General features: G+C 49.4%; 62 protein-coding genes across 62 annotated transcripts; 29 read left to right on the top strand and 33 right to left on the bottom strand.

Moving 5' to 3' along the window:
* Positions 1–5,440: 5,440 nt before the first annotated feature.
* Positions 5,441–5,973, top strand: CGCA056_v002249 (uncharacterized protein; the record flags this gene model as incomplete). Its single annotated transcript, XM_037317508.1, has 3 exons — positions 5,441–5,625; positions 5,686–5,909; positions 5,966–5,973. The coding sequence occupies 3 exons, from the start codon at positions 5,441–5,443 to the stop codon at positions 5,971–5,973; spliced, it is 417 nt and encodes a 138-aa protein (XP_037183313.1).
* Positions 5,974–7,230: 1,257 nt separating this feature from the next.
* Positions 7,231–8,205, top strand: lip2 (Lipase 2; the record flags this gene model as incomplete). Its single annotated transcript, XM_037317509.1, has 1 exon — positions 7,231–8,205. The coding sequence occupies one exon, from the start codon at positions 7,231–7,233 to the stop codon at positions 8,203–8,205; it is 975 nt and encodes a 324-aa protein (XP_037182924.1).
* A 4,963-nt stretch (positions 8,206–13,168) lies between these two features.
* fsa6-1 (Fusarisetin A cluster transcription factor fsa6) lies at positions 13,169–14,285 on the bottom strand (the record flags this gene model as incomplete). The annotated part of the gene is made up of 2 exons (XM_037317510.1): positions 13,169–13,909; positions 13,971–14,285. 2 exons carry the CDS (start codon positions 14,283–14,285, stop codon positions 13,169–13,171), a joined length of 1,056 nt encoding a protein of 351 aa, XP_037182925.1.
* A 20,344-nt stretch (positions 14,286–34,629) lies between these two features.
* On the top strand, positions 34,630–36,910 carry SDA1 (the record flags this gene model as incomplete). The annotated part of the gene is made up of 2 exons (XM_037317511.1): positions 34,630–34,676; positions 34,723–36,910. The coding sequence occupies 2 exons, from the start codon at positions 34,630–34,632 to the stop codon at positions 36,908–36,910; spliced, it is 2,235 nt and encodes a 744-aa protein (XP_037182926.1).
* Positions 36,911–41,690: 4,780 nt separating this feature from the next.
* Positions 41,691–42,603, bottom strand: CGCA056_v002253 (uncharacterized protein; the record flags this gene model as incomplete). The annotated part of the gene is made up of 3 exons (XM_037317512.1): positions 41,691–42,001; positions 42,204–42,269; positions 42,441–42,603. The coding sequence occupies 3 exons, from the start codon at positions 42,601–42,603 to the stop codon at positions 41,691–41,693; spliced, it is 540 nt and encodes a 179-aa protein (XP_037183506.1).
* Positions 42,604–46,371: 3,768 nt separating this feature from the next.
* Positions 46,372–49,749, top strand: CGCA056_v002254 (Adenylate-forming reductase; the record flags this gene model as incomplete). The annotated part of the gene is made up of 7 exons (XM_037317513.1): positions 46,372–46,948; positions 47,014–47,148; positions 47,210–47,292; positions 47,360–47,463; positions 47,525–47,809; positions 47,861–47,954; positions 48,013–49,749. The coding sequence occupies 7 exons, from the start codon at positions 46,372–46,374 to the stop codon at positions 49,747–49,749; spliced, it is 3,015 nt and encodes a 1,004-aa protein (XP_037182927.1).
* Positions 49,750–50,059: 310 nt separating this feature from the next.
* patC-1 (Efflux pump patC) lies at positions 50,060–51,929 on the bottom strand (the record flags this gene model as incomplete). The annotated part of the gene is made up of 4 exons (XM_037317514.1): positions 50,060–51,115; positions 51,175–51,322; positions 51,383–51,665; positions 51,734–51,929. 4 exons carry the CDS (start codon positions 51,927–51,929, stop codon positions 50,060–50,062), a joined length of 1,683 nt encoding a protein of 560 aa, XP_037182928.1.
* Positions 51,930–53,310: 1,381 nt separating this feature from the next.
* On the bottom strand, positions 53,311–54,244 carry CGCA056_v002256 (uncharacterized protein; the record flags this gene model as incomplete). The annotated part of the gene is made up of 2 exons (XM_037317515.1): positions 53,311–54,078; positions 54,131–54,244. The coding sequence occupies 2 exons, from the start codon at positions 54,242–54,244 to the stop codon at positions 53,311–53,313; spliced, it is 882 nt and encodes a 293-aa protein (XP_037182929.1).
* A 1,741-nt stretch (positions 54,245–55,985) lies between these two features.
* ASB5 (Ankyrin repeat and SOCS box protein 5) lies at positions 55,986–57,605 on the top strand (the record flags this gene model as incomplete). The annotated part of the gene is made up of 1 exon (XM_037317516.1): positions 55,986–57,605. One exon carries the CDS (start codon positions 55,986–55,988, stop codon positions 57,603–57,605), a length of 1,620 nt encoding a protein of 539 aa, XP_037182930.1.
* A 573-nt stretch (positions 57,606–58,178) lies between these two features.
* Positions 58,179–59,284, bottom strand: CGCA056_v002258 (Peptidase M20 domain-containing protein; the record flags this gene model as incomplete). The annotated part of the gene is made up of 2 exons (XM_037317517.1): positions 58,179–58,671; positions 58,731–59,284. The coding sequence occupies 2 exons, from the start codon at positions 59,282–59,284 to the stop codon at positions 58,179–58,181; spliced, it is 1,047 nt and encodes a 348-aa protein (XP_037182931.1).
* A 531-nt stretch (positions 59,285–59,815) lies between these two features.
* On the top strand, positions 59,816–60,795 carry yvcT (putative 2-ketogluconate reductase; the record flags this gene model as incomplete). Its single annotated transcript, XM_037317518.1, has 3 exons — positions 59,816–59,883; positions 59,982–60,276; positions 60,334–60,795. The coding sequence occupies 3 exons, from the start codon at positions 59,816–59,818 to the stop codon at positions 60,793–60,795; spliced, it is 825 nt and encodes a 274-aa protein (XP_037182932.1).
* An 84-nt stretch (positions 60,796–60,879) lies between these two features.
* CGCA056_v002260 (putative transporter) lies at positions 60,880–65,409 on the bottom strand (the record flags this gene model as incomplete). The annotated part of the gene is made up of 11 exons (XM_037317519.1): positions 60,880–61,608; positions 61,665–62,186; positions 62,240–62,906; positions 63,549–63,862; positions 63,914–63,957; positions 64,019–64,296; positions 64,353–64,673; positions 64,724–64,873; positions 64,930–65,109; positions 65,186–65,220; positions 65,275–65,409. 11 exons carry the CDS (start codon positions 65,407–65,409, stop codon positions 60,880–60,882), a joined length of 3,375 nt encoding a protein of 1,124 aa, XP_037183920.1.
* Positions 65,410–65,882: 473 nt separating this feature from the next.
* On the top strand, positions 65,883–70,079 carry CGCA056_v002261 (Uncharacterized protein; the record flags this gene model as incomplete). Its single annotated transcript, XM_037317520.1, has 5 exons — positions 65,883–65,950; positions 66,033–68,223; positions 68,276–68,591; positions 68,642–69,144; positions 69,198–70,079. 5 exons carry the CDS (start codon positions 65,883–65,885, stop codon positions 70,077–70,079), a joined length of 3,960 nt encoding a protein of 1,319 aa, XP_037183919.1.
* A 258-nt stretch (positions 70,080–70,337) lies between these two features.
* CGCA056_v002262 (uncharacterized protein) lies at positions 70,338–70,718 on the bottom strand (the record flags this gene model as incomplete). Its single annotated transcript, XM_037317521.1, has 1 exon — positions 70,338–70,718. The coding sequence occupies one exon, from the start codon at positions 70,716–70,718 to the stop codon at positions 70,338–70,340; it is 381 nt and encodes a 126-aa protein (XP_037183766.1).
* An 870-nt stretch (positions 70,719–71,588) lies between these two features.
* nlhH-2 (Carboxylesterase NlhH) lies at positions 71,589–72,563 on the bottom strand (the record flags this gene model as incomplete). Its single annotated transcript, XM_037317522.1, has 1 exon — positions 71,589–72,563. The coding sequence occupies one exon, from the start codon at positions 72,561–72,563 to the stop codon at positions 71,589–71,591; it is 975 nt and encodes a 324-aa protein (XP_037183921.1).
* A 3,214-nt stretch (positions 72,564–75,777) lies between these two features.
* On the top strand, positions 75,778–76,809 carry sirT (Thioredoxin reductase sirT; the record flags this gene model as incomplete). Its single annotated transcript, XM_037317523.1, has 2 exons — positions 75,778–76,196; positions 76,248–76,809. The coding sequence occupies 2 exons, from the start codon at positions 75,778–75,780 to the stop codon at positions 76,807–76,809; spliced, it is 981 nt and encodes a 326-aa protein (XP_037183917.1).
* A 1,456-nt stretch (positions 76,810–78,265) lies between these two features.
* Positions 78,266–78,868, top strand: CGCA056_v002265 (uncharacterized protein; the record flags this gene model as incomplete). The annotated part of the gene is made up of 2 exons (XM_037317524.1): positions 78,266–78,369; positions 78,445–78,868. 2 exons carry the CDS (start codon positions 78,266–78,268, stop codon positions 78,866–78,868), a joined length of 528 nt encoding a protein of 175 aa, XP_037183916.1.
* A 1,995-nt stretch (positions 78,869–80,863) lies between these two features.
* CGCA056_v002266 (uncharacterized protein) lies at positions 80,864–81,826 on the top strand (the record flags this gene model as incomplete). Its single annotated transcript, XM_037317525.1, has 2 exons — positions 80,864–81,168; positions 81,220–81,826. The coding sequence occupies 2 exons, from the start codon at positions 80,864–80,866 to the stop codon at positions 81,824–81,826; spliced, it is 912 nt and encodes a 303-aa protein (XP_037183918.1).
* Positions 81,827–82,588: 762 nt separating this feature from the next.
* On the bottom strand, positions 82,589–84,601 carry CGCA056_v002267 (putative MFS-type transporter; the record flags this gene model as incomplete). The annotated part of the gene is made up of 7 exons (XM_037317526.1): positions 82,589–82,751; positions 82,830–83,159; positions 83,217–83,695; positions 83,761–83,883; positions 83,945–84,064; positions 84,123–84,330; positions 84,393–84,601. The coding sequence occupies 7 exons, from the start codon at positions 84,599–84,601 to the stop codon at positions 82,589–82,591; spliced, it is 1,632 nt and encodes a 543-aa protein (XP_037183765.1).
* A 998-nt stretch (positions 84,602–85,599) lies between these two features.
* Positions 85,600–87,972, top strand: CGCA056_v002268 (putative amidase; the record flags this gene model as incomplete). Its single annotated transcript, XM_037317527.1, has 6 exons — positions 85,600–86,151; positions 86,218–86,642; positions 86,696–86,989; positions 87,055–87,287; positions 87,349–87,460; positions 87,858–87,972. 6 exons carry the CDS (start codon positions 85,600–85,602, stop codon positions 87,970–87,972), a joined length of 1,731 nt encoding a protein of 576 aa, XP_037183915.1.
* A 250-nt stretch (positions 87,973–88,222) lies between these two features.
* Positions 88,223–89,503, top strand: CGCA056_v002269 (uncharacterized protein; the record flags this gene model as incomplete). The annotated part of the gene is made up of 1 exon (XM_037317528.1): positions 88,223–89,503. One exon carries the CDS (start codon positions 88,223–88,225, stop codon positions 89,501–89,503), a length of 1,281 nt encoding a protein of 426 aa, XP_037183914.1.
* A 1,962-nt stretch (positions 89,504–91,465) lies between these two features.
* On the bottom strand, positions 91,466–93,492 carry CGCA056_v002270 (putative transporter; the record flags this gene model as incomplete). Its single annotated transcript, XM_037317529.1, has 6 exons — positions 91,466–91,537; positions 91,594–91,721; positions 91,779–91,843; positions 91,897–91,975; positions 92,027–93,043; positions 93,099–93,492. The coding sequence occupies 6 exons, from the start codon at positions 93,490–93,492 to the stop codon at positions 91,466–91,468; spliced, it is 1,755 nt and encodes a 584-aa protein (XP_037183005.1).
* Positions 93,493–95,470: 1,978 nt separating this feature from the next.
* CGCA056_v002271 (Glyoxylate/succinic semialdehyde reductase 2) lies at positions 95,471–96,581 on the bottom strand (the record flags this gene model as incomplete). Its single annotated transcript, XM_037317530.1, has 4 exons — positions 95,471–95,864; positions 95,935–96,266; positions 96,318–96,503; positions 96,555–96,581. 4 exons carry the CDS (start codon positions 96,579–96,581, stop codon positions 95,471–95,473), a joined length of 939 nt encoding a protein of 312 aa, XP_037183006.1.
* A 4,352-nt stretch (positions 96,582–100,933) lies between these two features.
* On the top strand, positions 100,934–102,601 carry CGCA056_v002272 (uncharacterized protein; the record flags this gene model as incomplete). Its single annotated transcript, XM_037317531.1, has 4 exons — positions 100,934–100,962; positions 101,017–101,284; positions 101,756–102,158; positions 102,228–102,601. The coding sequence occupies 4 exons, from the start codon at positions 100,934–100,936 to the stop codon at positions 102,599–102,601; spliced, it is 1,074 nt and encodes a 357-aa protein (XP_037183004.1).
* Positions 102,602–105,608: 3,007 nt separating this feature from the next.
* Positions 105,609–106,349, bottom strand: tropI-5 (Hydrolase tropI; the record flags this gene model as incomplete). Its single annotated transcript, XM_037317532.1, has 1 exon — positions 105,609–106,349. One exon carries the CDS (start codon positions 106,347–106,349, stop codon positions 105,609–105,611), a length of 741 nt encoding a protein of 246 aa, XP_037183955.1.
* Positions 106,350–107,735: 1,386 nt separating this feature from the next.
* Positions 107,736–108,790, bottom strand: sdh (Serine 3-dehydrogenase; the record flags this gene model as incomplete). Its single annotated transcript, XM_037317533.1, has 6 exons — positions 107,736–107,743; positions 107,803–107,897; positions 107,953–108,338; positions 108,394–108,549; positions 108,618–108,704; positions 108,761–108,790. The coding sequence occupies 6 exons, from the start codon at positions 108,788–108,790 to the stop codon at positions 107,736–107,738; spliced, it is 762 nt and encodes a 253-aa protein (XP_037183009.1).
* Positions 108,791–111,001: 2,211 nt separating this feature from the next.
* ykvO-0 (putative oxidoreductase YkvO) lies at positions 111,002–111,913 on the top strand (the record flags this gene model as incomplete). Its single annotated transcript, XM_037317534.1, has 2 exons — positions 111,002–111,245; positions 111,303–111,913. 2 exons carry the CDS (start codon positions 111,002–111,004, stop codon positions 111,911–111,913), a joined length of 855 nt encoding a protein of 284 aa, XP_037183010.1.
* Positions 111,914–112,306: 393 nt separating this feature from the next.
* CGCA056_v002276 (uncharacterized protein) lies at positions 112,307–113,713 on the top strand (the record flags this gene model as incomplete). The annotated part of the gene is made up of 1 exon (XM_037317535.1): positions 112,307–113,713. The coding sequence occupies one exon, from the start codon at positions 112,307–112,309 to the stop codon at positions 113,711–113,713; it is 1,407 nt and encodes a 468-aa protein (XP_037183007.1).
* A 122-nt stretch (positions 113,714–113,835) lies between these two features.
* Positions 113,836–114,806, bottom strand: CGCA056_v002277 (uncharacterized protein; the record flags this gene model as incomplete). Its single annotated transcript, XM_037317536.1, has 2 exons — positions 113,836–114,561; positions 114,621–114,806. The coding sequence occupies 2 exons, from the start codon at positions 114,804–114,806 to the stop codon at positions 113,836–113,838; spliced, it is 912 nt and encodes a 303-aa protein (XP_037183008.1).
* Positions 114,807–115,870: 1,064 nt separating this feature from the next.
* CGCA056_v002278 (putative short-chain type dehydrogenase/reductase) lies at positions 115,871–116,712 on the bottom strand (the record flags this gene model as incomplete). The annotated part of the gene is made up of 3 exons (XM_037317537.1): positions 115,871–116,124; positions 116,177–116,215; positions 116,271–116,712. 3 exons carry the CDS (start codon positions 116,710–116,712, stop codon positions 115,871–115,873), a joined length of 735 nt encoding a protein of 244 aa, XP_037183002.1.
* A 608-nt stretch (positions 116,713–117,320) lies between these two features.
* Positions 117,321–119,035, top strand: CYP52A5-0 (Cytochrome P450 52A5; the record flags this gene model as incomplete). The annotated part of the gene is made up of 3 exons (XM_037317538.1): positions 117,321–117,568; positions 117,645–118,070; positions 118,132–119,035. 3 exons carry the CDS (start codon positions 117,321–117,323, stop codon positions 119,033–119,035), a joined length of 1,578 nt encoding a protein of 525 aa, XP_037183003.1.
* Positions 119,036–120,827: 1,792 nt separating this feature from the next.
* agl2 (Alpha-galactosidase 2) lies at positions 120,828–123,182 on the top strand (the record flags this gene model as incomplete). Its single annotated transcript, XM_037317539.1, has 3 exons — positions 120,828–120,921; positions 120,973–121,576; positions 121,640–123,182. The coding sequence occupies 3 exons, from the start codon at positions 120,828–120,830 to the stop codon at positions 123,180–123,182; spliced, it is 2,241 nt and encodes a 746-aa protein (XP_037183973.1).
* Positions 123,183–123,338: 156 nt separating this feature from the next.
* On the bottom strand, positions 123,339–124,001 carry CGCA056_v002281 (uncharacterized protein; the record flags this gene model as incomplete). Its single annotated transcript, XM_037317540.1, has 1 exon — positions 123,339–124,001. The coding sequence occupies one exon, from the start codon at positions 123,999–124,001 to the stop codon at positions 123,339–123,341; it is 663 nt and encodes a 220-aa protein (XP_037183972.1).
* Positions 124,002–127,756: 3,755 nt separating this feature from the next.
* Positions 127,757–128,924, top strand: CGCA056_v002282 (Isoflavone reductase-like protein P3; the record flags this gene model as incomplete). Its single annotated transcript, XM_037317541.1, has 4 exons — positions 127,757–127,840; positions 127,904–128,188; positions 128,248–128,574; positions 128,625–128,924. 4 exons carry the CDS (start codon positions 127,757–127,759, stop codon positions 128,922–128,924), a joined length of 996 nt encoding a protein of 331 aa, XP_037183971.1.
* A 604-nt stretch (positions 128,925–129,528) lies between these two features.
* Positions 129,529–130,908, top strand: hisD1 (Histidinol dehydrogenase 1; the record flags this gene model as incomplete). Its single annotated transcript, XM_037317542.1, has 2 exons — positions 129,529–130,599; positions 130,645–130,908. 2 exons carry the CDS (start codon positions 129,529–129,531, stop codon positions 130,906–130,908), a joined length of 1,335 nt encoding a protein of 444 aa, XP_037183970.1.
* Positions 130,909–130,962: 54 nt separating this feature from the next.
* Positions 130,963–133,177, bottom strand: prtT-4 (Transcriptional activator of proteases prtT; the record flags this gene model as incomplete). Its single annotated transcript, XM_037317543.1, has 4 exons — positions 130,963–131,738; positions 131,796–132,910; positions 132,962–133,080; positions 133,130–133,177. The coding sequence occupies 4 exons, from the start codon at positions 133,175–133,177 to the stop codon at positions 130,963–130,965; spliced, it is 2,058 nt and encodes a 685-aa protein (XP_037183969.1).
* Positions 133,178–134,710: 1,533 nt separating this feature from the next.
* On the top strand, positions 134,711–136,779 carry CGCA056_v002285 (Pantothenate transporter liz1; the record flags this gene model as incomplete). Its single annotated transcript, XM_037317544.1, has 11 exons — positions 134,711–134,750; positions 134,808–134,867; positions 134,920–134,933; positions 134,990–135,026; positions 135,094–135,119; positions 135,173–135,246; positions 135,302–135,398; positions 135,457–135,718; positions 135,770–135,962; positions 136,018–136,564; positions 136,627–136,779. 11 exons carry the CDS (start codon positions 134,711–134,713, stop codon positions 136,777–136,779), a joined length of 1,503 nt encoding a protein of 500 aa, XP_037183968.1.
* Positions 136,780–137,125: 346 nt separating this feature from the next.
* Positions 137,126–138,630, bottom strand: CGCA056_v002286 (uncharacterized protein; the record flags this gene model as incomplete). The annotated part of the gene is made up of 2 exons (XM_037317545.1): positions 137,126–137,212; positions 137,272–138,630. The coding sequence occupies 2 exons, from the start codon at positions 138,628–138,630 to the stop codon at positions 137,126–137,128; spliced, it is 1,446 nt and encodes a 481-aa protein (XP_037183967.1).
* Positions 138,631–139,819: 1,189 nt separating this feature from the next.
* Positions 139,820–140,464, top strand: rnc (Ribonuclease 3; the record flags this gene model as incomplete). Its single annotated transcript, XM_037317546.1, has 1 exon — positions 139,820–140,464. One exon carries the CDS (start codon positions 139,820–139,822, stop codon positions 140,462–140,464), a length of 645 nt encoding a protein of 214 aa, XP_037183966.1.
* A 2,690-nt stretch (positions 140,465–143,154) lies between these two features.
* Positions 143,155–145,282, top strand: patE-1 (Dehydrogenase patE; the record flags this gene model as incomplete). The annotated part of the gene is made up of 4 exons (XM_037317547.1): positions 143,155–143,278; positions 143,453–144,279; positions 144,335–144,823; positions 144,881–145,282. 4 exons carry the CDS (start codon positions 143,155–143,157, stop codon positions 145,280–145,282), a joined length of 1,842 nt encoding a protein of 613 aa, XP_037183975.1.
* A 1,575-nt stretch (positions 145,283–146,857) lies between these two features.
* MBZ1 (BZIP-type transcription factor MBZ1) lies at positions 146,858–148,608 on the bottom strand (the record flags this gene model as incomplete). The annotated part of the gene is made up of 2 exons (XM_037317548.1): positions 146,858–147,675; positions 147,729–148,608. The coding sequence occupies 2 exons, from the start codon at positions 148,606–148,608 to the stop codon at positions 146,858–146,860; spliced, it is 1,698 nt and encodes a 565-aa protein (XP_037183974.1).
* Positions 148,609–155,721: 7,113 nt separating this feature from the next.
* On the bottom strand, positions 155,722–157,517 carry CGCA056_v002290 (Baeyer-Villiger monooxygenase; the record flags this gene model as incomplete). Its single annotated transcript, XM_037317549.1, has 2 exons — positions 155,722–156,089; positions 156,146–157,517. 2 exons carry the CDS (start codon positions 157,515–157,517, stop codon positions 155,722–155,724), a joined length of 1,740 nt encoding a protein of 579 aa, XP_037182431.1.
* A 1,957-nt stretch (positions 157,518–159,474) lies between these two features.
* Positions 159,475–165,301, top strand: CGCA056_v002291 (putative helicase; the record flags this gene model as incomplete). The annotated part of the gene is made up of 6 exons (XM_037317550.1): positions 159,475–159,643; positions 159,719–160,242; positions 160,294–161,629; positions 161,699–162,746; positions 162,804–163,598; positions 163,672–165,301. 6 exons carry the CDS (start codon positions 159,475–159,477, stop codon positions 165,299–165,301), a joined length of 5,502 nt encoding a protein of 1,833 aa, XP_037183062.1.
* A 2,840-nt stretch (positions 165,302–168,141) lies between these two features.
* On the bottom strand, positions 168,142–168,680 carry CGCA056_v002292 (uncharacterized protein; the record flags this gene model as incomplete). Its single annotated transcript, XM_037317551.1, has 2 exons — positions 168,142–168,389; positions 168,446–168,680. 2 exons carry the CDS (start codon positions 168,678–168,680, stop codon positions 168,142–168,144), a joined length of 483 nt encoding a protein of 160 aa, XP_037183063.1.
* Positions 168,681–170,315: 1,635 nt separating this feature from the next.
* CGCA056_v002293 (uncharacterized protein) lies at positions 170,316–171,605 on the bottom strand (the record flags this gene model as incomplete). Its single annotated transcript, XM_037317552.1, has 1 exon — positions 170,316–171,605. The coding sequence occupies one exon, from the start codon at positions 171,603–171,605 to the stop codon at positions 170,316–170,318; it is 1,290 nt and encodes a 429-aa protein (XP_037183064.1).
* Positions 171,606–172,360: 755 nt separating this feature from the next.
* Positions 172,361–174,252, top strand: CGCA056_v002294 (uncharacterized protein; the record flags this gene model as incomplete). The annotated part of the gene is made up of 2 exons (XM_037317553.1): positions 172,361–172,465; positions 172,516–174,252. 2 exons carry the CDS (start codon positions 172,361–172,363, stop codon positions 174,250–174,252), a joined length of 1,842 nt encoding a protein of 613 aa, XP_037182422.1.
* Positions 174,253–174,535: 283 nt separating this feature from the next.
* yanD-0 (Short chain dehydrogenase yanD) lies at positions 174,536–175,608 on the bottom strand (the record flags this gene model as incomplete). Its single annotated transcript, XM_037317554.1, has 2 exons — positions 174,536–174,650; positions 174,704–175,608. The coding sequence occupies 2 exons, from the start codon at positions 175,606–175,608 to the stop codon at positions 174,536–174,538; spliced, it is 1,020 nt and encodes a 339-aa protein (XP_037182423.1).
* A 974-nt stretch (positions 175,609–176,582) lies between these two features.
* Positions 176,583–177,047, bottom strand: ARO1 (Pentafunctional AROM polypeptide; the record flags this gene model as incomplete). The annotated part of the gene is made up of 1 exon (XM_037317555.1): positions 176,583–177,047. The coding sequence occupies one exon, from the start codon at positions 177,045–177,047 to the stop codon at positions 176,583–176,585; it is 465 nt and encodes a 154-aa protein (XP_037183060.1).
* A 595-nt stretch (positions 177,048–177,642) lies between these two features.
* Positions 177,643–179,442, bottom strand: qutD-9 (Quinate permease; the record flags this gene model as incomplete). The annotated part of the gene is made up of 4 exons (XM_037317556.1): positions 177,643–178,003; positions 178,057–178,419; positions 178,482–178,977; positions 179,037–179,442. The coding sequence occupies 4 exons, from the start codon at positions 179,440–179,442 to the stop codon at positions 177,643–177,645; spliced, it is 1,626 nt and encodes a 541-aa protein (XP_037183061.1).
* Positions 179,443–180,260: 818 nt separating this feature from the next.
* On the bottom strand, positions 180,261–186,401 carry Chit1 (Chitotriosidase-1; the record flags this gene model as incomplete). The annotated part of the gene is made up of 15 exons (XM_037317557.1): positions 180,261–181,483; positions 181,551–181,823; positions 181,909–182,245; positions 182,344–182,700; positions 182,763–183,306; positions 183,367–183,441; positions 183,501–183,577; positions 183,643–184,300; positions 184,382–184,811; positions 184,864–184,922; positions 184,985–185,227; positions 185,275–185,671; positions 185,915–185,937; positions 185,991–186,186; positions 186,248–186,401. 15 exons carry the CDS (start codon positions 186,399–186,401, stop codon positions 180,261–180,263), a joined length of 5,046 nt encoding a protein of 1,681 aa, XP_037183065.1.
* A 2,285-nt stretch (positions 186,402–188,686) lies between these two features.
* CGCA056_v002299 (uncharacterized protein) lies at positions 188,687–189,481 on the top strand (the record flags this gene model as incomplete). The annotated part of the gene is made up of 1 exon (XM_037317558.1): positions 188,687–189,481. The coding sequence occupies one exon, from the start codon at positions 188,687–188,689 to the stop codon at positions 189,479–189,481; it is 795 nt and encodes a 264-aa protein (XP_037183066.1).
* A 1,963-nt stretch (positions 189,482–191,444) lies between these two features.
* abnA-0 (Extracellular endo-alpha-(1->5)-L-arabinanase 1) lies at positions 191,445–192,407 on the top strand (the record flags this gene model as incomplete). Its single annotated transcript, XM_037317559.1, has 1 exon — positions 191,445–192,407. One exon carries the CDS (start codon positions 191,445–191,447, stop codon positions 192,405–192,407), a length of 963 nt encoding a protein of 320 aa, XP_037183238.1.
* A 2,471-nt stretch (positions 192,408–194,878) lies between these two features.
* On the bottom strand, positions 194,879–195,924 carry CGCA056_v002301 (putative MFS-type transporter; the record flags this gene model as incomplete). The annotated part of the gene is made up of 5 exons (XM_037317560.1): positions 194,879–194,966; positions 195,026–195,169; positions 195,232–195,579; positions 195,635–195,732; positions 195,790–195,924. 5 exons carry the CDS (start codon positions 195,922–195,924, stop codon positions 194,879–194,881), a joined length of 813 nt encoding a protein of 270 aa, XP_037184162.1.
* A 4,010-nt stretch (positions 195,925–199,934) lies between these two features.
* On the top strand, positions 199,935–200,835 carry CGCA056_v002302 (uncharacterized protein; the record flags this gene model as incomplete). The annotated part of the gene is made up of 2 exons (XM_037317561.1): positions 199,935–200,307; positions 200,360–200,835. The coding sequence occupies 2 exons, from the start codon at positions 199,935–199,937 to the stop codon at positions 200,833–200,835; spliced, it is 849 nt and encodes a 282-aa protein (XP_037182844.1).
* Positions 200,836–200,932: 97 nt separating this feature from the next.
* HGT1-4 (High-affinity glucose transporter) lies at positions 200,933–202,505 on the bottom strand (the record flags this gene model as incomplete). Its single annotated transcript, XM_037317562.1, has 3 exons — positions 200,933–201,584; positions 201,647–201,950; positions 202,007–202,505. The coding sequence occupies 3 exons, from the start codon at positions 202,503–202,505 to the stop codon at positions 200,933–200,935; spliced, it is 1,455 nt and encodes a 484-aa protein (XP_037184161.1).
* A 1,186-nt stretch (positions 202,506–203,691) lies between these two features.
* CGCA056_v002304 (uncharacterized protein) lies at positions 203,692–206,497 on the top strand (the record flags this gene model as incomplete). The annotated part of the gene is made up of 2 exons (XM_037317563.1): positions 203,692–204,078; positions 204,140–206,497. The coding sequence occupies 2 exons, from the start codon at positions 203,692–203,694 to the stop codon at positions 206,495–206,497; spliced, it is 2,745 nt and encodes a 914-aa protein (XP_037184159.1).
* A 232-nt stretch (positions 206,498–206,729) lies between these two features.
* Positions 206,730–208,357, bottom strand: CGCA056_v002305 (putative aldehyde dehydrogenase-like protein; the record flags this gene model as incomplete). The annotated part of the gene is made up of 3 exons (XM_037317564.1): positions 206,730–207,910; positions 207,970–208,169; positions 208,230–208,357. 3 exons carry the CDS (start codon positions 208,355–208,357, stop codon positions 206,730–206,732), a joined length of 1,509 nt encoding a protein of 502 aa, XP_037184160.1.
* Positions 208,358–209,660: 1,303 nt separating this feature from the next.
* Positions 209,661–211,458, bottom strand: amyS (Alpha-amylase; the record flags this gene model as incomplete). The annotated part of the gene is made up of 6 exons (XM_037317565.1): positions 209,661–209,685; positions 209,745–210,259; positions 210,308–210,689; positions 210,746–211,153; positions 211,204–211,251; positions 211,307–211,458. The coding sequence occupies 6 exons, from the start codon at positions 211,456–211,458 to the stop codon at positions 209,661–209,663; spliced, it is 1,530 nt and encodes a 509-aa protein (XP_037184157.1).
* Positions 211,459–219,731: 8,273 nt separating this feature from the next.
* On the bottom strand, positions 219,732–222,422 carry CGCA056_v002307 (uncharacterized protein; the record flags this gene model as incomplete). Its single annotated transcript, XM_037317566.1, has 6 exons — positions 219,732–220,745; positions 220,798–220,969; positions 221,030–221,453; positions 221,505–221,577; positions 221,646–222,300; positions 222,391–222,422. The coding sequence occupies 6 exons, from the start codon at positions 222,420–222,422 to the stop codon at positions 219,732–219,734; spliced, it is 2,370 nt and encodes a 789-aa protein (XP_037184158.1).
* Positions 222,423–230,691: 8,269 nt separating this feature from the next.
* Positions 230,692–231,271, bottom strand: CGCA056_v002308 (uncharacterized protein; the record flags this gene model as incomplete). Its single annotated transcript, XM_037317567.1, has 3 exons — positions 230,692–230,862; positions 230,914–231,016; positions 231,078–231,271. 3 exons carry the CDS (start codon positions 231,269–231,271, stop codon positions 230,692–230,694), a joined length of 468 nt encoding a protein of 155 aa, XP_037184163.1.
* Positions 231,272–231,847: 576 nt separating this feature from the next.
* chyH-1 (FAD-linked oxidoreductase chyH) lies at positions 231,848–233,546 on the bottom strand (the record flags this gene model as incomplete). Its single annotated transcript, XM_037317568.1, has 4 exons — positions 231,848–232,483; positions 232,538–232,932; positions 232,988–233,204; positions 233,277–233,546. The coding sequence occupies 4 exons, from the start codon at positions 233,544–233,546 to the stop codon at positions 231,848–231,850; spliced, it is 1,518 nt and encodes a 505-aa protein (XP_037184164.1).
* A 2,683-nt stretch (positions 233,547–236,229) lies between these two features.
* Positions 236,230–237,785, top strand: CGCA056_v002310 (uncharacterized protein; the record flags this gene model as incomplete). Its single annotated transcript, XM_037317569.1, has 6 exons — positions 236,230–236,433; positions 236,504–236,631; positions 236,686–236,785; positions 236,853–236,994; positions 237,051–237,259; positions 237,312–237,785. 6 exons carry the CDS (start codon positions 236,230–236,232, stop codon positions 237,783–237,785), a joined length of 1,257 nt encoding a protein of 418 aa, XP_037183044.1.
* Between the last annotated feature and the right edge of the window lie 13,100 nt (positions 237,786–250,885).

A 250,885-nucleotide genomic window follows, 5' to 3' on the forward strand; every position in this document is an offset into this window, starting at 1 on the left:
CCGTCGGATGCAATACTCAAAGTCAACGCAAGACGCCGAAAGAAGACTCATAGTTAATGACTGCAGCTTGAGATAGAATCGTCCGTCTAACCACTAGCAAGAGACGCGTTTCGACTACGCTTATCGCCTCATCAATATCACACACTTCTTTACAGAGATTATTCCATCTGAATACCCAGTGAACGAGACACTGCCGCAGCATCATCGCTTTAGATGACACGTCAACTGACTGCGCGCAACAGCTCCCGTAGGGAATCATATCCACGCGACCATTCAGTCAAAATTGTTTTTGAGTGTATTGCTCGGCTTGAAGAAAAGCTGCGCAAAACCTATGGCTTTATAGATGCTGTCTCGGTGGACTACACTCAAAGCCAGAGACGTTTCATGAACGAAAGGCTGATCTGCAAGACCGACGATCCAATAACGATCTACCTTGGACCATCAATGATTTTCTGTGATACTGGACCGTTTCCGTAGAGCAGGGCAACATATTCTGACCACTTTGAACCGTTGTTTTCTTCACCAGGACATCATGAGGGCCTCCAGTCTCTGTCTTACTCTGAGGACGCAGCCTTTATGTTTCCGTACCAAGCCGGCAAACTTGAGACGACACCTTCGGTCCAGCGTAAGAGGGAGATTTTGGCGCCGGTAAGTGATAGTGCGATCTGACCCCGACTGCTGTAAGTGTTTGCTCTACTGAGAGCAAAAGAACTAGCGTATTGCTGATGAGAGAGCATCCGAGGGATTGCGTGAACAAGTTTACGGCTTCCACGCGCTTTTTAAGAAGCTGCAAAGTTCTGAAGAAGGCCTCACGGCATACACGTCATCAACGACTCCGAGTAGCATCCTGATTCTGTCGGGTGTGAGGCTGTGGGGACCTTGGCCCTCTCTCCCCCGCACCTCGTCTTTGATCGACGTCCCTCACCCTCGGGGGATATCCTCGCGAGAGTGGGTTTTCGCTTCGTGGAGATCATGGAGAGAAACAGCTGCACGGGAAACGAGTCACAACCCCACACCTCGCTTGGTTCCGCAGGCTGGGGGGGATCCAAATGTCACGATCCAGGCTGGCACGAGGTTTCTCTGCATGTCGTAGCGATGGACGGGAAATGCGGCTCGGGGGAACGGTTTCATTGCGGGATACCTCTCGACACCGGTGGTTCCTGAGTCTTTGGGGAACGCAGACCTTGGCGGGAGGAAGATCCGCAAGAACTTGCTCATCGATCATTCACCAGACGCGTTTCCCCTCTTTCTGTAATGGGGGAATGGGAGTTGTTCCGTAGGCTCGCAGTGCCGGCTGCTCGGGGACAGGACGCAAGCAAATCTCATTGGAGGATCTCGGGAGGTAGTGCTCCGTGGTTTAGTCCGGCTCGAATCGTCTCTGAGCATGGACTACGCGTGTGTTCTCGACAGAGGATAGCGTGGATGTGCGTGTGTAAGTCGCTGCGGGGGAGGCGCAGAACATGCGCTGTTTGAGGCTGGGGATAGCGGTAAAGGGATGGGGTAATTGGGCGGAAATGCTTCGCGGAGATTTGTTCCCCGGGTTAGCTTTCGTGAGGGGAAGATGTGATATGGGGAGATCTTGATGATGGAGAGCCGGAGAGGCTGGGACTGGGTGATGGCCGGGTAAACTGGGTTTCTGGGGTGAGGAGAGCTCACTTGTGACGAAGGCGTTGTCGATGATGGGTCATGTAAACGATTTGACTGTGACCTGGGCAGGGAGCGATGGGTGGAAAAGTGTAAGATTGGCAGCTTTCTGAGTTCATGTTCACGATTGGTGATCACTGAAGATGGAGCATACAGACAAAGTCTGCAACATACTAAAACTTGGTTCTAATGCCCAAAGAACACGGTCAAGACCGAACTTTTGTTCAAGCCATAGAGCGGTTTTCCCCAAGCCACAACAGGGTTCAATGGTCAACCCGTCAGTGAGCTTCTTCCCAGCAACAACGTGCTCTCGCCCGCCAAGTGGTGGACTTCTTTCCCACCGCCTTCACCGAACACCCAGGACAATTTTGGATCCCTTGAGCCCGAGCTGTTTGTTTATTCTGTCGATAGCCTGCCAGCGCCCGCCCGGAATTAGAGACTTGACAGTGGGCTCTCAGCTCTGCTCTTAGGCTTAAACGGGGTGGATGCTCCGACGGGACGCTAGCCTTAACGATGGGGGGGGGGTTATGGTCCAGGGCACGAGAAAAACGTGGACTGGAGTGGGCACTCGGCAGGGTCGGGAGAGGGGGCATAGCTCGGGGGATAAGGGTCATTCTTAGAGCATGGCGAATTCGATTAGACGGGATTGACAGCTTGATATCAAGAGTCTATGAGCTTGGTGAGAGTTCTAAAGCTGAACGGCCACGTGTAGACCAAAAAGCAGAAGCTTCTCACAAACAATGGTTCCCCTAGCGAGATTTGATGTCAATATCGAAGATTGACTGACTTGATCTTAGTCCAAGAAAGGTTCGGCCACAGACGACCACCAGTCATTGGGCGCTATGCCACTCCCGAGCTGCCTCTTTCGGCGAAGCGGCTCCTGGCATGGCCGTGGCGCATTCAAGGCCTAGACTTGACTGGTTAGCCTTCCGTCCCCGCCGCCAGTCTTTCTCTTCCTCTATTGATTTTCTAGAGAGTTTTGCTCAAGGACCTTCCTCAACGGCGACCGCCGATGGGATCGCGGGTGGCGTTGACCGTTGGCAAGAGATCTGTCTTGATAGCAAAGAGATTTGAGCCGGAGACGGGCGCGATGGGCACAGACTGGCTCATCAAAGTGCAAACAGCCCCAAGCTTTCTTCCAACAACAAGAAGCCAACGTCGGAGGGACGCAATTTGCGCTGACGGGCGAGAGCACGCTGAAGGGTTGCAGTTGGCAGCCTGGCACCTCGTGTCAAATGTCCCAGGTGGCCCCCGACAGCCTGGAGAGCGCAAACATTCGGCGGAGCTTTTGGTGGGTGTTCGTGTCATGGGCGCCCCGGCTTGCAACGCTTTTGCTTTCAATAGCTGAAATCCCACAGCGCCGACTCGCCGAGTTGGCCCGCCCGAGAGCAGGTTTGTGGTCGCAGTGCAGCGTGAATTCACAAGCATAAAAGCTTACCTAGGTTCATAAAGGGCCCCAGCTGTAAGTGGACTGATTGTCGCAGGGCGGATCAGGAGGAGATCTAGGCTGGTTGCTTAGCTTGACGAAAGCGATCTCCGGCGGGCTCCAGTCCTTGTCAGTGTTTGTCCTGTGCCCTGATTGGGACCAGGGACCTTGTGTTTGCTTTCATCTTTGATGTGAAGAGATACGAAGAGATTACAGCCTCATGAGATGAGTTGAGAGAGAAACACACGCTTTGACTGGCAAACGAACGACGGTTCCAACATGTCTCTGTTCAACTGATGAGTCTATCCCCTGAAAATGAAATCAAAGCATTATGACGGCCCAGCACAGCGCTCATCGGATCATCGCCGACAGCATCATGGCCAATGCAGGTCAGCGGCGCGGGCCATTAGGCGACGCAACCCCATTGGCGGTGTCCCTCACACTAATGATTCCTATTCTCATTCAGGCTTTTCTTCTTCGCCTCTTCGATTTCGAAGCTTTGTGCCTTTTCATCACCGACCGGCGAGCTGCTGCTTCTCCCATGTCCCTGCCCGCAGAAAGCCCGCCTGTCTGAATTTCGCTTCTCCTCATTTCCTCATGCAGGCCAGGCTCCCCCGCGGCTCTCGCGATGTGACGCTGCCGTCCGTCGGTGGAAATGCGACTATGACAGTCCGCCCGATCGACTGAGGAGAAGGCAATGTGCGGCAAGTCGCCGGCAGCTATCTGGATGCTCAGCCGAGACTGCTCTTCAGATCCTACAGAGAATTCAAGCTGCTTTTGAAGGTTAGGGCATCTGAGATCTCCACATCACAGCATGAGTGTGCTCGGAGTCGAGTTTCTTCCGCAGACCCAGGGCATCTGGGCTATCTCATACCCTTCACCGTTCTTATCCTCCCATATTCATCGATCCCAGAAGCCAAGCCCCAACCTCATCCTTGCCCGTGGTCCTCTTTGTTTATCCAGCCCACGGTAAAGCTCGCGCCTCCAACGGATGGCCTTTCCGTGCCGTTACGCCTTGGCGTCTCTCTGCCAATCGACTTCGCACCTGACAGCTCCGTTACCCGAATCGAAGACACGACAGACAGAGTCCATGACAACACGCGGAACTCAATGACGCCAAAGACTCTTCAATTGCTTTTTCCATGTGTAACACGAAAGGAAGCCACCAGCCAAGCGGCGCGTTACGCAGATTTCAATACTGATTAATATGTTAGTTCTGGCGGCACCGTTGCCAATGTTTGCTCTCCGTCCCTCCCTTGCATCCAGCTTCTTCCACTGCTGAGCCAGAATGTCTCTTATTACAACCAGCAAATAACGGTGACCCCGGGTAAGGCCATTTAGGAACCCTTGACTTCCGATTCAAGGCTAGGCCGCATTGGATGACCTCCCCCGCCGTGATAGCGTTGGCTAGCATGGAAACCCAATCCTTGGCCTTCCCTCGACAGCCCAGGGTTGAGAACCAGAGAAGGGACGCACGTTGGAATGTCAGGGCAGAGAAGACCAAGGAACACAATGTCACCCTCGACCGCGCCAGTCAGCCAAACGGTACCTTCTCCTCTCCATCTCTCTGTCTCGGACCAAACCCAACCCCAAAGTCATCCTTCGGATACGCTTGCGCTGAGCTGCGTCAACTTGTTCCTGCGGTTCGCCGCCGTCGCCCACATGCTCTCCCAACCTGCCTCATGCGGATGCTGCGCCCGCTGATAGGTGGGAAATGCCCACACCACGCAAAAGATGAGCTGAACGGGTTGGAACCAAGGCGTTCGTCGTCCCTCGCTGCTCTTCCCCTCTTCAACCCCTGGCACCCTTGCCCACGCTCAGGTACAGGGTGTTACCGCACCGGGGAGCCTAGCTTCGTCAATATGTGTTTATCCTTTATCCTCACCCACGATGTTGTTTCTCGCCTGCCATCCACCACCCCCCCTTGTCCGTTTGTCCAGAGGCCCGGTCAATGACCCGCCTTTCCCATCGCCTCCGCCCAGATGGGCGGATGGGCTCCGCTTCCACTCTTCTTCCGTCTGGTTGCTGCGGTTCGTATTGACTGCTGCATACCGGACCGTAGGTGCTTGCTTCTGGTTCACTCACCTTCACCTTAGTTTGCATGTCTATCTATCCGCACGTAGGCAGTCCAAGGCACAGCATGGCCACCACCACCACCAACATCCACCCCCTCGGCCCCAGCCCACCCCCATCTTGAGAGGACTGGGGGCTGATGGTATATATCACGGTGCCTTCGCCTCCATGTAATCCATTGCTCTCCCTCCCTTTCCCCTTTCCTCTCCATCACCGACTTCCTACCAGATTTCCATCCAATCACCCCATCCACAAATCTCTTAGGACCTCAGTCGATCGTCTGAACCCACCGTCAAAATGAAGGCTGCCGTCATCCTCTCCCTCGCCGCCCTTGCCTTCGGCTCGGCCATTGAGAAGCGCGAGTGCTCCGGCAACAACTGCAACCGCCAGGTCACCGGCACCCGTGACGGTCTCCTCCCCATCACCTCCCGCAAGGCCGACTGCTCTTCTTTCATGCAGGCCACCGTCACCCCCTCCCCTACGTATGTTCTGTGGTATCTGTAAGACCTCATGTGTTCTCGGGACTAACACGGATCTCACAGCACCGTCACCGTCACCGTCACCGCTCCCGCTCGCCTCCGCCGCAATGGTGAGATCGTCAACCGCCAGGTTACCGCCTACCCTACCGTCATCCCCGCCTACGCCTCCTCTTGCGACGACGCTGCCGAGTACTCCTCCGCCTGCTCTTGCTGGGGCATCACCGCCGTCACCAGCACTGCTCCCCGCCCCACCGTCACTGTCACCACCACCGCCGACTACTGCGAGGGTGAGTCCCAGTACCCGTCATGAGTTTCGAGGGGACGATGTGCTGACATTTGACAGACTTGTAAATATCTCGCTCGAAAAGGATGGTTTGGGTTTGACAGGATGAGAAGGACCGTTCGTTTCCTCTTCGAGGCCCGTTGCTAGAGATGGGAAAGAACTATGAGGCGGCGACAAAGTCTGGATGGGCTTGTATTGGAGGACCGCCGTCCCCATCACCCCTGGGTCAATATGTGTGTACAGCATTCAAACCCCCTCGATGACGAATTCAAACGGACTTGATCATTCATACAATCCATCTGACAAGACTATTGTTGAGCGTCTTTACGATGGAAAAGAAAACGTTCATGACTTGATGGAAAGCTTGACTTCGCTGCTTTGGCTTTGTCTAGACTTCCACTGTTACAATATTCACATTCATGTAATAATTAAGTCTAATTCACCCGGCATTACTGGTACTGTCTGTTTGTCTTCATTTCACCCAGGAAGCTGCCTGTGTGATGAGGCTATGGTGACCTAAGCTGATCCTCAGAGTCATAGAAGAGTCCAGAGCCTTGGGTAGGCATGTCTCTGATGTCAGATCTTCAGGATGAATGATGCGTGAGGGCTAGCAATCTGAGACGAGACATCGAGGCTGAGGCATTCGTCAGGCGTTGATGTAGTGTCTCACGGGCAGCACTGTTTGCTTATCCCGCCAGCCTGGTGTCATCCCCAAATTCCTCAAGTGTCTAAAACGCGTGGCATCCCTCAGCTCCTAATCCCAATCTCGACTCAATGTTTGTTTCCTTGATTCTTGGGAACGACTTTGCCCTTGTTCTGGTACCCACACACCACGTTTGTTCCATGAAGTTGGGCCAAGTCGAATGAGCCTCAAGACGTCGAATAATTTGCGGATTGCGTGATCCCGTCCCCATCCCGGATGTCGTACCGACCGGCCGGCCGTCCCATCACACTGGGCCCCGTCGATGTCGATCTTTCTCTTTCAATCGAACTCTGTTTTCACTGTTACCCACCGGTTCCCCATCACCTAAATGAACACTCCCCAAACCCCCCATCTTCCCGGTATTCCCCAGAAAATGTTTCGACGCAGGCTGCGGGTCGCTGTGCATCATCGCTGTCGCGTGGCACTCCGCAAGGCAATCAGCTTGTCAGCCTGTGACATCCCTCTCAAATGTTCGGTCTCAGATTACGCCGTCTTACTTTCTCTAAAGCCACTCAGACTTCAGGAAATGATGCTTCGTACGACTTCCAATGTGATGACATTGTAGACAAAGTTCCCCTCATTACCCTCCGTATTCCGTGAACGCACGATTCCATGACGAACAATGTTCCGCGCAATCAAAGACATCGCCGTCGCCCACTTCAGGCCCGCCCTAGACGCCCTCGTCTTCGGCCGAAACCTCCCTTGGTCCCTGCGCTGGCGCCTCCTAGCCTTGCAACCCATCATCTTCCTAACACACTCCCTCGCGCTAACACCCTACCTATTTCGACGTCCCTACAAGATCCGCTACGTCCCTATCACGAGTGACCGATTCCTTCGCGTCCTCGTCTTCAAAGAGTCCGGAACCGGGTCGGGTCGCAATGGCCTTCGCCCACTTCACGTGGACTGCCACCCCGGCGGCTTCGTGGGCGGCATCCCGGAGGCTGACGCGCCCTTCTGCTTTTTGGTTGTGAAGGAGACGGGTGCTGTCGTTGTGAGTCTGAGCGACCGTCTTGCGCCGGTTCATCCCTTTCCGGCCGCTATTGACGATGTCGACGCCGCGCTTGCGTGGCTGCGGGAGCATGCGGAGGATGAGCTAGGTGCTGACCCGAGACTCATGACGGTCTCAGGGGCGTCTGCGGGCGGGAACCTCGTTCTGGCAGCCAGCCAGAGCATCCCCTCTGAGGAGTTTGCGATCAGGGCGGCGGTCACGTTCTATGCGCCAATCGACCTACGCCCGAAGCCGGAGGAGAAGCCTCGTCCAGCGAATTTCCCGTCGACAGATCCGCTAGCCTTCATGTTGGCTCTGTATGATTCCTATGCGGCACCCGCCAAAGCAGCGAACTGGGATAACCCGAGGATGAGCCCCTACCTTGCAAGTGGGGAGACATTGCCTCAGAGGATGCTGCTTGTGGTGGCCGCAATTGACATTACTGTTCATGAGCAGTTGACCTTCGTCGAGAGGGTAAAAAAGGAGCGCGAGGATAAAGGGAAGAATGGGGAAAGTGTAGAAGCCCTCTATCTGGAAAATGCTTTCCACGGCTGTCTGGAGGGTAAGTACCTGTCCAAACCGTGTACGCATACATGTATGGGTCACTGACTTGCATATAGAACCCAATGCTATCTTCCCTATCACACAGAAGATGAAATTATGGCAGAAAGGCATATACGTCATTCAAAGAGTGCATAAAGAGTATCATTGGGAGTGGAAGGCGAGCAGATCAACCCATTAGCACAGCGATGGCCAGCCTCGATTGCTGGAACAGCACAGTTTCTCTCATTAGAGTTGAATGTGTGCATGTTGACATTCGGTTCTGGAATGAAGAGTGAAAATATCTGAAGGATCTGGAAGGCCGAAATCTCACCTAAACTGCCCCCTGAGATTCCCACGTTGAATGGCACAAATTGTATAGCCGCTATAGCTGACAGCAAGACACCGCCTGTTTTCCCTATGCTAGAGTGACTACTTGTCCTGTAGATATGAGTTATTCTACCTCATCCTCATCGCCATTTTCATCGCTACTATCCTCGTGATTATTAGTACTATCGTCGGTACTGTCGCTGCAACTATTGTTGTTGTCGTCGACGTTACTATTATCTATAAGAGTAACTATGTCCGTAGAAAACATAGTCGCGTAATTAGACATAGGAAAATTAGGCGGTCTTAACAGAACGAGTTCCTACTACTGATACGTTCATAGAATCCAACTAAAGCTGGTAAGGCTCTAATCTCAGTTAAGAGTGACCTAGCGAAAATGTCTTTCAACTTGGTTATGTTTCCTTCCCAAGGTCACCGCTGATGAAAACCACCAAGACAGCTGCATACCTTATACGCCAAGTTAGTAAAGGAATGATAGACCCTGAGGGCGCCTACTCACGCGGCAGTAGCACCAAAGACCTCTGATCTCTTAGCGTTCGTTAATAGACCGACACTCCCAGCAAATATGACGGTGAACAGCCCGACCAGTCCAAGTTTAAGATCATCTGACTTGGTCTTGTATAAAACTAAAATGGCGCCCATCATCAACGTGGCCGCGAGGATGGTACTTAGGTATGATATGAAGTTCGACAAGCGCTCCCCAGAAGCGCGACCGACTAAAGGGTTAACTGGGACACCGTGTCCTTGTTTTTCCTTTGATAAATTAAGCACGCAAAATCAATTGACTTTTGGTTTTGATAAGCTTACCCTAAACAGAAAGCCGAAGTGGTCTTGCATGAAGCCAGTTGACTTATCCGATTCGGTCATATGTAAAGACAGCAAGTCATCAATGTCGTCATAAATTGCTGCGCTCTCGCCCCCGAGCATTGGAAAGCTGTCTGCACTCCCTGGACGCCCATGGAAAAAGTTGAATGTGAAAGCTTTGTGCACCCTCCGATTGGGTGGTGGTAACGAAGCAAGCGTACTCTCAAATATCAACGCTTCCCCTGTCGGACCGTCAACATTACAAGCTTGTGTTGTAGATGCCACGAACTTACTGTAATCTCTGGTCGTCTTATTTATCTTTTCCAATAATTCCCTGCGTTCTGCTCTTGATTGGTAGTCTTTCCAGCTTCTCAGCGATTGAAGGCTTTCCCGGCTACTTCTATCGGCCTCGTCAAAAGCATCTAACTGTTGCTCCAACTCCGCCATTTGACTTTGTAAATACAGAAGGTTTCTTGCTGCAAGTCGGTTAAACCTCTTGAAGATGGCAGTGGTTCCGTCCCTGTCGCTAGCTATAAAGGAAGCCAATGCTGGAAACCCGTCCACATATGTCTTCTTGGGATGTGACCGAGCAGGCTTTGCGTAGCTTGGCAACATCATTTTGACTTAAGGATTATTGTTTGTTAATAAGTATGAACGACGATATAGCCGATCAAGCAAAGAAATGAGCAAGACAAATGCGCTGATAAGCTCCGCGTAGCCTGGCGCCAGATCAATATCTTGAACTACCTATAGAATTTCTTGTCTATTGATGAATTTGCTATATGTTGGTGTGAAGTTGTAGCCTAAATGTCAGTCAGCCCATGAATCTGCCTTATGACGTGTCTAGAGTCGATTGGCTGCGGATATCAAGGAACACGTCGTGTGATAGGCTGTCGAGCACGCTTGCGGAAACTGCTTCAGCCCGTTGCCGTTCCTACTTCATTCTTAGATCAAAATCTTCTCTTTTAATGCTATGAGGGCCAGAAACCGTTAAGACTCAACTATCTCTGTCGCTTTTCGACTATGAAAGACCCATTCATCGGCGCGGGCGATGCGTCGCTATCGCCCGTGTTGGCCCCTTTCCACCCGCATTGGGAGCCTCGCGAACACTTACTGCTCGAAGACGAGTATTCTGACGGGGAAGAAGATCTGCATGCTGTATGAGATATTTCCTACCCGACATGCCAGACTCGTCACGTTGCCAGACATACTAACTTACAACCTGCCAATATGCTAGGATGATCCATGGCACCCCGACCTAATGGACGAAAACAACCGCCCAACCCCACAGCCGCCGAAAGCTCTCTCAACGGAGGACCCCCTACGGAAATCGAGTAGAAAAGATCGTCTGCTCCTGAGTATTATGAATGGAGGCCGGATTTCGAACGCCGTTGAGAACCAGGCTTTCGACGAAAGTCTCTCTGAAAGGTTTGGCTCGTCTAAGCAAGATGTGGCCTCTCAAGGCACACAAAGACGGGGGCGACGATTTGTTCTGCCCTTAAATATTCATGGACAGGTCATTTCGACCTGTCCTGACAGCGGGTCCGACGCAAATATCATGTCGCTAACAACGGCACGACAACTTGGTTTGGTCCTGGAGATATCACCAATTCGTGAGCGCTTTTCGCTTGCAAATGGACTCGAAGTCCAGTCATTAGGTCAGATAACGACTACGTGTTCTTTCACAGATTTGTATGCACAAAAGCCAGAAGAATGCACTTTTCACATCTTCTCGGTCTTGGCCGTACCTGTGATTATGGGTATGGGTTTCCTGTCTGCAACTCAAGTTTTCACGATCCACCGCAGCAAATTGATTGCTGAAGAAATTGCGTCTACGGAATTATTGAGCGTCAACTTTCTTGGAAGCCCCCGTAATAGCCTGGTCTGCCGCTTGCAGACTCACGTGGCTTGTGCAATCATCGATACTGGGTCTGATCTCAACCTCGTTAGCTCAGACTTTGCTCAGAAATTGGGCCATCGTGTGGTTCCAAACCACGAGAAGTTGCAGCTCGCGGATGGAAGTTACGACTACACGGCTGGACTGATCACCATAGACTTCTCATTGGGGGATGTTGACGAGAACTACCGGTTTCTTGCACGGAGTGCAGAAAAGCAACTTGACTTCCATGTTCTGAAAAGCTTGAGTACAGACGTCTTGATTGGCTCAGACACAGTCGACGAGTTCGCTGTGTTTCAAATACACGCGGAGTCATTCGTTGAGAATATATCATGTAATGGACTCGGAAATACGAACATTCTGCGTCATATCGGGAGGGCTGAGTCTTGGATCGTGGAGCAGTGCCGTAAACTACGAACAGGCCTCGAAAGAGACTCCAATCGGAGTGCTGAAGTAATTGGTGAGACATTTCCCACATGGCGCAGCTTATGACTGTATGATGAAGCTCACACAGTGGCAGAAAATCTAGATGTGCAACAGCAGCGTGAAAATGATCGCCGAGAGAGAGAGAAATCTCTGCCGATTAGAGACGAGACGCCTGGGCTTGACGCACCCGCATTTGACTACAGTATAGATTACGAGTCACCTGTGGAACATTACCCCCATGAAACACAATTGGACCATTTGGTCCATTTCAACCAACGATACGACCAAGGTCTTATCACGGCAATGCGAGCGCGTAGGTGGCGATCAGTGTGATGATTATGGGAAACTAGCTAAGTGCCTGGGCAGGTGCCGCCGCAGGCCTTGTGCCTGACGGCCGCGGCTATGAATGCCCGTTCTGTCCCGATCCAAGCCACAAATGGGCACGACCAGATCTCCTCCAAAGGTAAGTCAATACTTGGGCTTGGCTTCACCTTTCAGACTATTTACATGTCAACGAAGACATATTCGACTTCACCACGGCGACAAGTCCAGAGGCGACCCCTTGCTTCAGGAAGTGCTTGCTCAGCCAAAGACCAGACGGTCTAGTAAAGGCCGGCGGCGGCGGAAGGTCATCTTTGGGCAGTCTCGATAATTTTTCTATGGATGAAGTATTCGCGTCGCAACATCACATCACAGAGGTAGTGAAAGGGGCCACTACTCAAGCACGGCAATATAAAAATCAATATGTATCACCAGGTGCAATGAGGCACGAATCATTGGGAAATTGAGGTTAGCTAACATATCCGTGCTGTGCGAATACCCTTACTCAACGGCGTCTTTCTCCTCGTGAAAGACATAAGACGATGGGTGTGAGGCAGTCATCACATCCAGAGAACGTATGCCAACATTTGAAGTGCCAGTAAGATAGAAATAAATACCTAACTGTACTACACACGTGAATCGTTCAAAGGGGGGAAGAAGATCCCTAGTTTTTCAGCGTCCCAGTTGATATCCAGCGCCATTTGGTCAATAGAAGCCGCCGTATCGTCAAGTTCACCCTCGGGGCTGTCGTCTCCCAGCTTCTTGAACAGCAAATCTAACAAATCTACCGCCCGTATTGCTTCGGCGGACCACCTGCCCCACCCAGACCATATCTGGTAGCTTTTCTCCAACATAGCCTCCATCTCTGGCTTGCTGACTGAGTCACCGACCTGGCCAACCAGGGGCGCGTTGGACCGGCGGTACAAATACGTGCTCAGGGCTGCGGTTGCGACAAGGCACTCATGGACCACCAGGGCAGACAATTTGCTTCTCAGCGCAGTTAAGGTGCCGCCCGGCTGTGTTTCCGTATCTAAAAACACGAAATGCTTGAGAACATCAAAAGCGGCGCTAATGCATTTAGATCGTGCCGACGACGCCCAGTCCTCGTGTTCTTCACCAGAACTATGATACGCCGAACTTGTGCGGGACATATTCCGTAGTTGGCCTTGAAAAGGGATGATGCGAGTCATGTTATAAAGACAGGTAATCATAACCCGGTGCGCCACACTGACCGGCTTATCTGACAAGCAATGTACGAGTGAGGTGAACTTGAACCTTTCTGGTATTGCTTTCTGGTATTGAATCGTACGTTATCTTGAGATGAGCTTCGGCATTTTGCACATCCTCTTGGGATTCTAGCTTGTTCACCAGGCTCAAATCCACCAGCCTACCCATGGCGAGGCTCATCTTGTATCTCACCAGCAAGAACGAAACTTCGGTAACTTCGGTGTCAGCACGTGATGCTGGCAGTTGAACGCAGTTCATATCGTCGAGGTCGGCGTCCAAAATGTTGCCGGGTGGTTTAGTGTTCCATGTCCCATTCGAGATGATCCTCGGCGCACCGACGAGCATGGCCATGGTGGTGTCGAAGATGTGTACAGTGGCCCAGACTCTGCGACGGATCTCGCCCTCAAAAGAGCTGATGCGCGGGAAATTGGATGGGTCTCGGTGGTACCCCATACGAATTGCGAGCTGGGCTATCATGCCGGCGACCATCCAGTTGCCGACCTTCGTTACGGGGTTCAAGTAGAACTCTGCTAGATAGTAATGAATGAGACACTCAATGATTTTGGGTCCTCCGCGAACATAGTCGGCAGCAATAAGGCACTGAACCAACGGCTCTAAGTACTTTGGTTGTGGTTCGGGGTGTCTGTGTTCAGGGTTGGAGGAGAATAGGTCGGCAAGACTCAACACCCCATACAAGAGACCCAACCAGGACAAAGAGACTGCTGATGGATTGGCCCAAAAGCTTTCGTACTGTGCAATTTTGAAGTAAGTCACAGAGGTTCCATGCAATCTTCAACGATAGATAACTGACCTGCTCAAGAAATTTCGGTGGATGCACTATGCGTGCTGCATACGCATAGACTCTTAGACAAAGTAACGTCGGGGGATCGGGAGACCTGCCAGGCAATATAGATATTTCGTTGAAGTACTGGAATACCAAACGATCTGCTGCACTCCGTTCTGGCAAGGCTGACAATAATGTCTCCTTCGATACCGGCTGCATAGATCCATACAGCAGGAGTGGCGTGTTAGATGCCGTTCTACAGGTCGTGTCCGTAGGTTCAATCTGGGCCTGTGTTTCATCTATCTGTCTGAAGTCATTTCTGAGATCAGAAATCTCATCCATGATGGCTTCCCAGTGCGGACTTTCGAAATACGTAGTCCCCTTTGAGCTGATGAGCATCGTGCCTGGCTCAGCAGACGGCACCGGCTGGGCCGATGTGGATAGAATGCTGGGCTGCGCTACTAGTCCCGCATTGTCATGTTGCTGCACACGCGCAGAGTTCATATTTGAAAGCACTAAATTCTCAATGTGCTTCAGTCTTTCTTCAAGATTGACAATACCAACCTGCGATTGGGCCCGCAGAATGGCTGGAACCTGTGGACTTCCACTTGGATCGCACGATGGACCAATGCCTCGAATAGTGTATGCGGCATATGGCTGGCGCCTGTCGCATCGTAGTCTTGATCTCAATCAGCATCTTTTTCAACCAGAATGAACATACGGAGATGGCAGGCGTCTTACTTCCTTTGCCGGCAGAAGCCGCAGGAAAGCTGCTTCTTGTCTCTTTTGCGGTGCGGGGGCGGAGTCAGCCGTGGCTCCGATGCTGCAGCGTTGTCTGGCAGAGGAACGGAAGACATGTGCACCAGGTATGTAATACTGTGAAAGGACTGTTTTGAGTCGTGGTCGGCTACTGGCATCTGATCCATGAAGCAAACCCTCCGGAGGATTCGACGTCTGAACTACATTTACCCGGGGGCGTTAGTCAGCCTGCGTCAAGCGCAAAACGCCCCCTACTCACATAGGGGGCGAAAATACTAGGTTTCTATATAAAAGACTAGTTTCTACTTCTAACATTCCTAATAACTCTATAGCTCTAACCTTAAAAAGGGCTTTTTATAGCTTATAATTAACTTTTGAAAATTATAAAAATTCCTATACAAAAATTATCTTTTAATATATAGTAGTTCTTTTAATATTTATAATATTAGTTAATATAGAGCTTAATTATAAGGGATTTATAACTTTAACTTTAAATATAAATAAGTAGATATTTAAAAAGATTTTTAATAGAATTAATATATATTATACTAGTTTATATAAGTAAAAGCTAATTTAATATTAGATTTTTTAAGTTTTTTTGAATTTTATTTTTTTAGGATTTCTAAAAAAGAATTAATTCTTAAGAAATAGCTATTATTAATATTATATTTATTTACTTTACTATACAGTATAGTATTATTTAAATATACTAATATAATATAAAAAATTTCAGGCTGCTGGCCTTATATTATGAAATTTAACTAGTATTAACTGCGAAAGCTAGATTGGTCCCCTCACCCTCTACTAATAACCTTTAGGTTATATAACTACTTAGATATCTTTTTCGCCTCCACACTCCTCTATTAGTTAGACTTTAAACATTATAATAAGCTAAGTTAACTATCTTCCTCTAGCTGCCTCTATCTCTATTAGTCTCCTTTATTTCTTACGCTATATTCAATCTGTACCTATCTTCCTCTTTTCTACTATTTAGACGTCTACACTATAAGCTCTGCTAAGTATAGTAGCCCTAAAGCCGCTATACTATTATATTATGTAATATCTTCTACTTTACTATATAGTCCTAATAAAGAGCTTTATTACTATTAGCTATACTCTTAATATATTCACTCTTCCTAACTTACTAATATTTAAATAATTAAGCTACTTTAGCTATTTTAAAAAAGCTTATAAAGTAATTATGAATATTAACATTATTATTGATAGCTTTAACTATATCTATATTAATCTTGAAGCTATATAACTCTAATATATTACTCTTATTAGCTATCTTAAATAGGTACTTCTAAGCGAATTTAAAGAGAGTTTTCTTTTTAGTAAAAAGAAAGTTATTCATTACAACCTATAAATAAAGATAACAGCTGCATAACCTATTAGGTTATCAGGCGGCTAGAACAGGATATTTATACTATAAGATCATAGGAACAGCAGGTACTTATTTAGAACAGAAGAACTATAGTATAAGTTATGTGAAAATAAGATAAAACTGAGTAAGCAGTGTGGATTACTAAGCACTTAGAAAGGGTTACTAAACGCTCACTAGTAATTACTAAGTACTTACTAGTACCTAAAGAGGAATTAGTAATATAATAAAAAGACTATCTAGAACTTATATATAGTATAACTTTAAGCTTAGCTTATAGTTAGACTTCCATAGCTCTTTAGTAATTAACCTTATATTTATCCTTAGGATACTTTCAGCTTACTTTTATTATAAATAATTTATTAAGTTTAACATTAATCATTTTAGCTTCTAAAAACTGATTTATAATAAATCTTATAACTTATAACTTAGATTATAACTTTAGTATACTATTATTATATATTAATCTTGCGCTTCTATTAGTTGACTTTATTATTAGATAGCTAACTATAACATTTTAATTACTTCTATTTAGTAAATTAACTACTAATATCTACTAAATAGTATAAATAAAATATCTTTTTATATTTCTATTAAGTTACTTACTTTAAGCTTCTCTACTAAATAAGTAACCTATAATTTAGCCTAAAGCCTTAGTAATTATAAGATGAAGAAAAACTTAGAAGAAGATAATAATAATATAAAACTTAAACAATAACTAGTAAAAGCTAATAGTAATATTAAATAAATTTAAAGTATATTTAATAAAAACATTTAAGCTATTAATAACCTTTAGAAAGCTTTTTAATAAATTACTTTATAAGCAGTTAAATTTAAAGATAAAAACTAAACCTTTTAGGCTATTATTAATATTATTATGATACCTCTCTATAGAAAATAATAGAAACTTAAGCTTAATACATTAATTATTTATAATAGAACTTTAGGAACTTTTAAAAGATTTCTAATCTAAATTAAAAACTATTAGAACTTTTATTATAAAGGTTTTACTAATAAAACTAAGAAAATAGTACATATAGCTATTTATTTTAGGAGAAACATTTTCTAATAATTTAAATTAATTTAAAAAGAGTATTTTAGGTATAAAACTTTTAATAAGTATACTATAGAAATTTGTAATATCTATATTAATTTCTAAAAGTTTAAGGATATACTTTAGTTACTTTTTAAAAACCTTAATAAGAAATAATAAGCTAAGAGAAACCTTTTGTAACTTTAATAAACTAAATTTATTAAAAATTATTCTACTAATTTTCAGTAACTTAACGTTTAGCTTAATTTTACTAAAAAAACTAAAATGTTTATTTTTTACTAAAGATTAAAGGATAAAGTTAAGGATGAAATTATTAAGGTTAACTAATTTAATAACTTCCTCTAATATATTAAATTTATTATTAAGATTAACAATTAACTTTTTAAATAATATAAAAAACAAAGCAATAAATATTAGAACTTAAACTTAAGATATAAATACAAATAATAACTTTAATAAAAGTTTAATAGTTAGTATAATAATAGTAAACTTTATAATAATTAGAGTAATACTTAATAAAATATTATTTATAGATAATATAGTAAACCTATAGATTTTAGTATAACTACTAAAAGTGATAATAAAAAACCTTAAAACTTTAAATATTATAACTATAACAAAATAAGATATATTACTAAGAACTATAAATAACCTAAATAACTTAACTAGAAATTCATATTTAAGCAAACTAAATTAATTAGTATAATAACTAAAACCTTTTATATAACGTGGTTCATCAGTCAGCCGGACGTTTTTTCCCACATACACAACAACATCTAGTATTTCTCAACCACAACGCATTAAATCAACTATTAGTTGTCGCTATCAGAATCTCCTGAGGGTTCGACATCTTTAGAACAGGTTTGCGCGTTATGCCCAGTCTCACCACACATACCACAGCGTCTCCGAGCTGGCTGGGCTCTCTTTGATGGACCCCCCTCGTCGTCCTCTTGAGGTGCTGGACGTTTCCCTTTTTGTTTCCCTTTAAGCAAAACCTGAGATTCCTCTATACTAAGTGCCCCTCTAAGCTGGACCTGCGTTCTTTTAGCCCTCTGGCGCTTAGCAAGTGCTATATTTGCATCCTTAAGGGTATAAAGCTGATCAGTCAAAATAGTGATTAAGTGCGCTATTGCCTACGCACCCTTTGATAATTGCTCAACTGAAGCAATAATTAGTGTCAGTGAGCTTCCTTGATAAGCAGAGATATAACTTTTGATAAAGTTGGACTGCGAGACGGTTTGTTGTGGGTTAGAGGGCGTTTGCAACTGCTAAGGTGGAGGTGTTAAAGGGTTAGCTATAGGAGGTGTAGGCGTCTGTAAATGCATATCGAGCTTTTTGATGACATGGTCTGGGTCCTATGGTGAAATTCCAGCGCCTTGGAAAGCAGACCTGATGTTTTCCTCATTAAAAACCTTGTTATGGGCCTGGTGGAAGGCAACAAAGAACTCAGACTTAGTGATATGATTTATAGAGGCTCTGATAAATTAGTTGATTTCATCACCATATGCGCATTTTAAAGGCGAATAAAGGGCAATATCTAATAGCTGTAGTAGATGCGATAAATATGCAGGCATACTGACGGTTATAATATTATTCTGCTTGCAGTAATCATTAAACTCAGCTGATAAATAGCTCTTATGGCTGTTGATAATAAGCATCTAGTAGACGCCCTTCGTTTGGTTCTTAGTATGTTTATCAAAGTGTTTAATCTAGTTAAGACCTATCTGATTGTCCGTCTATCTATTAGCAGTAGGTTTGATCACCTAGTTGCCTGGAAAACCTGATTCCATGGTCCAACTGGCAAGGTGATATACGCCCTTCACGATCACAAACGGAGGGATGCACCACCCGCCCAAATTAACATATTCAATAGCTGTAGCCTATTCATAATTGCCAGGCTGGACAGACTTTGCTTTGCTGCGTCGATCAGCGCGTGTAACCACTATTAACGCGGTGATCATACCCATCATGAAGCCAGTTTCATCAAAATTATATAGGTCCCCCTCTTAGATGCCATACTTAGCCATTATGTTGCATAATAGCGCAAACCACTTTGATATAACCTTAGGATCTTCTTGAAAAGCCCTTTAATAATCTTATAGACGATTAAACTTGGTTTTCAGAGCAGGCTGTGAGTCCACAAACCGCCTGGCCTATCGCTTGCCAACAGGCTTGCCATTACAGGCTTGCAGCAGGAGATTAGCCATATCTTCCACACCGCTGAGGCGGAAAGGAAATCCTCTGGAATCCTGTTCAATAACGTGTTAGAGAAGTGTTTTCTCTTCGATCGGATTGAGTTTATGTCGTTAGGGTTGAGCTTATTCGCGTCGCAGTCAGTTGTTCATTCTATCGGCTAAGGTGCTCTTTAGGATACCGTAGGTCTTTGCAGCATGCGAAATGCTTAAGTTATTACCTGCAGCGCGTGTCGATCGGATCGCTTCAATCGCGAGAATGACTTTGTCTTCTTGGGTGTAGATTAGCATTATGGTTGTTGAGATTTTACGCGTCAAAGGTTTAAGTGATTTGGACGTAAGAGTGTTTAGAAAAAAACGTCCGGCTGACTGGTCCGGCCGGCTGACTGATGAACCACGTTATCCTTTTTTTAGATCAAATACTATAATAATAAATACTTTATATATTATAGTAATAAAGAGGGTTTAAGATACTAGCTTAATAGCTTAAACTACAGGAGAACTAAATATAATATAACGATTCTTAAGATTAAAACTAAAACCTTTATAATAGCTTTATAGACTAATAATAAAGTAGTTAGAAAAACTACTAAATAACTAAATAAAATACTTTCAATATAATAACTTAAACTTATTAATGTATTAACCTTTTATATCACTAATCAATAAGGGTAAGTTACTTATAATAGTCTTAACTTAAACTTTAAAAACTATAACAAAAAAACGTTAATAAATAATTTAAAATTTAGAAGCTTAAATCTAATAAGAAATTAATTAGATCTATTAATATAAAGTAAAACAATAGATTAACTAAAAACTTAATAAATAGGTCAAAAAAGAATTAAATAAAGAACCTAAACACTAAAATAACCTTGTAACTAAGTAATGAATATTTGGTCTTATTAGTAATTAGATTTTTAGAGAAAGAGAAAATCCACCTTATAATTTAAATAAACCTTATAATATTAGTTATTAATATACTTAAGTAGAGATTACTTATAGGTTTAATTTTAATATACCTAATATTAGCTCTAAAGAGAAATTTAATAATAAAGAAAAACCTAAATAATTTATTTAATACTAAAGAATTAATAAAAGCTATAACATCTAATAATAGTATTTCTATAGAACACCTACTAATAAAAAAATTAAGATTATATTTTGAAACTCTACATAAAAAATTACTTAACTTTAAAAAGTAATTATTATAACTATTATAACTTCTTCTAACCTTAATACTTTTTTAATAAATATAAAAGATAATCTTAGAGATAAATATAAATATTAGTTCTACTCTAGAAGATATAACAAAAGTCCTATTTAGAACATCTATATAATATCTATTATAATTAGATAAATTATAACTATATTTAATAATAACTTAGTAATCTTTAGCTTAAGCTTATAATATTTTATAAGATATTAATATAATAATATTATAAAATAAAATAAATACTAAAAGAGTAAATACCTCTTACATATAAACTAAAAAGCTAAAGCTTTAAAACACCTCTAATAAGAAGTAAACCTATTATAACTATACATTTAGGAGAACTGTTGTATTAAAGCATAAAGAGAAGGAAAACAGATAACCTATTTTAAATAATTAAAGTAATTAAAAAACTAGATTTGTTCACTAATAAGAGACTATAACAAGTAATAATAATAAAGATAATTTATGTAATATCTCTAAATTAAAAAACACATCTATAATCAGTAGTTATTATTGATATTATTATAATTATTAGATTTATTAATAATAAAACGAAAATGAATTCTACATTATTTCAAATACTAAATAAACTATAACTACTATAATAAGAAAAGAAATATATATATTAGCTAAGTAATATTAAAAAAGAATATATGTAATATAAAAAAGGAACTATTGAAAATAAAACTATATGTTTTAAGATAAATTATTTAAATTAAAATAAATAACTTTAATTTAATATTATTAAACTTAATATATATAATATTATATTAGGAATGTTATAATTTAAAACAATAATTTCTAAATAGATTAAAAAATAAGCTAACTTTGTTAAGATAATAATAATTTAACTTTTAAATAGCTCTATAAAACTTAAGCTTTAAATAGATTTACTAATTATAAAGTATTGGTATAATATATCTATTATTTTAAAGCAAAAGAAGTTATGTTATAATTATTAAAAATAATACATCTTAAATAAAAGAATAATATATTTCCATTTATTCTAGAAACATATAGAGTTTATAAGAAACTCTTTATAATTATACTAGAAATTAAACTGCTTAAATATATAAAATTTAATTATAACATCCCTGTTAACCAGGTGAAAAAGTCTAAATTTAATAAAATTTATAGGCTTAACTTAATACAAATAGAAGCTCTTAGTAAATAACTTAATAAAAGCTTTAAGAAAAGCTATATTAAAGAATTAATTTTACTAATAAAAATCTTAATTCTATTTATACTAAAAAAGAATAATAAGCTATAATTTTATATTAACTATTATATATTTAATAAAATAATAATTAAAAACTAATATCTATTATTTTTAATTAATGAACTATAATAACCTTTCTATAAAGCTAATTCTTTTATAGCATTAAACCTTAAAAATATATATAATTTTATTAAGAGAAAAGAAAAAGAGAAAAATAAAGAACTATTTTCTAAATATGTAGAGGATATTATGAATATTTTATTATATTTTTTAATCTCATTAATATTTTGACTACTTTTTAACATATAATTAACTAAGTTTTTAAGAAGTTTATAAATATATTTATAATTATCTATTTTAAAAATATCTTTCTTTTTCTTTTATAATAAAACAATATAAAGAATACATATACTTTATACTATAAATCCTTTAAAATACTAAACTTCTAGTTAAACTAGAGAAAAGTATATTCTATATTTAAGAGGTAAAATATTTTAGATACATTATTATTTCTAGATATATTAATATATTAAAAAAGAAAGCTTAAGCTGTGAAGGAATAGCTAATACTAATCAACCTTAAAGAAGTATAAAGCTTTCTTAGATTAATTAATTTCTATAAAGAATTTATGAAATATTGTAATAAAATTAATATACTCTTTATAAGCTTTAGCTATAAAAACTAATTATTTAAATAGAAAAAAGTTTAAAATATAGTTTTCTAGAAACTTAAAGACTATATATCTAATAAACTAATTCTAATAATCTTAAGTTCATAAAAATAGTTTAAGCTAGAAATAGATATTTTAGATTTCATTTTTAGAGCTTAGCTATCTTAGAGCGATTTAAAAAGATAACTATATCTATATAACATACTTTACTAGTCAGCTGCGCATATCAGTCAGCCGCACACTTTTCCTCATCTTTCAAACATCATAAGAGCTTTTACAACCAGAACGTAGAAAATCAATTACCTCTCCTCAGCATCTGATTCACTAGATGATTCTACATCTTTAGAACACGTTCGCGCATTATAGCCTATCTTGCCGCACACACTGCAACGCTGTTAAGCCGACCGACCCTTCTTCGACAGACCCCCATCTTCACCTTCTTGAGGCGCTGGACGTTTCTCTTTACCCTTTTCTTCTAGGATAACCTGAGATTCTGCTATACTAAGTGCTCCTCTAAGCTGGACGTATATCTTTTTCGCTCTCTAGCGCTTAGTAAGCGCTATATTAGCATCCTGAAGTGTGCGCACTTGATCTATTAAAATTATGATTAAGTGCGCTATTACCTGCGCACCCTTTGCTAGCTGGTTGACCGCCTTAATTATTAGTGTTAGAGAGCTTCCTTAATAGGCTGAGATCTGAGTTTTAATAAAGTTTAAATGTGAAAGCGCTTTATATCGGTTAGAGGGTGTTTGTAACTGCTAGGTTAGTAGTGTTAAGGGATCATTCGCAAGAGGTGTAGGCATCTATATATATATATTAAGTTTCCTAATTATATGATTTAGGTCCTATAGTAAAATATTAGCTCTATAGAAGGTGGATTTAATATTTTTATTTATAAAGATCTTATTATAAGCCTTATAGAAGGTAATAAAGAACTTAGACTTTATAATGTAGTTAATAGAGGATTTAATAGATAGGTTGATTTCATCCCTATATATATATATTTTAAAGGTGACCATAGCGTAATATCTGATAGCTAGAGTAAGTAAGATAAATATAGAGGTATACTAATAGTTATAATATTGTTCTGCTTATAGTATTTATTAAATTTAGCTGATAAATAGCTCTTACATCTATTAATTATAAGCATCTAATAGACACCTTTTATATGAGCCTATATATGCTTTTCGAAATACTTAATCTAGTCCAGGCTAGTTTTATTATTAGTCTATCTGTTAGTAGTTAGTTTAATCACTTAGTTACTTAGAAAGCCTGATTCTATTAACTAGTTAGTAAGGTGATAAGACCTTTAAATAATTATAAAAAGTAGGATATACTATCCCCTCAAATTAATGCACTTAATAACTATAGCCTATATATAGTTATTAGGCTGAATAGATTTTGCTTTTCTATATCTATCAGCATATATAATAACTATTAAACTAGTAATAACGCCTATTATAAAGCCAGTCTTATTAAAGTTATATAGATCTTTGTTATTAATGCTATATTTAGGTATTATATTACCTAATAATATGAACTACTTTGAAATAACCTCTAGGTCCTCTTAAAGTACCCTTTAATAATCATATAGATAATTAAATATAGTCTTTACAGTCAGCTGTAAGTTAATAAACCTCTTAGCCTAATACTTCCTAATAGGCATCCTATTCTACATCTGCAGCAGGAGATTCACTATATCTTCCACACTAGCAAGTTATAGGGGAAATCCTCTAGAATCCTGCTTAATAATATATCAGAGAAGTGTTTTCTCTTCAATTAGATTAAGTTTATATCGTTAGGGCTAGATATAGTTGCAGCGTAGTTAATTATTTATTCTGTTGTATAAGGTACTTTTGGGGATACTATATATCTTTATAGCGCCTCGCATACTAAGTTTATAACCTAGAGCATATGTTAATGAGATCGCTTCAATAGTAAGAATGATCTTATCTTCTTAGGTGTAAATCGGCATTGCGGTTGTTGAGATATTACGCGTTAAAGGTTTAAGTGGCTGGGAATAAAGCGCGTCATGGAAAAAGTGCGCAGCTGACTGATATGCGCAGCTGACTCATAAAGTATGTTACCTTTCTCTCTTATAAACTCTAGAGACCTAAGTTTAATTATTAGATTTATAATGAGAAGCTTATAGTAATTATTAAAACTTTTAAAAAATAGTAACCTAAGTTTTTAAGAATAATTTATAAAGTATTTATATATATATAGTATAAAAACTTAGTATATTTCACTATATTGACAATATTTAATAAATAATAAATTAAATAGTTAGAACTTCTCTTAGAATTTAACTTCTAAATTATTAATTAAAAAAGATTAGAACAAAGTAAAGCTAACGTTTTTAGATTATAATATCTTAGTATTAGAAAAAACCTAAATAATTCTTAAATATTATAATAATAGAGATTTAATATTAGTAGCTAAACTTTTAATAATAACTAAATAGTTTAATATTAGCTTAATTAGTAAATTAGATAATAAAGTAATTAAAACATTCTATATTTACTCTACATATAATTACTAAAGAATTATAAAAACCTAGACATAATTATAATAATAATATAGAAAAAAGGTTGTTAGAGAATATATAGTAAAAGTAATTAAAAATTATAAATTCTATTTGAAAAATAAACTGATTTAATACTAACTTTATAGTATACTATAACCTCTATTTATACTATAAACCGCTTAATAATTTATGTCTCTTAACTTTATTATTAAACTACTAAAATCTTCAGAACCCCTTATAGAAATATATTTTAATAATATTCTTGTTGTTATAGATTAACTTATAAAATATATTTATTTTATTTTATATAAAGAATTAAATAATACTAAAGGATATATATATACCTTTCTTAAGTATATTATTACTAACTATAAAATACTTAAAGAGATAGTATTAGATAGAGATAAGATCTTTATTTTGAAATTCTAGAAATTAATTATATTATAACTTAATATTGAATAAGTAATATTTATTACGTTTTACCTATAAATTAATAGATAAATAGAAAAGATTAAATACATTCTTAAAACCTACCTTTATATCTATATTAACTATAACTAAAATAATTACATAGTATTACTATTAACAGCCTAATTCGCTTACAATAGTATAATTAGAGAAAATACTAAGAAGTCCCCCTCTTATTTTAACTATAGATTTAAACTAACTATTTATAGAGAACTACAAACTAGCTTAGCTAAAATAAAAGCTATCGCCTCAGTATAATAAATTAAAGATATCTAAGATAATATATACTAGAAACTTAAATTTATATAATAATATAGTATAATTTAGCAATAAATAAAGGATTAAAAGATTAACCTTAAAAGAGGAAGATAGTATTTATTTTATATAGCAGAATATCAAAATAAAACAACTAAGTAATAAGCTTAATTATAAAAGATTTAAATTATTTAAAATCTTATAAGTAATCTCACTAGTTAACTATAAACTTAAACTTTTAGAAACTATAAGATATTATCTGATATTTTATATCTGACTCTTTAAATTAGCTTTATAAGGATTACAAACTAATACCCTTATTATTATAGAGGATAATAAACTAGAATATAAAGTTAAAAAGCTATTTAACTACTAATATAGAGAAAGTAAATAGAAATATCTTATTACATAGAAAAACTATAGACATAAAGATAATATATAAGAACTTAATAACAACCTATTTAACTGTTACAAAAAGATTAATAAGTATATTAGAACACTTAATAATATAAAATTTAGAGATAAACCTAGTCTACTGATAACTTCAGAATTTTTTAAAGAATATAAAGTATATACTGCAAAAAAAGAGCAGAAATAATAAGAATTAAAATAAATATAATAAGAGATAAAAAAACAAAAGATATAACTTCTATTAATATAAGCATAACTTAGAGGATAACTTTAACTTATATAAATAAAAAACTTTATTTACTTAGGTATACTAATAAGAAACTAAAACTCCCATAATAAGAAATTTAGAATATTAAGCTTCTAATTAAGAGTTAAATCTAAGTCTAAAACCCTAGAAATATTTATTAACTCTACCTCTAAAACTAAACAAGACTTAGCTAGAAGACTTTTAACCACTTCACCTATTACTTTTAACATCTCCTTCTAACCTTTCTTAAAAACCATACGCTTTGCCTTATAAATATAATCTAGTTTTATAAGCACCTTATTTACTTCACCTTACGCCTTTTATAGCGCCTCTATTCTTTTTTAGAATAACTCCTCAGTTTCCTCCTCCTCATTATTAAGATAATAAGATTCTATTATTAACTACTCTACTATAGTGAAATTAATACAAAAAGAAAATATTAAGTAAAAACAAAGCCTATATTAATAGATTATATTATTAGAAGTACTAATAGCGATACATTTTCTATAAACTAATAAGTTTAGTGGCATTTTATAATATAAACCTTTTGAACAATAGCAATAATAAAGCATAACTTCAAAACTATTCTCAGTAATATTAAGAGAATAATAATAATAATAATAATAATAATAATAAAGCATAGAAATTGCAGAACTATTAATAATACAACCTAATATAGTATTAATATTATAGGTAAATCAGAAAGTATAATTAATAGATCTTTAACTTAAGACTAATAACTTATTTATATTAGGTTTTAAGAGTACGAGCTTTAGAGAAGGAACCTAATATTATAACCTATAAATAAGGATAACAGCTATATAACTTATTAAATTATTAGGCAGCTAGAATAGGATATTTATACTATAGAATTATAGGAATAGTAGGGACTTATTAGAACAGAAGAACTATAATATAAGTTATATAAAGATAAGATAAGACTAAATAGATAGTATAGATCACTAAACGCTTAATAAGGGTTACTAAGCGCTTATTAATACCTAAAGAAGAATTAGTGATATAGTAAAAAAGACTATTTAAAACTTATATATAGTATAACTTTAAGCATAGCTTATAATTAGACTTCTATAGCTTTTTAGTAATTAATTTTATATTTATCTTTAGGATATTCTTAACTTATTTTTACTATAAATAACTTATTAAGTCTATGATTAATTACTTTAGCCTCTAAAGACTGATTTATAATAAAGCTTATTACTTATAACTTAAACTATAACTTCATATACTATTACTATATATTAATCTCTAGCTTCTATTAGCAGATATTACTGTTAGATAGCTAACTATAATATTATTATACTTAAAGCTTTTAATTTTATTAATATTAGGTTTATAAATTAAGTTATTTAGTATAGTTTTATTTAGTTTATATAGAGTTATAATAAATAAGAAAAATAGAAAAGTTATTATAGTTATTATATATATAAGAGGATGTAAGGAATAAGCTTAAAGCTTTATTTAAAGTAGTTATCACAGTCTTCCTGCTAGCTAGAAGCTACAGTTAGACCAGCTAAAACTGTATATAAATAAAGTAAATAATAATAATAGGAATATAAATATAATTAATCTTTGGGTCTTATATTCTATAGTCTAAGAAAGATACCTTCTTATACTTATAAGGTTTAAATTAAACTCTTAGATCTAATATATTAAGAGTCCCTATAGGTATATAATTATTTATATGCTTAGCTAACCTAAGCAGAAAGGCATATAATATATGCCTCTCTTTTAGAGATAGTTATCTTAACTGTTCTTTTAGACTATATCATACGAGTGAGGAGCCTCGTTTTAATGTTACTAATAGGGCTGTTCCTATTCTTACTGTTAAAAGCTGTGTAGGAATTATGAACTTTCTCTTCGCTTAAGGTTGCTCTAAAATATATTATCTTTAGATTCTAGGTTTAAAGTATAGTTAATTATAATTAATATCTTTAACTAACGCTAGACTACTTTATGCTTCCTCTCTATAAGGGTGAGATATTTCTTAATTATATTATTAGCGTTTAGCTTATTAAGAAATCTCTAGAGCTTTAGATTAAAGGCGTTATAAAAGATTATTAATAGCTAAATAGTAGTTAAGATAGGGTTTATCTAGAACTATTTATATTTAAAATAGTTTTAAGTAAAAGTAAAGAGGTCTATATTATTAGTAAAGCTTTCTACAGTGAATTTATATTTTTAGATCTAGTTAATAAACTCTCTCTAGGAGGGGGTGAAATATTTATAAATAGTATCTTAAAAGCTATAATATCCCTTACTAAGATATTATTATTATTCCCTCTATTTTAGGTAGTATTTCTACTAGCTTAAAACGCTTCTATAAAATAGTTAGTTCTAATAACTTATAATCTCTATTTCTATACTTAAAATATAAAGCTTTACGTTTAAGCTAAAGATCTAAATATCTAATTCCTTACAATAGGGAATATCCTATTTATAGAATACTAGCTTAATCTTTTATTTTTTATTAGTATTTAGCTAGAAAATATTATATTACTATAGGATTTAGTTTAGCTATAGTAAATTTGCTATCTAAGGCTGCTATTAAGCTAAGCTAAATGTTTTATTAAGTCTTATTAAAACTTAGAGTAATATTAACTTTAAGTTAGATATCTTAAATAGCTAGTTAGAGGTTTCTAATAAGAATCCTCGCTATAGTAGAGTAGATATCTATAGAGGGTATAAATATCCTATTAGTAGCTATTAGTTTGGCTATAATAATAGCTAAATTAGCGCTAATATTAGGTTTATTAGTTTTTTATAGTACTAAAAGTAGTTTAGATATAGCGTATAGTAGGATTTATTTTTAAAAGGTTACTAAAAGCTAGAGTTATAAGATTTTATAGTTTTATTACTACTTCTAATTATTTGTCTATTAATTTCTTATTAATAAGAAGTTTTTATAGTAGGAACTAATAGAAAGCTAATCTATAGTTTAGGGTTTTTCTTTTTCCCTCTCTTAGATCCCTCTCTGAAATTACAGAATTTAATTAATGCTAATAATAGTTTATCTTTTAAAGCTATGGACTAATATAAGGTTTATATTTTATTAACAGCTAAGTAGAGAGTTGATTTATTATTATATATATAATTATTTTCCTCTTAAAAGGGTAGAATGAAGTATACTTTTAGTGCTAGCGATTTTTATATAGTAAGAATAGCGTTAAGTATATTATTAATTGCTATAGTATAATTAGATTAATAAAATATCTATCTATATTCTAAATAAACTTTTTTTATCTTATTATCTATATTAATAAAAAATGTTATTATTATCCTAATTAATAAAATATAAGATTATAATTTAGTTATAAAATCTCTTACTAAAGCTAATAGTATATTAATAGTTATAATATTCTTGTTAAAAAATCTATAACCTTCTAGTTATCATTTAATATCCTAAGTTTAATATTATAGCTCTTTTTAATAGTTAGTCTTCTAGAGGGGGATTTTGATTACTAAAGGGAGAGGTATTACTAGAAAGTAGTAAAGTTAGAAAATTTAAGTAGTTAGCTATAAATATTAACTACTAAACGCTATTCTCTATAAGCTTTCTCTTCTTTTTATTACTTTTTCTTATAAGTTATATTAAAAAACTTAATATTATAGTGAAATCCTAAAGTTATACTCTAAAGTTAAATATTAGTCTAAGGATTATTTTATAATTTTTATACTATTTTCTCATAATTATTATTAGAGATTATAGTAAAGTTATAGAGAAAAAAGGTTATATAAGAGAAAAAGATATTAGATTATATTATTAATTATTATAGTTTTCTTACTAGCTAGAGGCTATATTAAGGGTAGCTAAGACTATATATAAACAAAATAAATAATAATAATAGGAATATAAATATAATTAATCGTTAGGTCTTATATTGTGTAGTCTAAAAAGAATACCCTTTTATATTTATAAGGTTTGAACTCTCACGTCTAATATATTAAAAGTCCCTATAGGTATATAATTATTTATATACCTAGCTAACTTAAGCAGAAAGGCTTATAATAATAGTAATTAAGTTTTTATATTATAACTATAAAAACCCTTTAAGCTATAATAATAAGAAGTTATACTATTAAGTTTATACCTTTAAGTAACTATAGGTTTAAACTATTGCTAAGCTCCTACTATGTTATAAATAATACCTTCATAATATTATAAATAACACTCTTATAATATTATAAATAGCGCTCTTATTAAAACGTTTTGCTACTTTACTGCCTACCTATTTACCCTGTTCTACTACAGATAAGTTAAGCTAAACGTTAATAACTAGTTATACTGAGATTTATTTATTTCCTTTATTAAAATTAAGTATAGGTTAAAATGCTACTATTAGGTTTTAGTACTATAAAAAAAAGTATAAACTGAACTATGATACCTACTTATATAGGTTAACTAGACTGCTAACAATATAAAAAACGTCTTAAAAATTTATAATTAATTTTATTAAAGTTAGAGTTATAAATCTATATTAAAAAGTAAATATATTTTTATTAATGATAAAAAACGTTTATGTATATAAGTATATACTTTATATATTAAAACTAATAATATAGGAATTCTTATAATTTTAAAAGCTTAATTATAAGCTATAATACTATAATTTTAGGGCTAGGGTTACAAAGTTATTAGCGATAACCTTAGTGGAAACTAGTTTCCTATATAGAAACCCAGTATTTTCGCCCCCTATGTGAGTAGGGGGTTCTACGCAAGCGTAAAAACCCCCGGGTATCCCGCCTTACCTCCGCTAGCACCGCGGGTGAAAACCCCCTCAGAGAGGTACAATTGGAGAAATATGGGCCACTTATGTACATCGCGAAGAAGATGCAATTACCGAAGCAATGGAAGGCGCCTCCTTCAAGGCACCTCGCTCATAAAAAGTGTCAATGTCAAACATAATCATAAGCGTGTCGTGGAGTCATTCCAAATTTTATGTCTGGTTCCCACTTTCTGCTAAATTTAATGAGCCCGAGATGAACCGTGTCTTCGTTGCCGTTCAAGAAAGCAGGAGCCGGAGGTGAGGTGAGCTCTTCCCTTTCTTGGAGCAAGTACCAACCGCAAGTTCACCTGGTGAAGTAGAAATCTTAGCTCTCGGATCTCACCTGAGCCCTTTCAATCTCAGGAAAAATTGGTTTCTCGTCTTGTTCTCTTGCCCACCCACCACCTTCTCTCCCAACCTTCACATTCGTCTTTGCAGGAATAGCTTCTAAACAACCCAGCACCCCAGCTATCTCGATCACAATGGCTTCTGATGGAGGCTATATAGATATCGCAGAGCCCTGTCAGTCTTATAAGGCTTCTACCAACTACTTCTTGCAGTGGCTGTGGGCTGAGTACAGCATTCGGGCACCTGAGGCGGCTAAAACGCACACATTCAAGTCGATTAAGGATATATTGCACGCAGCCAAGACTCTTGCAACCACCGCAGCTACAGTCCCTCCCACAGTCATTGCCTCCCTTCGCAATGCCATCAACAAACGACAAGAAGTTCTCCAGATCTACCAGGGCATGGGCTCTGACGATGCAGCTCATGAAGCCTTTCTCCGAAGGTAGGCCTCACGTTCTTGCCAACCGTTTCTACTTCACGAGCACTGACAAGAAGATAGACTTCAGGAAACACTTGAAATTCTAACCCCTCTGCTATCGACTCCCTTGGTCACCAGTACCAGCACATCCGATACCGACCTTTTGTTGACGACAAACCGTTTCTCAGCGCTCCACATGCACGAGCCTACCGAGACCTTCCTGTCCGACACTCCCTTCATGCCACAGGCACAAGAGCAACCGCAGAAAGCTTCACCAGATGACGCCAATCTTGCGACGCCTGCTAAAGGGACGCCCAGTATCATCCTGGAGGACGACTTGGTTACCCTGGCCATCGAGGGAGTGAGATTCATTCTTGTAAGTACCAACCTGACGATTGGTTTCATGGGAGAATTACTGACGCAGAGAGAAGCGCCTACACAAGCTACATCAACGAGTAGAGAATTATTGGACTGATGCCGCTGAGGGTAAAATGCCGTTTGCTCTCGCCTCGTGGCTCACTAGTCTGGCTATGGGCATTGTTCAAACCATCGCACCACAGGACTTGGCATTTTCTATTGGTTTTCTCGCCAAGCATCCCGACATGGCACTGGCCTTCTTTTCCAAAGTCGGCACCTGGAATCCAAAGATTCAACCATCGACGCTCATGCGCGAAACGACCCAGTTCTTCGACCTGATGCTGGTTATCAACAAACACGCGGGGCAACACCCGAAGAACTGCAAATGCAAATCGACAAAGACAGCCATCGAGACAGCAGTAACAACAGATCATATCACCACCGCCGAGAAAGGAGAAGTGATTGGACATAAGAGGGCGAAGTCATGGACTGTCCAAGAGATTTCAGACTTCGTTGTTCCAGAGATGTTGGCAAACATCAAGCAAGATCTGAATGGAAAGCGCACCATTGAGATGCTCGAGAGGGGGTTCACTCCTGCTCTCCCTCCCAAGTATCTGGATTTGGTCGAGAAACTTCTCAGCGGACAAGTAAGCATGCGAGAATTTCATACGAGGCCTCTCAATGCGGGCGCAGACCATGACATGACGCCGGCGAACCTTGAACAGCTGAGGGCGGCAAAGAGAACCAGCACATGCGAGCCGCTGTTTGTTCCTGCTCTTGAAACCTTCGACAAGCATGCGGCAGCCTCAATTGCCACTCTATGCTCGGGCATGGGGCTTCTCATTTCATCCTACAACGCATACTACTTGCCTCGCGGAGTAAGACAAAGCGAATGGAACTGCCGGCTCCGCCCTCTCCGACTTGCAAAGAACATGAAGGCCAAGCTCCTTCCCATCATCAAGGTTGCGAAGAATCTTTTCGTGAACAGAGAGACCGCGATGTACACTGTCAAGACGGCGGAAGACCTTCTTCGCTCCCTCGAGGAATACATCGAAGAAAGACGTTGGGATGTCTATCATCGGGCGCCATGGACAGCAGGCTGCCATGTGAACGAGCTCCTCTATCATTCCATGTTCATTGGCCACATACTGTTCAGCGCATTCGATATCATTCCAGCTGCGCTCCATCTTTACAATGTTTTGCGCAGGTCCGCTGTCAAGTTGGATAAAATTCTGGTCTTTGAGGACCTTTGCGAGTTCTTTCGCGAATCTGCCTTTTACGGAATGCTACCAACAACCAAGTTCCTCACTAGTTTCCACTGCTCTTTCTACTACAACTGGCGAGATATGATGTCTGGCAATTGCACGCCACACCGACGCCCATACTACAGAGAATCAGTATTCTGCAACCAGCATCATTCCAACCACATTCTCAACCATGAGATAATGGCAAAGTTGTACGGCATTGAAGGCCAGGAACCATTCAACGAGTCTCAGAGAGCAAGAATTCGTTCACTGCACCAAAGCATGTCGATCGACTCATATCTGGAAAAGGCCGAGATCATGGCGCGAAAGGAGTTTGAATGACCCCACCCAGTCGCCAACATCGATTACTTCGCCATCTTCAACCTCTGCAGTGAAGTCCTTGAATCATTCGGCAGATTGGTTTTTCCATTTCTATTACCGAAGGACCGCAGGTACTTCGCCCGGGCTAAAGACTACAATATCATTGTCGGCAAGCAGACAGTTGGTTCGATTCTGTCCGCTATTGACGAGGAGTCCAAAAAGGGGAGCTACGGAAGACACATTTTGATAAAGATTCCGGGGGTTACAGCCGCTGTCAGGGCATTTCACAAGGTGGATAGGAACAAGAAAATCCAGGATCTCGTGTGGAAAGTTTAGCGCGCTTGGGCGTTGGGAATTGCTTTACACCCACGGCGTTCCTTTGCAAGCAATATAGTCATAGACATTAGATACGAAAATTCAACACTCATGACCGTTACATATTCTGAAGTACTTGAATAATCATGATTTGTTAGTTAAGCCAATATGTAATACTCGGATCGGAATGTTACGACTCTTGCTCACTTCCAAAATTTCACATGGATGTTGAGGGTTGGGCAAGGACTCGCTGTAAGTCCCTCGGTGGGCTCCGGTGGAGCTCGGTCTGCTCGGTACGGTCATGGCTGTGCTCGGTGAGACCCGCTAAAGTGTCCGTAGGAGATCCGTGCGCAACTTTTGAGATAAGATACTGCGATAACGCGCCGATAAGCTACCTCGACGCAAAAAAGTTCTTTTTGCTTGGAAGGGCAATTCAGGTCCCCGCCAATTGTCCATCCATTTTACCCATCGCATCGCCGACTCGACTGCAGACAGCAACCATGGGAAAGCGCAAGGTCACCGCCCTCGAGAAGGTCGATGTCGACTTGTAAGTTCACTCATTATTACCAGAATTCAAATGCTGACTTCTCCAGCGCGAGTCTGCAGTACAAGATCCGTCGCGATCCCAGGTCCTACGAGGAAAACTTCCTCCAGCAATGGGGCCAGTACGAGAGTCAGCGCGAGGTCTTCCTGACCTCCCCGACGACCGCGACGAGAGAGTACACCGAGTCCTTCCATAACCTCGTCGACCTGATCGCCCACACGGCCGACCTCTACCCGAAGCACGCCGCCGCTTTCCCCGACGACCTGAAGGCGATCCTGCTCCAGCACCATGAAGTGCTGCACCCAGAGCTGCGCGAGAAGATCGTTGGCAGCCTGGCGCTCCTGCGCAAGAAGGAAGTCATCGACTCGACAAGCCTCCTCACGTCGCTATTCCCCATCCTCGTCTCCTCGCCGAGCAAGACCTTGCGCACGCTGCTCTTCCAGAAGATCCTCTCCGAGATGCGCAATGCCAACTCCAAGGGCACGAACCACCCGCTCAACCGCACCATCCAGACCGTCCTCTACAACCTCATCACCGCCGACCGCACGTCACCCAAGGCCTTGTGGGCTGTCAAGTTGACGCGAGAGCTGTGGAAGCGCCAGATCTGGACCGATGCGAAGACGGTGGACGTGATGAAGGAGGCGTGCTTGTCAGACAACGAAAAGGTTGTTGTTGGTGCCACAAGGTTCTTCCTGGGTGGCGACAAAGAGCGCGAGGAGATGGAGGACGAAGACAGCGACGAGGAGCAGATTGACTTGCAAAAGATGAAGCACCAGATCGGCATCAACAAGAAGTCCAAGAAGCAACAGAACGCATACAAGAAGGCCGTCTCCAAGCTTCACAAGCAGGAGCGCAGCAAGAGCAAGCCTCACCCGCTCAACTTCTCCGCCTTCCACCTCCTGCACGACCCTCAAGGCTTCGCCGAGAATGTCTTCCAGAAGCACCTGCAGAACACCAAGGTCAAGTTCTCGCAAGAGAACCGGATCCTCGTTCTGCAGCTGGTTACAAGATTAGTGGGTCTGCACAAGCTGACCATCATCAGCTTGTACTCGTGGTTCATCAAGTTCCTTACACCTCGCCAAGAATCTGTCACTTCGTACCTCGCCTGCCTGGCCCAAGGTACACACAACCTGGTGCCTCCCGATGCCGTCGAGCCCCTCATCCAGAAGATCGCCAACGAGTTTGTGTCGGAAGCGTCTGCCTCGGAGGTTGCGGCTGCTGGTTTAAACGCTATCCGTGAAATCTGTGTCAGACAACCTCTGGCGATGAGCGACACGTTGCTTCAAGATCTCGTGCAATACCGCAAGAGCAAAGACAAGGGTGTGATGATGGCGGCCAAGGGTCTCTTGTCTCTGTACAGAGAAGTCGGCGCAGAGCTGTTGATGAAGAAGGACAGAGGCAAGGACGCGACCATGGGCCTGAGGAGCGGTGAGATGAAGCAGAGGAAGTTCGGAGAGGAGGAAGTCGGAGGCATCGAGGGCATTGAGCTGTTGGCGAAGTGGAAGGAAGAACAGCGCAAACTTAGGCGCGAGGCGAAGGGTCTCCCGGCGGACGGCAGCGACAAGGACGACGAGGAGGATGACGGCTTCAACTCTGACGACTGGGAGGTCGACTCGGTTGACAGCGATGACTCTGGTGGCTGGATCGCTGTCGACCACTCTTCGGACGAAGAGGAGGAGCCGGTGCCGAAGAAGCGCAAGACGGGCGAGGAGGGCTCTGACGACGAGGACGAGGCTGATGAGGAGGACGATGCCGCCGAGATCGAGAGGATACAGAAGCTCGCGACCACCACCATTCTCACCCCCGCCGACCTGGCAAAGCTCCAGGAGCTCCGCCTGGAGGCCGGCCTCAACAAGACACTGGGCAACCGCACGTCAAAGAGATCGAAGGAGATTGAGAAGGCCCTCGCGCGGCACCTGGACGACGGTCTTACGGCTGAGCAGATCGAGGCCCCCGCGAAGCTGCGCAAGACGACAAAGGAGGAGAGAGTGGCCATGGCGAGGGAGGGCAAGCCGGACCGCGAGGAGCACAAGTCCACAAAGGCCATCCGCAAGTCGAAGAAGGACGCCGAGGGCAAGAGTACGACGAACAAGGAGAAGGCTCGCCAGAAGAACTTCCTGATGACGCTGAGCAAGGCGAAGCACAAGAACAAGCGCAGTTTGGTGCAGACGCGCAAGGTGCTTCAGGGACATATCACGAGGAGTAAGGCTGGTGGTAGACGGCGTAACGGCATGTAGAAGGGCTGCTTGGTTTTGGGGTTTGTTCTCGTCTGTTGGGACAACGGCACATTTAATACAAAAGTTAGATCAGCGTACCAAATTCACATCGATCAAAGCGCATTTTTATACTGAGTCCTACATCTGCTGCTCGAACACCTCTCAAACACACTTACCGCTCGTATTGGATTCGCCCATAGCCAGAAGAGTACCTCAAAACTGTCTCCGTTGACGGTGTCCATCCCAGCCTCGCCTGCGTTTCTCATCGTGCCAGCCCGCCTTTCCCACGCGTTGGAATGCATAGAAGCAACCGCTACACATACCAGCTCCCGGCGCGCGCACGTGTTCTTTGCCGCATCCACACATCTGGCTCCCAAACACAGGGCGTTCCGGGCTATCGGGTGGTGTCGGGCTTCTAGGCGGCGAACTACGCCGTCTACGACGGGGAAGCAAAGCGTCGAAGATCGACCGCCGTCGGGGAGGCGGTGTGGGATTTCTAGACGGCGAATGTCGACGTCGCGGAGGCGAAGCGTCATAGATTGAGTGCCGCCGCGAAGGCGGCGATCGAGCCCGGCTTTGACGGCGAGTCTGGGTTTCTCTGTCTCTACCACAAGTCCCGCAAAGCCGGTTGGGCGAGGGATGACATCCCTGGCCGCAGTTGGCGCAGGAGATGGCCTCATACCTGTCCTGGTCACGTCCTCCGTTATACAACTCACGGTAAGCACAGTTCCCGCAGTGAGTCTTACCTGGTTCTGCCCGGGCGCGATCGCAGATGGAGCAGATTCTCTGTTGCGGATAGACGGTTACCGGCTCGTCCATGTTGACGCCGGGGACGTTGGGCCTGCCGTAGTGTGACTGACGGCGCTCCTCGCGGGTGTTCGGAACAGAGGCCTGCTCGGCGGAGATGCACTGGTGGCAACGGCTGCGGCTGTAAGCTGCCCTGTTTCGGTTACATTGTGAGCAGAAGGGGCGGTTATCAGGTCTTGGTGGAAAGAGATTTCCTTCGAAGTGGATGCTCGGCGTGCTGAAGGCTGCGTCTGCGGCGATGCACTCTGCGCAGAAGGTACAGGCAGCGGCTGGACGTGATCGTCCGCAGCGCGCACAAAGGGGTCCTGGTGTTCGCCGGCCATTGTTCGCCTGTTGGTGGGCTCGGGCAGCGATTTCGGCGTTGCGTATATTTTGCTGGCGGCAATTTTCGCAGATAGTCTCGATGGGTTGGCCGTTGGGACCCATACCGTAGAGGCCTAGGGGTGTCCTTCTACATTGAGGACATAGTCTGATGGGGACATACTGAGGGCGGTACATAATCGACTGTGATCTTGGTCTTGGAGGGCTTTCGGAGAGATTGACGGCGAGATCGTGTAGTAAATGGCGAGCCTGCAAGATGTTAGAGCTTACCTGAAGCTGAGAGCGCAATGCTGATATAGTTTGATGATGTTGTGGATGTTTAGTCAGTGAGCTTCTTCAAGGTAGACTGGAATGAGAGACTATATGTACGCGATGCCTAACAGGTTGGTTCATTTCTATCTACCCAGGGCCCTCATAGAACAATCACGTTGTCCTCGAGAAGACACCAGACAACAAACGATGTCAGAGCCCGCATTGTGTCGACCGCCTTTGTTGTTTTGGCAGTTGAGCCTGGGCATCTACCCGGGCTTTGAGCGCAGGGACTGAGCATGCAAAAGGACCCGGATTATTACTTTTGATATGATTCTGTGGTTCTGTGAATAGAAATTGTCTCGGACTGTGATTGGACATTCCTTCGAACATTGTCCACGAGCTCCAACATGGTACCGGCGGGGTTCGGCGATCCAAAATTCCTACGAGCGCGGAAAGGGTTTTGGGTTTCGAAGGATCAGTGAATCAACACTCATGAGCCACGAAAGTCTCGATCCTCCTCATGACGGGTCAAGGGTCAAGGCCCATCCTCGATACCATAATTGTTTGGGTCGTCCGCGAATTTAAAAGGCCTGCTTGCAAAATGTTCTTTCCTCCAAGTTCCATCGTCCACGCTTCGCGCAGACGGCGTCCTTTCTCTTTCAGTCAGAACGATATCAGGATCTGAAATGTTTCGCGAATTGCTGCGTCGTCTTTTTCGCAGGTGTAAGGCTTGCTATCAATCGGACAGCTCAATTTCATCCGCAACGAATCTCATCCCCCCCGAGATCTCCCCGCTCGCAATGCCCACGATTCCGAACGATCTCATAGAGAAATGCCGAGACGATGCGGACTTGAACGAATCACAGCTCTACACGGGCTATTCTCTGTCACACAACGCCAAACGCCGAGATAACATGAAAAGATGCATTTTGTACCGACTTCCCCGCGACGTGCTTCTCATCATCGTCAGCTGTTTAGACTTAGCCGACCTCGGTGTCCTGCGACAAACCTCCCCTCTGTTCCGGCCACTCATTTCGAATATCCCCACAGACGATTCGTGTTGGGAGAAAATGAGAAGAATGGTCACTAAACGCACAGAAAGAGATCGACATGAGTGCCAAAAATGTCGGATTCGGAGAGCAAAGTCCACCGACAAAGCGTGGGACGGTACGGAGTGCCTTCACGCGTACTGCCTCAAGTGCAAAGAACCGCATTACGGACCGTGTTTCTCAACCGGGGGTTTCAGACGACCGCGCAAGTGCATCGGCTGGGAGGGAAAGCTGAGACTGTGTCGCCATGTCTCAGTGTCATTGTTGAAGCCCTTGACTCGGGCACCTGTGGACGTACGGAGGGATGTTACCATCGCCCAGTGCACAAGATGCACCGCAGAACTAAAGTTGGAACCCGGAGAAGAGCCTCCAAAGCTTTTTCGACGGTTCGCGGGGCTTTTCTCGGGAAGAGGGGAATATTATCTGGAGACGGGGTTCAAAGTCAGAGTCTGCACGGTTGATCGAGGACACCTCGTCACCAAAGACCTGCTTCGAGAAAGCCTTCGAAGGTTTTTGGACATGGAAATCTTATGCCGCCACATCGCATCCGACATGGAGGCTCTTCTGGAGCCTTTCCACCACGAAGATTGTGTGTGCTTCAGGCGACTGAGCGCATCATACACCCTAGGTGATGATGAGTCTTTTGACCCTGGATGTCGAAAAGAACAGAGCAGGACGAAGCAGTGTGCCACGGCCAAGGATGCAGCCGAGCACGTCGGCCGCTTCATGCCGGTCACTTCAGACTCCAAACGCCATTTCGCGCTCTGCAAAACATGCCTCAGCTGCTACATTTGGACCACAGAAGGCCGTAGTATTTACCTGTCAAGGCACACGCGGATTGCGCAATTTGAAGACTATCCAAGCGAGACTACCCGGACGATCGCACAGTGCCGGGTCAAGAAGAACTTTTTCAAAAATTCATTGTCACTTCTGATTCCTCATCTGGACCCGCTCACGTATCGAGGAAACTCAACGAGCAGGTCGATGGGCTTTTGCAGTGATCGAGGGTGCAAGAACTATGGGGTAAATAGGCACACAAGATACTTCGCAGAGCCGTTTGGGGTTTTTTACAGCAAGGAACGCCTTCTTGATTATATTGCAAAATGCTAGTAGAGGATGAGAGATCTGATATTCTGAGTCGCTATGAGAATGCAATTCGTTTAGCAGCCTGGGACTGAGAGCTTATTGATAATGCAGAAAAAGAGTGCTTTTTACCTTCAATTGCAGAAAAGGAGTGTTTAAAAAAACCTTAAATCTTCGAACACTATAGACAAAGTACTACTACTGTCATGAGCAATTCTATTACCTACCAAGCGTGGTGGAAGTTGACGCTCGCCAGGTGCGTGCCTTGATGGTGTGTTGCGGGACAGTGGACGTTAAGCAGGGGTTCTCAGCCCTAGTAGCCCAGATCGTCTAGTTGGTTAGGATGATACGTTGTGGTCTCCATCACTCAGCGATACCGTGTTGACGGCGGTTCGAATCCGCCTCTGGGCATATAAACTTTTGCCTTTTTGACCTTCACGTAACGTAGTCTACTTTTCTCTGACATGCGCCACTTTCAACGGCACAGATTCATGCGATGTCGACGTTGAGACCGTTGCTCGCAGAAAACAGCGAGAAAATGCCAAGGTTTTCTATGTGGGGCGCCCGGGATCGTCATCCCGGGCGCGCCACAAGGGCCCTGGACCAGATCACGGCAAGCGACCGATATGCCGAAACTTTAATGACAACGAACCTCATCTGTACTTTTGCTGACGGCGAGCTCTCTCATACATGCGAACTACGATGATTCCAAATTCAAAGCCAGCGTGGCAAGTCTTACAGCCCACCGGCACCTTGGCATCCATCAAATGGAAGCAAACGCCAAACACAATCGCGGCAGCAACGGTGCAAGTTGACGAAATCTGCAGGTTTGGGACATCATTCTTCATTTCAGAACTCTGCGTTCTGGGACTCAGTCTGAGTCCTTCCATGATTTTCAATACCCGCCATGATTGATCCAGATTGATCTAGATTGCATCATAGTCTTGGCCTGGTACCACCTTCCCAGCGCGGAAGACAGAAGCTAGTCGATGCTGTTCAATGCAACCATACACAACGGGTAACGGCAACTGCAAGAAGTAATGCGGAGGAGACAGCTGTCAAAGGCCTTCAGCATGTGAAGAAGACCAAAAAGCCGGCCATCCGAGTAGCATCCAGATTCTCCAACCTTCCCAGCAAGCTGTAGTTTGGTTCAGCTTATCGTCTTGCTGCAAGTAAATCTGTAACAAAGCAATACGCTGCCAAAGATGGCCCTTTTGTCAGGGTGATCCTCTGCAAGAGCAAACAGCTTCCTTTTCCGGGCGCACAGAAGTCCCTCATCGTCTCGCATCTCACTTTCGGCCTGACGGGGCCTTCTTCTTGCCACGACCGCTCTTCACGAGAGGCTTGTCGGCATTGGGGAAGAAAATGTCGTCGTCGTCAAATGTGTAGGCAGGCGGCGTGGGGGTCGTAGTCTGAGGCTGGACGCTGCGGTTCGGCGGGGTCTTCGGGATGCCGTGATGATCAACAGCGACGCCAGCTGCGTTAGGCGCAGACGCGGACCGGGAAGGTGGCTTGTCGAACGAGCCGCCGAGGGCATTCGAGACGCGACGCTTCTTGGGCACATGTATCTGGTCGGAGCCGCTCGTCGGGGGCGTGTGGGCTGGATCTTCACTGTCAGAACGGAGGACCAGGCCATGATGAGAAGGAGGGATTCGAAGGGGGCCGCAGGAGGTCGATGAGGCTCAGCCGGAACGGGCAGGAACGCGAACGCGATGAGACGCGGGCGGCAGATGTGAGATGAAGTGGATGGGTGGGCAACGTCGGAGTGGTGTGCGGACTGCAGAGGGGACTGGAGATCATACCGTGGGCGCGTGCGGCCATCAACTTTGCAGCCTCGGCGGCTTTGGCCTGGTGGTAGACCAGCTCGACTGCAGATTCGGATGTTAGCGATCTCCTGCCGCTGTGAGAAGGTGGGATCTTAGGGGGAGATCCCGATGTGAGTGGGGAGTGGTGGGGGATATGCGCGCGGGTGTCTCTGTGTGGGTGTGGGTGGATGGCGATATCGTGGGGGAGCGGCGTTGCGTGTCTTGACGACGTACCTTGGTGCTGAACGGGAGGCGAGTAAGCGGAAGGTGCCACCGGTGGCATAATCGCGACAGGAGTGAAGGATCTTGCGGATGGATTCAGATTCGGCTGCTGCTGGAGAGACGGATTGGGCGGAGGAATGGCACCGCTGCCGGAGCTTGATGGGCGAGGTTTCATTTTGCCACGACGTCGTCGGCGATGGTCCATCTGTCAGATGGTTGGCGTAGCTATTGGACTGTGGTCGCAAGTCTACATTGATGCTTTTGGAGGTGGGAAAAATCAGCATATTGTCCTGGTGGAGAGGTCGCTGCCTGAATGAGGTTTGTTTTGATCAAAGCTCAGATCGCAGAAGCGTATTCGCAGTATTCCATTGTTCCGCAATTTGAGCAAAGCTGCTGGACAAGACTGGAAGGAGCCAGTGTTATCTTTGAAGAATGAACAAAGGCGCTGACATTCACTCAGCTTCCAAAGCGGGAAATAGAAACTCTGAAAAGGTCTCCTTTCTGCATCGTCGACTGTTGATCATTGAAAGCCTTTGAAGTATTTTTAAAGTATCGAATTCGATGGGTTCTATTTCTGAGGAATCTGATTCCATGTAATATGCAAGCACTCGCGAAAAGTCCATTCTCGAGCATTTTGCTTCATATCTTGGTAACTCGTAGAACAAAATAATTGAAGAAATACACCTCTAGGCAAATACGTCAAGGGCATACCTTTCCCATGTTGTCAGATGTCAAATCTTGAATCATAAGCATCACTCAGAGTTTTGATTTATTACAGAAGATTTACTAATCATAATTGTGAGCTCATGGAGGAAATCCAGAAGAGTCATGATAATCGTTCTGCAGGCTGTTGAGGATTGGACTACTCTGTAGCTTTCCACGGCACATTGAAATTGCTCCCAAAAATCAAGTCCGGAATGTGGGAGAACCTTCCTTCAATCTTGAACTGGGCCTCACAGAGCTTACACGTTCTACACTAAGAAGACAGAAACTGTGAATGGGACCTACCGCAGGAAACTCGACAGCCATCATCCTCAAGGATGCCATCAGAATCCCAAACTCCTTTCTGTAATGATGGGAATGTCTTGTTGTCTGTTATTTTGCCAAGACATTCTGCCAAGAAGAGAGATGGGATCACGGCAAGATGATCCTCTCCCGAACGGAGATATCATCGGTTTCCGTCACGCCTCCTCAAAAGCCAGGTGATATCGTCTTGTCATGTCAATGCAGGAATGGAGACTGCAAATATGCCTTGCATCCCTCAACACCTCAATATTTCCTGCATGCGCGCGTGGACGTGGAACTGGAAGTTGCTCCCAGCCACCTCTGTTGTTATTCCGACATCGGTTGGCGGTCGCAGCAGACCAGGGGGTGGGATGAGAAAAGAAAAGCGACGTCACAAGGGGACCTTTTTGCGCAAGTTCGAAAATGACTCGGAACAAGAAAGCAAATCGTCTGTCGACGAGATCCGCAGAAAAAAAAAAGAAGAAAGGAAAAACAAACAAAGCTGGCCGCGAAGTTGACCAAGTTACCTACCAAGAAGAAAGCTGCAGATGAGATGCAACTCTGTTCGAGATGCAGTCCCAAGCGCAGCATTCCAGACCACTACATGCACCTTGCAGCTACCTTGACAACCCAGGAGGAACCTTGAGAGAAGACAGGAGCTGCGAGGAAACACAACCCGCAGCGAGGCCACCCCACACCAGCTCCGTGGGACCCCACCGCGGTCGGGACTCCGATGCAGAATGGACGGCGCAAACGGCTCGGAGGAGATGGCTCGTTGCGGCAACTGCGAGGTGATCGTCCGCATTGCGTTCTTTTCGTCTGGATGCGACCCCTCTGGAGTCTGGAGATGTGGTGATGACTGGCGGAAAGAAGAAAAAAAACGTTGAAACGTCTTCGCGAAAACCGGTTGGAGGAGAATGAGATCGCAGCCCGCGCGCCGCGCGCGCACATGTCGGTTACATGCCTAGATGCTGGCAAACGGTTGTTCTGGTTGTCCCTTCAATTTTTTTGCTTCTTCTCTTTACATCAGCATCTGTCATCTTCATCACCTTGGCAAAGATGCTGCCAAAATGCAAGCCGAGACGTTGGCTATTCCTTGCATGTGACGTTTGTCGAATTTAGGCGCGACAGATCCGCGTCTTTCGGTGGTGTGCTTCCCTTTCCTCTTCTGTGCCGCGCCGGCAAGTCTGGTCTCTTGTCCTGGGCCTCTAGAAACGGCCGCCTTGTTGTCGTTGGGGGACCTTCGCTTCGGCTGAGTGACGTGAGGTTGCAGCGGCAGCAAAGAAGTTCCGAACTGGGAATGGCCCTTCGACCCCGGGATGTTGTAGCGTAAACGGAATCGAGATGTCCGCGTCTAAATCGTTTCCCCCCACGGACGGTCGGCCCCATGGGTTACACCGACCGGGTCTGCGTCCGGTATCAGGAACGAAGAGTAATGCTGCTCTCACTCCCTCTCTCGAGGTAAACAAAAAAATTGCACAAGGGGAGCTTCCAAACAAGCTTGATCAGGCGCGGATCGCGGGGGCAGAAAATCACACCACTCGAGCCCACCCCATGCAGATTGATTAGATTGCGTTGCAGCCCCCCCATCTCGATCTGGACCTTCGGGGGGATCCTCCACATGGCGTAGGATTGGTGCATTGGGTAGCTCTAGTAAGCTCTTCGTAAACGGCGAGCTCGTCGGTCATAGGACCAGAGTCGAGGGAACCTGCAGACGCGAAGGTGGTTTCGTTCCAAGGAAGCTGCCTTGAAAATGGCTCTCTGACGATCCTCCGAGTCGATCCCGAGGTGCCCGTCGTGGGCCGCGTCCCGCCTCGTCGCGCCAAATAACAGAGCAAGCAGGTTGATACAGAAACTCCAAACGAGGTACCAGTTTTCGTCCGCGCGATCTTCTGAACTGGCCGATCACAGTGGGATTCTCTACGGTCGTATGCCGGTAGCCAGCAAGCGATGGCACGCTGCGTCTCATTTTTTGCGGGCTCGTATTCCGGCGGGCAGACGGTCCAGGCTCGGCCGAGAAGGTGGTTAATTGCGACAACCACCAACGGGCTCGTCTGGTCTCCGCCCACCGGCAGTGACGGTATCCACTCCGCTGGCCGGGGCCGTCGATGGCAGAGTGCGTTGTGTCGATGTCATTTGTGGACTTGCTGTGACGACAGACGGACAGACCCTTCAAGGTCGCAAAGAAGGTTTGTGAAAGTGCCTGCATGAAGCACACAACTAGGTTCCACGTTTTTCCGGGGCGGGGAGGGCGCACAGGGACCAGAACTGCATGATATCCCGTCCGGACTTGCAGATTCGACGACGGAGCCATTGCGGGTGTGAGGGGGCGGAACGTTGTAGCTTGTGGTCGAGGCTGGTTGATGTGCAAGGCGCTGTCCAAGTTTCCTGTTTGAGAGGTCAACGGCCAGGTTCAACCCGTGGTCGGACAAGGACATGGCTTTCTCACGGCGCCGCCTGCATGACCTTCTCAACGGGGAAGGAGGCGTTTTCATGTGTCAATCAACGGCCTGCGGTGTAGGCGTGTGGATCTGGAGGGCCGATCGTGATGGGAGGATTCGCGCGGCGAACCCTGGTGGTTGATGCAACTCAAGACGGCTGTACGTTGAGAGATTTTCATGTCTCTTGCATCCGGTCTCGATGCATTCGTCCCTGACGCATTCGGAAGGTTACCGGCGATGTGTCGACGAGGGAAGGGCGAGAAATTGTCTCAAGGAGGGAAGGTTGGGCGACGGTGGCCCAAGGAGGTCTGTCAAGATATTTAAAGTCGTGAGGGACCGCCGATGTTGGATGACTCTACCCGGACCACAGGAGCATTTACTCCCTCGAATCAGTGAGGATTTGGAATAGTCGACATCATCATTTGGAATTCATTTGGAATTTATCCCTGCCCCGTTGCTCTTTTGTTGCTATTTTAGTAGCCACGCAGCCAGCAGACATGCAGAACCAAGTGGCCAAAGACTCGGCATCAACTCCGGTTGGGCCGCCTCCCCTCTTCTTCACCAAAGGACCACGAATCACAGCAAACTATCCCACTGTCACCGCCGCCTTCTATCATCATGCAGAGACTCAGCCTGATGTCACTGCAGGCCGCGACCTGACGGCACCCCAGATTCGAGAGATCACATACGGCGAGCTCGCTCGTCGAGCCAACCAGCTCTCCAGGAAACTGACCAAGCTTGGCGTCAGACCCGGAGATCGTGTCCCGCTTGTGGTAAAGCGAGGCATTGACATGTTGGTTGGCATCGTTGCGATCCTGTCTTGTGGAGCGCAGTATGTGCCCCTCGATGGGGGCGTGGTTCCCGACTCTACGCTCCGCTTCGTCCTCGAGCAGGCGGGAGGCAAGCACGTCCTCTGCCTTAACTCGACAAAATATCGCTTCGAGACCCTCGGGGTCCCTTGTGAGACCTTGGTGATTGACGAAGAGCGGGAGAAGGATCCCGAGCATGCGCAAATCCTGCCCTATCAGGACTTAGCTGAGACACACCACGGCTGCTATGTGATCTACACTTCAGGTGCGCGATCTGGCCAGCTGCCAATTAGACACCATGGTACGATTACTGACGAATTGTCTTTACAGGAACTACGGGTACTCCGAAAGGGGTGGATGTCACCCACAAGAACGTGACTAACCTGGTGTGCCTGTCGCCCGGGAATCTGAGTATCTCGGCTGGTACCAGAGTGGGCCAGGTACTGAATATCAGTTTCGACATGGGTAAGTTGCCAAAAAGAAAAGCCCGTCTCACAAAAACCAACTTTGCTGATTAGTTTGAAAGCGGCGTGGGAGATGCTAGGTTGCCTCTGCAACGGCGGAACCCTGGTTCTTCGAGGCTCAAAATGGGAACCCTGCATCCGCGAGGTACGAAGAAAAACGCCACAGATTTCTCTCACAAAGATCAGCGCAGCTGACTCGAGCTGATCCCCAGATCCAAGTTCTGATCTGCACACCCAGCATCTTGGCCAAGTACGATCCCCGGGAATATTCCAACATCCGGGTTGCTGCGACCGCCGGCGAACCTAGTTCCCAGAGGTAAGTCAAACGCCACAAAATTCTACCTTATTGAGAGTTCGCTGATTTGGTTTTGCTTTAGACTTGCCGATCTTTGGGGAGCTCACGCAAAGTACTACAACTGCTGTGGTCCTACCGAGACAACGATTGTCAACACCATGCACCTCCACCAACCAGGACAGACCTTGACCATTGGCAAGCCAACCCCCAACAACACTGTCTATGTTCTCGATGATGAGGGCAACTCTCTCGGGGTTGGCGAGCCCGGCGTTATGTGGGCCGGAGGCCATGGCATCTCTCGGGGATACGTCTCCCTCCCCGAGAAAACGGCTGAGCGATACAAGCTTGATCCCTTCGCCAATGACGGGTGAGTAGTTTTGTTGCTAGCGTTGGCTACTTTGCTGACCATTCGGAACAGATCCATGATGTACAACACCGGAGATCTTGGACGATGGAGGCAAGACGGGTCGATCGACATCCTCGGAAGAGTCGATGACCAGATCAAGATCAAGGTACGCAGCATTTGTGTCATATTCCCGTCTTACATCCTCGCTGACAGCACCTGTACAGGGTTTCCGAGTCGAACTCGATGGAGTCACCTCTTCAATCAACTCATGCCCCGTCGTCTCAAGGGCAACTGCCCTCCTGATCGACAACGAGATCCACGGCTTCGTCGCCCCCAAGGACTGCGACCTCGACACCATCCAGGTCCACGTCCGCGCCCGTCAGCCCTACTACGCTGTCCCGACAAAATTCCACTTCCTCGACGCCTTGCCCCTTACTTCAAACGGCAAGGTGGATAAGCGAGCTCTGAAGGACATGGTCACCGAGGACACCATCGACAAAAAGGAACCCAACGTCACCGTCAGAGAGACCAGCTCCAAAGAGTCCCTCTCCGTGGACAGCCGGTCCACCACCGCCGACGAGAAGTCCCAGTCGTCCTCGTCCAGCTTCACCGAGATCGACGAGAAGCTCGATCTCGACCGCGAGATTCCCGGAAAGACCTTGGATCGCCCCTACCGCGGCTTCGTCCACCGCATCGCCATCGTCTACCGCCGCCTGTTCACGATCGTTGGGCTCTTCAACATTGGCGCCGTCATCGCCCTCATCTTTGCCGGCTTCACCAGAGACTGGCTCGGTACCCTCACGGCTATCAACCTCCTCGTCGCCGTCTTGGCGCGCCAGGACTTTGTCATCAACGCCATGTACACCATCACCTGCAACGTCCCCAAGTCCTGGCCCCTCAGCATCAGGAAGCGATGCGCAAAGATCTTCCACTTTGGCGGCGTTCACTCGGGCGCGGCTGTCTCTGCGGGCGCTTGGCTGCTCGCGTCGAACATCAGCTCTGAGGTTTGCCAGCTGACTGAGTGTCCCAACTGGGGCCACCAATCCATCGCCTCCAAGGTCATCTCTTGGCTGTTGACCGGGTTGTTCACCATCACTATCGCCCTGGCCTGGCCCGGATTCAGGAAGAAGCACCACGACATGTTCGAGAAGACCCACCGCTTCGTCGGATGGACTATGCTCGGCCTCTTCTGGGCGCAGATCGTGCTCGCTGCCAACGACGGCAAGGTCTCATCCATGTCTCTCGGCGAAGCCTGCATCCGCACACCCGGCTTCTGGATGCTCGCCTTGGCAACCCTCAGCATCGCGTCATCCTGGTTCTTCCTCCGCAAGGTTCCCGTCGACGCCGAGGTCCTTTCCAACCACGCCGTCAGACTGCACTTTGACTACACCGTCCCCGTCAACGGCAGCTTCGCCCGCCTCTCCATGAGACCCCTCCTCGAGTGGCACTCTTTCGCAACCATCCCAGCTCCCAGGCCCGTGGGAGGGCGCCCCAAGGGATTCTCTCTGGTCGTGTCCAACGCAGGCGACTGGACCAAGAACGCCATCCAGAAGCCACCCACTCACATCTGGGTGCGCGGTGTCCCGACCTGTGGTGTCATGCGCATTGCCACCTGCTTCAACCGCATCGTCGTCATCGCTACTGGCTCCGGTATTGGTCCTCTCCTCGGTCATATCCAGGAGCAGAGCTGTGCGACCCAGCTCATCTGGTCCACGCCAAAGCCTGAGCAGACTTTTGGAAAGGAACTGCTCGACAACATCAAGGAGAAGATCCCCAACGCGGTCATCCATGACACCAAGGTCTCTGGCCGCCCTGACCTAGTCAAGATGGGATACAACCTGGCGAAGAGCTTTGAGGCGGAGGCTGTCATCATCATTGCGAATGAGAAGATCACCAAGAAGGTGGTCTATGGTCTCGAGACCCGAGGTGTTCCTGCCTACGGTGCCATTTGGGACTCTTGAGTGAGTTTGGATTGGGGTGGAAGCTATTTGTCTAGTGAAAAGCGATAAGAGGAGGGATTGGTTTCATTTCATTTCATTAGTATGGTGTCCGGAGTTCTGGGGGTTTGATCTTAGCCTTCGGTTTCACTAGTCCACATGTCACGGCCTATGCATCTAGTTCCCGAATTCACAGTCTGTTCTCTTTTGGAAACATAGCCTTTCTAAATCCTTGCCTACTTCCCACTTCACCTTCTTATTTTGAACAAATGGGAAGGCTGCCTGACAAACTTTGCCGAGCCCGGTATGCAGCATCAAACAGCACTAGACCACATCACTTGGCTACCTTAGTCTTACCAAAGTCCAACTTTTCCCAACTCATGAGGCAACCGCTGACCAGGGCAACGATGCCGCAGGCCACAATGAGATATTGGTTATTCGCGATCACGTCTGCGACGTCACTGACAGCTGCTCCCATAACCCGTGGATCAGCATCACTCCAGATCTTGGAGTCGAGTCCAGCCAATGCCTCTCGGATGTCGTGGTCGCTGAACCCCAGTCCATCGAGCGAACCCTTCAACTTGTCGAAACCGATGTTCTGGAAGATGCAACCGGCAAGAGCCAAAGTCACCGAGACACCGGCAAGCTGGAACATGATGAAGAGCGCAGTAGCATCCAGTCGCCTGTGAGCAGGCACGCTTTGCGCCATGACTGATACTCCCGTCTGCCACATGCAACCAACACCCGCTCCGATGAGACTACTCACGCCCATCACGCGGCTCTCTGAGGTCGTGGCTGTGATCTGGGCTTGGAGGGCGCCTCCGATGATGGTCAGGGCGCCGCCAACAACGTAGAAAGGAGCGTATCTGCCGACGACGGGTATCATGCCCGCCATGACGATGGTGAAGAAGATGAAGGTGAATATGAACGGAAGTAGCCTGACAGCTGCGTCGACCGGGTCGAAGCCCTTGGTGAAGGCGAAAAACAGAGGGGTGTAGTACAGGGCGATCCCGTAGCTGCCTCCGACGGCGTAGGTGGCGAGGCAGACGAGGATGACGGCTCGGTTCTTGAGGAGGTCGGCGGAGATGTTGCGGTGTGTCTTGTCGGTGAGCAAGCAGAACTTCTGCTGCAAGGCGTAGGCGAGGTAGATGACGCCAACGAACACCCAAGCGATGATGGCGGAGTGAGATGACCATTCCCATTTGGAGCCGCTGAAGATGAGGGCCGAGCAGAGCAGGATGAAAGACGCTACGTGGAGGACTACGCCTGTCCAGTCAACAACGCGCAAGCCCTCGATAACGGGCAACGCGCCGGGTGCGTGCATGTTCGGCAGGGCGAGGAGGTTGCAGACCATGATGATGGCTAGCATGGGGAGATTGATGTACATGGCCTATGTGAAGTTGTTAGATATTTATTTTGCAGTAGTTCTGCGTGTGAAGAAATACTCACCCATCTCCATGTAGCTTTGTGGTTCTCGGCGAAGGCACCGCCGATGACGGGACCTAGCGTGAGGCCGATGGCCCAGGACACAGCTAGCAGACCTTGGGTGCGTGGGAGCTCGGTTGGTGTAGTCAACGTCATGTTGATGATGATGCTCCTGTTGGAAAACTATTAGTATCAACCCGTGGGGCACTATGGTGATGGACTGATAACTCACAGTTGGTAAAGTCCAGCTCCTCCGATACCCTGAATAGCACGGCCGATGATCACCGTGTTGATATTTGGAGCCGCGCCCGACACTGTAGAACCGACGAAGAAGATAAGAGAATATCCGAGAACCTGGTACCTCAGGTTCCCAAGGACAACAATCTTGCGGGCGAGAGGGACCGTTGCGACGTTCATAGCTGTGTAAGCTATGGCAACCCATGACAAGAGATGTACCTGGCCGAATGCCTCGTAGATCGGGGGCTGAATGTTCGCCGTGTTACTGACATCGTAGCCTATCCGTCGAGTGATTTGTGTTAGTCTTGTACGAAACCTTCTGGCCATTAATGGAAATAATACTGACCAAGAAGCAGTCCAACCAGACAGAATGCACCCTGAATACACGGCCATCGCCACGCTGGCCAACCTTCTCTGGGATGATTGCTCTCTGAAGTGACGCTTTCCACGTCTTTGGCTTCAGGTGCCACACTGCCAACATGGGTGCTCGCGCGTTCGGTGTTATCGACAGGGTCTGGCGTGGGCTTCCGTTCCGTCTCCATGGTGGAACAGAACAGACAAGAGGAAGACTTTGATTGAATGACTACACAACCTGAAGAAGCAAAGAGTGCTTTGGATGTTGTAGGTTGAAGACGAGCGTGGCACAAGAAATCTGCAACTCGGGTGTCTACACCAGGCAAATATACCAAATCCGCTGCCGTCGAAGACACGGGAGGCGTCGCATTGTTATCTGTGATGAATGGGGGCGGGCGGCTCGATCCTCACATTTCACCAACACCAACAGATTGTCGACATGCAGTTTGCAGCCCGCAGCCCCCAGTCGAGCCACAGCCGCAGACCCCCATGTTCCAGCGGCGCAACCAACGGCGGACGCACATTGCAACGCTAGGTTTTAAAAATAAAGACATAACGGGGCGAACCGAAAAAGCCGACGGCAGCGGCAGAGACTGTTTGTCGCCGCAAACTCGCCCTCGAATGCTACATTGGGGCCGTTGGCCGCGTGAAGCACCAACAGAACGTTGCATGTGGCGCCAACGAACCCATTCAGCACCACGGCCGGACCAACGTACGTGACGGCCGCCCCCAGTACGTCCGTAAGGAAGGACGGAACACTGTGGCTGCGCCGCAATCTGCGATGATTATCGCGACAAACAGAGCACCAATACGGATGTTGCACGCTGAGAATTTTGATAAAGCTCGGGGTTATTGATCGAATTCGTCGATATCGCCGGAGTGTGTGTTCCGCGACAGCATCCGGCAGACCGACACGTATTAGTTCAAGCCAATCTCGAAGTGCGGAAGCTTCAGCCTGGGCGTTTCACAGACAAATGAGCTTGTTTGTGTCGTTGACTAGGTACGTATGATAAGCTTACGCACGGGAAGGAGTTGCAGGTGGCAGACGTCTGGGATGGTAAGCTTACCGAAGGAGGAAGTCTTGTTGCCCAGAGAGAGCGATTCAAGTAAGATTGCTGCATTCGTGACCAGGATTCGATTGGGCCCGCAAAGTACAACACAGCAAATCGGGCAAAAACGCCATGCACGATGATGATTTGGCTGGTTGCCGAGACCATTGAGGCTTAAGCAGCATTCCTACCCGAAGCTGTCAGACTTTCGAGATCATACCAAAGGTGTGGCGCGGATAGCTCCTGACGTGATAATCGCACGTTATTTGAACCCGATCCGAACGTTCGCTTATGGTAGAGGACGAAAATTGTCTGCATCCTTCAGAGATCACTTGATACAGAGTTTGCGATCGAGACCGTTACCTGACACTCGGATAATCGACAGCGATGGGATTCGATTTTGCGTCAAGCTACGCATTCAAGCTGGTGTGACCTGTTGCCAGACCTTGCGCCGAATACATGTATTCAGCGACTGTAATATGTCCCAGAGTGTAACATGCCTAGAAATAGCAGAAAGCCTTCAGTATAAATACATCTCAATGTCCAACTCTGCGACGAAGGCTTCCGCCAGCTTCAACCGACAAGCCCCTGGTTGCATTGTAGACCTTTGCCAAACCTCGATGACAATGTCCCAAGCCAATCGGATTTCGTGGTCTCCCCACTTTCTGACGACGTTCGAGAAGAGATCTCGCGAAAGAGACCTAGCAACAGTGTCCTGATTCGTGGATAGACATACTATGAAGAGAGGGTACATAAGTGCAGCAGCTAGGTGTGGCACACCAGGGAACGAGTCACCTTTCGAGTCGATGACAGCTTGGCAGGCAGCCAATGCCCTCATCTCAGTCAGCTCGTCGCCAAAACCCGCCGCTGCACTATTTGCCTTATTCTCTGTCGCAGACCGTAAAGCTCTACAATGAAGTATTGCCGCAGTACGGAACGCTTCCCACAAGTGAATTTGGACCAGTTCGCGGCATAGCTCTCCAGGCCAGTTGCGAAGTCTCTGTTCAGCGTCGGGAGAGTCCATATTGCAGATGAGGTCTAGAAGAGAGTACGGCAGGCCAGAGGTTTCTTGGACTCCCGTCAAATGACGCTGAGTCAAGTATGCGGGCCATATCTTTAGCGACTCCGTGCTCCGATTTAACGTGAAATGTGGAACATCAAGAAGTGCGATGACTTCGATCAGATGACCGACGAGGGGCGATTGAGTCGTTGTCTCTAGAAGCTTTCGTTGCTGTAAAACGGTATGAAGTCCTTTGAGTAAGGTAGTCCACTTGTAGAGGCCATTTATCTAACCGCGCAATCGTCAGACTCTGTGATATGTAGAGTTCATCGAAACTTACGCTCACACTACATAAGAGGACTCCCGTGGCAAGAATTTCGTCTCGATGAAGGTTGTCTGGGGATTGAAGGTCATTGATGTAACCCGAAATACCAAGCTGTAGATAAACTGGCATTAGATGTCTGTATTCGTTTGTCAGGCTCGCCTGATATGCTGCAAAGGTATTGCAGAGCGAAGTCGAAGTCTTTCTCATGGGTAGAATGTCTGACTTCATGAGTCCTCCGTCGCCAGACCTTCCGGTCAAAGTCAGATATCCGCTTTCGCAGACTATCAGAGTCGGCCGCCCGTGGAAATTTCCATTGAATGGCACTAACATACATTGGTCGACCAGTAATTTTGTTGTCGTGTCGTCAACTGCTGGAAGCAACCCCTTGTCAGGCGGACTCCTCGACTTGTCTGAAGCTGTCATTGAAGAGTTTTGGCGATCCTCGCATGATATTGTGTCAGAGTTACCGCTGTCGGCGGTGGTTTGCGCGCTTTCCTCCAACTGTGTTCGCTGTTGTGAGACCCTTCTACTTGAGCTCTGCGGGCGGACTGGCTTGAGGATGATGCCACCTTTAGAAGTCGTTCCGCTTGAAGAGCCCCAGGTCAATCGAGTCTCATAGCCTTCGCATGCAAGGTTTGCATGTGCGCATCGGTTGCAGCTCGGCTTGATCTCGTCGCATTTTTTACGGCGCCTCTTACACGTCCAACACCTGGAGCACATCAGTTCTCGAAAGCTTGATCTCATCCACCAGGGGCGAGCCAGAAAGACAGGCGGGAAAGGGGGACCGCAGCCGTATCCACTTTCGTGATGTGCCAAGGCACTTTGCAGGACGGAGCCTTGGTGCTGCTCAAGCCGTCGAATGAGATTTCTTACCCTCTTCGAGATCTGGAACCGGGAGTAGTGGCTTCGGACACAAGCCCAGAGTTTAATGATGACATACTGGCCATGGTAGGTGCTCTCAAGACGAGCTACTTGACGCTTGTGATTGGAAACGTGAAAGTAGAGTGTCATGTCTTTTCTTTTCAACGCGCTGATTTTAGGGAGCTCATAGGCGACATGCGGTGCTAAAAATTGCGGGGAACCCGGTCAATGTTAGCGGCATGCGGTAAACTCGGCCTCCGAGTAAAGAAGTGAGATGTTTGCCATCTATCGATAGTCCTGGCTGCTCTAATCTTGATACGTCTTAACTCATGAATATGACCTAAGTGGCAAGCTGAATCACCAAAGCTTTTAATTCTGTCTGCGGTTGTGATCTCGATTCTGCATGTGTCTAAGCCTTCGCTACAATCAACGCTAAACCGTCCCAAAAGGGATCCCAGCAGGCGGTAAACTGCTGCATGGGTACGACGAAGGCTTCGACCTGACGGATCAAAAAGCAATATACAATTATATTTCATGCTATTGCCATTGATGCAGGGTAGAGCTTGCAGTCGCGCCGAATTCAAATTGAACTACAAGAATCCACAGGCTTGTTGTACAAGAAACACACGTCCTTGTTGAAGGGCCGCTAGCACTGCTTAGGTCCCAAGCCACCAAAAGAGCAATGGAATCCAATTGGATCGCGCAAGAGGCCCCACTGATCCGTCTTTTATCCGTGCCTGCCCCTAATAAGTTCACATTCTCTACTGACGACGTTAACGATCAACATCTTGGGCCAGGTTCCAACTGAACACCCTTGCGTACGGTGGCCACATTCACCTAGATCCGCCAATATTCTACTTCTTCGAGGGTAAATTTCGAACTCTACGACCGTCATATGAGATTCGTGCAGAATTTGCTGACAATAACCCTAGCCCATGTTCAGTCACGGCAACACAGTTCACACCGACCCCTTTCACCACGACGGCAACGCGTCATCGCCAGAACAGTCATGGTGGATGCTTCCCTACTTGTTCCGGAGCTATGGCTAGAGATAGCCCGACACTTCCGCAGCAGATCAAAGACCAGGACGGCGGCCCTTGCACGGGTCAATCGCTACCTTCATAGCATCTTCCAAGCCGAGCTTTACCGTGCTGCTGTCAAACATTGGGCCTCCGAGATCACTATTTTCGCCGCTGCCAAGGGCAATCTGGAAACTCTGCAGGTCGCAGCCAAGTATGGCGCAAGACTCCAAGATTTCTATCTCGCAGACCCAACAGAAGAAGTGGAACACAGATGGGCGTCCTCACTCCGGGAACTTCTCCCACCCCAGGCTTGCTGGGCCACACCTCTTCATCTGGCCGCGCATAAGGGCCATTACCATGTTGTTAAATGGCTTGTTGCGCAGGGGGTAGATATCAACGCTGCTGGCAGACTTATCTGCAACTGCAAGCCTGTGGGGAGTCGCGTACCAGTACCCAGGCCGGTCGCAGACCATCGCCACCCAATGTCCGATTACCCTGCTTGGACACCTCTACACCACGCCATTTGCGGTGGACATACTTCAGTTGCCAAGCTTCTACTCATAGCCGGGGCCAATCGCAATCTGGTCGTACCGGTTGGGTCCGCCTCGTACCCAAATGAGTTCACAGAGTTACAAGATAGCGAAGCGACCGAACATGGTGACCAGCATAAACCTTTCGCCTGGTTTCATGATCCAGCCCGGAAAGCCTTCGTCCAGGATATACACCCAATTCACGTTGCAGCGGCATTCGGCAACAGGTCTCTAGTCAAATATCTGACGAGAGAATGGGGTGTGGACATCGACAGACTAGATGACAATCTCGCGACACCGCTACACCATGCCATTGCGGCGAAGAACAAGTCCATGGTCGTGTACTTGCTGTCTCACGGGGCTGACGCGACCAAGTCATGGCAACTCCGTGTGGATAATGATGCCGTCGTATCACACCACAACGCCCTCGACTTCGCCCTCGCTTTTGACGCTGACTGCTGTTCTGCCATACTGGAAAAAGCAGAGAACATAGCATGGATCGAAACTGCTGATGAAGGCGGGCATGTCCGCTTTGAATCGAGCCTGAAGCTTTCACTCGCGGCATTTGCCTTCGAGCCGATGCACGAAGAGCACATTTACACGTTGAGAGGTTACGCCAGAACGGCGAACGCAGACTTGATGAATTACGTGAGATATCCAATCACATCCATCGAGAGCACCTTTTACCACATCCTCGACAAATTTGTTGACTGCACGAAGGAAGAAGCCCCTCGCATGGGAGCTGGATGGGAAGGCCATTTTCTTGCTGAAATGCAAGCATCCTTCAATATTATTTGCATCATCGATTGCGTCCATCTGAATCATGAGGCGTACCTAAGAAAACTTCTTGGTATGAACCATTTTGGCATTGACAGCCTTTTTCCGAAGGAAAGTTTGCTGCAATTGATCCAGCTTGTCGGGATGGGTATCCCCGATGTCCCGTTCCAATGGCTGCGTCCTATCGACAAGGATGTCGAGTCTTTATCGCAATGCCCCATCGGAACCCTTGCCGTGGTGTTTATGATAAGCTCAAGCCGTATTGAAGGCATTAGAGATGAAATTCGCCGAGTCGATTGAAAAAGGTGCAAAATTGGCAGTTGACGACCATAGTACCATTGCATGCTCGCCGTTGGTCGTACTACTCACTCGCTTGAGGTATGACGAGGAATACTATAGGAGGGTAAGTCACCGCAGTTGGATGGGGAGTAATCTGGTCACTTTGATCAAGGAGCTCGGATACGCTGGCGGGTGGAATACTGTTATGGAGGCCAACGCTCAAGACATGGTCGTCGCTGTCAACGACTTTTTCCACGCGATTCCAGAGGACGATAGAGTAACGCTATTCAGGGATGTAAGAGATTCCATGCCTACTTCGTTGCAGGTATCAGTCAGCAAGGCATTGGGAGTTGAGTTGGTGAACGATATCTGAATCAGTCACCGCGAGCAGTCACAAGAAGCTGTGATGTTTCCACAGGAGAATGTTTATCAGATGCTACTGAAAATCACCCAAGTACAAGAATTGCAGACACCCCTCTTCGGCCTTAACAAATCGGAAGCAATACCAGTCACCTGGGTCAACTGGTACGCTTACTATGATGGCTAGCCAATGTCTTTCCTGGATGGAAGATGGTACTGGGAATAGTTTGGTCATTACAAAAAATGGAGTGTAAGCTTTTTGTATCCGTCGACGCTTTCCAACAATTCGTCGATGATGACATGTTCGTCCTTCCCATGAGCAACCAAAATTGTACCCGGTCCATACAGCACCTTCTTATGCGACCCTTTGAGTCTCGGAACATCTGTTCCGTAACTGACTGGGGCGGACTCGAACCCTCTAATGTCGAAGTCCAACAGAGTTTCGGGGTATTCAAATTTGAAGTCAACTCCAACTCCCGGAAACTCTTGCACAACACTTGCAATCTGTTTCTTGATCTGGGATAGATCGGCAGCTACACGAACCGCACACAAGGCCTTTGCCTCCGCAGCCACGACGTTGTAACCGGCTCCTCCTTCGATCTTGCCCATGTTGAAGGTCGAGGGACCTAGGAGATTTGAGACGGGCCAATCCGTTGTTTCCAACTTGCTCATGGCTTTGATCAACAACGATATGGCGTTGCTCCCTAGATGGGGGTAGCCTGAGTGACTGCGTAGAGTGTTAGAGCCAGCGTTCACTCGGTGAAACTCTAACAAAATCTAACTTACCAAGCCTTTCCGGTCGCCGTCAACTCGAACACAACATGGCCCTTGTGACCTTTCCCTAACTTTCCCTCAGTAGGCTCTCCGAAGATGCCAGCCTCCCAGGTTAAGCCCATGTCGTTGGCGGCGATCATCCCGGGGCCTCCCTTCTCTTCGCCCACGACGAATAGGAAACTGATGTCTCCATCTTTGATCTTGCCTTCCTTTCGAAGCTCCTCGATTGCCATGACTTGAGCAGCCAGCGGGCCCTTGTCGTCACAAGCTCCACGACCTCTTACTATTCGTGCGTTTAAGTCGATCGACAGCGGGATGTGGGGCGGCACGGTGTCCATGTGGCAGGTTAGCAGGATGCGCGCCTCCCGCTTAGCGCCCAAATATGCATAGACATTGTGCCGTGTTGAGCCCGGTGCAATGGCAATTCTCTCAACCGTATACCCAAGACATTTCAAGTAGTCTTCCAAAAATAAACCAACTTCAAGCTCTTCGTCGCTGGTGCTTTCGACTGACATGAGCTGTGACAGTAACTCCACAACCGGAGGAAGCTCCTTTGAGCTCGCCATCTTGCATGTGAGAGTTGTCGGTGTTGACGAAATCAAAGAGCAAATTGCAGACTTTTGCAGCTCATTAGACGTCAATAAGCTGCCTTGAACGTGATGATTCTTTTGTTGCTTCATCCGACCGGTGCTGGTTGCCGTAGGCGGACCGGAATTGGGCCCAGCAGAAGTCCCCGCACCGGCAGCGATACCGATTGCCGATCTCGGCCTATGTGCCGAGTGTCCCAGGCCGTCATCCTAGCTATCGGCACCTGACCAGATTACAGCATCACTGACAACGATAGGCACATGGGAAATGCCCCCCGCGTTAACGTTCCGGCTGGTGACATAAGGTCGGGAGCTAATCCGAGTTGCTTGGTAGACACGAGAAGAGCACACAGTATCGTTCCACAAACCCTGCAACTATGGGGAGCATAGCATCCCAAAAGGCAAGCAAGCCCACCATTCTGCTCGTTGAATCGAGCGTCCGAGGTGCCGAAACAGAACAGTGGGATCGTATACGATCAAGCTTTAATATCATTAAATACGACTGTCAAGATGAGAAAGAATTTTGCTCTCGTCTTGCTCCAGGTGGACCTTACTCAGCCATCGACGCCATTGTCCGGGTAGGATGGTTGAAAGCTGGGCAATTCGCAACCCATCAACTCTTCCGAGGGCCCGCTGTCGCCAAATATCCACCATCGCTCAAACTCATTTGCTGCAGCGGTCATGGCTATGATGCCGCTGACATTCCTGCCCTCACAGCAAAGGGCATCACCTACGCCAACTGTCCGGATACGTGCACCGAGGCCGTGGCTAATACGGCACTGCACCTCATCTTGAACTCATTCCGATACTTCACTCTCGCAGAGCATCTTGCACGAAATGATCGATGGATTGAGAGCCGTCGTATTGGCACTATGGCCGTAGATCCTTCGGGCAAGACTCTGGGCATCGTCGGCATGGGCGACATTGGTATTGCCATCGCTCGTAAAGCCGCCTTGGCATTGGATATGAAGGTAGACAAAAGCTAACGGCAAGCACTCCCGCCATACCGTTGGCTAACGCTTTAACAGGTTCACTATCATAATCGGAAACCGCGGGAGGATCTCCAAAGAATTGGTGCCGAGGCCGTCTACCATGAATCTCTTGAGTCACTATTGAGAGTCTCGGATTGCATCTGCCTAGCGTGTCCACTAACACCCGAAACAAAGCACATGCTGTCTGCAAGTCGATTCAACATCATGAAGTCTGAAGGGGTTCGTATCGTGAACATTGCACGTGGCGGCCTTATTGACGAGGACGCATTACTGGATGCGATGAAATCGGGGCGCGTGGTTGGCTTGGGTCTTGATGTTCATGCGGCCGAACCCACGTTGAACCCAAAGCTAAAGGAGAACTACGACACGACACTCTTGCCCCACATTGGTGTTTGCTCCGGAACGAGTTGGAATAACTTTGACAAGATCACGCTCACGAACCTTGAAGAGTGGTTCTTCGGCGACAAGACCAAGGTGACTGCGGTGAATAAAGTCTGAATACGATATAAATATAGAGATGGAACGTAGTTTTCTGAGCTGAAACATCATGAGAGCTCCTCAACTCCAAAGACCGCGTACATATTAGATGTCATTCGTCGTTCTGATATCCCAAGCCAAAGAAGAAACGCCAATTTCATCATTCGTAATGTCAAAAGCACTCGGACTCCACTCTGAGTATGGCTGGCCCAGGAAGTCTTGGATAAAGGGATCATCGAAGGGAGCTCTCCCTACCGAGGAGACCTCAGCTGTGGGGCTTGTTGTTGTTGAGGGTGTCTGGCCAGTCTGCGATCTGTTGGGGTCGCCCTTTCGCCGACTCGAGGTCGGGGCAACGTGCGCGGCGAAGGTACCAGCAGCTGTCATGTACCCTTGTTTTGGACCTGTAACCTGGCAGCTGCTAGTGGCATACTTGCTCTCGAGGTCCTCCTTGAGTGTTGCTAGTCGGTCGCGAAGTTCGGCGGCTGGGAGATTACCGTCGTCGGCCATGGACTGCAGCAGCGTGCACGCTAAGTCGACGGAGTTACGGTCGCCATCGTTCGGGTTCAGAATGTTTGAGAGGATGAGTATGATGGTGGATGAGAATATGAAGTGAGCGTCGAAATATCCGAAGGTTGCAATGGCCCCGTCCACCCAGAGCTGTTTCAGGAGTCGATTGGATGCTCTAGCAGCATATATACAGGCCTCCCCCAAGGCAATTGTCATTGGCGGCAGCACCTTCGTAGACTCTGATGATGGCGATGACGGAGTTTGAGATTGGCGCATGTAGTATTTGAAGAGAAAGAGGAGGATAGGCCTCGTTGTCAATACCACGCACTAAAAAGTAAAGTCGTCAGTATTCAGTGTAATTCTTGGCTTCAATCGTAACATACCTGGTTGAAGTGAAGTCGCAAAGAAGCGACTGCCCTTGTGCTGTACGAGGGGGTTCTGCTGTGGTCGAGAGCCAATTCAGGAGGCAGTGTCGCATCCCATTCCTTCAGACTCGTGAGAATTCTATGAACGTTGCTCACAAAAGTCTTTTCGTGGGGCGAGTGAATTTTGTAAGTGTGGTCTAAAAGTAGACCAGTGATGCGGGCCAATCTGATGTTGGCGATGAGCTGACCCGCGTCCACGAACTCCTCCTGCTCCTCGGCAGAAAGGCCGTCCGATGAGGGAAATGGGGCATCGATATCTTCATCTTTGATCATCACCGGATGGCCCAGCTTTGCACTGCATAGACGATCGAAGGTGTATACGGTCCACCAGACGCGCCGCCGATTTTCGATCTCAACTGGGGGCGTTTTTGGGTCATACGTGATGTTTCTGTGAAGACCCATAGTGACACTCAGTCGTAACGCAATGCCCGCATATGTGTATGCCGTGTTCTGTCTGTTCAAGGCATGCGAGTAAAAGCACTGCGTCCATGTTAGATCACTTGAAACCAGGGCCATTTCAATCAGCGACTCACCATCAGCAGCAGAGTCTCGATGTACTCTATGTTGGGTTCCTCGTACAACTCCTCAAATAACGACACTGATTGCAAGAAGAATTTCGCACCTGGCACTTCTCGCTGACATGTCGACTTTTTGAGATACAGCTCACCGAGGGCAAAGACTGCGAACAGCCGACAGAGGAACATGGTGTCCGGAGTTTGCTCCGTTGCGGGGCCGTAGAGCCGATCCACTCTCTGAGAGAAAGACTTCTTCTTCAGCAAGTGGTAATCACTTCCGATAAATCTCAAGACAACTTGGACAAGAAGATTGGCGTAGGTGTAGTTCGGGAGTTTGTAGTCGGTCTTGATGGCTCGTTGAAGGGTTGGATGTTTGAAGACTTTGACGTTCCTTGGTGGTGTAGGACCATCGTGCCATAAGATGTTGGCGAAGGCAGTAAACGCGGCAGCGCCGACATAAACTGGCCGTGGCGCTGCAGGATCACATATCCGCTGTTCAATGACGGGATGGACCACTTCAGCGGTGGAGATCTCTTCTTCTTCCTCCTCCTCCTCCTTTTCTTCGTGAGCTTCTGTGTTGACCACGATCTGGTCCGACACCTGGCTTGCTGACGGACTAGCCTGAGATGGGAGAGATGTCTTCCGCTTAAGCTCCTCATTCTCGTCTTGAAGTTGTTTTATGTAGCTGCAAATAATGAGCTTAAATCTTCAAAATTTCTTGGCAAAGCTTACCTTTCCAAGACTGAGATCTTTCTCTCGCGGACTGGATAAAGACAAGCAGCGATATCATTGGACCTGTCACAGGCCCTGCACGGAGTGCCTCCGGTACACTTGATCTTCTGAGCGTGGCATCGTTGGCAAGCTACAACGCTGCGTTTCAGCCGCTTCGAAGCACGCAATCCCGAGGACTCACTAGGCGATGCCATGACTCCGACCTACCATAGCTTTTCGACAACATTGAACAGCGAAATGGAGAGAATCCGGCGTGGAGACTACTGTTGGAGTGGATCTGGTATTTAGATCCGCATCCTTACCCCAGTTGTTGCGGGGGAACGAACCACGATAAGGAACGACAGCTGCTATTGGAAGAAAGTGCCGGGCCTATCTCCCCTGTATCTACCCCTATCATCGCTAACGCGCGCCATGGGCTGTTTATCGTTAGTCCATGCAACCCAATCTTCGGGCTTTGTTTCTTTCTTGAAGATTACAGCTTGAAAGCAATACTCTGTTGGAGTTTCTTTTGAAAACTTTCGCATTAAAGTCATTGCTAATTATTTGAAAGTGTTTAAACGAAAATGAGGCTCGACAGACAACAGCTTGTGATTACAGAGTGTACTTGTAGTACACATCGAAGTCTCCCTTCTCGGGGATGCTCGGCAGAGGAGAACCCTCTTCCTCCGCCTTCCTGATTCTCTCTGCGCGCCTCTTGTTTACAATATGCATTCCTATCATGAGAGCGGCAACACACGCCAATGCAACTGCCGCGAGACCCATAGCGATAGACAATCCCCGGATATATCGGGGCTTGTCCGAGCTGACGAAGATTTGACCCACTGCAACTCCAGCAGTGTTGCCAAGGGTCAGGGCACCACCAACCATGGTGGCTCTCTTGAAGTGTTGTGCGGCGTTGTCGCTGAGCCACTGTTGAACTGATTAGCATCTGTTGATGGTCAACGCAGGATTTCCACTCACCATCAGACTCATTCCTGTTGTAGGGTAAATTCCCATCACAGCAACTGTTCACTTAAATTAGCAAGGTTCGATGCATTGAGAAGTTTTTGGCACGGAGGAACACACCGAAGCAGGCAAAATATCTGACACCCAAGTTATCAACGGAAATTAGCAACGCGTATCCGATGATGAGGCAGATAAGAGGACCACCGATCCAGTATCCGCGATTCCCAGTCTTGTCGGACATGTAGGCTGTGAAGAGGAAAGTGATAAGGCCCCAGACGTAGATGGGAACCGTCATCAGGTTCGCGGTAACCGAAGTGTAACCCAAGCCGTTGACAATGGCTGGGAGGAATGTTGTGAAACCGTATAGGGAGATGTCGACAGCGAACTGGAAGATCCAGCTATTGAACTTGTTAGCTTTGTGAACGAGAAGCTTCAAGTTGCATCGTAGACGTACTGGAGATGGAACTTGGGATCGATCAAGCCATCAATGACAGCCTTCCAACTGAACTCTTCATCAATACCAAAAGATGGCTCCAATTCGTAGCGAAGTTTCATCATTTCTTTCTCCTCGGGCGTCAGGAACCAGGCGTCCTTCGGTGTGGCAGGGAAGAACAGCCAGAAGAGCGGAGCGATGACAATCGTCATGCAACCTTCGATGATGAAGAGGGCTCTCCATGTCGAGAAGTATGTTCCGGTTCGGATTTGAGTCAATGCATATGCGAAAATGCCACCGAAGGCGCTGGCAATTGCACTGAAGGCAAAGATGATAGACGATCTAGAGCGATGATGAGCCAAATGAACATCAGCAAGTTCGGTGCAACCAACCTCTTGCCCCTTTCAGACTTCTTGTACACCATCCCAATGTAAACATTGATGCAAGGAATGAGGCCAGCTTCAAAGAAGCCAATAAGCATACGACAAGCGTAGAGTCCTTGCCAGTTATGGACGAAGCCGGTGCCTAAGCAAACGATACCCCTGAAGATCGCTCTTGTTATTCGCGTGTTTCTAGAATGGATGTGGATGCAACCTACCAAGCGAGACAACAGAAGGTGAGCAAGTGTTTGGGGCCAATGATCTTGAGTAGAATAGCAACGGGCCCCTCGAATGGCACATATGTAGCGTAGAGAAGGGTGACAGCAGTGCCATATTGGTTGCCAGTCAAACCAAGGTCTGCTGGGAGGCCGGCGATCTGCGCGTTTCCAATGTTGCTCCTGTTGTCAATCTGTTAGCTATTGCGAATCCACATGTAGTAGTTGATGGCCGGCTTGCCTGTCAAGGTTGGCCAACATGTACAGGATTCCGAGGCCACCGATCGCCCAGATCTACAGGTAAATAGGTCAGCATGGACACACGTAACGAGACACGAATCTCCTTACGTCGAATTTTCGCATCATCTTAGCCTCCTTGACCGGGTCGATATAGGCAGAAACCTCATGGCCCTCGCTAACATCGTTACCCTGGCCATCCTGGCTGCTGCCGGTCTTGATGTCGAGTTGCTTGTCTGCACTCATTGTGGTAATCCAGTCCTGCAGCCGACCAAAGATGGAAACTGGCGTCGCATCGTCAAGAAGCCGAAGTCGGCATTTACTGTAGATATATCTCTATGCACAACTCAACAGGTCTGGAGAACTATCATCCCCCCTAGTTGGCGGGCGCGCCACGGCAATCCTCATATCTGTTGATGCCTGTTTATCGCCCTACACGCTAGGGTGGCGCAGATGATAAGGCTCACTTGGCGCAGGGTCGCCGGGGTAGCTCATCCGATCCTTATCAGCTGTTATCAGATTCGATCGGCACTTCATTTGACAAACCGACTTAGCTTCGATAAGCCGGCAAGCATTGCCGATCGAGTCTCGGCACAATGATGCTGAAGCCGAGTTGAAGTTGACTTATATCGAATATAGGACAAGGCATGGAGAATTGAGTGCAAGATGCTGTTTTGAGCAGATGCTATCAAGCTCAACACTATTGAACAACTTTGAAGATGCCATCAGCAATCTCCCAAGAGGGAGTTCGTATTGCGATAGACAGAGGCGGTACTTTTTGCGATTTGTGAGTTCATCCCTAGCAAGCAGCCAACATCACCTCTGTAGCTTGGGAGAAGCGCGATCAACTAACACGCAACTCGTTTTAGCTGGGCAAGAATTCCTGGTCATAAAGAAGACCTCGTCTTCAAGCTTCTGTCTGTATGTCCAGATGAATATGACGATGCTCCTACCGAGGGCATCAGGCGCATCTTGGAAACTGCCACAGGATCGTCAATCCCCAAGGGAACCCAACTAGACTTGGCACCGGTTGAGAGCATACGCATGGGAACAACTGTCGCCACGAATGCATTACTCGAGCGCAAGGGCGAGAGAGTTGCCTTGCTGATTACGAAAGGATTCGGAGACCTTCTCATTATCGGAAACCAGGCCCGACCACGATTGTTCGATTTAGCTGTGAAGAAACTGGATCGCCTTTATGAGAAGGTCGTGGAAGTCGATGAGAGAATCACCGTCGAAGGCTCTTCAGAAGATCCGGACTCCCTCGTTATCGATATAGCCTCAGACCCAAGTCTGTTCACCGGCGTCAATGGTGAGGTGCTAAGGTGCATCAAGAAGCCGGACGCAGACGCCGTCAAGAAAGACTTGCAAGCCGTCTGGGATGAGGGCTATCGCAGTTTGGCCATCGCGCTGATGCACTCTTACAACTTTCCAGACCATGAACTACAGATTGGTGAAATCGCTAGAGAGATGGGCTTCAAGGTCTCATTATCTTCTCAACTTCAGGCCATGATCAACATCGTTCCTCGTGCTCAATCCGCCACCGCCGACGCCTACTTATCACCCATCACGGAGAACTATCTGGACAGCTTCCGAAAGGGCTTCAAGGGCGAGCTGATGAATGAGGACGGAAATAAGCTTTTGCTTTCTCAATCGCATGGCGGTCTGGTCAAGTTCAGTGACTTCACCGGTCTTCGCGCCATTCTTTCCGGCCCCGCTGGCGGTGTCATTGGATATGCGAAGACTTGCTATGATGCAAAGGAGGGAACCCCGGTTCTTGGGTTTGACATGGGAGGGACCAGCACTGACGTCTCCCGTTATGGAGGAACGCTTGAGCACGTCTTTGAAAGCACCGTTGCCGAAGTCCCCATCCAATGTCCCCAGCTGGATGTCAACACTGTTGCTGCCGGTGGTGGGTCTATCTTAGAGTGGAACGGTGGTCTCTTCAAAGTCGGCCCTGACTCTGCCGGCGCATATCCGGGCCCAGCGTGTTACGGAAACGGGGGCCCATTGACGATCTCGGATGCCAACTGCTTCCTGGGCAGGATTTTACCGGAGTACTTCCCTCGCAAACTTCATGTCGACACCGTCCGAGAGAAGTTCCTCGCGCTCACGGACCAGGTCAACCGGGACAAGCATGGTAGCGACAAGCTCACGCCGGAGGAAGTCGCGATGGGGTTCATTCAGGTTGCCAATGCCACGATGGCGAGACCGATCCGTACATTGAGCGAAGGTAGAGGTTTCGAGGCGTCGGCGCACAATCTTGCTTGCTTCGGCGGCGCAGGAGGCCAACACGCCGTTGCCATTGCCCGAGATCTCGGCATTCATCGCGTTCTGATCCACCGACTATCCAGTATTCTGTCAGCGTTTGGTATGGCACTTGCTGATATTGTCGTTGAGCGCCAAGAGCCGGAAGCCGTGACGTATGGCCCGGAAGCTCAGGAGAGATTGACTCAGCGTTTTGCGTCCGTCTCTTCGCAAGGGACGAAGGACCTTGAGCTTCAGGGCATTCCGGCTCATCGAGTGTCTCACGAGAAGTTCCTCAACATGAGATACCGGGGCAGCGACACAGCTCTGATGATCCCCGAACCAGAGGATGGAGACTTCGCCGCAGCCTTTGTCACCCGTCATCATAGAGAGTTTGGTTTCAGCCAGGAGAGAGATATCCTGGTTGACGACGTCCGAGTCCGTAGTGTCGGAAAGGCTATGGAGCTTCCTTTATCGAACCCTTTTGAACAGATGGCAGGCTCAGAACAGTTCCCTCACGTCGATGCAACCAATGCGAAGACTCAGAGGATATACTTCGAGAAATTGGGCTGGACACATGCGCCTGTTTGTCACATTGACAACTTGCCTAAGTTGAGCAAAGTCCAGGGCCCTGCAGTGGTTTTTGACGCGACTCAGACGATTATCTTGGATCAAGACAGCCATGCCGTCGTTCTGGACTCACATCTGGTCATTGACCTGGTCAGCCGAGAAGAGAAGACGACGTCAACGGACGAGGTCGACCCGATCAAGTTGTCTGTTTTTGGTCACCGTCTTATGTCAATCGCAGAACAGGTACGTCACCGCCACTGACAGTAATTGCAAGGCCAAATCTAACACAATGCAGATGGGGCGAACTCTTCAAAAGACCTCAATCTCCACGAACATCAAGGAGCGACTGGACTACTCTTGTGCGATCTTTTCGGCATCCGGCGGACTTGTTGCTAACGCACCCCACATTCCCGGTCATCTTGGCTCAATGAGCACGGCGATCAGGTATCAGGCGGAGAAATACGGCAAAGATGGTCTCAAGCCCGGAGACGTCATTCTCTCTAACCACCCTTGTGCCGGAGGAACGCATTTGCCAGATCTTACTGTCATCACGCCAGTCTTTGACGACAACGACAACCCGACGAGAATTATGTTCTTTGTGGCAAACAGAGGTTTGATCTATGGGCTTCGTTCGTATGAGCCAATTGCTAACTCTTGATAGGTCACCACGCTGACATTGGAGGCATCCTTGCCGGTTCAATGCCACCCAACTCCACTGAGCTTTGGCAAGAAGGTGCTGCTATTGAGTCTTTCAAGATGGTCGATAGAGGAGTCTTCAATGAGGAGGGCTTGGTAGAGGAGCTCTACGTAAAGCCTGCGCAGTATCCTGGCTGCAGTGGAACGAGGACATTGCGAGACAACATCGCCGACCTGAAGGCCTCAGTTGCTGCTAACAATCGGGGTATCTACCTAATCCAAGATCTCGTCCGACAATACTCGTGGCCGGTGGTTGAATTCTACATGGAAGCCATTCAGAAGAACGCCGAGGAGAGCGTCCGGGCCTTGCTGAAGACCTTCAGCCGCCGGTTCCGCGGACATCCCCTGAAAGCTGTTGACTACCTGGATGATGGAACGGCGCTGGCTCTGCGGGTGACCATCAATGGAGAGGACGGATCCGCCAAATTCGACTTCACGGGAACCGGACCGGAGGCGTTGAACAACCTGGTGAGTCTGCTCTGTAGGGATTTGTGGCGGCAAAGGCTGACTTGATTTCGCAGAACACACCCTCAGCTGTCATGTACTCTGGCATCATCTACTGTATGCGCTGTATGATCTCTTCAGATATCCCCCTGAACCAAGGATGTTTGGCACCCATCGAGATCTACTGTCCACCAAACACCCTCTTGTCACCTAGTCTCAAGGCTGCAACCGTTGGATCCAACGTCGAAACCTCTCAACGCATCGTCGACCTCATCTTCAAGGCATTCCGTGCTGCAGCTGCCAGCCAAGGTACCTGCAATAACTTGACATTTGGCTACGGCGGCACGGATAAGGATGGGCAAGTCACCAAGGGCTTCGGATACTACGAGACGATTGCTGGCGGTGCTGGTGCAGGTCCCCACTGGGAAGGCCAATCAGGAGTACACACGAACGTCACGAACACGCGCATTACCGACCCAGAGATACTGGAAAAGCGTTACCCCGTGTTGTTGCATGAGTTCTCTATCCGCAAGGGAAGTGGTGGTCTCGGCCGAAGACGAGGTGGCGATGGCTGTGTTCGTGATATCGAGTTCCGCAGGCCAATGCAAGTAAGCATTCTGTCAGAGCGACGTGTCATCGCGCCATATGGTATGGCTGGTGGCGAGGAGGGTCAACGAGGAGTCAACCTTTGGATTCGAAAGGATGATGCTGACAACACCGTAAGAACAATCAGCTTGGGTGGAAAGGCGACGGTGATGATGAACCCTGGTGATCGCATCATCGTGCAGACACCAGGCGGTGGAGGTTATGGGCTCAGTGAGGATGTGGTGGAAGAGTTCATCCCTGAAGATGAGGGAAAGGTGGAAGGTATGAAGACCAATGGGGTCAATGGGTTTTCCCACGTTTCACGGGCGAGCGGCAGTGTAGCCAACAGAGAGTCCGCCGCGGCGTCTAACTGAAGACGTAGCTCAACGATAAATCAATAATACAAAGAGTCAGGCTCAGTAATCACGCATATAGACAGCCGTATGTCGGAGAGATGAAGCTTTCTCAATTATGAAGCCCTACAACCAGGGTTTGTCGACTGACGTGCAGTACGGTGATGAATCAATTGCTTCCAAGATACACAAGGCGCAAGTTTACAACTTCAGGGGCGGTAAAACCTTTCTTGACAAGACTCCTGCGAACGTGACCGTCGCAGCAGAACTAGCCGACAATCACTTCCTCTCCCAAACCTTGACGCCTCCCACGTTGAACACGTGCATCTGGTTTCTGTCCCAGAACCCATCCTCATCGGCCGCAATCTTTGCAGCAGCCTCCGGCTCGGACAGGATGGCACCAAATCTCTGCCACGCAGCCTCGTCCTCGAACTCGATGGTCACAATGACGTCGTATTTCATCTGCTTGTTGTTTCCGAAAAGGACAATGGGCTTGTCATCTGCTCCGCCGTGTTGGGGGTAGTATCTGGTGTGCTTCAGGGGCATCGCGTTGCCACACAACTCCTGCACCAGAACTAAGTGTTGCTCGTATCGTCTCTCAAACTCGTCGTGCGAGATACCGTCTTTCCGGCAAGCGAGAACCATGCTGGTGAAAACCATTTTGATAGGACTTTAAGCGAGGTTGTAATAGAAGATTGAGGATCTTGAACATTATTTCGAAGACTTGCTTTTCGAATGATTTGAGTTGTGATGAACGTTGGGATCCAAGTATATGATGGGATTTATTGCCGAACTTACAGGTTGCTGTAAGTGTACTTATAGTCCAACGCCGTATTCGGTTCCCATAACACAGATTCTAGGGAGTATTCCTGTATGTTCCAGCGCCTTCACTTTGATCCATTAAGCCTCTTCCGTTGCCTGAAACCTCAAAGGCCGAAGTAAGCTGGCACCAGACGGCCTCAACTGGTACTGATTGGCCTCTAGTGGGTAGCACAGCGACGGTACCCCGCTACTCCGCACCCAACTCCGCCAGTCGCAAACACGATCAACTCCGCAGAGGGCGATACGAAAACTCCGCATAACAGTGATCTACGTTGGAATTAACTATGGATGACTTAAACCTATGTAGGCAATTGAGTGTACACCCGCGCTAGGTGAGAAACCAAAAACCCGCCCACAAAATCTGGGCGCGGTGCGGATGGAACATTGTCCGCGGCCATTTTCTTAGTTACCACATGCGGCTTTCTTTTAGCCTAATTGGCTGGGTTTTTCAACGCACGTTTAGCAGAACGAAATTCAAGAGGAAAGAGCGTTGTGATATTTATGTGTATTATCTAGTCTTTGGTAATGAAAAGAGAAAGTGGCTGGATAGATATCTCGGTTGTTCATGATGGTACTAATCATTCCCACGATTGAATGATGGCGAATGAGACTTGGATAGCTCCGTGAGTTCGCCGGCATCTGTTCTTGAGTAACATGGTCTTTGTTATTATCTGATGTTCCTAGAGGTCAGGCGATTTGACACCGAGCCTACAACTGCATCAAAGCTCTTCTGCGGGACTGAAGTGCTTGCTTTACCAAAGTAGCATTGGATGCAAACTCGAATGCATGAGGCAGTCCAGGCAGAATATGGAGCTCAACCTCAACCTCTGCTTCAGCTAGCTTGTTGGCATAGGCAATGTCTTCAAACATAAAGAGATCCAGTTGTCCCACATCAATGTAGGTAGGTGGCAGACCTCTCAGGTTTTTGGCTCTCCCCGGCGCAGCATAAATCGAGGCATTGGCTTTCGGGTTCCCGGCTACTCCTTCGCCCAAAACGGAGCTCCAACCTAGCTGGTTGGCGTTTTCACTCCATAGAAGGAACTGGGTGTAAGAAGAGTTCTCAGGTAACCGTGTTCTGTCATCCAGCATGGGGTAGACCAGGACCTGCTTCGCAATGGGAGGGCTTAGGGCGCGGTCTCGGGCTAGTAGGGCGGCACCAGCCGCAAGTCCGCCGCCTGCGGAGTCGCCCATGATAGCGATGCGCTTGTTGTCAACGTGGTACTCCTTGGCGTGGTCAGAGAGGTATTTAAGGCCATAGTAGATGTCCTCCGTAAGCTTGGGACCGGGCTGCTCTGGCGCGAGACGATAGTCCACAGCGAAAAGGTCCAGCCCGTAAAAGTCAACAGCATTGGCAATGTTGGGAGCATACAGCTCGACGCTTCCTGCCACCATGCCTCCGCCATGGACGTAGAATACTGCAGGTTGTTGCGTGGAGTTTTTGGGCTTGTTGGAGTTGGAAAAGTGTGTGATGTTGAGAACCGTCCCGTCGTGGCTCTCAAAAGGGATAATGGTTTGAAGAACGTTTTCTGGAATGGGCATTCCGAAGCCGAGGCCCTCTAGCAGACTGTCTCCCCATTCCCGTAATTCAAATACGTCTTTGAAGGTTGCGGGGGAAGGAGGAATGTTTACACCCGAGAGAACTGCTGCAAACTCGGGGTCATAGTGAAGAGTTGAAAGAGACATGTTGATGTTCTGAGGAAGGAACAATGTTGTTGTTGCGTATGCGCTTCTCAAAGCTGGAAAATTGCGGACGTGAAGCATGCTTTTTATATCAAATCTTCGGTCTAAAATCTTCAAGGCTGTCTAGCGATCGCGAGATATCTCCTAGCTTAGACAACACTTGCATTTTGCAGCGAGTGGGCGGCCAAGTCGTACTATGGAGGCTGTGATGTAGTGTTGGGGCCCTATTGGTGGGTGGTGTCCAGCTGAATATGGTGATGGGGATGCAGCCTTGCTCTACAATTGAGACCCCAAGGGTTAGCGAGACACACCCTTTCTTTTCAGATGACGATTCCAGTCAGCTTTCACCATTCTCAGCCCCGTCCATGGGGTGGCTAAGACAATTCAGTGTGCTCAGGCAGGCTTCAAACCCCCAACAGCGTGGGCACATGAGACATCGTACGAGACTATTGATCTCATCACATATGGGGATGCACTGCTTTTTTTTCCTTGTCGCCTGAAGAGTTCTTTTTGGGGGTTCTGAAAGTGGATGTAATCATCGAAGAAAAAGTCGGAGTGTTGGTAAATGACCTGGGAGACGCGTCGCTAACGTTGCCCGGTGGAACCATCCATGTCATTGCTGAAAGCCCTGGTCAAGATGCCTGACGGAAAATGCATGTTCGAATAGAAAAATGTATCTACAAGCGGCGACCTTTGCAAAAGACACGTCTGAGAAGATTGTTCGATTGGGTAACTCATATGGGATTGTCAAAGCGGAGAAAACCAGGCATTTGAAGTTGAGTTGCCCGACCACGCTGAGTGGCACTCAGTCCTTAGGCCGGCTGAGAAGGCAGGGATGATAGCAAATACAGAAGAGCAACAGTAAGCATGGTTCTTCATCTACAGTCAAAGTCACAAATGAGTGGCTCCATTGAAAATGAAAGGGATCCGTGTCAGCATCCAGGAGATCTTTCACGTCCTGAGCCAACGCAAATGCACTAGGAAGTTCTATTCAACGTCAACTCGTTGCTAGAATTTTGGCGGGTCAGTTTCAGCAACTCTTGATTGAAATAACATGAACTTGATATGATAAGCACTCTGAGTCCTAACCACAGCCTTACATACTTTGGTTGCATGGCATTGCGATATTGCCATTTCGGCCTCCTTTCCTGTAAGCTGCCGTCAGTGCTTGAAGCTCTCAGATGCCAAACCTTCAACGCGAGTCATCCCTGCGCCAGATGACCTCGGACACTTTCCATCGCTGTCATTGGTCACAACTTGCTCAAACTCACTCCACAGCAGCCAGTGTCGAATGAAACCACATTTAAGTCTCCGCGACTGTCATTTAGTTGCCAAATTCGAGGTTGTAGCTAGCCTCCTTCCTTGGATTTCATTCCGGGCTACAGAATGAACGCCGTTGAACATACTCAAGCGAATTCATAATGAAGTCAACACCAGTTGAACAAGGTCCCGCGACCAAGCGATCATCTTGCGACCGGTACAGTAAGTGGATCTCGCCTCTTCAAAAACGGCGCTAAACATGAACTGATCCTCTACCCGATAGGAGAGAAGAAAGTGAGGTGTGATGGGAAAGGACCGAAGTGCGGCAGATGTGCAAGATTTGGAGCAGAGTGTTTCTATTCCATCCAAAAGCCAATTGGCCGGCCTCCGCGGCGGAAGATCTGCGCATGCGGCGTGTCCACCCCGATGGATGACCGGCAGGCGGGTACATCGGAGCCGTCTACCCGGACGCAACTCTCGGCAATCGGGCCCAGTTCCGATCATACGTCCAGCACAGCAACATTGGCTTCACCTTCGTCCGCATATACAGGGGACTCAATTCCCGATCAACACAATTGGGCGACTAACAATTCAATCTCAAGCACCACTACCCTCTGTGAAGAACAGGCGGAAGCTGGACTGGACGCCTTATCTGAAGATGGTGGAGTCTTAATTACAACAGCTTCAAGTCCCGACAATGCTCCGCTTGGGTCGACTGCGGCTCCTTCTACCCAGTCTTCATGAGCCTGCCTCGCGAGCTTGTACCTTATGCTGGATCAGATGCAGGCGAACGAGGAGATGGCGTTCCCTTCAGGTCTCCATTTCTTGAGAGGGATGATGGTAAAGGCAAGAGACATCATCCACTGTCCGATCTGTCCGACGAGATTTCTCTCCGCCACGCAGAACATGTCACTCTTAGGCGGCCTCATGATGTCTATAGCAAGACAATACGGATCCGTGCTTGAGGCTATCGAATCCGAGGCGACAACAGCCACTCGACTCAACCAGACCAAAGCCATTGAATTCCAGGGCTTGGGGTCAGACGGAGTCGTTTCATCGACAGATGCGCCATCTAGCGCCCCGGGGTTCAGCATACAGATGCATCCGCTAGAATGGATGATTTTAGCTAACAAAGCCGTCAAGACGGAGATTTATGGTTTGGATGGAGCAAGCAAGAGCTCTTTCATGGGTTTACTGGAGGTCTTGGAAGAGCGCCAGAGGGGCTGGCACAGCAATCCTCGGAGCCAAGATTATGCCCAATACGCGAGCGATGCTGATCGTCCACCATGCATTCGCATCATTGACGAAGTGAGGAGGCTCATTGGCATTTTGAAGCTTCAGGACAGTGCAAATATTGATCCCATAATGCAGTCATGAGCTTTTGGAGTGTTATTAATATCTGTCTTGTCTCCACGTATTTATCCATGTTCAATACAAGATGCACATGGCATAACTATATTTTCAATCGCTAGCAGAAGGAACTTGATTTTGAGGATTCTCTTTTGGTTGTTGAAAATGACTGGAGCCACAACTAGCACACATCATTTCGGGACCTTAGATGGAGTAATATGGCTAGCGTGTTCGCATTCGAATCCAACGTCATCCCTAGCAGCGAATAAAGTCAGAGCGGTTATCGGTAGGATTTGTCGTGTTCTGTTTGTAGTTAGCATATTATCCAATAAGCCAACGGTTCGGACCCTTTTGTAGCTGCCCCTCTACGTGGCCAGCCAAGACTGAGATAAGTCTCCGACTAGTATATTGAGGAAGAGCGCCACAAGTTCTGAACTTTCAATCCTTCCCTAATGTCCCTCACGGCGTGGTTCGTCGATCGTCTGACGTGAGACAAGGACCGTACAAATCACCAAATCGCTTGCAAATATCTACCTACCCATCGCCAACTTTCTCATTCTCCTCGGCTATACTTGCATACTCTACGGCTTTCCTGTTTCTCTGCATCATGGCCTCAGACTCGACAATGACACCACACGTCCTCAGAAACGTTCTCGATGTCTGCATCATTGGGGCCGGTCCCGCGGGTCTATCTGCGGCCCTATCTCTCGGTAGGGTTCTTCGAAGCGCCGTAGTGTTTGACTCGGGAGACTGGAAGGCGCACAACGTCTCTCGTATCGGCGGAGCTCACGACCAGGATAGTCCATCTTTGATTCGAAATGGGCTGAAGGCAGAGCTGCAACGAAAGTACAAGACCATCATGTTTGCCAAGACAGCGGCCAGAACTATTCGTGAGGCCGATCCCGTCTTCGAGGTAGAAGATGAGAACGGACGGTGTTGGAAAAGTAGAAAGGTGATTTTGGCGACAGGCACTCGTGATGTGCTGCCAGATATCGCGGGATACAAAGAATGTTGGGGGAATGGAATGTCAGTGCTCCCAAAGGCTACAGATCGTTCTTATTACTTACAGATGGACAGATTCAACTGCATGCACCGTTCAGGATTTGAAAAGTTCGGTGCCGTCAACGCAGCTGTTCTTCTCACTTCAACCAGTAGTATCAAGCTTTCCGACGCGATCTCGTGCGGTCAACTTGCACGGCAATTTTCGACAAACATATGCCTGTTGACCAATGGTACCGGATCCTTGACCCTTGGCGATGTACACAAAGCAGCCGAAATCCACAGTCTAAAAGTGGACGACCGAAAGATTCGGAGACTCCATACTTTGGGCTACAATAGCGATGCTTCAATGGTTGTCAAGTTTGAGGATGGAACAACGTCGTCGTTTGGCTTCCTCTTCCACAAGGCTGACACAGTTCCCAACGGGGGTTTCGCAGAGCAACTTGGTTTGGAAACTACGCAAACTGGAGATGTCTCGATTTCGGGCTATATGCAAGAGACAACCAGAAGAGGCGTGTTTGCGGCTGGCGACTGTGCCACACAGGTGAAGCAGGTGTCTGTCGCTATGGGTGCTGGTTCCGCTGCTGGAGTTGGAGCAAACGCGCAGATACTGAAGGATGACTTCGAGAAAGATTGGTGACATACCTCGGACAACAAATGTGGCAGCACAAGTGTTCTGGATTTATAACAACCAATGGAGTAAAGCTTCAAACTACAGGTTGCCTACAATTTTGATTACTTCTTTTGTGATAAGACTGTCGTAGTTCGTTAAGAAATGCTTGGCTTGTCAGAGAACAGTACCGTCGATGAAGCCTGTTGGATCAGACAGCACAAAGTTTCGGTTCACTGACTGTGGATTTCATAGGCCTGGTCTGTACTAAATATTTCGGGTTCGCATTGTCCACTGCGCGGTCTTGGCTCCGGTGATTTGACTCGGGCGCAGTCGATTCGAGTATTCGGATTCGGGATGATCCACGCACGAGAACCCGAGATCATTCGTTTTACTTCAAGCGCGCCCCCCCATTCGTCTTCCCATCTCATGCGTCGTCACCTACACTCCATCATGTCAACTCGGCGGACACATACAAAGTCTCGATTCGGCTGTCGCCAATGCAAGCAGCGCAAAGTCAAGGTACGACACTGGTACAAGTCCCTCTGTGTTGCTGGAACCCACCAAAGCGCACAGATAGTGGAGGCTTTCGGCGTTAAGGATGCGCGTTCCTGATTCCCTCCTCCTACCAATTGCGAGATTCTACCAATGGATTGTGGCCCCCGGCAAGACGGATACCCGCTAACACGGTCTTAATAAAGTGCGACGAGCGTCATCCGGCATGTTTCAATTGCACAAGATACAGAATTGTTTGCAGCTTTGTCAGTGATGGAAGCTCGACGACCCAGGACAATCTTTCGACTTGTCATGCCTGTTTAAGGTGAAGCCCGACGTTGCCCTCGCCGTAGTGCGTTTAAGTACCTGACTTCTATATCTTAGGCCTTTCGAACCAACGGGATTGGAAACACCAACATCGGAAACTCCCGGTCTTCCCAAGAGACAGGCGTCAAATCAGATACCCGAGTCTCCAGGAAGTGCTAGGAAGAGATCCCTTCCCAACGATGGCAGTACCGACTTTCTTGATCTTGTTCCGAAATATCCAAGAATAGCCTCTCCGGTCTCCTCGACAATTTCTGACGACTCTTGGACTACCGACATCGACTTGATGCACCATTACTGTGTCCTGACATGCGACACTATGAGCTATCGAGACCCCGTTAGACATGTATGGCGTGAAGTGTTTCCGAGAGAGGGACGTCGACATGGCTTTGTGATGCATGGGCTTCTCGCTATAGCAGCTCTCCACAAAGCTTCCATGTTGCCCGCAGGCGAACGACATTTGTACCTTACCCGGAGTGCGTACCACTACGACAAAGGACAAGAGACGTTTCGCAGCCTGTTATCGAATGTCGCCGAGGACAACTGGAAAGCCATGTTTTGCTTCTCGTCTGTAGTCAATACTCGGGCATGCACGCCGGCCACGTGTCCAGGAAACAGTTCAAATGCGAATACGTCGATATCGGATGTGGTCAACCTCCTATCAATCATGAGAGGTGTTCGCGCCATCCTCGAGGGTTGGACGGTAAGGATTAGAGAGAGCGATCTGGCTGCAATGACACACGACATACCCATGATTGGGGCACTTGAAGCGTAAGCAACTTTGGGCACTGCAAGAAGCTGTTTATCGGGATCACATGCTGATGTTGTACCCACCTGGTGTTGCAGCAATACCCGTCCAAGCCTCCAAGGAACCCGTTTACCACGAGACACGTTTGATGCCCTGTCACACCTCCGGTCTCTTTACCGCTCTCAGCAACACCCGATCCCGAACCGCGCGGACTACGACGCAATGATATCGTCTCTTGAGAGGAGTTGCATCGGTTTGGCCAACGTGGACTTGCAGGTTGAAGTCAGCGCCTGCCTCCTATGGACATACTCCATCCCGGAGTCAGTCATTGATGATCTGCGGCGGACCGAGCCATATGCATTGGTATTGCTATCGTACTTGAACGTGTTCATCGCGGTTTTGGACAAGGACTATTGGTTCTTTCGCGGATGGTCAAGTCAACTCTTGGCAGATATAAACAGCCACTTCAAGGAAGATCACCGTTTTGACGAGTGGCTGGCATGGCCCAGAGGTAACACTTAGTCCTGCCGGAGATGTTGTCGGAATTTCTCGCTGCGGAGTTAAGGAAACCCATGCCTGGATTGGCAGGTACACTTGTATGATAATGCACGAAACAGTAGGACCTGCAACACAGGTAGCGACAGTAACCCCAGGACTTGGCGAAGACACAAAATCAACGCCAAGGCGGAAGGAATCAAGGTTCTTCCACGACGACATTCCTCTTCAGGACCTCCGTTATGCGTTACAACTTGCCGACGTTGATTTCGCAGTCGCTGTGAAGACTGATGCGTCGATGCCCAGCACCGTCGATGTTGCGTAAGTAGTCTGAAAAAGATGGGATAAACGGTCACATTGGCAGGGAGTAACAAAAAAGGTTATTTGTCAAACCTGCAGCTGAAAATCAGAAACTTACCATCGACGGATACAACGTGAAATCACCGAACCCAAGTGGCCGAAGCGCTGACGTGCCGGAGATACCCTGGCTCTCCCCACAACAGCGAAAGCGAAGTGAGAGGTAACGGCGCGCTTCGCTGCGGGCGTGCCCAACGTCCAGCCGCGTAGTTCTAGGCCAGCCACAAAAGACGGGACGACTGGCCTGTGCTGCTTCGAACTTCAGACAAACTTGAAGTAACGGCGAAAGCGAAGCCGGAATCCTGACTGCGGCAGGTGGCAGACGCAAGAGCCACATAAGGCTTCGGCGTTGACGAGATCCTCTGAGCGAGTGGTTGTTCGGATCGCGGCAGAGTCATCCAGTGTGTGTGTTTGCGCCTCGCAAAAAACCGCAAACTCAATCCCGTTATTGGATGAGTGGTAGGTGGTTGACGAATCCATGTGTTCGGCACGATCGATGCCGGTGCTTACTGGAATTAATATCAATAAAGTAGGTGTACGGTCGACACCACTTTCACATACGAAGGCTTACAGGAAGACTGGGGCGCGCTATTGCAGAGGTTCCTGTCACCCTTCAGTTGCGCCTCATCTGAAGGAAGGCGAAGCATTGTCGACATCTCAGGAGAGCCAAACAACGATACCGGATTCGTCGATTTATCGAAACCGAGCGGCCAGGCTGTTTGGATTCGAACTTTGCCAACTACTGCCCCCCTTATTGGGCTTCTTGATTCGTCCACGTCGGTATTTGCAATCCTAGCGTCGATCTGGAATCGTGAAGGTTCCCCCACACAATGCCGGACTGCGTGGGATCCAGTAGATAGACCGGTTCACGTTGATTGAGATGGGTGGCTTGGCTCCAGATAAAATTCTCCGCTAGCCCACCGTAGGGCAGATCATCGCAAGGCACGGGCAAGGCAGACTGGACAGGGTGGACTTTTCTAGTGCGATTAACTACCGAACCGTCCTTGCAGGAACTGACAGATGTGGCTGGCTTCGCCAAAAGCTGCGTGAAACGCCTCGTTGCAATCACAATCTCTCACCGGATGGCAGATCCTTAGTAGTCGAGCCGGGGCAGCCCTGGCACGACGGCCCGGATGGGACCTACCGGCGGGTGTTGATTGGATCTTCTGCCGTGTCAAAGCCCGGATGCTCCACTCGGCGCTACCCGTGCATCGCACATAGCGACGCAAGGACGTTGAATTACCATGGGGTCGCGCGCGAGTCGGTCTCGCTCTCGCTCTCGCGGGTGGGGAACACCAGATTGTCCAGAGTCCCATTTCCAGGCTGTGTAGTATTCCAGACACGAAGATTTTGTTATCGCGTCAGTGATCTTCTGTTGTTGTACAGTCTGAACTTGTTTTAGACTCAAACGTCGTCATGGAGAATGACTCGATCTGAAGTCTTGCTATTTCTTTAATAGTCATTAGCTACCGCTGGTCAGGATTCATTTCGACCTCATCACCATCTCGTCAGCTCTTGGCAAGCTTTAGCGTCCTCAATCTTATCAAGCAGGATACCCCAGAGTGCTTTATCTGTTTGCATACCCCGGACCAACTCGACATTCTCGACAGCGACAGCTACCACAGTCCGACTTATTCGAAGCCGAACGATCCAACAAACATCAAAATGTCTGAGCATTCGACCGCAAACTTCCCCCCGGTGTCGAGTAATGTCGTCAACCTGGCCATCGCAGAACTGGCCCTTTACGCCATTATGTTTCCGCCAGCAGTATGGATCACTTGGAAGCACGGCAAAAAGGGCATGGTCTGCTGGCCGATCTTCCTGTCGCATTTTGCTGCGAGATTCATCGCCGATATCTGGCAAATTGTGAAACGACACGACCCTTTGCTACCGAACGAGGTCAACATCATGACCAACGCCGCCAGCATTGCTTGCTTGACACTGACACTGATTGGCATTGTCTATGAAGCGTAAGATGATTTCCAGATTAACGGGAGAGTTTCAATTGACAAGAAAATTAGCAACATCATTCTCCCTGCCCCTCCGAAGCGCTGGACTGAGAAGATTATCTTGGGCGTTACCCATCTTATCAACACTGGCGGTATCGCCATCGCGACCTACGGAGGATCCCCAGACCCAAAGAAGGGAGTCATGAATGCGATGCTGAACAAGATCGGCAACTGTCTTGAACTCTGTGTTCTAATCGGAGTCTGCGTTTGGATGTGGCCCACCTTCAAGCGCATTCGTGCGGCCAACTCCCCGAACTGCCGCCCTGCAATGCTCATGCTTCGCGCCGCCGTTGTTGGCATGCCCTTCCACCTGGTTCACCTGACTTACACGACCACCTACGCCTTCAACCGAGTTTCTAGCCTCGATCCCGTCATGGGTTCTTTCGCCACCAAGCTCATTCTTCTCTTTGGCACCGAGCTGTGCACTACTGTTGCCATGATCGCCGGTGGCTGGCTCGGTATGTCCGCCGATATGCCCAAGGCCGTCCAGATGGAGCTGTCCCCCCTCGATGCCGAAGGCGGCAGCAGCAACAACAACGAATCTGTGAGAGACGACGTTCCTTTGTCCCGGGACTGGAACAGGGAAGACGTCGCCCGGGCGAAGCTTGGCTTGGTCTGAGCCCAGGTGTTCGCTGGCTCCTGTATCTGGTTTTGTGGAATTTTCGAGCGAAAAAAGCGCATATTTATACGAGACGAAAACGGTCAGGAGACTGACTACGAGGCCTTTTTTAGGACTGCACTTCACGAACCGAGAGATTCCGCCTTGGACGAACCCGATCGAGGAAGGGCGCTAGAGCGTGGGAGATGTCTGTCAATGAGAGGGACTAGTGTACAGGTCTGACTGTCCAGGACATGGAGACTGCACTTGGAAGACGCTGCCGTCAACGCTCGTGGGAAGGGTAACGCTTTCTGTGGAAGGATTCTCTTGTCACACTCACTGCCCGTTTATCGTATCAATTCTGGATTTCCTTGCATATAGAGTGTATCATGATTTGTCCTGGAGCGTTGATTTGTCTAAACCTCACAATTTCTGGTCCTCGATACCACAGCATAATGGGACTATACAAACTTTGTCACTTGTAAAATAATTCTGGCCCACGTCGTAACTCCTGCACATTCTGTGCTCCAAATGACTCTGTAGTTGGAAAGCCTTCGTCTGCCAATAAAGGCCGCAATGGTAGCTGAAATTCTTAGACTAGTCGATCAAGGAGTATCAATTCATGCCCCTCGAGCTTTCCATTCAGGGGCAAAACTAGCGTAATGTCTCGCCGACTTTCCAATTATCCACATTAGATGCTACCGCACTACTAAAATCAAAACTCTATATCATGCTTGGCCCGGCACTAGTGGGCCATGGCACATGTCTTGGTGACGACAAGTTTCATTCGTGCTCTCGATATCTCCAATAACTAGCAACGCTCTTCTGGCGGAAGCCCCGACCCTTCTTGATCATCAAGAAGAAAAGTGAAATCTGAGCTAGTGCAGCAAACGCTGCAACCAGAAACGCATTCTGCCAGCCCATATTCGTGACCCATGGTGTGATACTACCTGATGATTAGCGCATGCCACCTAGATGACGAATTCAGGTCGCCAAGGCGATACCGAGGTCATTAGTTACGTACCCATACGACACCGCGAAGCTCATCGTGTTCCTGATAAGAATGACTGTAACGATTGCATCAGCGCCGAGTTCCTTGTAGCTATCGATGCAGTATGTGATGGCAAGTTGACTCCCGGCGGTTACACCTCCGCTCAAGGCCCCCATTGCAAACACCAAGCCGAACCAGTGCACCTTGTGGGCCGCACCGACTCCCCACAGAAGCAGGGAGCCGGGGATGACCACCATCAGTGCGCAGAAGAGCCAGAGGCGGAACTCAGGCTCCATGACACCCTTGTTGTGTCGGGCTTTCCAAAGGATGAACGCATCGCCAAGATGGCCGGAATACAACGTTCTGCAATTCGAGTCAGCGGTTCTGTCTGCGAACCCAAAGTAACCTCATCTGACGTACCCAATTGCAACTCCTATTAGGCAGGAGACATACGAAAGACCCACAATGCTGGCTCGGAAGTTGTAGGGCGGGCTTGACAAGATGAGAGAGGCAGTGCCGTTGAGAACGTTGAAGTAACAGAGGATAGCTCCGTACATAAATCCAGAGAACACGATGACCGGAAAAGACAAGAAGAGAAATGGACGAATTGCCATCGTCTTAAGTGACAACTGGAGATTCATATCCTGCTTCCGGAATATCTTGATCTTGTCCATGAACGTCTTTGGCGATGGCGCCTTTGAAGTTTCATCGGCATCTGGCTGGATGGGGGCGACATTGTCGATATCGGATTGAGTCTTGGCTCCCTTCTCAGCTGACGACTCTGTTCCATCGCCAGCAAAGATCTCGGCATTCAGCACCGTAACACGCTGATAATTGGTCTCTTCCATAAAGAAGAAGCAGATGAGAAAGCCGATACCACAATATATAGCGCACCAGTGCTAGTCACTCAGATGTTAACATCAAACAACCATACACATCATCAAGATATGATTCGCCGACGTACCAAGACCCATTCCCAACCTTGACCATCGTTGATGAATCCAGCAATAACAGGGGCAAGGAAGTTACTGCCGAAAAGGAAGAGAGCATAAAAGCCCATGTAAGTACCTCTCTCGTGTGTGAACCACTACACGTACTTGTCAGTAGTAGATTCCCCAAAGGGGAAGTTGAAATCTCTAGTAGCATACCACATCTGCGATAGATATCTCGCAAAGGGACTCTATTGGTGCTCCAAAAAAGCCTTCAAGAACTTTGTTGGCTGTCCATTGGCTACCCGTCGTTGCGTAAGGAGCCCACACCATGATCAACTGCGGTGACAAGACTTCAGCTTCCAGATTCATCAGCCGTTGAGAAGGGATGGCTTACCAATGTTGCTAGCAGGCTTAGCAGATAGACTGGTCGCTTGCCGTATTTCTGGGCCAGTGGTTGCCAAACCAAACAACCCCATCCTAAAGTCAGAAACATGTATCCAGTACCGGCATTGAGATCGCCCAACGTTAAGTTGGTTGCGGCAGAGATGGGTACGAGGATCGAGTAGATAGCCGCCGAGGCGATGCCGATGGAAAGGCAATATCTACCGGTTGGGACATCATTCATCAGCGGCGGTCTGAAGTTGATACCGAACCGAGAACCTACACACAGAGGCAGCTCAGAAGCAGCGCCTTTCTCCGAGGCGACCAGTTGAGAGGGTCATCGGGATCGTTCGAAGGTGTCGGGATCAACACAACATCCCGAGCACCCCCGGCGGCATGACGAGATGCCATTGTCCCCTCAAGATCGACGAGATGGACGGTTCCGGGAACAAAGCCCGATGGCGGCGCTGACGGCTCATCGGAGGAACCCATGACGGCCAAGACCTTCCCGACGGTAGGCCTGGCTTAGTGGCGATGTTCGAATATCCTGGGGACAGGGTGAAGTAAGGACGAATGATCGGACGAGACAGTCCGGACACTCAGGCAAGAAGAAGGTGTTGGAAAAGGCTCGCTGGTTCGCAACAGAGTTGTCATGCACGATGTGGAGGCACAGACGCTTTATCAAGCAGTGCAGACGAAAGAGTTGAAACTTGGCGGCGGGCATCAATCAGCCTCTGTCCACGAGATAGTCAAATGGCGGGATACAAGAAAGATGCGTCTGATCATGATAAGTTGACGAACGCCATCTGACCAATGTCTTCCAATTGCGAACGATAGCGTCTCGGTGACATGGAGATACTGGGGCTCGGCCAGTCTGATATGAATCCCAGGCCTCTGGATAAGGGTCTCTGTCATGATGGTATGTGCTCAGGGGTTTGGCTGTTGATGGATACAGAAATGCAACATTAAGCTTCAGGCATAATCTAAAATGGGGAGCTTCGAGGTCTGATTGACCAATCACATGTAATTGCGAGTGCAGCTGAGGCTAATCATTGATAACGGACCGGCTCTATCCAATCACTGATAATTGCGATGAGCCGGGGATTTCTTGCCGCAAACCATGATCACCTGGGGAGGGGAAGAATACAGCCGACGCGGGGTGTTGAGAATGCTTCTTGTTTGTCGTACATCCCATGTGATCACCATGCAATCCTTGCATCAGTGTTGAAGTTTTTCGTCATCTCGGCATATCATCAGTGATTGATTGGATGACGGAAGCATGTCATTTGATACTAACGGAACAGGAACGCGGCACTGATAGTGTTCGCCAGCGGGGTCATATGCGGACCTGTGCTTACTGGGGGAGCTCCAACTGGCAGTGCAGTTCAATTATATCTGTCGTGCAAAGACCACTAGGTTAATTGAATCACGAAGTCCAGTCATACTGCTTTCACCCGTCACGGCCAAAGCACCTTGTCAGTCACGCCAAAATGTCTCCAGCACAATGGGAGATCAAGGCCGAGGCCTGTCGGCAAATCCTGCAAAAGTCACTGAAACCCGAATGGCTGCTTCCTCCAGACCAGCTACCACCCGCCAGCCAGCTTAATGTGTCTAAGTTCATTGAATCTTGTGGACAGTTGACACCGCGCGAGCTGCAGATCACGGCGAGTACCGCGGCCGAGCTGACGAGTCAGATGGCCGAAGGCAAGCTCACTGCGGTCGAGACTGTCACGGCTTTCTTGAAAAGAGGTCACATTGCGCATCAACTCGTGAACTTTGCTACTGAGTTCATGGTTGAAGATGCACTGGCTGCTGCTGAGGAGCTGGATGCGCACTTCAAGAAAACCGGGAAGCTCGTTGGGCCTTTGCACGGGGTACCGATATCCGCCAAGGAGCATATGAGCCTGAAAGGCCGCAGAGTTCACTCTGGCTATGTTGCATGGGCCGACAATGTGGCCGATGAAGATGCTCTAGTCATTCGTCTGGCAAAAGCTGCCGGAGCGGTGTTCCACGTTCGGACGAACGAGCCTCAAAGTGTCATGGTAAGCGCCCGGGTTACATTTGGGATACTGTTGATTGAGATCAATGCTAACCAGAGATTTCAACAGCATCTTGACTGCAGCAATCCTATATACGGAACGACGGTGAACCCCTACAACCGAAACCTCACGAGTGGCGGATCTAGCGGAGGAGAAGGTGCTTCGCTAGGCCTACGGTGTGCAGTAATGGGCATTGGCACAGATATTGGCGGGTCTGTGAGAGTACCCGCTGCATTTTGCGGTTCTTACGGTGTTCGTACGACCGCGATGCGCAATCCGTACAAAGGGGTCTGCATACCTGGGCTCGGGCAAGAGAGCATTCGCTGCGTGCTGTCCCCATTAGCCAACAGCATTGCAGACCTCGACCTGTTCCAGAAGGTCATCATCGATCAGGAGCCTTGGGAGGAAGAGACCCAGCTTGTACCTTTGCCCTGGAAACGACGCGAGCCGTTCAAATCTGGAGACTTCACGATAGGTGTCATTTGGGATGATGGGTAAGTGCCTCTGCCCTAACGTTGGATTCAATACTGACATGTGCCATTGGTAGGATGGCCCACCCTCATCCGCCTGTTACGCGCGCCCTGAAGCACGCGGTCGCGAAGCTCAAAGATGCCGGAATCAAGGTTGTTGACTTTGAGCCATACAACCACAAGGAGGGAGCCGAAATCATTCAGACGCTCTACTTCCCTGATGCAGCTGCAACTCAAAGAGAACTCTTGGGGAAGGGCGGTGAACCTGTTGCATCCTTGACAGAATGGGCATTCGCGTACTCAAAGCCTGAACCACTTTCTATCAGAGAGAACTGGGAACTGAATGTTCGACGAGACAATTTTAGGGACGAGTGAGTTATTCATTCCATACATATACCCATGACAGTCTGAGCGATGTAGACTGACCTGGTCGCAGCTATCACAAAACCATGAAGGATCGCGGAGTTGACTTCATCTTGTGTCCAGCGTACGTGGGCCCTCCTGCAAGATTGGGCGAGGCGCAATACTGGCATTACACTACGATCTGGAATATTCTAGATCAGCCAAGCGTGATATTTCCGACGGGAATCCACGTTGATCCAGCCATCGATGTTGTGGAGGAGGATTACAAGCCTCGCTCTGCCGAGGACGAGCGAGAGTACAAGAAATGTGAGTCAATCGGCTTTTACCCTCCTTAGGCTTTGTCTAACAGAAAGCTTCCAAACCAAAGATACTCCAGCAGATTTCAAGGACGCTCCCATTGCGTTGCAGCTCGCAGGCAAACACTTCCGAGACGAAGATACGATCGCTGCGTCTGAGATGGTGTCCAGGATTATTCAGCAGTAAGAGTAAAAGAATGACGCTGTTCGTCGCGATGCATAGCATGCTTTTCATCTGGAATTGCATGCAGTCGGTCGGGCAGTCAACTTTCCATTTTCGATGATGCTGTAGTCAATGAGATATCATTTTCAAGATACATGAGTAATTTAGCAGTTCTGCAACCTGTTCTTCTTAGACAAAAACTCGAATTGCCGAAAACTGGCACGTTCGGCAGCTTCCCCGGACTTTCAGGGGTCTAGGTTGCTGTGGGATGCAGCCTAACCCACCTGTGTGATTAGGCGCTCCACAAAGATAATGAGTGCGGGGTTTGTTGATGCTTTTTGATAAGAAATGACCACCTGCGATTTATTTCTCTTATCCCACTGGTCTCTGATGTCGACTGAAGCAGTCGTAACGTAGCTTAACCAAGTCTCCAACCGACTCAATCAGCGACAGCGATAGCGATAGCGATCAGTCTCTTTACCACGATGCCGAGGGCAAGACTGCGGACAAAAACCGGCTGTACCACTTGTAAATGACCTGTTCCTTCGTCTCCGAGTATCACTGAACCCCCTGTAGGCAGACAGCGAAAGGTGAAATGCGGGGAAGAAAGACCCTGTTGCCGAAACTGCGCTGCTTCAGGCCGCGATTGTGCGTGGCCGTCCTCCGATCAGCTCCACGACAGGCGTTTTCGCGGCAAACGACTGACAGCGTCTGAGAAGCATGCGTCACAAGGCCCATCACCACCATCACCAACACCGTCATCGTGTGACGAGCTTTCTCTCATGTCCTTTGGACATAGAGAATTGCCGGAGATTGAGCATGACTTGTCACATCACTATCTCAACGTGCTGGTCACTGCTCTGTTGTTGCCCACAGTTACCGAAGCTGACCTGGAGGACTACGGGACCCAGGTCATGGGGATGATGATGAGTTGCGACAGCGTTAAATATGCTGTTCTGGCCAATTCCGCCTCCAATAAATTCATGCTCACCAAGAACTGCCGATATCACAGTACCGCGTTGCGGTACTATTTGCGGGCCATCGAGTCAGTCAATCGTTCGATCCTAGATCTAGGCTCTTCTCACGAAAGCCCAAGCGACACACTTCTGACGACGGTGGTATATCTTTACCTCTATAATGTGAGCCAATCTCCGTCCGTCCCAGACGACAACCCCAACACTGACTTTTACAATCTGCAGTTCTGGGGCGCAGATACGTCTCTTGACGCCAGGAAACACGTCGATGGTGCTATGAGTCTACTGAAATTACGTTACGAAGACAAAAGCTCGCCTTTGTCCATGTCCAGCACGCTCCACAGACTAGCAACAGAGAGTGTCCTGTACCAAGCCTTTCTTCTAGCCGCAAGAAAACCGTTTGCGCCAAACTTCCACATCGATCCGCATTTCATGGCTCAATCAGAGAGCTTCTTGGACAATAAGCTGATCAACACGCTATTCTCGGATTCGAGTCTTGTTCTCGGGCTTCCACTACGTCTATACCGTCTCATAACAGTTATAATTGATTTGCTTAACTCTCCTGAATACCCCGGCGCGGATACTGTGACGAGGTTGCTACAGGAGATCAAGCCATGGGAAGAATTCGTCACTACGGATAGAGCAGAAACCGGCAGTGTCCCGTTTTCAACTCCGTCCGAAAGGTTTCAGAGGGACGCAATTACGCTCTTCGTTTTAGCTGCGTCTCTTCTTCTTGATTACATTACAGAGTACTCTATCTCAACACCGTCGACGAGAGAGGCAGGGCTCTTAGGAATTACCGGTGGCACCACCTCACCATTTCTACAAACAACTCGATGGCAGGTTGTTCGTGCTCTATCTATCTTGCGTCGCCCAGAAGCATACGAAATCTGGACACGTTGCTATTTGGGTGCATGGCCCATGCTGATTTTAGGCTACTCTGTCACCTCCAAGGAGGACATTGACCTAGTAAAGCTGGTACTACATCAGATGCGTGACCGCATGGGTTATGGAGAGATACAGAGAATTATAGATGATTTGAGGGATGTGTGGTCTATGAGGGAACGGGCCACGGTAGACTCCCAGTAAAGATTTATCTAGCTCATCAATACAAATGCCTTGTCGTATAAAAACTCGCCGTAAGAAGAAAACGAATAACAAGTTTCTGCCATCGAAGTTGGCGCGTTTGACGACCTTGCTCGATGTGCACTTTCAATGGCTCAGATGCCAAGGAGGCACTATGATGGATGGTTCGAAGTGATCATTCGAGATCTGTAACCTTTATGAACACCTTGAGAATCATTTTCCATTCCGGATTTGAATTTGTAAACGGTCACGACAAAAGCAGAGAGGTCTTCCACACGGGTCCGCATGACATGCAACCTTGACGACCTAAGATGCAAGATAAAGCATATAAGCAGGCCGACCCCAAGGAGATTCAGTGCACTTTCATACACGAAAAACTGCAACCTCACTTTCAATTCCCCAGAACCCCCGCTCACCAAGGGTCAAAATGTCTCGTTTTCAACCCAAGGCCAATCGCTGGACCTGTCTTCCGCCAGAGCTACGACTCATGATCTTCGAGGAGTTGGAGACAATGACCTCGGACGATCATAAGCATCCGATGGCAAGCTAGACGCTTGTTTCGAAAGAATGGCAAGGCTTCTTTGAACCATTGCTCTGGCAGACGCTGAATATTCGGCCGTCTGATTCAAGATCTGGGCTTGAAAATTTCCACCGATTCACGAACAATCATCTGGGAGAAATCAAGAAGATCGCGCTTTATGCTGCGCTGGAACGAGACGGCTGTGGAGTTTGTGGTCGATTGGATATACGTCTGGTTATGATGAACTCTCATTGGTTTGCTGACGACCTATACTTGCTCCTTCATTGCCTTGTTCAGATGGAGGGCGAAACTAGTCCTGGCATCGAGCTCCAACTCGGTGCTATCTGGTCAGACGACCCGCAGTATCCGAGACCCCGGCTCTCTGGACTACGTGAATGTCTTCACCCGATGTCAGCTGTGCAAAATGGGGCAATAAGACGGACGGACCAAGTCTTAATTCTAACCTTCACCCCTTTACCAGCACCAGACATTGTCACATCACTCTCCGTCGATCAAACCATTACTGACGAACTTTGCCCGAGTGCCTTGGACTGGATCATTGGAGGTTTACCTCGCGTCACGACGGCCGACGTTGAGTGAAAGGTGTGGTAGCTTGAGTAGCTGGAGAGGCGTTGGGTCAAAGAATCATTAGAGATCAGGAAACATAGACAACTCAAAAAGGCTGTGGCTGAGCTTGCGGTCTTTAAATACCCACCATGTAATAAATCCAGGTTGAATTTGAAAGAAACATCTAAGGAATGCCTTAAGCACTCGCTTCGAACAGATAGCTCATTACTTTACATGATGTAAAGTCTTACCTGATGCGTACTGTGCTCGAGGGGTTCATCCCCCTCGAAGAATCTTCGAACACGACCCTCAAAAAGTACTTTCTTCTGGCCACGCAACCGCCGGCCACCCTTTGAGACCGGCAATCGTCCCGCAATAGCTAGGCGAGAATACCAGTTTCCTGTGGTCAATGCAATACCTGTCTCATCTTCGAAGAGATTTTTTTGGCAAAGAAGCACCTCGTCCCAACTTGTTACAGAGCGAAATGGTCTGCCGGAGTATTGTTGAAGTGCAAGCCCCTTTGAGCTACCAGAGATGTCACATGCGCATCTAGATGGATAAACGTGCACTTATTCTGAAGTTGCCTTGTAGGATGCCGCAAGATGATGGAACATCTTCCATTCGGACAGTCGGACTTGCAAGGGCCAAGGTATCTCACAGCCAAGCGTGAATGTAGTTATTACATGTCCAGGTAGCCGTCTCCTGCCCTCTTTCCTAACAATACATCGAGTAGAAACCGATATGGCATTCCATGAGACACCAATCTGTTGTGTTGTGAAAAATTCTACAAGGGGGTGGGAAGGAAAGGATTTGTATTTTGTGAGGAAACCGTCCTATCCTTACTTGCACGTATTTCATGGCTCGAACGCAGTTGAAACTTAGTGCTTGAAGCGAACATCTTTCCTACTGCTTCCTTGGTCTTTGGTCGTAGCCAGGTATGTATTTCGCTCCTAATAGAGTTATTAGCTATTAATCAGAGCAGCTCAGAGACTACCGGTCAACTAACCTCTTCTGTCATAGCGTTCCATTCTGTTTCCCTCTTTCTGTTACACCACACGTAGAATATCTTCGCTAGAAGATAAATGCATATGTTCCCGCAGCAGATGCCAATGAGCACGCGATTTCCTCTGCGGTCTGAGACTTGAAGTTAGCTGAAATAGGTTCACCGAGTGGGTACCCGTGTATGCTCACACTCCGGCCTATCGTCTTCACGGTAAATATTCGAGTAGATTACACGAGCAAGCTGTACCATCATACTGCGAAACAATCAGACTCCTATCTGCTCGGTGCCAGACAAAGGCCAAATTACTTATACAACGCAGCCGATACAGCCCTAGTACGAACTGAATGGGAATTACGAGATGCCCAAGAAACGTGCATTGCATGAGCTAGAATCCGGGTCAGATGTTTCTAAGGCTGTCTTCAGTCGAGTGACTTACGCGAAGGGTAAGACAGGAGCACTGTCACAACAGCATATTGCACCCAGGGACTGCTGTTCGATGGGAGTACCGCCATGGCTATGAGGTTGGGCAAGTACCAGAGCTGGGTGAAGGCACCAAACAAGGCTCTGGAGTCCCAAATCTCAGACAGATACGTCATGATCATCATGAAGATTGCGCCGAGGAACTGAGGCGGGATGCTCAAAAGATTGGTGTCGTTCGTGTTGAAGCCCAGATTTCTAAGAGTCAATGTCAGGTACTGGTCGGGTGGACCAGACGGGATCTCCCATATGAGACCGAAAATGTAGATGGGCCACAGTTCCCAGTCAGCCAAAGACTGGAGAAGCAACTTCGGAGTAATGGCTTGACGGTTGTGCATGTCGCCCTTGGATGGATCATCGCGCAGAATGCGGTTGACCAGCACCCTCTCTTCATGCTCGTTGAACCAACCATTGGGGCGCCAAGGTGCTCGTGTTTGGGTTGGAGACGGAGCCATCATAAACCATGCCCAAATGCTGATGGACATGGTCAAGATGCCTTCGATTATGAATAGCCACCGCCAGCCCTCATAACCACTGAAGCCATCCATTCGCAGGACGCCGAGGGCAAGGAGAGGTGCGACAATGTCGGTGATGCGGCGGACTGTCCAGAACATGGCGAGTCGGAAGGGTAGCTCTGTTGACTTGAAGAAGTATGTGAGGTAGAGAACCATGTCCGGGATGAAGCCTCCTTGAAGAATACCGAGTAGCGCGCGACAGACAAGGAATGAGGTTCTCCCGCTGAGCCAAAACTGGCAGCCGGATACTAGACTCCAGGAACACATTATGAATGGGATCCATCGATCGGGACCGAGTTTCTTGCTAACCATCTGCGAGGGAAGCTCAGCGCATAGAAACGATATCTGGAAGACTGTATTGCCCAAATTGTAGTCGTTGGTGTCCATCCCCAGGCTCTCGAGAAATGATGCCGAATTCGCTTGACTCAAGTTTCCGCGGGGCAGGTCGAGGGCGAAGAATGCTATAGGGGAGTAAGTATATGCAGTTGGGGCGGTACTATGCATCGAAGAACTGACCAAGGCATGCGAAAAACGTGATTTTCCAGTCGAGCTTGTTGATGAGACGGAGTTCTTCGCCCCATGTCCAGCGGAAGGTAGGGTCGAAGCGGTGCAGATTTTCATATCGCGGGTGCGGTTGGAAGAATTTGGCGGTGGAGGGATGATCGTAGACAGAAGGTTGAGTTGCTATCGCGTTCTCGTCATAGCCGCTTCTCTTCTTGAAAAACGACATGATTGGAATGATAGGTGCATCTTGCTTCCGAAGTTCCTCTTGCTCGCGAAGTATCCGATCCCTTTCCCGCTCGATCTCCTCGTCTGTCTGCTCGACTTTTGAGACATCTTTCCTGTCGACGTTGTTGTCAAGCTCCGACGGAGGAGTCGACGAGCTCTCTATCTCCTTCTTCTCTGACATATTGGCGTGGAGGTTCCAAAGCATCGTCTAGAAAGCAAAGAAGCACGAGACGACAACGGTCAGCCGAGGACATGTACGGTTTTAAGCCTTCCATTGCAAACATTGTCTCCCGAAAACTCCTTCTAGCGCAAAACCACTCAAGTAAATGGGTTCTATGCATGCCCAGCCTCCGCTCAAGAGCTTCGCGGAGGGTGGTCATCTTCTTTCCACACAAGAGGCAGCCTTAACCACAAAGCCCCAGGAGTGAAGCAGCCAAGACCCTTCGATTGCGCCAAAATGAAGCCAGTCAACCACTGCCAATGTTGAGATTGCTCATCGGGTGCGCTGAAAGTCAGCGTTGGGTTGATCACATCATAAATTTCGCAGTCGTTAGACCCTTGGCCGTGGCAGTGCTTGATGCTTGCTTGTCGCAAATCACTCAATTGCTGTCGAAAATTCAGGTCGGAACGTTGAGGGCAAAACGCGTTTTGAGCTGTTGAGTCCCGAAAATGATGCGATCTACCAAGGAAAAGACGTGATTGACTCGACAGGAAAACCGCGGCGACAAGATATGATTTAGTCCTTAGCGGTCTCTTGGTATTCTTGGTATTGCACCTTGGCAACCTTCTGCGAGGAGGTGATCTGGACTTAGCTGGTCTCTAGTGTCGACATCAAGTCTCACAATGACGAAAACACTGGTACTTCAGCCCCAAACTCATTTTGTGCCCAGCGATCGAAGGTTTCTGTGCCAGAATGTGTTTAAAGTGTTGCGCTGTCATCGATCCTGAACCCCGGAAAGCCCGCGCCGGATCAGACCCGCAGTTCGGCAGAAGAGTGGGGCTTCGTGGCCGGCACACCGGGCAGGCGTCGGTAAGCTTCGGCCCCTTTTCCCTCGGGCTCCTTAATGAATAGACGCAATGAACCTTATTGGGTAGTGACACATTGATTGGGAATCTCCTCCGGCTTGTGGTGATGTTGAAGTCTAGACATGAGTGAGCCCTATGAATTAAGCTTTTCTGAATAGCCAAGCCCTTACGTACGGAGCACGAGGCGGACGAACAGGGAAATAATCCAAGTCTCAGCCTCTGATATATAAGTCATCGCAATTCTAAGTTGGAGTTAGCCTCAACTCAAAAGCAAAACCATCCCACTTCTACACTAAAGTCAGCAAATTTTCGATAGAGCTCTGAGGTTGACTAGTAGACACCGACACGGCAGAAAAGCTCCTCTTGATTCAGAAAGCTAGATCAAATCGCAACGTGGCGCATCCTGTTTTAGGTGATATTCTTTGAGTGGATTGGCCCGTGATGATACTTGCCATGTTCCCGACAGTGACACTGTTTCAGATGCTTCAGATGAAGTCTAAGCTAAGCTTGGGCAGCGCAAGGTTTTCCCGTTTGACTCCGGTGCAGGCGGAATCTGATCCGTCATAACCGTCGTCGATAGAACTAGACCAGGTTCCATCCGCGAACGACGCAACCGACAACCGAAATTCTCTGAGCCCGTACTTTGGAGCCAGCGAAGCGGCATCAGAACACGCAAATCATACACTGCATTTAGTCTTGACACATATCTAGGGCTGAGTCGCATTGGTGGTCACGAAGTTTGACATGATCATTGTGCATCCTCGACCAACTAGGAGTTAAGGCCGAGGATACTCGCAACGATTTCCCTTACTTTAATGCTTCTTCACGTCGTCAAATCTTTCGCCAAATTTCTCGTAACATCACCTCGTAACCTTTGTGTCTCGGCAGATGCTACCCAATAAGGCGACGTTGAATGCGACAAACAGTAGGTCGGACGTATTCTGACGTACTGATACGGAAACCGGCCCGGAGGTCGGCGACCTCAGGTCGCCACTCCCCACGGTGGTTATTGGTCTTCGGTCCTGCATTATCCATATCAAAATCGGTTTCCTCATTTGCCGTAGGGTATCTGTCTAATGTCTACGAAAAGTCTATCTCTATGTAACGTTCAAATCCATCTAATCTTCAGAAGATCACTCTTGCCGACTGTTCTCTGACCAAAAAGGGAGTCCAGCCTGAGACCGCAAGGTTCCGTATAGGGCAGCACCGTCCAGATTCTCACCCCCATAGGCCCTGGCACTCAGCATGTTGTTGGTTGCGATATCGAGAGCCGGCATTCTCACCCCGAGGTCACCAGCCACCCGCAGCGCGTGCTTTGCGTCCTTGATGGTGTTTGAAACCGCAAATCCAGCCCAGCCCTCCTTAGGTGCCCACGAGCCGCTGGTCATGCGGCGCGAATAACTTCCCAAAACAGGTCCAAAGTTTTCGAAGATGAGCTCCTCCATCGCATTCGTACCGATGCCGTTGTGTTCGGCAAGAACTTGAGTCTCTGCAATAGCCTCCAAGAAGACAACTAGCAGCACATTTCTACCAGAAATGTCAGAGGTGTTCAATACGAATCATACGACAACGAATAGGAGGGGCACTCGGCACTGACCCAGTAACTTTGAGCATGGGAGACTTGGTAACATCCTCGCCCATGTCGATTACCTTTCTACCCATAACGTCCAGGACCAGAGGCTCCAGACGTTGTATCGTAGCTTGCGGGCCAGCCATGGCAAAGATTAATCGTCCAGCTTGAGCAACCGGACTAGCACCGAAGACAGGGGCAGCGATAAAGATAGCGCCAGCTTCTTGCAGCGTCTCTGACACTGCTGCTGCGGTGTCAGGGTGAATTGTGGAGCAGTCCACCAAAGTCTTGCCCTTCAAGCTGATGCCACTGTTAACGAGCTCCTTTACCAAAGCCTGAAGGACTGCGTCGGCAGAGACCTGAACAGTTGGTCAGACTAGGGTAAAACTCCACTTCAGACAAAGACTTACCATGGTGAAGATGTCATCGCATGTTTGGGCAACCTCCACTATGGAGCTCTTTGCGACGGCCCCTGCGTCGACCAACGCATCCCCCTTGGATAAAGTTCGGTTCGAAAATGTCAGGCTGGACCCATGTTGTTGCAGCTTCTTATGCAGGTTGAGTGCCATGGGTAGGCCCATAGAGCCGAGGCCATACTAGTCGTCGTTTCAGCAAGGTATCCTAGTGAGGGAGCGTCCTGTACCTACCCAACCGACGGGGTTGATCTTCTGCATGATGATTGGATAGTTTTTACGTATTATTCGTCGTAAATGCGGCCGAGGATATGGGTTGAGATGGGCTTCGTGAAGTTGTCATATGGCCTGGAATAGATGCCTTCTTGTTCACACGCATCTTATGTACAAATCCTCTACTACACGCAGGATTGCGATCTCGGGATGTGATCCGTTATCATTAGTCTCGCCATCCAACAAGAAGTCAAGGTAATAATGGCTCAATTCCTATCGACTCGGTGGGTCAAGATTGATAATATGAAGCATTTCTTGGACGGTGAGTCTCATCAGTCGCTACTGTCACTGATGAACATGAATGGAGCACCACCTGCGCAACTACGGTCCGAAAACCGAGAGATTACAGGGGTCTTCGGAGGGCCGTGATCGGACCCACGCAATTTTGTGCTGTGCAATGATGGTGCTCCTAGTCCGGGCTTCGGAGACAACGTCCGATGCACTGATTAACTTGAGTCATTGTATTAGTAATCCCGAGCCGGGTACTTACCCGACAAACACGGAAAGCTGCCTATCTGATTGATATCCGTATCGTCTTCCGAAAGATTCAGCAAGGTGTACGAATTGAAAGAAAAGCTTCATGGTCTTGCTGGCTGCCATGCAGGTGATCACGTGCGCGTGTGTCGGTTTGATTTCTCGAATAGGAAGTCTGATGCGCCGTGAATCCGATGGCTTGTATGCCACGGACCATCTTGCCTGCACATACGTTTGATGAGGGCATCAATTTGCAAACTCGGGATGCAACTGTTCGTCAAGATCTTTCATCTGCAACAATTCTTGTCCAAGATGTCGCCCAAAATCTATCATAACTACCAGGCTGTCCGTTCCTGAGCGATTCGACTCACCGCAGTACCGTCTTCCTGGTCGACGTTCAATCGTGGCCAACTCCGAATGAGAGAACAGCATGCTAGCTCTGGTCAAGTAGTCCTTCATGCTACTTCGAGCAATCATCGAGAGCGTCTGACATGGAAGAAACAAAGAAGATACGCCGTTGATCGTTTTTGCTCGGTATTGAAATTACAGGTCCGTACCCAATGAGTCCGAGATGGACAGTAAATGGGGGAATTTGCCCCAGGCAGAAAAGGCAGAATCTCTCCGTAAAACCTCGTGGCTGTCAACCACGACCAGCGCAGCCTAAGGGCTTTAGACTCTCAATTGAAGTTCGTCTAACAGGGTTACCGTCCCTTAAGATATGGTCGTCATCCTTGTTAACATCTGACAGACGATCGGAAGCAGGCGAGCAGCAATTACGGCTCCAGCCGGCTCCCCTGAATCTGTGGAGCAAGGTCTGATTTGAAATTTCACCCCATCAAACCTATCGTGCACCCTGATGGAATGCGCGCGATGCGCGCGGTGAGACATTAGCCTGCAGCGAAGGCGCCCGCCGATGGAACTCGCCTGATCTTGTGAATAAAAGCAAATTCCAAGTCTGTGCGTAGCTTGCCGTGGGTTTTCGCCCATGAGAATCGTGAAATGAACAGAGGCGACTTTACTGCGACGGGCCGGCTAAGCGCTTACACGTACAGCGTTGAATGGTCAGTGTCTGAGGCTTCTTGCAGCATAATGATGCTCTACGCATCGATGACTTCGTAAATGAAGACAGGCGGTTGAATGGAGCGGCGGCAAGATTTGACTTCGTTTTACACTTCATCTGACTGGTTCATTCCAGATGAGAAGGTAATTCTGTAATTGAGGGCGCATGGGCTCTCTCCGTATCACGAAAACGAGGATACCTCGCAGTAGTAGCGAACTCAGTGTCCTTGACATTCCAATGTAAGGTTCCTTTAGGTGCACCGCGCGGCGCCACAGAGCACCTCAATGAATGGCAGACAGGAACCCTCAGACTTTCACGGGCATTAGCAGTCAGCCGTACGTAGGGCGCAAAAGCGAACCCCGCCATCACGGGCCAATTGCATATCAAAATATATTCCTATCCCACCGGTAGGTTATATACCCCGGTTGAGTTAGAGTCGCGGACCATTTGCGAGTATCGTTAGGTGCGCATGAGTGAAGCCAGCGTACGAATAAGGCAGCCGCTCCCCCTAAAGATTAATCCGCCCTCTAAGTGGACCCGACTCATGTTCTTCTTTACAGCTGTCGACGTAACGTCACGTAAAGTTTCTCAGGGACCCCTGGCAGCTTTACGGCCTTACTCAGTATTGTAGTTCACAAATTGCTGACCAACGCGGTCTAAGCGTTTGGCTTGGAGCCAAGTGGTTGGAGATGTCTCCATCTGACGGCGGGGCCTTTGGAGACGGCAAGAACTTGCCTAGGCAAAAGGTCCTGCAAGAAGGCTTGTCTCACTTGATTCCTGTCACGCCAAGGGGGCCGATCATCCCGGGGCTGGCAAAGGGGCGTTCCTGCGGCGGACTTTCAGTCCGACAGAATCTCCCAATGACGGCAATTTATGGGTCTGTCACCGAAAACCGGGCTCCACTCTTTGGTTCGGCCCCGAATGGCGGCATCTGTGGGCGGATATCGGGGGGCAAAGCGGACAGAGTACACCAAGGATGGAAAGCTGCTGTGTGCCCTGGAAAAACCCATCTATGTCTTCACGAGAACGGATTCGAAGGAGATAGGTGCCCTTGCGAAAGTCTATCCAGATTGCCTAGTCAACTTGCTGCTCAACCAGCTGGCAGAGTTCAACAAGCAACCCACAACGAAGCTGTCAAAGAATATGCAACTGATACCAACATTGGATGCAGCGATGTAGTTCAAGATGTCCCAAATTACCAAATTAGGGGTTGTAGCAACGGGGATACCAACCTGACGTAAACTTTCAGCAACAACGCGACCTTGTACGATTTTACGGAGGACCGGCAGTTACGTAGAGGCCCGCTCAAGGCCCATCACGATCGATGTTGTCGATAAACATGGCTCGTCGCGTCATGTAAAGCTTCGCGCGGATGTAACGGGTATCATACATCCGCAGCCAGTCAGAAGCTTGGTATGCAGCGCGATGCGGTAGCGCGATGTGGTGTGCAAAATTACACCGACCTTCATCCGCTGCAGATGCAGAACGGCAGACGGTAAATCACTGCCAAAGGATTCTGTACCTTCGATCCCTGAGACTTTGCTACGAACAACAATCCACCGGACTCCTTGAAGTGTCCACCGAGAGTGATTTAACCAGGGGTTTGGAAGGAAAGTCTGCAGAAATTTGATCTTGAGGTTTATGATTGCCGTTGCTGGCAATCATAACCTTGTTGCGGACTTGGGTTCCACTGGAAGATAGGCCGAATTCAGAGGACCGAATTCAGAGGAGCCAGTATTATGGCAACGAGAAAGACCGGCATCTAATCTTGGGGCAAAACTGTGCCTACGCCTTTCTGCGTAGGGAGAGTAGCTGATCCGTCAATGTGGTAGTGGTTGGTTGGACTAGCGGCTGGGCTTGTGGGAAGGGCAGTCAATGACTCGATGTACGTCGAATTTAGGACTCGTCCTTTCATAGGAACTAATATGGCCGGATTTGAATCACATGGTATAGTTCGTGTTGCTGTACTCCAGTGGCGGGGAACAGCCTTGGAATCGTGCGGGGGGGGTAGAGCTCCTAAGTGGCCGTGTGCGCCTAAGAGATCGGACCAGCGTGGCAGCCCTGTCCAGGGGTGGTGGCCTTCGCCCTCCATCTTACCTTACAAGACTCTACCGACAGTTCTGTACCCTAAAGTCTCTAACGAAACGCATCGTCTACGGCTATCACCCCTGACCACCCATGCATGCCTCTGTTGCCTTATTCTCTGCTCCCAGACTTACTCCTTCGCCATGTCATCACGCTTCCTGCTCCTACAGATACCAGAGAGAAGAACCAAGGCGAATTTTCAACGGTGTCGTCAACTTTGCCAAAGATTAACGCGAAGAGTGCGTACGGGGGACCTCCAGTCGACCCACAAAGAAGCAGCCGCCCAGGATCCGACCAAACCGATACACCGAGGGCTCGTCAGATGACGCGAACATCAAGCCCAAGCGACATACCATCGATCGCCTGTATACGCTGTCGACATCGGAAGAAGAAGTGCGACCATGCCCTTCCCAAATGCGGTGAATGCAAGAGAGCAGGGTCAGAATGTGTTCGGTTCCAGGAGCGAAAGCCCAGGGATGCTGCGTCAGTGCCATGGGAGTACGTCAAAGGACTTGAGATGCGTCTTGCCCAGGTCGAGAGAAGTCTCGCGAACTGTATGGTCTTGATCAGGAAGCAGGGAAATCCGTCAAATCAGCCGCTTCCCGGACAATCGACATTTGGAATCGCGGCTACCCTGGATCCACCATCCCTTACTCGATCACCCAGCACGGTCACCACAGAAGCCGGTCCCTCATTACAATCATCGTCAAACTTGGAGATCATGGAGAGAATGCAAGCAGTCAATTCAGAGTAAGTTGGACGGCCTGGGGAGATGTTAGTGTCATATCGTTGACAGCATCATAGGCGCAGCTCGCCCTCTTTGGCAGCATCACGAGATGGCGTCATCGCCATGATCCAAACACCATCCGCCACTCACGATAACATATTCCTTCCCAACCCACCCTCTGACAACGACATTGGGCTATTAAGAAGAGCCGACCTAGCCTGTTATTTCCAACTCGTTCACCCCAACTGGTCGTTTCTGGACGAGAACGTCCTTGTTGAATGGTTCCAAGCGTGCGTCGAACAAAAGGTGCCCTCCAACAATTATCAGTCTTACTTCGTCCAAATAGTATGCGCCATAGGTGCTCTCTATTCAAGCCCCTCTACCAGAGGGTGCCCACACATCGCGCGGTCCACGTCCCTTTACAATCAAGCCGTGGTTCATTGTCTGCCAGATGCATTTCTCCAGGGGCCTAGCGCTCAATTGAAGGCTCACCTTTTGCTCCTAGTCTATGCTCTCCACAGTCCGAATCACTTTAAACTACGAGACAACACCGGAAAATCGACTTTAGAGATCGCCCGAAGATTATCGAATTACGAAGCGCCGGGATCGTTTACGAGTCTGGACGCCACGACCACCCCAGCTGTTCTGGAGACTTGTGAGGACAGAGGGCTGCTCATACATTGTTACTCAGTCTACGAAGTGATAGCCTCGACGTGGCCTCATCGATTGCATGAGTTGGTTGATGTACTAGATGAGAAGGTTGGTGCCGATTCTGCCTGCGTTACTCAAATGACTGTGAGACTGACTCGTGCAAAGATTTGGAACCAGAGCATCTGGCTTACCTTCGACGGCGGCCTAATCGATGCGAACTTCGAGCATCTGTTCGCAATTCGTCGGACTCAATCAAAGATACGGAGGTTCTGGAAGCAGATGCGAGCTCTGAACGGCCAGAGCGATTATCGAATTCAAACCATCCACGAGATTAAGGCTGAACTGGATCAATGGAAAGGAATGATTCCCCTCATCTCCAGCAATACCGACAGGTCAACCAACTGTCATCCGCTATCGATGCTCATGCTCTACAACTACTGTATCTGCTGTTTATTCCAGAACGAGATAGCCGTCCCCAACATTGACGATCATGCTGTTCTCTTGACTGCAGCCAGTGAGAATGCGAGGTGCTTTCGTCGTATCCAGGAACACCGACCCATGGTGTACTGTACGTGGACCACGGTAGGTTGCCATACACCCCCGAATTCAATCTAATGTTTAGCACACTGATTTCTAGTGGTACAGCTTCTCGAACAGTTCACTGTTGGAATTATTCTCATTTCTTGCTTCTGGGGAACTCCCTACATCTATCGCAGCACAGCGTTCCAAGCTCCCGATACCCTACAGGCCTTGGAAGATTGTGGATCGACCTTGTCTCGCTTTGCCAATCGATGGAAAGATGCCGAGGTTTACTACGAGACGTACACACTGCTAACGTCTCAAACACCTATCTCCTTCCCCGATCATTCTGACTTCGAGTTCCCCGATCAACTCAAGCCTCAGATCAGTGGCCTGGCCCAGACACTGGAAGAGAGAGGGGTCTCAATGGCCGTTCTTGCGATGATCGCTCGAATTATCAGCAGTCCGGCCTCGGCACGCGAATATCCGTAGCTAGTGGGCATCCATACTGTGAAGTGGTCGGCGTAATCGCCGTTTATTACACTACCACAGTCTTGATCCCACCACATCGGTTACAATCGCCAACGTCGAGTTCCTCTGGATCCAGACAATAGGCACAGCTGTACCAATGGGGCGAGAGCTCGCGGAGTGCGACTCGTATCCGAAATCTCCTCTTCAGTCGGTGTTCGGCTCGCCTTTGGCCCATCACAACATCCAATGACTGAGCGTGGCCAACGCCACCCATCGTTCAGCGAAACAAACGCCCCAAGGTCCAACCTGTCATGGTCGTTCATTGGAGACAATGCTAAGCAAGGTTGATCGCTTGCTTCTTCTATCGAGTGCAGCCACAGCTGAATGAGCTAGTGGCTAGCTGCAGTAACCACCTTCCCCAATAAGAGAACTATTGGGTGCCTTGCTTCAACGTCGCATCCGACGATGTCAGACGGGCATCGAGTCGAACGAGTCTAAATAGGCTGGCCGCCGCAAAATGGGGTTTCAATTCAACCACCGTCATCATATGATGATTGTTGTCTATAAAGTCTTCGGCCACCGCTTCTTCCCGAGCCGCTAGTGGAGGATTTGTGGCACAATCAGCCAGGCCCTGTGGAACCGTTGTTAAACACTTTCCGACGTTGACTCTCTCTCTCTCTCTCTGTTTCTCTCTCTCTCTCTCTCTCTCTCTCTCTCTCTCTCTCTCCTCCATTTCCCTTCAAGCCGGTTCAGCGGTAAGTGAACCATAACTTGGGTCACTACTCTCTTCAGTAAGGCTAATTATTGTACAGACTGCAGCCAATCGCAACTTATTTCGTCAAAATGCGGTTCAGGTCTCTCATCCTGCTCATCTCAGCTGTCGTTGCAGCAGTCAACGGCTCCAACATCCAGGTCCGCGAGCCGATACCTGCTGAGTTGGCTCAGCGGGCATGTACCTACAATGGCTGCGCATGTGTGACCGGACTTACTCAGGGGGTTTACTGCGGCAACTGTGTGGTTGGAGCTGGTAGCTATGCTGTCAAGACCAAGCGTGTAAAGACGCATGCGTTTGAGTGCAGCTCCAGCGGGGGATGCTGTGATTATGGAGTAGCTAGCGACTGCGGTACAAGTCGGGCCAGGTGCAAGTCTGGGTCGGCAGTGTGATTTTCCACGCGTACGGCATGGCCGGCGGGCAGTTCGGAGGTCTTTTGGATGTGGGAGGCAAAAGCCTTCTCATCAACCGGGGATGAACTCAGAGGACCTCGGCGAGATACCAGCGTGTTGTATCTCCACTCTCGTTGCCGTTTTCGAGAAAGATCATCCAAGAGACGTGATATCTGATGCCAGAAAGTCCAATAATTGTTCATCCCAACACCTTTCGACCTCCTCACAGTCTTGTACTAATTGATTGCTGCGCCATCAAGATGAACATTGTCTGTAATCAACCAACATGCCTGCCAATCTAATCGCTGGCAGTTACCATTTGGAACTTCCAACTCAAGTCTTGGTTTCTTTCACGTGTGAAGACCTGCCCTTCATCTGCCAAGAAAGGTGAGTGTATCCAGGAAAGCTCCCGGCATCTACTGCTCAACCTTTTGGGTTAGAAGATCTTGACATGTCGGAAGAATCGATGCGTGTCGAGCTTTGTTTCAGCCCCACCTCAAGTGAGCATGCGCTAGCCTCATTGTCCGGCGTGTTTTCGATGCAACACATTCGTTGATAAAGGCTCGAAGATCAAAGAGAAGTGTTCGGAGATAGAGTCAAGTAGTAATGGCCGATACTTCCGATTCCAAGTCCTACGAGGAGCATTAGGAACATTGAAGAGCTTCCGATACATGCTACAGCAATCGAGCCCATTGTGGTTGCATGTGAAGCAGCCGCTGTAGGCTGTGGAAGCAGAGATAACTATCCAGATCCGATCTACTGTGTTTGCAACGAGGATGATTAGACATATAAATCCCCCAATCTTCCTCTTGAGATAGATATATCGAATATTCGGAGTCCCAATCCATCGATCAAAACCGTACCCTCAACAGCATGAGTTCCTGCTCATCCTGGTTGTTGCAGCTTTGTCTGCCTCCACGCCCACTCCATCAGGCCCGTATCTCATCGCCGGTGATAGTGACATGTCCCAATGAGCTATCGGCAAGAATCCTTTCATTCGATTTGAACCTTTGCATCTTTCTGCAGGTCTTACGCACCCCAGACCCGCTTATCAACGGATTTTGGTCCCGTAACATACCCGCAGGTGCAGTCTACACCAGGAATCAAGAAGTGTTTGGCACTTGCGGTTTCCTAACCCACATGCAATACTTTTTCGTTGCGCCACGGGACGGTCTGGTGTCTTGTGAAACTGCTCCAGGTGAGTTGAAATGCGCCGATTCTTGTCATCTTCGGATGGGTACGATCGATCCATAGAGGAACTGAATGACAATGGGATTTCCAAGATTTCATGAATAATTTTGTTCGAGACGTTCTAAATGTCTGTGAGGTCGGTCGGTTCGCCAAACAATACGATTTACGCAAGCCAACGAACGGACTAGAGGCTTGCGCGGTGCCAAATGGATTCACGCACACCAAAGTCAGAAGTGGGTTTGGCGTATGCGGAACAGGGCCGTTGGCAACTTTGTCCACGCTATGGACTCCAGTGAACGGGTTGAATGCGTGCTCGGTGCTGATTGGGTGGTCTTTCAGATTTAGAAGGCAGATGACTGTGTATTATCAGCGGCCTTGGGACATAGTATACTCTGAGGAAGGTATGATGCTTAATGGCGCCCATCTCCTTGTCCATGCATTGGGGAGTGTGTTTTCACTTCTCATCATAGGTCTGAGCCCTGCGCAGTTCATTCAATTATGTCACGTCCTTCCAGAATGACACATACATACGTCGATATTCAATTTGAATCCCTCTGGGCCTTTGCTCTGTACGATTTTACTGACCAGTAAATGACTCTCAACTTGTGAGAAGACAACCTGCTGTACGCGATCAATACGTGAAGATGCTGCGTGGAGAACAGGAATCTTCATTTCAGCCAAGAAACTGATTGAACCAGCTGACGGCTGAGTTCTTGCCCCTTGCCATGGCATCTCTTTCACCGGGTTTCTTTGGGTCCCCGCGGACCAAGCATGCATGCTCCACTCCAGGGAAATGCTGGTAGTCGAAGGCCACGCCTTTCTTGAGAAGGGTCTCAAAGAAGTGAGACTTAAGCTCCGCGTTGAAAACATAGTCGTGCTCTGGGGCTAGAACCTGAACCGGAACCGAGACGTTGTCGATATCCTCCTTGGTCAGCATACTTGGGTGCCCTGTTGAAATGCAGTCCACCAGAGGAGGTTGATGCTCTTTCGCGCCCAGACGGAAAACAGCCCAGCCCCCATAGCAATATCCCACTGCTCCAATCTTTTTATACTTTTGACGCAGGGTCCTAGCAAACTCCAAGATCTCAGGCTCTCGGATCTCACGAGAGTTCCTCATGGTGTAGCCCTTTAGGTCAAGTTCGTGCCATCGCCCTTGAAGAATGGGTTCAAATGGCAAGGTCTCTCCGCCGAAGAAGTCGGGTACGTACACAGTCGCGTTCGCTTCCCGGGCGAAATGGTCGGCGAGTAATCTGGCATTCGGAAAACTCCATCCGAGAAGGTCATGGATATAGAGGACAGCAATATCAGAATTGTTGCCGGTAACGTAGACCTGCAAATTGTTGATCTTGTCGATGCGGCCGACGGGGGTGCCATCCCACTCGAAGGCTTTCACACAGCAAGACGGGACAGCCATGTTTTGGCAATGGTTTTCAGAGGCGGGAGGTATGAAAGATTGATTTAGCAGTTCACTTTCACGATCTGTAGATGGCTTTCGTGACCTTGGATGTCAGTGGAGATAGAGCGTCGAAACGAATCAAGCGGCGCATTCGGCTTCGGGGCAATCAACAAATCCGCGCCGAAGACTTTCCAGAGAAGCACAGCTTTCGTACGTGGTATGACATGATTTCCTCTGCAAAACGTCAGGGAATCTCGGTTACAGGTTCGTCTGATAGGCAGAGGAAGATGAGTCATATCGCGCCCGCAGTGACTGAGCACTAATGCGGTTAGAAATGCACACTCCTCTGCCCAGCAATTGCATCGCTAACCTCCTTGCCTCCGTCAACTGACTGGCAGGGGTTCTCCAATACAAAACCTGCTGCAGTGCAAGTAAGTAGATCTTGGCGCGGAGACAAACACCCCTTAACCCCGACGACTCATTTGTGTGGTTGGCAGCAGTAGACCGGCTCGGGACCGATGTAGCGAGCGTAGTCATTGTTTCCAACAAACACAGGAAATGCGTCGTGTACGAAATACTTTGTTCTAGGTTTAAATCAGCAATGGAAGGCTCATTACAATTCAGGCAAGTACGCTTGAAGAAGTGCGTGTCAAAGAAAACAATAAGGTTGCAACGAATAACAATATCATCATCATTGTGACGAGAGGCCCCTTGCATGTGCCGCAACATGCGTATTCAAATAATATGATGGCGCGCGTCTCTCAAATTTATATTCACATTGCCTTGGCTGGTCAAATCAACGCTGTCAAAATATGAATAGACCTAGTATCACGATGTCGACGTCGGCAACATCAGAGGCGTCAAAACCTCGAAGGGTTTTGCCAACGCTGTCCAGACGTGGTTGGGTCGCCTACGCGAACCTATCTTTTATATCTGACGCTTGCAAGTTGGGGATCACTCCGCGAACCTCTCCAGATCTTTTACCTGTGCTCTGGCCAGGGACCAGGACCTTGCGGAGGAGACGCTAATCCTCGGTACAGGACGGCAATACCTGATGACAATCCGACGATATTTTGCTACTCCCCTCACACAAAGGCCGTCTTCCATCATAGACACGTGTAAGTTGATCTGGGTCAGACTGCGAGAGGCTAGTGGTGCCATGCAAAGAGATCTTGTCCCTGCAAAGAAGCCGAAATAATAACAGAGACGTTGAACCCGTCAATTCAATGTCTGTTGATTATGTTCAAACTCTATCGCCGATGGTGATGAAGACAATATGTTGTATTCCTCCTAACGATTATTGCCGTCACGCCTAATTCCATGTCGTACTTTGAAGTACCAGGCGCCTCATCTGTTGAGAACTTATTCAGTGGCTTCGGTCGGTCCATGTTTTATCGAACACGTTCAGTGATCTCTGGGCTTGAATCTTGTCAGTATCGAGATCCTCAAGCGTGGTATTAACAAGCCCTACCAGTTGGCACAACATCCAAAGCCTTGATAGAGATGTTGGGCGGTTGGTCTAGCATATACAAAGCCGCCTGAGCGATGTCGTCGGATATGAGCGGACTAGAATCAACTTATCAGCCACCTCGCGTATCATTGATCCGAGAAAACAACTTACTCATATCCCTCGATGAAAGAGTCGTACTTCTCCTTGTCGTGACCAACTCGTTGGGAATGGAAGTTGGTGGTGACAACACCTGGCCGAAGTGCCAGAACCTTGATGTCTGTCTTTACCAGCTCGTTGCGAATCGAGTTCGTGAATGCCTCCTGGAAAGCCTTACTGGCATGATAAACCGCCTCACCCGGGAAAGGCGGAACTTCCAAGCCAGTAACGGACGTAATATTCAAGATAACTCCTTTGCCGGGCTTCTCCTTCATCATCGATCTGTTAAGGACCGAATGCGTGACGTACATCATGCCGTTGACGTTGGTGCTAGCCATGGTCATGACATCCTGAATCTTCAACTCGGGGAACGTCGCAGGAGCCCCCAAGGCAAGGCCAGCCTGTTTACATGCTTTGTAAGTTTCTTTTGCGAATCCTCGAAGACAGATGACTCACATTGTTGACCAGGATGTCAATCTGCCCCATTGCCTCAACTGCTGAAGCAATGGCCTTGTCCACAGAGTCGAAGTCGCCAACATCAGCGGCACGGTAAATAATCTTGAGGTTTCCGTGTGTGAGTGAAAGCTTGTTCGCAAGCTTGGCCAAGGTTCGCTATGAATCGCCTCCATCAGCCTGCAAATTGACAATTGCCAGTTTCACCTTGATGAACATTGGCTCACCTCAGACCTAGACAGGAGGACTAGGTTGGCGCCCTCGGCCGCCAAAGCCGCAGCAATAGCTTCGCCGATGCCCATGGAGGCCCCGGTCTACATGGCCCTGTTAGATAGTAATTATGATGTTCCAGAACTGGTCTGAGACTCACCACCAGAACATTCTTTCCTTCGATACCCATTGTGCTTTTTGTTAGTGGGCTGAAGTGTTGACGTGCAAAGAGGAGGGCAATGTTCAGTGGTATTGCGTGGTTTCCGAAGTCGCGAAGGTGGCTCTACTACGACGCGGTATTCTCAGTGTTTGTTCAAACTTGTTTCTAGTTCCCCGCGCAATGGTGCAGAGGCTTCGATAGGTTGATGATGACAAATGTCTTTCAACTACGTCACCGCGAGATATTCTGGTGAGGGACATCACAACGTCAGCCCCCACATCCGAATTTGCTTTTCAGCCACCGAATAGGCCCGGACAGGCCTTTCATCGGGGATTCTTGGGGCATTTTCCGATTTCCCGGGGCCCACTCTCTCCTCAACCCAGGCCGACCCGATCGTTGACCCACAATTCCTCCTGCTCTCTCAATGAGGCACATTCCCATTGATAGCGAATCGTTTGCTCCGTCCTCATCATACTAAATCTGCTCTTATATCGACAGGTCCCAACTTGGCACTCAGAATCGGTCATATCTAGGATGAAGTTACGAACGGATAAGCCGGCCGGGCATGATCAGTAACTTAGGTTGCAATTACAGACAGCTGACTGTCATCTACCCACTCTAATGTCTCCGCAACATCATATCGACGTAAGAGCAACGTGCCGCAGCGGTAGCTATAAAGTCGCATTGAAAACTTGCCGAACGGGATCACTCATGAGGAATGCATCCCTTTTTGAACAAGAAATAGTTCAAAATGTCGATGTCTCACGCGGAAGCCCGAACACGGCCACCCTCATTCGATCCTCACATGCAGGTTTTGTACGAGAAAGCCGATGCTCACTCTGCTCAAGAGTCCTGTCAAATCATAACTCGGTCCGGGCTTTCCAAAGCGAAGCTATCGTTCGGCGATCTCATTGTGAAATCCTTTTTTGGCGGTATCTTCATTTCCCTTGGATCACTCTTCAACCTTGTCGTCGCAGGCGGCTCTCCCAGCCTACGTTCCTCCGATCCGGGTCTCGCGTCATTTGTGGCAGCTTTTACCTTTCCAATCGGTTTTGTTTTGACGATTTTCACCAATGTCGAGTTGGTAACCAGCAACATGGCTGTCATGATGTACACAACTCTGCAACGCAAGACGTCATGGTACGACCTTGGAAGAAACTGGGTAGTTTCTTACATCTTCAACCTCGCAGGGTGCCTGTTTTTCGCAGGAGTTCTTTCGTGGTGGAGTAATGCGCTAGAGTCCGATGCGCAATCCACGTACGCTGTGACTCAGGCAGAGGGCAGAGTGAACATCAACTGGGGCTATAACTTTACGAGAGGCATCGGTTGCAATTGGCTTGTTGGTCTGGCAGTGTTCATGTCTTCAAGCTGCAGGGATGGGTTTTCAAAGATCGTTGGCATTTGGATACCGATATGGGCGTTGTGAGTCTAATTCCTTTCTCGACGCGTCACAACATGACTTTGAGTTGACGCCTATTGTGTAGTGTTTGTCTCGGCTATCAGCACTCGATCGCAAACTTCTTCCTTGTTCCCATTGGAATGTTTTATGGGACGAACTTTGGCGTTGGGAAGTTCATTTATCAATCAGTCATCCCTGTCACTTTGGGTAACATCGTTGGTGGCGCGTTGATGGTTGGAGTTGTCCTTTGGTTTCTGTATGGAATCGATGGTAGCCCGTCTACCCAAGTCTCCAAGAACAGAGAAATGAAGGAAAGTCAGATGGAACATGAAGGGAGCCCGAATGGACACATATCGCAAAACAGACATGGATTCGTGGATCGCAACAACCCCAGCGCTGACCATTACGGAGAAACAAGAAGGGGAAGTGGACCAGACTTGGTGTAGCGAAAGTACAGGAAAGCATATGAATGGACCTCAGAAATCACTTAGATTGCAGCTGTCGGGAAATATATACCGGAATATCGGCCGAGCTCCGTCGATGGGTATATTTCCCGGCGCAAATGACTGGCCCGCTTTCGGCCTCATGTCGGATTAAAACGAAGATACGACTTCAGCGAAATGTTACTGGCCCAATGAAAGAAATTTTGTATCTCTATGTTTGCGCATTTGTCAACGGAAGAATGGATTTGTAATCCTTTGCTTCTTATTAGCGACTCTCTGTCGCCTTCCGTCACTGCACTAGCAGGGCAGTCTCTTGGATGATGAAAGGCGCCCTTTCTGAGTGAAGTTGGTATTTCGATCCATCATTCTACAGCGAGTCCTTAATTACAGATTACAATCATGGAGAAGCTTTTTGAGAAGAGATCACTCGCCATCATCACCGGAGGAGCCTCTGGCATTGGTCTGGCACTTGCGCAAAAATGTGTCAAAGCAGGCATGTTCGTCATCGCTTGCGACAAGGACCAGCACGCCGTCAAGTATGTCATGGAAACATACGGTCAATCCATGAAAGCAGTTCACATGGACGTCAGTCATTCAGATGACTGGGTAGCGTTAAAAAGGATAGTTGATGACGAATATTCGGGTACGTAATGGTATCCTCTGTTGGTTGCCTATGGCGACATTACTGACCAGCCTCCAGGCCGTGTTGCTCTTTTGGTCTTGAACGCAGGGATTAAGCCTGAGTCTTCTTTTGACTCTGTGGCTTCCTTTCATACTACCTTCAACACCAATGTGTTTGGAGTGGTCTGTGGCATTGGCGCACTCCTTCCATCCGTCAAAGCGAGCGCCGAAGTTGGCAATCGATCTGCTATCGTCATCACCGGTTCAAAACAGGGCATTACAAATCCGCCCGGCTATCCTGCGTACAACGCGTCCAAGGCAGCAATAAATTCCATTGCGGAGCAGCTCAGTTTCGACTTGCGAAATACCGAAAGGGTATCAGTGCATCTTCTCGTTCCTGGATGGACTCACACCGGCATGGGTGGGAGGACCCCGCAGACGAGTCTTTCCAAGCCTGACGGTGCATGGTGGCCGGAACAGTTGGTGGAGTACTTGGAGAAGAAGATGCAAGAAGACCAGTTCTGGGTTCTTTGTCCGGATAATGAAGTGACGGAGTCTCTAGACCGAGCAAGAATGCTGTGGAGCGCAGGCGATGCTGTAGAAGGGCGCCCGCCACTGAGCAGATGGAGAGAAGATTGGAAAGGTCCAGCTAATCGCTTTGTTGAAGGATACGAGGATACTGAGCATTGAGGCCCGACTTTGGAATTGCAATGGAGGGCGCTCGAAAATTGCGACCTGATCTTTGTGTCAATGCACTCAAACACTCAAAGCATCAATGCACTCAAAGCATCAATGCACTCAAAGCATCAATGCACTCAAAGCATCAATGCACTCAAAGCATCAATGCACTCAAAGCATCAATGACAGACACGTTCACACTGTACTACTTTCTGGGACAACCAACTCACTCATGAACGTGCCAGAATACTCTGACGTTAAGCCTGTGGCAAGTGAAATAATACAAAATTGTGTTATTGCATGTAGAGGACTGAAGATATTTCGTCGTTTCTTCCCAGTCGACTCATTTCCTCATTCTGACCGAGAGGCCCCGATACCACATCTACCCTAGCCATCTCTCTCAAGATGCCGCAGATCGTACTCAGTGTCCGGCCGAACGTATCGGAATGGGCGGTTCCCCGGCCAAGAAAACTCGGGTTCTTGACTGTCCCCATCGACATTCGATACCAGATTTACAAGCTGGTTCTCATCGATCCAGTCCTGCTATGGGACAAGAGACACAAACTGAATTGCAGATTCAAGACTTTCAACCCTCAAAAGTCGGAGCCTCCACCGTTTCTCATGACACAGATTGACATCGACGAAGACGGCGTTGAAACTATCCCAGACTGTGATTGCGGCAAAAGAGAGGGAACGAGCCTATTGTTGGCCAATCGCCAGATACATGAAGAGTCAGCCCCAATCTTCTGGTCTCGCAACACCTTTTGCTGCTTGGGTGGATGGGATGTCGTTGGCGCAACTGATTATGAGCTGCGCACCGCAACACTCACCTGGATCAAGCACATCAGCATCATGAACCCGGAACCCCAGGGCGCGTCAGACCATATCAGATACTTCGACGCATCAGGCTGGAAGGTCGATCGAGAATGGAGCCAATCCCTATTCTGGCCCTCTGTCTCCAAATTGTCGGCGCTTTCATCGTTGCAGGTACCCCCACATCTCATCTTCACCAATTGCGAGTTGTACGAGGCGGCTTGGTTGCAGAATCCAGAGCTCAAGATTGAAATGGTCGGCTTGATACCATTTTGTCGAGACCCAGACGTGGACTTCATGGGCTTCGGAGGCTTGTCGCGAAAGAACTTCCGTTTGCACTGGTCAACAATCTACGTTCAAGCCGTTCAGCCTCTTGCCATCAAAGAATTGCAAGGATCGGAACGCTCTTCAGACACCAAGTGTGCAACCTTCCTGGAAACATTGTTCGAAATCGACACGGCTGTGAAGACCGGCTTCTTTGGGGCGGACCCGAACTATCTTGAGAATTGGGAGGACTTTTGGAAAATCCCGGACGGCTTTGACGAGTTCAACGACCACCACTCGGTTCATGTCGCCATTCCAGACTCATTAGTAGACAAGGAGGTTCTTGTCAAGTTTTATGGCTTGCCGTCTTCCAAACAAACGGAGGCACGGCGAGTCCAAGAAAAGGCTGCTCGTGACGCTGAGCAGAGAGCCCTCAACGGCTTGACCGTGAAGCAAAATGAGGTGCACGAGGCTAGCCGTGATAACAAACGGTATTGGCGAAACCTTTGGGAGAATTACCGGGTTGGGCGCTGGTACAGGTACTACTACATTGAGAACCCGTGGATCGGGGAGGGAATGTGGGATTCCACGGGCAACCCCTCGCCTCAGCCACTGCCCGGGAGAATCGAGGCTGTCGAGAAGAAGGCTAGAGAGAAAGCCAAGCGTAAATCAGAGAAGTCGAACGCAGAGGCGAGAAAGATTGAGCGGAAGAGGGTCCGAGGGAAGGGATGTTGAGCGGGAATTGCATCCGGATGGGTTTAGCAGGAAAAGGGACTTGTGTATTACTTGCGTCTATCTAAGTCTGTTTCCCGAGCACATCAAGAGATAGGCAATTCGTCATTGGATCTTCCAACAGCTTAGCAAGCCTTGTCGTTGAAGTTGTAATATCCAGGACCAAGGTCCGCCGAATCAGTGACAGACTTGTCGTATTTCCTGCAGGTTCCAGTCTGCGTACCACTGCCAGGGTCGGTTACGAGGTAGAAGCCAGTGCTGAGGCACCTATCATCTGTCTTGCATGAGGCGATGCAGTCAGCCTGGCTGGAGTTGAAGTTTGCGTCATAGTTGAAAGCGTTTGGTCTTGGGAGACCTCTCGCGTTGCAGATTTTGGGTTTAACGAGGATGGGGGTGACCGTGGTGGTGACGGTTTGCGTGACTGCATCTCCGGCGACCGTTTGGGTAACCTGTGTTTGGCTGGTGACCTGAACCGTCTGAGTAACAGTGACAATGACGGTCTTCCCGGGGGCGGTCTGTGTAGCTTGAGGTCTCGATACGGTCACCTTGGCAGTGGCGGTGATGGTCTTAGTGGTAGGTTGGGCGATGCAGCTGCAGGCACTTGAGATACGACTCTCGGCGGAAAGACGCAGAGCAGGCGGGCATGCAGGACGGTTATTACGCTTCTTTTTTTGGTAGATAGTCTTGGTTCTGGCAGTGACCGTGACCGTCACAGTGGCAGTAGAGCCTTCTCCCGTAATTGTGTTGGTCATCGTTTGTTGGTTGACGTTGGTCAAGGTGACAGTTTGTGGCTGGGTCTGATCTGGCACCGTGACTGTGGCAGTTCGGGCCGGGCCTGATTGTGTGGCCGTCTGGTAAAGGGTCAACATCAGCATTTACCAGAGAAAATAACGCATGTGTAACTACTTACCGTTGTTGCTGTGGTGGTCTTCACACCTCCGAGGTAGCCCAGACAGAACTGGGATGCCTCAGCCCTCAGGGGCCCTCTCAAGATTGCATAGACTGCGTCCACTACATTGCAATGGCTAGCCGGGGCTGCTGTCACAGCAGACCCCCAGGCAAGAATAGCGGCAAAACTTAGGCGAGAAATATGCATAACGATATGCTGTGTGGTGAGAGAGGATGATTAATGATGAACTGGTTTGCGATGAAACAATCTCATGACTTGGAAGGTCCATCAAAGGGACAATAGGCTTTATGTCTGATGCTTCATAGACTTCAACAATAGGGAACAAAGCAAGCTGCCGAACAATAGACGCTAGGGTCCACTTTTCGCGCTGGCAACGCCACAAGCATGTCAACTCAACTTCCCCGCCACGCTGCTCATGGCGATGCCTTCAATACTGCGTCGTGACTGGTGGCCATCCAGCCGTCAAACTAGTGGATTTTGACGTTAGCAGATCTCAATTATCTCAGCCGCAGCTCCTACCAAGAATGGAAAATCTTTTACCAAAATGGGTGAGCTCGTGGCTACCCACTAGTGGAAACATTCAGTCATCGCCTCCCAAATGTCACTAAGCTTATGCCTAGTACACTTTGCTAGAGTCAACAGAGGAACGCTCGCCTCTCACAGCTAAAGACTAAGAGGTCTGGAGCACAACTCCCCCACAGCCTTGTCACTGGAATCTCGGTGTTACCCTTCATTGGTCCCGGTGATCGCCAAGGTTGAGAAGCAAGACTGACATTCTGGCTCAAAGAACCTTTGACTTTAGCCAGATTGAGCCAAGAAACGCTGAACTCAGTGCACTGGGAACACAGCCACAGATTTTATTGTCTGCCTTTGGGACGCTTGCTAGAGTCTGAACTTCTACCTACATCGTGCGGTTGAATATGATGTGTTGGTGAAGCCAGGTGGAAGCAACCTCACACAATACTGCCTGGGGGAACGTCTGTGGTGTCATTTGCAACCTAGCATGCGAACCTGTGTGTCGCCAAATTTGAGATTTCATGCAGACTCTGGAATTGCATAAGCCTTCAGAGGCTCTCAAATACATGCGAGTTTTGTCTCGCCGGAATTAAAGCACTTGATAGAGCGACGTTAGTCGATGACTGCTGTCTTTTAATAATCCGTAAGTACATACTGTCAATTTATCTCGTACTTCTCGCAAGCTTGAGGTTCTGTACACATTATGTCGTTGAAGTTCCATTCAATCAATCATTTCAAGCATAGGTCATGACATGAGTTCCTCCGTTGATTGACCAGATATCACCCGTGACATATGCCGCATCTGAGGATATCATAAATGCCAGTAGAGCTGCCACCTCCTCCAGCTTCCCCAACCTTTGCAGCGGCACCTTCTTTAAGCCCTCTTGCATGGCAGGGCTTGCGTTAATGGACTTCTGGAGAGTCTCAGTCAAGATAGGCCCCAGGGCAACAGTGTTGCACCTGACATTGTCCTTGCCATATGTCGTGGCTGTATGACGTGTCAAGGCATGCACGGCCGCTTTCGAAGCAGCGTAGGCCACTCGGAGTGGCTCTGGAGTACCCAGGTAGTGCCCACCCATCTGCGGTTTGTCAGTCATCAACATGAGTTAGAATGCCACAAAATTGGACTTGCACTGGAAATGTTGATGATGGTACCGCCACTGGCCTGCTTCAGGTGAGGAAGAGCATATTTCGTCGTCAAGGCGTAACCTGTGGTGTTGACTTGGAATGTCCGATGCCAGATTTCAGCATCCATGTCGTGCACTGCTCGGTCATTGCCCAAAGTCTTGGGGCTCAGATCGGCCCCGATGTTCAGCAGGCTGTCAAGCCCTCCCAGCCACTCAGTGCCCTTCTCGATGAGATTCTTGATGGACTGCTCATCCGCAAGATCGAACTCGATGACGGTCGCACTGCCTCCAGCATTGTTGATCTCGGCACCAACATCCTTTGCTGCGGCAATGTTAATGTCGGCTACGACAACCTTGGCCCCACGGGCGGCGAGCAGTTTCGCGGTGCCGGCACCAACACCAGTGGCCGCCCCAGCGACAATGACACGCAGTCCAGTAATGGTCGCCATGATATTTGAAATGAGCAATGAATCTGTGTAGATGATGGGTGGGCTTGGTATCAATGAATGCAGCAATCGCTTAGCTTGTTTCTACATTGCATTTTCCTTTTCTCCATCTACGACTCTTATATCAAATAACACGGGAGCAGTCCAGCAGGCTCTCGGAATCGTATGTGACTGCGTAAGACCCCGAAACCGAGACCGAGAGCGGAGCGTTGCAACGGTCGGCCAGATCAACCGTGGCAGTGATACGTCTGGGCAACTGGCCAAGCGCTACAGGGGCCTTCAATTGGCCCAACAGCGGCAGATTAGCGACATTCAGTGTAATCCCCAATGAAATTCCATGAATTGGCAATAGCCGCCAGTAAGGGTCCCATCTCCGAAGTGAGGCACAACGCCTGAGAAGGTTTCACCATCCGAACTCAATGCCCGAACTGTTGTACTGCATAGCATGCTGTCAAGCTGGCTTGACAGATGCCGTTAGCAATACCATTGGGCGGGTCGACTGATATAAATCGGCCTACAGATGGCACTCATCTCATAGCTCTTGCAGTTTCCCATCCTCCTCCCCTCTACATTTGTTCTCTTCTATTGCTCGTCCGCTCTTCTTTGCAATCATGGCGGACAAGGTACCTATCGATGCGACGGCTGCAGCGACGCTGCTTGGGCGCCTCACCTCAGGCTCTCCGGTCTCCTTGGTTGCCACAGCTCTTGCTGTTGTCTTCGCATTGCTCCTTGTTATCGACAAGCTGATTTCGGCGCCCGTTGACCCTCGCGAGCCTCCCGTCCTCAAGGCCAACTTGCCAATTATAGGCCATCTTCTCGGCGTTCGCACCCAGTTCCCGGGAGTATATGAAAAGCTCGCGTAAGTATCCACAGCCACAATTCCAATACTGTGATGTCTCGGCGGCGATGACATGTACTAACGGCCAATCATGCAGCAAAAGCACAAAGCTGCCTATCTGCACCCTTCCCCTTCTTAACAAAAAGATGTACGTGATCAACACGGCACCTCTGGTCCAAAGCGCTATGCGCAACAAGACCTTGGAGTTCGGTGCGCGCATTGAGGAGATTGCCCAAGCAATGGGTGTTGATGTGACGATTACGAGGAGGCTTGTTCGGGAGAACGCCATCGAAGAGATTTCCAAGATCACCATTGCAGCTCTTTCCGGAGACAACTTACTGAGCATGAACTTGAACGCACTGCACTACATCGGCGACCGGTTCAACGCTGTCAAGCCTGGGTCTCCCGTTGAGATTAGCGACTTTTACCACTGGACGAGAGATATCATTGGCACCGCCACCACTCGGGCCTTATATGGAGAGCATAGCCCGTTCAACAATCCCGAGCTGGTTGACTCTATCTGGTACGTAACTTTCCTCGACGTCTCAAAAAATTGTATGGTATACTAAATCGTTATCTTCTAGGAAATATGAGACTGGCCTCGGAAAGCTGCAGTATGGATGGCTCACCAAGATCATTGCTGGCAAGGCGTTGAAGGCCAGGATGACTATCGTCAAGGGCTTGGCTGGCTTCTACATGCAGAAGCTCGACCAAGGAGAATCTGTTTCAGCTGTGATTCGTGGTCGCGCAGCTTTCTGGCGATCTTTCGGCCTCCCCGACGTGACAATCGGTGCTATGGACTCACTTCCCGTTGCATCAACGGTCAACACGGCACCGTCAATGTTCTGGCTTTTGATTAACATCTTCTCTGAGCCAAAGTATCTGGATCGTCTCCGTAAGGAGGTAGAGACTGCTGGTGTCATTACCATCACTGAAGAAGGCGGACGTCGCGTCGCAAACGTCGACGTCATGGCACTTGGAAACAAGTGCCCTTACCTTGTTGCCTCTTACCGCGAAACTCTTCGCTTTGAGAACACTGTCACTGGAGCAAGGATGGTCATGAACAAGGACACCACTCTGACTGACCATGAGACGGGACGAGAGTACCTCCTGAAGAAGGGAATCGAGGTCCAATGGAGCGCCTCTGTCATGCACAAAAAAGAGGTCTGGGGTGATGACAGAGAGACCTTCAACCCGGAGAGATGGCTCAGGCCGACTCCTGAGATCATCAAGGGCTCCAAAGAATCGTTCGTCCCCTTTGGTGGTGGCAAGCATCTGTGCCCTGGTCGTAACTTTGCCTTCTCTGAGCTGTTGGGAACACTTGCCGTGTTGGCTGTCGGCTTTGAGGTGAAGGGGGTTCAGGTGCCGGGACATGCAATGCTCTTCGAGCATTCTGGCTTGCGGTCGCCCATATACGGCAGCAAGTCGAAGAAGGCAACGTTGACGAGAAGGCAGGGCTGGGAGGACGTTGAGTGGAGATACCAATGAAAGGCCTGTCGGTGGAATTTGTCTGACAAGTCACATTAGTTCTAACTTCTCTCTATATGGGTTTGTTTATCGACTCCTCCGTTCGAATATTCACTTTCTGTTCAAGTACGATGATGTTTCATTTTATGTTACGGCTTACCACAGAAGTTGTCGTTGTCATGGGTATATGCCTCGATTCCACGTTTACTTCACGTGAGTCTTGTCTTCCTTGGTAAACTACGAAAGCAGAGTTAGCTCAAACACAAAAAAGTACTTCCCTAGTTTGATTCATCTTATGTCCGAATTATAGGATTCCCATTCTATTAAAAGCATAATTTCCGTGCTATGAAGCTTTGAATAGTGATCGTTCAAAACAATACCGATCATGTTCAAGCTATTACCAGATCAATGTCATATGGCGCCAGGCGGCTAGTCAAAGCCCAAACTCCGTCACTAGCTGCAACCGCCGCTTTCAACTCCATCCAGGCTACAGACACTGGAGACATGGCCTGAAGCTGTCTGTTCTCATTCATACCTAACAACGTATGGAGCAATTGTATGTCTATGCCTGGCTATATCGATAGATGCCTACAACGGCCTTTCACATGGACCTGTGGGAACGATCCGACATGAGCCACGCAACCCAATCGGGCTATTCTCTCCAGGGGGCAATTGACGACAATTAACATCTCCGCAAAATGTTCACTTGAGTCAGCGTGACTACTCTGCGACCAGCCAAATGACAGCCTTCTGTTCATATCGTCGTTCTAAGAATCCACAATAGGACCGAACTACGAAAAGCCAGATCAGTCCGACCCACGATAGACCGTTTTTCTTGGTGCCGATGATGATTCTAGAAAATCATACGAGAACAAACGATATGAAAGAGGTTGGGGTAAACTTCGCAAACAGCCAATCAACAGATAGTTACTCCGCCTTTTGAGCTTACCGTGAGTGGGGATTTCCTGTAGTAGTGGTGCCGGCGGAAAACTGGCGGAATACTTTATACCAGTCAACCCCACGATGACGTTCCGCGATCAGGATCAGGCCAACGGTCTTCTTGGCGGCACTAATAACAGTGGGGTCATCATCGGTATCAGCGAGAAACAAATTGCTTCATCGGTGAATGATGCGAAGCGGCAACATTCTTTGCGCCCGAGATTTTCTTCATTGCTCCAGTCAATTGCCAGCAAATATTCATGTGCTCAGCTTCGAGCTTGAATTTCTCTATTAATCGGATGATCGACTACGTAGAGAATGCTGCCCGGAGTGTTTGCCGGACAGTTCCCCGGCTACACAGAATAAACATGGCTTACCCCAGGCCGGGCGCCCACCAATCTTCCCCATTCCCCAGTGTTCCACTGCAGTGCTACCCCGTCCTAGCTACCCCTCATCTCCAACTAACAGGATTGGGTTTGGCGCTGCATGTTGCCCAAAATTGTGATCCGGCCGAACGTTGCATCCGGTGCTTCTGGCACTGCGGGTTAGCTGCGGAAAACTAATCCTGCAGGTTGATCGTTACTCTTTTGGCTCTCGGGTGCAATGTTGGAGGAGTTGTTTTTCTTGCCCTGCTGATCTTTGAGAGGGGAACCGCCGACAATTTTGACGATGGGTCGTGACTTGAGCGGATGCATCACGAGATTCTTGGAGACCCGGACGAGCCGCATATGCAGGTAGAAAGTGACATAAATACCGGTTCTTCCGCCGTCAAAAAGTCAAATGGAAGCCAGGACTTTCGAGAACATCGCACTTCTCTGGCGAGCTCATCCGGCGTCTCATTGTCACTGGTGATTCGACCTCTTTAGCCCTCAACATGACCGGTAGCAACTGGCTGAGGCATTTTGCCTTGGCTGCTTCCGCAACAGTGCTTGTTGGTCAAACATCAGCCCAGAATGCCTCCGCGAATGGTAAGCCACACCTATTGACAACTCAGGTCCACCAACGCTGACCTTGGTAAGGAATCGTTGTTGATGGCACGTCCTTTGCCCTTAATGGTGACCACACGTCGTACCGCTTTCACGTGGATGAGCTCACTGGCGATCTTCTCACCGACCATTTCGGAGGTTCGGCTACTGAGAGTATGGCAATGCTTGCTCCAGAGGTCAACGGATGGGTGGACATGATCGGCCGTGTCAGACGGGAGTACCCTGATCTTGGTCGTGGGGACTTCAGGGTCCCCGCACTGCAAATTCGCGAGACAGCTGGATATACCGTCAGTGACCTCCAGTATCGATCTCACAGGGTCGTCCAGGGCAAGCCTGGCTTGCCTGGGCTTCCGTCCACGTTTGGGACTGAGAACGACGTCTCAACGTTGGTCGTTTCCCTCTTCGACAATTACAGTTCAATCGCTGTCGATCTCTCTTACTCAATCTTCCCGAAGTACGATGCCATTGTGCGGAGCGTCAACATCACCAATGAGGGCCAGGGAAACATCACGGTGGAGAAGGCTGCAAGTCTCAGCGTTGATTTGCCATTCGACGACATGGAGTTCCTCGAGCTAAGGGGAGACTGGGCCAGAGAGGCCATGAGAACCCGCCGGAAGATTGACTACGGCACGCAAGGGTAAGTCTCAACTACGCGATAGTGGTATGCCAAGTGAGGTATGCTGACTCCACTCGAAACTAGGTTCGGAAGCACAACCGGGTACTCTTCTCATCTCCACAACCCTTTCCTGGCACTTGTTTCTCCAGATACAACCGAGTCTCAGGGTGAAGCCTGGGGATTCTCCCTAGTCTACACAGGTTCATTTTCCGCCGAGGTCGAGAAAGGATCTCAAGGTTTCACTCGGGCCATGATCGGCTTCAACCCTTACCAACTCTCTTGGCCGCTCGGACCAGGAGAGACTCTCACCACGCCTGAGGTTGTCGCCATCTACTCCAACACAGGAATTGGTGGCATGTCTCGAAAGTTCCATCGACTCTATCGGAAGCACCTCATGAGAAGCAAGTTCGTCACCGAGCCTCGCCCGGCGTTACTCAACAGTTGGGAGGGACTCTACTTCAACTACAACGAGAGCACCGTCTACGACCTCGCCCAGGAGGCTGCACAACTTGGCGTCAAGCTGTTCGTTCTCGATGACGGCTGGTTCGGCCAGGAGTACCCCCGATTGAACGACACGGCCGGTCTTGGAGACTGGACAGTCAACCCCACTCGCTTCCCGGATGGCCTGCCTGCTCTTGTGAACAAGGTCACGAATCTGCAAGTTACCAATTCTTCGGACAAGTTGCAGTTTGGTCTGTGGTTTGAGCCCGAGATGGTGAATCCCAACTCGACTCTCTACCATGAGCACCCTGGCTGGGCCCTTCACGCGGGCCCGTACCCTCGCACGATCCGACGGAACCAGCTCGTCCTCAACGTAGCTCTTCCAGAAGTCCAGGAGTACATCATCGAATCAGTTTCGAGTATCCTTTCCAGCGCTCCCGTCACATATGTCAAATGGGACAACAATAGAGGTTTCCACGAGACACCTACCCCTGGAATCGGCCTCTCCTACATGTTGGGAATGTACCACGTCTTTGAGACCCTCACCTCCCGCTTCCCAGATGTTCTTTGGGAGGGTTGCGCGTCTGGTGGTGGCCGCTTCGACCCCGGTGTTCTTCACTACTTCCCGCAAATCTGGACTTCCGACAACACTGATGCTCTGGATCGTATTTCCATCCAGTTTGGCACATCCCTTGCCTACCCACTCGCTGCCATGGGTGCCCACGTCTCAGCGGTGCCCAACCACCAGACCACGCGTACAATCCCCATCAAGTTCCGTGCTCACGTTGCCATGATGGGCGGTTCCTTCGGCCTCGAGTTGAACCCAGCTGAGATCTCTGATGAGGACAAGGTCCAGATCCCCGAACTGCTGGCTCTCAATGAGGTGGTCAATCCCATAGTGATCGGGGGTGACCTGTGGCGATTGAACCTGCCTGAAGAGTCCAACTGGCCAGCTGCCATGGTCATTTCTGAGGACGGGTCCCAGGCTGTCCTCTTCTACTACCAGGTCAGATCCTGGTACAACCACGCCCTGCCGAGGCTTCGCCTGCAAGGATTGGATCCAACTGCTTCGTACTCGTTGGACGGCAACGGCACCTACTCCGGAGCAACTTTGATGAACACTGGACTCCAGTACGCATTTGAGGGAGACTACGACAGTCGCGTGGTGATTATCAAGAAGGTTTAATACATATATTTATTGATGGGCCTTAAACTCAGGCTGAGGCCGAAAGGGAATACCTCAATCTACTTGTCTCTCAAACGGCGAAAGCTTCGGTGCCTATTCGTGGGTATGATATTGAATTGTCCCGTCTTGGCCAAACACGCCGAAGTGTGTGTTTCCTTACAGATCCCATGGGTGCTTTCTGGGGTACTTAACCAGCCCAGACTGCCTATCCCATTCAGCTCCGTAAATCATGATGTCGTAGTAACGGCAAAGCGACTGGCACTCCAGATACATCCAGTCGTCTTCGGGATCGTGCTCGCTTGTTTCAGACTCATCGTCATTGTCTGTCAGGTCTTCGTCACTGTCTGAGTACTCTTCCTCAGAGTCAGGGATCGGCGTCTCTGCATTCACAACCTTGACAAAAGGAACGGATGTTTCCAATGAACTCAGACACTCTGCGTCCACATAAAGACAAAGGTTGAATCGAGCGTAGTCGCGGCTATCGTTGGCTGGAATGTCCTGGCTCTCGTCGCCTTCATCCGGAAGAGCATTGGCCCAAGATTGGAATCGCGTCAGGACCTCTTGAATAGATGCACCATCCAGAGACTCTGGATCCTCTATGACTGATAGCTGAAAGGTTGTTTGCATTTCGTCGCGCTTGCTTGAAGAGTCCCCCGCGATATAGTCGACGGCTTGTTGTCTGAGGTTAGAGATATAGCGTTCCCAGAGCGGCTGATTGTCATAGGTTGTGCGATATAGGTAGAAGCCCCAGCGATAAATCCCTTCGCGAGACAAATCGAGAGTATCGTAGACTCCACGAAGCCTCGTATTTTCCATCATGGCTGCTTGCCCGTAGTGGAGGAATAAACAGGCTCTATCAATGAAACTTCCGTGTACTTTCCGATTTCGTGCAGTCTAGGGAACGAGCAGTAATGCGAGGTGCATAATTATTGAAAAAGATGAGGGAAGTGTCAACATTGGTGTTTCTGATGAGGAATGATGCGTGGAGGAGAGCAACATTCACAAAAGTAGATTCCAAGGCGCTGCTTTATAGACATCTGTAGTTCCAGAAAATTTAGTTCCAAGTGGCAAGATTTCTATCAGGTCCACGTCGAATGTCTGTACTCTCAAGGTGTATCCGCTGATAACGTCCTTGTGCACAGACCGATTCGTATTGAAATATGCAACTCAAAGCTCCACGGTCCACCAGTCACACAAGGTAGAGGTAGTATGTATGAATTACCGTATCACCTTGATGTGCTTCATTTTTTATGGGTTTCCTTCTCGTTTGCTCTTATTTCATTTTCTGGGCAGGATCCACGGACATACGGGTGCCATTCTTTCTGGCAGCAACATGAGCCTTAGAACGGAGATATAGCTAGCAGAGGCTACAATAGCTTTGCAACGCTGATGAATGTGTGCCTTCCTCTCGAAATGTAAGGCTTCGAATAAACTTTGATTCATTCAAGGTTTCATGGCAGTAGCAATTGTCTGATTGAGAAGCCATTGTCTACCTCCGATCTTGTATGATACAATGCATATATACTGAGACTTGAGAAGGCTTTGCAAACAATTACTCTTCAGCATAAGCTCTTTCTTGTACTACTCTTCCTGTTACATCCGCTTCACATCCTTCAAGATGTTTCTCTCCACAGCTCTCGGTGCTGCGCTTCTTTGTATCACAGGAGTATCGGCAGACTCCCGACATGAAGGTCTAAATACGAACAAGCAGTTGGACTGTTATAAAGAGTCAGAGTGTAGGTTTCTGAAAAGCTATCAGTGTAAGCCTGGCTACAAGAATGTTGGCTTCGATCGAAGTATCTGTGGAAGACCCTTCAACGGCCAGCCAATTTGTTGCAGTACGGAAACAGTTCAATCATTCGGGAACAAGAGATGCGAGTGGAAAGGTTTTGGGCCTAACTGTAATGGCGCTGGCGAGGCAGGTGAGGTAAACCTGTTCAAGTCAGGCAACGGAGGTTACCCAACCGAGGGTAACAGAGGGGTGAGTGATGATCAATGTCACACGGGCTACAAATATTTTGCGTGCCCTCTGCCTCACTGGCAGGAACTTGTTTCCGGATGTCGCGTCACAGGCTGTGATGAAGGATGTGGTACAGACGAGAACGAGATCACTTCTTTGAGAAACGACGAACCCAGCCGATGCGACTACCCCACGGTCGGTAAGAAGTATTGCTGCAAGAAGCAGGATGAGGCACCACTCAGTAATTGTCACTGGGTTGGCCGAGGCCATTGCGACGACAACACCTGCAATCCCGACGAAGTCACCGCTCTACGCAATAAATGGGGAGATACCTCGACATGTAGTAGTAAGTCCAAACATACTAATGAAAAGAAACCTGAGTCTCGACTAACTATTGGCAGTCAACAGACAAAAAAGTCTATGTTGCACACCAGGCAGATTCCAGCCGAAGCCTGAGCCTCAGCAGAAGTCGGAGCTTGAGACTTGCGGGTACAGTGCTTGCGACTGGGAAGATGGGCTCTGTGATCTAGATGACTACTATGATGGTCCGGAAGACGATGCACGTATCGAAGATCGCTCAGATCAGAGAAATCTTGTGTACAAGGGCATGGTCCTCAAAGCCAAAGCATATCCTGGATCGAGCAAACTTCACAAGACAAGGAATGGTGCAGATGCAATGGTCAACAGCATCAAGTAAGTCAAACGTTGAGTCGCATAAACCATGTCTCTTTCAAATGGCAGATACTGGCTGAAACTTTTGTCAGGCTTTCGAGCGCAAGCTGTTCTCAGACTGGCATTGAAAAGGTAAATGCCAATTCTCTGAGTGACAATGATAAGAAGGACAATTGGGCAACCGAACATGCAATTGAGGTAAGAGAAATCTATTTAATGGCTGCAACGAAGTCCGCTAATCACTCGAATCTACCTTAGCTACAATTTATGCTTGCCTTCCTCAAGGCTGTCGAGACAAATATATTGCCCTCTGGTCGAACTATCAGTGTAGGCAAGACTGATCTCGCCACCTTGCAGGCTGACTTTATTACGGATTCCCTGTCTTCCCCACAAAGAGCGACAAGAAAAGGCAGGAATGCACGGAACCCATCGACCTATATGTTCGAGGCCATAGGGTCTTATACAAATAGAAACGCGCTGTTTCTAGTGTCAAGGTCCCTGAATGGAAGAAAAGCTCTCATGTTTGGGTCGCAACAATTGTTTGATGAGGTCAAGTACACAAACTTCGTTAAAACGGCAGTACAAACTGGCGCTGGCGAGAAGAAGATTCTGCAGCCATTGCGCGAGGTATGTAAATTGGAATGAGGCCTTAGCCGATGTCAGGAAGTGGAGTGCTAACTGGTTGAGAAGGCTATTGCAGTTTGGCGTTATTTGCATGAGCCCGAAGTCAATCGTCGAATACAAGTAAACCGCAGACTGCTGAGAACTACAGTCGAGAACATTTCCAACGACGTTTCCAGCCTCAAGCTTCTGGCCCCGGTTTTTGATGAAATGGAACAGGACTACTGGAACAAGGCAGTTATCTGGACCTTGACGTGGTTGAACACGGCGATGAAAGAGATTGAGGACACGTTTCAACAAGCCTTGAAGAGCGGGGCCAGTCCCTCTAATTGGAATGCTGTTGAGAAAGCCTTGGGGCGAATCAAGAAAGATATGGTGTATGTCAAAACTCTAGACAAGATTTAGTTATAACTTTTAAGAAAAGAAGTCATCGTCATCTGTCATCGTCATCTGTTATTATCATCTATCGTTATTATCGTCTATTATTATTATCATCTATTATTATTGTCGTCTATCGTCATTATCGTCTATTATCATTATTATTTATCGTTATTATTATCTATTATTATTATCATCTATCATTATTATTATCTATCGTTATTATCGTTTATCGTCATTATTGTCTATCGTCATTGTCGTCTATTGTTATCGTCTTTTGTGATTATCTACTATAATATCTTCATTAAAGTTACTGAGTACATAGAAAATATAGCTACCAAGACAAAGGAAAAAGCAGGCGGTCTCTTTCCTATTCCCTGTCATCAACTCTGTAGCGATGTTCTGCCCCGTTTGTTGAGCCGAAGGATAACTTTCCCTTCCTCGGCGAAACGCTGGAAATCCCCTGAATATCTAAGCCGCAGCTCGCCTAGTCAGCTTGGTATCTATTGTTGGTCCGGGCCGCTGTTCCCGGGATCACTGCCACCTTTCAGACTGTCGGTGGCTTTCCGGAACCGAAACCGAAAGCGGGGACCCCGGTTCAAAGAACCCACAAACTCCGCCTGTTCAACGTGTCTCAAGCCGGGCCAGCCCGTTTCCTTTCCCCGCTTTCCTGCGGACTTTGTGTTCTGCTTTGTAAACACGGTAGCAATGATCTTATCTTGGCGGCGGGAACGAATGAGCTTCGATTTCCTCAGCTACGGATCCATTTCACGCTTGTTGTCGGTTGCGAGATAAATTCTATGTAAACCACAGACTTCTCACTGAATCACGACCAATTAATCTTGGGCACTCTATTATGTTCCGTCGCTAAAATATTACAGTCGCACCTTTTCACGTGAAGCACTTTCAGCATAGCATCCTCATCAACAAGTTCAACGCAAGAATGAAGGTCGCGGTCGTCGGAGCCACCGGGGAGACGGGGAGTTCCATTGTGAATGGGCTGCTAGCATCTCCAGATACGAAATTTGTACGATTTTGAGAAATTTGAATCTTTCCAGGATCGTTGCGTCTGCTGACTGACACGTAACAGGACGTCACCGCTCTCATCCGACCCAGCTCGCTTGACAAGCCTGAGGTTCACGCCCTGAAGGAAAGAGGCGTCAAGATAGCTTCCATCGACCTCACAGGACCTGAGGATGAAATTGTCAAGCAAGTCACTGGCTTCGATGTCGTCATTTCCGCCATCGTTGCAGACAGCCTCCTTGATCAGCTCCCACTTGCCAGCGCGTCGAAAAAGGCCGGTGTCGGGCGATTCGTCCCCTGCTTCTTTGGTACCGTGATGCCGGCTAGGGGAATGTTGTGGTTCCGTGACCAGGTATGATTTAGCGTCCCTGATGAGCCTAGGAGATGCAACTACTAAGCTTTGACGCACAGAAAGAGGATGTCCTGAACCATGTCCAAACACTTTACCTTCCTTACACGGTCATTGACGTCGGCTGGTGGTACCAGATTACCCTGCCTCGCTTGGCTTCCGGTCGCATTGATGCTGTCGCCAGCCCTTTTGACAACTGGATTGCAGGGGACGGCACTGTCAAGTCTGCTATCACGGACCTAAGAGATATCGGCAAATACGTCGCTCGCATCGTTGCGGATCCGCGTACTCTGAACCAGAAGGTTTTCGCTTACACCCAGTTGATCTCGCAAAACGAAGTTTACGATCTCATTGAAACCTTGAGCGGAGAGAAACTTGAAAGAGAATACGTATGTAGCTCCTATTCTCATCTCACTGAGTTGTAGCTGACATAATGCAGCTGTCGTCTGATGATATCGAGGCCGCGATGGTGAAGGCGAACGATGACAAAGCCAACCCTCACAAGCTGTCTGTGTTGCAGTACCGCAAGTCTTGGGGTCTTCGAGGGGACAACACTCCCGAGTATGCCCGTTATCTGGGTTATCAAATCGGCAAGGAACTCTACCCAGATTTGACTGGGAAGCCATTTGAAGAGTTCTGCAAAGAAGCATTGGATGGAAAGGTTGAGCCCATTTTCCAGAAGAAGAGGCGCGAGATGATTGAAGCCGCTCAGAAGAAAGCCGCGTATGGGCAAGCTTAAAGTAGATACTTCACAAGAATAACGTGAATGAGTTCAGATGAAAGGATATATGGTTTTCGTCCGATAGGTGTTGAAAATCCACGGGGACTTGCCTTACATGTTGGGGTAAGTACAACATCTAACATCGAGCAGTTCAATGCAAGTATCCATAAATAATATAACAGAAGGAGATCTTTTAGAAGCTCAATATCTGTTTTATCGCATGCCGACGGATCGGGGAATTTCGGCGACTCAGACGTTGACTGGGACTTGGCTCGGCGAAGTTCACCGACACACCTAAACCCCACAACCCGAGCGCTGCGGAGAACTTCGCCGGCCTATTGGTCACTTCACAAACATTGGCGGCAAAGCCGTACTTCGCTGAACAACCGGATCAAATTCCGGCTCATCGGGACTGATGAATCCGATAGCGGAAAGTTCTTTGATTTGAAATGCAATGTTCTTGCTTCATGTCGAGCATTGCTGCAATACAAAACAAACTCATATCCTTTTCGATCAAGTTCATCATATTTACGCCCCGCTCCTCCACTTCCAATAGCATCGTCTGCCTTGTTGTCCAATGACTATTACTTGATTACTCTTACGGACTTGTTCAATTCAAAAAATGGCTCCGAGACATATCAAGAAGCCCAGTGCCGCCACTTCGAATGGCACTGCCCCAGCTCCGTCGGTAGACGTTCCCAACGTTGTTCGAGGGGTCATCAACGACATCTCGGCCAACGGTGACGCCGCTGTCCGCTTATACAGCCAGAAGTTTGACAAGTGGGAGCCCAAGTCGTTCAAACTGTCATCAGAACAAATCCAGGATATCATTGCAAAAGTCGACCCTCAGACCATCAAAGACATCAAGACGGTCCAGCAGAATGTGAGGAGATTCGCACAGGCGCAGAGAGACAGCATACGAGATTTTGAGATTGAAAGCGAGCCGGGTGTATTCCTTGGACAAAAGAACATCCCTATCGAGACAGTTGGCGCCTACATTCCGGGTGGCCGGTACCCCCTTTTGGCCTCAGCACACATGACCATTCTGACTGCAAAGGTCGCGGGCGTTCCCCGCGTAATCGGGTGCACCCCTCCCATTGCTGGTCAGATTCCCAGTGCCACCGTTGCCGCAATGCATCTTGCCGGCTGTGATGAAATCTTCATTCTCGGCGGTGTTCAGGCTGTCGCGGCCATGGCCCTGGGAACCGAGATCATAGCGAAGGTCGACTTCATCGCCGGTCCCGGTAACGCATTCGTTGCTGAAGCCAAGCGTCAGTTGTACGGCGAGGTTGGCATCGATCTTGTGGCAGGCCCCACTGAGATTCTCATTGTCGCCGATGAGCACGCGGACCCGATGACTGTTGCGACAGACTTGGTCTCTCAAGCCGAACATGGTCCAGACACCCCGGCGGTTCTCATCACGTCTTCTCAAGAAGTGGCAGAGAAGACTATCCGCTACGTGAATGCATGCCTGGAGCATCTCTCAACCAAGGACATTGCTGCTATCAGCTGGAAAGACCATGGCGAGGTGATTGTCGTCGATGACTTGGATGAGGCTTATAAGGTCGCCGATACCTTTGCTTCGGAACATGTCCAGATACTCACACGAGAGCCGCGGGAAGCCCTACAGAAGATGAAACAATACGGCGCCCTCTTCTTGGGTGAGAAAACATGTGTCAGCTACGGTGACAAGGTAAGTCAGCATCTGTCTCGTTTGTCCAAATACTAATGACTATAGTGTATTGGAACAAACCATGTTTTGCCAACGAGAAAGGGGGCTCGCTACAGTGGCGGCCTTTGGGTTGGAAAGTATCTCAAGACATGCACTTATCAAGAGGTCGTCAGTGAGAAGGCCAGCGGTGAGCTTGGGCGGCTGTGTGGTCGCGCTGCTCGGGCCGAGAATTTCGAAGCTCATGCTCGTTCTGGTGATCTTCGGGCGTCGACGTATCTGAAAGACTCCATTTCGTGGATCAAGACTGCAGAGGATGACGTCCGAGCTTAAGGTAGCAGCGGAGGATACTGTGTCATTATAAGCTAGAACTATAGATTAAAAGTATCACAGCAGCCCAAAGCCCATATGTTCAAGATCAAACGTTGGCAGTAGCGATTCCCATCCTGCGTCAGGCCCTTCAGGCCCCATGTTCGTGTCAAACGTCGGGTTGATGAAGCCTGAGCTCATGTTACCCAGGGACGCATCGATTGGCCCCATTCCCCATTGGAAGCTAGCATCACCTCTTGCTGCATCCCAGGCATTTCCAGGCTCAATGGACATGCCTAGACTCGTCTCAAGCTCTTCGTGTGCCTGCTGCATGGACATGTCGTCTTGGACTAAGGTCCCCTCGGCCTGGACTCCAATGCGAGCTTTGGGACCTGTCGACTGATTTGATAAGGCGTTCTCACACTTCGCAGCGAGGTCCCGCAGGCCTGCTCCCATCCAGTGCACCAGATGATAGCTCGTACACTGGGCATTCTGGCAGAAGTCTGCTACTTTTCGAATCGCAACAAATGTTTCTTCTGCGTTCAGGCTTTTGTCATGTTGACTCGTTGCAAGCTTGAGCAAAAATGAACAGGCATATGCAATCATGGTATGACAGTAGTGAGGCATCCCCACGAAAGCAGCTCGGATGTCGACGTCGTTTATGATGAGCTCCACAATGGCGCTCGCACTGCTCACGGCAACTTGAGCCATGTCGGAGTACTCCGGTGGAGCCGGTTCACCGCCACCGTGAGACGATCGGCCGCGATAAACGTGAGAAGATACGAAGAGCTTCGCAAAGTGGTAGTGGAGTGTAAGGGCCTTCAATGGAAAGTTGCCTATTCTCTCATGTGGTCCTGTTCACGTAGTCAGAGCCCGGTCACCACAAGCTGACTTGCGAGATAAGAACTCACGATATCGGCCTGTCCAAGCCATGATCCACTGGTCAAGTTGACGATTAAACCCCTGTAGTTGGGTGTGAAAGTGACCAGGGATGCAAACTTCCACGTTTGTGCCGAAGATTCCAGTGACTTTGTCCAGTATCAGAATCATCTCGATCTGACTTGCCAGCCGCACGTCGGTGCTGTTCTCCGGGACTGCGTTCAGGTAGGTTTCCCACTTGTTGACTGAAATTTGGTCTCCAAAGCTCGAGGGCCTGCCATAGAGAATTGAAAGATGGCGGTCGCAGATGTAGTAAAGGTACCAGACTCTCAAGCACTCTTGTGCTTCTTCTCGGCTCCCGAGCTGGAACCTGTGGGGTGAGACTTTCTGAATAGTGGTAGCGCCGATGACAAATTCAAATGCCTTCCCAAGTTGGAACTCCATAGCTCGGCGGATGGCCAGGCCCGAGACTGACCACGCCATGTCGCTCAACCAGAACGAGGCGATACGTAGTCCCTGGAAGTCGCCCATGCTCACTTGTGGGGCAAAGACGAAGTTGGTAACAAGCTTTCGAAGCTCTAGGCTGCAGGCGCGGTAAAGCGATTCACCTTGGGGCTCATGGAGAGCTGATACGGTGCAAATGGCTGTAAATAGCAGCGGCGACGCATTACGAATACCATCCAGGTCTTGATATATCGTAGTGACGCCATAGAGATAATGGTCCGTTTGGTCCAAGAATTTCTGAACAAGGCGTTTGGCATCAACGAGATTGATCTTACCTTCTGTAACCAGATCACGAGGCCCGTTCACGCCAGCCGGGGTTCTCTTATTCGTTGACGACGGTGATACTTGACGAGAACGCAGCGATTCAAGACGCGTGATCTCATATAGAGACTTGATGGGTATCTGGGTCAAAGGTTCTACCGACGCTCTGTCTTGAGTCCGCATGCTCAGTGAGTCGCCCGTTAAGTGACCACCACTCTGTGAAAGTTGATCCGATGCCACGGATGCCGTGGGACTTGGACTTCGTTCCGTTTGCGGGAAGACCGATCTCGTCTTAAGAGGCCCAAGTGCTGATTGTTTCCTGTTCGCCAGGATATTGTTGATTGCATCGCGTAGCGTCTCAAGGTCTTCAGCCACCGTCATCCTAGCCCATGATGTCAACAGCAATAAAGAATAAGAAGAGACGAAATCTTACTGGAGAGCTTCATTGCCGCTAGGTTTCCAGTATTGTGGGATCTTGCTGAAATGGCATTGAATGCCTCTTTTCTGGCATCTTTGGCAAGGGGTGCCATCGTCACCCGCTCGGCACCGGACCTAGTTGCGGGGTCAGTACAGCTCCGCGGCGAAAGGCCCAGGTTTCAACCTTTTGCTTCTGGCATGGAATGCAAGCTTTGTTGCGTGACTGAGGCATTCGTCTCAGGGGTTTTCGAGCGTCGGATGAAGAATTCATCTCGGACAATTGATGGAAGTAAGACCACGGACACACATGCCCTGGATGAACTCATCTACAGCTAGGTCCATGGCTTAGAAACAACCGAAAGTTTCTCGGTTCCAGACTAGGCAGCTTAAGCGCATATTTGGCAGCGTATGCATCAACCCGGACTTCTTAGATACTTGCATGCCAGTGATCCCTCGTTACAGCCATATACATGACTAAGCCATCATCCGATAGTAGTTCGCGACACAACAAGTGGCAGGTGTCAACTCAGTCCACACCAAAATAAGTGGCACACTAGGAAATGTTACGTTCATATGGACGTTCTAAATAGCACGTGGGCAGTCGCTTGCAAGATTTCTGTTTTTGCGACCAAAAGCACGAGTCTTGTTCATGACTAAAAGCCAAGAGATTGAAGTTGGTTGCGGGTCTTAACACCGAGCACCGAAGCGTGGATGCTCGGCTACATCGGAGCTCGCCTGTTCACTTACGATTGGTACGATTGTCTCTTCAGCCCCTGCATCATCGGGGCAGTAGTCTTTCCTGCCCTGTACCACTTGATTCTCGTTATCGTCAGCATCATGCCTGACAAGTTGGTTTTCTTCTTGATAATTGATGGAAACTTTGGCTTTGAAGCCGAGTTTGAGCATGGTTGCGGCTTCGGTCCATGAGAAAGGCTTGACTCGACTCAAGAACCCTCGACGCCCCAGAATCCGGAGCCAAACCGGGAGTCTGGATACTGTGGGGGCGGTTCTCGGGACGACTTTAAGTTCAAACCGGTGGGGATCTGCTTAAATATGCTAAAGCTTAACGCAAAGTCCTATCCCAAGCTTCAAGCCGTGACACCGGCCCGGTCCACGACTCGACCATATCCTGATTATCAGATTTAATCTGATAAAGAGCGCCAGACGATTTTATCTTTGTAAGATGAAAGATTGATAATGATAAACCCAAGAAAAGCTCTGGGCGAGTCTTGGGCCTCCTGCTCATTTGTCACCTCCTCGGAAAGATTTCCCGAAGTCAGGTCTCTCTTTCCTCGTGTCCGCGTATGACTCGAGCCTGGGCCGGTCTCATTTTTCACAGACGCCATCTCCCTGCCCATCAGTGGAGTTCGCTTACACCTAACCTGCCAAAAGGGGAGCCATGCGGCAGGCCAGACAGGTTCGCTTGACACCTTCGGTATGCTTTGAGGTAACGCTCCCCAAGCGTCTTGGCTGTGTCGCCCAGTCAGAACCATTTGTCACAATATGTCAGCTACTACACGAGCTCCACGAAGCTCGGATCTTCACTGTGAATATATGCGCCATTAGGCAGGGATTCCAGGGAAGTCCCCGCAGCAGGAGACTAGGTGGGTGGGATGGAAAAGTTTTATCAGATTCGGAGATAATCTTATGGGATGGATCTGATTGCGCCGTTGCTGTTTGATATACCTCTGTCTCCCTTCTTTGGTGCAAAGCTGCTCATCCGTCTTTCACAACCATTCGCCCATCCGTGTAGGCAGTTGCAAAGATGTCAGCTGAGAAGAGTTCCGTCGGGGAGAAGATCCGAGGTAGAGTTGTACTGAAGAACCAAAGCCCACATTGGTACTGACTCAGAGGCCACACAGTCTTCTTCCTGGGTGACGAAGCAAAGAGTAGGGAAGAGAGAAAGCTCGTGCAGAAGATTGGTAGGCAATGTTGACGAATGAATTTATAGACTGAAGCTGACAGTCACATTAGACTTCTTCATCCTTGTATGTGACCGCATTCGGTCGGTCGCAGGATTGCTCCCGACTTACAACTTTCACAGACTTACTGCTGTCTAAGTTACTTCTTCAACTTCCTCGGTAAGAGCCGCCTCACTTACTTGAGACCGATGAATGGGATAGTGAGCTTACCTCTCCAATGCTGAAGATCGTGCTGCCTTTGCCAATGCATATGTAAGTTCCCTGGTTCCATCATCTACGTTATGATGTTGATTGTCAATCCACAGGTCGCCGGCCTTCGTGAGGCCCTGAACATGAAGGGACACGACTATAACACTGTCCTTTCGGTTACGACTGCAGGGTCAGTCGGCTGTACTGCCACCTCCTTGTCAGAATATACTGACACAATCACGCAGAATGGCCATCGGCCAGATTCCTCATGGATTGATTATTCAAAAGATCAAGCCCCGCATCTGGCTTCCATCCATGGTCGTTGTCTGGGCTGCTCTGACAGTAAGTTATACATAGTTGGTAGCTGTGTGGCCACGACAGGTATTGATCCAATGGATAGATGATCAGTGCAGCATGCAAGACAGTCACTCAGCTTTGCGTCGTCCGTTTCTTCCTTGGCCTTGCTGAGGCAAGCACGTACGCCGGCACCATCTACATCATCGGCTCTTGGTACAAGCCAAAGGAGATCTCCAAGCGCACGGCCATTTTCACAGCATCCGGTCAGGTCGGCACCATGTTTGCTGGCGTCATGATGGCGGCCATCTACAAGGGCATGGGAGGACTCGGTGGTCTTGGTGGCTGGCAGTGGGTTTTCCTTATTGGTAAGTAAAGCCTATTACCTCAGCCAGAGAATTATACTGACAAAATCCTAGATGGCATCATCACGCTTCCCATTGCCTTTTTCGGTTTCTTCTTCTTCCCTGACATCCCGGAGAACACCAAGGCGACTTACCTGAGTGAGTCCGAGAAGAAAATGGCTGTTGCTCGTCTGCCTCCCATCAAGGAAGGAGGACATAGCATCAACCCCTTTTCTCTCATGAAGCGCTTGTTCCTACAGCCCATGTTGTGCGTCTTTCCTTTCCCCTTCCGTGCTGTGCAAACCTCGCTGACACTTACCTAGTTGGATCTTGGTTTTCTGGTCTCCCGTCTGCGCTACCCTTGAGGCCTATGCCGTTCAGAACAACTTCCTCATCTGGCTGAAGTACCAGTCTTCGCACTTCACTCAAAGCCAAATCAACACCTACCCACTCGGTGTGCAGGCCGTCGGTATCGCGTCCAACATGTTGGCCGCTTGGCATATGGACGCTACCGGCACCCGCGTCCCCATGGCCGTGTTGGCTATCTTCTTGCAGCTTATCTGCGCCATTATGCTCCTGGTCCCGACCCTTCCCTTTGCTGGAACCTTCTTCGCCTTCTACCTGTCCGGCACGGCGTACATGGTCAACCCGCTGATCTTTGGCTGGGCAAGCATTATTCTTCAGCGCACTGGCGACGACGCGGTCCGCAGTGTGACAGTCTATTGCATGAACGTCCTCTCCTTGACCTTGTATACGTTCTGGGGTATCGTGTTCTACGCGGCTGATGAGGCCCCATACTGGAAGAAGGGTGGCATTGTTATGATTGTTTGCTGCTTCGTTATGCTGGGCTACGTCTTTGTCGTTCGGAAGGTAAGCCACGGTACCTTATCGCGTCAAGTAGGGGAAAGGGTCGCTAATATTTTGCACAATAGCTTGACATTCATACGCTTGAGAAGTATGGAAATCCCACGGCCGGGGACTCGGAGGCGTCGCCTGAGGTCTGCGCTAAGGCTTCGGGTATTGAGTTGACGGATAGCTTGGAGGGCAAGAAGAACGTCAGCTCCGAGAAAGTTGTCACTCTGTAATAATCGAAGACAAGCTTTGACTGTTGGAGAGCATCAAGGCAGGGAAAGTAAGTCTTCATGGAGAATTTGTCCGTGGCAGTATTTCGCGGATCGTAGCAAAGGCATACACAAATCAACATTGAATTTTCACTCATAACTCAGCGCAATCCTGTGCTAAATGATGGAAGAATAAGGTCTTGGGCAACCCAACACTGTCTATCTCGGCTGTTTTGAGGCCCATCACACAAACTGAGCAATTGACACTTCCGGGGAGCTGTGACCCGGCTCCGGTGTCTTGAAAACCTCACCGTACATTATTCCACATACATAGGATGAGCCAATAATATGGAACACTCTGTCTCTTCCTTCAACGGGCCTTATCACCAGGGGTGTCTGGACAGATGGAATGATGCATATCAAATCGCCGGGCTTGATCAACGGGGTACTTGTTCCACTAAAGTTGATTAGCAAGAGAATAGAATTCAAAGCATATTCTTCAGAAAACTTTCGCACATACCAGTACCCCTTCTTCGTGGTGAAAAGCTTCTCCCCTTTTATGCTACTCGCTGTACGTGGTACGAATGGTATGAAGTGAGTCTCAGCCGAAGCCCACTGGTTGAGCCACTCGTGCTTTTCAAGGCGATCCTGGATTGTGGGACAGTGTTCTTTGCAAAAGTCGCTGAAGCTCCTAGCAATTGAGGCGGGATCCTTGTCATCCGCGTCACATGCGTGTAAAAGGGTGCTGGCGAACGCGAGAGCCTTGTCCGCATAGGCGAGGTTATGACTCCTTCCAGTGGCCCCCAGCAGAGCCCAGTATTCTTCCGCGATGCTGGGCCGGTTGACAAGTGCTGCTTCTGTAGCCAGACGGTGGGCATCTGCATCCTCGGCTGGCGCACCACCGTCCAGGGACGGCTCTCCTCCAGCTATACTGCCATAGAGGAAGACTGTGTCAATGATATAGACAGACGTCTCAAGGCAGGAATCAACTACCCGGGTCTGAATATTCGTTGCCTGGGTTAAAGGGCTCTCGTCTCTGCTTGCATCGTATCTGCTATTCATCGTCCAGGGTCGACGAGCATCCAGATAGGGACACCATGATGGTCCCTTGGAGAGATCTTCGGGAACCTTGTGCCACGTTAAGCCAAGAAACCGAAGAGATCGTTCGCTGAGGCGGGAGAAAAGAAGGTGTCTCAACTCCGTCATGGTCCTTTCGTAGTCTGCCTCCACCAAAAGCTGCCCGTCGTCCGACTTTGCAAGAGGATGTCCAAGAAGCGCGTAGACGAAATCCCGTGGGTCCGTCGCCTTCTGTATGTGTCTGGCCTTGAACAGCACGTCCTGAAACTCCGGCTTATTTGTTCTCATCACCTGCCGTGCGGAAGTGGTGAGGATGAAAGAAGATCGATACCACGACTGGTCAACGCTCTCAGCGTACGTTGCCCAGACGTGGTTGAAGAGCCCGGAAATAAGGCCAGAGCTGAAATAAACACCGGGGAAATTGTTGCCCGTCTGCGCCCACGCCTGGGCAAAGTCTATGATCTCAGCAAAGTTGATACTTGACCTGCCGTACGCCAGGAGTACCTCTCTAGCAAGACCGACTTCTTGTAAGACCCAGACTCGCCCGAACCACGGCTTCTTGAAGATCTGCACAGCAGGTAATAGCCTCTCGCCAGTAATGAGACCATAATTTCCCTCATCATCTGCCGGCTTCCAGCCACTGCCGTCGACTATTCGAAGTTCCGTCATATACTTCGCGGCAACACGATTGTAGTCTTGAATCGCGTCGAAAGCGATTCTCGCAGCCTCGCCACTGTGTCCGTCGTCACCGAGACAGATGACGACTCGCCAGGCATGCGAGTATATCTCTCCCATCATGTTGACATGAAATGCCTTTTCTTGGAGGTCGCGCTGGTTTATACAGAGCGCATCAACCCATAGATGTCGCGGGCGGTCTGCATATCTGACTTGGCGGAGAGACTGGACGAGGTTTGCCGTCACGTCAATCTCAAGACCCTGACAGACTACGGATTCGGTATCTTGCGTGCTCCCCCAAACATAAGATACTGCTTCATATTCTTGAGTCTATCTAAGGATCGTTCGTTTTGACGTTTTATAGCAGACCTGCGGATCGAAATGGTGTGAGATACATGAGCAGCTGACAGGGTCGTCGTAAGCCCCTGGCTCAAGCAGTAAGATGCGAGTCCATTTCCCTTCGGGTAGGCCGTCGTAGAACGAGTAATGCTCAACTTTAGACATGGTTGGTTCCGAAGTTTTCTACCGGGTCACGGACGCGGAGTGACATGAAAATGGTTGAAGAATCGAAAATTGGCTGACGAGCCCAGCAGAGATGCCTCCATCATTTCGGCTTACCCCTCTCGAACCAGTCCTACCCCTGTCAGTTTTATCAATATTGAGGCCTCATAGTGGCTCAGATGTTGACATACAGTGGGCCCACGCACTTAGATGCTGAAGGCCAAAAAGAACTTTTGTTGCCTCAAGGAGACAACGTCGGCGTGGGCAATGACTGCAAAAAGGACCACCTGACCTTACACCTCATCATTCTTGCCAGAGAAACAAATTTGACTGAAAATCTTCGGATCGAGCTGGTTGCAACGTATCAAAACATGCCGGGTACTTGTATTTATCTTTGGTTTCCACGTTAAACGAGGATAACGGCAATGGGGCTGGTCCCAGTTTGGTAACAAGAGGCTCGGCCCTGATCATTACTGAAGATGATGAGCACATTATGATTTAACTAATGATCCGTTCTTATCGCTTGGAAGACACAGCTTAGTAGAGAATGGCATACATACATACAGCGCAACATCTTTCTTGTGGCTGGCTAACAATGCAGGTCTTAGAAAAAGAAAAGAATACGTCCATGATGCAGCCAGCAGTCATCGTGGTGGCTGGACTATGACGATTATTTGAGAGGGGTACAAGTGTTAGATTAAAACCCCTCAAAACCCCGAAAGTTCTCAAACAGTCTGGTAAATCTCATCCACCTAAGCCAGCAAGCTGTCCATACTTTGTTCTCAATACTTGCCACCGCCCTCTAACAACAATGAACCCTCTCCAAGCCGATCAGAGGATGTCTGATGCCGAGGAGATCCTCGGGTACGACTTCAAAGACCCTCGCTGGCTCTGGGAAGCGCTCCAGGCCGCAGGATCTCCGGTGACGAGAGTGGGCACGCGGAGTTTGCGCGAGGGCAACAAGCAGCTCGCGGGACTCGGCGACAGGATTATCTCGGTCGTCATTGTCACGATGTCCGTTGATGATAACATTAGCATCGGTATTTTCTCAAAGAAGCCATCATTCAAGTACAGGAAGACAGGCGGCCGCAGGCCTATTCTGACTGCCGAAACAGGCAACACCAACGCCCGAATCCAGATGTGCGCGAACAACGAGCGTCTAGCTAGGCTTTGTGACGCTGTCGGTTTGACCCGGTGCATCGTCAGAAATCCGTCCCAGCAGGGGATGGTGTCTCAACGCACTAAAGCTGACACCCTGGAGGCAGTAGTCGGCGCAGTCTTCAAGGACGGCGGGCTCGACGCTGCCGAAGAGGTGATTGAGCATCTGGGCATCGTTGATCTTCTGGTAACGTTTCAAACTCCCTCAATATCCCACACCAAATCTGTGATCAAGATGACCCTTGACAGTGTGCTCTATTCGGTCTGCCTCCGGAGTCCTTCGCTTAGGTGCGCCTGAAGCATAGGGGGGGGGGGGGGTCCGCATATAGAGCCGGGGGAAACAGCCTTTGCTACTCTACCAACTCGGTTGGCGGCGCCCTGCTGAGCATTCGACCTCGCTAGCCGCTGAGATCAGATATTCCGCTAGGGGTCGTTTGAACCTGGATGGTGGGGTCAAGCGCTGCTCTTTCGGTTCCCTGTGTGGACTTCCTCTGGGAACCTCAGATGCACTTGTACGAGGGACGCGGGGGGCATGCCGGATGGAGCAATTTCGCAGAGCTGGGCGGTCTGATGGACCCCGCCCAGTCTGCGATAATTGAGGTCTTCCGTAGAGGGCCGGATCTGCAGGATAGTGGACGGCACCCGCGAAGTTGGACGAGAAGACCTAATTCGCTTGGTCATTCAGGTTATGTGACCAGATTCGGCACAGAGACAATCAAAGCCCGGTCTACAAGGTGCGGTTTGCAACGTTATCTCGAGGAGTCTCTCCTCTCTAATTTTCGGCCATTCAGAGATTGGCTCGCAGGGAAGTTTCTGGAAGCTGGGTTTCTTGTCAGATGGAGAAGAATATGTTTAAAGGGGATGGGCTGATGGGGTCTCTATCGATGGATTGGTTACAGAAGGAGGAGGAAAGCCTTGGGAGGGAAGATGGCTCCAGACACTCTTTACGGTTTCTTTTGGACTTTACCATTGGTCTGTGGCTGGCTCAGTATACGAGAGGCACAATGATGATCGGCATCATATCCGAACGTCGTAATTTCTTCTATTTTCACGGCTTTTAAAGCAACAAGGTCGTGAAAATTCTCTGCGGCCAATACAATAAGAGCTTGGGAAAATCCCAAGCACCTTTTACACATCATTCTGAGTAGCGAAGCCCCTGAGAAAGCCCTACGGACTTTTCACTAAGTTCCCTGGGATACTTGGGCCATGGCGAGCTGTGCAACATCTGGGCACATGGCAAGGCAGATATTGCTAGCATTGGAGCATAACGCACCATCAATCTGACCCTGCGGCTGATATCACGCACTTACTATTGATATTCTGCCGTCGCTTGGTATTCTCGCTTCCTCAAATCGCCTGAATCTATGCAGGCAATAATAGTCAAGCGCTTCGGATATTCCCAAGTCTCACTATTTCCAAGCTTTCCATCTGCATAAGAGCAGGATTATGTGAGACAGAAAGCTCACCACTTGATCGAACCGACGACTTCAAGTTGCCCAAGGCGGAATAGATGCCGATCAACGAGGCGCCGCAGCCCGCATGGCCAAGCCGCCAGCGCGATCCTCTACGTACCCCCCGCGGCCAGCTCGGTAGACGGTGAGACCAGGTCGAATTTGAGAGGAACCCGAAATACGGTCGCATCCCTTAGAAAACAAGGTTAAACACAAATAACATTTGCCTCCAGTCAGCCTACCTTTCAAATAGACGCGGCATCGAGCCGGAGAGATGGCTCTTCGCAGTAGGCATGTTCCCGATCACCGCTCCCGTGACACCATAATCTCACACCGATCCTCTGGAGGCTCGGCAGCGGCTTGGGGGTTCCTGCGGGGAAAAGCACAATGCAGGTCGTACACTGCACGCCGGGCAAAAGCTGGGAGCTTCGCATCGGCCCTGTATCCTTCCAGCACGCATCCTGGCTCTCTCCAGCCAAGTCCAGTATCTTACCTCCCGAGGACCCAGGAAGGGCAGATTCCATCAGCAAACTGCCAAGAAGGGAAACAGCAAGTCATTCTTCACGGCATTTGGACGACAAGAGACCTTAATTTAAGCTACCTATTGTAGGTGGCTTGCTTTTGCTGAACTGTCGACAATGTCCGCCAGAACCTTTTTCGCGGGACGGGAGCAGCCAACTACCCACCGCGGGAGCACCGGCACGCGGACGCGGCGCTAGACGGGAATCCCAGTCGGCGGAATGTCTTGACCTACGTCGTTTTAGATCCTTCGCGACCGCGCACAATGTAGGCAGCTGGTTGAGTGTGGCCTGTCTCAATTGTGTTCTGCTAATGGCTGCTGTGCCACAATTCTCCCCCGCTGGTGCCTTCTCATATGATCTGCAGAAAGTTGGGTTTTGGGTCTTGCTGAGCCGCGAAAGCTCTCCATTCTGTCTATTGGAGCTGTCAAGCTGACATCTCATTTACCGCATTATTGTTAGTGGTATGCAGGTCAGAAAGCGTGTGGGCTAACACTCAAAGGTTCCTCAGATGCCGCTGCAGCTGTCAAGCCTGACATCTGCTCCAACTGCTCCTCCAAACCCCTGCTCCCCCAGATTTTCCTCCCAGCTATTGAATGCGCCGAGACCAAAACAACAACACATTCGTCCTTTCGCCAAGCACGCCGACGGCACGCCTCGCTTTCGCCCGGGGCTGACGCGCAAAAGTACGATGACGCAGGGCATTGCGCAAACTGGAAAGGCGTTCATTCAGGCTTTCTTGTCTTGGATAACAGTCGTCCAACCAAGATGAGGTCTCAACGGTTTAGAGATTGGGGGTGATTGATGGTGGTGGTGGTGATGATGGCCAGGAGTATATCTTCTGTGGAAGCCCCCTTTTCCCATCCCTGAGATCCACGAAGAGGAACATCGAGACTTGTCAGTCGACAGATCAATTGCTTCGTCCTGACTTCCTTCGTTACTTTCGCCGGCCCCCAACTTCGCAGGTCGCGCCTAGTCCATCGCGCCGGACACGTCAACGAGCCTGAGCAGTCACGACGATGAAATACCAAGTCACGCTGCAGAGCGCACTCGCGCTGCTCGTCGCATGCACATCCGCAGCACCGCTCAAGGGCATCGACCGCGAAACAATCCAGGATGAGTACGACTTCATCATCGCAGGAGGTACGTGACATCACCCCCGTCGGTCTCGCTCTCGCACCTTACATGTCCCTCATCCCATCCCCATCCTCCATCTCAAGAAATACCAAGAAACCCAAAAAAGGCAGCATACAACAACATATCACAATCGAACCATATAAAAGTCGAAAGGCTAACCTGCACCACCCCACCCCCTAGGCGGCACCGCCGGCCTCGTGCTCGCCAACCGGCTGAGCGAATCCGGCAAAAACCGTGTCCTCGTCCTCGAAGCGGGGCCGAACCCGGACGTCGTCTCCGCCTACAAGGCCCCCGGCGGCAACCAGTTCCTCGGCGGCACCGCCATCGACTGGTCCTTCTACACCACGCCCCAGGAACACCTCGACGGCCGCATCCTGCGCTACCACCGCGGCCGCTGCCTCGGCGGCTCTTCTGTCACCAACGGCTTCTACTACGGCCGCGGCAGCGCCTCCGTCTACGACGACTGGGTCCGCGTCGGCAACCCCGGCTGGGGCTGGGCCGACGTCTACCCGCTCTTCGTCCGCGGCACCTCCTTCAACCCGCCCGACGACCACGCCGCCAAGGGGTTCGATGTGAGCTACAAGACATGGGACCCCGCCGCGTATGCGGATGGCCCGCTGCAGCTCGGCTTCCAGGGGTACGTCCCGCCGTCGGGGGTGGGCTTCATCGAGGCCGCGGCGGAGGCGCTGCAGATCCCCATTGTGAAGGACTACAACACGGGGAACAGCACCGGCGTGAAGCAGGGGACGGGACACCTGGACAGCAAGTTCCATCGCAGCTCGAGCTACGACTCGTACCTGAAGCAGGCCATCGGCCGCAAGAACCTCGACGTGCTGTACTTCGCCCCCGTGTGGAAGATCAACTTCGACACCACGGGAGCGAAACCCAAGGCCACGGGCGTCGCGTTCATGGACCACCCCACCGGCATCGTTTACGAGGTCTCCGCGAAGAAGGAGGTCATCGTGAGCTCCGGCGCCTTCAACTCGCCCCAACTCCTCATGGTCTCCGTAAGCCACTCCCCTCTCCCCTTCCTATCATGACCTTCACTAACACCAAAACCAGGGCATCGGCCCCTCCGCCCAGCTCTCCAAGTTCGGCATCACGCCCGTCCACATCAACGAGAACGTCGGCCAGCACCTCAACGACCACTCCGTCTTCTCCATCATGGCCCTCTCCACGCCCGAGTTCTCCACCACCGACATGGCCGCCACCTTCGCCTCCCTGCGCGCCGCCCAGGACCAGTTCGCCGCCAACCTCACCGGCGAGTACACCGCGCCCTCGGGCATCACCAACGCCTTCCAGCGCCTTTCCGCCGACGAGCTGCGCGCCATTGGCGCAGAGCCCATCCTCGCCGCGGGGCTCGGCAACCAATCCCACATTGAGTACCTCTTCGAGAGCGTCTTCTACCCCTCCGGCCCGACGCCGTACTACACCCCCAAATCCAACGAGACGTACATCAGCCTCACCGCGTCGAGCATGGTTGCCCTGTCCCGTGGAAATGTCACGCTGCGCTCAAACTCCATGGCCGAGTTTCCCCTCATCAACCCCAACGTTTGTCCCCCCCCCCCCTCCCCATCCCTCACGAACATAGAGCTAACTTCCCAAAAGTACTACGCCCACGAAACAGACCGCAAAATCGCCCTCGCCTCCTTCAAATACCTGCGCAAGATCCTCGCCCACCCGCGCATGTCCGCCTTCACCGTCGGGCCCGACCACGGCGAGGTCTCCCCCGGCGCGGCCGCCGTCGCCGAGGACGACGAGGACGCCGTGCTCGCGTACGTCCGCCAGAACACGATCCCCAACTGGCACGCCTCGGGGACGAACCAGATGCTCCCCGAGGCCGACGGCGGCGTCGTCGACCCGCGGCTGCGCGTGTACGGCGTGGACGGCCTGCGGGTGGTGGACTGCTCCATCATCCCGATCCTGCCGGACGTTAATATTGTGGCGAGCGTGTACATGGTTGGCGAGAAGGGGGCGGATCTTATCAGGGAGGATTGGGGTGATTTGTAATCCGTAGATGGCTGTGATATGTTGTAATTAGAGTGGGATGTCTTGGAATATAATGTGTCGTGAATGAGTTCGGGTTTCTCATACGGTGGCGATGTTGTGTTCGTTGAATATCGTGAACAGCTCATGGTGAGCGTGTATATAACACGCTCACAAGCACCAGAATCAAATTCGTAAACGAAAACCAACATTTGCCTCATCCCGCAGCATCCACATCGCAGATCCATCCATCACCCGAACGACCAGACGACATCTCTACGTACAGTTACATCCCACCGCCGCCAAGAATCTTCCCCATGGCCACTCTGCTGCCATCCCACGTCCATCTCACCTCCTCCCATCAAGGGTGAAAGGAATACAACTCCCTCTTACAAAGCCAAGACCACAACGCCAAACAACAGCTCCTCCATACAACCCTTCACCCTCGAAATCCCAACTCGCAATGCCTGCATCCATACTCCTCCATACCATACAAAGTAGGTCCATAACCAATGCCAATGCCGCGCCGCACCGTCTGTCCGGGTCCCTGGCTTCGGAAAACCCGGCCCCCAAAGCACCAGACTAGACAAGATACAATCTATCCGTACCTGCACTACCATACTCCCCCCCTACCGTCGTCCTGGGCCATCGGCACGGGTCGGCAACCGCCAACGCCACCAACCAGCACCCTGTCCCCCCCCCCCCCCCTGCCCTAAGAGGCAAGAGGCCTCCCCTCCCTACAATTCCCAACCCTCATCCCGGTGTCCTTCGAGTGCAAGCACGGAAGCAAGGGCTTTAAACCAGGGGGGGTGGGTGACCATGGTGTGGAGGATCTGGCCAAACACATGGCTAACCAGGCGTGGAAAGCAGGGACCCCTTCGCAGCCGGAAGGTGGGAATCCTCGGGAAATGCCACGAGATTTCCGGACAATGTTCCTGCGATCTGGTCGGGGTGGTGAGCTAGATTTCAGAGAGCGAAAGACCAGGAGCTGATCAAAGCTGAGAAGCAAGCCAAGGCGTTTCATTGACAGGCGCGCTGATAGGCTATTCGGGTTTTGTAAGGCATGAATGAGTGGAGTGGAGAGGATGCGAACATCGGCTGAAAACCATGCGTTGAGCACTTTCCTGAGGCTGACCACGCGACGTTTCGTGCTTCAACCGCTCGCCGGACCCATTGTAAGTGCCATGGGCGTAACGGCAAGTGTTTGCAACCAAGACATCACGGAACGAGGGCACGGAAGAAGAAGTTGTTTGCAGATTCTCTTTCTTGTTTAGATCGAGTTGCGGGAGCGCCCAATCTATCTAGTACACGATGGCGACTATGGCCGACCGTTGAATTCCATCTCTTGCTCGCCAATAACAATCATCAATCATACCGAACCTGCTTGGTTCCTATAGAATTCTTTTCATCCGCCACAGATACAAAAATAAGCACAAAATATGAAAGTAGATGCCATCCCAGTTAGGATGTAGTAGTGATTTCCCCATGTCAACCTCAACGCCGTGTCCCAGATATCAAGCTAGTATGCACAGGAAATGGTGTAACGCACAATGCCCGTAATAAAGGTGCTAAAAAGAAGGTGGAGTAGCGAATGAGCAATTAGAGGCAGAGAGACTCTAATCTCGCGAGGACAGGCTCGAGGCTGGCGGCGATGCGTTGCACCTTGGCCATGGCGACACAGGCGTTTTGCTCCTCTTCCGAAGCGTCAACGAGCTCGTAGCGGGCAAGGACCTTCTCGCTCTCGACACCACCGAAGATCTCGACGTGGGAGAAAGCCTCGGTGTCCAGTTCGATGGGTCCCTCGATAGCAGGGGCAGGGGCAGAGTGGTAGAGAGCGAACTCGGGATCGTTCTCAAACTCGTCGTCGAAGACCTCCTCGGCGGCGGCAGCCGGGGCGATAACCTCGGGAGCCAGGGACTTGGGAGCCTCGATGGCGGGGAGCTCGATCTTCTCATCATCGGACTCGAAGTGCTCGCCGACAAAGTTGGAGGACTTGCCGGAGAGGACCTCGGTGTCGATGGACACAGGGGCCTCGGGAGTCTGGACGGTGAAGACCTGGGGCTGGTAGTTAAAGTCGGCGTTCTCCATCTGGAGCATGGAGAAGTCCATGTTCTGCTCAGGGATCATAGCCATGCCAATCTGCTGCTGCTGGTTGTTGTAGGGGTTGACGTCCTTGGGAATCTGGCGCTGCTCGGGCTGTCTCTCGACCTTGACGGCGGGGGCGGGCTGCTGGGGAACAGCCTGGGGGTTGGTGCTCAGGTGGTCAAGAAAGTTGGAGAATGAGGGCGAAGACAGGAGCATGCGGGTGAGGTCCTGGAGACGCTTGTTCTCGTCGGCCAGGGCACGGTTGTGGGCGCGGAGGTCGCCGTTCTCGGTGACCTTGTTGGCAATCTCGGCCTCGAGCTGGGTGATGTATTCTGCGAATTGTTAGCTGGATCCATGTGGGCTGGTGGTGACGGTGATTGCTTACCCTTTCTGCGGGAACGGAAGGCGCGGGCGGAAACCTTGTTGCGGAGCTGGCGACGCTCCTTGCTGCTGAGCTTCTTGCCCTCCTCGCTGGCGAGCAGCCTCTCGTCCTCGTCCATGTCCTCCTCGTCCTTCTTGGGGCGGGGCAGGTTCATGAGAGGAGCCGGGTTGCCGTCGTCGGAAGCGGGCTTAGCACGCATAGAGTTGAGGAGCTGGGTGATCTTCTGCTCGACGATGGGGTCGGTAGGCTGCTGGCTCTTGGTGCGCTGCTTCTGCTGGCCCATCTGTTGGCGCTGCTGCTGCTGCTGGATGATCTGCTGCTGTTGCCTCTGCTGGGCCTGAGCCTTGGCGAGGGCGGCCTGGGAGTGCATGCCGGGCCAGAGTCTGCCAACGTTACCCTGCTGGGAAGGGACGACAGGCGACTCCTGTCCGCCGATGGCTGTGGGGTTGACGGTACGGTTGGGGAAGAAGAACTGGGACTCGGGAGGAGAGTCAAATTCCATGTCCATATCCAAGCCAGTGGAGTTCTGGGAAGGAGAGGTGTTGAAGTCAAACAGGTCGTTCTCGGGGCTCATTCCACCGTGGAGGTAGTCCAGGCTGAATCCACCGTTGTAGCCAGTGATCTGGGGGTTGGCCTCGTTCACGGCCAGGGTGTTTGCGAGAGCACCGGGGACGATGCCGGTCTGCTGCTTGTACAACTCATATTGATGGCTAGGGCCGGTCAAAGGCTGTGATGCGGACGGCAGAGTTGGTGTCGCGACGGAGCTGACTGATGGGCGAGAGAAGGTGTTCTTTGCGGTGGCAGCGGGAGAGAGGGAGGGAGACTGGTACGAGACGTTGTCGTACTCGCTGAAGTCGAGGAGAGCGTCGATGTTGTCGGTCATCTCGTCGGTTTGTAAGGGTCGAGCCCTTTTGGTGTCGAGATGGGATTGCTGGGTAGAGGTGTGGCGAACGCCGTCGGTGTGATGGTGGACCGGATTCGGTTCCTAGTAGTATACGCAGTCGATGATGAGGCTGGTGACGATGGGTTCCAATGCCTCAGGACGATGTTTCGTTTGGTGGTTTGGATAGTCGGAGTTGGTTGAAGTGATGAATGGAGAAATGGGAAAGAAGAGCAGGAAGTGACGGACAAGAAAAGGCAGTGGAGGGTAGATGAGGGAGGGGGGTCTGGGCAGAGGATGTATGGATGTCTTGGTACGGGGGTACAGCGCAGGACGGAACAGCCAGAGGACAGGACAGACAGGACCGGGGGTGGACGGTTGTCAGTCCTGAGGAGTTAACGGGGGCAGGGTGGGCGTCTGTAACAGAAAAAGGGAGTGCACCGCACAGGGCATGGGGCTTCCGTTTCCTCTGCAGTGAGTGAGTGAGTGGCCGTTCCGTCGAGAGACTGAGAGAGAGAGTCTTCGGAGGACCAGGGTCAGAAAGCGGGCCAAGCGGGCTTCTGGGCGGGCTGAACAGGGATGCCTGCTCGCTGGAGGAGGGGGGGCGCTGATGGGAAGGAAAGAGGGACGCGTAAGCCGATGGACGAGGAATCCACATTGGGACTAGCGCGAAGAGGCTAGGAAGCGAGCCCGAGCCAATGGATACCCGGGCACTTGGCTGACGGCTTTTGCCTTTCCTTCAGCGCTGTTGCTGCTGATGCCGTGCTGATATCGATACGCCGTAATTACGGCAGGTGCTGTTGAGCCTGTTGCCAGTAGGTACTTCCTGCCGTTGTTTTGTATGATGACCTACAGCAGGTGCACTGAAAAGCAAGAGGCACCCAACGTGAAGCAGGTGCTGGTCCTATGCTCCTTCCCATAAGCATAATGCAGCATCATCAGGCAGTTGCTTTTCGAATTGCTCTTGCCGTGCCCGGCGATAGGATAATTACTAGATGACAGGCAGGCACGCACGCAGGTGCAGGTACTTCCGTCCGTACAGCAGGCAGGAAACATTGCAACCTGGGGGCACTCGTACTGGACGCCGATGCACCTGTCATCAGCCAATGGCACCCCGTCGCTGGCGCAGGAAGAGGGCAGGAAGACACGTCTGCGGCCTGAGGATGACGACGCCAGCTGCCCTTTTGGGGTACGCTTACGGCTAACCGTCCTAACGAGTGCTGCTTTTCTGCGTCCTTTTGCTGAGGCCGCGACTGTCCCGCTGCGGTGGAATTCGACGAGGCCTCGTCACTGGCGCCCGACACCCCCAAGAGACCGCTTGTTTTGATATCAAGACAGCGCAAGCCGCCGACTTTTTTTTCTATGGCGCCATTGGATGCACCCGTACCGGCCAACTGCTGACGACGACTCCCCCACGAAGGTGCCTGCCGATTGACTTTTTTTTTTTCTTCCCCAGTTCTGTTGAATTTATCCGTGATTTGTGTGCCATCACCCACTGTGAAAATGTGTGCGATTCCACTCCGCGAGAGAGGTTTTTTTGGCAGATACTGACGACAGGACTGGCGAAGAAGCCTACGACTGGAATGCCCATCATTACACGGCACAGCACGTGGCTGCGTCGTCGACGTCGTCGGTGTCGGTGTCGTTATCGCTCGCTTCCATCCTCGCGAATTGTCAGCAGAAGCAGTTCGAATTGCCCCGAAAGAGAACTCGAGGAACACCAAACTCGGGCCCGAGGGCGGCGCTGGCCTTCAACTGAATCCCGTCTGTGGCTTCGGGCGCAACACTGAAATCCGAGAGCGACAATACGATGCTGAGCAGCCGCTGTTCAACGACTCACTGCCCGACGGAGGCGGCGGACGGAGGGTTGTGACTGCGCGGCGCCCCTGTTCGCACTCGCCTGGTCTGACTGCAGGTAGCGGTACTTCGTCCCTCACTCTTTTGTCGTCTCAATCAAAGTACCGTCTACAAGGCTGCCGCGTTCCGAGCGTGGCTGTTCCAGTTGGCGCTTTGGCGTTGGCGTCGAATTGCTGCAGCTCGAGCTCTCGCTCTTTCCACCATCAGCAAATCGCAGTCGCTGCCGCTCACCCTACAGGAAGGTTGTCTGCTCCGCCTCCATGCCAGACCACATTTTCGGTTCATGATCATCGCAATCTTCAAATCGTCCAGCTGCTCCAAGTAGGCTTATCTGCCTCTTCCTGCCTCGTATCCATCTACAAACACCAAATACCCGCCGTTGCACTTCAGCCCCCTCTGACAACTATTCTCAGTATCGCCATACCGCTTTCAGCCATCTGCAACTGCAACGGTTTTCTCCAACAGCCTCATCCTCGACCTCACCTCGCCGTCGACTCTCGGTCATTCCCCTTGAAGCACAGATCACGGCATAGATTGTGGCTCTCGTCTCGACTCTCGCCTCCCACGCCCACATCACGAAAGGCTTTTCCGAAGATGCTCTCAACACGGAGGGTCGTGTTTTGCCATGCGCTGACACAATTTCATCCCCGCGGCTCCAAATCTTTCAGCTGCCCCGAACAGGAAGCTGTCCTCCGTCCGTTCTCAACGGCATTAATCAAAAGAGTTTGGACTTTGGTGCCCGCCTCGTCCGTGCACACCGAGCATTATCACTGGCCCTCGCTCTTATTCACGCCGCATCGGAATGGGCACAATTCATTCCATCCAGGTTCCAGACTACCTGCACCTCCAGAGCCGGGCTCACTTGATCGCCAGTGGCCAGCCCGTCCAGGGGATGTCCCTTTCGTGATGGAAATGCCGCTCGCTGTGCAGAGCTTCATTCCTGTGGGACGCTGGTCAGATCGTTGAATCTCCGCTCCCTGACCCTACCTCGATAATTCATGCACTGCCTCCACGGCCGCTATCAACTGGACCGATTGTTGCTCCCAGCAAATCACCACCACCGTCTGGTAATCTACCAGTGGAGGGATGTTGATTCGCCCTGTGCCCGTGGGCTGTGCCGTCCGTTGGGAATACATTGCGCACCCGGTGGCTGTCAACAAGCCTGCCTGTTCACCACCGTTGTTTACTGTCAATCGTCTGGCAGGGGCGCCGACTGGCTTGCTCGCGATGCCAGCAGAAACATGCCAAACGGAAACGGGCAAATAGACTTTACGAAAATACCAAATTCTGCCGAACTTCCTGGCCGATGCGGCAGACTCCGACAGAAATCGTTCAGCTGTTGCAAATGCCGAACAGCGAAAGAATCAGACAAGGCGGCCAGCGGGAGACCTCGTCTGGCCGATACACAATGGAAATTGAGCTTGTTGCAGCCCCCAGACTCGAGGACAAGCTCATGTTCCTCACCATCTCGCCTACCCTGGAGTCTGGACCGTCTCTTCGAGTCTCGATTTCAGGCCGCGGATGCTGAGCCGGCCAGTGACTACCCCGGCGCCGTTTCGGCATTCTCCAGCTCGGGCTGCTCCACAAACCCTTCGAGCGTCGAGAGCGTCTCGGCCATCTCGCTTTCACCCCACCTCTCCCGATGTCCTCCCACATTCCCGGCGGCCGAGTTGCTCAATTCTTTGTGCCTCCGAGCACCGCGCTGACTCTCTTTTCCGTTTGCACGCCTTCGCACACGCCGCCAGTGGATGCACAACTCCCCCCAAGAGCCACAAGAGCCACGGCCGGCGCACTACTGGCCACTAAGCGTCGTGAGCTTACATAAAGTTCCATCTAAGCCCATTGTTATGCCGCAGCGATCAGCATTAGCTAATGCTGGCTGTGGTGCCGCTTGCTGCTGCTCCCCAACGAACCGTGACGTTGGTGTTCAAAAATAGCAACAGCGCGACGCCTTGTTTCACCTGCGGCACTTCCCACGAATCCATTCCAGCAACACCACTGAGCCAAAACGGCCGTCTTTCCGTCCTTCGCCCAACCCAACCCATATCCAGCCCCGACATGGCCTGCCCCGGCGTCCCGGCACTTAGCATCTGCCAGCATTCCACTACCCCGTCCGCCATGGCTCGCGGCCAATAACGACAAGGCTTCGAAGGCTTTGAAGGAAATAGGGGTCGCATCATGAAGCATTACACCAGATTTTCAGCCCCTCGAGAGGCCGAAAGAGGACGTCTAGCCAGACGTAGCCTGCAGTCTGTCTGCAGAGATGCACTCCTCACGGCCTGTCATCCCATAAACCCATGGCATGCTTCTCGCCCCTATCCGCTGATGCCCACGGGAATGGCGTCGGTTTGATCGCCCACATCGGCGCATCGCCAGCAGATCAGGGAGGTTTCCTAGACTCGGCCAGTCACACCTTCAGCTGAGGGGTCGTCCTCGGTGCCAGTCTGGAGTATCGATGCCATCTCGTCGTTCTAGAACGACAGCCGATATTCTGCCCCTTCGGCCCTAGGGCAGCAGGCTCCCTCCAACCCCTCATCGAAAGACCCTCAACTCCTGACCCGGACATCCCAAGCTTTAACTGCAATGGTATATCCAAGAAGAGCCTTGCCGCCCCCAAGCCTCTCCCAAACGGTTGTGTTTCTTTTGCTTCCCTCTCTCCACATTGCTCTGTTCATCGCCCAATACAACCTCGCCGGTCAAGCACACCGCGCCGGTGAACGCACCATTATCCCACATTCCAACACGACCCGTCTCACCAGGCAATAAACCCGTCCAAGCCGTCGAGCCAGCCAGGCTTGATTCGAACAAACTTTTGGGGAGGGCGCAGAACATGTTAAAATTCCGTTATCAGGCTCTTTCGTCCCGGGGAGGGGCTGAGCACGGAACAAACAACCTTCACGACTCAGTCCCTTTCGGAGGTTCAATTCATTTCTTCTCATTTCGGGCTTAGCGTTAATTGCACAGAGCCAAGCCTCGGCCGGGAGTCTGGGGGCGCTCTTCCCGTCCGCTGCCAAATAACGCATGAGCCACTGCAAAAATTCAGTGCAATTTGGCAACACTGCCGGAAAGTGAACAGCAATGGAAAACATTCCGTGGCTACGGGGCTCAATGTCACCCTTTTCCGCGGCGTGGTTCCCTGGAATAGAAACATCTCACCACGTTTTGGGTCGCACCACTGCCGTCATTCGGTGTGTCGACCAACGCCCGGTTATGTCAGCAATCATGATTCTGGCAGACTTACCGCAGTAAAGCCACAGGTTGATGATTTACATAACATCACGTGTCGTGGCAGTGCGGTAGCTCCTTCTTGCCTCTCGTCCACTCATCTGGTGATCTTCGCTGCATAACACTCACATACATGTCGCCACAAACAACACAGTCCATCCTCGAATGCTCGTTCGTCGGCCGGGCATTTCACCTCGAGTGATTCGCGCAACCATCAATTCCCGTGTCCCGTCTGCCCCCTGACGATCATGCCATCCGAGCAGGTTTTCTGCCAGCCCAGCACGGCACAACTGTGACGCTGTGGCTGCACAGCCACATCACACTGACCAGCCACAGCACCGGTACCCCGCATCTGTGGCGTCATGGGTCTCGGTGCGCCACACCTACGGCCTCCCATCGTCGGCTCGGCAGGCGAAAGCTCAATGTCCCGTTGGGTGTGGGCATTCGGATATTGAAAACTTCGCCGGAGGGCTCCGTCTCTTCGAGCCCGGACGACTCCCCGTCGTCCGAACAGAAGGCCCCCTCACCTCTTTTCGCACTCGCACTGGACGGAAAAGAGTAAGGTTTTATCGGCAGTGCGGAGATGCACATCACCCTTTGTGAAGATGGGAGGTGAGGTGCATGTGGATGGTCTGTGTGTGATTGTCTTCTCGATCCTCGGTTCGCACTGCTGTTTTGAAGCTGCGATAGACTTTCCGATGGATCGCCACTGCGTCAGCGGGGATGGAAAGTGAAGATGGTCCAGACCGTTTCGTTCGCTCCGTCTGATGCTGGTGCTGGGCTGCTGTGATGTGCCGAAGAAAGGTTGATCTGTGCAGGTGAGGTGATGTGCACCCGCGCGCGGGCAGGCGTGCGGGGGGAGACAGTCAGGTTCTGTTTTGGAAATTTAGAGGACGGCGGGAAATGAGTAAGGTGTATTCTGCCGATGTTTGTAGAGCTCCGAGGGTTGTGAGTGGTTTGGTGGTGGATGGTGTGAGTCGTGGGGAGCTGCGGCGGAAGGTTTTGAGAGTCGTGGAGAGTGACGGCTCTGCATTTCGAGACTAGCTCACGTTGAGTCATTGGTTCAGTCATTCCCATCCCTCTTGTGGTTTTCGTTGATGCATGTGAGATGGCGGAGGTTCAAGTTCTTGATGGTATTGGTTGAGGGGGTTCGTGATGTGGATGGGTAAGATGAAGTCGCGGCTTTGAGACCGTTGGCAGGTGTAGAGTTTAATGAACCTACCTTGGGTTGATTCTTTAAAGATTTTTGTACTGATTCCCGATGGTTTGAGCAGTTTTGCATGAGTTTGTGTTGCGTGAGAATTTTCGACCACCTTTAATGTGCATCTTGGTACCGAGGATTGTTCACGGCAACTTTGGCTCGACTGCTTCATACCGCAGCATCCTGTATAAACTAATACATTACTCTAGATCCTGAAAGCGTGTAAGGCAACTAAATATGTCGGAAAAGCGAATTTATTGAGTGAATATGCCCGTACAGCAGCTATGGATGCCATGAGACCATCTGGACCTTCGCGCCCTGCATGTACCACCTGGATGCTAGAATCCTAGGATCTCGTACTTGAAGCTTGCTATATAGTAAGACATGGTAGTATATACTGATATAAAGAAGTTGTGATGGTTTGTTTGTACTATTTTGTATCGGGCAATGGGGATAGTAGGTGCCAGTAGACACCTAGTTGAGGCTATCCGGTCTCGCTGCGGCTGGGTAGCTGGAGCAGATGCCGACATTTAGAAAGCAAAAGTAGACGAGCAAGTTTCTAGGAAGCTTCTCACATCTAGAAGCCTGCCTAGAATCATAGACCGCGCAATTCCAAGGCGGTTGTGGGAAAGAACCTTGGCTTACAACAAAGGGGGTATGTGCCCCCTAACACGGCTGACAAGAGCCTTGAGATAGCCAGGCAATGGCAGGTTACGAAGGATAAGGTACTTAGGCAGTAGTAATGCTGATCCAATTCCAAGGCTATGCATTATGAACACTTCCTCATAAGCTCTATCCTTTCACCGTGCCATGGTCGCTCTACTCTCAGCCATCTAATTCAGGGGCCTGGCAGTCTCGCCGTTGGCTATGCCTTTCCCCTCACCCATCCTGACAACATCAAAGTTCCTCCAGTCGCTTGTTCCTTCTCGGCAAGCTTTCATATACGGTGGAATGCCTCCGACGTAGTTGAGCTGTTCTTTCGGCTTGCCCGGTATGTTGGCGCCGAGGTACCATGCAGAGTCGTTTTTCCGGAACAGCGTTGCCTCGTTCATGGATAGAATCAGGTCTTTCCACTGTTCTTCTGATTCACGCCGAGGCTCGATGGACTTGACGTTCTCATTACGCAGCTTGGATATGAAGTCTGTAATGAACTCGACTTGCTGCTCGATGAAGGGCGGGGCGTTCGTGAGAGCTGTGGGTGCTGTTTGAGGAAGTCGTTAGCGTGCGCATCTTGACGCCTGCTAGGTGGGAGCTTACCTTGAGGACCGTATACCATGAACATGTTCGGACATCCTCTGACCATAAGCCCGAGATACGTCCAAACACCATCCTTCCACCTGTCCTTCATGTCAACCCCATCTTTCCCTCTCAATCCCATGCTTGTCAGGCTGCCCGTGCAGTTATCATAGCCCGTCGCGAGCAAAATGATATCGTGCTCCCTCTCTATCCCATTTTCCGTGACAATGCCTCTCCTCGAAAACCTCCGGATAGGGTTCTTCTTCACCCCTACAACCTCGACATTGTCCTGGTCAAGACACTCGTAGTAGTCCTGCTCCAGGCTGCTCCTCTTCGTCGCAAAGGGGAACGGCGGCTCCTCCGGCACCACAGTCGCCCTCTTCGCCGGATTCCGCACCCTCGGCCCCGTTTTTTTCTTCCAAAACTCGTACATGGACCGGTTCGCCTTCTCGTCAATCAAATAGTCCACATAGTTCCCGGCCTGGAAGTTGAAGCCCCCTCGATGCCACAGCTCCTCCCAGAACGCCTCCCTCTCCTCCTCCGAAGCCTGCGCCGCCACCTTCGTCGTCCCGTCGCACGGCAGCCCCGGCATGCTCTCCCTCGCAGCCCTGAAGAGGATCCCATACACCGACTTGAGCTGCCGCTGCTCCATCTCCGTCATCTCCCGCTGCACCATCGGCAGCGCAATGTTCGGGTTGCGGATGTACACCGTCAGCTCGACACCGTCCGCCTTCGCAATCTCCTGCACGCACTGCACCCCTGTCGCCCCGGCCCCGATCACCGCAACCTTCTTCCCCCGAAAGTCGATGCCCCCCTCCGGCCACGACGCAGAGTGCACCACAACCCCCTCAAACTCATCCATACCCTTAAAATTTGGTTCGTACCGCTTATTCGAGCTCCCCGTCGCCGGAATCAGAAACCTCGCCGTGATCCTCCGCCCCTTATCCGTCACAACGCTCCACAGCCCCGTCTCCTCGTCAAAATCAGCACCGACAACAACAGTCCCGTAGCTCACGTCCCGCGAGATGTCCAACACAGCGTCCACGTGCCGGAAGTACCGCTTGATCTCCTCGTGCCCGGGGAACCGCTGCGACCACGCCCAGTCCTTCCACACCTCCTTGACCGAGAGCTGGTAGTACGGCGCCTCGGAGTCGACGCGCGCGCCGGGGTACCGGTTCCAGTGCCACACGCCCCCGAGCGCGGCGCCGGCCTCGACGATGTGCGCGCGCAGCCCGAGCCGGCGGAGCTGGTGCAGCGCGTAGACGCCCCCGAACCCGCCGCCGATGATGAGCGCCTCGTAGTCCATTTCCGCGTCTGGTGTGCTGTTGGCGCCACCGTTTCCGTCGCCGGTGAGGCGGCGGCGGCTGTTGTACGGCTGGGCGATGGAGCCCATTTCGCCGGCGTTTAGTCAGGGGGGAAGTTAATCGACGGTCGGGTCGAGTCAAGTTGAAGAGAGTTTGGAGAGATAGGAGTCAGGTTGGTTTTGAAAGGGGAAGGAACGCGACTCAACGTGAGAGATGAGTCGAATTGTGAGGGTTGGGTGATTGGGTGGCGAGATCAGACGGTGGTTTTTGGGTTTGCGCTGGAGGGCATATCTGAAGCTGTGGTCTCTTTTCAGTCCCATGTTTTTCTCCTCACCCGCCCACCGGCAGATAGACCTGGAAACATGGAAACACGGAAACATGGTAACATGCCAAGTAGGGAAGTCAGGGCACCTCGCATGACGCCTGCGTGCCTCCGCGGAACCCTTGCTCGCGATTGTCGTTGGTTCCCTCACGACTCTGCCGAAAGTCTTGGGTGTTCAGGGGAGAGATCCTACCGATTCATCAATGATCGACAGAGGAGCTTGGAGTTTTGTTTGAAACGGATCGTGGCAGTCGGGGAACCTTGCCGGCGTTGCATCGCGGGGGGACTAGATGGGTCCATGTTAGCTCCCGCGGGGAAGATGATGGCGACTTTCGCTCTCCGAGGATATGCAGGTCATGCGCGACATCCCATGGTTATCAGTCGAGGCCAACGATAGAGCAGGGTTGGAGCGGTCTGGGAGTTGGAGAGTTTGAATTAGGCATTCTCTGGCCCGATCAACTGCGCGATTCAACGTAGTTTGTAAGGAGCATTCTAGAATGTTGATGCGCTGTCATGGTAAGAAGCTTGGTGAAACGTTTGAGCGGTTCGAAGCATGGGGAGAGGTTCTGTTCCTCGGCTGCTGAGGGCTTGTATCCGGAAAAGCTGGATCCATAGATGTACGCTATGCCTTTGACTGATCTCAACTAATGCAGGAGCAACGAGCCCACCATGCCAAGTGGCATGGGAATTCGGGGCGTACGAATAAGTTGAAGAAGCGAGATTTATCTCCTTGTTGGACAGGAGCCAATTGGAACAAACACCGCTTCCACCAGCCCGGTCATCGTCTTAGGAGGATAGATCGTCGGAAGCAGATAACTTTACTGCCGAAGAGATGGGGAATAAATTTTCCTTAATGATAAAGAATAGATACAATCTTTTCTAATGAAGGTTTGACGCCTGGCTAACAACCTGCCGAGTTGTGATTATGTCACATCTGACTCCCAGCTTGGCTGCCAGGGACTCCATGATGACCTCCACGTTGATACCCCAGCAACCGAAAAGACACTCAGCACACCTGTACCCTCGCAAGTGAAAAGGAAAGACGAAAAAAGAGCTGAAAGCAATAAACCGAAATTGGGAGAAGCCCATCTCTAATCATGCTCGGCCAATGAGGTCGCTTGGTGGTTGACGGCCTCCTGCAGCACCAACAGGCAACACACCGCCACAGTGACGAAGTGGAAGAACAAAGCCAGGACGAAGGTGGTTTCAAGACGCAGAAAAGTCCATCTTCCCACAGGCTTCTTCTTGCTGAGGAAAAACAAAATACACTTAAAGACCTCCTGCATTGTGCACATGCTTCAGTTGTGTCGATAGGTCTCAGGGAAAAGACTCAAAGGAGTGGCTTTGGAACCTGCAGCAATTTGTGCATACGAGCATCATACAAAGAACGTTCTCAATTACCAATCCGGAAGGAGGGCTGAAAAGTCTGCTCGGTCGACAACAAACGGCCTCTTCCATTGACCGCTGCCTTGCTATCTTACCACCTCACCACCTCCAGATCCTCTGTCTCTTCTCACCTCCCGTCTTCATCTCCCCCTCTCATCCACCGACCGCAAATTGAAGATTCTTCATCCTTTGGTTATCTCTACGTCCTGTATCACCACCGCCTCATACTTTTGAGGTTCAATCTGGAAGTAGTGCTTATCTTACCCATCTGACAAACACCCTGCAATCTCCGAAGGACATTGCGCCTGCCCTCAACAGAATCGGTATCGACATCAACCATGGCGTCCGAAGAGGGCCCGACTCTTGCGGCTCTGAAGTCATGGAAATCATCATTGAGTCCTCTCAGAGTCGACATCGTCGGTGACTTCGCTGGGAAGGAGCTCTTCGCCATCCATGGCGAGTCGCTCGTTGCCCACTGCGTTGCGCAGGCCAAAGTCGACTTCAAAGGTTTGTCCTTTTTCATCTCTTTCCCAAAACCATTGGATTTTCGTCAATGAATTTTCATCGCTAATGGTTACATAGATGGCTTTCAACTACTCCACGCGGTTCATGCCGTCGAGACATTCCTCAGCAAGCTGCAGGAGCGCGGTTGCAACTTCCATGTCCTCTGGTTCGACAGCCAAGAGCAGCTTTGCGTGCCGCACGATGTTCTTGAGAAAAACCGACACAAGTACCTGTTGACGCGTGCCGTTCTCATGGAGCATCTGCGCACCCCGAAGCCCCGCGAACAAGAGACCAGAAATCCTTGGATGGAAGATTCGTCAGACGATCCGTGGGGTGCTTCGATGGATCTTCCAACGGACCCCATCAGAAATGGCACACCCATGAGCTTTGTCTTCTCTACCATCCAAAGCAAGGAATTCGAAGAGTACATAGAAAAGAACTGTCTTCACTTCGTGATGTGTTCTCAGGGAAGCGACTTCGACTCAACGCCTGAGATGAACGACGGCGTCGGTAGCGGCAATCACCTCAAGGCCATGCGCTTGTTCGCCGACCAGGGACATAACCTCGCATTCATGGATGATATTGAGTTCCGGAGTTCCAAGGTCAGTGCTCATTCCAGAATTGCCCAAGAAGCATGGCTGACAGTGAAGCAGGTCTACACTCATGTCGTCACGTCGGCGCGTTCCGAAGATCCCATCGAAGTAACTGAACCCGCGCCCCGCAGCATCACGACTGATGGGTGGGTCGAGTTTGCATCGAAAATCGACGACTGGTCGGAGCTCGAACCTATCCACCTCAGTGATACCACGGAAGTCAGAGTGCGAGATGAGATCGCTTTTGTTGCGTGTGCCACTTTGTTCTCGGCGAAGCCCGACGCTGCTACTGAGCAGTGTGTTACTGCTTTTCTTATCCACATTGAACTTCTTGAACACACTGAGCTGGCTCAAAGATCCTGTGGTTCGCTCGAGGAGAGCACTCCGGATGATGTCGCTTCGTTTCTCGAAGGGTTTTCGAACATCGCCATCCCAATGATTCGGAAGTGGATGATCAGCCGCAAATCCATGGGTGCGCATGTCAACTGGAGAGTCTTCGACCTGGTGGACGGACGGGTCTTTCTGCACATTTTGCTAAAGCTTCAATGTATGAAACTGGCTGTGGAGTTTCATCATTTTGAATATTATGACAGAAGAATCCGCCACCTTGTCGATGTGGATATGGGGCGCCTCCTGTCTCAACAAGACCCCCCGAACGAGCAGCCTGCATCGAAAGCCGCCCCCAACTTCGAACTCCTCAACATTGAGCTGAAGAAGACACGCGCCGCAAACCAAGTGCTACCCTTCAGCCATCCAGTATTGGACTCGTACTTGGAGGAGATCTGGCTTGACACCGACGAAGAGTGGCAGAAGTCATCTACGGGCTCCAAGATCTTCCAGGAACTCACACACTGGCATAATGCGAAGAGACCGATCGACGCTAAAGCCCCAAGCAAGCCGATGGAATGGCGGGCCCAAAGAAGAATGCAGAGATTCATGGCGGATACCATGAAGTATTCGGCTAGCTTGACCAATTCTTCTGGCAAGAACATCGAGCCAGAGCCTATTGTTGCTCGTGGCACCCGCAACAACGGCCAAGCAGACAACGGAAAAGACGATGCGGAGGCGAATTCCTGGAAGAAGCAGCTTTCAAAGAAAGACGCCGCTAAAGCAGTCAAGCGCGGCGCAGGAAGTGGAACTAACAATGCTCGAAAAGCAGTCGAGGAACTCAAGAATGTCAGACTGGATTCGAAAGGCGCTGCAGTCGTCACCTTCTTTGCACAGCAATGCCAGGACTTCAACAAGATCCAGTCGCCCGCGAAGAGATATCTGAAGGCAAACAGGTACATGCTGGGTCTCCCGGATCAAGACAGACAGACATTTGGAGGAGAGTTATTGCTGTACATTTGCGAGACGTTGTTGGAGCTCCTCGGCGAGCCGCCGTTCATCGCCAAAGGTGAGATGAGAGCGTTCCAAGGAGGGGAGATTGACCTGCGAGGCAATATGCTGACAAAAGACTGCACAGATATGAGCATCATCGCCCTCCTTCGTTCCCATTTGTCGCTCATGAATACCGTGCCTCTTACCAAACCAACAAGGAGGCACCTCGAATCCTTTGCACGCGCCATGCGGCTCCCGCCGCCTCCCAGCTTCGATTCCACAGCCATCGACCGCCCGATCCCCTTCGCAAGCAAGACGGCTATCGCGAAAGAGGTTCTGAAGAGAGGATTCTTTGAAGAGAGGGTAGCTCGCAAGTTCCAGTTGGAGCATTGCGGCCCGTATCTGGAACGAAGCTTCGACTCTGCCCCAGATGGCCGTGTGCCCTTTGCACCAGATGCCTGGCAGAGAAAGGTGCTCGATGCAATCGACGAAGATAAGAGCCTCTTCGTGGTGGCCCCAACTTCTGCTGGAAAGACATTTATCTCATTCTACGCCATGAAGAAGGTCCTCCAAGCCAACGACGACGACGTTCTTGTGTATGTCGCTCCTACAAAGGCGCTTGTGAACCAGATCGCGGCCGAGATCCAGGGCAGGTTCTCGAAGACGTACCACGCTGCCGGACGATCTATTTGGGCAATCCATACCCGCGATTACCGCATCAATAACGCGACTGGCTGCCAAGTACTGGTCACTGTTCCTCATATTCTGCAGATTATGCTCTTGGCCCCGTCCAATGCCAAGAAGCCAAATTCTTGGTCTCACAGAGTGAAGCGCATCATCTTCGACGAAGTTCACTGCATTGGTCAGGCAGAAGACGGCATCATCTGGGAGCAACTTCTGCTTTTGGCCCCTTGCCCCATTATTGCATTGTCTGCAACGGTCGGAAACCCTCTCGAGTTCAAGGAGTGGGTGGCTGGGACCCAGAAGGCAAAAGGCTTTGACCTTGAGATGGTCGTCCACTCTGCGAGATACTCGGATCTGCGAAAGTTCATGTACCAGCCCCCAGACATGGAGCAGTGGAAGTTTGATGGTCTTGAACCCATTGAACGTCTTCCCACGCCTGGCCTGGATGTCGACGGCATTCGCTCCGACCGATTTGTGTTCGTGCATCCAGTTGGGAGTATCGTCGACAAGTAAGTTTGATTCGAGCCTTTACTCATGGAAGCTCAACAACACTAATCCCTTTCCAGGAGCAAAGACACGTTGAATGATGTTAGTCTGGAGCCGCGTGACTGCCTTCAGCTTTGGGACGCGATGATCGAGTGTGCCAACGATTCTTATCCTGTCGACCGCAGACTTGACCCCGCCGCCGCCTTACCTGAGATGGTCAAGAAATCTGATGTGGTGGAGTGGGAGGTTGCTCTCAAGGAGCAACTGCACACGTGGATGGCTGATACGTCTTCGCCTTACCCCGAATTGCGCAAGAAATTCGACGCCTCTTCGAAGCCAAGCACAGATGCCAAGAAGACCGTCGAAACGACGTTTCCTCTTCTGATCGATCTGAGATCCCGAGGAGCCTTGCCGGCCATCCTCTTCAACTACGACCGCGTGGGATGCGAAATGATTCTCTCCGAGGTTCTTCAGAGACTGGAGAAAGCCGAGGAGAAGTACCGCACAGAGAGCCTCGAGTGGCACAAGAAGCTGAAGGCTTACCAAAAATGGCAAAATGGCCTGGCAGCGAAAAAGCCAAAGTCCACCAAAGCCTCTGGAAGCCGTCGAGATGACAAAGATGACGGCACGGCTTTCGGCAAGCTGGATCATCTCCGAGAGAATTCAAGCCAGGAGGCCAGCCAGTGGGCAAGCTTCGATCCGTCGGCGCCTATCGAGCAGTTCAGCTTCGCAGACTCGACAAAGCTTTCGAGAGGAGAGCTTGAGGAGATGATTGATAATCTGGCATATGCCAAAATCAAGAAGCCCATTCTCAACGCTCTGCGTAGAGGTTTGGGTGTGCACCATGCCGGCATGAACAGGCAATACCGTCAAGTGTAAGTTGTCTTCCCCAAGGAGGTGTACGGAGAGTGTCTCTTGGGGCAGTCGTCAGCTGACCGTGAACGAAAGGGTGGAAATGCTCTTCCGCAAGGGATTCTTGACCGCCGTCATTGCAACAGGTACTCTGGCGCTCGGTTTGAACATGCCATGCAAGACGGTCGTCTTCGTAGGCGACTCCGCCTTTCTTACAGCCCTCAATTATCGTCAAGCGTCGGGTCGTGCCGGCCGTAGAGGCTTCGATCTCCTCGGCAATGTCGTCTTCCACGGAATCCGCCATCAACGAGCGATGGAGATTATATCGTCTCGCTTGCCCGACTTGAGAGGCCAGTTCCCGATGTCTGTCACTCTGATTTTGCGTCTCTTTGGCCTCTTGCATGGTACGAACGACTCCGGCTTTGCGACAAAGGCAGTCCAATCTCTTTTGATGCAGACTCGCCTCTTCCTCGGGGGTCCGTCCTCTCAACTGTCCATCAAGCACCATCTGCGTTTCTCAATTGAGTATCTCAGAAGACAACACTTGCTGTCTGCCAACGGAGCCCCTCTCAACTTTTCCGGTCTCGTGGGACATCTCTACTTCACCGAAAACGCTGCCTTTGCTTTCCACTCTCTGATGAAAGGAGGATACCTGCATGAGCTGTGCGAAGGCGTGAACGACATCAGCAAGCGCAAGGATATGCTTCTGGAGCTACTGACGGTTCTGTGCCATCTGTTCTGTCGCGTCCCTTGCTTCCGCTTTATGAATAAGGAATGGCTCGAGAAGGTCGTTCATCGATCTCCATCTGTTGTCATCCTCCCCAAGCTCCCGGAAACAGCTGAGCGACTCCTCACTGATCATAACCGAGAGACCCTGAACATCTTTCTGATCTACGTCCGGAGCTACATCAGGAAGCATCTCAGAAATGTCCCAGACGATGTCCTGCCTTTCACGAAGCGACGGGTCCAACCTGGTTGTGACTTCGCCCGGCACGATATGTCATCAATCAATATTCCGATTCTGCCGGCAACTACCATCCGATCTCCGTTCGCGGCACTGTCCGGCTTTGCAGACGACTTCGAAACCATTCACGAGTTGTGCGAGACGGTTCGAAGCGGAGTTTTCCTTGAGGAGGAGTCCATTCCGTACATCCCGATCACACTTGCCGAAACCAACAACGTGCCGTTTAATGCATACATCTTGGACTTCTTCAAGCATGGTGACATGGAAGCCCTGGTACGTGACAACGGAATCAAGAGAGGCGACGTGTGGTTCCACCTCAAGGACTTTTCCCTCATTCTGGCAACGATCGTTACTAGTCTGGCGAACTTCCTTGACAAGAGTGGTGCCGAGTTTGATGATGCATCGATGATTGACGTTATGGATGTTGCGGATATTATTGATGGAGAAGCCGACAACGCGGAAGATGGATGCTTGAATGACACACGAACTTCAGAGACCTCTGCGTCGGTCGGTAAGGCCCAGAAACTCAGGCCCAAGCCAAAGCCGAAGAGCGAGGAAGAAGTTCCAGAGTCTTGGATGGACAGCGATGGTTCGGACAACGACGTTAACGACTCCTCTGACATGAATGTCAGCACATGCGAGTCTTCTGGGGACCCTCCCAGCCGGGATGAAGATGATGGAACAGGTTTGGTGAAGGTGTACCGGGCATTCAGACTCTTGCAGCAGGAGTTTGATGAGAAGTTCCGCAAGGTCTGGGCTTGAGTAAGAGTCAAGTACGAGTTTTCGTGTGGAAATGATGGAAGTGACGGATTACTGAAATTGCAATCAGCGAAGTGTGAGTAGCTTAGAACAAAGAAAGAACACAATTTGAGGATACACTTTCGTGGCTTTGTCTCTCAGTTCAACGCTACCTTCTATCAGAACAATTGAGTCATTTGGCGGCACGTTTCCCTGGATCACTGATGGCCAGCCGTGAAATCGGCGGAGAATAGGTGTCCAGCAGAAGAAATACCCAAGACCAGCTCGAAGAGTGAAGACGGCTGTGGTGGATTATACACCCTTGTGGCTTTCAATTTGCTGACTTAACACAACATAGTTCTCTGACACCTTGAGAGCCTGAAGCGTCCAGCCTCCAAAACAAATGTCTTTGAGTGACTTTGCATCTAGTCATTACGAAAGATTTACCAAGCTTGTCACATCTAGGATACGATCATACAACGAGGCTAGTCCGTAGTTGTAGTAAAGCCAGCCTCGTCCGTCAGTTGCTTCCGCTTCTGTGCCATCCGCCCCAACCGTCCCTCCCAATGTTTATCTCTATCATGCCCGTTTCCACTTCCATTGGGACCCTCTTGAGTCAAAGTCACGTACCCACTCGCCGCGCACCCGTCGATCCAGAACAATGTATCTCGCGGTATCAATGGCGGCCATTGCTGACCCCACGCATGCCCAAACGTCGCCGACTCGGCGAGAATGATATCGTCGTGAAGTGTATGAAGCCATTCGTGAACTGCCACTACCACCTCACCCAACGTGACGAACGGTCTCTGCTTGGCGTCGACACATAGCTTTGGCGGATTTTGATAATATCGCCAGGGGTGGTCTTGACATTCTTCGTCGATGCAATATTCGCTGACCTCGTTTCCGTCGTCGTCTAGCTCGAACTCGTGCTGTTCAGAGATTCTGTGGCACACAGACTCAAACTCTTTCAGGTGATCAACCTCGATAGTGAGGCGAGAAACGAGGGGGGTAGCAGGCGGGCAATGAGGCGATTGGGTGAAAGATTTGCGAAGCTGCGTCGGCCCCAGGAACGACAAATGGTTGCCTCTTCGCGTAGGCCTCCTTAGGAGATGCCGTAGGATCCAACACTCGTATGTCGCTCAGTGGCCCCGGGAAGGGCCAGACGAGAAGCTCATTTTCGGGGCACCCGTGGGGCTTCCGCAATTCGAATTCCTCGGACGGGGGGAGAATTGTGCTTTCAGTGATGTGAGACGGATCATAGATGATGTCGGTGCCAGGCGGTGCGGTGATGGGTATCTTTGTTGAATCCATGTATGAAAAATCCACGAGGGAGTCTGGCGCTACTTATGTGACAACGACGACGACGATAATGAGGATGGGATGGGCGGTTTAAATACGAATCAATCGACTCAGGGGACCATCGCTCCCCACGCTGATTGTGTCCGGCCATTCCACTTGCCTATTTCAGACCCATGTCAATGCCCAATTTTGGTCCTCCGGCATCATGCACCCTGTCAGCCGCATCCACTCTATGTTAGGGAACTGGTTACAGCGAATAACTCATGCCTACCAACTTACATTAAACACCCCCATAGCCTTTTCGAATTTCCAAGAAGACATGCTAGTTGACCATTGACAGGCATAGCAGTTCACCGCTGTAGGATAAAGCTCCGTAAGGTCTAGGCTTAAGTAGGAGGCATATACGAAATCATATGTCACGGAAACGATAGAGATGATGGATTATTAAAGTTAAGAGTAGGCATAAAATATAATCTGGCATGTTTTTATAAGTCCCGAGCAGCGCCGCCTCAAGAGCCCGTTCGGGACCTGCAAAATCTTACTCATGGCTTTGGATATATTCCTGAGACCTGACGCGACTCTTGTGGAAGCTGACATAGGATGCCATACGAGGCCTCACATGAAGTCTGCGCTCATCAAGCGTTCACCTCCAGGGTCCTGGTGCTAACCCTAAAATGCGCCAGAGCTTTGTCATCTTCACAGGAGAGGAAAGTCATGCATGTTCTGCTTCTTGAAGAGCCTTGCCCAGCTCGAAACAGGTTTATTGTGATAATGAATAGGTCTGTTGTTGATACAGAACAAAATGAAAGACCACCGTGGCAACCGTTGAGTTGCAACAGCTTCAATCAAACGGAAAGGTATGAAGGCCTTGGTGTGCTGGCCAACCGTGTGGGAAAAGAATCTCCCCAAAGAGTTCAAGATTTGCAACGAGTGTCTGGAGTCATCTTCCCTCCCATACTTCTCCATCCATCCCACCGATTTCCCATGCACCCGAAATCCACCAGCAACGATGCGCCCCACAATTGTCGACCTGTTCTACCCATGAGTTAGAACCTGAAGATCTCAACGAGAATCACCAGCTTTCCTTATTCACGGCCCACAGTTCCAGGTTGCCCAGGTAAGAAGGCCGGGGCTCCCGCCTACCCTGCAAAGAGGCCCACGACCAGAGGGAACCCCGGAACACCCGCCAAAAGGCATCCGATGTCCAACAACGGGCGTGCTCTGCAGCTTCCACACATTCTTCTAAGCCTCTGGTCCGAGGGATGTCAACACTCAGGCAAAGCCCCAGCTTGCCTCAATATCCCTCCCTCGACCAGTGAGTTGGCTGAAGGGAGTGCGCGGAAGCGGTAGAGCACAACCGTATTGGACGCCGGATGCCTTTTGGCAGGGTTTCCCGGGTTCCCTCTGGTCAGGGCAGTACTAGTCCGTTAATATGATCCTGCATTTGCCCGTGGAAGAGGGTCCAAAGACGCTTGAGCATCGACGAACGCTTTTCCACAGGCACAGGCGCAGCATAGCTTTCAGTGGGGGAAGGGTTTGGTACGTTACCGTATGGTAAAGTTGCTTCAGACAGGCTCAGAGGCCGTACGCTCGATGATGCCCATGTTTTCCATTACCCTTTTTGCGACAGCTTCGCCCGCGTCCTCGAACACAGCCCCAACGATGGCTTCAACGGTTGCGGATTTATTGTCTTTGGAGACGACTCCACCATTGAAAGGACTGACGTTGATCCATTGGGTTAGACCAATGTTGTCGCATAGAGCGACGAGCCGTGAATCGCAGGCGAGCTCAGCGACACGCGTGGTGGCTTGACCTACAGACTATTAGCTTGCTGAGGCACATTTGCATTGCAGATTTGCTTTGCACTACCTATGGTACGCCCGTCGCGGTTTTCGTTGCGGATGATGATCAAGCCGACGATCTTGTCACCGATCATGGCCAACATTCTGTTGTTGTCACGCACTGGGCGGCCACCAATTTGGGTCACGAGGGACCCCTTCCCTTGGAGGGCCTCCCACAAGCGGTCGCGGTCTTGAAATTCATAGTCAATGATGGCCATCACCTCGTCCTCCTTCTGCTTGCGGTTGTACAGATAGTCGCCCATCGTTCAATGATTGGTGGCAAAGAGAAAATAGTATAAGGTATAGCAGGGGTGAAATGAAATCTGCGCGATGAATTGGGTTGGAGGAATGCAGTTAGCCTTGAGGGAAGGCATAGCTTATTTATCTTTTGGCCCATGAGCCTGCCGCTGGCCGGCGAACCAGTTGCCCAGCCACGGTGATGCTCATTCCTCCAAATGTCTGAGACTTGCATGCTCCCCAGCCTTCTTGGCAAGCAGCGAGACAGTCTGCGCCGAATCACGCTTCTTGAACTTGAAACAACGCAGGCTGGGAAATTATCTCCTGCCTTGCTTGTGCCCTGAATTGATTGATCCAGCAGTTGTTCCGGGTTGAAGCGCATTCCACTTGGTGTATGCCGTCACGCAGGTATGCTTCTTCGCAGGCCGCAAACATGGACTGATGCAATGAGTAGCCGAGGGGAGAATCTTTGCGTTTCAAACTTCGAGTGCTTATTGCAGCGGCTGGTATTGGTCCTTGACTGGGTAGTCGCCGTACTCTGCCACAAGGAGTGACCCTCATTCATTCCAACCACCATCGGCCACAGGCGCAATAACTTCACAGGGGGGAGCAATGGTGACAGGATGAAGCAGTTGTATTCATGATATCTCTTATTGTTTGCATGAGCAGGCGATGCTCAAAGCCAGAAAATCAGTAAGATATGGCAACGAGACACGCACAGCTTCCTAGTCTCGAAATCGCGACGTCTATGCTGTCTTCTTCTCGAGGCCACGTCAGCGCACCGAGGTTTCTTTCGATACGTAAATCTGAACAGAATGTTAGCGAATGTTCCAAGTCAAGTCTAACTCCATCAAAACAGATACAAGGCAACCCTGTAGGTCATACATCCAAGGAAGGTTGAACGCTCATCGCACGTCTCAAAGGCTCGAGTGACGTCTTGCGTGGAAACTGCGAATAAGGTGGAACATTTAATCATGCAAAGGGAGGTGTGCTGCGAGATGGAACGAAATTAATGGTGACTTACCAGACTGGCTTCACGCTCTGAGGGCAGCGTGTGCTCTCAGAACGGGTGATGGAGGAAAGAAAAACGGAAGTGGCTCAGAAAATTTCGCGTTGAAGAAAATCTTCTTCGGGTGGGTCCTTTTCGCGCTGGCCTGTGCGTCTCGCGATCTCACGTGCATAGTGGAGACATATAACCGGCTCGGATTGGCCACACATGTTCGGGCTGGGGGGACGTAACTCCGGAGTACGTACTCATTGAATGGCTCTCCCGTCATTCTCGATGTTCAACCTCTGTTCACTGCCAGCTAACTCAGTCAGCATGAGCCGGAGGTATGGCTTGAAATTGGCTGATGGATGGATTTTCGATTGATTGGCGTGATTTCTCTGCATCGTCACCACTCCTTTGCAAAGCAGAGAATGTCTTCACCATGGCAAACAAACACGTCATCTTCAGCGTCGACATGAAAATCACGACGCGTCTCAGTGGAAGCTGGCAACACTCAAGTAAAGTAGGATTCCAATCTAGTTGACATCTTTTCCAGGGTCATTCAAGCCATTCCTTCTCTGTCTCAGAGCAACATACAGAAACCAAGCCAATCCGTGTCCGCCCTTATCATACATACAAGCAAGCAAGCAAGCCATCCCAGAAAATCTCATATTCAATGCATGGGGAAGTCGTAGGCGCCGGCGACGTTGCGGTGGGAGCCATCCTTGTACGACTGACCAAAAATAGGCTGCGGCTCGGGGATGGGAACAACCATCAGGTCCAGGGTGATGGCCGCCTCTCTTCTCTTCCAAAGTCGGTCGATCTCCTTGTCGTCTTGCGTAAGCAGGAACGGGCACTTGTGGCGCGCGTCGTTGAACTTGCGGCGCTCGTAATCGGCGCGCATCTTGTGGATGTCGTCCGACATGCGGGTCTTCATGACCACGGTGGTAGTCTGCTCGAAGTGGTCGTAGTCGAGCAGCTGACCTCGGGGGATTTCGCCGGTTGCTCCCTCGGCGGCGGGAAGGGGGTCGACGAACAAGTCAGTGACGACGGCAGGAGGTTTGCGTGAGTTGTCGTCGACGCTGTTGTGGCCGGCGGTGTGAGGTATGGCGATGTTGTGGTCGATAGGGCTGAAGTCAGTGTTGTCATGCTGGAGCGCGGTTCCAGAGCTGATGGCATTGGGAGAAAGCTTGGGCTCGAAGTCGCTCTCGGAAGGCAAGAAGGCGCTGGGCGAGACATAAGGAGAAGGCGAATTCTTGGCGAGAGCCTCCATGTCGTCCTCGAAATTCATGCCGTCGTAATCCAGGCCATCGTAGTTCTGCGGCTCGAAACGGCTCATCGAGTGGTCATGGTAGTCGATGTTGTCAAGACGGTGCTGCTCAAGCTCCTGCAGCTGCCGGTGCTGGGACGCAAGCTTCTCTCGCTGTGCGTCGCGACGCTCCGCACCTTGCTGGAGCGACTCATGATCTTTCTGTCGCTGTTGCTCTTCCTGGTTGGGGTGTTGCTTGTCCTTCTCCGCCTTTTTCTCTGCGTCCTTGCGGGCCTTGGTAGCAGCGGCGGACTTTCTCCGCTTCGCACGGCAATCGTAGCAGTGGGCGAAGTACTCGACGTTGCCCATGGAGCGTCTGCTGGAGAAAGACGAGGAGGGGAAGTCCTTCTTGCACTTGGTACACTTTCGCTGGCCCTCGGGGCTGGCCGATCCGGAAGCGGCAATAGCGGTGGCGGTGGAAGCGGGAGAGGGAGCTGGACTCGGAGACGAAGCGACAGTCTGAGAACGACCGAACGGGCTGGAAGACGGAGCAGAGGGAGTGGATGCCTGGCCAGACGGGAGGGCCGAGTTCAGAAGAACCTCCTGAGGCGCGACGGTCTGGGGGACGCTCCGAGGAATCTGGCCTTGCGGATTACCGGGCAGAGCGATCTTCGAAGGCTCAGGCGTGCCAAAGAGCGAGTTGTCGGCGTCCATCGTGATGTGTGCGATATTCACTGACGTGGTGTTGTGTGTGGGAGAGATTGGTGGATGGGAGAGCTCTTGAAATATCTTGACCTCGTGAGGTGAATATAGAAGAGTGAAAACTCGTGGTGAGGAGCCAACTCCAAGAAGGAAGGTAGGAGTAACTCGAGGTAAGTGCGAGTGAGAACTTCAGCTGTCGATTTTCTTTCACCTTTTGTCGTCTGATCTCGCGCATTTGTGGTTTCTAGGGCTTCCGCGGTTCTTCGAGGTACAATATCGTTGTGGGTTTCTTTGACTTGAGAGGCTTTGGGTTCAGTTCCCTCGTCACCAAAATAGAGGAGAAAGACAACAGATTTAACGCGTTGACTAGACCTTTCTGTGGCGATACTCATATGAAAGACGCGGGTTGGGCAATTGGAAGCAATTCCTATGCCCCTACGGAAGGCCCAATAGAGAGCTCTTTCCAATTCAGGTGACAGTCCAAGTGAGAAAGTGAGTTGCATTTTAGCCAGTGAATGGGCCTCGGAGCCAATAAAAGTCTCTGCTTAATTCTCCATCAGTCATTGAAAACGCAAGGTGCACCTCAAAACAATCTTCTCAGCAGCAGCATCCTCATCTGCCACTCCAACATCGGCAGCAATATCTATTGCCCGCCTGACCCAGCCTTCGAAAACCTTTTCCCCTTGAAAGTCTTTGCGGGCTCCATCTTCGCAACGCTCTCGTTGCCCGCGCTTGCCTCAGATCTGCCCCCTTTGCGAATGAGCGATATGGCCTCGAGCCCTGGTCTTCCGACCCTCGCGTGGAACCCGGGCTGCGAGAGCATGAGGGAGTTCGTGGGCAACGACGACCTTCTGAGTCTGCTCGAGCCATACGTGAGTCGACGGCTGTTACATATCTCCTTCGATCACTAACTTTATTCTAGATCCACGACAGGCACCATCTTCACTCGCTGTGTCTGGTCAACAGGATGTTCAACGCAGTCTTTTCCCAGTCTCTCTATGAGCATCTCCTCATCAAACATACCCACGTTCATTGCATTGAACCCGACTCGGAAAAATTCGGAGCCCTTCTGAACAGCCCAAGCCTTCGACACACACGAAAGCTGTCGCTCCTGCAGATGGACCAGCTGAACTACACCCGAAAAGAACATGAAGACGCCCCCAGATACGGCCCCATTCTCAACGATGCAATCTGTCAGATCGTGAAGCGGTGCCCTAATCTCCGCCAATTCAATTTTTCTGCACCCTTATACGCTTCGTCTCCAATCTTGACGGAATACTTTGTCTCGGCGGAGACGCTCGATTGCCTCCATAGCTCCTGCCCAATGCTGCGGTCTCTTTCACTTGAGCAGGCATTTCCTCCTTTCTCTCACCCAGAAGCCGTTGATCAAGGTGCCATATATCGAGACCGCGATGGTCCAATTGGCGTTATCCAATTCCCAGAACTCTCGAACCTCACTACCCTGCGTATGATCGGCAGCAAGTGGGATACGTCGTGGCCGAAGTCGATAGCTGGGCTACTGTCGTTAACGCCGCGGGTGGAGGAACTAAGCCTGTCGATACAATGTCCGGTGATGAACAGGTGGCCCGTTCGATTGGAAGTATTCCTCGCCTGGAGAAATTGCTTGATCCGCCTCTGCGCTGAGTACAAAGCGCTAGGGAAACCGCCGCTGAAGCTTCGCAATCTTCAGCTTCACGATTATGTCGGCTTTCACTGTGACGCGCAGGGAAGCATCGAATACGTCGAATCACTCACTGATCTGGAGGTGCTTGAAGAGCTTCGAATTTTCAACGATCCCCGGTACACTGGCGACTTGTTGGCGGCTCCGCCTCCCCCGACAATAGTTCCGATGCCCTTCAGATTCTTCACGTACGATACAATGCCACGACTCCGCAGATTCTCGTTTGACAACATGGACGGCGACATCATGGAATGGCTCATTCAAGTGGCAGATACGCCCTTCAAAGACCAACTTAGCCTCTGCAATGATGGACTTGACTACTGGGAGGCCGGTGCTGAACTCTTCGAAGCTATTTCCAGCGCACGAGCCCAGAAAAGAGCCGAGAACCCGTTGGACAGCTTCACAGCAAGCGATTTGGAGTCGGTCTTACGACCAGTTCATTGGATTCATGCCGCCTCTCCTCTTTTGCCCGACATTATGAGTGGACGTTTCGTGTTCCCGGCCAAGCTAGGAGTAGGTGATTCCAACCATCTAAGTCTCACAAATCCTCATCGGCCGGGAGAATGCACATGGGTCAAAAGCATGCGTCTGTTCGTCGAGAGGGAAAGCCTCAACATGCCAGAATTGCTTCTACTTCTCGACGGAATGGATACGATCGAAAGCCTGATGATCGTCAGCTACACGGCAAACCGCTGGAAAAGTTTTGTTCACGCAGACGGTAGCCCAACATGGGAGACGAACGCTCAGAGAATTGCTGTCTCGTTGCCGCGCTTGAAATACCTTAAGGTGAACACAATGTCGTGGAGATTCCAGCGCGCGCATCAGGGCAATGGGGTGGTGGCGGAGAGACTGAGCGTTGCAGAGGACGAGATGCTGGGCAAGCTTCCGCCGCTGAGTGACGTGCCGATGTCGCCTGCGGTGACTCGGAGACGCTGGAGACGATCGGTTTTAAGTCCTGGTTTCACCTTAAAATTTTGAGAGATGGGCATCAGAATGGGGTTCAAGCAACAGCAAAGATGAACAGGTACCAGGGCCAGGGTGCGGAACGACTGTCAGAGAATGGAATCCCAAGCAGCCCCACTTCTATTAATCCACCAAGAATGACCGAAATAAAAAGGATGGAAGGGAAAGAGCGTCACTCATTAGTCCAGAACTAGATAGGTGCAATGAATTGCGATACCTTAACAAAAGGAATGCTGAGCATGATTCCAACCGACCGCAACAAAGGCTTGGTTCCCCAAGTGCATGAGGCAGGCTCGCCCTACATCGATTTCAATATACCATGAGCACCAGCAAACTCCAACTCATCCATCGTTTCAATCCATAGTTGTTCTGTGACATTCTTGCCTTCTTGTGTGTAAAGGAACGCGGCAAATCTGCAATGTGTTAGCGATCTAGGGGCCGACGAAGGTAGGGTGTGTCAACTTACGGATGAATCTTCCAGCTCATGAGGAAGCATCCATGAGATTCTTTCCCTTTGTTCACCACAGCATCAACAAAGCAAGAAGCACCGACTCTCGGAGTTCTACCCGTTGCCCCAAAGGCCCAAAGACCCCACCTCAGCAAGCCGGGAGCATCTCGGCCCAAGGCAGTGCCCCTGCACCAGGCAGGATCTGACAGGTTGACGATGACGTCGTCGGCAGAAACAACATCGGAAAGCTTCCAAAGAAACATGTGAGCCAGAAGCTTGGATGAGTTGTATGTTTCGGAGCTGAATATCTTGGGGTCGTCAAAGGACGGTAGCAAGGGTTTGGCATCCCTGTTGGGAAAGCTTGCGGCGAGCGTCAATGCAGCGTTGACAATGGTCAGGTGTGCAGGGTCGCCGTCGGGCTTACTCTTAGCCTTCAGGACCGGCAGTAGAAGGATGGCGAGCAACACCGTGGACAAGTAGTTGACCTGCAGTGTCTCCTCGTGCCCGGTGCTCGGATTCTTGGAAAACGACATCTTCATAATGCCGGCGTTGAGGATGACGATGTCGATTCGAGATAGGTAGCTTTCAGCTCGACGGGCAAATGCTTGAATGGAGTCGTACGAGTTCATGTCGAGTTGCCATACGTCGATGGTGGCGCTAGGATGCTGCTTGCGGAGTTTGGCTGCTGCGTCCTCTCCCCTGTCGAGGGAGCGGACGGCAAGGACTAAGTGCGACAACTTCAAGCCAAGCAACTGAATGGCTGCTTCGTACCCAAGTCCAGTGTTGCCGCCGGTGATAATGGCCGTTTTGCCTGAAAGGCTGATGTTCGGAGCTGGCCATTGGGGCTTGGCGCAGAATTGATTGTGAAAAAAGACGCTGCCAAAGGAGGCTGTTGAGGGAGGGAGATCCTTAGAGCCAGTCATATTGAAAGGCGTTGGCTTTTCGATTCAACGTTATGAGAAAGTGAGGAATAGAATGATTTCGTTGGAAGCTGTGTGTTGGTAGTGATGACTCGAAGACGACGGGCATGGGCGTGAATACTTATACCTCAAGGGCTGTCCAAAGATGCCTAGGAAATCAATCGGAAATCAAGAGCGATTGGCATTCGTATTGATGAATGGACTTGAAGACTGCGCTATCTTCCCTCAAAGTCTTGCCATATCTCCGCTGACCAGTTTATTGACCATTTTGGGAAACGGCCGCGATGTCAGCCGGAATGAGGCTATTCCCGATTTGGCAAACAATGTGGTCGAGGGCGTAAGAGCGATCAGCAGCTGGTACCCATCGCACAGGCAGTGGCGCTTACGTCTGTGTAATTCCGAACCCCGTCCGATATCATAGCAGCATTAATTGAGACACTCGGGCTTAAGTCAAAATCTGCCCGAGGCTCTCGATGGAAGATTATCAGATCATTAGATCGCAGAAGATCTGTGAGCTTGTAAGAGGATTCATTACATTATCTACTCTGGCGGCAAAAGTTTGTGACATGTGATCTAAACACGAGCAAGGGCGCAACCAGATTCGCGCGGCCCAGAACTATTGTCTCGAAAGAAGGCCCATCAGCTGTCTCCCACAATTCACTTCTGCCAGAGTGAGTTGACCGGGAGCAGATGGGGCGGGGAGGAGCTCGTGTGTTACAAGTGATATCGGCGAAAGCATCCTTGAAAGCTGGCCACGCTGACCCATGCCCACGGCAAGGAGAGACTTGGGGTTTTTTGAAGAATGACTTCTCTCGAACAGAGCAAGCTCGTGGCAGTCATAGACATCTGCGGGCTTGATGATATCTACGGATTCCGGCTTATCAGCTAAGGATTTGTATGGGGTTGACGATTTGGGTGTGTTTACCTCCGAAAGCGTCCGCTGTGGTATACCTCTCCCGTAGGAGGTCACTCGTCCATCATATATCACCAGTCCAATCGTGAAACGAGGTGATGATCTTCGAGCTTCCTTTCTTCTCAACGACAGCGTTGATCATTTCAGGAGACCATTTGATCTCAACATCGATGTATTTGCACCGCTCTTCAACAGCCATGAGCATCAACGCCAGAGCCTCGTTCCCGGCGTCCGGCGGAAACTTGCCCCCTTGAGGCACTGTGCGGATAGTAAAGAGAATAGGCATTTCGGATAGAGATTGAAGGAATTTTATCTGAGCTTGAACGTAGCTCAGTGGCGGCAAGTTCGTTGCACCCAGAGGCTCACGAGAGGGGCTAAGGAGATCGACTCTCATTTCCCAAATGTCACCACCATGGCTGATGTTAGGAATATCAGCAGCGCCAAGAGCTATGTCTGGATAAGTAAGGGGTATGATGAAGGTTTGTCGACGCGGATCATGGGTGTGATTATCGAAAATGATGTCCGCCATGATGATGGTGAATAGGTGTGCAAAATTGATGGTATGGTTGTGGAAAAGGCTAATACTAATGCGCTTCGTCGCAGGTGGTGATCATGTACTTTGGCAACAGCGATATTTTAGTAGACTTTTCCCGCGTTTTGTTGGTTTTAATGCCGTTCAAATTCCGAGAAAGCTCATCGGGTGATGTCAACGCCGTCCACCATCCGGGAATAGCTTCCGTCCCGTCTCTTGCAGCCGGCAAAGAAAATACCCGTCTCTCATCACCGCAACACATGGATATCAAGATCCGACATCATGTCTTGACACTGCCAACTGCCATTGATACTAGCGGTCAACATGATCTACTCAAAATAGCTCGACTTATGTATCAGCACAAACGGGGGTATGAATTCGTGGTCCTCACAATTGCAGCGGAAACTTTGAGTCATGGCCAGGACTTCAATTCCTGTGATTAATTCAAGACAGATATTAGTTGAACTGAGAGCGCAAGATCTCGTGACTTTCATTTGCCAAATGTAACCAGGCAGGCTGACTCGGGTGCCCAAGAAGCTGGTAAAGCTCCCGCTGGGATTATTTTGCGACAGCCTATGAATCATAAAATACCCTAAGCTTCATGATGAGACGCTGCAATCTCCTTCTCGTCACGCCCCAAAGCATCAGCATGGCCATCCGCCCGACGCTGGTTGATAATCTCCTCAGTCTGTCGACGCCAAGTGCGAGGCATACCCTTGCGGGTGAACAGTATGTCCATGTCTTCAAGAGAGATACCCTTAGTCTCTGGAATGAGGAGGGAGGTGAAGACAAATCCAAACACGACAGAACAAGCGAACAACAGAAACGTGCCATACGTGATGTCCGTCATCATGTACGGTGTCGAGTAGACAATCGTGAACTGGCCGAGCCACTGAGCACAAGTCGTGAAGACCAGGCATATTGAACGGATACCCATGGGGAAAATCTCAGCGCTATGAGGCAAGGTCAGCAGCGTGCGGACTTGAAAGGGTCGGAGATGATATACCAGAAGATCCAAGGAATGCCGTTCCATGAGATGGCATAGAAAACGGCGAATACGTAGATCATTACGATAGCGACATAGGCACCAGGTGTTCTATCGCCTGCAGACAACTGACCGGCCTCGAAAGATCCAGACAGCTCCGCGTATGCTCCGAGATAGAACAGGGCGATCGCGGCCCCGGTCGAACCGATCATAAGGGATTGTCGGCGGCCGAGGGCGTCGACACCCCATATCATGTAAAGCATCGTAGCAAATGCTTTGACGATGCCAAAAATGCCGGTAGCCAGAAGACCTACGCTAGTGCCAGTAAAGCCAATGGATTGGAAAATCGAGGGCGAATAGTAATTAAGAGCGTTGATGCCAGACCTGGAATGATTGAACTCAGTACTCTGTTAAAATACCACACTGAGACGACCATCACCACTCACATGTTTTGGATGAACATTAGAGCAATGCCCAACAGAAGACGGCGTCTGTTTGTGGGAGGCTTGATCTCCCGCAGTTTCTCCAACAGGCCCCTATTCGCACCCATCGCAGTCTCCTCCTCAATCTGTTGTAGAACCGTGTTGATCTCCCAGTTCAGATAGGGATGGTCTGCAGGCAGTTTTCGCAGGCGTTGAAGAACCTTTCTCGCTTGATCAGTGCGACCGGCGTTCAGAAGCCAGCGAGGAGACTCAGGCTGAAGAAACATGCAGATGGACAGAAGGCTGCCAGGGATAATCTGCAGTGCGAATGGCACATGCCATTGGGTGTCAGAGCTTCCTGAAATATGTATGTTGACTCCGTAGTTCACCCAGAAGCCGATGATCTGGGAGAATTGCAGGAAGATTTCGAACACTCCGATAAGGCGCCCGCGAATCGCAGGGGGACCAGACTCGGAGATATATACCGGAATAATCATAGAAGAAGAACCAACGGCAAGACCTGTAATTGATTTCAATGCGTCAGCCACCGCAAGGACTTGGAGTCGCATCGTGACCAACCTGTCAGAACTCGGCCGGCGTAAATTAGAGCTAGATTACCGCTGGCAACGAGCTGTAAGATCGCGCCAAGGTCGAAGAGCGCGCCGCAACCGATGAGCACCCAGCGACGGCCCAGCCGCTCAACCAAGTAGTAGCACAACAAGACACCAAAGAAGCATCCACCCTGAAATGTGCTGACGATGTTGGCTTTGAGCGCAGCAAGGTCGGTGCCTGGCGATGAATCGAGACCGAATCGACTCTGGAAGGATGGAAGCGACATAGTGCCTCCTATGAACGCAGAGTCGTATCCAAACATCGCGGACCCCATGGCTGCGGAAGCTGCGAGCCCATAGATCCTCCAGTTGTAGACCTCCGCAGGCGCGGGGTTCGCGGAGTCATCCTTGGGTCGCTTGAAGATGTTCACCATTGTCATTGGCTTCAATCACGTGCGATACAAGCGAACTATCAGACCGAAGAAAAGACGAGCGTGTCTCAGAAATCCGCCTATGATCGAAGAAGGCTGTTTCCAGATGGATTTAATATGAACATGAAGTGGGTTTATCCACTCTGTTTTGGCGTGCTACCCCAGATCTTACCCCGGACATCCACACCTCTCTTCCCCAGCTTATGGAGCGAGCGAAGGGTGAATATTCTCCCCAAATTCGAGATATGCACGATGGCCCAGGGATCTGAAGAGGGGTTTTGAATGGGAAGAGTTCTTTCCCGATGCCAAGAAGCCAATCGGGTTATCACGCCAATGAAAGCCAAGTTGCTCTTTGATTGGAGATCCCATGATTTGGTCAGAGACGTATTGCCCAGCAGAAGGTGGGGTTTGCCGAGCTCGCCAACAAATGCTATTCACACAGCCATGTCGCCTTGTCTGCAAACCATTGGATGATGGGAAAGGTGTCAACAAGGGTCGCGTCTGACGGTTGCTTGTTAAGCCGGCACAGGCTGACAGTTGAGACCACAAGTTACATCGCATACAGTAGCGCTACATCCATCTTGAAAGCGCAGACACCGCAGGGCCGTTACCATGGACTTGGGCTCCAAACTAAGAAGTCAAATAATCATGTCTCAATGCTTTTCAAGTGGATGATGACATCGCCATTGTTTTACCAGCGGTAGCATCTATATTTGGGTTCCTGGCAAACTCCCCATACATGTTCCTAAGTCAGTGGATGAGCCGTAGCGATGTCATCTGGATGACAAAAGAGCGGAAGGTTTGATTTAGGCTACGGAAAATTAGGAGCTACAGCTGACGTCGTTTTTCTTGCAGGTGTAAAGCCCACACATCGAGGGCGCCTTGCATAGGCCGCAATTACCACCGCCCCAAGTACTCTCCATGTCCGAGCCCTTGATTGTCTTATTGTCAAGTTGATAGCATACTGTGGACTCGTAGCTGTAGTCGACACTGAATATTTCGGGCTTCCAGCCGTCTGCTGCAGTATACTCAAAGGATCTCGCGTTGTTCTTCACAACGGCCTTGGCGCCGTTGTCGCACTCGAGCTCGAAGACGGTCTGGTCGCTTGCCCAGTGTTTCCCGCCGCCCGTCCGGCAGACTTCCACGCCGTTCTCCCAAATCTGGACGTTGACGCTGTCTGGCTGGAATGCGCAGTTGCTCATGTAAACGTGAGCAGCCATGCAACGTGGTTTCGGTGCGGGAGCTGGCGGCGCTGGGGCAGGTGTTGGACCTGGAACCTGCCACGTCGCACATCCAGCAGTTGTGATGGTGGCTTCACCGTGGGGACCGCCGGTGATCGTCCAAGTCTCACTCTTGATACACGTACCACCTGATGGGCTCGGGGCTGGGCCGAGTGTTGGGAGATCGGGTAGATGGAATATGCTAGACGTAGTCGTACCAAAGCTGGCGCAGGACGTCGAAGTCACGCAGACGCCGCCTCGTGGTCCTCCGTTGCACAGCGTGGCAGTTGTTGACGAGAGACATACTTGCCCAGGAGGAGCTGCTGTCGGTGCCGGTGTCAATGTTGGCAAGTTGGTCAACCCACCTCCAAATCCTCCACTCTCAGCTGGCCTGGTGTTGGTCGGGCGCGAGGTTTCCCACGGTGGAGCAAAGTCCGGTGGCGTATTAGTTGGGTTTGGGCTGCAGTAATATCCAGAGCAGAGATGGCCGCAGTTTGCTGTGCAGAGAGGCGCCGGCGGACCCGGCTTGTACGTGACACCAGGACCTTGGGGCGCAGGGTTGTTTCCACCCCCAGGCAAGTTGGGAATCGGGCAGGCTGCCTGTCGGCTGTCCAGCCCTCTCTTTTGAGAGCTTCCACATTGTTCGAATGGATCGGCAAGGTTCCAGACCATTTTCTCTTTCTGTTCAAAGTCTGCTTCATCTTCCGTGAGAGGGAGAGGTCGTGACACTTGTTGCATGATGGATTTGATGGATGCGGGATCCTCCCCGAATCCGTAATGCATTCCTCTCACGTAGGCAACAAGACCTGCAACCAGCGGAGCGGCTTTACAAATGAGCATAATGTAAGTAAGTGGTCGTAAGTCTTGACAGTGAGGATGCCTGTGACTTACCAAATGATGATCCAGTAGCCGTGCCTGCTGAGAACTGCGGTGACACAAATACCTCGTTTGGAGGAACGAGTAGCTCTTCGCCTGGGGCCCATGTGTCGCCCGCATTGCTGTTGACCCACCAGCCTGCATTATTGAGGTAGCCAACAAGAAAGGCCCCGTCGAGATCTCGGACTAGGATTCCTGGGACAGTTGTAGGGTCATCTTCGCCTTGGTTTCCAGCGGCAACGACGAAGGTGATTCCGTAGCTTTGTTCCATTCTCTTCATCAGCATATCTGCCGAGGAGTCAGCTGGTGTCTTGTTTACGGCAACTCGACCAGAGCGGGGGCAGCTTCTGACGACTCATCTTTCGCCACTTACAAATAAGCTGTGTGAGAGGATCATTCCTGTTCTTCGCAAAACCACCGGACACATTCACCACACCTGAGTTCCTAGGTTTCGGGTTCCGCTTGTCTTCTTCTATGTCCTCATCCGTGAAGTCATTAAAAATAAGCGTAAGTGCTTCCAAGAAGCCCTCTGCGCGTAATCCTGGAGGTCCGCGTGGCACAAACACGAGGTCAGCATTTCTCGCGATGCCAACTTTGGAGCCAACGGCATAGTTTGCCACCAGATGTCCATGCTCGGTCTCGAACGTGCTGGGCTGACGTGCTGGGCGCCAGCTGCCCCCGGTGAGAGCTTTTGCTTGCTTGTCGAAGTCCTGCATTTGAAGAATTAGCATAATAGGAGGCGGCGGAGGGCTGAAAGAATCCAAGTCTAGAGACTCTGTCCATCTGATTCCCAGTCTCAAATACTTACTGCTGCAACATGTCCCCTCCAGCCGCCTTCGACGATGTAGATCGTTTGACCCTCACCTTCGGGTGAGCTGAATTGGTACGTATATTTGCCATCGTTCGGATCGTGTTCGCCATTCTTTTGGAACCAATATTTGTTGGGCGGCCAGGAAATCTGTGACAGATGCCAGTAATGGTCGTTGCCTTCGAACCTCTTTGTTTTGGAGGTACCCGGCGCGAACTGGGGAGGTGCTAGTGTGATGTTGTGACTCGAAGGTCTTGGCTCTTGGATTGCTGCAAAGCTTCCATCTTCCAAGCCTTCAAGCCCATCTCGCTTGCCCGTTGACGAGGTCGTAGATGGCATTCTATAAGCACGACCAACCTGGGGATGGAAGTTAGTGAGTGTATTGCGACCGTTAGTGCGACGTGGTTACGCCGACGTACCTCGTCAATTTCGTCAGAATTGAAGTAGTCAAAGGCAAGAGGGCCAAGGTTAGTAACATGGATAAACGCGGTAAAGCCCATATGCTTCGCTTGAATCATCTCAAAGCCATTCTTCATGTCTCTTTTCTTGAGAGCTGTATTGCGTCGCTCGAGGACACCTTCGACAATTGCTCGAGCTGTGGCCGAAAAAGGCATGCTCAAAAGAAGGATACCATCACTGCCGTCTTGCTCGTTGCACCAACTCGGCTCGGAACGCTTCACAAGGAGTCGTTTCTCCGGTGCGTGGGTCGCTTCTGGAAGATCCGGAAGCTGCATAGCTCGGCGCGTAAGCTTGCAGGCATTCGCTGTCTTCGTAGCTTCAACATCTTGGAGATTGCAGCCCGTAATCGTAGCACATCGAGATTTGACCTGTGTAGCTGTAGTCTTCGTTGTGCCCGCGGACACTGAGGTAGCGAAGGAGCTGGTTGTAATGCAGAGCGAAGCTTCCGCGGGCGTGCAAGAGGCGGGCTTTGGCGGAACCTCGATACTCCCACCAGGATGGACACTATCCCAAATCATAATCAGCAATTCAATCACCAATTGCAGCGGAACTAGGGGTTATTACGTGATCTTAGGCCAAGGGGGAAGCGGGCCGATGATGTTGATGTTGGGTGGGAACCTCAATGGAGGCGGGGGCCCTCTGCAAATGGCAGGTTAGAAGACGATGGGCGTTTGGTTTCGAGATAGCGCTGCACTCACGGTCCCCAGATGCCGGGCGGAATGATCCATTCCAAGCCACCGATGTGTATGTCGAGGTCATCCCACTTAACGCATATCTGTATCAGAAGGACGTGTTAGAAGACTTGTCAGAGTAGCAGGAGGTAGAACGTCGAGAACTCACCCAGAAAAACCAAACTTTACAGGTGCTCTTGTGCTTGGGGCCTTCTCCATCGTCATCTTCACCGCTGTCGGGCACGTCGGTCTCGACTGGCACGACCGAAATTACTTCGGGCCATGTACCTGTGGGCTCAGGATCATCATCTATGTCCCATGTGAACGGTGTTTTGCTGGTAGAAGGGAGCTCGGTTATTGTGGGCGGTCCTGCTGGTGGGACAGTGATGATGGGGAAACCTGATTGCCCTTGGCTTTGATCCTTTGAAGTCCATTGAGCGGGAGGACCTTCCGTGACAGAGGGCCAAGGAGGGATCACGAGAGTCCTGACCTGAGTCAGACCTCCTGGAAGAGTGAAGGTCGTGACAATAGGCGGGATGCTGATGCTGGGCAAAGGTACGATCGTGCTGGAGTCAATTTGACCAGAGGTGACGTTAACATTATAGTAGTCCATCGACTGGGTTACGATGGGCGGAATCTGAATCGTAAGGGTCGTCGTAAGATCTGGCGCGATCACGACAGATGTCGTGTAGGATGGGATTGTGATGGTGGTGGTGGACGGAAGTGCCCTCGGGGGCAACACCAGCTGACAAGGTCCAGTGCATTGAGCGGGAGTGCCGGAATACACTTCGGGAGCCAGGAAAACAACTTCTGGATCATCATCTGGCCTGCAAATGGTTAGACTGGTTGAATGGGGGAGATTATGAAATACTTGCCCTCCTGAGCCAGGAACTTGGAAATCAATTGACCAAACCATGGTGCCACCGAAGCAAAGGCCATCAGCAAAGGCCCTCTTTGCTGCAAATGTCTCTTCGTCATCGTATCCAATCCATTGATCGTCCCAGGTAATCTGCTTCATCATCGAGTCTGCAAGATACTTTGGCTTGATGTTGCGCCTCTTGATCAGCTGCTCAATCTCCACCAGGGACATAACGCCTTCGAAGTTGGTGCATGGCGCTGGGTTGCTTGGACCCGAGAACGGACAAAGAAGATCGCTGCAGGAGGGGTCCGCAAGCGTGTAGCCACGGCCGTACATAGCAAGACCGAAGTTGAGCTTTGCGGGATTCAAGCCATCGAACCAAAGAGGAACGGTATTCTTGGAGATCTCCTGTATATCCGCTTGACCTCGAACCTTCTTGCCGAGAGCGAGGACATCGGCATCCCAAGAGCCGTGCAGATCTGTCCAACGTTAGGAACCAATTGACCCCGAGCTTCTTCAAAAGAGACATACCATATGCCATGAAGCCAAAGAAGTCGACGTGAGGCTCCATAGCCTTTGCATCAAACCACCTGGATGCCAATGTTAACGAACTTTCAATGACAATCAAATATATATGTATCGATATACTCACCTCAGATACCAGTAGTCGGGAGCTAACGTAAGACTAATGCCATAGGCGGTGCCGTACGCAGCTCGCATCTCTTTGACCAGAAGGGCGAGATTCCTGGTATCAGCAAGCTTGTTGCCGCCTCGTTCAGGTGCGCCCGGGTACTCCCAGTCCAGGTCGACTCCTTGAAACCCATGTGTATCCATGTAGGTCTTGACAGAAGCAATGAAAGCAGCTCTGTTCTCTTTGGATGCTACCATTTCACTCCTATAAAACGTTAGAAATGACAAAGCTGCGGCATACCTCATGCTTACCAAGTCTTGTGCGTTGCGGCTTCCGGGTTGCTCATGTCAAAGCCTCCGACGGCGATCCAAGTCTGCAGCTTTCCATCTTTGGAGAGGTCCGTAAACTCTTTCATCAGCGGAACATCGTCAGGGTGCGCCGCGGCTATGGTGAACGCGACTGGGTCAATGAACGCGAACGAAAAGAAGAGATGGGTGTAGCCTTTCGTGTCAAGCTGTTTCGGCGTGACCCTATTGCAGAGTCGGGTCCTAGCATTCCATGACTGGTAGTATCCGATGGTTCTTCCCTTGGAGCTTCCGCTGCCCTGTGCACAGGATGGGGAGCCGGTGATTGCGCAAGAGCCATAACCAGCCTGGCATGGCAGTGTTCCGTGAAGAGGATCGGCATTGTGGCAGTAGACGTCGGTGGCTACATCGGTTAGCACGGGTGCAAGCGTTTGAACCATTCAACTTACTTCCACTAGATGGCTATCAGTATCGCTTCTGAGCTTGGGAACTCTGAATTCGAGAGGGACTTACCACCATCCGGTCGCACTACAGCACAGCTTCATGCCACATGGCATCTCGGCATTCTCACTAAACTCGCCACACATTGCGGTCGCATTGCATTGACTCTGGCAACCTGTACCGCAAAAGTCTGGCCCATACCCACAGATGTTCTTGGGCCCACAGCAGCTGTTCATATCCCAGTCAGCACGCGCCGACAAGAGATACTTCAGAACTGTTACCTTCCGTCAACACAAGGACCATCTGTGCAATACAACGGTCCGTCGGCACGGCGCTCGAGGCTATGTGGCTGCCTTGAAGTCAAGTTTGCACTAGACTCGAGCAATGAATCAAACTCCACGTCCTCTGGAGTAGCAACGTGAGGTGCCTTGGCTGGGTTCTGGTGAGCGGGACTGAGCTGGATGGTGTCGATCCATGCTGCGAATTATTAGCTGCAAAGCAATGATAACGCAAGGCCCGTATTCATCATGCCACTCACATCGTTCTTCAGATGCGCGTTTTGCGTTGTTAAGCTGGTTGTGGTATGGGTTGGTTCGACGATAGGCGGAGGCACCACAAGTGAGAGTCAAGATACAGACAAAGACAAACGAGCCGATAGCCAAGGCTACCAGCCGGCCGGTTCGTGACTGCATGTTTGACAGCTTGCCTGGTTGACGCCCTTGCTCGTGTCACTGTGCAGTGACACTACCACCGGGCGGAACGTACTTATACTGGTTCTCGGCTTGCGGATTTTGAATCAATCCGAGCGCGGCTTACAAGGCATCAAACACGGTCATGAATTTTGCCGCGGACCCCAAGCCTAAGAGTCCACGAGCTTCAAATTTAGAAAAATCATCAGACATATCTCGTATTGATCCCTGAGTAGAGGGATCAGAACGACTCTCGCCGGAACGGGAGGCAAATTGAGATTGTGGTCGAAAAATTTCGACTCTCGTCAAAGACTTCCCAAGTCTAGATGTTCGGGAAGATCTTGGCAAATGTCCTTCGGATGGATGCCTAGGCTAGCACTGAAAGGGACTGGTTGAATGACCTGAAATGCAACCCATCAACAAGCCAAAATTCTGGCTGGTCATTGTAGTGCGGCCCAGAGACAATTTGAGCAAGGGCAACTATCTTGCCCCCCCTGAGTGCAGGCGATTGTCGATCGCGTGGACTGTTGGCCGCACCTTACCTGACAGATTTCGGCACGCTTCTGATTTGCGCGCTCGGAATGCAAGTGGAACTAAATATTGAGTCCCAGGATTTCCAGTAGTGTGTTGCTACATTAGGCAGTCGACGTTACTTAAAGCTTTTCAGCTCCAGGGCTAGCTAGATTCCTCTGCAACCACACAAGCGGGGCTCGAGTCCGAGGATAACCAGGGTTACTATGCTTGTTTGTAGGGCCACCGCTACGGCACAACGTGCAGAATGTTCCTGCCTAGAACACACTTTATTTAGAAGTTAAAAGAGTCCGACAAGACTTTGCCATATTAGGAAGGTTACTGTGGTTGAAGGATTTTCGGTGTGACCCGATTCTTACCATTGGGCTGCGTCGGAGAGCCCCTCAACTATTGAATCGAGGACACCAATTGAACTCCTGAAGTCACGAGCTGCCGCGGTTGGCTCTATCACGCTGTGACAGACAGAGAGTGTTGTTATGTGTAGTTGTGTTGATGTACTACACTATATATCCTCTCATCGCAGCTGCTCGTCATTATGGTGTTCAATGACACAACTATCTCGTTCATTTCGCTCATTCATCATTAGCGATGAAACAGTTCGCTCTTCTCTGGCTGTTGCCAGCTATTTCATTTGCTCAGTCTACGACTTCTACTACCGATGTTCTGCCACCGTGGCAGACCGGAGTGGAAACTGAGGACGGATCTTGCGGCCCATCGAGTGGCGGACGAGTTTGCACTCCCACTTGGGGTGCTTGCTGTTCTGCTGATGACATCTGCGGCCGATCCAAAATCGCCTGCGGAGACGGCTGGTAAGTCCTCACCCTATGCATCTATATCTGCGCATTATACTAACAGTGAGAACCCTCATTTTAGTCAACCTCTTTATGGCAACTGTAACAGCGCTGCTCCTCCCCCTACAACGTCAACGGTCCCAACAACTCCGGCACCAGGGCCAGGCAGTGCATCTCCGGACGGCTCATGCAGTGGAACGAATCAGTTCACTTGTGCCGGCTCAACCTTCGGTTCTTGCTGCAGCGGCGGCAACTGGTGCGGTGACAGTACCAGTCACTGCGGAGCCGGCTGTCAGAACAAGTTTGGTAACTGCACGGTCATTGCGGATAACATCAGTACCGACGGGAGATGCGGCTCCAACGGCAAGACTTGTCTAGGATCTGCCTTTGGCTCCTGCTGCAGTGAAGGCGGCTGGTGTGGTAGCGAGCAAGCCCATTGCAGTGCTGGCTGCCAGACCGGCTTCGGCAACTGCACCACCAGCGACGGCTCAACGCCCCCCAGCGACGTATCCACGGATGGGAAGTGCGGAAGCAATGGGAAGACCTGCAAGAACTCAGCTTTCGGAACCTGCTGTTCCAGCTCAGGCTTTTGCGGTTTTGAATCGGGACATTGCGGCAGTGGGTGCCAGAGCGGATTCGGTACCTGCACTGCTGGCAACGACAACGTATCAACCGACGGATCTTGTGGCAACAATGGGAAGACCTGTAAAGGCTCTTCCTTTGGCGAGTGCTGCTCTCCCAGCGGATTCTGCGGAGGCACGAAAACCCATTGCGGCCCGGGCTGTCAGTCAACCTTTGGAACTTGTGATGCCTCCTCGAGTAACGTCTCGACGGATGGCACCTGTGGAAAGAATGGCAAGACATGCAAGGGGTCTGGCTTTGGGGACTGTTGTAGTTCCTCGGGATTCTGTGGCTCATCCACCAGCCACTGTTCTGTTGGCTGTCAACTGGACTTTGGAACCTGCGATGCCTCTGCTGGCACCATCTCCACAGATGGTACTTGTGGCAAGAATGGCAAGATATGCAAGGGCTCCGGGTTTGGTGACTGCTGCTCATCTTCAGGCTTCTGTGGCAGCTCCAGCGATCATTGTGGAACAGGTTGTCAAACTTCGTTCGGCACTTGTAATGCTGGCTCTGGCAGCATTTCCACCGACGGATCTTGTGGTAAAAATGGGAAAACATGCAAAGGGTCAACATTCGGCGACTGTTGCAGTTCCTCGGGCTATTGTGGCGGCACAAGCGATCACTGTGGCTCAGGTTGCCAGGCCTCGTTTGGTAAGTGCAACAGTGGTTCCGGAAGCATTTCCACGGATGGGTCTTGCGGGAAGAACGGCAAGACCTGCAAGGGATCAGCTTTCGGTGATTGTTGCAGCTCATCTGGGTACTGTGGAGGCGCCAGTGACCACTGTGGAACAGGCTGCCAGGGCTCGTTCGGTACATGCAACACTGGCTCGGGCGCAGTATCTACTGATGGAGCTTGTGGTAAGAATGGAAGAATTTGTAAGGGATCAACTTACGGAGACTGCTGCTCTTCTAGCGGCTACTGTGGCAAGTCGACTGATCACTGCGGTGCGGGCTGCCAGTCTGCATTTGGGACATGCAGTAGTGGTTCAGCGGCCATCTCAACCGACGGTGCCTGCTCAACAAACGGCAAGACGTGTAAGAGCTCGACCTTTGGCGATTGCTGTAGTGCTTCGAACTACTGCGGCAAGACGACTGCTCATTGCGGATCTGGATGGTAAGTTATTGCCCATGACCTGATACATCTGAGAACCAGTATTGATCTTTGAACAGTCAAAAGTCATTCGGAACTTGCTCGTAGGGAACATGAGATGGGATCGAAAGCTGCCACGTGATGTCTGGCGTATTTTCATGTAGTCTGTATCCACGTATCACATTTTTGTACCTACGTTGTATGTTGCATTAGTAGAGGTCTCGGCATTCTTTGGCAAAACGTTTACTTTGCTTGGAATCATGGAGAACAGAAACAGCCTACAAGATGTGATTCGCTTAGAATTCAATAATGTGGAATTTACCGGCCCGAATGCCGATTACAAGCTTATGTAACTGCATGGCATAACAGTCTACCAGCACCTTGGTGACATTCATAAGGCTGCGGTGCCAGACAATAATAACAAATCAAAACTTTTTCACGTACATGTTCACCAACTACCCAGTCTCAGGCAGGGCAGCACACCCGCCATGAGCAATGGTGCCATTTTCAGGCTGCCCCCTCTTGAGTCTGCCCCGGGACGTCCGTGATCTTATTTATTTGTTCGACTTCATTCCGGTTACTAGTACTCGATAGCAACGACCCGCAATTCAGCGCTGAATACTGTGCTTGTGACCCGCGCCTCGCCTTTCTCCGCGTCTGCCGGTAGATCTAGCGTGTTGGAAGCTGGATTAGCTACCTCGGTCCAATCAAAGTCATATCCATCGTGATATTAAGTGCCGTTGCGTTGAAGATTCCTCCTGATTTCTTGCATGCATTCTGAGGAACTTCGGACCTGATACCCAGGGAAATCCATCGGTGGACATGGGCAGACAATTACCAGCCCCCCGGCCCCTGAATGCCCCGAACCGACCGGCCCTGGCCAGGGGGCCGCCGCGGAGGTGTCCGAATACGGGTGCCCCCTGGCTACTTGCATGTAACCTTCTTCCTATTTAGTGGGGTCATATTGATTTCTCGGTCATTTTCCTGCACGGTTGTTAAGATCCTTGCCACGTGGACGCCCCATCTAGATTAAGGCCCAGATCTGGGCACTCTAGAAGAGACAACTTTACCTTCAGAATCGTAATCAGGTTTACCTGGTGTTCCGAGGTAAATGCATATTCGTGTGGGCTGCGAGGCGCTCATCCAATGTAAACGGTTCCAACATGCTTCCTTAGGCCCCTCAAAATTGTTGATCTCGCCTCGCTAACATCAGGGCTCATGCTTAAAATTCCGGAGAAATCTAGCCTGTTCGATCCAATACGGAATAAGCTCCAAGAACACATGAGATAGCATCTCGCCGCCTTGGGTCGCCTGGTGTGAAGTAGTCATCGTCTGAACGACGGGACCGGCACTCGCATGCAGGTTACCTCCTGCCCTCGTCTATTGTGGCCTTGGCTTGACTTGTTTTCCTTTTTTCTGTAATACCGCCTAGCTGGGCGGCTAGCAGGTGATCCTTGTTGGCATTGAATGTTAAATCCGAAGCGGAAGTCGCGACGGCTTAGGCTAGGTCGCATCCTACTGATACCCTGCTCTTCCTGCAGGGTGTCTCGGCGAACAGGCATGCTGTTGCTACCGCACCTATCAACGGCCACTCCCCAAAGGTTTTCCACCAGTTGTTTGCGAGGACTGGGAGCCTCGCGAGGTCAACTCTGTTCTTGGCCCATTCGGAGCGTTTCCGACTTAGACCTGCATGGTATCCGCCTCTGAGCCAATCTTGCGTTGGATGAAACAAGGGCCCTCAGTCCGTAATTGCAGGTAGGTTCAGTCGCTGAACTAATTGTTCCAATGCGTGACCCGTCCCGAGGTCCCTCGAAAGGAGGTCGCTGTTGGCCAGAAGCAATCGTCGCCTCGCGAGAAGGGGAGGGAAAAGACACACTGAAACGGTTGTATAAAGGGGTTGTTGTTAACCTGCGATTTCTTTCCGAGATTCTTGCTCTGCACTGCGATTTCTTCTACCCCTGCACAAGAAACTCCAGCACACATCTAATCAACAATCGGAAGAACTTTGCAATGTTCTTCTCACCCCGACTCGCCGTCGTCGGCCTGCTGGCAGTCGCTACCTCGGCTTTGACCTTGGAGCCAAGACAGAACGTTGCCCCTGGCCCCGTCTCCGGTGATACTTTCATCCACGACCCGACAATAACCAAAACTCCCAGTGGCACCTATCTGGCCGCATTTACCGCCGACGGCGTGGGGCTGAAGACGTCCACCGACCGGACCAACTGGAAGGACGCCGGCGCCGCTTTCCCCAACGGTGCGTCATGGACAACCAAGTACACCAACGGCGAGAAGAACCTCTGGGCGCCTGATCTCTCGTACCACGACGGCAAATACTTCCTCTACTACTCCGCCTCGAGCTTCGGAACTAGCAAGTCAGCCATCTTCCTCGCTACCAGTACCACTGGTGCATCCGGCTCGTGGACCAACCAGGGTCTTGTTATCGAGTCCACGGCGAACAGCGGGTACAACGCCATTGACCCTAACTTGATCATCGATGCCGAGGGCAGGTGGTGGATGTCTTTTGGCTCATTCTTCGGCGGCCTTAAGATGGTGGAGCTGTCTAGCAGCACCGGCAAGCTCAAGAACAGCAACATCATTTCAATCGCTACCCGCCCCGACAACTCTGAGAATGCCATCGAAGCGCCCTTCATCACCCGCAACGGCAACTACTACTACCTCTGGGTCTCGTTCGACCGCTGCTGCAAGGGCGCTGATAGTACCTACCGCATCATGGTCGGCCGCTCTACCAGTGTCACCGGCCCCTACGTTGATAAGAGCGGCAAGCAGATGATGCAGGGCGGAGGCACTCGGGTCATGTCCAGCCACGGCTCAGTTCACGGACCCGGCCACAACGCCGTGTTCACCGATAACGACGCCGATGTCCTGGTCTACCACTACTACAACGATGCCGGCACTGCGCAGCTCGGCCTCAACCTCATCCGCTACAGCAGCGGCTGGCCGGTCGTGTACTAAGACGAATCACCTTTTCGCTCAGCCAATTCAGGAATTGCGCAGAGACGACATGGCAAATGATGGGCTGACGTGCAGCTGAGACCTGTTCACGCGCGAAACACAGTTTTCCTCGTGTTTGCACTGGTTTCAGACGTTTACTTCGATTGTATCTACTTGTTTCCACCCTATCTACTTATCTCCATTGTATCTACTTCCTTCGACTGTATCTACTTATTTCGGTTGTATATACTTACTTCAATTGCAGTCGCATTTTGCGATGCTAGTCGACTATTCACTGTAGAAAGCATTATGAGCGTGTTCAAGAGATTTGTTGGTTCTACAAGCTCGATGCGGATGGCGGAACTCTCGGGGGCCGACAGCGCTTAACTAAAAGAGTTCTCGGGTGCCCTCGGGCACTGTTATTGTACACCTCAGGCATTGCCTTCTCAATTGCCGCACATATAACTCTACCGTTTAGTCTTTGAACATGCCCCTATCCCGTTGCCTATCTTCACGTGGTCGGCATGTCGTCCAGTCATGACCTGAAAGTTTCGCAGGTATGCAACATCCCTATCCAATAGTGCTACTCCATGAAATGCGGGTTAACTCTAGCCAAGGCGGCGGCATGCGCGGCAATAAGCGTTGACGTCTTGTTGCATCCACTGGATACTCTCATTACGCGCATGCAATCCCCAGTCTACAAGACGCAGTACAAGACAGCCAATGGCTCGTTCAATCGGACATTTTTCCGCGGACTCTACCAGGGGTTCGGGCCCACGATCATCACTGGGATACCTTCATCAGCGGCGTTTTTCACGATATATGAAAGACTAAAGACAGTTACTCGGGACGCGAAGTCAGCAGGGTATCTTTCCGGCGTCCCCCTTCCCATCCTTCATGGGCTTAGCAGCGCGGTAGCAGACCTCGTGAGCTGTGCCATTATCAACCCCGCCGAGGTGTTGAAGCAGAATGCGCAGATGCATGGAGGTGATGCCCTTAAGCCTGTCAACTCACGGCAGTCCCCAACGCTTCTCGCTGTAAAGCATTTCATGAAAAGTCCAGGGAGGCTATGGGCCGGGTATACAGCTTTGGCGGCGAGTCATCTGCCTGCAACTAGCCTAAGCTTCGGTCTATATGAGTTACTGAGAGAAAGGTTTCTTGGGGAGGCTCCGCGCCAGCGACTTGAAGCCAGCGCAGCTCGTCAAATAGCCGTGAGCACATTCAGTGGAGCTCTCGCCGGCGGTTTTGCATGTACGCTCTTCGTGCCCGTCGACGTTGTGAAGACGCGAATGAGGCTTGCTGCTGGGAACACAGTATCCAGTGACCACCAACACCATCACAACCAGACGGCACATCAGGGTGCCAAATTGCCAAACACAATTCGGTCTCGGCGGCGCCTCGGCCCCCTAGATGTGGCAAACCGCATCTTTCGGAAAGAAGGTGTTCTTGGGTTGTTCAGAGGCGGCACTCTGAGTTTTTTGGCCTCAGCATTAGGTTGCGGACTCTATCTAGGCTCGTATGAGGCTTGCATTCTGTTCTTGTGACACCCAGAACTCAGAGGGCAACTGTTCAACACTGTGTAAAGCACCGCGGTTGTATGATTATTTTAGAAAAGGACGCATCCTACTCAGTTTTATAATACCTCGTATCACTGTCAAACGTGGATCATACAGGGAGTGGCCCGAATGTGAGTTGGTGCACTGTGATCGGGGTTCAATGAAAGACAAATCAGTCTAGAGTCGGAGAAGATACTTGATATCCACTTACTTTGTATGCTTTGGTCGTACAGGTCAAAGTTCGGCCCTGGGTAAGGTGACCTCAGCTCCCATCTGTTCTTCACCCCAGCCCTCACGACGATCTCTTGGTATTCTGACAAACGCCAGAGACAGAACTATGGCAACGCCGGCCATCCCGATGCCAAGGTAAAGACCATTTCTATACCCTCGAGCCAGTTCTTTGCCATTGTTGTTTGTGTAATACTCCACCGTGCCAGCAAAACCCAACCCAGTTGCTAAACCGTACGATAGAATTGTTCCAATAAGAGACCCTGCGAGGCCCTGTTGATCTCGCCGGACTGTCCCACTGGCAATGAGTTGAGACGCTGTGAACACGAAATCAGGCCCTAGCGACCCGAGAAGAGTTGCAGGAAATGCTTGAGCCCAGTAGGTTTGCTGGACTGGCATTGTTGCCACGAGGAGAAGAGAGACGAGTGTCGCTGTGGAACCGATGGCCAGAATGTATTGCGCAGCCAAGTGTCGCACCACCTTTGCACTCAAAAGTGCCGCCCCTGCACCAGCCACTGCTAAGGGAGCGTACGTGGCGGCGTTGAGAAGCATTGTGTAGCCTCTCAATTCGGCCTGCCATGCAGTCAAATACCAAATGAGCATGCCGAATCCCATGAAGGATACAAAAGATGACACAATCATCATGCTAAACGACGGCGACCCCCAAATATTCATTGGCATGATGGGCGCGGCTGTAAATCTCACCTCCTAGATAATAAAGCCAGCCACATGGAGAATCGACGCAATAAGAAGTCCATAGACGTATGGGACGGACCAGCCCACAAGGGCGGATTGACTGAGTCGCGAGCGTGAGAATGCCATACAGATGTGGGGAGGGAGAGAAGGTTTACTCACGTCCACACGAAGTTGAAGAGAATCAGGCCGGACACACCTAGGTATGCTCCAATGTAGTCGATCTTGCCCACAGGATCCATCAATGTGGGCTCACCAGGTACAATCATGATGAACAGGCCAAAAATGACACTTCCCAAGAGAGCTCTGTTGTGCCCCTTGATTAGAGGGGTGGATTTCACTGCAAGAGGTGAAGGTCAAAAACTCACAAGAAGAAAAACAGCCACCACCATTGGGTCAGTTGGCCAAACAGAGCGGGGAATACGCTCCCACCCGCAGCACCAATTGGTACCATAGCGCCAAACAGCCCAACTGAAATGTTGCGAGCCTTGCCAGGTGGATTCGTTATCGTGAGGAGAGCCACGGCATTTGGAAAGACAAACGCAGCCCCAATGCCACTCAGTGCACGCATGATACTCAAAGATATGATGCTGCGCATGAAGCCGGATATGAGATGGAAGATTACCCAGAGTACACCACCGGCGGCAGCAGTCTTTTTGTGGCCGTATATTGCACCAACACGTCCTCCCATGAGGACAAACGTGCCTTGAGTAAGGCTGTGTCTATGGGTCAGCTCTCAATGTTTGGATGGCCCGTTACATAAACACGTACGGATAGGATGCTACAATCCAAATAGCAAAAGCGGGTAACACGCCGAGCTGCTTAGCCATGTTGAGACCGCCGTTGATGCCTGCGCCTAGGGGAATCATCTGTTGACATTCAGATCTAATGCCCACGAGAGGGCTGTGATTAGGTGATGTTCATACCTGAATAAATTGCCATAGAATAATGCAGGCCGAAGCAGCAGCTTTGCGCCATTTTCCATCAGTTTCGCTGACTGATTCAATGTAGTTTTCATGAGGCCTTGCTGTCGCATTCTTGCGTTCATTGTTGTCTGCCATCTCTGCAAGTCCGAAGGGAGCTTATGCTGTCTGATCATCTGGCTTCTCTCATATGGTAGGCAGGCCAAATTTACTGGAAAGGCTGAATGTGGACAACTGTCGCGCTCCATATTTCGATTCGATCAATTAGCGGTCGACCCGGTGGCTGGGTAAGCAAAAGAGTACATATGACTGAATTATATAATTCGACATAATTTCTAAACCATTTACTAATCAGCATGGAGCGTATGTAGCTATTCTATTCCAAAACCAAGTCATTCATGGGGAGCGTGAAACTATCGGGTCGTGCCGAGAAAATGACAAAACACGGACAAGTGTTCAATCACCACACGGAGACGTTGACAATTCAATCAATACCCGAATAGAATTTTGTTCACCATGGTAGATTCATACAAAAGAGGGCGTGTCAACTAGTGAAACATCCCAACCTCTCACTTCAACTACCTACCCAAAGTTATCAGGGCTTCAAGCTAATATGGATACTCTCATTCAGAAGCAATTGATCAACTCGCGATCTTTGCAGTACAATTACTACACATCACTTACTTGGACGATTCCACAGCCGACCCCGTTCTCGTTCTCTTCCATGGATTCCCCGATTCAGTGTCTGTATGGGCGCCAGTTGTTACACTTCTCGTTGCAGCTGGCTTCCGGCTCACGATACCAGATTTGCTCGGGTATGCTGGCACGTCTAAGCCATGGGACGTCTCGTTCTTCAATTCCAGCGCTATGGCGAACGACATCATAGAGATACTCGACCTCGAGGGTGTCGTCAACTTCGTTTCCGTCGGGCATGACTGGGGAGCTTTCATGGCACATCGGATGTACGTGTGGCACCCTGAACGCGTCAATGCTCTCGTCGTGGGGGCATATAATTACGAACACGTGGCTAGGACGCCAATCAACATCGACATGGAGGCCAAAGAGTTTGAACGCCAACTGGGATGGCCAGTAAAGTACTACTACAAATTTCTCGCTAGTTCAGACGCACCGAGTCTGTTGTCCGGCCATCCTGAGAGTTTCTATGCTGCTGGGCACGGAGAAAACAGCGCCATGAATGATACCTTTGGCCGACGAGATGGCCTTGTCGACTGGCTGTCTGCTGACAAACGGAGAAAGCTGCAGTCATACGCCGATGACCCCGCAGCTATGAGTGCCGCCAGGGATAACTTCCAGGGCGCCGGATTTACATCGCCCTTGATGTGGTACCGCACCCTAGTGAAGAACGTACATATGGAGGTGGAGAAGAGCCTCGCAGCCGATGCAGACAACATTCGGGTACCGTTCTTGCATATGGGCGGCTCTAGGGATCCCGTTTGTCCTCCGGCAATCTTTGACAACCCAGAATTGCGCGCTTATTTCTCGGACTTCACGAGTGAAGTCTTTGAATGCGGGCACTTCCTCCCATCTGGAAAGCCCAAGGAGATTGCAGAGACCATGATAGAGTGGTTGAAGTCAAGAGGAATCGCACCACAGTGAATGAAAGCTCAAATTACCTTAAAAAGGGTAGATGTGTAAAATAGCGGGGCCGCCAAGCAGACGTCGACGTCTACACCCATAGATGATATCTTGATTTGTGAACAAGCCCACTCAAGAAAGCAATACAAATATCTGCGCATCTTTGCTTTCAAATGAGCCTCGGCTCTCATTATATAATTTTGTCGCTCGTGCCCCAGGTCTGGCATTGCAAGTGTATGTTCACTAATCGCAAAACTGACTTCGATATGACGGTCCTGTGCGGCCTGTGGTAAGAGGCATTTGTCATCAGCTCACGCCCTAAGCTTGACATTTCAAGAACCACGGTAGACATATCTTACATATACCAACCATGATGCGTTGATACGTTGAAAGTCAAACTCCAGGCTCCGAATAGCCTGTCCAAAAACCATACTGAGCACAATTTGAAATACTACCTTTCCAATTCAATGCGCTCAATGAGTGAGATGGAGAGCGACAAGACCGCTATCTCTGCACACCATCTTCAAACAGGTAGGCGAGGCCGCCCACGGAAAGAGCCATCGAAGAGCATGCAGCTGAATGTAAGTTTATTGCATCGGCCTCCACCTGATAGAAAGCGTCTCAATGCTAATCTGGATAGAGTCGCCGTGAAAGGAACCGCATTGCTCAGAATACCTTTCGCCTGCGACAAAAGGCTACAGAGAAGGAAAGACAAAATGAGGTTGAGCAGCTCGAGCGAATGATCGACCATGTTGTGTCAACATTCTCTAGCTTCGCCGAAAGTGTGGTAGAGTCATCATGGGCTCGAAGGGACACAGATTTGATTGATAAACTGCGGCAATCAATGCAGAACATTCGCACTATCCTCAGCTATGGTGGTGGAGTGCCACCGCCTGATGTGACGCAACGAGAGGGAGACTTTATCAGTGCTCCGCAGAAAGAAATGCCGTCGGGCGATTTGAATGACGAAACGATGCAGCATGGTCCGAGAGGCGTCGAGGCTGATGCATCAACTGAGTGGCAGGGAAGGAAGCACGCGGAGGCATCAAAAGTTGCAGAAGGTGGCTCCCATGTGAGCCACGCGCACTTCATTGCGAACCATCACTTGGACTGTTCTCATGAGCAGGCTGCTCATTCAGACATCGAAGCGAACATATTCGGTAACGGCTGGATGATGCTGTTGCCGCCGATGGCGAACATCTCAAGCCATGAATTTTCCCAAGGAAAGGCCCTCGACAGCCCCTTCAGCCTCCAGGTTGCGCTTACAGCTTTGAGAGCTGGATACGACGCCCTTCTTGAGACTAAGGACACATCTCAGGCGGCAATTCAGCAAACATTCGGACACGTGTTGCAGTTTCGTACTCGGGAGGAAATACTATTCAATCTCCGATGGTACCTCGGACCGGGGATTGGTGAAATTGATCAGGTGGCTCTCGTTTCATTCAACAATCGTTCGGCCTCCCAATTCGAAAAGCACATACTGCGAAACTACATTCCAGATGAACAAAACGAGGGTGAATTAGGAGGCACTGGGGATCCCAATGGCGACGAGGAACAACCGGTATGCAATGCCAACGATGTTGCAAAATGGTTACGGCAACGAACGGTGATGGAAGTGGACGATGACACTCTGGAGTTGAACTTGAATCCTAGCTCAGCTAAGTCAAAGGCTATCAAGGAAGCCGCTACGTACATGAGCCACGGTCTGCTTCGACTTCCGGACTCTTCATCCGATGAATCGGGCGATGAGGATGCTTGGATGAAAGGATCTGTCTTCATATCAAGATCACTGTTTCTGAGAGCCATATCCAATGTTGCCTTCTGTCTCTATCTTGGGCCTGCGTTCGGGAAGCTGAAGCTAGAGGATGTGGTAAAAGTGTCCGTCGTCACACCTTGAAGTAGCTCTCGCCTAGTGGGTATTCATTCCTAGCTTATACCAGGATTGCGTGTAACTTCTGGGGATTACCGAAAATTGATCTTCATATTTACAGCAGCCAAGTATATGATATCGTCCTGTATTCAATAGTCCTAGCCTGCTTGTGGTGATCACTGTGTCGACTTCCCAGCAATGGATTCATCGAGCCAACCGGAACAGGTTGAAGCCGACCAAACTCAGACCCAATCCAGGCTTAGCTTATGACATTGAAATTTTTGAAGAGCTTCGGACTTCATTGGGTTACGTAGAGCGGTGATTGTGGTGGTGGTCAGCCCCGCTGAGGAGTCTGCACGCCCAGCTGCCAAAAACATCATAAACTGAGTGTGTTAGCCTACAGCCTACTGGGCCAAGCCAATGTCTTTCATTTCTTCAATGTCACTGGACGCCACATTTTAAAGAACGCCATGGCTGAGAAGTGTCTCTGCGTCAAACTTGAGCGAAACCGCCCTTATTTAATGCTCGTTTCACAGCCTGGTGTCCTCTTGTGCCTCTACCTCCTTCGCAACGTCAGTATCTCCATGCTTTTCGAAGTTGATTCCGGTGGCTGCTGATCAATTTCCAAGGAGAGAGTACCGGAAAGGCGACCGTCTGATTTACTTCGGGCACTTCCCCTACCATGGATGAGATGAATGAGCCTATCAAACACGTTCCTCCCCCTTGGGACTTGAAAGGAACATCCTACTTCTTCATGTTCTGGATTCCGTCGGCACAGGCAAAGAAGCTTCCGACTGACATTGCGTTTTCCCCACATGAGGCTCAATCCTCTTTCGCGCGCGCTTCGGTCTCAGGATCACCACAGGGAGGGATCGGCACCATCCAGATCCACCGGTACGCATCCAGCCCCGTGGGGCCTTACGATGAGTTCATCCTATCAACTGGAGTGTACTCTTACCCAGTCGAGGAGAATGGCAAACGGACGGAGAAGCGGAATATGCGAATCACTCGCATCTATGTGTCACAGAAGACGACATGCTGGAATGGTCGCAAAGGTGAGATCTTTCTTTTGCTAGTTGACAGGTTGTGGATACTAAGCGGGTATAGATTGGAGCATCCCAAAGCATCTTGCTCGTTTTGAGTTCAATGAACTAGCTGGCGGTGCCACAGAGATCAAGATCTTCCCACACGATACCACGGGCGACGTTGCGGAGACAGTGGCTGACAAGAAGCCTTTCTTCCGTACTGTGTACAAGCCGGTCAACTACTTGCCCAGCTTCCCGCTGACGACATCGCTGGTCAAGTTTCTCGGAGTGGACTTGACCCTCGTACAGCCTCCTTTGCCTGAGGGGAACGGCGGCCAAGGGGAGCTCGTCGGTACCGACCGATGGTGCAAGTTCTTTCCAACGATTTCAAGCTCAAAGTCGGAGTTTGGCTGGTTTGATATGAGACAGGAAGAGGATGCTAAAGAGGCGAACTTCTGGCCGGGCCTCGGAAGATGGAGGCTCGGGATGATGATGAAGAATTCTGACATTTCATTTGGGGGTATGCAGTACTGGAATGCACCGCGATCGGCACAATGACGGAGTTATTATTATTGAAGCTGTTTTGTTCCTGAACCTAGTCACGAGTACACATGATTCTTTGTATCTTTCCGTTGTGAACATGCCAAGATGCAGCTCAAACACGATCTAGCTGCTCCACCAACTTCTCGTCCTTGGACACAGCAGCAGCAGCGCCCTCCGAATCCTGCATGGCGTGGGGCACAAGCTGGTCACCGAACAGCTCATCCATCTGCTCCAGAGTCCTACCCTTTGTCTCGGGGAAGAAGAAGATGTAGCACAGCATGGCAATCAGGTTGAAGACGAAGAACACGTAAAAGTATCTGAAGCCGATGGAGGTCAGGGCCTGCGGCGAGAACTGGGCGAAGACGAGGTTGACAGTCCAGTTGGTGAAGGTCGTGATGGCGTTTCCGAGCGCTCTGACCTCGACGGGGAAGATTTCGGCCGGGTAGACCCAGCTGATGATACCAAGCGGTGTGTAGAACATGTTGAAGACGAAGTTCATGGCGACCATGCTGCGGAGCTGGTTCGCGTTGTTTTCGTTGATGTATTGGGCTTGCACTGCGTTAACTAGCAGAGATGCTCCAAGACCGGCGGCGGAGACGATCAGTGGCTTGACTCTGCCGACGCGGTCGAGGAGCCACAGGCCGATGGTGCAGTAAACGATCGAAAGGGCACCGCTGATGCCGATGACCATCAAGGATTCCTGAGTTTCGATGCCGAGGATCTCGTAGATGCGGGGACCGTAGTAGTTGATGACGTTGATTCCACTACGGTTCGTGTTAGCACATGTCGACCTACAGAGATTAGCTCCTCAAAGGGATTTTCATACCTGAGGGGACCAAAAGCTTGAATCCCACAGCCCAAGAGAAGACGCTTGCGCCATGACGGCTTGGTGATGATGGACTTCCACGAGACATCGCCGACAGCTCTATCAGCAAGAATGACGTCGCGGATCTCGCGGAACTCAAGTTCGATTGTCGCTTCGTCAAGGCCACTTCGGAGTTTGTTCAGGGATGCGCGGGCTTCTTCGTGGCGATCTCTCTCCATGAGCCATCGAGGCGATTCTTGCAAGAAGTATACGCCGGAAATGAGGATGATACCGGGAACGCATTGGAAAGCAAGGGGGAATCTCCCTGTTGAGCAATTAGCAGGATTCCTCAGACGCGTTGGGGTCTGAACGGTTACTGACAAGAGAACGCGGTGTGGTTGAAGGAACAACCGTATCCCAGCCACTGAGCGACGAAGAAACCCCAACTCAACATCCACTGCAGCAGTCCGGAGAGGACACCACGGTACCTCGCCTCAGACAACTCAGAGGCGTACATCGGAATCGTCGAGGTGAGCTGTCCCACGGCTGCGCCTCCCAGGAAGCGGCCGATGATGAGCATCGTCATGTTCACGGAGCCTGCCTGCAGCGCGGAGCCGATGCACGACACCACGGAACCGACGAAGATGGTGTTTCGACGACCCATCCAGTTTGCGAACATCATGTTTATGATGGTGCCGAGAATCGCGCCTCCTTGGAAGGCCGACACGATGCCGCCCGTGACGGTATCTGACGGGTCGCTGAAGTACTCCTTGAACGTGTCAAGCGCGATCGTGGATGTGATGATACCGGAATCATAGCCAAAAAGGAAACCTCCTATGGCCAAGAAGACGGCCGAGAATACAGTGGTAAGACGCCCCATGGTGTTCGCAGTAGGGATACCAGGAGTCGGCTTGACAATGTTGGGATAAGATGAACTGCAGAAGAAGCCTTGAAAGTCTCGCGATCAGACGAGGGTTCAAATACAGTCCCAAAGGATAAAGGATAAAGGATTTTCAGAAAGTTGCACTAGCGGTAGAGACGAATAGACTCTTCGCCCGTGTACAAGCCCAGATCAAGGTGTCATCCCATCAGGTGGGGCTCTCTTCTTGTACTCGGCCGATCCTCCCCTGATCTTACAAACTCCAGAATCTGGGGGCAAACCTCCCCCACAACCACCCCATACTAAGCTGTATCTTTACCCCGACATTACCGAACTGGATGCTACTACCAATTCCTACCGGGACTATAGTACGAATACTAGAACTTTTCGTATTGGACTCATTCTGTAAGCTCTTCCGGTCCTGTGCAGCGGTATGTGGAGTTTACGAGGGGCCGAGTCCGGGACGGTGGGGTTTCTAGAACGGGTAGAGGACATTCTCAAATGTCCGGAACAGTCTTGTTGGTTTGGTTCAACTGCCATTGCATTGGAATTCACAAGCTCGAAAGAGGGACGCTTCAATCGCGAAGACCCGACGAGCTGAGTACATTGAATATATGGTGGTGACGGCCCCGGATAACCCGGTCTCACCCCGGGATCTCCGCCAAACAATACGCTAGGACCAAACCTGTCAACAACGCGGCGAGAATCCCGCCTCCCATTCGATGACACCCTCACAAACCCCACCCGGCAACTGTGCTCGGCCAGATAGCGGACTCAAAGTGCAGCCTCCAAGTACCGAACTGCGATAATCCAGCCCACCGGCTCTCCCAAGACCTTGTCCACTCTCGGCGCAATGCGACCCAGGTGAATGGGGAACCAACAACGGTAGTGTTATGTTTCAGCCCCCGCCAGAGCCACCTTTTCGAGATAACAAAGCACCGAAACTCGGTCCTCTCGGGACATTGATGACTTGAAGCCCTCGTCTGGCCTTGCTCTTTTTACATATCGTGAATTGTTTGTGTGCGGAACTTGTCCGAAACATTGCGAGACTTTCGTACAAACCGTACACGTACTAGGCCGAGGACCAATACTTGAGCCGCTGGGACGGCCGTGAACTGTCTCGCTTGCCCAGCTCGTTATTGACGGCAACATATCGCCCTAGCCTACAACACCCTGGTCATTCATCATGGAAGTAACGCGTTGCGGGATCCATGCTTTTCATGAGACCCTGGGCATTGACGCAGACGAGATCCGATTCCACTGGACTCTTCATTCCGACGTCGAGCATGCTTCGCAAACAGCGTACCGGGTGGTCGTCGCCCTGAGCCAACAAGCGCTTGATCAATCCTCGCATTCAGACGTTCTGTGGGATTCTGGCAAGGTTGAGAGCAATGCCCAGCGAAACATTCTCTGCAAGCCAGACGGCGGCTTCAAGTCGGCGAGCTTCCACTACTGGAAGGTTACCGTCTGGGATCAGGATGGCCAGCCCTCATCTAGTGGCCTCAATGAATTCTTTACCGCGTACCCTAGATCGAGCAGACTTCTGCCTCCCTACAGCATGAACCAGACCTACGTATGCTCAGCCCAACAACGACTACAATGAACTTGTACACTGACATTTCACTCGTTCGCAGATGCCCCATACGAGTCTAATCTTCCGCGCCTGGTTCGAAGACGAGCCTAACCGTTGGAAGGGCGTCTGGATCGGCGACAGCAGCGACAAGCCCTTCTACCTCCGCAAGTCCCTCCGCCTCGACCGCAAACCCACACGAGCCGTCGCCTTCGCCTCAGGCCTGGGCCACTTCAACCTCTCCTGCAACGGCAACCCGGCCTCAGACCACGTCCTGGACCCAGGCTGGACGAACTACCACCGCACAGTCCAGTTCGTCGCCTATGACTTGAGCAGCTTTCTCAACGAAGGAGAAAACGTGCTGGGCGCTCATGTCGGTAACGGGTTCTACGCAGGCGACCAGGGAGACCGCTTCTTCTGGCCAATGTATGAGGACAACACCTATGTCCGGTACGGCAACGAGCTCTGCTTCTTCGCGGAGCTGCACCTCTTCTATGAGGATGGTAGCAGGGAGACTATCATCACCGGCCCCGACTGGAAGACGAGAAAGAGCGCGACCACGCTGGCGAATATCTATGCCTCGGAGAATAAGGATTTCAGGAGTTATCCAACCGGTTGGGACGCGCCGGCCTTCGATGACGCGGAGTGGAAGCCGGCGACGCCTGTGACTGGGCCGAGAGGAAAGCTCAAGTACCAGAGCCAGCCGCCGGTCACGCTGCACGAGACATTCGGACCGGTCTCGAAGAAGAGTTTGGAGCGTGGTGTTGTGGCGTTTGACCTGGGCCAGAACGCCTCAACCATGGTCCGTATCGAAGTCAGCGGACCGGCGGGGGCTGAGGTGATCGTGCGGTACTCCGAGAGCGTTGATGAGGCTGGAAGGGTGTTGATGCCCGACCCTTTGTTCAAAGAGTTTGAGACTAAAGTCTACTCGAAAATCACACTGGCTGGTACCGGAGCCATCGAGGTCTGGGAGCCCGACTTCAGCTTTACGAGTGCTCGCTACATCCAGGTCGAAGGTGTGTCACTGAGCGAGGGCGAGGGGCTTCCCGTCCTCCACTCCGTCGTCGGCCGTCATGTCTCCTCCGCAGCCCGCCGTCTCGGTACCATGAAGACGGACGTCGAAGACGCCAACGCGCTGATCAACATGTGCTACTGGTCCTTTATCAGCAACCTCTTCAGCTACCACACCGACTGCCCGCAGATTGAGAAGTTTGGATGGCTCGAGGTGACGCATCTCCTCGCGCCAGCGACGCAGTACATCCGCGACATTGAAGCCCTCCACTCCAAGATCCTCGACGACATCTTCGATACGCAGGAGTACAACGGTCTGGTGCCCACGATGGCCCCTGAAATAAGATACATGTGCGGCCCGCTTCATGACACCATTACCTGGGGAGGTGCCATTGCCCTGATCCCTGAGATCCTCAAGAAGTACTACGGATCTACACACATGGTCCAGAAGATTTATCAACCTTGTGTTCGGTACATGGAGTATCTGCATACGAAGGAGCGTCAAGGGGGGCTGATTGAGCACGGTTTGGGCGATTGGGGCCGAGATATTGCGTTTGGAAATCATCAAGCTAACATCGAGACCGCGATTTACTACCGGTGTCTCCGCAACGTTGAGTTGATGGCCCGAGAATTGGGTTACGCCGAAGACGAGAAGCGATTTAGGGAATGGGCTGACAGGATTTACAACGTGTACAACCGACACCTCCTCATCGCCGACAAGAAGGAGCATCCTTACGCCTTCTACACCTCCCTCGACAAACCAAACACCCACGACCGCACCATGATTGCCCAAGCAATGGCGCTCCAATTCGGTCTCGTCCCTGAGGGGCACATTGCAGACGTCCAGAAGGCCTTCGTAGACGACGTCTCGGACTGCAGAATCCGCGCCGGCGAGATCGGCCTCAAGTGGCTGTGGAACACCTTCACGGACGTCGACAGGCCCGACATCGTCATGGCGATGGCCCGCCAGGAGGAGCACCCCTCGTACATGCGCTTCCTGAGACGTGGCGAGACGACACTTAACGAGTTTTGGCAGGACGCGTGCCGCAGCAAGTGCCACGACATGCTCGGCACGATCTACGAGTGGTTCTATGAAGCTGTTCTGGGAGTCAAGGTCGAGAATGACGCGTACAGGACGTGGACTGTGAAGCCGCCGCTCAGGTCGGAGTTCAACTTGGTCGAAGGCACGTTTGAGTGCCCGTATGGCATGATTGAGGTCACATTTAAGCGTGAGGGCGACGATGTGCGGATGAAGGTGACTGTTCCGACGAGCACGAAGGCTACACTGCTGCTGCCGAGAGATGAGAGTGAGGTGGAGATCACTAGGCAGGGGACCGATGGGTCGAGAAAGGCGGGTGGAAAGAGGGTGCAGCTGCTTCCCGGGCATTACGACCTAATGCTATCCCCATAGACGACGAGATCAGTGAGGAATCAAACCTTCATCGCCGCTCGGGTCAATTATCTATCTTGTGGATGGCGCGGCGATGTGTCACGGAAGTGAGCCTAATGCATACCTAAAGCGTTGACACATGATCGTCTCCCTTAACACATCAGCACCAGCAACTTTGCCACTCACTCCGGTTGACGTAACTTTCAATTTCCTTCATTAAGTATCAAAATCCAAACACCCATCTCAAGCCCCTTTACAGCTTCGTACCCATGTTAACGTGAACAGACTTGATCTGAGAGTACGCCTCCAACCCTGCCTCGCCCAGTTCCCTGCCAATACCGCTCTGCTTCACACCACCAAACGGCACGCGGGGATCGCTGTCCTGGGTACTGTTAATCCACACCATGCCCGCCTCAATGTCCGACGCCACGCGGTGCGCGCGCTCAACATTTTGCGTGAACACCGCCGCGCCCAGGCCGTACTGCGTGCTGTTCGCCAAGCCAACCGCATCCTCCTCGTCCTTGAAGCTTGCAATCACCACCACAGGGCCGAAGATCTCCTCGCCCCACACGCGCATCTTGGTCGTCACGTTCGTAAACACCGTCGGCGCCACGAAGAAGCCCTTGCCCTTGCCCCCGATGCTCAGCGGCGTGCCGCCCGCCGCGAGATTCGCGCCCTCCGCCTTGCCGATGTCGATGTACTCCAGCACCTTCTCGTACTGCACCTTGCTCACCTGCGGGCCCTGGTAGGTGTCCTTGTCCCACTGGCTGCCGACCTTGCTGACGGCCTTGAGCGTCTCGACGAAGCGCTTGATGAAATCGTCGTAGATGGACGCCTGCACGATGATGCGCGACGTGGCCGTGCAAATCTGGCCCTGGTTCGACATGATGCCCATGTGCGACCACCGCACGGCCTGCTCGATGTCCGCGTCGTCGAATACCAGCAGCGGCGACTTGCCGCCGGTTTCGAGGGTGATGTTCTTCAGCGACTTGGCGGCCTCGCCCATGATGGCGCGCGCGGTCGCCGTGCTGCCGGTGAAGGCGACCTTGTCGACGAGCGGGTGGCCTACCAGCGCGCTGCCGGCGACGCGGCCGAGGCCGTTGACGAAGTTGACGACGCCGGGAGGGAAGCCGGCCTCTTTGATCAGGGTGCCCAGGAACAGGATGCTAAGGGGGGTTTGCTCGGCGGCCTTGAGGACCACAGTGTTACCGCAGGCGAGGGCGGGGCCGAGCTTCCAGGTAGCCATGGCGAGGGGGTAGTTCCACGGGATGACCTGGGCGACGACGCCGATGGGCTGGCGGATCGTGTAGGCGAACTTGGCGGGAGTCGTGTTGATGGTCTGACCGAAGGTCTTGTCGGCCCAGCCGGCGTAGTAGCGGATGACGGTGACGCACTCTGACAGGTCGCCGTCGAGGGCGTCTGCGTACGTCTTGCCTGCGGGGTACTCAGTTTCTTCATTCATCAGCTACAAGTTGTCGGTGCCCTGTGCTTACCGTTGTCCCACGCGTCAATGGCGGCGAGAACCTCCTTATTCTGCTCGATGAGATCGGCGAACTTGTACATGAGCGTTCCGCGGTCCGTCGCCGAGATGCCCTTCCAGGACTCGTGCCTCAGCGCGGCATAGGCAGCCTTCACGGCCTTGTCGACATCATCAGCTGATGCGGCCTGAACGGCGGCAATCTTCTCTTCGGTTCTGCAGCATGTGTCAGATATTTTTTTTTCGTATCTCGAGGAATGAGGAGGTGAAGCTTACGCGGGGTCTATCGTGTCGATGGTCTCGCCGGTAGAAGACTTGACAAACTCGTTGTTGATGAAAAGACCGGTCGGCTGCGTCCACTTGACACCGTTCGGGGCTTGAAGCTGAACAGAGAGGTCGGCCATGTTGACGGTTGTGCTCAGTAGATGTCGTAAAGTGGGATTGGTTTTGCTGCTCTGCGGGGTAGTTTGATAAGAGGTCGCAGCGCTGAGAAAGGGGTATCACGGTTTGAAGTGAAGAAAAGAGAAGATGACTAATAACTCCCAAGACTGGATGAAAAGTCGAGCGCGCAGTGAGGGGTTTATGAAGGCTCAACGGTCACTGAATAACCCAGTCTGCTCGGTTGCGATGACAAAGAGGAAATTCAGGAAGCCTATGAAACACCACACACCGGGTGGGCATACCGGCCGGATGGCTTCTCCGCACCTGATAGCTGCGGCCCACGGCCGCCGGCGGGGTCAATGACGTGGGGGCCCGGGGCACAAATCGGCGATAAGCTAAGCGTCACGATGCGGGGATCGCTGGGTGCACCCTTCTTGTCTGAGGTTTTGTCCACCGGCCCGGGTGGAATCGGGTCTAGGTATGGATATCTCGCACATTGGCCATATCTAGCAAGTGGACAATCAACCCTCGGACTGATGGAAGTCTGTGATTCATCGGCGAACGGGCGAGATGATATCGGTGTTAAGAAGAAGGATAGACCCCACCTGGGCAGAGGGAAGCTTCTCTTACTCACGGCTGAGTCGTTAACACGACTCGTGCTCTTCACGTATCTTCCATTCTTAACCGAGAAAGACTCGAGCATAATTCCCCATATCCAGAAGGACAATGCGAATGCAGTTATCCACTTCCAGAATGTGAATGCGAATGTCACTTCAAGGATACACTTGCCCGGCCCGGCAAGTTTAGGCAGGGTGATATGCAGCTTCAATTGTCAGACTAGGAACGGCCAGGCGGTAGAGGTACTGCAGAGCATGCTGGATTCTAGCCATATACAGCTACTTAGCCGTCAATCCGCTTCGCTTCTCCAAGTGGAGAAAATACACCAAGGTGACCAAGGTGGAGCTCTTGAAATGCTCAATCGCACGGGCGAGACCGGCTGGTCCGTCCCATTCCAGCCCCTCATGTGGAAAATGGCGGGGCATGACCTCTGCCGAGCTCACGCTTCAGTGTTCCGATTGATAATCACCCAAGTGGACACGCGTCGATTTAAAAGGCGGCTTTGGTATTCCCGTGGAACCAAGTTTTACAATTAGACTTATTCCATAATAATACGGATATCTAGGATGCTCTATGACTGCCGACCATGTCCCCATTAGGTACTAGCTCATCAAACCACACGATGCAGGCCTTATCCAGTAGGACCTAGCCAAAGGGGAAACAAGAACCGTTGAGGATTTTCAAGCCTCTTCATGATTCACTGATAACTTATTCCTCGTATATGTTGGAGTCGCTATCAGACGTTAGTTAGGTACCTATCCATAGGCCAAGGGAAGGGGTGACGGTACTCACAATTCCTTCTTAAACTTGTCTCTGCCATCTGCATGCTTGTTGACGAAGATGCTCACTGAAGTGCCAGAGCATACGAACTCGCCGAAGCCATCATCGCCAATGGTGACCTCACGGTCGTTCCATCCGAGGACATCGGTCCAAACCTCTCCAGCGTGCATCTCGCCGACGTGCATCCGCTTGGAGCCGGGCCCGGCATTGCTGACAACAACCGCGCAGCCATAGGGACGGTCCCAGGTTCCGTACTTGACCCAGCCGAGACACGTGGCGTAGTCAAAGTAGTCGGCCTGTTCACCATAGGCGTATAGCTTTCTGGCAAGAATAAGCTTTGGCAGAGCGCCGCCACATGATGGCGGGAATGGATGCTCTCCCTTGATGCCATAGACGTCTCCGTACCAGACGCAAGGGTAGCCGGAGGTGCGGAGGAGAATAAGGGCATACGCAATCGGCTTGAACCAGCCCTCGATGGGTGCTTCGAGGGCTTGGTAAGGTTGGGTGTCGTGGTTCATGACGAGGGTCTACTTCTGTCAGATGATGCCACCAGAATCGGCTGGAGATAAACTTACCACGGCGTTGATGGGTTCCTTCTGCACCAATGTATCGTCAAACACCTTCCTCATATCCGCTCCGTTGCCCTTGCTGATCTCGCTGAAGTTGTATACCAAGGGCGCGTCGAAAAGGGTGAACCGACGGCCCATACGAGCCAGATACTCACTCATGTCGTCAAGGCTATCTTTCCAGAACTCGCCGACAAAGAACCATCCCTCACCGTACTCCTTGTCCAGTTCTGTGATGAATTGGCGCAAGAAGTCCTCACTATAGTGCTTGATTGCGTCGAATCTGATACCCTTCAGGGGCACCTCCTTCGCCAACCATTTGCCCCAGTTGAGGACGTCTTTGACGACCTCGGGATGGTCGTAGTCGAGATCTGAACCCATAAGGAAGTCGCTAGGAAACTTCAGTCAGCTTTTGGGGTAATTGATGGCAGCGACGTTTGCCCTTACTAGTTGCCCTTCTCATCGTCGACGGACTCAGCCCACTGCTGGTCACCCTTGTCACCCATAATCTTGTAGATGGCTGTCTTCTCATTCTTCGCGTTGTAGTCGACGCCGCTGAAGTGGTACCAGTGATACTTCATGTCACTGTACTTGCCCTTGCGACCGGGGAAGTCGTAGCCGACCCAGGCGTCGATCTCGTACTTGTCGCTGACGAACTTGGTGCGGTCCTCCTGGTCCACCTCCTGAGCGAGGCACTTCTCCTTGCGGTCGGCTGCGAACTTGTGGTTCAGGACAGCGTCCCAGTAAATGCCGACGCCATTGTCCTTGGCTGTGTGCGCGAGCTTCAGGAGCTCCTCCTTGGTACCCCATTTCGTTGCGACGGATCCCTTCTGGTCGAACTCGCCCAGGTCGTACCTTTGCTGGTCAGCGTTGCGGTCCAATTGCCTCAATTGAGCGCGACGTACAGATCGTAGATATCATAACCGTTTCCGGTCTTCGATGAGCCCTTGCATCTGCATTCAACGTAAGCTAATGATCGCTCGATCGCGCAATCGATTGGAGGCCTACGCTGGCGGGATCCAGATGTTGTCGACGCCCCAGGCTTTGAGCTGCGGTACGTGCTTCTCCAGTCGCACCCAGTGCTTCTGGTCAGCAGGGACATACCACTCAAAGCCCTGCATCATCGTGTGGTTCTCGGGCGTCGGTTCTTGTTCTCCCATCTTGGCGATGTTCGGCGTCGTGGGCGACGATGTTGAGAGCTGATGAGGGGTCGGCGAGGCGGTGAGGGGTAAACCGTGTCGATTACACAAGAGGTCCAGAGGGGTTGAAGGAGGGGAGAGCAGGTTGGAACATGGCGCTCGAGAGAAGGAGGCGCTTTCCTAGATAAAGCTTCTTTCACCGCTGCAGGGAAAGGGCATTGACATGGACGACCGCTAGAAACGAAACGCACGTCCTTTCCTCCTAGCTACGAAAGTCTTACGAGGCGTCGCGTCGTGTCTGTTTCCCTATGTTCTTTCACACTGCATGTTGACGTGGTGACAAGCAAAGAACGAGCAAATCAAATTGCCCCGGGCTGGCATTCCGGCGCTGGCGCGATGGCGGCTCGGGTGAGAAGCACATGCGTATCTACGACACAGAAACCGCAGAACGCTCCTGGAACATGGAAATGGCGCGACGCTAACAGGGTTCCGTGCCGTGCCAACCAGCAACCTCCAATCTGTTGGGACTGGCACCGAAACAGCGCGCAATCCAGCCTTTCTGATGCCTTGAATTTGGCAGGTTGACAGGGAACATTGACGTCATGCCGCAGATAGCTTGATAACGGGGCAGTAGCCGGGCGCTTTGGTAGGTCTAGACCGTCTCAGACCGTGACACCGTCTTAGACCGAAGCCATCGGTCTGCTGACTGCACACCGGGGCGGCCTTCGGTCAGCCTCGGTGACTACATGTTCTCGCGGGCAAACTCCGAAAGCTCTCTCAGCCTATCTAGTACCGCAGTCGAGTACAATCACGTGATATCTCGCTTCAAAAGTGCTCTCACTTTCGTCACTCTAACATTTTACACTCCAAATAATCCTTATGAGCGGCCATTATTACACCTCTAGTTCACTTGAACCAGGCTCGCCCGGACTCGGGCTTTGTCGGGCTTTGATTAATACTCTGTCGCAGCCAAGGATGCGAAACTTCTCTTTTCTCTGTAAGGTTAACATTGATTCATACATATCATCGGATCCAAGTCTATTGATGTTACCAGGGATACTAGAGCGGGACCTGTATTGGATTTCACACGTGGTAACCCTGAAAATGGAGCCTGGAAATCAACCATCGGCCCTGACCTTCGTTCCCTTATACAGGCTGGTTGGTTAAAAGTTTTTAGATGCACGGTATTAGATGCGCATGTAGATTAATAAGGATGAGATTCACTGATGTGCCAGACTCTCACTCATTACAAGCTGGAGACAGACCCCAATCTTCAAAAGAACGCATCAAACTCCAGTGGCTCCCAAACTACACTTTCTATCTTTCACAGATAACTCATTCTTAATGTGAACCAAATGAACCCCGTTTGGGCATAGGGAAGCTCTCGTTAACACGATAGTCACCTGCCGCAAATAGCTTCTTCAGGACCACCCAATACTTCAGGGTGAACTTCAGCAGCCACCAAAACTTTTCATCGGGCTGGGATCCAGATGTCACTCGTTTGCTTGATTCAGAGACCATGCGCGACCTATCTCCGGCCCTCAATCATTTCACAGCATGGGAAGCAACCATTATGTCGCGTCTCGAGCGCGCCCCAGATCGTCGTCACAGAAAATAGTCACCAGCGGAATTACACTGGCGGGGGCTCCAACATGCGAATTGATTTTCCCCGCCCAAGCAGCCACAGCATCCTTCACGGATCGGACTATGGCCCTACTGAATCCTTCAACTTTCTAACTTGCCACTTTCAAAACAGTCACTTGGCAGAAATGAGTCACAAAACTGATTCCATTTTATGGCGTCTGTCGTGTCTTGTACCTCTGTGAAAAGGCGCGAGCAGAGTCTTCTGGCGCCTAACTCCAGAAGCGGGAGGGGGGAGGAGATCAAGCTGAGCACACTAAGCATAGGCACAAGATAACTGCACATTGATACATGATCTTGCAAGACGATAACTCAATGCTTTACGGCTGAAATCTTCCAGGGGCTGCCTTCCAGGTAGGCATAGTTGCATTCGCGGATGTGGTCCGGTCTAGCAAACCATGACGAAATGATAAGGCGTATTTGCCCAATCAACTCTCGCTTGAAGGATCACGAGAACCTCGGGGGTGATGGTTGTTAGAAAGATCGTTCAGGCCGTAGTCATTGATAGATTCATGGATATCATCACGGTACCGATATGCACTTCAGATCTTAAGTCTATCTCCCTACCAAAGTAGATCTACTTATTCACGTCACGCCAGAGACCGCACGGGGAACGGGTTGATGATGGTGTCAACGTGTGACCCCTGGAGCACTGCCAGCTCGAGTCATGGACCATGCAATAACAGCTGTTGGCTGTGTACATCTCCCTGGTCTCAAACGTACCGTGCATTCGCGACGGCTGATGGCCAATGATGAGAGGAAAATAACCACATCTTGCCGGGGTTGGATGAGCCGAACTGAGCTGTTGGACGGGTCGCATATTTGGCCGCAACCAAATAACGCCGTTGACAAGGCGGCGCGTAGGCGAACCATCTTGTGAAGGCTGCCTTGCTACCCCGTGCCAAATGCCAATTTCTGCACTGTACAGCATCTTCAACGTACTATCTGCAAGTCTTTTCTTTTTGTTCTCCAGATGTTTTTGGATGCGACCCCGGAGATGCAAGCCATGTTCGTACGTACTATGCTCAGCTTCGTTTCAGCGACAAGGTACCTACCTAAGGTTTCGGAACTTGAGATACTCCCAGTCCCCTAACCACATGGCGTGGCTGAGCGCGTTATGATTCTTTGTCACCTGCTTCACAACCAAGGGCAATTTATCAAGCCTGAAATATGTGTAGAGCTTCGCATCGGGAGTGTATCAAACTGGGTTTGAAGTGCCCAACCTTATCTAGGGGCAAAGCTACGGATACACAATAATCCCATACAAAATGTCAAGGACTGAAATCATCCTCCGCGTCAGATTCCATGCTGCTGGAATCATCGACAATACCCACCGGTCGACGAGCTGGTTCGAAGGTCGGCTTGAACCTTTTTGGGTGAACATCTTTGGAGGTCGAATTGTAGACCCCCCTGGACGATTTAGATGCGTCATCTGATACCGCTCGACAATGTTTGGGTGTTCCGTATCTATAGGGTATAGTGTCCTGGACATGAAGTTGCTTGCAGTTGAAGTCGCCTTGGGCTAATGGTGGCGTTGGGATGGATGTTGGTGCAGCTGCGGGTGCCATCACAGCTTCTGGAGCCAGTGGCCCCTCCAGCGGAGCAAATCGCGAGCTAGAAGTTGGCAGAAACCGACCTGCATCCGTAAATGACAGCTCCGCAAGGAGAGGGTTGGGGTTTTCGTCGATTTCCGTCGAAGTGATCTGGTCGCCCGCACTGCTCGATCGCGATGTGGCTGCCTGTTCGCCTTTCTTGGCCCGTCTCGCCGAACGCCGCGTCCCCATGAATTCTTCGTCGCCAGCCAGCCGTTGCAAGGCTTTTCTTGAATTCCCTGCGGGCTTGAGATTAGAACCCAAATTCAAAGACGAAACGTCAAAGGTCTCTTCCAATAGGAAACAGTTCTTGCCACCATCAAAGTATAGTGGGAGAATAATTTCCTTCTTCTTGTCTCCTCCAGGCGCGTTCAGATTCTTTGGTCCCTTTCGGGATTGACCTCCGCCCGGGTATCTCTGGCCGGAATACTTCTCTCGTCTTATTCTGAGGGCGATAGCTGGTTCATTGTGGCTCGTTGTCAGTAACATCTCAAACCACCATATGCCATTCATCAGCTTCCCCAAATCTTTGATGTCGTAGCATCGGCCGAATTGCATTTTCTCCTGCTTCTTTACCCCTTTCATGTCGAAATGGGGATCACAGATGATTCGGAACTCATCCTTGCCAGTGGCACGGACTTCGAGAGGGTCTGGACTGGTCTTGCGCATTGGTCAATCGGTGTCATTAAATTGCAAGTCCCTAAGTGCAGACAGATACTTACGACGCTGAAGATAGGCGAGGCTTCATCTTCCCATCCCTCGTCCGACTCTGGCTCCCCCCGATTAGGAACTTGCTTCCGTTGCAAACCAAACCCTGCACCTTGTTGAATGAATTCATGAATGGTCAAATGATTGCATGTTGCGTATGCAACTCCCTTTGCGATATTGCCGGAGCTGGAAACTGTCAGCGTGAAAACTTCGTCATCTGGCATCTGGTCCCCTCACGCGTAATTGGATATCCCTCCTACTAGTTTCCAGACGTATGTGGGCTCTCGGACGCCGTGCCTCGCGCAAATTTCGTTGAGCTTCTTTACAACAGCTCCGTGCATAGAAGTCCCCCCCGACGCAATGACTTGCGGCGAAGCGTTTTTTATCAGTGCAAGGCTCCTGATCTGTATTTCGGCTTCTTCAAACATCTTTTTGGTCCCCTTTTCAAAGGAACGATTGATATCTTCAGGCAGAAGCTGAATGGAACGGAGTGTTCCGGGAAGATCAGGGGGTTGGTCTGATTGAAGAGGACCCAGGCCGTCTTTGTTTGAATGGAAACAATCAAGGTATTTTGCGATCGCCGACCACTTCAGGTCTCGTCCATGAATGCATCTCAACTGGCGCATAAACAACTCACACATATAGTATGCCCAATGCTCGCTTCCACCTCCAGCACCTAACTTGAGTCAGTCACTGGGCAACCTTCGTCGTGCCATTAGTACGATGTGAGGCGATTGTCTTACCAAATGGATCGGACATGCTGTAAAAGCTAGCCGTTTCTTCTCCAGCGCATACAGCATTGAACATACATCCATTCTACAAGCTTATGGTTAGCGTCTACTTGTGTATCATAAAAACTTCAGGAAGGAAGGCACTCACCATGTTGTGTCCGCCAAAATCGAGGAATAGGAGCGGCTTGTGAGCAGAACTATTTCGTTTCAGTTCACGAAACGTGTGTACACCTAAAAGTTGCTTGATGTGATTTCGAAGGAGGAAGTGGGCAAGGGCTTCGGTTTCCGTGTGAAAGCATATTTGCTCCTCGGGCCTGGTCAATTCGTCAAAGACCTCTGCAATAATGTCTCGATAGACGTCTTCAAACTCGATAGTCCACTGTGAAGGAACGGACAGGCCGATCGAGGTGATCCTCAGACCTTCGGATTTGCACTGTTCCCGAGCCATATCTCGAACAGCTGAAAATAGTTCGACAAGGCCTCTCCGAAGCCTTTGACGAAAGTCGACATCATTCTTGTACTTCCTCAGAGGGTTGACGAGCGCGTACTGCTCAAAGAGGCTATCTTTTCCATGATCTGCCTCGTCTACCAGAATGTAAAAGGCGTATTTCAGGGAGATCTCGTGACGGTCGGGATCACTATCCTCGCCCAAATACACCGGTTTGCCTGGTTCAAAGGGGTATCCAGCGGAAGAAAATTCGCCTATGCTATATTTGTAAAGCCGATTGATTCTTGATCTTGTGTTTCGCACGTCAAATTCGAAGTTTGTTTTCGGGCATCGAACAGTAGCTCGCGTGCTTGTGCTACCCAAGTCCAGGCCGAGGATGCTTCACATAGCCAGTGTTAGTGGAAACGTTAGAACTCAAACACAATATCAGACCTTGACTTACGCGTCGTCTAGTTCAGAAAGGTCATTCATATCGCTGAAGATCTCCGTTAATGCACAGGTTTGCAAGCAAAATGATATCGTGTGCTCTGAGTGGATGGCCTTGGAGATGGAAAAGTTCAAACCAAAAAGGATGATATAATTTGATGAATCATACTGAGAGCGCAATACACACGGCGAAAGATGGCAAGTGGCGGCGGGCAACATTTAAGGCAGCAGGAATGTGGATAGGGAGGGACGGGAGACGGGTTGCTGTAATGTGGTGCCTCAACTGTCCAAGAGAAGAGTAACTAATACCAGCGAAGTCTCGAGTACATCGCAACACCTCTGAGCACAGTGCAAAACCTTTCTGGGACATGATTGGATGGCAGAAGCGCTGTTTCGTCGGCAGGGGGAAAAACACCACCAACACACCCAGCACCAACAAGACCTGTGACTAAAGCGCAGCAAGACAAGGATCATTGAGGCGTAGGCCCAGGAGCCCAGGGAAATTCTCTAAAATCCACTATCATATCTTCCACACAAAACCTTGTGTATGGCTCCTGAAAGACGCTTTGTCCGGACATACCAATGAGGCTATGAGCTTCTGCTCAATCCGAGGCGATAGATCACACTCGTCACCTGCAGCAACCAGCCTAAATATAGAAAGGCATTCGTCAACATCGATGAACCTAGCCGACAGGCTGGCGGTTAGCATAGGAGCTTTTGCCGGTTTAAGGCGATATGCACTGGTCCACCTACACCAAGGTCAAAACCGCCACCCCCTTGAAACCATCACAAGAGGTGGCACCACCCACAGTCACGCCCTCCCACATGTTAACCTGGTCTTCAGCTTTCAACCGCCCGCATGTTTTGGGCTGTAGACTTTCCGTTCACTTCCCTTCCATTTTCAATACTCTCGCCGCAATGCATCCAGTCGGTCCCAACGAAGCACTTGCGCCACGCACAGAGGCCGACCGATGTCTCCTCAAAAGGCTTAAAGACCAGCTTACGCATAACGTCAACATCTCCAACAATGCTCACGAAGAATTCAAAAGCAGTATCTTTAATCTGATAGAGACTTTCAAGGAAGCTTGCGTTGAGCTAGAGGCTGCACAGTACGAACTTTTGAACGAGGCTTACGAGAAGGGGAGCCCAACATGCGACATACTCGGGCCCCTGAAGCAATACGAAATCTCGGATGGGAGTACTTTCATGGCTCCTATTGGAGATATGTTTGTCTCTTATGTTCCGATGTCAAATTTGGCTGACGATCTACCGCCGGAAGAACCCGACATCGGCACGCTGGAAGACTCTCATCCTGCCAAACATGATGAAATGGAAATCATGGAAGGTACACCACATACGCCAGATACACTACTCATAAGAGAAGCGTCAGCAGTGGTATGGACGGCTCTGTTCGGCGCCTGCTATTCCTTGTAGTGGCAACTGACATTATGAACAGGAAACGGAAACAGAGACAGAGTCGAACCCACCGCAATTTCAACCGAGAAAGAGAATAATATTCCGAACATACTCCAAACGCGCACCGACGCTTTCGTCAACTCCAGAGCCAGTGGCACCTTCTTCGGCAACTCACAAAGTATCTCATTTCGATACCACAGGCTGCAAGGACACAAACGTCAGGCTACTTGTGCCAGATATAGAGCTGAAATGGTCCAAACCCTTACACCTGACGTCGAAGCCATATATCAAAAGGGAGAATGTTATGAAAGAGAAGAGGGGGTGGGTTTTCTCTTACACGTTGAATAAAAGGACAGCTCTCTACATCATCCAGTGCCCCGGCAACTGCCCAAGCCCGGTCTTTGTCCGGCACCCCTTAGGTCAATCGCGGGCTGTCGAACATCTGAGAGCGTGCCAAGTTCCCTTTAATGACGAGGAAGACATGGTCCGCAGATACGCTCAACAAGGTACGTCAGTCTAGCGTTTTGGTTTGGTATCATATCTGACTGCGTCGTGTTCGACATGGAAACAGTTGTGAGGGATCGAAAGGGCAGATACGTTAAACTGGAATGGGCAAGAAAGCACAACCATGACCTTTTTGAGGAGCTCGAGGAAGATGTTTATCAGGAAAACTTCAGATAGAGGACGTATAAGAGCAAATGCTTACACACTGACTGACATGAAACACAATCTCTCAATGTACAGTAATTGACACTATTGCATGCGACATGACGTTGCCGTGAATCGCTGCAAATATTTCACTCATTCCCGAGCAGTCGCGAAGTTTGTCCTTGACATCAAAGCTTAAGGTAGGCAGATCAGCTGGCGCAGCCACCCCGTTCAGCTCAGTCAGCCCAGCTCAGCTATCCCAGCCATCTCCTTCAGCTTTCCGTTGTGCTGAGACGTCCTTTTTTTTAACGCTCATTTTAGGGATATATGTCATGTGATTATCTTTGATACTTCTAATTATTGAGGGCCAATATCTCTTTGTGCGCAGGCGATGGCGACACCGCAGGCTGTGGTGTCAGCAAACATGCTGCTAATCATGCGTGTAGGTTGGTTTAGACTATAGTAGGTCAAGACCCAACTGCCACTGACAAATGGAGCAAACATTTTCACGTCATACTGCCTTGCATAGGTTTCATCTACAGCGGAAATCAAATATCACTACCTGATGAAGTACAAGATGCGTTCAGTCTGCTTCACGTTCTATGGACGGCCCTAATTCTACAGATGACCAAATGATTTCACTTTACATCCTATTCTCTCTACACATCGTTGAGGTCAAACATTTTACTCCTCGTCCGAAGTTGCAGAATAATAGTCGGAAGATTCCGCCCCGGAGGATTCTGCATCAGAGGATTCCGTGTCGAAGACGCCCCTCTGCTTATCTTGTTCATACCTTCTCTGCCTCTTGGCATCTCTTGCACTCGTAAATTGTCGACCAGAACGAAGGGTCACGCCTGACTCCGAAGATGGTCGCTTCGCCGGTGGGCACAGGGAAGGCTGTATCAACTGGCCTTGATGCTCTGTGTTCCTGCTGACACGGGGAGTGTTACCCGAGGCATCGACCATCATTTGAGCCACCGGTGCCGGTTGTGAGGTCGTCACTTCCTGTTGATACGGATTGTCGCTCTGAGTATCAATCACCATTTCAGCCACTGGTGCTGGCTGTGGGGTCGCCGAACCATTGGGAGACTGCCGGGCAGGATGTAATTCGAAAGAGGCAGCTGAGTACTCCGGTCGAGTATTTTGTTGCGACAGTTCGGGTGCGACAGAATCATCGCCCATGTTACGTATCTCAGCTGAACTCAAGACTCCATCGTCGATAGGTGCCATATGCTGAGAGCCCTCCACATTTGGGGTTGAACGAGGTGATCTTTTTATGCTGCCATCTTGCCGCGCCGAGCTGGCACGCGTTCTGGCGGCTATGCCGACCTTGGTGCCTCCCGCCAAGAGGCGTTCGAAGTCGAGCTCCTCATCATCAAGAAAAAAGCAGCTGGGCCCACAGTCAAAGCTCAGAGGTAGTGGGCGGGATGTGAAGCCTGGGCTAACCCACTCCTTCATGCCCTTAGTTCTGAAGTGCGCCCACTCAGATTTGAGTACAGCAAAGTCTTTGCCGCCTCTCTTCTCCAAGGACATCGTAATTCTAGAGCCACCCCTCTTCAGCTTGCCAATGTACAGGACGTCGTAGCATCTGTCATAAAACAGTTGAGATGAGCCAGTGCGCCCAAAGAATGGGTCGCAGATGATCTTGAATTCGTCGCAGCCGGTGGCAAAGTTTAGGTCGAGAGCATCCTTCTTGTCCTGAAAGAGGGTTAGACGACATATAGTGGAGGTCAGGGATAGCTCTGTATACCTTGCTGAAAAGCACCTCTGCAGTGTCTTCCCAGTATTTGTTCTTGCCAGAGCCAGGTCCGGTCCCCACAGCCTTCCGCTGTATGCCAAACGCAGCGCCCTGTCGCAAGAAATCGTCAATGCTGATCTTTGTCGAGGCCGAATAGGCAGCCCCTTTAGCGATTTTGACTGAGCTTTGAACCACATCAGCGCTGACCAAGTCAATGGATTTAAAGACGTCATGTAATACTTACTCGTAACGCACGCGGAGATCTACGTTGACAAATACGGGCTCTGACACCCCTTTCTTCAGACACATCTCTCGGAGGCGTTGCTTGATGCCGGCATGCTTTGCTGTTCCACCAGCAACGACCACGGTGTTGTCGGTTATCTTGAACTTGGAGAGAGTTGCGATGTGACGTTTCGCCAGCTTGAGGATCTTGTCATGCGCCTTCTCGAAAAGGTGTCTTATTTCCTCGGGCGAAACGATCGTTCCCTCGAATTCGAAAGGCTTTTCGTCGTCAAAACCGGGGCCCAGACTGTCCTTGAACCTGTCGAACTTGTCGACAAGCTCTTGCTTCTTCTCGGCTGTCATGCGCCGACCCGTTAGACCTTCGGTCCGCTCGATGCATAACTCGCTGACGTCGTAAGACCACTGCTCGCTTCCACCTCCCGCGCCTAGACTTGGTTAATCCTTGCAAGCTGCTTGAATGTGCGCCGGGAGCTCACCGAAAGCCTCGCCAACCCTGTAGAAGCTTGCTTCATGATCTTCGCCATAGACAACATTGAAAATGCAGCCGTTCTTGTAACTCGAAGTAAGTCTCAGGCTCAACGTGGGTGGCGATATGCTAGATGGGGCATGCAGCTTACTATATTATGACCACCAAAGTCAAGGAACAAAAAGGCACTATGTTCACCGCGGTGTCCATGGCGGCGAAGCTCTTCGAGGTGATCCTTCAGCAGGTAATGAGCCAATGCCTCGGTTTCGGTAACGAAGCAGAACTCCATGTCACGGGAACCCGCCCCAATGACTTCACGCATGATGTCTTCGTAGACTTCGGTGAACTTACCACTGCTATCCGTCCATTCGGCTGGAATGGAAAGACTAATCGTCGTGATCTTGAACCGCTCTAGTTTGCAAAGCTTCTCGATCTGCTTCCAGATCTTCGAGAACAGGTCAACGAGACCTCGGCGGAGTCTCTTGCGAAAGCCTTCCTCATTCATACGCTTCCGCAGTGGCTTTATCAAAGCATATTGGCTCCTAACATCGTCAGAGACATCTGATAAGACGTAGAAGGCATACTTGAGAGATATCGCCAATCGGTCGGGGTCAGTCTTTTCGCCCAAGGAGACTTCCTCGTTATCGTCATCAAACGGGTATCCTGTCGACGTGTAGTCTCCCGGGTCGTGCTTATGGGATGATGCCTTGGATATGTCCTTGTTCTCGACCTCGATGCAAAGTTCTCTCGATGGACAGTCGACGCAAGCTCGCGTGCTGGTGCTTCCTATGTCAAAGCCAGCCTTACTAGTGATACGATCAGTTAGCAGCCACTTGGGTATGTCCGTTATGAGCACACAAAGTCTCCGATTTCATGTTGAAGATCAGGGCACTAACGCATCGTCGGGGGCTTTGCTCGATCTAGCCATGTTGAATTTCGCTGCGGGCTGAGATGAGGGGTTGTTCAAAAGTCCATGCGCAAACGCAGCGTGCCGCTACTTGTGGTCGTCAAAACGGTGAAATCCTTGCTAGAGCCCTTAGCAAGAAGATACCTGCTTATGGTGAACTCCTTGTCACCAGCCAGAACCTTTGTTGGTGGTACTGAGCTGGAGGGTGATGTTACGGTCAGCTATTCGATGTTACGGTCAGCTATCCGACAGTAGGGTCTGCTAACAGAAGCTGGGGATTGACACGTTATAACAGTACGCTGGGGTCGTGGTCTGGGTCGTAGGTCGTAGGCTGTAGTAGATTGTTCTTCAGAGGCTAAGGTGATCAGTCTTAGACTCAACAAGTAATTCGCAGTAAAGGTAAGCTGAGAGTATCCATGAGGATAAATACTAAGTTGATTGCTGAAGAGCTATAGAAGTCTGACTATAAGCTAGGCTTAAGGTTATACTATATATAAGTCTAATTCTAAATATATTCCTTTATACCTTAGGTTGATCTAGATTATTTTGATCTAAAATAATTATTTAGCTTTAACTTGTGTTAGATCATATTGATATAATATAATTATTATCTTATCGTTAAATAACTTAGACTATAGTTCTTCTGTTTCTAAGTAAGTCCTTATTGTTCTTATAATCCTGCAGTATAAATATCCTATCTTAGCTGCCTAATGCCTAAGTAGGTTGGTTATCTGTTATTCCTGCATAATAGGCTGTAATATTAGGTCCCCTCTCTAAAGGTCTTATCCTTAAGACCTAATATAAATAGGTTGTTAGTCCTAAGTTAGGGTTTTATTAATTATGCTTCCTGATTTATCTATAATACTATTATTATATTAGGTTATATTTAGAAATCAGATTCTTATAAGACTTATTATACTTAGATTTAGTGTAACCATAAAGCTTTTAGTGCTTTGGTTAATTACTATGGTTATAATATAATACCTTGTTCCCCTTGTTTTTAGTATAACTAAGTGTGCAAAATAGACCTTGCTTACTTAAAGCGTTATAGTGAGTGTGTGAAGTAGGGTTTCTCAAACTATGATAGTAGTAATATAGCGAATGCTTATGAGTACCTTAGCACCTTAGTGTTTCCTAGTATTACTGATTTATCTTAGTAGTGAATTATTATTTTAAATAAGTAAAAGAAAGTGGAGTAGGAGGAGGAAGAGGCTGAGGAGGTGTTAGAGGTGCTACAGACTTAGCTTACTGCTGCTCTAGGTTATTTATCCTATCTTTAGAAGCAGAAGAAGTTCTTAAAGGAGCATAGGTTAGATTTAATTTATTAGGGAATATAATCTGCAATAAATAGGAGGCTGAGGAGCATGCTCTAGAGGCTTAGGAGTCCTAAGTAGTAGAGGATTTATTGCTGTAGGGGGCTTAGAATAAGTTAGACTGGTTTTCCCTAGGTATAGGATTTATAGACTTAGGTATTCCTCTAAATATAAGGTCTTCTGAGGTTTCTTAGTTATTCTCTAGCGTTCTTAGGCGAATGAATAGTTTTCTTTATTATAATTGATCTGCTTCTGTTAGCAGCTTAGTGAATTAATATAAGTGTCTAATTTATATATATTAGCAGACTAGGTGTGTTAGTGACTTTAGATATCAGGGTATTAAGTATTAATATATTTTTTTATATTCCTAATATTATTTTTAGTACTTACTAACTTCTGCTTTAGTGTTTTTAAGATTAGCTTATAGTTCCTAGGTGTTTTCTTTATATCTATATCCTCACTATTTAACTAAGAAGTAGAAACCTTCTCCTAATATATTAATATAATTAATAATATATTTAACTTTATATTCTAGTTTATTATCTTCTATAATAATAATATTATTTGTTTGCAATCCTTATAAGGGTGGTTTGAGAAGTGAGATATAGAAAACTAGGTGACACTTTATAGTTTCTAGGAGTTTAAGTTTATAATTAACTAGTGGAATTACTTATGAAATCTTACAAGGTCTAAGTTTTTTATAGTTAAGTTTATTATTTAGTCGCTTTATCTTAATATTTTACTATATAAGATAGATATTATCTCCCTCTTTTAAGGTTAGTCCCTTAATCTTTTATTTATTACTAAACTATGCTATTTATTATTATATAAATTTGAGTTCTTTATGTCCGTTATCTTGGATATTTTTGATTTATTGTATAGAGGTAACAGCTTTCACTACAGCTAGTCCTGCTTAGGGTTCTCTATAGGCAGTTAGTTTAAATTTATAGTTAAGGTAGAAGGGGGATTCCTTAGTACTGTCTCCTACTATGCTATTATAGGTAAATTAGGCTATTAGTAGTAATATAACCTAATTATCTTAGTTGTAGTTGATGTAGGCGTGGAGGTAGGTTTTAAGGATTTGGTTGATTTGTTCTGTTTATCTGTTAGTTTATAGGTGGAATATAATAGATATTAATTATTTAATATTGAGGTGTGATATAATTAACTTTTAAAAATTAGAGGTGAAGATTTTATCTCTATTTGATATAATTTCCTTAGGTGTTTTATAGTTAGTGATGATATACTTAAGAAATATGTAGGCATATTCTTTAGTGTTATTTAATTCCTTATATAGGATAAAATAGGCGTACTTTATGAGTTGTTCTATAATAATGAGAATGCTGTTAAAGTGTACTCCTATAAGGGGTTTTTAGGACTTCAGTAGTTTGATAATAAAGTTAAGTGATATAGATTACTAGGCGGTTTATAGCATAAGCAAAGGTTATAGCATACTATAAGGTTGATATTAAGTAGGCTTACTTTTAAGGTAGACCTTATAGTCCTTAATTACTTTTGCCACATATTCTCTAGTAACCTTTTCTCTATACTGTTATTATAGTTGTTTCTAGGGTTTTATGATTTTTTGGTGACTATATGCAGGGTGAGCATAAAACTCTATAATTACTTTATTATCTAGTTTGCTAGGCAGGCTAGTACTAGATCATCTAGCTATTATTAAGAGTTTAGTGGCTAGCATTAGGTCTCTGTTATTATTTCCTTTAAGAATCACCTAGGTTTCTTTAGGTACTAGGATGTTATAGTTTAGTTACTAGCTAAAGGCGTTAGCTCTGCTATTATCTGATCTTTTATAGTAGATAATTTAGAAGCTAAATTCTAATAAGAATTCTAACTATTTAATCTATTATCTATTTAATACTTTTAAAGTTATAAAGTGTGAAAAGTCTTTATGGTCTAAATACATAAGTACTTCATAGATGGTTCCTAAGAGCTCAGGTCTCTATTGCTTAAAGGCTTTAATGATTGCTATGAGTTCCTTGTTATAGATCTGATAGTTAAGTTTAGGTCTGTAGAGCTTGTAAGAGAAGAAGGCGTATAGATATAGTTATCCTTCTAAATCTCATTAAGATAGTTACGCTCTGATTATATAGTTGGATATATTAGGCTCTACTTTAAACTGCTTTATTAGGTCTGGAATAATTAAGATAGGCTTACTAGCGATAAAGTCCTTAATCTTCTGGAATGCTGTTTATTATAGTTCTTCCTATATAAAGGGTGTATCCTTACAGCTAAGGCTTACAAGAGCTATATTAATCTTACTATAATCTTTAATAACCTTATAGTAGAAGTTAATAAAACCTAGGAATCCTTAGACTTCCTTAAGGCTTTTAAGTATTAGCTATTCTTTAATAACTTTAATTTTATTTTCTAATATATAGACTTTCTAGGGGTAATAGTAAATCTAAAGTATTCTACTTTTTAAGTATAGAATTTACTTTTTTTAGGTTCTACTAGAAGTTTAGCTTCTTAGAGGGTTTATAGAATTTAGTAAACATTTTCCTTATATTCCTTAAGTATAGGGGAGAAAATAAGAATATTATTAAAATAGATTACTGCATAAATATTAATATATTTTTATAAGACTTAGTTAATTATATTCTAGAAGGTAGTAGGGGTATTAATAAAACTAAAAGGTATAATGAGGTATTTAAAATATCTTTTATATATTTAGAAAGTAGTTTTCTATTCTTCTTTTTATTTTATTCTAATTAGGTTATAAGCTTTTTTGAAGTTTAGAGCTATAAATTAGTTTACTCTATAGAGGGGTATCTTATTTTGTTAATAAAGGGTAATAGATAGTAGTTTCTAACTATTATTTTATTAAATATATAATAATTAATATATAGTTATAGTTTTCTATTCTTTTTAGGTATAAATAGGATTAAACTTCTTATTAATAATATTAAAGGTCTAATATATCCCTTCTTAAGGTTTTCTTTAAAATATTTATCTAAAGTTTCTATTTCTATTTAGTTTGGTTTACAGATCTTATTAGATTATAGTTTTTTTCCTTATAATTAGAACTAATATATTTAAGTAGTCTAGTTTTTAGTTTAGCTATAAAAAGTTTCTTATCAACTCTATATTCTTCTAAAATAAATAGAAATAAATTATTCTTCTAATTAAGATCTATTTATAGATTTTAACTTATAGAGGTTTAAGTCTATTCTTTATAACTCTCTAGGTGTATACTTTCTTTTAGTAATATATTTAGTACTTATCTTACTAATATTTATTCTACTTTATATTATTGTTATATTAGTATTTTATAACAAATTATAAGCTAGGTCTAAAAACTATAAAGCTATTCTTACATAGTATTATAACTTATTTAATTATAATAGAGGTTAAGTAGATCTTATAGATAAATTTATTATTAAGCTTTCTAGGATAAAACTAATAGTTATATTTCTCTTTTATATACTTTTTATATTTATTATAGAAGTATTAGAGCTAAAAAAAGATTTAGTAGAGTTAGTAGTTACTTCTTAGTATAAAGTAGTCTCCTATATATAGTTAAGAGGTATAGTCCTAGTCTTATTAAATTACTAAGGTATTATAAAAGTAATACTATTATTTATCTTAAAATATATTAATTTCTTAGTATTTTAGGAGTTACTTAGTTTTATTTCAGTTATTAAGTTCTTCTTTAGAGCTAGAGTTATTTATACTAGAAATAAGCTTATAAGCGATCTCTACTTAAGTATATTGGTAAATAATATTATATAGTTTATCTAAGTTATAGGGTGAACTTTTATTTTCCCCGAAAATCTAGTCATTAGTTATACTAAGGAGTTATTACTCTATCAAGGGGTTAAATTAATATTTAGGTTTTGTTTAAGATTCTTTTTTAACTTACTTGTTAAGTTCCTAGTTAATTTACTTAATTTTTATAGATTTCTTATAAATATATTTCTATTATTCTATATATAAAAGTATAGCTTCTAGTTATTATTTTTATAGGGGGTTATAAGGTTCTTTTTAGATTTATTCTAAGTATAAGCCTTTAGTTTTTTAAAGATATATAAGCTTTAGTTTATTAATTTCTTTAAGTTTTTAGTTATATATTTTAGAGTATATATTAATAGGTCTAAACTATTAGATTTACAGTATTTTATTAAGTTATTTAGCTAGTTTCTTAATAATTTTACTATTATTAATATATATTATTACTAAGGTCTTAGGATAAATATCTAGAAAGGTTATATTATATTTTAATTATCTAAGGTTATCATCCCTTAGGTAATATCCTAATATTTCTTTATTTTTAAAATAGATCTAATAGTTATTATTATAGTATTTAGTCTATAATAAGGATATATAGGGAGCTTTTATAATTATATTAACCTATCAAGGTTACTTAGCTATAGGTTTTTAGGGAAGTTTCTTAGGCTACTTGTAATCCTTAGCAATATATCTTTATTAGTTATAGTTATAGTACTTAAGGTTGTAAGGCTTCTTATTAGCTAGTTTAGTTATTATATTAAGGTCTATAGGTCTACTATGTTAGCTATAAGTAATATTTTAATAAATATGATTCTAGTTATTATAAGGTCTATTATTATTGTACTAGCTATTAAACTTTAGTTAAAGTTATTATTAGTATTTTTATCCTATATTAGGTCTTTATTTTCTTTTGCTTTTTTCTTTATAATACTTAAATAGTTAGTTATTGATCTTAATCGTAAGGTTAATATACTATAGGAAGTTATTAGGGCAATTAATCTTAATAATTTCATCCTTTATATTATCTTTAAATCCTTCACAGAATATAAAAATCTTTATTTCTTTAGTAAGGTTAAATTAGATACTAAATTATCTAATTGTTATAACAACATCTTTAGTAGATTTAGTCTATCTAAATTATATTAGTTTATATTTAGTTTACTATTTCTTATCAAGGTCTTAGAAGAGAGAGTAGAAGGTGTTTTTAAATCCTTAGAAGTTACTATAGATATTATAGGTTTTACTAGAATATTTATCTAATATTTCATATTTAAAGAATTCTTCTTAGATATATTTAAACTACTTAAAAGCTTATTTTTAAAATAAAGTAGCTATATATACTATTTCATTAGTTTAATTAGTAAGGCTTTTATAATAGAAGTTCTAATAATTCTTAATTTAGATTAAAACTAATTTAAAAAGTCTAGAAATATTATTATAAATTATAGAGGTATTAAGCTTAAATTTCTATTATCTACTTACTGAAATAGTTACAATACTAATAGTAGCATAAAAGCTTTAAATTTCTTTTTAAAGTTTTTCAATATTAATATTATTATTAATAAACTATTCTTAGAGTTAGAGGACTTTATACTTCAGGTCTATAATATATCAAGGGCTATTACTAAACTATTATGTTATAGCTTTAAGATTCTAGAATTTAGTAGCTATCTTATTATATATAGTTTAGATTTTAGTAATATTATTATCTTTTTTCTTAATTTTAGTTTAGAGATAGTTATAAGTTTCTTTTTTAAAAATAATATTATCTAAGTCTATAGTTATTAAGGCGTTTTCTAACTTTTTAGCTAGACTTTTAGTAAGTTGTTTAGAAAAAGAAAAGCTTTTTAAAGTAAGTAGTTTAATAGAGGTATAAGAGGATATTATTATTTAATACTATTAATAAGAATTAATAGTTAATTTACTAAATAGGAGTAATTTAAATGTTATAGTTAGTTATTTAATAATAAGGTCTATTAATAAGAGCTAGAGATTAATATACTATAATAGTATATTAGGTTATAGTTTTAGTTATAAGTTATAGGTTATAGTAGATTGAGTCTTTAGAGGTTAACATAAATAGTTTTAGACTTAATAAGTGATTTATAATAAAAGTAAATTAAAAACAACGTACAACATGGTATCTGCCTGGCAATCACGTAACCACATTTTGGAGTCGCAAACAAATGCATTTAGCCGTGCATGCGTTGCGTGAAGAGCCCGTTGAAAGGACATTGGTAAGATGCAAACGAGCTTAGCCAATAATGATGGGCTGAGAGGCTAACCTTAGGGCCCGCGCGTTGCAAAAAAGCATTAAAATAGAATTAAAGGCTCAAAACATAAAGGACATAAGAAATTGATTTTTGAGATAATCCTAGAACAGACCATGCTGGGGTGGGTATTTCCTAGGTTCTAAGATGCGTAAGTTTGCCAGAAGCTTTCTATTTGTTTCTATACCCGTCTATTTTTAGAAGCGTCATTTGCATTGATATCTAATATTACTCCATTAAGTTATAAGCTGCGATTGATACTGAAATGGTGATTTCATATCAAGGTATAGAGGTCTGAGAATCTGAAAAGATGAGGAAAGCTGTCGCTATATAAGTACGTTCTCAACGCGGGATAATTCATTTGTAATAGTACAGGTTGAGATTCTCAGGCACCAATGGTTACTCGGCAATTATAGCGCTTACGTCATAATATAGCCATTCGTACACGTGAAAATGGACTGATAACTTACCCTCAATAGACCTGCAGTAGACATGATAAACCAACATAACCCTCAGCGTAACAATATCAGTTCAGATTTTATCAAAGCAAAATTCTTAGTAGATAAGACACCCGCGGGAAATTATTCACTACAATACTAACCACAACTTCTACAGATAGTACGTTTATAGAGAAAGACTTCAAAACCAGCGCCTAAAGGCTATTACTACCAGTGCCTGTGCCACCTGTACGGTAGGGTGGTTAAGACCGAGGTCATTCGCCGGGTTCAATCAACGTTGATCACACCACACCCTTGCTTAGGTGCTTAAAGCTCATTGAAGCCATCTCTCACCCAATTGCACCACATTTCCGCCAACCTCAATCTGAGATGGTTTAGCGTCGACGATAACACCCAGCATACGAACCCAGGTGTCAGAACGATTGGCCCAGCTAGATGATAATCTGTTAGAGCCTATACAAGCCTTTGCGGAGAAATGGTCTGTGAAAAGGGGCTGTCCCGCTTACACATGCATGGCTCCTCGCTGGACGGCAACATCTCCACGGCGGAGGGTAGTCTCAAGAACTTCATTCCAGGCACCCTTGCCGTTTTCCACACTGAACGCCGTCTTAGGAGTAATCAGGGTCGGGGTTCCTTCATTGACAACGACGTAGTCGACCGAGGGAGTGCGATGCTACCGACTCGTTAGGTTGTGGTCTGGGAGTGTAACTCAGAATCTAACTACCATGGGAGTTGTGCATCCAGGCGCAAGATCCAGGAAGTAAACGTTAAGACCACCGGGAAATACGACGCCGCTTCCGGGAGCAGCTTCAATATTGGGAAGTCCTCTTCTCAAAGTTAGTACAGCACTACAGCTCAATCCAGTTTCTTGAGGTCTTTCTAGCTTACGATCCATCAAAATTAGTGGGAACAGCAGTGACAGTCCCCACGGGTGTTTTGCGAAGCAGGCCTTCAAACATCTCCTCAGTCTGCAACTGCTCTGTCAAAACTTCAACTGCGGGTTCGGTCTGGGTGGCTGATCCACTAGGCTCGAGTGGCAGGTTGGGTAGGACGATGCGTCGACGGGGAAGATGATCAGCCATGGTTAAATGAGGATTTGAGAGTAGAAATTGGCTTCGACTTATCCAGAGAAGAATCAACTTTCGGTGTGGTAAGCGATGCTTAGAAAATGTTAAGAGACGATTCAGGTCAATAAGCGCCACCATACCGAAGCTTTTATGTATGCATTCTTTTGTGTCGAGCAGAGAACGACATTAGAAGATCATAGGTTTCGGCGCCGAGTCAATTAAAAAGCGGGCGCATTTGTCAGACGCCGGCGCCGATATGCTGACTGGCGTTCCGCCCGAAGGATTCGGGTCCATGAACCTGCAGGGGCCACAATATAACGACTAGACTTAAGGACTAGTCCAGCTGGTGATGAATGCCTCTGAAATTCTTGAGATTAAAACCAATAGGGATCCAAAAGAGCCATGGGCGCGAAGTCACTTCGCAGCCTTAGCCATTATCTTAGAGGTGCACCAATGTGAAGACACGCCTTACTCTGGGAAAACGGATTGTCATGGACACATTCTGTCTATTCATGTTCAATATGCATCATTCTACAACGCTATCTTTCTCTCCCGATCTTTCATTACGACTAACTTTAAGCCCTGGTGCGCTTAGGCAATAGGGCCATAGAAACTAAACTTGCCGTCAGGGTCATACTTGGACTTCAGAGACTTGAGACGATCCTGGCGCCACTGGTCGGCACCGTACCATTCAGAGGTCGTCTCGTCACCGAAAGCATAGTTGAGGTAGACGTGAATCTGCTCACGACCGCTACCCTCGTGGATGATCTGGCGCAGCTGGTTGCCGAGGTCAGCAGCCTGCTGGTCTAGGGCAGTGCCGTTGGGGGTGTAGGTGATGAGAGGGGCGAAGAGAAGGTTATCATCGCGGAAGGCAAAGGCAGTGGAGTCGCTGTCGACGGCCTTGACACCCTCGTTAGAGTAACCCTCGAACATGAAGAGGGAGTTGTAGAAGGGAGAGTCGGTCTTGACGTTAGCCGCGAACAGGTCGTAGGCCTGGCGCTGAGCGGTGACGTTGTAGGACTCGACGTAGATGGGGAAACGGGGGTTGTTGAGGCCGGCCTTCTGGCAAGGGATGGCATCAAGGTCGATTCCGGTCCAGGTAGCGAGGTCGAGGTAGGTTCCGGCGGTGGGCGTGGCAGAGATAGGGCCGATGTCGAGGAAGGGCTGGGTGTAGGTGGAGTCGACAACATCGACACCCTCCTGGATGATCCAGAACAAGATGATGGGCTATGATATCAGTCAGTCTGTGTTATCTATGTAAGTGAAACGGATGTCACTCACGTTCTCAGCATCGGCGTCGGGGTTGTTCAACCAGTAGGACCAGTTGACGACATCAGCAGACTGTGTTCCGTTCTTCAGGAGGTGGTCGTTGGCAGCTTGGTAGACCTCCTCGACCTTATCTCCACTGAAGATGAGGGTTTCAACGGCCCAGTTGCTGTGTTCGATGTCATAGACCTTGACGTTGACTGAGGTGACAATGCCAAAGTTGTGGCCGGCACCCTTGACAGCCCACCAGAGGTCAGAGCTCTCATCGATGGTGACAAGGGTTCCGTTAGCCAGAACGATGGTCATGGAGAGGAACTGATCAGCAACAAGACCGTGGTGACCCTGCAGCCAGCCATGACCACCTCCAAGGGCAGGTCCGAGCGTACTGACACACTCGCAAGTGCCAGTGACTGATAAGGATGTCAGTAACGTAGAGATTGAGTTAACCTTCGGAATTTGACCTACCAGTCTGCTTTCCAGCTTCCCAGAGAGTGTCAGTGACAAGCTTGGAGCGGGTACCGCCGGCAATCTTTGCGGACTGGCCATCCTCAGAGACCTCAACGCCGCTCAGCTGGTTGAGATAAATCTCGATACCATTCTGCATCTTGCCGAGGGTGGTGATAGCACCATGAACGCCGTTGTATGCAAGGAAGGGCAAGCTCTTCTCATTGGCGAATTTGATCTAGATGGGATGGTTAGCCACTCGCTCAAGCTCTGTCGATCCCATCAAGGACCGTGGAAGATCGGAACACACCGTCTCAGCAACATCGTTCTCCGTTCCGGGGACGACAACCAGGCTAACGGTCGGCGCGTTGAGGTTAGACCACCGGATGGTCGCGTTGGTGAAATCAGCCGAGCCCGGCTCATAGATCTTGGCGGTGTCCGAGAGCTTGTTACCCAGCTCCGCGGTGTCTCTCGCGCAGATGCCTCCGAGAAATTGACGGGAGACGGGGATATTCGCGCAGGATGAGGCGATCGCCCATGCAGCCACGGCTGTGAGCACCTCCATCTTGAGTCGATACATGATGACGGCAGGGGGGGAGAGAGGTCAGAAACGAGGGATGTTGGTCAAAGATAAAAACTCTTGTCCACCAAGGATGCAACTGGTCCCGAGGTGTCGGCCCAAGTGTAACCCGATCGCAGGATTTGAGACAAAGAGAGTGTGGTGGTATCTGTAGCGACTGACAGTGACAAGCCCTTCCGGTGGTTGAGCGTACCGCGCAAGCAAGAACCTGTGAAGACACAGCGCCGCGATTAGTATTTATTTCGCCATCCATGTCATGATGCGGTCGCAGTCGCGGGTAAGCCAAGTTCCTCCGTCGCAACGCTGCTTGCATTCTTAATTTCGGTCCCATGTACAAAGTGGCTCCCCTACCCTGCATTGGCATGCATACGGCCTTGCTTCTGCGCCGCCCGGCCAGCACAGATTTCGGGGCAAAAGAGGCAGAAGGCCCTGTGAACCCACGTCGATATCTGCAGGTGTGGCCGGTCGATCCTGGGGCTTAGAACCCAAATTTATGCGCGATCCTGATGAAGCGATAATCCGTCGGCGTTAAACACCAGCTGGTCAGGCTTGTCGTCTTGACTTGTTGAAAATTGCGAGACACTGGCAACCTGAAAGCCCTCGATTGACCTAGTCCTGTTCCACGTGTCCCTCCCTTGCATCAATTTGTAAGTCAGTTGGTCATTCATTTAGAACCCTTCCAATCAGCACCAGCACCGCGGCGGACCCCAATGCTGACGTTACCTCGAGAAGCGGGACACCGTTCCATCAACTCCCAGTGTTGTAAAAGCCTCGGATGCCTCGTCGCAAGTCCCGCGGCCCGTACCATTGGAGACCTGTGCAGTTGGTGTGGCTCTCAAAACCCAAAAGCTTGCAGAGTGCTGATGCCAAGTTCTTCGGCCATGACCAAAACTTCCGGATGCTACTAAGGGCGATTGTGCCACTATGCAATGCTACGCAACTCGGAGAGATGAAGACTGCGTGCTCCACTTCTTGCCCCTCCTCTTCTTCCTCTCTCTCAAAGTCCGACTTCCGACGCCTCAACGGTTGCTAAAAGTCTCGGCAATGCGGCACCTGGCAAATGACGCACGCCACAGCCGCGGCGCTTCTCGGTATCAATGGATAACGGGTTTCTTCAGTTGTGGAATGTTTTGGGCGCATGGTCTCGTGGTCTCATGTTGGACTCGATGTTGGAAGCTAGCGATTCGTAAGGCAGAGGATCGATGAGAAAAGCTTCAGGCGTTCGGTCTAGACGCGGAGTGAAAGGAAATACACCAGACCAGACGACGCTGCTTTACAGTCTGTGCCGCCCAAGTGCCGGACCATTTTTTACCTTTCGGGCCGCATAGACCTGTCAAACATAGCCTCGAACCCTTGCGCATTCTTGTCTTCCGTGTAACTCTTGTGTTCCGTTGAACTATTTCAACCAAAGCTCCGGTATAGTGCTTTGATCAGGTCTCTTCGCCGAGAGGATTTGAATGGTGAGTCTCAGGGGAGCCGAACATCGGTTCGCTCGAGTTGCCGACCCTGATCACTCTCACGACTGGCGAAGACCCCCTTTTGTCTCCGCCCCCTCAGCACATCCCCCGAAGTATCCGTATTACCTTATCGTAAAGAAAAGTATTGTAGTGGAGATACTCGACGCCGGGGAAGCACAGCCGTTGTCGCTCGGACCTCCATCAGGGGTCAGGGGATTTTGTGCGCGTCGTACGCCAGGCGAGTCAGGGGTCAGCAGGGCTCAGTTCTCATCATCCTGATCTAGCAGCTTGGCATGGTGGAGAAACTCCTCCTTCAACCGTCGAAATTGGCTTGTCCAGCGTGCCCTATGGTGAACGTAGTGGAGGTAAGTTGAGGCCTCAGACTTGAATGTGATATGCAAGTTAGATATGTGATCACATCCCCACTGAAGAGCTTGTTACCAGAGAGAGATGTTGGAAGAGGTGGAGTAACATCCATTTTTCCAGTGCTGGACACTCAAAGTTATTTTTCGTTGCTTGGCCGGTCGTATGGTTGTCACAACGAGGATATCAGATGGAAATCGCGTTCCAAGGTTTATCGGCTCGTCGCCGAACGAAGCTAGAGGAAGGATTGCAACGTCCTTGTACAAACTCACCGTTGAGGTAGCAAAGCACGTACTGTTCACCGGAATCGGCCATTGTCCGATGGGAACGAACATGTTCATGGGCTTCAGGGACCCTTCTAGCTTAGCTGCATAATCCGTCACGTCTGTCACTTGCGTTTGTTCTGCTAGTGTTCCAATACCCCTGACACAAATTCTGGTTCACAGGGTCGTAACTCGGAGATGGGACCATGCAGGAAACCAAGGCCGCCAGGGCCCTGGCAAACACTGAGCCCATACCACAGGTCGCCTTGCACATAGTGAAGAAGTTTACCTCTATCGTGGAACGTCGCAGCTGCTGTATCTCTGCGTTCCCAAGTTCCGCGTTGAAGCCTGTTCCTCGGTTTCCAATGATCGATCCTCTCGCACATCCGGTGCAGTAATGCCGGATCAAGGGCCCTGAGTCAAACATTGAGATGTTTTGTCCCGTTTCTGCCCTCACCCGGTGTGAACCACCTTGAATATTTGTACAATGGGTTTCCCGAGGACCTCGTGCAGTCCTTCTTGACTGTTTCCGCAATCCTCGCCGACTTCCCCATCCCATTTGCTCGCTCGACGGACATTGACTCCAACCATCAAGCCGAAATGTCATCGAGTGATGCTACCCTCGACCCGGCGGCGCTGGCCGCCGCTCAAGCTGCTGCCGAAGCAGCTCGCCGGATGACGATCGAGGCTTGGACGCTCTACGGCGTTGGTATGGTTGTGACGTTCCTCCGAATGTTCGCCCGAGCGAAGGCCGTTGGCTTCCGAAATTTCCGAGCCGATGACTACCTTGCATTCGGTGCCGCTGTATGTCAACAACGTGTCTCCCGACGATCCCACTACGCGAAAAGCTTATCGCTGATCCCAATCTTTCCAGATCTTCTACACCATCCAGTCAACCTTGGCGTATGAGGTGGGCAACATCGCGCATGGTCTGGCCAACAATGGCATGACGGATGATGAGCGAACGGCGTTGTCTACCAGTGATCCTGAGTTCACGCTAAGGTTTGTGTCATCTAACTGGATCATGATGTCTGGCGCTAATAACGTGTGACATAGGGTCATCGGGTCCAAGATCCAGGTCGCGGGATGGACAACCTACTCCGCCCTGCTTTTGCTATTGAAGCTGTCGATGCTATTCTTTTATCTGAGACTTACTGTAAGTCGCGTCCCTTCGGGATTGACAACATCCAAGCCTTGCGAACTGTTAGTTGACAACAGCTTAGGAAGGTCTTGGTCGCCGCTACCGGATGCGCATCTGGATAGGCTTTGGATTGGTCATCGGAACCTTTATGGCATCTATCCTTGCCGTCTTCCTCGCATGCATACCGTTCGACAAGTACTGGCAGATCAGCCCGGATCCCGGCAGTAAGTCTCCTATATCACAGCTTCGTTGGTGTACTCTAAGCTAACGGTATCCCTAGACTCTTGCCAGGCTGCCATTTCCTTGCCGATCATCTGGACATCGTTCGCAGCAAACGTTTCGACCGACATATACCTTATTCTTATTCCCATCCCGCTACTCTGGGAGTCTACCCTCAGACTTATCAAGAAGATTGCCTCGACCATCGTCCTTGGTGCAGGTATCTTCGTCTTGGTCTGTGCGACATTGAAGAGCATCTTTGTCCTAGTTGTGAGTTATTGTCATACGCCTCTGTCTAATAGCTACTGACATATCTGGGCAGGATCCCGTCAACGGGGCCCAACTTGCAGGAACATGGGGAACGCGAGAAACATTTGTCGCCGTCGTCACGACTAACCTCCCTATGATCTTCCCTCTCATCCGGACCTGGCTCAAGCCCCTGTGGCCCAGCATGCTGCGCTCATCCAAAAAGGCCTATAAGACACCGAGTGGATTCCAAACGATTGGTGGCGGGAATGGACAATACGGCAACTCTCAACGGAGTCGCGACCGCCGCACTGGTCCATCAAGTGCGAACCCAATCACCGCCAACATTTCATTTACCGAAAGCGAGGAACGAATTATGAATGATGTCAAAATGCAGGACATCAAGACGTCGACCAGCTCAGTCTCGCCGATACCTGGAAGCAAGCCAGCGAACGGCATTGTGGTTTCGAACGAGATCCAGGTCACCATTGATGATAGGACTAGTCAATTTGTTGAGCAACGCCCGCAGCATCCCCGCGAGGCTTGGTAGAGACCTGTCTGGGAAAATAACACATTAAATAGCTATATGATACCAATTCCTTCTGACAAAAAGACTGCCAGGGCATTGCATTGTTTGCGCAAACTGTTCAGCCACGTCAATGGGCATTTGCGTTTACAATTGCCCCTGAAAGGCAGTGAGGTGCTACCCGACAGTGAAGAGTCACAGAGTGCAAATGGGGTTCGGATGCAGGGATGTTGAAAATCCCCCGAGTCGGAGAAATCACACTGAACAGACGCGCACTCATGTAATTCTGCCGCCATCAACAGCCGCGTGTCCACGTCACATCACCATCGGCAAAGACCCTTGATGATCCTGCCTTCTTCCGCTGTTGCCCGTTTCTAGTTCAACATCGGGCGGAAATCGACTTTGGTACGCTAGATGTTGAGTGGGATACCACGCTCCCACATTCCGAGCATCTGTGCGGCGAGCACAACACCAGCGGACCCAGTGACAATTTCCTGAGGATGGATCCTTTGAAATATGCGGTATTAAGCGCAAACGGGGCATCGAGTAAAGAACCCGGGATTTGCCAGCGTCATGGAGAAATGAAAACATCAGGGGAAAGTTTGAAGACAGAAACTTGTGGCAACGGCTCCAATTCAAGTCTGCGGATGGTCTGATGTTCTATGGAAGGGCGCAAGCCGGTTGGCTTGGCGAGGGGGTAGTGGGCACAATGATGTGAGCTGCGCCGGCTCCACGTCACATCGGGCCCCATCTGTCTTTCTTAAGGTTGAAACGGCCGATGTCTTGAACTCCTGATAATGAAATGATAAGATCCTTCTTCGACGCGACGATTCAAACAGACGTTCTAGACCCAACGTCGCCAGCTCAGATGCTGGTCCTCGGCCTTCAATTGTGGAGGAAGACAATGTAGGTGAGGTGGTTTGGATGGGGTTATACAATGACACCACTCTCAATGTTTGAACGAGCATCTGTGATCTGTGAATCTTGACAACGGCAATCGTTGCGCCCGAATGACAAGTAACAAGGATGACCATTCCAAATTCTTCGACATTTCTTAGAAACAGAGGCTAGACCTTACACCTTAAGACCATACAGCGGAAGGAAAAAATATGTTCTAATTAGGAGGTTGCTACTTCAGAGCAGGATGGCATGGAGAACTATTAATTCGAAATTGCGGCTCCTGTCCATTCTACATTCGATCATGGCCGTCATCAACAAGATCAGTTCAATGATTCATTGTAGGGGTATGTACCTGTAATTTTAACAATTCTCCCGCTCATATTTGGTCTGTCGGTCTGCGGTGTTGAAGGTTCTCGTCGCTCCGGTTTCATTGTGAACCAAATGTTGGCACTCAAGCGCCGAGGCTCGACTGAATAGGAGGAAAACTGAAGAGCAAGTGCTTGACGTAGCAGATAGTCTGCAATGCAGCAAATCTGTCGCATTGATTCGTTTTGTGTTTTCCATGCAATAACTGCCAAACGCATGCTCGTCTTGTACCACAACAATCAGCGACTATCTTTGGTGTGTAAGTACGAGTGTCAAAGGCTGGAAATTTCAACTCAGTCGTCAGTTTGATCGTTTTAGGTCTTGAGTCTAGTTCGGAGGGTATTTTCTTGACTCGACAGCGGCACGCAGGCTTACGAAAGACTCCACGCATGTTCTTCAAGTCTGCTATTTGTGGCATGGTGACATTGTAGGTCCAATCAGACATTCAGTCTAGCAATATTAACTGCGGTAAGCTGACACACATGACCGAGTATTGCCATATCAGATATGAAATCAAGGAAAGTAGTACCTACTGCGATTTGGAAAGGGTTAGAAGGAGGCGTTCGCTGCAACCGCACTCCACTGCGGCTGACATTCGGTTAGATCTAGTGCTTAGAGGCAAGTCCAGGTAATGAGACATTTTCGTTCATTGGCCGCTCAATTGATAATTACCCCATTTCAATCCCTTAAACTCGCGAAATACACTCCTTTAGGAAGGAGACTCTGACGATGCTGTTAGCCCCTCTGCACATCTCCCTTTGCAGGTGCCAGAATTGGTATTGCTTTGCGTCCCGTGCCGCTCCATGCAGCTAAACGTCCTAATGATCCTCCACTACACTCTTGAGAGAGACGTCCTTAGCGCTTTATTCCAACCTTTCAGGCATAATGGATGGATTCTCATAAAGCTTGTTTTTTCATGGTGTGTCAGGCCCTGGGTACGTACGTTGCGATACTCTTACTGCCCAAAGCACTGGCCGAGGCTCCTACTGTATTTATCCCACTGTGTACACTCTTACAGGGTGGGTCATCAAACGTCCTCGACATACAGTCTGTCAGTTGGTCTGATGTCAATCATACTAGGATTAAGTCCGGCTTTCATCTTTGTAGACTCGCAGCCAGCATGGTTCTCAATCAGGCAGCAGTGACAGGGCCTTTAGATGTAACCTTAGATAGCCTATGTGAGCCTAGCTAGAGCCGATTGAGTTAACTGAAAAACGCATTCTGCAATGCGGTTTCCACCTGCTTGCCTCAGACTGGGACTCTCTAAACGAGATGATAGCCACGACTTCGGCCATTTTTGTACTAGTCTCCAAAAGGCTTTCTTTGCTGCCTGGCGTACCTAGTAGCTAGGAGTGATTCTCACAAACGGTTCCATCTGCAAGACTTGCATTCGGGTTGTCGGGAGTAAATCCGTGAGTTTGTGAGTTCAATCTATCAACTCCTGCAGTCAGATTTGAGAAGCCAGGATGCATATGGACTAAAAGGCAGTTTCAGAGCAGTGGAACCTTCTAGGAGGCTCCAGCCGTCTTACCGAGGTTACAACGTGCCAGCAAAATGAACTGAGACAAACATCGTCAAGGACTTCAACTGGACTTGCAAAACCACCGCTCCAAGATTGGCCCAATGACCAAGCTGCGGTTGTCAAGCGAACAGGGCTTACAGTCAGGCTAGAGACTAGGTCACATTACTATTTCGAATACGAAGATGCCTGTCCGCCACAGGCTACGAGAGTCCCTCGCGAGTTCATGCAGTTGTTTTGTAGTCTAGCTCAGATTATTGGCGTGAATACCACAGAGAGAGGTATATAAAGGGCTCATGATTCCTACCTTTATTGATGCTTTTATCATCATCCCATACCTGAAGCATCATTCACCGCTCGCAGCCTCTCATCATCCCCATTCTCAACATGCATTTCTCTGCTTTCATCATTCCAGCCGGCCTTATGGCTGCTGGAAGTGTCTTTGCCGCCCCGAACCCGATCATCGAGCGTGCTCCTGTGGCCGAGTCTATCGCCAACGCCACTGCCATGGGCGTCGACGTCTACGGCGGCATCCCCGACGATGCAGTCAAGGTCACCGAAGGTCAGTACACAGCCAAGCCGGGCTCCAAGGCTTGGGCTTGGATCCGCGCCCAGATTGATCTCCCCGACACAGAGGAGACTCGCCGTGAGATTGCTAAGCGACAGGGCTGGGCCAACATTGGCATCGGCATGTTCGCTCAAGATTGGTGTAAGTTCATTCAAAACCCTTGAGATGTATCAGATTGAACATACTTTTGACGTTGATATACCGACAGGTAACGGCCAGGCTGGATGGTTTGACAATGTTATCTACGGAAACAACAACTATGTCACACTCAACATGTTCTCCGTCGGCATCAGCTATCGCGGCCTGAGAAGCAATGAGCAGTTGGACTTCAGCAAGCTTTCTGGCAACGATTGGTGTGGAAACTACCTTTACAGCGCGGGACAAAACACTCCGAGTATGTAGCTGATCCTCTTCCCAAATGATGCTTTGTACTCACAGATATCAGTCGGTTGTTTCAACTCTCAGGCGATCAACTGTTTCCGTTTGACTTCTCACTAGCTTCCATGGGTAGTGAGCATGCATGTTCAACTCGCATCGCTCGGAGACGATTGGTTTTGGGCACTCAAATGCCCATTTCCATGGCTTAAATTGAAGCATAAGCTATTTACTCAAATGTCACTTATAGTGCGAAATCACTCATTGGAAGCTTGGGGTGTGGTCGTTTTGAAAAACACTTTAAGATATGTTTGACAAGAAAACCTTGCATCTTTTCCATATGCAGATAGACCACACGGTCACCTGCCAAGGCCTGGTAAATGTCATCGTCGCGATGGACAGATATGACGGCTACTCCGTAGCTGGAGTTCAAGGGGAGTGGAGCTTCAGTAACCTTATGAGTGCAACAGTTGAGGCCAGTGGGAGTATTAACCTGCTATGATTAATGATCAGCCCGTGCCTTACGGACTTTACGGGAAGATGAGTTTTATTTACTGGGCTGGAAAACTCACATTCATATGGAGGGCTCCAGAAAATACAACTAGTTTCGTCCTCACAAATTGCGTTGAAAACCTTACCTATTTTAGGGACTGCAGGATCGCCCAAAGCTTTATTGACAGGCCGGGTCGACCGGGACTGCTTCAGATGGCGACGTACGACTCAGGTTTCTCAGTTACGCAACATAGATCAGCGCATTTCATGACCTAACTGAACATTAGGCCCCTGACCATTATTTGAGAAGTAAAATAAGCAAAACCTTCGCTTTCGCAAAATCCCAGCTTCGCCGTCATGAGTACGTTCTCTTAGTGCTGGACGAAACCGGCATCGGCTACGCCGAGGTATGGCATGAAAGAATCAATTATTCGACGCAACCTGGAACTTGTATATAATGCTCTTCCTCTGAGATTTCCTGGCCTCAGAAATCCGTTATTTGCTCCCTCATCTTCAGAATCAATATCTCAACATCCAAGTATGCAATTTTCTAACCACCTTATTGCCCTTGCTGCGGCTCTCTTCTGCGCGGCCACCGTCTCGGCTGACTGCAACTTTTACGATGGTGGTTGCCCAGCAAACACTTGCTTCTTGCGTGGAACGGACACACAGGTTGTCTGCTGCGCTAACGGAGACCCCGAGTGCTGATCGGCCTGTAAGTCAGACCTCTATATTTTCTGATGTCTCGTTGAAGGGTTGCAACAGGATACTGATTTTGTTGAGGGCAGACTGAATGCAGTTGGCGGCAAAGATTTGACCGAGGGCTTGGGATTTGTGAAAACTTGAGAATGATCGGGCTTCCGAGCTATTCCCATAGAAGCTCCTCAGGAGTTACAAGCTATTTTTTAGGCTGAGTCAGTGCCGCTTTGCTGTTTCGTCTTGCTGGCATCGCGCTTTTGTCCTGTTGCGGGCTTCGTGGAGTTGAATATTCATTAGCGACATGAAGATGCCATTTCTGCAAATTTATATACTTCTAGTCTGTGTCTTTCCCTTCACCTCTAGTACATCTCTACCTTCCAACTTCAGACGTCTCGCCAGTATAAGCCTAATCTTACCTTATGTCTGTCTCATCAAGACGCGCAATTATTCTATTGAGGTAGGTGCCGTTTATTTCCATGGACTCTTAGGTAGTGATCCAAAAGTCTGCGTACAAACATCAAGGGAGAGGAAGAACACTTCATCAAGAGCAAAAACATCCAAGGGCCAAGAACCGCATAGTTGAAAATGGGCGGGTGAGATGCGGGTGTTGAGGTCGGGAACAGCAATAGTCACTGCGCTAGTAGCTGAAAGTCAGTAAGTTTGTTGCACAAATGTGGTGGTATCATTGATGTAACTGATGTAATTAGGCCAGAGCGGACAGAAGTAGTTGAATATAGAACAGCAGACTCCACGTTCATTTCTTAATTAAAGCAGAGTTACGTGGCCCATGGTATAAACGATATGTGGATGGCGGAGGGTTGCAACTTATAATTAACCACGCAACAGCTAAGAACATAATGAAATGGTCGTAGGCCAGGCGGCCGAGAGCTATGCAGGGCAGCAGCGCGCACGCGCTCGCAGGCGTGTAGAACCACTATAACCACGTGACTCTACGAACTTCAGGCCTACGACCGTGAAAGAAAAGGGAAAAGACTTCCCGAGTACTTCGCAGACCTGAAACAAAAAGAACGGTGCTAAAGCTCGAAGATTCGCTAAGAAAAGAATGAATTACGCCTCCAAATACGTGAGGTCTGTGGTGGTGATGTCCGAGCTAACTTCTCCTGCCTCAGGGCGTAGTAATCCTAGCCTCTAAACGCCGAAAACGCCGAAAAATCCTACGGGCACACTAAACCCCGTTCCAATAAGCAAGGCCAACCAACAATGCCTTGAGAGGCTGTCAGCCAGAGTCAGTAATCCTATGGTCTATTCGAAAGTGCCTTGCCAAGCCAATCTAACAGGCGAGGCATACACATGGTGGCTATGCACTGTTTTTAAGGCGAACACGCCTTTCATTTGTTTCCTAATGGCTCGCTAATTAACCCTGAGCGCGTTGCTGCATCTTACTGGCTGATACCAAGGGGCGCCGCGGAATGAGTATGCTGAGAATGGGCATAGAGCCGATGTCCACAGCAGGCTGCAGGCCGGCACCAACTGCCCCTTAACGCGTGCATGAGTGCTGACACGAAAGCCACAGCAACGGGCCTTTATCTTTTAAGGTCGCCCGGACAATGCATGAAGAAATCTCATTGTGCTTTGGCGACCACTTCTCCAAATGGCTGATCCTCTGAGTATTGCGGCCTCAATCGCCGGCCTACTAGCTGCAGCGGGAAAGGTGTACACCGTTGTATCCGCGTTCATCGACAGCACTGCAAATGCGCCGCAGTCGGCAGCCGCAACTCTGGAGGCCGTTGGTGAGATCAAGTTCGTACTGTCTTTTGCACAGTCCATTATTGACTCTCTTGATGACCTTTCAACATCTCGTAAAGGGGTAATCCATATTAACCATCTATCTTTGATTATCACGAATGCCGTATTAACCCTTTCAAAACTTGAGTCGCTTATCTGCCAGAAAGATGGCTTCCAGTCTCGACTACGATGGGTCTGGATCGAGGGAAAGGTTAAGAGTCTTCTTCCTCAATTAGAGCCTCAAAAGACGTCTTTAACGCTGATCTTTAACGTTCTTCAAAGGTATTCGCCCCATCATTATGTTCGCGAGATAGGACTGACTGGTTCTTAGCCACTCTAATGTTGAGGCAGTCCGCTATTATGAAGAAATGCTGGTCAAATTAGAGGATGTTCTCGAGCAGAACAAACCTCTGGCTAAACACTTTCAAAGAATGGAGACCTAATACCATCTAGACGTTCGATCCGTTAAGTTCATGGAAGATGAGCTACCGACGATATCCGGCCAAAATTCACTGCAAAGTATCGGCTCTTCGGCCTCCCAGAATGACAGGACTCAGTCATCGACAGTCTTGAGACAAGTTAGCTTCGTGGGATGGGACTTTGAAGTTGCCCTCCAGAAGTCGAGGGTTTACAGTCGCTCCACTTCGAACCAGTGCGATGTATCCTACACGACATCGACCGCGCCTACAAACGCTTGGACTATGCTTTCTGGTCTAAGCTTGAATGATATATCGATTGTTTCCGCCTTCCGCCTGCCGATTACCATCAAAGATGTTCATTCAGTGGCCCCAGGTTCAACTCTCTCCGCATCGTTCAAAGCGCAGCCTCTTCACATATTATCTGAGGGCAACTCAATAAGTTTCTCGATGTCGAAGTTATCATATTCAATGCCCACCATGGCCCCTAAGCGGCAAACCAAATATCAAAGCCTTATGTCGAGATCAGGTGAGATGGGGCACGTGATGAACCCTATAGCAGAGACGGTTACCTATGTAAAGTCTCTCCACAGCTCTTTGTTATCGATCTGGACTCTAAAGTGAGTTTCTGAACGTTAGCCTGGAGCTTCTGCGTAGCTGACTAGGTACAGAGTGGCTGTGATAGGAGATGCAAACTCTTTAAAAAGCAGAATGATTCACACATTTATGGGTGCTGCTCCAACCACCGAACTCAAATCTATCAAGGACAGATAGATGTGCGAATGCTATCGAAGGATTATAAGGTACGATTTCGGGTCAACCACGCTTCTTTCTACCCAGTATATCATTACGCTTTTGTCTGACATTAACCAGAGTCCACGGCTCAGAATTTCAGCTTGACCTCCGCGACACTACTGGCGTAGAAGATAATGCATCTCTTCTCCATAAGGCCTGTTCGGACGCTGGTATACTTTTATTTCTATCCCGAAAATCTAGTGACATTCACTTTAAATCCGTCAGAGACCACTGGATTCCGGTTATATCTGCAAAATATCCGCGAACTCAGTACCTCATTGTCGGGACTTATGACGGGCAAACCGAAGATATTCTGGATGATGATCTTGCCAACTTCGCGATGAGTTCCGTCCAAGGCAGAAGACTTGCTGAAGAAGAGGCGGCCTTTCGATATGTGGATTGCGACGTAGGAGACGACCTGGCTGTCCGGCGTTTAATGGGCAAGGTAAGAAGCCTTCTTGCAGTACAGAGCAATATGAGACATATCGAGACGTAAAGCTGAGCTTCATAATAGGTACTGATGGCACATCGCGGGGCGAGGGGTGACGCGATTTTAAACCGGGGGTTGCGTGGATTCATACTCTAATTGTCACGTACGCATGACATCTGTGCGAAAATAACGGCTTGTATTCCTTTAAGTCTGCATATGAGGCGATGAGTCATCCCATGGGGATACAGGCCGACGCGCTGGATAAACATTGTCCTGGCCAGGTGAATTGGAAGCTGGTTGGCGTCCATGGTACTCTATGCGCGAGGCTGCCCTAGATGCTTGAGGAAACCCCAACACGTCATCTTTAGCCAATCTCAGACAGCAGCAATACCATGTTCCTACTCGAAGGCGAATCGTGACGCCGGAGAAACTAGAAGCTCACAAAAGTGGACAACGGCGGTTTTGATATTACAAGTAGCGTCATATAGAGAGATCAGTTCAGGCCATGTAGGAACGCCTCGACAAGCCAACTGCTACCTTCTCATGTGCCTCATACCACAGTCAAGAAGATGCGCCTCCAGGCGGCAAAGTACGAAGGGAAAAGTCAGAAGAGAAGGAAGAAAGATTTTCATGCGCCTATGGGTTGATCGTTGGCAAGATCAAGAACACTGGTTGCTGAGATTTTGTGAGAATGAAGAACAAGTATTTCTCGGTTTCTCTAAGTTTGACTCAATGAATAGACAAGTACATGGAACAGCCCGATTTCTTCCATCCTTCAAAAAACAACCGTATGTCTAATCGTGCCAAAGATCTTGTGTCATAGTAAAACCTTTTGTTTTCCAAGACTGAAGAACAATAATGGACTGGGCACCCTGTCTAATGCTCCCCAAAGGATCACAGATGGATTATCGTATCGGTATTTGCGTCATCTATAAGAAGCTTCGAAAGAGGCATTAGCCTCAACTGTAAGTTTTTGCCTTGAACGAAGTTTCGTTACAGAAAAAGGCTTGATTTCTGACACCACATGATCTCATCAGCTTTATTTTGAGACCACACAGGCGGAGAAGGGCGAACGCCGCAACTTGCTTGAAGCTTGCCTATGAAAATGGGCGTTACAAAACACCCCATATGCCAGCGGCCGCTTTTGTCTAAGCAAATGATCACCAATACGAAACTTTTAGCACCTCTGCCCCTATGTCCATTGCTGGACAGGAGCCAAGATCTTCGACGGCAGCCCTAAGTCCCTTCGTACTTCAGCCGCTCAAACGAACTCAGGTACCCGGCGCCAACGCCGGGAGCACCTGCCAGTAGTCATCAAGATCTCGATCGAGGGCTGCAAAGGTCCTGCAGGCTGCTCAGCTGGGAGGCGCTAATGCACCAATCGCAAATACCTCTGGCTGCCAAAGACAGGAATCACCATGACCAGGACAAGGCCGATAGCCATTTGGGGACCCCTCGAAGGAAATCATGGATCTCACTTCAAGTGGGGGCCGGAAACCAGCAAACCACCCATGAAAACCGACCTGTCGCAGAATCCAAGACCAAGGAAGGGGAACTGAAAAGTCTTTTCCTCCCCGTAACGCGACTCTCACGCCCATCACGCCCACTCACACACATGCAACATTCCCCGGATCCTATCTTCCTGCATACCCTAGTGGCGCTCCGTAGCCCCGTCCCTGGAGGCAGCGAGACTAATCTCCAAACGCGATTGTAGTTTTCCCAATGTGTCGACTTGCAGATATCGGGGAGAGACATGCATGTACTGAGAATCCGGACAGCGCCCGTAAGCAAGCCCACATGCAAGATGGGGCATGAAGGGTTGTGCAGAGATGTCACGCACGTCAAGGACGCCACAAGACACAGGTATCAAGCCTCATTTCCGTTTCCCCATCTTACAGCCGTACGGCCTTATGATCGTCGTCTGAGATATTGAAGATCAACAAGGTATTGATGAACCGTTTGAATGCTCTCCATCTGCCGTCCGCCCTCCACCCTCACAAAGCCTTTCATGAAACTCCCCTTGAAGGCGTTTCTCAAACATTGCATTCTTCCCAGCATCAAGACGCGTGGTCAGCTCGCCCGAACCACGCCTAGCCCCCGTGGAAAACAATGGGAACAAACCGGACAAGAGAACTAGTAAAACTTTGCAAGTGCCTCATCCGACATATACCAGTCCATTTTGTCTCGACCCAGAATCTACTGGATCGTGGGTAGAGAATGTCAAGATAGACACACACGTCAAACAGGCCAAGTCTAGCCCGTTGTGAGAGCCAAGCCACCGAGAAACACACACACACACACAAACACACACATTCAACGCTGGGCCTTCAGGCTCCCGCCCGCGCGATTTACCACGTCTCATTCCCCGATAGTGCCCGTTCCTCGGTCTGTCCAATCCACGCCTGGCCCAGACAGGCCCGCAAAAGCCGTCCCGGCCGGCTCACCTCTAGTGTCTCAGTCCGTCTCCTTTCGACCCCTGCCACAGTGCGACTTCACCTGCACCACCTTTTCATCTCTGCCTTCTGGGCAATTTAAGCCTCCTCGACTTCACTACACATGGTCCCAAGCACGTGGAACCTTTTCCGTCTAATCCTGCCTAAGGCTTCCGACCCATGGACAGCTCCGATCGGGAACGCACGCCAGATGAGACAGTGCGGTGTTGAGTTGCCCTCAGGGATTCACAACAACTCAAATCCCATTCCTCGGGGTTTCGTATCCTCGTCCCGGAAGCCTAGTGCCTGCACAAACCCTCTCCTGTGCGTTTACGAAAGACACGAGTTCAGAGTCAAGAACCTCACACGCCCCGGGCTCACGAAAAGCAATGTCTTCAGATTAGAGTTGCGTCCGTTCTCCCGGCCGCGCTACTCAGCTAAACCCGCCGCTAAGTACCAACACGCCCCCCATTTCTCTCTCGCCCAACCATCACCACTATCGCTAACTTGTCATCGTGGACCCCGTCGCGACGCGTCGGGGACCAGCTCCACCAGGTGCCAGGCACGGCGCACGTCCGCGGGTCAGGAAGGCCCAAGGAGAAAGGCTAGACGTGCATCCAAGACAATTGCCAGGTTCGGGGTCGATCGTCCCAAGATTGTGGGAAAAGGGTCACCAACAGACGCGTCCCCCGGGGTCCCCTGGGCCCCGGCGCCCTCGAGCTCTTAGGAGGCGCTCAATGTTCACTGGCGCTTTCCCTCCAAATGGCGTAATCTAACCTACCCATGGTGGATGCCCCTTCCCAGCTCACATCTCATATCCGTGAGAGCCGCCGGCCACGCGAATTGCAGATACGAATAGCGGAAAAAACCAAAAACTGGCGATGGTAAAGCCATTCCTCACAGAGGCTTCCATCCCGAGTCTAGCAGACAAGCGTGTAGAAAAGCCAAACATGGCAGAGTTGCTCAGTTCTCGACACCGTCATGGCCATCGCCATGCTAGCGAAGAACGCCTAGAAGGGTGTAAAAAAAAAATACAATTTATCGCAGCGTTTGTCAATTCTCACAATCTCACAATTCAGCGAATATTTCCTCCGCGAGGGTTTTCTTTTGCGCTTTCCCATTCGGAAGGTTTTGGGAAGAACTGGAGACGAAGTGGCGCTGTCAGCCAGGCCTTCTTCACCACGAGGGCTCACAGCGGGGAGCAGCTGAAGTGAGCCATGGCGCCAGCTCAGTCGCAATAGGCTGTTTGGAAATGTCTTTCTATCTCGATTGAGTCTTCACGGCTGGAATATGATTCCGTACAATGCCCGTATGTTGCTTGTTTCTCAGCCTAAGCTGACATGAAGTGCCTCGATGAGCCCGGAACCATCCTCGCTCTCTGGGTGGTTGCTGGTGACGTCAATCGGTAAATGAAATATGGAGTCACGCATGAGGACGAGTGAGAACCCCATCTCGTTGAACCTCCCTCGTGAAACAGAATATTGAATCCTTACCAACACTAGGCGATGACCAAGAGATGTTGCCGAAGCCGATCGGGGACAAAAATGGTCAATCAGGAGATCGCCTGGAAGACCCGATCGGGTGTACCATGTACGTAACGTATTGCCTACCTTAAGAATCGGGGCCCGGAGCAGCCAGGCTCCGGCACTACCGCCGAAGCCTTTCCACCGAGAGTAGCCGGCCAACATGTCAATGTTTGATAGTCCGGGCCTTGTAGCTGTGAAGCGAAGAGCAACGCAGCCAAGTAAATGATCTGTGTGAACAGAGGGCTCAGTTCGCCCAACTCTCTGCTGCGCTTCCCAAAAACTGACGGTCTTCTTCATTCCCGCCAATCCCAGAGGTTTGATCCCGCCTGCTACCCCACCATCCAGGTCGGAGTCCGGGGTGCGGATGCGGCAGTCAACCCCGCATTCGCCGGCAGTCCCAGTTCCAGTACCAGGGCAAGGAAATATCCCGTGAATCCCGTCGACGCAAAGGTTCACGAGAGTGGGTGCGCCAAGTGATGTCGGCAGTGCTGGGAAATCCAAGCCTTGGCCTTGGTAAAGACTCGGTCAACTATCCGACCTCCAAATGATACCGGTATTGCAAAATTAAACCTTGAGATTCAGTCCATGGAGTCTGTCGTAGAGAATCATTCAGTTGTCGAGTTCGAGTTGAATGATACCAGAAAGAGCTTCAAAGAATTCCGTGTCACTCATGAGCCCCCGGCCGCTCGCCAACAGCCGGGTTCCCCTGATTCGTGGTTTCGACAAACATGTGTGCCCCGTCTTCCGGTTTCCGATAGCACCCCGGGAGCCGCCAATCGCAGACAAGAATTGTGTTAGCTCAAATGTGACTGTGCTGTCGAATTGCCGCCAGCAGGGACGTTAAATCAGGAGGGGGCATG

The sequence above is a fragment of the Colletotrichum aenigma genome (genome assembly GCF_013390185.1).
Source record: "Colletotrichum aenigma strain Cg56 chromosome Unknown KSG_Cg56_contig02, whole genome shotgun sequence".
NCBI lineage: Eukaryota > Fungi > Ascomycota > Sordariomycetes > Glomerellales > Glomerellaceae > Colletotrichum > Colletotrichum aenigma.